The 235,505-nt window shown below is 37.2% G+C and overlaps 1 protein-coding gene and 1 long non-coding RNA gene across 2 annotated transcripts; one reads left to right on the top strand and one right to left on the bottom strand.

Moving 5' to 3' along the window:
• Window positions 1–42,725: 42,725 nt before the first annotated feature.
• RSPO3 (R-spondin 3) lies at window positions 42,726–119,802 on the bottom strand. The gene is made up of 5 exons (XM_079939497.1): window positions 119,245–119,802; window positions 87,706–87,897; window positions 85,982–86,128; window positions 81,163–81,360; window positions 42,726–43,820 (listed from the first exon to the last, which is right to left on the bottom strand). Exons 1-5 carry the CDS (start codon window positions 119,339–119,341, stop codon window positions 43,627–43,629), a joined length of 828 nt encoding a protein of 275 aa, XP_079795623.1. The 5' UTR covers window positions 119,342–119,802; the 3' UTR covers window positions 42,726–43,626.
• Window positions 118,691–176,109, top strand: LOC307195420. Its single transcript, XR_013830835.1, has 3 exons — window positions 118,691–118,812; window positions 127,563–127,617; window positions 175,896–176,109. It is a non-coding gene; the product is annotated as an uncharacterized lncRNA (long non-coding RNA).
• The last annotated feature ends 59,396 nt before the right edge of the window (window positions 176,110–235,505 follow it).

Genomic DNA, 235,505 nt, shown 5'->3' with positions numbered 1-235,505 from the left:
TCTAAAACTAAAGAAATGGCTTTATTTTATTGCACGTGTTTGGTTTCAAACATCACATTCCTGGCAGTACCTTCAATTTAGCATATACATCATCTTTTTTTGGAACTGATTGTATTTTCTTAATTTGTAGTAAAATGAAAAAGGTGGAAGAGCATGCTTTTTTATTTTTAAAAGAATATATGTTTCAACATTCCTTGCCAGCATCTTCTTAATTTGCAATGCTGTTGCATTTTGAACTCTCATTAACTGTTTATGGTTAATTTTCAAGGTTGGAAATTTTTCAGAGTTTATATATATGTGTATTTTCTTTTATTCTGTCTGTCTACCTATCTATCTGCTGATCTGTCTATCCATCTGCGTGCAAGAAAGTGCAACAGGAGTCTCACTAAAACGCCATTACAGGCTTCAAACTCTCAGCACAGCCATAGTCTTAGTCATTTCAGTGAATAGCTCTTGCTCACATCATCTTTCCTTGCTCACACCTATCTGTACTTTCTCTCTTTCTCTCATGCCCCATATCCACTTTGCAAATAACCTGCTGGCTCTTCGTTCAAAACACGTTTTGAATTGGACTACTGACCGCCTCTACTACAACCTACATTATCTCTTAGACCAGGGACTGGTTTTCTTGCTTCTGTCCTTGCTTTCCTTTTAGTCTGTTCACCCAGAGACCACAGTAAACTTATTAAAAAGGAAGTCAGTCATACCACATCTTTGTTGGAAGTCTCCCCTAGCTTCCCAAAACAAAGTAAAAACCAAAGTCCTTAACAGTGGTGCTAAGACTCTCCCCTCATTACCTCCCTGACCTCACAAACTGCTTGTTTAGCTTTGAGTTCCAAGAAGATTCTACAAAGTCTCTGAACCTTGGTCTCTGCAGTTGCTCTTTCCTCTGCTTGGAAAACTCTTCACCATAGTGGCTTTCTCCCTCTGTCTGGGCTCAAATGCCATCTTTTCAGTCAGGCCTCTACTTGCCAAACTATTTTAAATCGTGACATTCCCCCATTCCCAATATTTCTTATTCCTCTCACCTTTTTCTCTCTAATACTTAGCACAATGTAAAGGATGACTTAGTTTACCTGTTTATCTCTACTGTGTGTCTCTGCACACTAGAACATAAGTCTCTCGGGGTCAAGAATTTGTGTTCTATTTTGTATTCCAACTGCCAGGAATAGTACCTAACACACTTAGAGAGGCTCTCTGGAAATATATGTTGAATGATTGAATGAATATGTGCACACACATTTATATACTAAATAATATATAAATGAATAAAAACTTATTTGTCAGCAGTTGTATATAGAGAGGAAAATTGAGTGTATGGAATGTTATGCACTCCACCTTCACCACACCTGAAAGATAGTATGAGTTTCTCTCTATGAGTAATACAGGAGGGCACCTCTCAACATGGACAGAATTATTTGAAAAGTAATTGGTTTCCAGTAATTGTCAAGATGCCCAAACTTTCAAATGGTTTACATAAAGAAATAAATCAGAGCCCAACAGATTCAAGGTATCTCTGTAATAATGTTATTATCATTTTCATTCTATTTTGCTTCATTGAATCAAGAAGTTGCAAAAGACTGCTAGGAATTGCTCATTATTCATAACTGACTGTCTGTTTCCCACAAGCATATAAAATGTGTTCATGAATACCACACGTCTCAGGTACCCCCTCCTCCCTATACTATCCCCCCCAACATATAAAAATGTTTGGTGTTGTTAGTTTAATGGTCAAAATATTCTGTTTAGTTAACATCTGAAGACATCCATGAAAACATGCATGAGAAAATTGTATGTGTCACAGTGGAAAATGTTTTGAAAACAATTGATATAGCTAGTCTAGGGCAGTGGTTTTCAGAGTGTTTTCCAGTGTTCCCTGGGGGTCCTTGAGATCCTTTCAGAGGATCCTAGAGGTAAAAATTATTTGGATAATAATATATACAAAGACTCTAGCTGCCTTGTTTCTCCCGCACCCCCGTTCACTTTAGTACAGTGGAATTTTCCAGAGGCCACATGATATGTGACGTAACAACAGGTTGAATGTAGAAGCAGATTCTAGAATTTGGCTGTATTAATTAGGCCAGGGATTAAATAAATTTGCAAAACAAAATAATACTGCTCTTCTCACTAAGTTAACTTTGGTTTTAAAAATAGTTATTTATCAGGAAATATTTATGGGGTTATTAATGTTAACATTAATGGGGTTATTTTTAATGAATTAATTTTAATTGATGAATTAATTTTAATGAATTAATAAATATTTTAAACAGTTCTCAGTTTTAGTTTGGTAAATATTGATAAATTAACATATATAAACAATACTTCTTCTGAGCCTTCTATAGGTTTTAAGAGTATAAAGGGGTCCCAAGACCAAGAACTTTCAGAACACTAGTTCTAGTGTAATGTAAAATAGACTGGGACTATTTTGTGCACCAGCCCTGAGCTAGATTTCTTCCCACATGCCAGCAGTCATCTGATAACTGTGGACACAACTTTCTCATGTTTCTGGAAACAGAACAAACCAGATTCAGGAATGTACTAGTCATTATAGCTAGCAGATGAATAGAAATAAAGCCAAGGGGAAGTTTTAGAAAGCAAACTTTTCCATTTCAGTTGAAGATTTTGCTTCAAGAGCTGATATATATCTTGCTCTCTGTCCTACCATTTGACATGTTCTTCAGTTATCAAAAATATGTACTTTTCTACTAGAATTCCTTTGTAAATAGTAGTAGACTAGACAGTTTTGCTGGTGCTCGTCCTTTACCTAATGTGATAACCAGTTCTCTCTCTTTGGCTCATTCTTAGTGCTTCTACAGCAGCCGTGGAAGTTACGACTGAGTTATGACAATTGTATGCCTGGGAAATAGCCCAACATTTTATAGTTTGTAAAGGCAAGCACGCCTTTCCTAACCCTTTTTGTATCTGTACATGAATGTATGTATTGATTTTTAGATGACTTATATTGACAATATTAGCTGTTATATTATTTCCAAAGTCCATGCTTGTTTCATTGGACATGACCTCATTGAGCATTGTATTGAATAAATGCTCTATTTTATTTATTGGCAAAGTCATTTATTATTTTATTTTTATTTATTTTTTTCTTTTTTTTGCGGTATGCGGGCCTCTCACTGTTGTGGCCTCTCCCGTTGCGGAGCACAGGCTCCGGACGCGCAGGCTCAGCGGCCATGGCTCACGGGCCCAGCCGCTCCGCGGCATGTGGGATCTTCCCGGACCGGGGCACGAACCCGTGTCCCCTGCATAGGCAGGCGGACTCTCAACCACTGTGCCACCAGGGAATCCCCTGCCTCCCATTTTATGCCAGCTTGCCTCATGCATTTAGACGAGTGGCTCCAGTCCTGTAGCCATTTGAGATGAAATACTCTGGATGGATCAAGAGTTAGATATAAAAGATAAAACCATGAAATAAATTAAAAGAAAACACAGGTGGATATTTAACTGGTTCTTGTGAGTTGGCCTAACTCGGGTTATTTTTGTTAAAGAATGGTAGCCTCCAAGGGTTAGAGGTAAGTGAAGGTTAACTATTTCGTCACAACCTCTCTATCACATTATAGAGAAAGCAAGTCTCAGACCAAATTCTTCCCCACAAGCAGCCATTTAGCCAATTTTTATTAGAAAGTAGGCGAAACATCTCAGGGATCAAGTTTTGGTGTCATCCCTAAGCAAACAGGATATAGGGCTCCCTAAATTCTTACATACTATTTAAGAAAGGGTAGGAAGTGTCTCTGAAATTTTTTATCCAACATACATATCTCAAATGCCATTAGCTTCACCAATAAGAACTCATCTCCCCAACAAAAATCCTTTTCTACCATTTGTATATCGATTAGCAAAAGTTCTGGTGGTGATTAGAGACAAGCTAGCTGAAGCATTGGGGTTCTTTGGGGTGTGGCCTTTCTGACTGAGTGCTAGCTGATCACCCTTTGGATGGGAAACTCTAATTAGGGCAAATAGCTACACATAACAAGTAGCTTAAGCTAAGTAGCACATACATTGTAGCACACTGTCTATGCTCAAGTTCTTTAAAGTGAACTATAGATACCACAACACTGGCATTTTGCAGAAAAGCACTTTCCAAGCATAAAAGAAATGGAAGAAATTACAGTGGAAAAGGAAGGTATCTGATACCATAAAAATGACAAGTTTCTGTACATCAAAAATACCATAAATTAAGAGGGGAATGAAAACTGTTGGAAATATTAGAGCAGTTATTTCCTAAGTGAAATATGTATTGTGCTTATTATACATACATAAATGTACACATTTATATGTATTACATATATGTGTGTGTGTTTCTAGCTTCCTCTTTGTCTTTTTATATGAATCTCATTATGCAAGATATGGTTACATGGATTTTCATTAAATGCTTGCTTTGGACTAAGCTGTTTCTTTCACTCCAGCATTCTCATCTGGCTTCTATGCTATGTTGCCGCTGCTGATTCTCTTGAGTGTTACTCTGCTGGCCACAGACCCTCTATTGGTCACTATTGAGGAAACCCCATCCTGATCTTAAGCAAAGAAGAAACTCCTGCAGTCCAAATAACTGGTTTTTTTTGTTTTGTTGTTGGGGAGGGCAGTTTTATTTTTGGGGGGGTGTTGTTTTGTTTTTTGGTTTTTTACCATGCACCAATTATGCACCACTCACTCAGAGGTACCATCCATGAAACGGAAGGACTCCACAACCACTGTCACGGATACAGGAAGCTCCAGAAAGTAGCTTATCTTTCTTCATTGTTGCTATTGCACCTCGCATAGCACACAGAGATTCCCTGAAGCCACCACAGGCAGGAGTAGTTCTAAGATAACATCTTGGCATCAGCATGATGCCTGCAGCTCCAGAGAGTGAAGACCCTTCCTCTTCCAGACAGAGGCCTATCTCATTTCCTCCTCTAGCATTAACCACTTCCTAGAATGACTGATCTTGAGAAAATCCTTTCTCTTGCTAAAAAATCATGGTCTTGCACCAAGATTCAACTTGTAATCACAGTGCTGTTCTACATTGGTACATTTCTCAAAACCTGTGTTATTCAGTCATTCACTGGACATCTATTGTAAAAGGCTGCCAAAAATCCACTTCTCCGTCTTTTGAAATGGTACCCTGAACTTAACATTGGGAAAACTACTCCTTCACTATTGGATGCAACCACAGAACTATCAAGCAAGATGTCCCTATTTCCCCTGGCCAAGGGATGGACATGTGACCCAAGCTATACCAATCAGATCCTTTCCTCTCCTTGGAATTTGAAGCTCATGTGGAATGTGGGAAAAGGTAGAAAAAGCAGTTGGAGTGGATCAACTCCATCTGGCTGTGACTGTCCATTCCTTCTCATTTTCCCCATAGAAACCTTGGCTTTTGACTTTTCCAAGACTGACTCAGGTTGTGTAAAGATGTCCCATGTTCTTCAATCCTCCAATATATCCCCCTGTGCTTGTTAGGCTGGGTTGATTTTTGTTTCTTGCACCTAAAAGTCTAAGTGATACAAGTTCTACTCATGATAACATTTTTATGTAAGTGTGCTTTTTCTCTACATTTCCTGTTACTCAGTTGCATCTATCTACCAGGATAGAATCCTGCATTGATCTTACTAACACCATTCACTGATCTGGTCTACTTTCTCTTGAGATGCTGGATCTATCCCAGGATGAGGCTAAGATCAGATCATGCCTGGAATGTGGTTATTGAGGTGAAATAGCTGTCATGACTCATTTTCAAATGATAATAGTTTTTTTGCTTTTTCATTGCCTCAAATCAAATGCACTCTTTGAGTCCCTGAAGAAAAGAGAAGAAAATGAATGAAAGTAATGACCAGTGATGTGGAGGGTCTCCTTTCCCCTGTCCTTGCCACCTGGCAGGAAGGAATAGGCCAATGCAGGTATAATCAGGGCTGAGGTTTATTAGTTCTGGGTGAAAAGTTGAGTTTATCTTTGGGAAAGACACTCCCTTGTTTTGTGTTAGGCTTCTTAAAAATGTCTCTTTAAGTATTTCTTTAATCTCTTTAACCATAGATCTAAAGCAGAAAGCTGCCTGTGAGACAATAGAAAAAAATTATATATATATATGTGTGTGTGTATATATATATATATATATATATATATATATATATATATATATATATATATACACATGTATATATCTGCCCCGGGTTCCTGGCACAAATCTCCTAAAATTCTTAGAATTTCCTAAGTGTTAAAAGAACTAGGAGTGTCCTTTTGTCTAATATTTGGTGTTTGACCCTATTCCTGACACAGAGTTCCTAAATCCCTTGGAATTTCCTGGGTGATAGCAGTGTCTTTTATTCTAATGCAGTGACTCTTGGTGGACTGCCTAACGTGGGCTGGTCACTGGAAAGACCAAGACGTGATTAGCAGTTTAGAATTTTCAGCCTCACTGTCTATCTTCCAGGAAGGGGAGAGGGGCTGGAATTGAGTCGATGATAATTGCGTCTGCATGATGAAGCCTCCATAAAAATCCCAAAGGTACCAGGTTCAAGGAGCTTCCGGGATGTTAAACAAAGTGGAGGTGCTGGGAGAGTGGTGTGCCCGGAGAGGGCTTGGAAACCCCACAATCCTTCCCACATACCTTTCCTTATGCATCTCGTCCATCTGGCTGTTCATCTGTATTCTTTGTCATATTCTTTTATAATAAATTGGTAAACAGTAAGTAAACTGTTTTCCTGAATTCTGTGAACAGCTGTAGAAAATTAATTGAACCTGAGGAGGTGGTTATGGGAACTCCAGTTTACAGCTGATCAGTCAGAAGTACAGGTAACAACCTGTACCCTAGACTTGCTATTGGCCTCTGAGGATGGGGGCAGCCTTGTGAGACTGAGCCTTTAACCTGTGGCGTAAGATGCTATCTCTTAGTAGATAGTGTCAGAATTGAGTTAAATTATAGGACACCCAGCTGGTGTCACAGAATTGCTTGGTGTGTGGAAACCCCCCCATAGCTGATGTCAGAAGTATTGTGAGTCTGATAGTAATGTGAGAGTAAAGGAGAAACACAGGGGTAATATAGGTTTTCTTTATATTACCCATTATTCTTGGAAAAGCCATTTTCATATTTATATATCGCATGTTTTACTGTTCCATATGATTTTTAGGATTATTTCTAAATTCCATAAAAAACCTGTTGGGGTTGTTTGTATTATACTGGATCAATAGCATAGGGTTACCCAATAAAATCCAAGATGCCAAGTAAATTTGAACTTCAGATAATCAACAAATATATATATTTGTATAATTATTATATATATGTGATAATTTTTTTGGTGTGAATGCATCCCATACAATATTTGGGACATACTTATACAAAAGAATTTTTTAAATTATTTATTTGAAATTGAAGTTTAATTATTTTCTATTTTAATTTGATAACTCTGGCAACCTAATTTGGGAAGAAATGATATCTTTAAATATTGTCATCCTTTTCACAAACACTCTATCCTCTCCATCTATTTAGTGTTTATATCACTAAATCATTAGGGTTGTATATCTGGCTTATTGTGTTAGATTTATTCCTAAGTGAGTTAAACATTTTTAAGTTATTGTAAATGAGAAAATTTGTTATTCCAGAGGAATCCTATTGATTTTTGTATAGTGATCTCATATTTAGCACCCTTGTTGAACTTTATTAATTAACTTGTCTATAAAGTATCCTGAATTTTTGTATTTACAATAGCATCACTTAAAAAGAATGAGCTTTATTTCTTTCTTTCTAATCCATATCCTTTTATTTCTTTTATTATTTTACTGCATAGATAGAATCTCCAATACAAAGCTGAGTAGAAGTGGCAATAGCAGGTATTTTTATCTTGTTCCTAATATTTTAAAATCTATAATTTTATCAATCTATTATGTTTATTGAAGATTTTTAATAGATAATTCTTATCAGGTTAAAAATTTTCTATTTCTACTTTGCTAAGAGTTAATTATTATTATCATGAGTGGATATTTAAACTTATCAAAAATACATTCTGTACCTATAGAGATCATCATACGGTAATTTCCTCCTTTAATTCATCAGTGTGGCAAATAGAGTAACAGATTTCCTCATATTCTCAACTCAGTCAAGGCACACACAGAAACAAACACACACAAACATTGGTGGATTCCATTTGTTAATAGTTTGTTTAGAGAGTTTTTATCCCATGTGACATTAGCTTATAATTGTTCTTTCTTGTAGTGTTTATATCTGATTTTGGAGTGAAGGCATTACTGGCTTTATAAAATGAAATCACTAGAGAGGAATTTCTGTTTTTACTGTCCTCTAAAATAGTTTGTATAATTTTAGGTTGATCTTTTCCTTGAAACAAAATTCTCAAACTTCAGCATGCATCACGTACAGATTCATCGGCTCCTACCCAGGATTGCTAATTTAGTGGGTATGAAGTGGAACTTGAGAATTTGCAGTTCTAACAAGTTCTCAGGTGACGCTGATGCTTATGTTCTGAGGGCTCGACTTTAAAAACTACTGCTTTAAGTATTTGGTAAAATTTATAAAATCTCATGGACCAAGTTGTTTGTTTCATTTTATTTTCTTAAGTAATGGGTGAATTTGAAACTATCAATATTAATTCACTATCTTAATGACCTAATTCTAGTCTAGTTTCCTTTTGGGTAGATTTGGTAAGTTATACTTCTCTAAGAAATTGTCCACATTTTCACTTATGTTGACAGAATTATTCAGGATATTCTCTTACAATGTTTTAAATCTTTAGTACATTGTGCTCTGTTTTTCAATTCTAATATTATTTGTTTGTGACTTCTCTCCAGTGGTGTGCTGGAGCTGGATTGTACCAGCTTCCCAGAGCCAACTCTATGTATCTCTTCCCAACATGTGCACCTCTTCCCAACATGTGCACTGTGACATCATGTCTGTAGATTAAAATCAGAAATAGCGGGAATATTTAAACTATGGAAATCAGAAATCTTACAAATTAGCGCCTACCTCCACCCCAGAGAGAGGTGATTTACCAGCATAACTCCTTCCCTCTCTCTTTCTTTCTCTCTCTCTCCACTCCCTTCTCTCCCTTTTTCCCTCTTGTCCTCTCTCTCTTCCATCAAACTTGTTATATATTTTTATATTTTATTAGTTTTATCAAAAAATAATTTTTTGAATTATTTGATTCTCTGGTTTGTATTTTTGTTTCTTATATTAATAGATATTTGATCTTAGTTGTATTATTCTCCTTATCTATTTCTAGAACTTATCCTGTTATTATTTTTCTGTTCTTGGAAGGATGACAGGCTCATTAATTCTTAGTTTTTCTTGTTTTGTAATATATACATTTTAAGCCTATACATTTTCCTCTGAAAACTGTTTTGATTGCACAAGTTTTGCTATATGGGAGTCTAGTTGTAATTCATGACTTAATACTTAATAATAAATACTGTCCGTTATTATTTCTTCTTTGACTCATGACTTATCTACAATTGTGCTCGCTTAAATGTCCAGATATTTGCTACTATGATTTTGATTTGTTTGTTTATTTTTTAGGGTATACATTATTGGTTTTTCATTTTGTAGCAGAGTAGTTATGGAATGTGGTATATGTTATTCATTTTGGGGGCACTTGTTGAGAATACTTGGTTGTCTGAAGCCTAATCAACCTTTGAAAATGTCTTATTAGAGCTTAAAAAGAATGTGCATTCCCTAATTGTCGTCTAAATTATTAATGTTGTTGCTCACTTTAAAAAATGTTTTAACATTAACTATCAGTAACCATGCATTAATTGTCAGTTTCTGGGAGGAGGGTGTTAAAATTTTCCACTGTGAAACACTTTGTCACACTTCAATCTTCCTCTTTGCCTTCGAATCCCAGCCCCTATGATATATCTCGTTGAATACTCCATGGGCAAAGACCTAGCTTCAGCTTCCCTCTCTACTATTGCTTTAGTTCTATGTTTATGGCTCCTGGAGTCTTCTTGTCTTCCTTTCAAGCTGAGAGTTGTGTTAAGCGATTTAAAAAATATTTCATTCAGAATTTTCTTTATAGTCAGAGGGAAGCCATCTGTGCCAGCTCAGTTCACCATGTTTGTTCATGCTCTTCTGCTTTCCAACTCTGCCTTGAATTTCTTTTAACTAAGATAAAAGTTCCAACTTTTATCTTTATTAATTCCTTTCCTCTGTATCTTATTTTCATTTACTATATTCTTTTTTCTAATCTCTTGGATTGGACCCTTATCTTCTTGTCATTATTTTGTGAAAACACTCAAGAGTTTTGATTTCCCTATGAGGAATTTTTTAAGGAGAGGTATATGTCTTGACTATCATTTTCTTAGTTTCCATTTGTAGCGTTGCTCTTTGTGTGTTCTTCTGTATCTGTTTTTTAATCTAGAGGTATATGATGACAAGAGAGCTGCAAGGCAGAATTGAGAAAAAGGAAACACTGCCAAGAGATATCACATACATCTTTTTTAAAAAGAAATTTTATAAGGGTATAGTTGATTTACAATGTTGTGTTAGCTTCAGGTGTACAGCAACGTGAATCTGTTATACATATATCCAATCTTTTTTAGCTTCTTTCCCCATATAGGCCATTACAAAGTATTGAGTAGAGTTCCCTGTGCTATACAGTAGGTCCTTATTAGTTGCCTATTTTATATGTAGTAGTGGGTATGTGTCAATCCCAATCTTCCAATTTATCCCTCCCCCGCCTTACCCCCTGGTAACTATAAGTTTATTTTCTACATCTGCAATTCTATTTCTGTTATGTAGATACATTCATTTGTAGCCTTTTTTTAGATTCCACATATAAGTGATATCATATGATATTTGTTTTTCTCTGTCTGACTTACTTCACTCAGTATGACAATCTCTAGGGTCCATCCATGTTGTTGCAAATGGCATTATTTTGTTTTTTTATGGCTGAGTAATATTCCATTGTATATATGTACCACATTTTCTTCCATTCCTCTGTTGATGGACATTTAGGTTGCTTCCATGTCCTGGCTATTGTAAATAATGCTGTAGTGAACGTTGGGATGTATGTGTCTTTTCGAATTATGGTATTCTCCAGATACATGCCAAGGCATGGGATTGCTGGGTCGTGTGGTAGTTCTACTTTTAGTTTTTTAAGGAACCTCATACTGTTATCCATAGTGGCTGTACCAGTTTACATTCCCACCAACAGTGTAGGAGGGTTCCCTTTTCTCCATACATTTATTTATTCTTAGTAGATTTTTTGATGATGGCCATTCTGACCAGTGTGAGGTGATACCTCATTGCAGTTTTGATTTACATTTCTCTAATAATTAGTGATGTTGAGCATCTTTTCATGTGCTTTTTAACCATCTGTATGTCTTCTTTGGAAAAATGTCTATTTAGATCTTCCATCCATTTTTTGATTGGGTTGTTTGTTTCTTTTGATATTGAGCTACATAAGCTGTTTGTACATTTGGAGATTGATCCCTTGTCATTTGCTTTGTTTGAAAATGTAATATCACATACATCTTGGTGAAAATTAACAGTTTTCAGAGTTTCAAAGTAAATGTTTAAAAGCTAAGTCCTTCATGTGTCTATAAATTCTCAGAATTTTAAAAGGGGAAATTAGCTTTTATTTATGTTTTTAAAAGTTTATGAGCACATAATTATTTGTTTAAAAATACACTTTAAAATTTTTAACTAGAAGTTCCTCTTCTAGTCAAGATGAACTAATAGAGACCAGATTTTACCCACATCTATTGTCTTAAACAACTACAAAAAGAGACACACAGGAAATGTAAGTTTTTGGACATTGGATAGCAAATAGCACAGGACTATGACCCCTGAGAGAAGGGAAATAAGCAGTGCAAGACTTATGTTTTTACCAGCTTATTGCCCAGAGACAGTTTTCATGCTGCAATACAGTTATAGGAACCTGAACAGCCTAAGTGTCTTGCTAAATTGAAGAGAAAAAAAGTAAAAGTTTGGGGGGCTGAGTTGGCTAGAATTTGCTCGTGAAATTTCTGAAGAGAAAAAAACTGTGCAAAAAGAGTTCCAGAGGTTTTCAGAGGGATCTCTTGAGTCTTTAGCTGAGAAGTGATTCTCAGAGAAAAACTATCTGAGGAACATAGAGAGAACCACCATGAAGGAGTAGGCAGAATAATTCCTAGAAATCACTCAGGGTTGGGAACTGTTCATGTTCATATCAACAAACATGTAAACACCATACAACCCAGAGTTCATCAGAAAGAATTCTCAGAAGAGTATCACCTTAGTGGGACTACATTAGCCCTAGACTGAAGGCTGCTTTGGACACTGTTCAACAGTATCCTTCACTCTAAATAGTATGAGGTAGCCAAACACATGGCACTCAACAATGGACAGAGGAGATTGGCAGAGGTTTATTGGCCACGTATACTCACAGCTTGGGAGTGGACACCATATGCCATGCAGGGACACATGGGGGCTGAGCCTGGGGACAAAGTAACCCCAAAGGGCTGGGGGGAGCAGTTTCCAGGCCATGAAGAAGGGAGGAAATTTTTAAATTGAAAGACATTAATTACCAAAGCTCACTCAAGCAGGAATAAATTTGAATACCTTTGTATCTGTTAAAGAGACAGATTGTAGTTATAACACTTCCCACAAAGATAATTCCAGCCTCATCTTGCTTACCTGGTGAGGGAAAAACAACATTAATTCTACACAAACTATTCCAAAAATTAATGAGTAAGGAATACTTTCCAACTTGTGCATTAAAGTGATACTAAAACCAGGCAAGGCATTCCAAGAAGCTAAACAAAACAAGCAAATAAGAAAAAACACTCATCAATATGACTCATAAGCATCTATACAAAAAATCCAAACAAAATTTTAGCAAATTGAGCCCGTAAATATATTAAATGGGTAATACATCATAATCAAGTGGGCTTTATCCCAGGAATATAAAGCTGGTTTAACAGAAAATAAATCAATGTATTCACTAAATTACAAGATAAAAAAGAAAACTCATATCGAAAACATCTCAACAAATGGAAAAAGCACTTGACAAAATTCAACATCTATTCCTGATAAAAATACTCAGCAAAGAAATAACACAAGCATACTCCCAGAGCCCGAAAAGGAAATCCATAAAAACCTACAGCTGACATAATACTTAATGGTAAAAGAACAAATGTTTTCCCTCTAAAGTCAGAAACAAGACATAAATATTGGCTCTTCCTAAATCCATCATTGGGAGGAAGGGCTACATCATGACAGAGTTGCATATCTGGAGTGAAATTTCCCTCATTTATAACTGTGAGAGCACATGCAAGTGCCTAATTGTTTATTGCTCAGTGATAGAATGAATAGAAAGGTCACATACTGCCATATTCCATACCCTGAGAAAACCATAATTCAAAAAGAGACATGTATCATAATGTTCTTTGCAGCACTATTTACAATAGCCAGGACATGGAACCAACCTAAATGTCCATCAACAGATGAATGGATAAAGAAGATGTGGCAATATATACAATGGAATATTACTCAGTCATAAAAAGAAACAAAATTGAGTTATTTGTAGTGAGGTGGATGGACCTGGAGACTGTCATACAGAGTGAAGTAAGTCAGAAAGAGAAAAACAAATGCTGTATGCTAACACATATATAGGGAATCTAAAAAAAACACTGTACTGATGAACCTAGTGGCAGGGCAGGAATAAAGACAGAGACATGGAGAATGGACTTGAGGATACGGGTGGTGGGAAAGGGGAAGCTGGGACGAAGTGAGAGAGTGGCATGGACATATATACACTACCAAATGTAAAATAGATAGCTAGTGGGAAGCAGCCGCATAGCACAGGGAGATCAGCTCGGTGCTTTGCGATGGATGACCTAGAGGGGTGGGATAGGGAGGGTGGGAGGGAGATGCAAGAGGGAGGGATATGGGGATATATGTATGCATATGGCTGATTCACTTTGTTGTACACCAGAAACTAACACTGCATTGTGAAGCAATTATACTCCAATAAAGATGTATATATGTAAAAAAGGAATACAACCTTTCCATGCTTCTCTTTATTTAATAACTTTTGGTTAACTTGACAATTTGTAACAAATGATGAATATATTTTGTATCCCAAATTCTACCTAGCATTGATTCAAATTCCATGTAGTATTATCCCAAAGCCTATGTGTTTTGTTTTAAGAGAAAATGATTTTTTTTTAGGGAGGTTACCGTGAAAAAAATAATAAAACACTGGTCTGGAGTCAAAAGTTCTGATTGTGGTCTTGGTTCCACCATTTAGGCAATTACCTTATCCCTTCTTGGCCTCAATTTCTCATCCAACAAATAAGTAAAGGGCTAGACTAAAAGACCCTCTAATTCTCTTCCAGGTTAGAGGTGTTTTTTTGTTTTTTTGTTTGTTTTGTTTTAATAAGTACTTAGAACAGTATGTCTCATACTTTAGCATGCCTCAAAATCACCCAGTGAATTTGTACACAGATTCCTGATTCCTGCATACAGACATTCTGATTAAGTAGATCTGTGGTGAAGTCAGATACTTTGTATTTCTGACAAGTTCTGAGGTCATGATGTTATTGCTGGTCTTCAGACTACACTTGGAGTAACTCTTGTCTAAACTCTAGAAATTATACTAGTTGCAATTCTGTTTCAAGACACTAGATGATATATTTTTGGACTAAAACTAGTCAGAAATACTTTAGTAAGGATATGTGTTTTAAATAGTCCATCATAAAGAAATATTTCTGTTGCTATAAAAAGTCAGTATTTATTGTTTTATATTATCATCTGGTTTTGTCTGGTTAATGAAGTACATGATTGGTTTATTTGTATGTGTTAGCAAATTTAATCTCTTTTATTGAATAACTTTTATATACCAAGTCTTTTGATTTGTATTTTGGTTTGTATTTTGAACACAGCTTAAGGGTCTTCTATCTTTCATGAATTCATTAGCAAGTGGGAAGGCAGGCAAAAACACAAACAACTTTAAATAAAGCATCAAACTAAGATGTCAAAATAATTCTTAAGAAAACACAACATAACCCCCCTTACAAACAAGGGAGAATGAAGGAGAGATTAATTCTAACTGGAGGGTACAGAGAGGAGGAAACAAATAATATGTTATGACCTGATGACCAGACTCTGTTAATAAAGAAAATAGGAGCTGCCAGACTAAGGGAACCTGTATAATAGGTATGGGGACCTATTTTAAATTCTCTTCTATATTAGAAGACAACTAATATATTTGGAACTTTCTTTTGCAGCACTACATGCATTTTTCAAGTGTATTACTTTTAAATACACTAGGAAAAATTAAGAAATAACACCAAGCAGTCATTGCGGTCATAAAAAGTCACTTTTAAATCTATTACAAAGATTTAAAGATTTTAAATCATTAACAATAATATCTTCTAAATTTTCGTGTTCATGAAGAGGATAAGCAAACATAATTAGTCAACTCAGACACTGGTCAAATCAAATTTACAGTAGAATGAACGATATTTCTAAAAATAAATTTTGGTAAAAACTACAATGTAACATATATTTTCTGATTTAATACAATACATAATCATATGAGTTATACATATAAACTATTCACATAATATCTGTGTAATTATATGAGTTACACACATAAAATAAATAAAATACTTAGAAATTAAGGTTCTAGAGGCAAAGAGGTTCAACCACATCCTAGGGCTGCACCTATGAGTTTTATTCTTTTTTTTTTCTTTTTGCGGTACACGAGCCTCTCACTGCTGTGGCCTTTCCCGTTGCGGAGCACAGGCTCCGGACGCGCAGGCTCAGCGGCCATGGCTCACGGGCCCAGCTGCTCCACGGCATGTGGGATCTTCCCAGACCGGGGCACGAACCCGTGTCCCCTGCATCGGCAGGCGGACTCTCAACCACTGCGCCACCAGGGAAGCCCCTATTCTTTTATTCTAGTTCTCTACTTGCTTTATGATCTTAAAAATTGTGGTGATATTCATAATGATTGCTATAATTTGTTGAATGACTATTATGTGCTATCCACATAATATACATTTTCTTGAATAATCCCAACAATCCTAGAAAATAAGTAGTACTAACGTCATATTAAATATGGAATAAACAAGTCACCTTTCAAAGGGTGTGGTAGATTTATACTTGACACCAGAGTGAGCACTTTGCCCACATCAATTACTTTATTTCGACCTATTCTGTTTTTGCCTTGGAAGAAGAAATTTCTGCTCATTTAATTACTTATCGGTCAGTCCTGTTACCAGGCACGTATCCACTCCTTGCTTTGTGTGTGTCTTCTCGTGATGGTGCTATGTACTAGTATGAATCACATGGGCCCAGATATATTTACAAAATGAAGATGTATCAGAAATACAAAGGACGATGAAACATACCAGAACTGACAATCTTAAAAACATGGCTGTAAAGTCTGAATGAGAAAGCTATGTAGGGAGTCAAGCCAATACGCACAATGTAAACATGTGATTTAGGACCTGAAGACAACCTTTTGGGCCAAGTAATGCAGCATGTTTAGTTAGTTCTAAATGAAGTATGGGACTGTAACCACATAGTCTGTCATTTTCTTTCTTTCTTTTTCTTTCTTTTTTCGTAATTATCCAACCCTCAGTTTGCCTCAGAGACATTTTCTGCTCTTAAACTCTAGCTTCCCATGACACTTCCTTCTGCAAAATGTCCAAGGCTTCAGCTTTTGCTGGTTTCTCCGACACCTGTGCATCACTAGCCTGTTTCTGCTTGGATGGTGTGACAGATGAATGACAGCCACAAAATTTTTGACCCTCCTTCTATCACGAGATAGGCTCTACTTGCCCTCTTCTTGAATCTGGGCTGGCATGAGGTTATTTTGACTAACAGTGTTCAATGAGAGACTATGGCCATTCTAGACCTTGTTTTTAGGAGGCTAGCAGCTTCTGCTTTGGTTTCCTGAAGCCCCAGACCACAAAATAAGAAGTCAGACTACACTGCTGGAGAGACCACATGGCAAAGCCTGTGAATGCAAGGAGAGGGACAGAGGGGTCTAGCTGAGCCCAGCCCTCCCATTGACTGTGGCAAGATGTTAAGAGTGACAGTGAAGCTACCTTAGACCTTCCAGCACAGCCCAGCACAGCACCAGGTGAAAACCCGTGAGTCAGCACCCTGTGGAGCAAAACAATTGCTCAGCTGAGTGTATGCAAATTCCTGACTCACAAAATGATGACATATAACAACGTGGTTATTGTTTAAGCCATTAAGTTTCAGAGTCATTTTTGACACAGCAGTAGATAATGGATATTCTGAATCTTGGACTTAATTTTCCTTTTTAGGATAGTTAATATCAGTTCTTCTCCTCTCTCTATCCAGGAAGATGGATGATTCCCTTCAAATCATGCCAACAAAGCCATTCCTGCAATAGGTAAAGGTCTGTCTGCCTGAATTCCAGTTCCCAGTCTCCTTCAGCTGGTCCATCCCATTCTTCCTGAGTCCTGCTTATTTATATGCATGCCTTTTCCCACCTTGGTTTGTATATTGGTCTGTCTTTATAGTCTGCATGCCTTTTTTGTGTGTATGGATCTCTCTCTGTGATTGTGTTACAGCATGAATCTTTTTATATCAATTTCCCATTGCCTCTGTGGGATGTGTGTGTGTGTTTCTCTCTGTTGATACCTTTCTGCCCAATCCTTTATGTATGGGTCAATTTTTACATGTTTAATTAACTTTCCATTTTTCCTTTTCTGTCTCTGCCACTTTCTACTTACTTCTCTCACTCTCTCCCAGGACAGGTAGTACAGCATAGCAGATTAAAGTACAGACATTGGAGCCAGATTGCCTGGGACCAGACCTCAGCTCTGCCATATACTGAGCGATGACTTGGACCAATAACTTCACATCTCAGAGTTACAGTTTTCCCATTTGAAGTATGAAGATGATAATAGTGCCCAATCATAGAATTGTTGGGAGGATAAATATGTACCTACACACATACATATGTATAGGTATACGTGTGTCTGTGTACACATACAAATGTGTGTGCATATGCAAATGATAATTGGTCCCCAAGAAGCACTCTCTAAGCATAGGCAGGATTATAAGTTTTGTTTCTCACTGTGTCTCCTTGTCTGCATTCCCTGTATTCTGCTCTTTTCCTCCTCTGTTTTTCACCTTTCTCTAGAAAGTAACTGAAGTGGAAATTTAATTATTTTCAGAATAAATCCATAGAATTCAACATTCCCATTAATAATTTTAAAAGATAAGTAGATTGTGATACATTTTTCTCTCTTCAAAATTTCAAAAATTCAATTGATATAAGAATCTTGAAGCTCATATGGACGCTAACTTTTTTTCTCTCTTCTGAGGCACAAAGACTGAATATATAAAAAGATTCCTCAACCAGGCTTAATTTGTGGAGGGATTTCAACCCTTTTTTTTGGAGTGACACGTCTAACAGATGGCATTTCTATGAAGGACGGTTCTGTGGGTGAACTTGGAGCCCTGTGCAGTTTCTGACAGACCATCTCCATGTTTATCATTTTCTCTTCTATTCAAGACGGCATATCGTCTAAGGCTAGGTTTCTCGGAAGGATAGCAGCCCCAGCCATGTGATTTGTACAGGAAGTGCTCAGGAGACACTGGGAAGAGAGGCAGGCTAGCAGGACAGGGAAGCAAAAGAAGCCAGGGAGGGGCCTTAGCCTGATCTGGGGGAATGTCAAATTCTCTGGAAGGTGAAATTCACCTCGACATATGTCCTGACTGGAAGGGGAAAGAGCTAGGCCTTCACAGTTCTGTGTCGGTAAGTAAATGGCCAAGGGCTGGGGCTGTGAGAGGTACATAAGCTCTCAGGCACCTTCAGCTCCTTTGCTCCAAGTCTGTGGGCAAAGCAGTTCAGTTGGCCTTAGGCAGTTTCCAAAAGAGGTTGAGGTACAGACAGGAAACTGGCAGAGGGCAGGTAATGGGGAATCCAAGGCGCTCTGGGCAGAACACTGAGCGTGTCCCCAGCCCTGCACATATCAAAATGCAGGAAATGGGAGTGATAACATTTTAGGAATAAAATTTGAATTGGTTCAAATTTACATTTAAATTTTAGTCCCTCATAGGTGTTGGTGCTTTAACAGATAGCAGGTGGCATTTTCCACATCTGTTTGCTCTACTTCTTGTGTCATGACGACACAGTTTATATGTAACTAGATTAGACACTAGTTTGTCCATTTTTTTAAGAATAGTAGCTATTGTCTGCCTGCAACTTAATTCAATCTCATTTTTCTTACATTCTAATTATACTTACAAGTTGGCACGAGTAATAATGATGTAATAAAGAGAAGAGGTTTTCCAAGGTTAACACATATCACAGGCTCATTGACATTTTCAGGTCAAGAAGACTTCTAAATGAGCGGGCAATAGCTAACTTGTTCTGACTGTGTTAGGATTGCTGACATGACCCAGGCCACCATGAAACAATGGAAGTTAAGGGAGATGCCATCTCTTACTGATTCCCTGATTTCAAAGGTGCCAAATGGACCATTAAATTCACTCCTAGGTCCTGCAAAGCCTTTCCCCGACTCATTCCTAAGGTCCTGAAAAGGCCAAGTAGTGAGGCAGTAAAGTTTGTACTCAGCAGCCTCAGTCTCTTTTTCTGAGCCTCTTTTTGCCACTGCTGGGGCTCCTGTGAATCTATCACCTTTGTGTTTATCCTCAACCAATAGAGAAGGAAACTGAGTATTAACTATGTTTAACCTGTATCGTGTTGTATGTGAAATTGTTAAATAGACACATGCTCAAATGCTGTAGTCAGTGTTGACATAGGACATGTCATATATGATATTCATGTTTTAGTCAATATCAAAGTTGTTATCAACCCATCTGGAGATAACCCTTCTTACCAATGTCTTTGGAACATAATACCAGTGCTTTCCGAGAACTTTCTCTTTCTTTGTTACTGTCTTTGTTCCCTTCCTTCCTTCTTCCTTCCCTTCCTTCCTCCCTTCCTTTCTCTTCCTTTCTTCCTTCCTTCCTTCCTTTCTTTCTTTTCTTTCTTTCTTTCTTTCTTTCTTTCTTTCTTTCTTTCTTTCTTTCTTTCTTTCTTTCTCTCTCTTTCTCCCTCCCTCCTTTCCTCCCTTTCTTCTTATCCATCCATGAGCCATCCATTCACCCATCCAAAAAAGAGACAGAGAGAGAGGGGAGAGAGAGAGAGAGAGAGAGAGAGGGAGGGAGAGAGGGAGCATTTCAAGGTTAAGAAGTAAAACAGGCTGAAAGTATTTTATGGAACAAATTAGAGGAATCAACTCTCCATAGAAATCAACTGGTAGTAAAATGTGAGCATGTAGATATATATAAAAAAAGATGCTCTGAAAATAGTAATGAGGGCTTTTAAATAAGAAAAACACAAATCCCAATGTAGGTGGCCTGATAAAAACTATCACAGCTGTAGAAGAGAATATAAGAGGATTCCAGATTGAAGCAGTACATATACTGTATATTCTCATCTACACTGGCTAAAGGGCTCTCATAAGCTCCTTAGTAAAAAGGAATTAAATGTCTAGTTTAGAACTTTACTATATTAGTATATCAGAATCCCATATGTATGCATACATATAGTTGTAAAAAGGTATATGAGTGTGTGAGTGTGCATAATATACGTATGTGTGAACTGCAACTTTTATGGAAAGAGATAAGGTTAGCCATGACAGAGCATCCCAAGCGCTTTGATTCTATTCTTAACAGGTACCCATACTCACAAAACAAAAACAAAAACAAACAAATGAAAAATCAAGCACAGAAACAAACAAATAAGGGAACATTTTATTGCTATCTGGTATTGATTCCAAACTCCCATGGAGAGCTTCAGTGGCTGGGCTAGCCTAGACCATACTCTCATTCTTTGGACTTGGTTAATTGGTCCTCAGTGACAAAGTCCAGCAGAAGACCTACTTGTTTTCTTTGCTTCTGCTCCAAAGTTCAGATCTGAATTCTGAATGTCAGCACTCTGAGTCCAGGAAAGCATACCGTCAAGCAACAAACAGGAAGAAAGCGCAAAAGCCAAGAAAATGTTTGGCCCAAGGCATAGGGCAGAGCTGGTTGTATTCCCTCCCTCTGCATTATTTTGGGTTGGCTGGGAGAGGAACTCAAGGAAGATCCCTTCCTTGGTTTTTCTTATGCAGCTGGGTGGAAGAACTAACCAGTTAGGCAGCATACACCAGATAAAAGCCTAATTTATCTAATTTATCTCAGTTACATGAGGCCAGAAATATAAAGTGTCTGAAAACTGTTTTCTTTCTATAAGACTAAGCAAAATGAACTTCTTCTCTTAATGAAGAACACCCTTTGTTCCCACAGAGAAATGAAAAGTCCCTTAAATAGGTCTTACTCTTGATTTACTCCTGAAGAAATATTAAAATTCTAAACTATATACAGAAACATCTATTCTCTTTTTGCCTCTTTTTGCCTGAACTGATGTTCAGGACTTCCAAAACTTTAGTATATCAGCTTCAAGTCCAGCAGACCTTTGTTGAGTTTATTTGCTCTGTTGCTTTCCTCCTTCTTCATGTAAAGCACCCATTCCTTCCTGTTTTCATCTACCTGGTTCACTTGGGGGCTGAGAGTGATTGGTCCATGGATGGGAATATTTCCCAAACTGGGCAAATCAGAGTCTCTTTCCAGGAATTTAATCTCTTTCTATCCCCTCTCTAGTCAGAAACTGTAGGATGTGACTGAATAGTCAGGAGGCATTCTACATATTGACCATAATGAGAAACCCAGGAAAATAAAGCTAATTCCCACCCCCTAAAATAGAGGTGAGAAGTAGGGAGAATGTCTTGAGAATATTACCATATACAGAAGAATCCTCCAGTATCTGGTTTATTCCTGAGGCAAGTTCAACCCTTCTTCTTCCAAAGTCTAGGTTGTTTGGTATTTTTCTAAGTTCCTAACATCAGACAAATATCTTTCCAATAAAACTTCCCCTTTTGCTTAAGCTAGTTCAAGGTGGGTTTCTGTCACTTATATGTGATAGAATCCCAACTAATACATCAAGACTTTCAATTGCTCTATTTTTTTTACATAAAAAGTTGCTCTACCAGTCCTAGTTGGGCTTCAACTTCAAATTCTATATTGAGAATGCTAGTTGATGGGGCTGGCCCAGGTAGAGCACCCCTTTTGTCTAGACTGAGTTAGCCTGAGTGGCCCAAAATAAGACTGGCCCAAAGCAGAGGACTTTGCCTATTCCACTCAAATTCATGTCTTGGCTTCGACCACATGGCAGAGACTGCTAGTTGCCTACTCCAGTTTTCATTTCCCTTTTCCTCCTGTAATGGAAACCCTGGATTTTATTTAGAAATATGACTGCCTGGAAAAAAAGGCTCCATTTTCTAATCTTCCCTGCAGCTAGGTATGGCATGCAATTGAGGTGAATGGTATGTAAGCAGAAGGTTTTTTGGTTTGTTTGTTTTTGTTTTTACAGCTTCTCAAAAACCTTCTTTCACGATCAGCTGGCATGTGCTCTTTGCCCATTTCTTCTTCATGCCTCCTTCTTTTCAACTGGCTGTTCCCTTGTACCAATTCCCAGGGAATTTGACTCATTCCCTTGGACCATGAGGTGGAAGGCATGAGCTGAAGTTGATGAAACCTGGGTCTATGATATCATGGAGCTCCATATCAGCTCTGGAACACATATCTTCAGGCTTTTTTAAAAATAAGATAGAAATAAATGTATTTCTTTTTTAAGTCAATATTATTATGTTATATGCAGCCAAACTAATCCTAAATGATGAGCCATTGCGGTTGGAGAAAATTCTAATTGAGATCACATTTACCGGCAAAAATATACAGAGGTTAAAGAAGGGACTTGAGTGACTAGACTGGGGCAGACACGTCTTAATCCCCTTACTAGGACTGTGGCCCAAGCTCAGTGCTCTGAGGCTTGAATAAAATTAGACTAGAGTTATTCTTCATTGTGAGTAGAATTTAAGATAGGCTTATGCAAGAGTCTTGAGTTCTCCCTAAGGCCAACATATTTATGTTTATTTGGGGTAAATAATCCCAAATTCTTATTTCATGAATGGGTCCAGTCAATCTCAATAAACATTAATCTCAATAATGTTCAGTGTCATTTTCTAAAAATGCCATCTGAATAACGTCACTTTTCTGCTAAAATCCCTTTAATGACTGAAAACTCTTACCATAATTTGCAAAGATTGTATCTATTTGTTTCCTTATTTGTTTGTTTGTTTTGTTTATTTGTTTTATTCTTTCAGGACTAAGTATAAGCTCTGTGAAGGCTGAGACTATGCCTCTCTTACTATGACACCAGTGCCTAGCACTGTGCATAGCATATAGTGGATAGTCAACAAATATTTGCTAAATGAATGACAGAGATGAATGAAGAAAGCAAAAAATTCAGGAATTGGAGAAATCCTTAAGGTAATATTGTTCTATAGCGGTACCCAGACTGAACCAGTCAAGATCTGGTGTGCCAAAAGATTAAACCAAGTTGCACTTTTTATAAAAACTTGTTTTAATTGTTTTATATGTGGGGAGTGGGTGTTATGATATGTTACATACAACAGGCAGAGTTCTAGGCTAATCCCCAATGACCCATGACATTGTATCGTCATGGGTCATGAGTGTGGGTGAAGCTGTGAATATGATGGGGTATCACTCTTATGATAAGGTTATTAACTAGTTGACTGATCAATCTCAAATGGAGATTATCCTCAGTGAACTTGACCTAACTGAGTGAGCTCATAAAAGAGATAAGAAGCATCAGCAAATACACTCCGACTGACTCAGAAGAAAGCAAACTTCTGTGCTGTGAACTGACTATGGGAGCCATATGGCAAGGAACTTCGAGTGGCTTTTGATTACCAGCCAATAGCTAGAAAGAAAATGGGTACCTCAGTCCTACAACTGCAAGGAGCTGAATTCTCTCATCAATGACTAAGCTTGGAAGAGAACCCTGAGCTCCAAATGAGAACAGCATCATGACCATCACCTTGATTACAGTTTTATGAGACCCTGAGCAGTAGATCCAGTTAAGCTATGCCCAGACACTTCACCATGGAGAATTTGAGATAATAAATTTGGGTTGTTTTAAGCCTCTAGGTTTGTGGCGGTATGGTTATATAGTAATAGAGAACTATTACAAACTCTTTCACATCTGTTATTTCATTCTTGTAGAAATGCCCAGATTTATGTTTTTATTTTAGTGTTTACAGATAATGAAACTGATTTCAGAGAGGTTAAACAACTTAATGTTTACCGACCTCGTAAGTGTGTGGAAGGATAGGGAGAGTTTTAGAAAGACCATATTAGGAATGGAAACAAACACTTACATCATGCGTGCAAGTGATGGAGTAGACTGAGAACTTAGGCTGCAAACACCTCCATAAAGTGGTGTAGTTGCTTCTCTCCAGCTGACGGTGTTGATTGAATATCTTTATTCTAATCGAAGCATAGTACCCTAAGCTAAATCTTTTCAATTTTTTTTTTTTTTTTTTTTTTTTTTTTTTGCGGTACGCGGGCCTCTCACTGTTGTGGCCTCTCCCGTTGCGGAGCACAGGCTCCGGACGCGCAGGCTCAGCGGCCATGGCTCACGGGCCCAGCCGCTCCGCAGCATGTGGGATCTTCCCAGACCGGGGCACGAACCCGTGTCCCCTGCATCGGCAGGCGGACTCTCAACCACTGCGCCACCAGGGAAGCCCTAATCTTTTCAATTTTAATTGCTTAGAGATCAACTATTACAGCTCTGTTGGTGCTTTTTAGGTTACTTATTTGTACTCTTGGCTTCCTATTCCTATTTTCATTTTTCTATTTTTTATTGGGCATGTTTTTATTGAAATCTCTCTCAAATTCTATATAGTATGAAGTATAATAGGAAGAAAGGAAGCAGGAAAAGAAGAAAGAAGGAAGGAAGGAAGGGAGAGAGAAAGAGAAGAGGTGGAGAGAGGAAGTGAAAGAAAGTAAAGATGAATGGAAGAAATAAATAAGATAAGCAGGAAGGAAAAAACTATAGAATGATGCCTTGTAGCTGAGGAAGCTATGACTCAGAGAGGTTAAATGACTTGCCCAAAGTTAGTTTACAAGATATAATGTGCAGTTCCCAAGTCTTCTGACTTTAAAATTTATGCTTTTTTTTTTCCAGACTGACATAAATATTTGATTATCCTCATCCTGGGACTTTCTATTTTTAAAGCAGTGTGTGTATTTTGCTTGAGCAAATAATAAAGCAAGTACCTATTCTGCTTACTCTCAATGAAAAGAATCATCAGTGCCCCTCTGTTACCAGTTAGGCTTTGTAGTAGATTTGGGTCTTTTTGTATCGCTAACAGAAAGAGGCTGATGAAAATAAAACATGATGATTTGGATGAACTCTAATCCACACATGCTTCAGAAATCACATTTTAACTTAAGTATAAAACCAATGCCTTGAAAATTTAATATATCAAAGAGAAACCGAGAAAAAAAATGCAATTTTAGAAAGGAGAAAAGAATAACAAAGTAGAAGGTAATAGAAGAGAGGATGAAGAGGAAAAAGGTTATAAAACAAAACTAAAGAAAAATGGATTTTTGACAATAAATCTCAAAATCCACTCTGGTATTTATATTTTATTTTTTCCAAGTCTTAAGCAGTTCCTGTTTGTGACTCATTATTATGGATGCAATTTGGATTGTACTGTACTTTAGACCATATGGAATATCAGAGTATCTAGAACACACTGATCCACCCAACTTGTAATTATTTCACTGTATAATTTGAGATGGTTGGTTTGGATTATTTTTTCTCCGGGGATCAAGCTATGTTTTCAAAGCTTTGGTACATAATAACAATTACTGTTCATTGAGGAGAAAGGTTAAGCTTGAAGAGAAAGAATAAATGCTAAGACCTTACCTAAAGTCTTCCCTATCACAGTTAATGGCCACTCCATCTTTCTAGATGCTGAGACCAAAACATATTGGAGTCATTCTTAACTCCTTTGTTTCTTTCACACCCTACTTATAACCTATGAGCAAATCTGGTAGCTTTGTTTTCAAAATACTCTAGAATCTGTCCTTCTATCACCAGCTCCATTGGTATCACCCTGTTCTAGGACACCATCTTTTCTCAGCTGCTTCCCTTGTTCTTTATCCTCTAAATCTATTCTTAACCTAGAAGCTAGAGTTATTCTGTTGAGATTTTGGTCAGATCATGGCACGTATCAGCTCACTCCCTCCATTGGCTCCCCATTCATCCTAGAGTAAAATCCCAAACTCATTCACGTGTCTCCGCCCTGAAATCTCTGAAATCTATTTAAAATTGCCAACTCACCCTATACCCCTCTGGAATGAAGCTTCACAGGTATCGGGGTATGTGTGTGTGTCCATTTTATGTACTGATCTACCTTGAGTACCTAGAAGAATGCCAAGCACAGGGTACGTATGTGCTAAATATTTGTTGAAGGAATAAATGAATGATTGTTGACTTGAGCCTCTGAAGAATACAGCATAAACAGTTAACTAACCTTTTATTAACCTTGGTTGATTTAAATTTTTCTACTGATATTTGGGTATTATTTTATTATCCCAATAAAGAATTTATCATAGAACCAACATGAGACAGAATACAGCCATTTGAGGAAATGCAGTTAATAAGGCACTGTTGGATTGTAGCAGGTACAAAGAAAAGTATCTGCAAGAAGTGAGGCTGGAGAAATAGACCAGATGGTGAGTTCTCTGATATGCTCTGCTAAAAATATTGGGTTTTATCCTGAAAGAAGTATAGTATGGCCATTGCCCAGGTTAAATGAATTTAGCGCTCATCAAGGAAAAAAATATGTTCACGAGAGACAGTAACACAGGGCAAGCTTTATTAGGCAGTGCTTGGACAGGGTTGCATGAGAAGGGAAGTCTCTCACACGATGAGACTCTCCAGAGGCTTCTGGGCAAAGGGGCCCATAAGTACTTACTTATAAAAGTAAGAAAGGATAAATAGCAATATTTATTTGAATATGGCTCCAGTGAGTTTCAGCAGAAATGATGAGGAACATCTTGTAGAAAACCACATGGAAGGCCAGTGTTTGACAGTAATCATGGAGTAATAATAATAACAAAGTTATGGCTTTAAGGAACATTAAGAAAAAAATTGAGAGGACTTAATCATTGGATAAATGTGAAGGTTGAATGCCATTTCTGACTTTAAAAAATGGATGGGGGGCTTCCCTGGTGGCGCAGTGGTTGAGAGTCCGCCTGCCAATGCAGGGGAAATGGGTTCGTGCCCCGGTCCGCGAAGATCCCACGTGCCGCGGAGCGGCTGGGCCCGTGAGCCATGGCCACTGAGCCTGCGAGTCCGGAGCCTGTGCTCCGCGGCGGGAGAGGCCACAGCAGTGAAAGGCCCGCGTACCGCAAAAAAAAAAAAAAAAAAAAAAAGTAACAGGAAATCTCATTTTTCTGGCTCTTCTCCTTCATGCACATCCCTCTTATCCTTGGTCACCTCCCCCAAACTGGATCCTTTCTCTGTATAATCTATGTTGCTTCAAGTCTGAATTATCCACTCCTCCCTTTCATCGCTCCCAACCCCATACTTAGAATGCAACATGTTACCAAATTCTTCATAAATTGAGCTCTCCATTTCCTTGCTTTAGCTGAAATTTGACTAATTTTCTCAAAGACAGGGGTGGCCTGGAGAGAGAGAGAGAGTTGGTATTTAATCAGGCAAACCTGAATCCTCTCCCCTCCTGAGAAAATCCCACCTATGTTCTGGGATTCGCTGACCTCCCATTTCCCCATAGAGCTCAGGGGTGAACTTGAACAGGCAATGGCTTGAGGACATGAGTGAAATGTCACTTTTCAAGATTCTAAGCTAACTGATAAGGGGATTTTATTGTGGGTCTCTGAAGACATTCTAGTCCAGGTGTGCAGACACTCAGATTAGCTAATTCCCAGGACCTGCCCTTGAGGTGGAAATAGCAGCAGCCCTGAGGGATGGCTGGTCCACAGTACCATCCTTCATTAGCTCCTTTACATACCATATCAAACTCTTAGCCCTATGAAGCTTGTGGTCAACTAGAACCTCTATGGGTTGATTTTTTCCATGCCAATGGCTATTAATTCCCTTGCTCCTTTTTAGTTTGTTGTACTTTAATGTAGGTCTGTGCTTTCTTTTCTTCTTGATTTTATCATTTTGGTGCCAGACTGACATAGCAGTTTATTTGGCTGTTTTCCAATCCTTATTTTCTCATCCGAAGCATCAGTTATTTCTCCCAGCATTCTCTTATATTTTTTTTCAAATTTCTTTAGCTTCATCCAACTTATTGAGATGAAATAACAGTAAAGGATGAAGGATAAAGATTTGGTGCACCATCATAGAAACTGCAGGTTGACACAGAGAATTTTACCAATATTCCTTCTATAACGTTGCTCAGCTCGATATGGGTCCATCTAATTGTAGCCACTTCTGTAAATTTATTCATGAAAATATCCAGAGAAACTCTGTTGAAATTCAAGACAGTGTTTGAAATTTCCCTAATTTATTACTTTATAAACTCTAAAAACAAAACAAAACAAAACCCCCCAAAATCTCCTACACCATAAAACATGACAGGAAAGGAAACGTGTGATTTGTAAGGCAGAGCCTGATGTCTGGGAGCTGTGGTAATTCCTCGGTGGCCTGTACAGTCTCCCCTGAAAGTAATGTCTGGTCTTCTTGCTTCTGCGTCAATAGCTTAACATGAGTTTTATAATCTTGTTAGATATAAACGCATGACTTTGGTGTAGTCTTCAGAATCTACATTTGTTCCTCAGGGCAGGCTCTGTTATTTAGGCAAAAGAAAATATGTTTTGAAAATAAAGTAATTTTTAAAAATGAGTTGTTTTGAGGAGGTGATAAAACATAATTGATGTTGTTTTTCAAAAGAATGTACAACAGATTTAAGAAAATTCTTAAAATCTGACTTGAAAGCAAGTTTTTCTCTTTTTTATTTAGGAGGAGCTGTGAAGATATGTGATTTTTACTGGCTATCTGAGTTTCTATCAGGCAGAAAACTAGAATTCTATACTTACCATTGGATCTATACAATAAGCATTACATTAGGTTTCTGCTTCTAGACATCAAATAAGTTAATGGAGACAATTTAGCCCGATTTTTTGCTGCATATGCTGAGCACAAGATGCTTCCTCTCAGCAACTAAACACATGAGTAAAACATCTAATTTTTAATTGAATAGATGAAACTGTGCCAATATGTGAAAGACAGAGTTACAAACTGCAACAAAATATAACTGGTTTCATTAAACAGGATTGCATAGGTTGGACTGCTGCTGCATGTATTTGAAAAAAGGAAAGCAAATATAGAGCCAAAAATTTATGCTTCATAGACTATATATTATACCTAGTAGGTTTAAACTTTTCTTTGTAAAAATTTTCTACTAGGTAGTGATAAGTTGACTTGGACAGCTTTCCTTCTTGTCAATGACTTGTACTCATGATTCAAACACTGACTTACGATTTGATGGAGGAGGAGATATGGCATCCTTAAAGTGATACTAATAATATATTATACTTTATTATTATACTTTAAGTTTTGCAGTCTTTTATATTTTTAAAAGGACTCATCCTTTTTTGATTTTACTTGTAATTCGTTTATAAAGTAACATACAAAAAATAGAAATTAATATAGTATATACAAGTTTTGGGCAAAAACTTGAGTAGGCAATATTGTCTAAAAGTTGAGAAACTTGACCTGGGTGTTAAGGAGGGCAGTGATATAGATTGATTTTGGATAGAAAAATCAGTTAAGGTGAAATAGCATTACCAAATGCATTTTTGTGGAAAAAGAGACAAAGGAGAAGACAAAAAAAAAAAAAAGATCTTGCTGAGAATTACAAAGTGATATGGGGATTTGAGAGAGAGTTGGAAGATGTGTTGGGAGAAGGATGTTAAAATGGAAATACTGTTTAAATTGCTATTTGTCCTCCATGCTTATTACAATATCTTTTGTTGCACTTTTACTTTTATTACAGGTTAGCATAATTGTACTCCTTGTCTGTTAAGCCAGGAAAATCCTTTTTCTCCTTTGCTTTAGCAGGTGAACATGCTCTAGTCCAATTTCTTTCTTTGAAAGCAGACCCAAGTAAAAGATAACTTGACTCTGTGTGGGCCCTACTCTGGGTTCCCTTTCTCATCCACCAAGAGGAGAGCTTCCCCACTGCTTTGCTTCCACATCTGCAGTTCCCTACTTCCCATTCTGTTCTCCACACATTGGAATCTGAATTCTGTCCGTGCAACTTTGAGGAAACAAGTTGAAAGATTACCAGATTTGCAAACCCTGGCAACATGGGGCCTTTAGATTAACTGATTTTGTTGCAGCATTTGATATTATCACAGCTTCTTTTGATTTCCACCCCTAAATGTTTCTGTGTTGTCACTTTCTTTGTTCTTTATTTACCTCACAGACTGACTTTCACAGTTCACTTCATAACTTCCCTTTTCTCTACTCACTCTTTAAATATTGCTGAGTGTGTTCAATCTTTTATCTTTTCTTTTAATGTATTCTGCTCAGATCCACTCACTCATGCCCTCTGGTTTATTTATTTGATAATTACTCCTAACTCGATATTTCTACATTTTATACATTTTAATGAGACAGACTTGTATTTCAGACTACCTTGAGTTCATCTCTATTGAATGCCTCACACATCTCAAAATCAACAAGGCAAAGAAGCAATCCACTTTTACCTGTGGTCAATTCTCTGGGCAGTGACACCTCTATCCTCAGACACACCAAGAGAAACATGGGATTCACTTCACTCACCAGCTTCTCCCTACTGGTCACTGCATTTTGTAGCTCCTACTTTCAAATGATGTTTGATACCTATTCCCTACTCTCCTTCAACTTTCTCTCTTCATTAATTCAGGCTCTATTTATTTTTGAGTTCAGTAATATAATTTTATACCCCATACTTAAAACTGCTGCTCATCTGAGTCTTCTTTTGTTCATTCTTTTAAAAAGTTCATCCTTTCTTTGTCACCAAAGGCATCTTTGTAAGCCAAATAGAATCATTCCATTGCCCTTCTTACAACCCTTCCCAGACTCATCACTCTTTTCAAGATAAAGTCCTAAGTCTTTCACATAGCTTGTAAGGCCATTTGTCACCTGTTCCCTGCCCACACACCCACCAAATCTCTTGCCAGGGAACACAAAAGCTACTTGGATTTCCGCAAACAGCATATGTATGCTCTTTTATGCCAGACTCTTCTCATGGCCTGTGACTCCATCACTTCTCTCCTACCTTGTTTCACTGGCAAAGAACTACAGTAGTCTCCCCTTATTCACAGGGGATGCCTGAAACTGCAGATAGTACCAAACCCTATATATACTATGTTTTTTTCCTATACATACATACCTATGATAAAGTTTAATCTATAAATTAGGCACAGTAAGAGATTAAAAGCAATAACATAATAAAATCAAATAATTGTAACAATATACTGTAATAAAAGTTAAATGAATGTGATTATTCCCTCTTTCTCTCTGAACATCTTACTGTGCAAACTTAATGCCTTTTTTATCTTGTGCAAACTTAATGCCTTTTTTATCTTAACTAAGCACTTATTACCCACTGTGCCTATAACTTTTGTAGTTTGAGGTGGGACAGCAAAACTAACACGAATTTCTTTTTCCTTCTGCACAATTTCACAGGTAGAAGATTTGTTCTTACCATAGAAGTTAGCAACCTCAGCATACAATGTTTTTTCTTTCCTTATTGAGAACTGTCACCTTTTCACTTAAAGGAAGCACTTTACGGCTTCTCTTTGGTGTATCTGAATTGCCAGCATCACTACTCTTGTGCTGCGGGGCTGTTATTAAGTACAATAAGGGTGACTTGAACACAAGCACTGTGATACCGAGACAGAGGTATCATATGATATCGCTTATATGTGGAATCTAAAAAAAAAAAAAAGATACAAATGAACTTATATACAAAACAGAAATAGACCCACAGACATAGAAAACAAACTTATGGTTACCAATTACCAAAGAGGAAAGGGGGGAGGGATAAATTAGGAGTTTGGGATTAATGTATACACACTACTACACATAAAATAGATACCCAATAAGGACCTACTGTATAGTACAGGGAACTCTACTCAATATTTTGTAATAACCTATAAAGGAAAAAATCTGAAAAATAATAGATATATATATACGTATAACTGAATCACTTTGCTGTACCCCTGAAACTAACGCATTGTAAATCAACTATACTTCAATAAAAAAATAAAATAAAATAAAAGAATATTTAGAAATACATTGCTGATATCTACAAAACAAAAATATCTTATTACTAAAAAATGCTAACCATCATCTGACAAAGTAGGGTTGCCACAAACCTTGTTTGTCAAAAACGCAATATCTGGGCTTCCCTGGTGGCGCAGTGGTTGAGAGTCCGCCTGCCGATGCAGGGGACACGGGTTCATGCCTCGGTCCGGGAGGATCCCACATGCCGCAGAGCGGCTGGGCCCGTGAGCCATGGCCGCTGAGCCTGCGCGTCCAGAGCCTGTGCTCCGCAGCGGGAGAGGCCACAGCTGTGAGAGGCCACCGGAAAAAAAATACCAAAAACGCAGTATCTGTGAACTGCTGTGAAGCAAAGTGCAATAGAACATGCCTGTATATATAAGAACTTCCGTTTCGAGTGATTTGGAAATTCTAAATATTTTAAACAAAGCATATATAAGATCTTACAATAACAGCAACAACTTACTGAGTACCCACTATGTGCCTGGCAAGTCATATACTTTTTTAAAACTTTATTTTAATTCATTTATTTATTTTGCAAGCCATATACTTTGCTTCCTTTAATCCTCACAACAAGTCTGTATAGTCTGGAATAATATATTCATTTTATACAAGAAGATAATGAGAATGAAAGAACTTAAATTATTATTTTTCCAGGATTGCACAGTTAGTCTGTGATGGAGGGATTTAATGGTAACTCTTCCACTCTCCAAAGACTGTGCCCTTTCCATTAACTTTCACTCAACAAAGTAACCCCAGACTTATTTCCTAGTGCTCACCAATGATTCCATCTAACTATTCTTCTTGGCTTTTTCTTCTGAAGCACATTTGGATTGTTTCTTGATGCCGACAAGTGGACGTCTATTGATCGGGAGAGAAACAGGAGCCAGGAGTCACTGAAGAGGGCAGTCAAGGGGCAGTGGATGTAGACAGATGGCAAAATGGCCAGCACTGTGCCCCCCATGTTTGCACTTCCTCTTCCCTTCTGTGGAGCTATGGGATATTTGTTTTTGCTTAAATATGTTTTACTTTGTGACATTTAAAAACTTGTAGAATGAAAAGCAAATGCTCTTTTTGAAACTTGCAATATGAATACGTTTTTATTTTTGTTTGCTGAAGTTTTGTTTGTTAAAGAGAGGAAATGGTTAATCATCAAAGCTGAGGAAGAGTCTTTTAAATTTATTACAACTTGTAGCCTGGGTAAATTTGACCTACTGCCAACATTTACAGTTCCTGATAGAAGAGACTGGAATTTAAAACATCCTTTACGCAGCCTGCCTAAAACTGGCATTTTGGTTAATCAGAAAAAGAAAGAAAAAAAAAGTAATGAAATGTCTGATGACTTATCGCCTGGTGTTCTCCAGCGAGTCCATCTAACTATTCATCTTGGCTGTTTCTTCTGAAGTGCATTTGGAGTGTTTCGTGATGCAGTCAAATGGGGTCTTTTTTTTTTAGATAGGAAAACTGAGTTCCCCATTTTGCTGGTATAGTTTAGGCCATATGTGAAAAATAGAATATGTGTCATCAGGAGCAGACTGTTCGCAGATGAGATGATATCTCAGGCCATATCTCAGCAACATTCTCTGCCAAGCTCTAGCCCCTATGGAAAGAGAAATGAGTGCACTTTTACAAAACTCTTATGTGAGATTAAACATCCTTACATATTTATTTGACTAATGAGAAATATTTATTATCCCACTAGTAATGAACAGGTTTGTTTCATTATTTTAAAAAAATCAAGATTTATGAACTAGGAAGAAGAAATAACTGAGGGTATATAAGTTCGGAATAATTAAGCTGATGATTATTATTCACTATAAATTAGGCATGAAGATATATATTTTTTGGAGGTCTTACAATTTACTTACAAAGTTACAGAAGTTTCTAATGTTTTTTTTCTTTGGCATTGGACATACAATGCCTATGTCACCTACAAAAAGTTTATGAGAGCTTTACACAAAATAAGCAAAGTGACTCTGGGGCAAGTATCCACACGATAATCCTTAAATTCAGTAGGAGAGACTCAAGCATTCCTTTTAATTATCTTGCATATGAAGAGCGTCTGACCAGTTGCTGTCTTTATAAATATTAACTGAATGGGATCACTACCCACAGGTTTGATGCATATGAGAAGCAAATGGAACATGGTCTTTTTGCTTGTCATTGCAAGGAGAAATAATTTAATGTAATAATAACTATTGTATTCTTTTAGGATGGAAATTTTGCATCTTCCTAGTACATTACATTGGAGATTTTAGTTTCCCAAGGCAAAAGGGGGTATTTTTCTTGTCTACCAGCACCAATAATAATTAGAGCTAAATACAAACCATTTTCATATCTAAATGAAGTGGCTTAGTAACTGAACACTTAGTTTCAAATAGTAGAAAACAAGAGAGTTAAAATATCACTAAGATCAGCTCAAAGACATAATTACAGACAGTATTACATTATTTGGGATTTTAAAGTAAAATTAGTACATTTTTGGTTTGTGTTTGGTTAATAATGGAAAGCATGTCCTAAGTTTAAAAAATGAAGCCCATACTTTAGTAATAGAACTAAGAAAAGTCAGCACTCTCTCTCACCCCATCCCCTCCAAAGCTGTGCCTCCAGATGTTATTTGGTATTTATTTTGCAAAGTTTATTTTTACAGTCCAAGCCATTTGTGTTTTAAAGATACATTGGTCAGTTTATTTATAGAGAGAGAGCTTCTTGAAGTAAAGACAATTGACGCGGGTGTGGGTTAAAGCTACCCAGCACTAGAAAGAATGGGGGCGTCTGGTAACCTCCAGTATGTTCTCTCTCATTCCTCTCATGTTCTTTCATTATGGGGACTCTGGAATTTTCTTTTCTGTTTTTTCTTTCTTTTCCTTATCTTTTCCAGTCCTGTAAGGTTTTACATGATTCATCCTGGGAGGAAAATCTGAGCTTCTGGACCAGTTATCCTGCAGAGGAAATGAAAGAAACACAAGGCAGAAGGGGTGACTGGGACTTCGAGGATTTGCTTACAAATCTGGCTCCTATCCAGGTTGAAACTGGAATAGCTGGAGATTTTCCCAAGGCGCCCAGGATGGAGAGCAGTTCCTCGTGTTTGGATAGCATCACTGGTGCTTCTCAAACCAGGCTTAGGACCAGGGAGGTGTGGAGGAGGGTGGGCAGAAGGTGGTTATGACTGTGCAGTCGGGCTGGATCAAGGTTGTGGAGGCTTCCTGTGCTGAACAATGCTGTCATTCCTTTCCTTTATGTGTTGCAAAGTAAAACAATATTAAACTGTAAAACAAGGGTGAGAAAGTTCCACAAAGTTCTCATTTTTCTCATTGTGACTACTTCACAGCCACTTCGGTAATATTGAATAGCATTTTTCCTTCAAAAATTGTTTTGCAATATAAAACAGCAATTTTTTTTCAAAGATTGCTTTTCTTTACCTCTGCTTTGCAAATCCCTTAGACTTTCTATTGGGAAATCTAGCACTGAGTTTCTGGGAGTACAGGTTGGACGCCGTGCAAAGAAGAAGCTGGGAATGTGGTATACAATGAAGGCTGGGGAAGCACTGAGGACAGTTATGGATTAGGGCTGGTGAGGTGTCTTTAGAATCATAATGCAGCACTTTGTAGTAAAACTGAAGTTTCATCTTGCAAATTAGAATGTACAGGGGATTCCACTTTTAATTATTTTCTTCTACTTTAGCATTATTTTTCTTTCCAAGCTTTAAGAAGTGATTTGGGAATGAATTTGTCTTCTCAATTCACTTTTAACTTAATATTTGAGTTTTGTATAGTGTATTAAGTGACACAAGGAAAAGCAGGACAATATGCTACTTTTCTCTGAGGGTCCAAAATAATCTTACACCCACCTACTTCTCCATTTGAAATGCTACTCAAAGGTGTATTTTATTTTTTTCAGTCTTTTGAAGCACTGCTTGGATAGTGCTTAGTTTTGCTAGCTAGTTCGGTAGTTCAGTCTTATTTTCATAGATAAAGACTTTTCCTTCAAACTCATAATTAAATCACTTTCTTTGCAAAGTTAGAGTTCTGTATTTTCAAATTTTCTTTTTTTTGGTATCAAAACTTATAAAGTTATATAACTACAAAAGCAATAATATGTTTTCTTATCATTTTTACAGGCTGGAAAACATTAATGTTTACTATAGATGCCAGGGATTGTAGAGCAATTATTACAAAATAATATAAGGCTTTAACCTCTACCTGGAGATCTGACAGAAAATTTTAAGAGAATATGTAACCTATACACATGGAAATACTAAATCTAATTGGGTAGTTCTATTGGCCCCTCAAAGCACTGTTGCTAATTAGCAATACAATAAGGATGGTGGAATCTATCATTTGACTATTCATTTAAATGATACCTAATTAGTGGATGGTGCTATGGTCTGAATGTGTCCCCCTCCAAATTCATATCTTGAAATCCTAATGCCTGCTGTAATGGTATTAGGAGACAGGGTTATTAGGTCATGTGGGTGGAGCCGTCATGATTGGGATTAGTGCCCTTGTAAAAGAGGCTCCAGAAAGATCCCTAGCTTGTTCCACCATGTGAGGACCCAACAAGAAGTTTCCATCTATTAACCACAAAGTGGGCCCTCACTAGACACAAAATCTGCCAGGGCCTTCATCTTGATCTTCTAGCCTCCAGAACTGTTATCTATAAGCTACTAGACTCTGCTATTTTGTTATAGCAGTCCAAATGGACTAAGACAGACAGGAAATACATCTACTGACTAGTTTTATATTACTCTCCCATAGTGACTATATTAAACCTGAAACAATTGATGTTTTTCTACAATAATTTTTCTTTAAACTTATTAATTTTTAATTATTCTTTGTTAATTTAGTCTTAATTTATTTATTATCTAATTGACTGGTTGTTAAGCGCGGGGTGGTAGAGGCAAGGAAATTGATACTGGCCCTGAATTTCAAATTACTTTGGCCTGCAGGAATGGCTGTGACCAAACAATCTATTTTGATGATTGTGGAAAGGACAATTTTCATAATAAATTTGAAAAATCTGGAGACCTGGAGCAGCACATTCTAATGATCTCTTCCTTTCTATAAATCGTAGCATTTCGCATTTGATTGGATCATATGGATACAAATTAAGCTCTATTCTCTTGACCCTTCCTTTCACATGTTGCATATTAAGCTATGCGTTAAACATTCCACAGTCAACAAGCGGAAATATTGGTTTACCACAATAATTCATTTTCCCCCCCTTCCACCCTAAAAACTTCAACATTTAAAAGGAGACTAAGATGGCAATCAAGAAAGTTAGGACTCATTTGCATGAAAATGACCCACTTTCCTAAACTGATTCTGCTTGTCTATGACTTTTTGGATTCATAAATTATTCTCACTGCTGGTTTGCATAAAACTATAATCTATGTTCCTGTAGTATTTGGTGTGTTCCTAAAATGAGTCATAACCGTTTCTTAATAGTTATGGGAAAAAGATCAGTAGGGGCAAACTGAGTGATAAATAGGATCTGCTTCTAAATAGTTACCACATGAGGAAAACCCCTTGGGTGTTAAATACCTAGTGTTTTTATTTTTGTTTTTCTGGGTTCCTTGTTTTGATTTTATTAAACTACTTCTTTAAGAAGTGTAAAATAATGTCTTTCCTTAGTTTTATATTGAGTAGAGGAACTTACTAAATTACTTCTCCTCCAACTTATTCCGAGATTAATTTTTTAAATCAAGTCATTAAAGCATCACTACTTAATGATTTAAAAATCATTTTTTCCTTCTCAAACTAGCCAACCAAAAAACATAATCAAGCAAAGTACAGGACCAAAGCAAGGAAAGAGGCTACTGGCTAGGATGATTGGTATTGCCATCATGGAGACCCCAGTATCCATGCCCCAACGCTAGGAATGTGGCCTTAGCATTCTGGGAGAGAGGGGTTAGGCAGTACATGGTTGTCACTGAGTAGCTAAGGATCCCCATTCTTTTGGGATCTTAAGCTTTCTTTTATTTTCTTTTTTTCAAACCTTGAGACTGTCATGGCCAGATGGTTGACTGATCTGTTAAAGAACTTTCTACCTCTTGGGAGGTTGGGACTCACCAAGAGTGAGCATGGTCAGTCCGGGAACAGAGAGCACACATGGTAGCATTAACTGACTCAAAAATGTGTCTGGTATAAAATCAATATTTAGTGGTAGCTTATGTTATTGTATTTGGCTACCACAAAATTTACAAAGTGAATTGGTGTTTCCTGCCCCACCTTTGATGTCGCTCCACTGACAGCAGCTACAGAAAAATAAGCCAGAAGGAAAAACTGCATGCTGAATTCTCAAACATGGGGTCGACTCAGGAATTTGTGCTTTTATTAATCCCTTTTTGGGAGTGATATGGATAATTTCCTCTAAGAATAAACTCTCCAGTGGGATCAACAGTGTGAGGAATGGAGAAAGAAAAGGCAATGTGTTGCTTTAGTTAGTGACTAACTAGCAACAATAGTGGTGTATATATTTATCGTGCTTTATAATTTCAAAGCACTTATAAATGTACTGTATTCTTTCAGATTTTATTATAAAAGTAGGTGCCTCTGTAACATTTTTAGCAGGTTGTTGAGTTGGTTGAACAAAACTCTCTCTTGCTTAAAATCTATTCGTGATGGAAATTTGATAAGGATAACTAAAATAGCAACTGGTATTAATAGTATAAAAGCTAGCATACCAGTTAAACCTCAGTTAGCCAGAAATCTTTTGTAATTAAAGTTATTATTCACTTTTCTTTAAAAACTTTTCTAATATGTATTTACTAATTTTCTGTTTTTATAAGTAAAACTTAATCTTTAGTAGATGATTCAATATCTTGGATTGTCTCAACATCATTTTGAACAGTATTTTTCATTGCATCAATGCAGATATAAAAGTGTAAGATATTTTCTCAAACTGTTTATATATCAGATTATTTTATGGTCATGTAATTCTGTCTTCTAAAATTATCATGTTGCCAATTTTCCAGCTAGTGGAATATTCTTATTAGTTGAGGTTCTCTTACAACTATATTTTGAGAACTATGAATAAAGTTGTGTTTACTATTTTTCTGCCTCCCCCTTTCCTTTCCTCCATACATTTCTTCTTTCTTTCCTTCATTTTTTAAAACCTGTTTATATGATGGACATGCTACATTTGAGAGACAGGATGGACAAGAAAAGGTATGTGACAATTGAAATATTGATACTGAATGTCTGATGTAGCTGGGAGAAAGTGAGGCATTATCTGAATAAGTTGTTTTGGCAATTCCAATAGTGAAAAAGACCTGTTTATGTTTCTTCCTGTATTATTTTAACTCTGAACAAGGACTCAGGGAAAAGATGATAGAGCGGACCAATATTCTGCTTACACTGAAAGAGAATTGAATTGTGAGTCATTCCAGTCATGAAGAACTATAGCAATCCAGAACTTTCCCAAGGAGCCACACTTGCTGTTCCCTTTTTGTCTGAAAGTTGGTCTTTTACTGATGGAACATAATTATCACTTTTCCTTTTCCCATCAACTCTCCTACTAGCTAGCGTACAGGCCCTCTGACAGACACACACACTCTCACACTCACACTCACACATGTAGTCACATTTGAGTTCAGATTCAGAGTTGAGTCTTACCCTGGGTTAAGGCCTCTGTGATTTGACTTCTCAACTTCTTCTTTATGAGATACTAGTTCAGATCACAAGAAAATACTCCCATAATGTGTTCGTGGACATTTTTGGAGCTAAGAATAAATAGGATTTTAAGAGCTATGAGGTAGGGGAAGGAGCAGGGGCAGAGCTGGAGAGACTTCCAGGCTTACTGGTTGCTGGTTCTGTGACTTTGGGTGCTTCGCTGGGCCTCAGTTTCCTCAATTTAAAAACAAAGATATCAATAACCTGCTCAGAGGGCTTTAGGGATAATTACATGATGTAACTTAGTCAAAGGGTAAGTGGCTAGCACAAAGGAGGTACAGTTTTTAGGTTTTGTTTCTTTTTCTAATTAATCTAGAAGTAGGAATATAATACAAAAATGTTAATACTACTAAGTTAGCGAGATGAAATGTCATTGTTTGCAATGGGAACAGTCTCAGTTGATCCAACCACCAGCTTTATGTAATCTTACTCTTTCAGTGGAGGGTAAATTTATATTGGCTTCCAGACCAACTCTGTGTTACAAGAAGTAACAAATCAGCCTTAGAAAGAGGCGTTGTCCCCAACTACTTTGCCCAGAAATAGTTTCAGTCTGACCGAGATAGAGTCTAGTCAGTTCTTCTATTAAAATATATTTATGAGAAAGACATAGTATCTTTATGTCCATTTATAAAAAATGCATACTTTAAAGAATAGGTGATTTTTTAATTTTAAGAAGATCCAAGACAAAACTGGTATTTACATTTTGGTTCCTATTATTCATTTCATTTCCATGATTCTCACATATATACTTATTCCTTGAAATTATTACATGTGTGCATCTATATGGATACTATCATATATTAATCAAGATAAAATTGATTTATGCATGTGGCTTGTGGAATTATTGATATTTATTTATATATAGAATAATTATTATATTGAGTAGGGAACCTTTTAATTCTCATCTAAGAGCCTACACATTCCCACTTTTTGGAAAAGCAGGGCTGGGGAACCCAAAGAACACTGTCACTAATGCAGAGTCATTAGGGATAGCACCCTGAACTAACAGAAAGGTCACATGCTTCCCTGTCAATGATCATCTCTAGTCTACCTCTTTCATGCTGCACATAAGAAATGGGGACCCAGAGCAGTTAAGTAACTTGTAAGTGGTTAACACCTATGACTGGATAGAAGAGAGACATAGTCTCTATTATAAAGTAGAATCTGGAGACTAGAACAGGAGTGTGGATCAGACATGGATTTCCATTGTTGCACTCCCTCGATTTTCTTTGTATCAAGAATTTACCAGCCACCTGTTACCATTAACAGTTTACCAGATCTTAGAGACAGAATCAGAGCAGAAAGTTAATGTCTTCTGTGACTAGCGCAGGAATTTTACCAGAAGTTAAACAGGAGATTTTGCTCAAAGTTGAGTAGGCTGCTAGTTTGAAGATGATAATGATTCCATGTGCCTAAAGATCTATTATGTGTGGACTGAGAATTGCAGTTAAAATTGATGTTATCTTTGTCTTCACTTATATTTCCCCAACGTGTGACCATTAATGCTAGTTTTCATTTCTTTTTCCTTTGTAATATTTCTACCTGTAACTACATGCTGCTTCAAGGATTTAGATTATCTGCCATTGTCTGGGGGACCACAGGGTAAAAGTCTTGAGTCAAAACACCTGGGAAGACATGATAGTCATTTGCCACGATTGTTGTGTCCTAGTTTATTTAACCTTTATCCCAGTACTGCATATGCAGGCGTAGATCTTCCCAGTAATTGCTTGTTGAAAGAATGAAGACAGTGGTAAACATAGAAAATACACAAAAATAATTTGGCCACGTATGCTTGACTACATAAGATCGAGGACAAAGGTGGTGATAGAGACCACCCCAAAGTTCTAGAAGATGGGAATATACTTCCACCTAATATAGCTCAGTAGGAAAAGATTTGTTTCTCCTTAGTGACATAAATTATAGGTGAAGATAGAATTATTTTTATACATTGGGAATATATCTAGTTAGTTGAAACACATCTCATGTGGACAAGAAAAGAAAACACCAGAGTAAGAAACAGGAACACATCATTCAGAAATTTTATATCTTGGAAGAGGAAAAGAGAATTAAGCCAAATAGTCCATATGAACAGTACAGCTGGTGGAGAAAGAATGACCAGAAATAAGCAGCCAGAAACCAGATTCATTGCCAGGTCTTCAGAAAGCACTGATCTTTAGAGGGCTGGGAAGCCTGGTGGACAGGCGAGCTGTGTGTCCTTCCATGACAACAGGAAGGTTATGGTGGGTCATGAGATTCTGTGGCACATGCCTCCTTCTGCCCTGGGCTGGCTGTGTCCTCTTTGAAATACTGGTGAGGCCTCCAGCTAGGGTGACTTCAACCTCTAAAAGAGATCCACAGACTTAGAAAATATGGAGAAGAAAAGGCCAAATGTTCAAGATGCAGGAGGAGCTGACACACAAGAAAAGATGCTAATTGTGAAGCAATGAAGGGGGAGTAGTGAAATCATTTAGGGAGGCCCCTGCACCTATAACTAGAATTTTTTGATCAAAATAAGAAAAAAAATTGAATAAATATCTCCTAATACCTTGTAAGTAAATCTGCAATGGCTCAGATAACAGTGGATTCCAAAAGCAAACACTGAGAAATGTAATATGTTCTGAATTACATAGGATACAGAATCCTCTTCCCTAATTCAGGAGTCTCTAAGAGTAACAATTTTCTAAAAAAACAAAATGAACAAAGCTTTAAAAACTATCAACAAATATATTTATTGTGGTGGCTTTCCCCCCATTAGATACACTTTGTTAGGAAGTAGTATCCCTTTCAGTTCCAGGTGGACCATTAAGCAGGTAATAAGATTGCTCCCCACCCCCACCCCCACTCCGTTGAGAGAGAAAGAAAACACATGACTTTGCAAACATGTTATATTTTCCTTGCTCTAGTTTTCATTTTCTATGAAATCAGAATTTTCTTCTAATAAGTATGATTTGTTTTTGGAAGTAACTTACAGGTACATGTTTACAGACTTACATAACCCAAGGGGTAGCAGAGGCTGAACCACACAGTGCTGACATAGACTGGAGACCTGTTCCAGGTAATCACAACCCTTCACAGTTTTGGAAAGCACAAAAGTCATCTCCAACTCTATGGTTTCTTCCACATTTTGCCAATCCCATACAGTATATTTAATTCTGTAAATATGTGCACTCTCATGCTTCTTGCAGAAGGACAAATGAGGGCAAGAGAACCAAGCTTATAACAGTTGTTTCTGTGGTGATAATTCCTATGATTCCAAATGCCAGGCCCTAAAATCTGAGCACTCTCTAGATTTCCTGCACAAAACAACACTGTCCTTTGAAAGATGTTTCTCTCCTCTGATCTCCTGTTTCTTTTGAAGGGATACCACATCTTTGAATTTGCAGAACTATCATTTGCTTCTTTAAACAAATAGCTCAAAAAAATACTTTTATAGGAAAAAGATGTTGCTTCTCCAGATGTCGTCATTATGTTGTTACATCTTATAGCCTATTGATGATTATGTACAAAATTTCTTGTCTCTTAAAAATGCACAGAAGCGCGTAAGATAACCATTCAAAAACATCCCTTCTTTGAACTTCCGGCTCTTTGTTGTTAACTATGCTTGTATGAAGAATATAGCAACTATCTGGAATGTTGTTTAGACTGAGCAGTAACTGACACTTTGTCCATTTGTGGTCCTAATGGCTAGAGCACCTGTCCTGGGCATCTGGTGGAGATAGCAGCATCAAGAGTTTACAACAATCTCATGGGACTCTCTAGTGTACAGTGCTGACTGATACCGATTTCTGTTGTTTATCTTGGACCTTTCGCTTCTTCTGCTGCTGTTTGTCTTTGTTTTCTCGTTGCTCTGGAGTTTCTCTGCTGGGCTCCAGACCTTTGTTATCAGGTATTGCATCCTTACTTTCTTCTTTATTAAGTTTTTTTCTTTTTCTCTCCCTTCCTTTTTTTCCTGAAATGAAAGGATACACCTTTAAAAAAACATTGAATCATGTTCTATTTGGTTATTCTAAGTTTTTAAAAAGTAGTTGAATTTCTCTTAGGTTGCATACCATGCCCACAGATACCAAATATCTACTATTTAAATCATTCATTCAACTAGTCTTTATGAAGGCTGTGCTATATTTTAAGCAATGTAAGCATGAAACACATACAACATATAATGAAGCAATTAATCTATGATAGTTCTGAATTCCAGATGGTTCTATTGCTATAAGTTTGAAATGAATATTATTTTACAGGATAGCTATTTATGGATATTTAATAGAAATTATTGAATAGATTTCTTGCCATCTAAGAAATTTATTAATGTCTATACATTATCTGGCTCCTACATAAGGCACTATTTTGTTTTCAAAATTGTCCAAGTAGCAGTTACATAGTTGCAATATGCTGATATATCTACATGCCATCTACTAAAAGAGAATTAATTTGCATAAAAAATATGTAAATAAAGGTTCATGAGGAATACCAGGATAACTATATTTTAATGCAAGTATTTATATGTTGAAATTAATTTCCATCACAAATTCTCTACATGCAGGGGTAGCTGTGTCTATAACTTATCGATAACCCTATGGTATTAGCTACCAGGGCAGGGACTTTGTGTCTCTATCAACCAAATGAGTAGATATTTATTGGAATATACTGGATTCCATGGAGGACCTTGACCTTCAACTGGGTTTGAAGCACAGATTTATTCAGATTCACACTCTGAGGCATTTTGAAAAGTGGAATCAACAAGACTTTAAAGGTTTTGATGCAGAAAAGCATATTGCAAGAAAGACTGGAGCCAGGGTGAAGAAATGGATTTTATTCTATTGGACTCGCGGAACTGTTAACAGTTTTAGAAGAGAGTAATTTGATCAAAATGCATGAGTCTGGCACCAAATTAGATGAATCGTTTTTTTAAATTTCAAATTAGTGAATTAACTAGATATTTTATTATCACGTTAACATTTTACAAATACAACCTACAGTGTAAAATAATTTCAAGGGCATGGTTTTAGTAACCTCCATTCATACCCACATCCCAGTGAAAAATTACTGATTCAAATCAATATAGTAAATGAACACTAGGAACAAACTACTCCTTGGTGTGGGAGAAATTCTGATTGGCTGTATCCCTACACACTGAGCCATGTAAAATCTGAAATTAGTTTTGGTCTACAAAAAGTCACTTTGGACAAAAGTATTTTGGATAAATTATTTGCATGACAGAACCAAAATATTTTCACGTCCTGAAATAGGCTGCAAATATTGAATTCAGTGGTTTGGCTTTCCTTTTCTTGAGCTCTGGTTATGGAATTCTAGGAACCATTATTAATACTGCATTCGTAAACTCGGCCAACACAGTCTCCTCGGATTTTATGCCGCAGCTAGCTTTGCCTGAGACTATATTTACAAAACCTTCCAGTTACTTTATGAAAACTTGCCTTGTTGGGCTCAACATAACACACCTCCAGATTTTGGACTCCAAAAGGACAGTTAACAAAAATGAGAACTCAGACCACGCAAAATAAATATCAGTCAAATTATTTTGGATATGTAGAGATGAGCAAACAATATTAGAGTTGACTGTATGTCTAGGGTTGACTAGTTGTATATTGATTCACCAATTCCATTATTCTTTTCACTTAAAAGAATAATCCTGGATTGATAAGATTTCTACAGAAGAAATTCAGGGTTTTTTTTTTTTTTTTATGCTGGCTTTACACATTTGAAGTGCTGACATAAACTTAGTAACTAAATAGAGAAAACTGAAGAGTTAATTTACTTTCTTGAATATGTACCATAATATAGTTTTCACAAATCTGCATGAACTGAAAGAGAGTAATGCTGGTTTTTATGGTGTATGCTTGATTTTCTGAAGGACATGGCTGCAAACGTTAGATTACATAATATTTCCATTCTGAAGAGCATTTTGGAGGTGTTCGAGCTCAACTCTAAAAATATTGTCAGTGAAAATCATTCCAAAGTTCCAAAAAAACTACTGACCCCAAACAAAATGTTATTTTTATGGAAATTATCCAAAAGTTCAGTGTTTAACATTGTTCTCTTGATGATGGTCCAACATCTTACAGCTGTGATCCCAACCATAAAGTTTTGGACATGTAAAAAATATATTGTTTCTTTCTTGGTCAGAGATTGATTTATATGTTTTCTAGCTACATGTGACAATGTACTCAACTTACAGTGCATTTCTGCTTATTAGCAAACTGCTATGATTATTTCTTAATATGGGCAGAAACATTCTTGGAAATAGCTTGAAACCCAGTATCATAGTTTTATTATCCAAGGAATAACTATTTAGTCTGGGCGGTGAGTGAAAGGGGAGGTTCTACTAAAGAAACAGGAAACTAGCACATTGTACATTGTTGTTGCCCAACAGAGGGCTATTGCACAATAGAAAAATGTGATTATTACTTTTTACAGGCCATGTGTTAGTGGTTGGAAATGCTAACTACCCTTTTGCGTAAGTAATATATTTTCCTCTTGTCCAAGAAATAAAAATGCAGAAGAGTGGCTCTAGTCCATTAAAAAATCACATGCAATTTGGGAAATTTGGTAAGGTTTTCATTAAAGAGGATTTCTTTTTCTATTCTGGTGACTTTTCATTGATGTGGTCAATAGTTATTTTTATACTTTTTTGGGTAATTATGCAAACTAAGCATTCCAGTTATCACAATCTTACATATATATGTTTGTGTTTTGTCATTCATTGATTATGTGTGTGCACATACACACGCGCACCAGAATTGTGTTGTAGAGTATTCCAATGATTAAAAGAATGTTCATCTTCCCTCGATGTTCCATCCTCATGGGCGGACTTTGCATAGAAACCATCACAAAGAAATTGCTATTAGCAATCAAGTACAATCTGAGCCTTTGCATAGAAATGTAATGTTTAAGAACACTGTCTTACATATGTAGAGAACAAATGTATGGGCACCAAGCGGGGAAAGCGGGGGGCAGGGGTGGTGGTGGTGGGATGAATTGGGAGATTGGGATTGACATATATACACTAATATGTATAAAACAGATAACTAATAAGAACCAGCTGTATAAGAAAAAATAAAATTAAATTAAAAAAAAAGAACACTGTCTTTAGAGTCAAAAAAACATGGTGTTCAAATTCTAGGTCTGCCACCAGCTGTTTGTGTGACTTTTGGCAAGTTGTTGATATCTCTCGGGATTAATTGTCTGATATTTAAAATGTGGATAATCATTACTACTTGCTAAACTTTTTAAGGATTGCGTGAGATGCTTGTAAAACACTTAGCATAGTGCATGGCACACATTAACCATGGGAGAAATGAAAGCGAATGTTAATAGCTCATTACACAAACACAAATTAAACCTTTATCCCATGCCAAAGAGTGGGCTAAAACCTGGGGATACAAGTGAGATATAGAGACAGACACAATAAATATAGTCACACACTAATGCAAAATTTGAAGCATGCACAAGATCTACTGGTTGCAGACCAAGAAAAGCATTGAACTCTGCCAATGGAGATCGAAAAAGATTCACCAGATGGGGTGATGTTTGAGCTGAGCTTTAAAGAATTAGTGAGAGTTTGCCAGGCTGAAGAGGGGAAAAGGGCATGGTAGGCAGAGAACAATATGTCAATGGCATGAAGGCATGCAAGGACATGGTGAATCTGGGGAACTGAAGTAGACTTCCTTGGTTTGATCAGAGTTTATATACAGTATATTACCCAGAGAAGCTGGAACAATAGACAGGACTTGATTGCCATTTGGGGAGTTTGTCCTGAGGACCAGTGGTACTGAAAACTGGAGAAGGGCAAGTATCAGAAACTGAGAGCAAAGCAGAGTTTGGGTGTTTCTGTGATTAGTTTAACATGTGACCTTATTTTCTATTTCAGAAACACTTCTATAAGTAATAAGAACCCATAAAGTGAGTATTGGTAATGACTGGTATTTATTTTTGAGCTTTAACTTTTAAAAGAGTAGCTAAAGTCTATGTGAAGACCATATAGCCGCGTATTATTTAAGATTCTGTTGCAAGACAGTGTCACATAATTGAGTAGGTGATTGACCTTTTTGAGATCCTGAAGTTACTTTCTATTAATACAGTAGTATATAGCCATTTATGTAAACACCTCCTAGGGCCTTCTGCAGACCAGGTTTCCAAGCGCAGATGACTGAAAAATACAGATTCCTAGTGCCACTCCTGGAGATCATGATTCAGTAGTTTTCATGATGGGCCCAGGAACCTACAGTTAAAAACATGTTCACCCCCAGTTTATTCTTATGTGCAGCTTCATTTAAGAACCATAGCTGTAGATCAACAGAAGATCCAATTTCCTTAAACATATACTCTCAAAAAGTTTATTTCATATCACATGGCTTATCATTTCTTTTCTTATATTTTTTCCCATGGATATCAAATATGTTTTTTGACTTACTGTAGCTACTAATTTTTAAGTCAAGTTTTCTGATTAGGTACATTTGGAATAGACACCTAGATACAAAACAAAAATTAGCTGCAGATAGTCTTTTTAAAATATATCAAGGAAATATGAACTGAAAAGAATAAACATATTAAAAAGAACAAAGAGAGAAGGAAATGATCCTGAATTATATTTCCTAAATTACATATAACATATTTTAAGTTCCAAGTAAAAATAAAAACCACAGAAAATGCTCAATCACCCTTTTAAATATAATGCAGTTATAAATAAAAGAGTTGTTCTCCTTAGAATCACAAATATAATTTATTTATTGAGAATTATTCAAATTATGAATATCAGTTCACAGTTTTCCAGATGTTTAGAAATATCTGTGTCTGTCTTTATAAAAGCTGCTTCTTGGTGAATTTCTTGCAAGATACCACTAAGGGGAGCTATTGAGCTTAAGCAGCTCCACTTCCAAGACTTTTTCAAAAAGCTGAGAATGTATCCTGCACTCTAAACTGAGGACTAAGTATGACTGAATCTATGATTCAAACCAATTAAATAAATATCCCATCAAAAGTACAAAATTTATTGCTAGGTAGTTTCTCTTTATTGGGTGTAGAAGGAAATTCAACTGGAAAGGCAAGGCTTTATACCTTCAAAAGAACACAAGTGGTGTGAAAATGGGGTTAATCTGATGAATTTTGGATCTAGAGTTGGACCTGAAATTTATGTATAGAGGATGAAAATTCCAACTTTTTTTCCTTTTTGTTAAGACATCACCGAAGAAATTTCACAACGGAGGGGAAATTGCTACGGTATAACTTCTTCAGCAAATATGATTTATCGTGTAAATACATATTTAAGGGTCTTTGAACTGTGGGCACAGGACAGGACAGCTTGACCCAGTGGTGAAGAACAGAGCTGAAAGTCAGCAAGGCCAAATTCCTTCTCAGCTATATTATTACCAAATAGAACTGACTTGAGAAATGCATTAAAACCTTTTGTTTTGTTTTGTTTTTGTTTTAATAAAATAGAAACACTTATTTCTTTGCTATTATTTTAACTCAGGAATTTATTCCAAATAAAGGGAAAATATGAAAGAATGATAGGTTTAAAAAAAAATAGGCGACAAATTCTCCAAATGGAAATTTAAGCTACTTGATTTATCTACTCTGTACAGATGATCCTTAAACAACACAGGTTTGAACTGTGAAGATCCACTTATACATGGATATTTTTCAACAGTAATATTACAGTACTATAGCTTCTGGTTGGTTAAATCCCCAGATGCAGAGGAACCATGGATATGGAGGGCGACAATAAATTATACTTGGATTAACCCTCTGAAGTTGTTTAAGGGTCAACCATCGTTTAATACATGAATTAGTTCAATTGTACTTCCATTTAACTTCCAAGATGCTTCTGAGTAACTATTCGCAGAAAAATAATTTGATGTATCATTACATGCTCTGCTAAGTGCTGTAATTTGGGGAGTTACCTTGAGCCCATTTTTGCAAAGATATTAAGACTGAAATAACATTTTGCCACCAATTGAAAATGGTTAATGTAAGAGATGTTAATCTATTTGTGTCATTCTTTTGCGGATTCTGAAACAAGTCTGTCCTGACTGAAAGGCACTGAGTGTAAATTTTCTGACGTGAAAGAAGATAAACCCAAACTTCTTGCCATGGCGCCCAGGATGCTTGTCCTGTGACCTGGCCCCTGCTTATGTAGTCAGCAACCTTGAAGACCTCATCCTTCTCTTCCTAGTCACCTCTGCACTTCACCTGCCACACTCACAGTGTTTACAGATCCCGTATGTTTGATTCATTTCCCTAGAATGCATTCTCTAGTATCCCTTGCTCTAACTCAGACTTAAGTACTCACATGTCACCCCTTCAGGGAAATCTTCCTCACTCTTCTAACTTTCTCTTAAGCTGGATTATTTATGTTTCTCCTCTCTTTGCTCCTTAAACTCCCAATTAGTAATCCTGTTGCAATAATCAAGGAGAAGATGACTTGCGCTGTCTGTTTTTAAAAATAGTAAGAGCAATGACAGATAACTAAAAATTAATGAACACTTCCATGTGCCAGGCATACTTCTAAGAGCGAGCACTGTGTCTATAAGCTCTATTATAACCTCCATGGGAAGATGAGGAAAACAAGGGCTCTTCTTAACCACCGTGTTCCTCTGCCTCCACAACTGTGCCTCAATAGAGCACAATGTGACACGACATCCTTGTATTCTTGTTTTATTTCACACTTAAACTACTGAATACAAAAAAACAAAAAAGAAAAGACAGTGTGCGGGTGTGGACTAACATAGGAAAACATAGAGGTTTTGTAAATATTAGAACATACTTACTTGACCTCTTGAAACTTCAGTTTCCTGAGCTGCCAGTTGCTCCTCAGAACCTAAGAGCACTTTGCAGTAGATGTTTTGTGTCTTCACCATCCAGTTACCTCATGCTCTACCCTCTTCTGTTTTATTGCTACAAGTCTGTTTAGTTTTCATTATTTCCACTCGTCTCCCAATGACATAGAGGTAGGATATTGCATACATATATATATATCTTATCATTCATATCTAACTTAGAAACTTTATTTGACTTTTAAAACTACCACTATTACATTTTTGAAATTCTAATAAAATTATCAGAGATTTTTATATTTTGTTACATTTAATATCAGAAAAAGAGAAAGAAAAACTGTATGAATTTAAATTTCACAATCCCACTGAGGCTTGAAGGCAGTCCCATTATAAATAATTTCATTTTATGGCAGATATCATAAACACCAATAATAACAACTTTTCAGAATCTATATTTCCATAATATGCTTCAGTATAATCAACTTGCTTTTGCCAAATCAAATACTTTCCTTATGAATTCATTGTTGTCAGTAGGTCTTTACAGATTTTTTTCCCCTGTGTTGCTTAAATAGTTTCATTACTCACTGAAGATTCAAGATCTGAAATTTTGAATTCTCGCTCCACGTCCTAACAGAACTTTCCATGTGCCTTTCCCCCAAACGCAACTCCAGTCCATCTTCATGGTTCTGATGCCTAGAATGTTACCCTGGACTTCTTGCACTCAAAAGGGACATTACCTAGAGTGCCAAGGGAACTGTCAGAGATACTGGATACTGCATACTATGATGCCTTCTTGTTGTAAGTCGTCAGTATTAAAAGAACAGTTAAAAGTGCAAGGAGAAAAAAGAAACCCAAAATGTTTTACTATTTGCAATATTTACAATTTACTCATTATAAAAGTAAAGGGTATCCTGTATTTTATTTTATAATATTTAAAAAATATAACAGTGCATTACGATTTTCATTACATAACTATTTTAAGCTTAGTATTCTTTTATGTGGGCTAATTTCTTTTGAATCAACTACCTTTTGTTTGAAAGTTCACTTGAAATTAGTAAGTTCAGTGTTGTTTTTTTTTCAGTGCAAAATTTCTTAACTTCACTTTGAAATTCTACCCAGCATATTAGGTTAGATTACAAAATTCTTGGAAACTAAATCACATACAATTTACATGTTGAAAATTTCCTGATCTAAGCATGTTTGCATAGTGTGTTTTGAACTAGATCTTGGGTCTTATACAATTTCATCTATTGGATAAGCAAGTAAACTTATTCTGATTTTCATTTGCTGTCAAAGAACGTGTTGGTAAATTTCACCTATTAAATCAGTCAAATTTTGTTCATTACTTTTGCCATGAAATTCATGACTAGCTTGTGAAATGACTATTACTGCTCTCTTTACAAAAAATGACTCTGCATATGATATTTTGATTGTTTCACATACTGTTTATGAATTTACGAGGATATGTGTATATTGCTTATCTTCAGAAATTAGACAGTGATATGGCTGACACCGCTATTTCAAAAACCGTTGAAACCTGCCTAGTAGCATTGTTGATTGTCCTCCCAAAATTTTCAGTAGAGATCAGTCTTCTCGAAGTATTAATGAGTATCTTGGAAATTAATTTATGTGTTTATCTTTGTTGTAACACTCATTCTCTACCTTGTCTCCCTCCTCACAGCCCACCCTCAACTCATGTTGACTGCTGCTATAGGCTACCATCTTATACATCAAGGTAGAGAATATGTATGAGTCTATGGAATGTTTATGTCAAAATTTTTTTCATATCATCCTTTAAAAAATTTATTGCAGCAATTTAAATATAAAAAATACCACCCAGTTTTTTTCTAGGAATAGCCTCTTTGAAAATTCCTATCATATGCATATTGCCAGACTTAAAGTATGTAAGATAGTTTATTATGGACAGGATTTCCTACAAAATTATTTTAAAAGCAGAATACACAACTGTCAGACCATCTTTTGAGTGATTCCTTTAAGAAGTATGGGCAATGATTTCTTTAATACTTCACTATAATGAATGTTTAAAAAACATTTCATATTTTTGTGATAAATTATTTTTCCTACTTTTGTGTCATTAAATTTTTTTTTTTTCTTTTGGCTGAGCTGCGCGGCATGTGGGATCTTAGTTCCCCGACCAGGGATCGAACCTGGGCTCCCTGCAGTGGAAATGCAGAGTCTTAACCACTGGACCACCAGGGAAGTCCTCAATTTAAATTTTAAATGTAACAACTTTATTTAATATACCACTAGTCAACAATAAGTTGAAAGTACTGCCTGAAGTGTAGACTGCTTTGAAAATCTGAGTCTTAAAAATGTTTTTCTTGGTGAATTTTCATTCTCTTGCTCTAAATCTTTCTGAGTTGACAATCATCCTACCCCAGTCCCACTAATACATGCTAAAGTAACACAATAAAGAACGCTTAAATTTGTTGACTTACCCAATTCATTTACCTTAGAGGACCAAAAACCTCAGTTATATCAATATTTGATTCTGAAGATTAACAATTGATATTTTAAAACTGTTTTTCATCCTCACATATTCCTCTCATGAGAGAACACAATGACAGTGTGTTTTCATGTACAGCTTAGTCAGAATAACACTGGTATTTGAATTTTCCCATTTTTCTTCAGTTAGGTGTGTAGGTTCACAGTTCAGTCTTTCATACTTGAAATACAGGTTCTGGAATCTGTTTATGGTAAATATCCACCAAACGCCTTTTTTTTTTTTTTTTAAAGAGAATCACTAAGCCAAGAGCACTGTCTTCATCTTTCATGAAATATAGTTTTCCAATTAACAGGAAAGTCCTTCATTTCAAAAGTCTGAACAGAATGCTACTTGAAAATTCATTCCAGCTGGTTAAATTGAAGAACTGAAAGAATTCCAAAGAAAGAATATTCTCTTGGCATTTATCATTTGACTTTCATTTGGATAAATTTCCATTTGGTCCAAGAACTTGTCTCAGAATTTTGTTCTTCTGAGACAAAAAAAGAAGTGTTGATAGGCATGTTTGACTGTGCTGTACTTCCTCCCTTACCCAAATTGTGTACTCAGTTGTATTGACAGGAGGAGATGGCCTCATACTTGCTGACACATTGGCAGTGATTGATTATACAAGAAATGTTGATATTATTCTAGTCACTTTTATCATTTTATGCACGAGTTGACTGTGCTGTCTAATTCTCATTCTACCACATCCCACTCTTTCTTTCCTTTGAAGCTTTTTACTGCTTGATGGAGGAAAAATGTAACTCTAATCTGGAATTACATCACAGGGGGGAAAACAACTACCAAGCATTTTATCTAGTGTGTGTTACTCCATATTTTTAGTAAAGATGTCACACTCTTTTATAGTTATAATTTAGTATTTTCAGCAATTTATTGATTACTTATGTAAAGCTAATTTTTTTAATGCAACTTCAGTACATTCTCAAATGTTTTCACTATTAATACTAGTTTCAGTAATACTAGTTTTAGTATTTTCTTTCTTTTTTTGTTACAGATTCTATCTCAAACTATTGACTTCTTAACTAGCTTAGAAAACATAGAGTACCCCATGTAGCCTCTACTATATTAAAATTTGCAAGAAATAAAGTTTCTTCATTAATGTAAATAAGATAATAAGGGGTGTATTTCACCTGTAGCAGATAACACAAGCTGTTTTAAGTACTTTTTCTCTCACTCTGTTCGTGTGAATATCTGTTCTTAATTAGAAATACTTTTCACATGCATTTCCATAAGCAACAAGGTAGCTCCTTGTAATTATTTCATCAACAGTGGTTACATATACTTGAATGGAATACAAATGATTTCATTTCTTTAAAAGTTTTGGGCAGTTGAGCGTTCACTAATCTAGAAATATCCACCCTATAATTGAGATTAGTAATATTTTACCACATCTCATTTTACAGTTTTTCATTGTACTTCCTTTCTCGTGGTATTGATGCATGTTAGTGTGGGGGAGGAGTTGGGAGAGTAGACACATGTGCAACAAATGTGTGTGTATGTTTGTGTATACATATAAATACATATGCACATATTTATTTATAGGCCCCTTCCCACCACAGATGGAAAAGTTCTATTTTTCTGGTGGATTTAAAAATATTAATTCAAAGACAGAAAGCCTGTTTTCCAATTTAATTTTCAGTAAGTCTGAAAGGAGATTTAGCCAATTACAAGAGTTCTTCAGAAACCCGAACCTTTAAAATTAAGAGACTCTGCTAAGTTATGTGACTTTTACCTTTTTCTTATCAAACATATTTTCCATATGTTAAATTTAATTTAACTTAAATTAAGTTGCACCCTTTCTTTTTTTCTTTGCAAACTTTCAAAATGTTGTGGGAAAAATAGAATGTGTTGCTCTAATAAGCATCTGATTAATGCAGAAGAATTTAAAGAATTATGTTCATTTTTTGGATACTCAAACTTTTACATGTGGACTTCCCCTCCTAACATTGACATTATCATGAGAAGTCCAATTTCCCTCTTCTTTCTTTGCTACTAATTAGTCCATTTCCTTCCATTGTTTTGATTGGGTCCCTAAGTGTATATTTTATGTATTATCTACATATATTATCTACTGAATTTTGATCTATATTTCCAGGCCCTTTTTAATATGTCATGATGATATTGAATTATGCTTCTACTTTTTATAAAATAGGAATAACATTGTAGTAATAACTGTAAATATGATGGACTTACCTTTGTAGAAACTCAACCTTAATTTTGTTTCCCTATAAAAATATTTAGAAAGAAAATACAATTCACAGGATGGGTTATTTCAGGTCGGGTGGATAACGTTGGGGCTTCCAGCAGTGGGTTCCTGATTCATTTGCATAATTTTGTGCACAGAGAACCTGGAGGCATAGGAGGCCTCCATACCTGGTACACAGGTAAGCACTGCTACCATTGCTCCAAAGAATGTGGCAGTTTTGCCTTTCTCTTTGGCACAAGCCTGTACACAGTTGTGACTCAATAAATATTGGTTAAAAAAATTAAATGAAAAGATGAATAATGCTCTCTTTTCTTGATTTAATGCTTGTCATTCTATTTGAGGGAGAGACGGGGAAGGACAGACATAGAGAGAGATGCTTTTGGTGTTATTATCACATATGCAAGCATGCTGTGATTACCCAGTATTTTGAACAACTTGTCTTAATGAATGACATTTATTATTATGGAGTCCTCTGCCAGTTAGCCACTTCCATACAATATTGGTTTCAAGTGACTACAATCCACTCCAGAGAGCTGCATCATGGTTGCAGGGAAATAATTTTAACTTGTCATGCTCTAGAAGATCATCTTTGGGACCAAACCAATGATGAATAACTAGAGTATCCCTAAGGCTGTTTCAAGTAGAGAACTTAGAAGTCCAGGTTGCGACAGAGGTTACAGAGCATCCTCTCTTCTATTGTGAGAAGGAACTTAAATTCTAGAACAGTTTTAGGGATTTGAGGGCTCTAAGGTTTCCCTGAGACTGGGAATGTGGACAACCTCTCAGCCCAAAACTGGGAAAGAGTGGCCTAAGAAAATTTTTCTGAGACTGGAGAATAAGAGGTGGTCAGGGAGAGAGTGGGGAAATGGAGCAGGAGAGGAAGGGACTTGGATGATTATGAAAAGTTGAAAGATGGCAAAATAGCTTTTTTCTTCCTTAAATTATCTTCTATAGCAGGCACAAATGATGCTTTATTTGGTGGAGTAGGGAATGTTGTCTTCTTTTAAAATAATGAAATATGACCCTGGCTCATCTTGGCCCAATCTTAGGGCTTTTGAAGTGGTACTGCACAGTCTCAGAAGTTTGATTTCCCCTTGAGTTTTGACTGACTGTGGCTTTTGTTGTAATCCATTGAATTTTGTGTTTGGTGGAATTCCACCAAAAGGAAGGGCCCTTGGGTAATATGATGAAACTGTCAATTTAAGAGGGTGTAGCAAGGGCAGCAAATGGCACGTGTAATGCAATTAACGAGAGAAAGTCGTAGGAAGGACTTAAGCAAATGAGCTGAAAATGAAATAAACTGTAACAGTTTCTGAAGGAATGAAATCTGTCTTACACCATCTCCACAAAAATGAATCCTTATTGTTTAATTGAGAATTTAAGAATCAAATAAGATGCTCTTGGAAATAAAAAGGCCAAATGAAATAGAAAAAAAAATGTTCTAAAGGAATAAATAGTTTTTAATATTCCATGTTTTGGTTTTTTACCTTCTGAGCAAAGTGCACAATCTTCCTGTGTCCCTGGAGACCATATGAAGGTAGAAAGGGGAATATATGACCAATGATTGATATAAACCCTTCCCTTATCTCCAGGGAACTTTTAGGAAAAAGGGTAGTAGTCAGGAGGTGATTAAAAATGCTGAGGAGTAAGAATATTTACGGATGGCAGGAGTAAGATTGGCAGATTTATCTCTCTGCTGTGCTGGGGGTTGAGGGGATGGGAAGAAGAATCCTTTCTTCTCTATTACACCTTGGCCACCCTTAATCAAGTACATTTTGGGGCCCTGTAAACTCTCTTGGTACTTTTTAGATGCACAGGCCTTGAGGAGTGAAGCACAGAAGGCTGTCTCCTGGGCAGCCTTCCCTGAGTATGAACAGGTCTAGGTGTGGGTGATGAATCTCTCCTAACAGAAAACAATACCCATGATTTCTAAAAATCAGCAAATATTTCAGAGATCACTGAATGCTCTAATAGATGATTTTTGCTACTGCTCACAACACATAATAAGCATTGTATTCTTTATATATGTTAATATATTTTACATTTTTGATTCATACATGGATTAATATATTAACATATTTTGCTGTACTAGTTGTTAAATGTTTTGAAAATCACTCCTTGCCTATATACATCCTTTAAGATACATTTCAAAGGCTGCTTTCTCCATGAAGCCTTCCCCAGTTATTCTCCAGCAGGTGAGTAGGGTTGCAGTCAAGTATAGCTTCTATGACCTTGGACTTTGAAGTTAGAAAGATCTGAGTCTGATTCTCTGCCAAACCATTTAGTCATTTTCTATCCTTGGGGGATGTTGCTTAAACTCTCAAGACCTCATTTAAAAAAATATGTGCTTAAAAATATGTGTGGCATTCAATTAAATGTCAAACATCTGAAATGGGTATCAGAGAATGTATATTTTAGACTTGGCTATATTACTTAGCAGCAACGTGACCTTAAGTGAAGCGCTTTCTGTGATTCAGTTGACTCATTTATAAACACGAACAGATAATTCCTATTCTTCTCACTACTTGGGATAGGTGTGAGGAACAAATGATATATAACTACTTAGAAAATTGAAAAAATAATAAAATTATAACCCCTAAAATAATGATGATATGATGGTGGTGGTGGTCTCTATGAAGATATAAAACAGTTGAGTAAATCAAATCACCTTTGAAAACAGAAGAGCCCTAATTTGACTAAAATAAAACCTTAATTTTTTAAGACTTTTGGTGGAAGTCCTTAACCCACTCAAGTCCATCTGCTTTAAAATTTTAAAAATCTTACTCCTTATGTATTGCTCAAACATGTTATTGTCTCTTCATTCTCATTTAGTTCAAGCCTCTTACCATCTCCAGAGTGTAATTCTGCAAAACTAGGGACACTGCATTTTTTTGCTTCCAGCTGTTTTCCACTTTGCTGTCAGGTTACCCCCTTATAGCACGGAGGGCTGCTCTGCTGTTCCTGTTGGTCTCTTGTTTTTTTAATCTCCCCTGTGCCTGTATTTCCAAAGTTGGGAATACATAGCTTAGAAGGCCCTTCAGAATCTGACTCCAGTCTATTTAATAGTGTTATTTTTTACCCTAATTTGCCTTTGCTTCAGCTATACCACATGTCTCATGAATATCTGATCACATCACATTCTTTCTTGCTTTTGTGCCTTAGATGCTCGTCCTTAATGGAAAGCTTCTTTAGCTGGAAGAATTCTACGTGCTTTTCAAGAGCCAATAACACTTTACCTCCTCTGTTTCCAGAACACTGTACCCATCTGTCTATTTTGCCATTATTTGTTTACAACTAACTCTCACATGAAATTGTGAACTCTTAAGTGAGTCTCATACAGATTTGTGTATCTTCCTTGTCATTTTCACTTCTTGCATCTAGCATGGTTCCTGGCATACAGTAGTTACTCAACACATAAAGTCACAAGAAAGGATGAATAGGCAGAGTGTTCAATGCCAGAATCATACAGAGCTAGACAAGCGGTGATACCACAAGGCTTAAACAGCAAAAGAGTTTAACAACAATTCTATTCATAAAAACAGATTTTCTAGTAGGACATCAAGTTATTTATCAGACTTAGTTTGCCTTTGCCACAATTATATTGCTTTGTCAGTTTCTTTATATTCTTTTTAGTAAAGGAATCTTTGCTTTTGGTGATGATGTGATCCAGTAAATAAAACTGTTCTATATGAGGCATGGCATCATTACGTCACCCCAGCTGGAAGCAGTAAGGATACAAGGCTTACTCATGGTTCCATCACATCCAGCTTCCAATTTTCTAAGCTTCGGTTTGTCCACTGATTAATATGCACAACACATGCATGATGAGTTAGGGATGATGGATTTAGTCATATTTTCTACAGTGTGTTTATGAGAAGGATTAACCTTCCTTTTTAAATCAGTGAGAGATAGTCAGAGGGGACACACAGGCAGAGTAATGAAAGAACTGGGCAGACTTAGCCGAATCTGTCAACAATTTCTTATGGAGGAAATCATCACTGTAAATGTTCACTTCATAAAAAGAAGCAATGCTAGTTGATGTTTGGTCCTTGGCTTGGTAATCATTTATTTACCCAGGGTCCATTCAGAGAGCATTATGTAAATTGGGAGCCCTTCAAATTTCTAAGAAGCATGATCTACTTTACTGGAACAGCCGTGTCGCAGGCAGAATAATAGCCTCCCAAAGATGTCCATGTCCTAATGCTGGAACCTATGAATATGCTACTTTACATGGTGGATGGGAATTAAGGTTGCAGATGGAATTAAAGTTGCTAATCAGCTGACTTTGAGATGGATAGAATATCTGGGATTATCTAGGTAGGCCCAGTCTAATTTCATGAGTCCTTAAAAGAACTTACAAGGAAGAAGAGGCAGAAGAGAGGGCCAGAGAGATGCTATGTGCAAAGGGCTCACCCTGCCATTTGTAGCTTTGAAGGAGAAGGAAGAGGCCCTGGTCCAAGGAATGTGGGCTGTCTATACAGGCTGGAAAAGGCAAGGAAGTGAATTTTCCCCAGCGCTACTAGAAGCAAACACTGCCCTGTGGACACACTGATTTTAACCTAACTAGGCATGTGTTTGTCTTCTGACATATAGAACTGTAAGACGATAAATTTGTGTTCTTTAAGATACTATATTTTTGGTAATTTATGGCAGCAGTAGAAAACTAATATGAGCCCAAACTTTGTAATGGTTTTCTTATATTTCAGTTCATAAATATATGCCAAAAATGGTTTTGAAGACCACTATCCTACTATTCAGATGCTCTAGGTAACCTGAATGGATCATCTTGGCTCTGAATAGCATCTAACTTGTCTAGACAGACTGTTAGAACATAAGCACCACAGATTTCTTTCTGGCAACTTTATTCCTCGAAATTTGGAGAAATAGAATTTACTGGTGACCAAGCCTGCAAAAAGCAGCTGTGTCAGAAATACTAATTTTTTAAAAAGTCATACCTCTAATACTTATCCAATTCTTGTGAGAACCCAAAATTTGCTTTTCCTAAAAATGATCTGATTAATTATAAGACAAATTGTGAAACAAGATGGGTCCTTCCCATCTTATTTTTTTGTATATGGTGCATACATTTTCAGTGTCAATTTGTGAACAAGGATTCCTATTAAGCAGAAATTCATCTGGAGTGTATCATCTGCAAGATCAGCTTTAAGAGAAATGAAAAAAATGTGAAGACAGGGAGATTCTTTAAGAATGAAATTATGCCTTCCTCCATGCGCCCACACCAATGTGGTTACAGAACTTTGGGGAATTTATTCCAATGTTTTCTGTACTCATGGTGTTCATTGCTTCAGTTCTTCCTATCAGAACCTCCTGAGGTCAGAAAGTTTTGCCCTTTTCAGAGACTTTTTTCAGCCAGTGAAGGCTTCTGAGCTAACCAGAAATCAAAATGGGATGCTGCATTTTGTCAGAACTGCATGTTTAGTCTGCTTTCTTAGGAATAATCAAGAAAAGTTATATGTGAAAAGACACAGATGCTCCTTTCTCAGTGATATTTTCATACTTTTGAAGTATAATATGAAAAAATCTAGTTGAAATCTAGAACAACATGTATTTTGTATATCCATGTATTTTATTGATTTATAGAAGCTCACAAAAGATAAATATCTTTTGGAAATGCCTAAGATTATATATATAATATTATTATATTATACATAATATGTAATACAAGGCAATAAATGTTGTATCATGGTGATGTTGACCCTTAGTCCAGAATGTCTTTCTTTGAAAATGTATAGTAAACAGATATTCTACTATTTATTCTGACTTATAATTGAGCACATTTATAGCATGGAGAATATTTTTAATTTATCAGACTTCCAATCATTTTAGGAAAATCTCGAAGAGGTACCTAAAAATTAAGTTGCCCCAAATTTAATCATATTACTTATCTTTCATTTTTATTATGTGAAAAAAGTAGGACTCAAATTAACGTTGCCTTAAGACATATATTTTGTTATGAGTTTAGTAACTAAAAAGCATGTGTGTATATGTTAGAGAATCTCAAGGAGTTGTTTGTAATATTTGAAGTTGTTGTCCAACCCAAATTCTATAAAATGTTACTACTTAACTATAATATACCATCTATTGCTTAAAAATCTATACAGTGAAATAGAATTAGTTAACATTTCAATATTTGGATTAAAGATGACTATAGACTCTCTCATAGGATGTAAAGCCCTAGAAGAGCAGCTAAGTAAATACCTATTAATATTCTATTAATACCAGTTTCATTTCACACTTCATTTCTATTTCAGAAATGAGTCAAAGGACTGTATCCAACAGATTGAGACTAATACTAGTGAAATAAAATTTATTATTCTATTCTATCATTAAAAAAACCAGCAAAACGCCAATAACAAAAACAAAACTTTAAGACCACTACTTGGCTCTCTCTGACTCCCTTCCCTGGACAGCCATTAAATAATTGACTTTTGAGGAAAAACAAGCACATTTGTAAAAAGTCTGGCTTCTTGTGAGTCCTTTCTCCCTTTGTCTTTCATCTCTTTTACTCAAGTTATAAAAAAAGAGAAAGTAGATGCAAATCTTTTTAATTTACATTTTTAAAAACTTCTTTTCAGTTCCTGTTTCACCAATTTAGTTTTTCACCTAGCTTTGATTATTCATCTTTATAGTTCCTGACTTACTATGTTCACACCTTATCAAAAATTCTAATAGAATATAGAGTTAAGTTCTTGTGACCAGAACTTATTACTGGCATGGAACATTTGGTGCCAACCTCCAACGAATCCCAGATTACATTTGTATCCACGTCCTCTTTTTGACAGGGTACTATCTTCTGCTGTCTCTGGGCAAATACACAGGTCCTGTCTGCTGGAAGACCAGCTGGGTTTAAGAAGGAGACGGACTCTCATGGTTGACAGCTAACCAGATGAATGTGCCTCTTCTGTACAGCTGAGGTAAGGAATTGTCATCAGTGAGTGTTTGGTACAATTTGGTAGCTTGAAAGGCTGGGAATTCACATTTGTGATATTTAAGCAGATTTTAGTCTCATTGGCTTATTCCCAAGAATTGGGTAACATGTTATAGTTTTTGATGACTTGTTGGTTATTTGTTATTCTTCTAAATTCCCAAAGAATGAGCAAAATATCCAGTGGGAACACTGACATGAGCAACAGACTTAGCAGTCACTTTTGTGAGCCATCAGCCGTGGCACATCACATTAAAAACCCCAAACGCAGGCCAACCTTGGGTCAGAATTCTCCCCAGTTAGAGGAAGACTCTACCATGAAGGAAAAGAGCAAGTTCAGAAAGAGTCTTGGCTTAAAATGTAAGGTTTGAGAATCTTAGTAGAGTGGAAGGGGTGGAAACAGGTAGTGTTTATTAGAAATAAAAATTTGCTGCCACAGAGAAGCACAGGGATTATCAAGAGTATAGTAATTCAGCTACAAGGAATTCATACCTTGTAACGGGTGTCACCTGAGTTAAATGAAGATGAACTTTGACTTTTATTTAAAATTAAATAAATATATAAACCCTAGAGTAAAATATTTCTTCTTTAAAATGTGTCTTGAGGTTTTTCATTATCCAAACCCTGGATTATCGTAAATTCATCCTAAATTTCTTTCCGGTGACTCCTAAGATAAAGTGCTTTTTTTTCCCCTTTCCTAGACATTAAAACACATTTCACTCTTTTTTTTTTTTTTTTTTTTTTTTTTTTTTTTTTGCGGTACGCGGGCCTCTCACTGTTGCAGCCTCTCCCGTTGCGGAGCGCAGGCTCCGGACGCGCAGGCTCAGACGCGCAGGCTCAGCGGCCATGGCTCACGGGCCCAGCCGCTCCGCGGCATGTGGGATCTTCCCAAACCGGAGCACGAACCCGTATCCGCTGCATCGGCAGGCGGACTCTCAACCACTGCGCCACCAAGGAAGCCCCACATTGTGCTCTTTTAAAGGCTTATTCTTTCCATCTGCTTGACCATATTAAGAATAGTCATGAAAACTGGCTGACCTAAAACAAGTGGGATTTTAGGACCCAAAGAAGCTAATAGTAAGGAGTGAGCATTTAGGTCTATTCACCAAGAAAAAGGAGATAACAAGTTCCCTGACACTGGAGCTTCAATTCCTTTGTTACAGGCTTGTACTTCAGCTTCTTTTTCTGCTTAGTCATTGCTTTAACTCCCACTCTGAGATTAATTGCATGACCCTTGGAGATGAATGATCTTCCACTTAATCTTAGCCAATGCAATCTGGACAACCTCAGGGTTGGTGAGGCTCCTCTTGGGTGGTTTTCATTTGTTTTAAGAACATTAAAGTATCTCATAAATCTATATTTATTATATTGGTGAGTAATCTACTGTAATTAAATATGAAATGCTGAAGACAATGTTAAGGTAACATTGGGGTCACAAACCTCTTTTTATGGTGGTTTCATGGCTGCAAAAATACCCTGGAATTTGCTTTTGTCTTTATGTCTGCATCTGTTTAACATTACGAAGCATCCAACAGCATATCATTTTCAAATGGGCACTTTATAAGTGTTTAAAATAATAGCGATGTTTCTTGATTATAAATACACACTGCTTATAACAAAAAAATTTAAGGTGAATCTTGGAGAGAATGCAGCTAACCATACCCTCATTCAATATGAAGTGTCTTCACTCACCAGTATTAGAAAATTTGGTGAGCCAGTTTTAATACAGTATTTAAGAATATTCAGGGTTTAATACTAGATCTGTTCCTACTAGTTTTCGATTGAGACCAGTATGGAGGTAACAGAAATCAGGCAAAGTAATAAAAAAAAATCAGCTCAAGTCCATGAATTTGGATCTATGATTTAGAATGGACTATGATAAATGTGCTAAAATTGACCTTTGTAATACCTTCAGGGAGAAAAAGGATTTGTTATGCAAATTAATATTGGAACAAACAGTTGTTTTTAGAGGTGTTTAAATGATCAAAAAGTATAAAATTTTCCAGCCCTTTATATCATTTATGAAAAAAATCAATGTTACGAGGAAGTATTATTTGATAACTGAAGCAGTCACCTAAACAATTTTCCACTTGACTGCAATAGATTAATCATATGCAGTTGAGGAAAGTATCACAATTGCATGTTTTTCAAACATATTCTGTAAACACTAGCAAAGCTATTCCTTTGGATTTTCTGAATTTTCAATATTAAGCAAGATGCATCCCTCCAAACCTAACAAAAACTAAATACTATGCTTTGGAACTTCGTCTTCAGTAAAGGAACTCAATTTTCTAAGTTAGACAGATGAACAAAACAAAACAAATGCTCATACCCAAGATAAGAGACGCTAAGTGTCAATTATAGGGATAAAACCACAAATCAATAAATAACTCATACTAGGAAAATATATATGTTAGAGGACAAATGAATTATAGAACATAAAGAGAGGGAGAGTGAGTGTTTTCAACAAGCTGGGATAGTCACTTCTTTTTGTATTGAAATGTGCTACAAGATCTATTGACTATGAAGTTTTAAAATTGAATAAATCTTCATGCATTTGTACCTAAATTCAGGAATACAAATGAAAGAGTTACTCACTCATATGATTCCATGGCTAGTTTAAAGAGTTAAGGTAAAGCTGCCCAAAGGTAGAAGCGTCTCCACAAATCTAAACACTATTTCTATCAGACATCCTTGCAAACTGGCCTAGGAAAATTTTACTGAGTACTTCAAATGTAAATCTATTGTATGGCCGAGAATAAACACAAATAGATCACAAAATGGGCTTTGTTAAAGAAAAATGTGTTGGTGACTATGTTCCCAGTTCTCTGACTCCGTATGTTATTAGTTTTAATTACCGTGTAGCACACACATACTTAAAGTTTGAGGAGAATGAAGTTAGACTAGTTACATTCTAATGGCTCTAGAGAATATGGTGTCAGTGAGGTCAGCTTGTAAAGCCATGGTCCTCATGTTCCCACAGGACAGCAGCAACAAAATAAAATCCAGCATATAAGCAGTTTCATTATGTATCTGTAACCCCGATTTCTTAACGTCCCATGTTTCTTTTGCTCTCTTCACACCTCTTGGTCTTTTCCTGATGGGAGCATATCCACTATTCAAAAATGAGATTTAGTGAAGTGTTTGTAAAAACACACAGGCAAGGCCAAAATGGCAGCCACCAATTTGTTTTTATTTCCATTAGGCCATCCTTGAATTCGAAAATCTCTAATTATGTTTCAAGTGCTTTAGAAGGCTTAATAGATCACTAGTAGGTTTTACCACATCTTAATTCTGAAAATCTGTATATAATTTAAAGAAAACATATCCATGTGTTTCTGACTAACTTGCCATTAAGCTTATTTTGTAAGCTCAATTTCATGTCTAAAAAATAGTTAAAAGCCTCTTTAAATTGTTAAGCTTTTGCCAAGAACAAGGTATCATAAACACACACACTGTTTATGGGTTGGTCTTTGACAGCCCAAACTAAAGTCTGTAAATAGCTATCTAATAATACTACTAGAGGAAATACATGCTCCCATCTTTTTGCAAACAAATAGCTTCCTGCCCTCTCTTTGCCTATTTGGAGGAGCATGCTATATATATATTTATAACGTTATAGTGAAACTCTTATTCTGCTAACAGTCAGTTTCCCTTGTTTTCAAAGTTAAGCTACTATATTCTAGGAGGAATTTTGCACCAGCGCCCTAGCCTCAATCTCACGTGCCTTCAGCAGATGTCTACAGCAACTGAGAGCAGCATGTGATTTTTCCATATAGTCGTGAGTTCCCAAAGAACAAACCAAAAGTCATGCTGCATCTGCTTTATTCGTACATGCACATTGTGTTCTCTCTTGGAACTCTGTCCTCTTACAGCTTGCTTCAGGCTTGGAAACCTCCTGGGCTGGGAACTTTGCTCCATGTCTGGCATATCCACTGATTCACACGACACTTAGAAGACCATGTATACTTCGTAAATTGAATTGAAAATCTGAACCTCCGAAATACATTTTTTAGTAAATTTCATTTTACGTCTTCATTGTTAATTTATAGTAGTTGGATGGAGTATTAATTTTCATAACCTTTTAAAAAACCAAATGAGGATCTTTATTAGGTCCCATATTTAAACATAACCCTGTGAAAATTGCACATGGCACTTAGAGCCTGAAGGTCACTGACTCTACTGACTGGCAGTGTCTTTGTTTAGACAGTGTGATGCTGCTAACATAACCATTTACTCCATTTGAATACGACGTTAGCAATTTGTGAAAACCATTTGGCTTTAAAACAGCAGTGTGATTTGAGGCAAAAGGCCAATTTGCTCATTAAGTTCAAGTTTGTTCTTTGAACAACAAAATGATTGTAAAACAGAAAGAAAGATTTAGCAGATTTCGTGATAGAAATAGAAGGTTCTCAATTTTATCAGCAACAAAATGACAATAATAATAATGGCTAATGCCAACCACATGTGTGGTGTGTATAATTTTAAAAGGTCGGAAAAATAGAAATAAATGGTCATCTTGAATATGTGTCAAAAGTGTTGAAAGAGACAGTGTAGAAAGAAGACTGGATTAATAGACAAAAGGTCCACATTCTAGTCCTGATTCATCTGTTTACTAGCTAACACTCTTAAGGTTGTTATAAACTTTCTTCAGCCTCAGTTACTTGAAATTTCACTGGACTTGGAGTCAGGTCTGGGTTTGAGTCCTGTGTCTGTTGCTTCCTATGTGTGATTTAAAGTCAACTACTCACACTCAAAGCCTCAATTTCCTCATTTTTAAAATGGAGTAGATAACAACAATGCAGACATGCCCAAAATATTTGAAGAACTACATAAGATAATTATGCAAAACTGCCAAGATTTTGACAAATCATATTCTTAAATCACAGCCCAATCATAAAGAATCTATGTCAATGGTTATGGTTATTGGATTTGAGTAAGGATATACAACCCAAGCAAAGTATTTTCTTTGGCTTTTTGTAAGGTGATTTGGGGTCCACTATAATTACCCTGGAAAACCATTTTTACTTCTTCTTTAATAATTAGAAGTCTCATCTCCATTTTAATCGTCTTATCAAGTTCCCAGGAATAATGTAACTAGGTAACAACTACTCTAGCTTTACCCCTTAGGGTCCAGTGGTGAGAAAATTCCCTTCTAGTTGTTGTACTATTTAGTGGGGCTCCATGGAATATTAGGATTTAAACCCACTCAGAATTTGGATTTTTTTTTTTAATTTGACTATAAAAGCTGTATATGTTAAACAACTTGATTTTAGAGAGTAAGATCAATAGTTAAGGGCTTTTTAATTATTCATAAGCTTCCTTTCCAGAGAAATGTAGGCTTGTGAAACAGGCCTTCTAGTTTAAAGGAATAGCATTTCATGGCAAATCGAATATTTAATATCATTAATTAAAAATAGTTTTATGTTTCCTATGGAACTTTGGGTTTTTGCAGTTAGAAGATTCTGGATCACATGTTGGTAGTTTTATTCTTTTCAGTATTCTAAATACATATATTCAAGTCCTTTGGGTCTCAAACTAACTTGTTTTTTTAAAATTTAGTATTGCACACACATTTTTAGTTAAGCAATAAACATCTGTCATCTGCCATTTATTAATATTAATTATAAATAGTCAGTGGCTCATGGGATCCAAGTACAGCAGCTGAGATTTTTCTAAATCTGACCTCCTTAGAGTTTATACAAAAAGTGTTCAGAGTACTTCTCCTAAGCTCCTAGCCAATTTAAGGCTGGTTTGCAACCTAGTGCTTTAGATTCTGCATCTAGCAATGAAAAATGACAAACTGACAAAAATGATAAACGACAAAAATCCTGAAAAAAGCATTGTGCTAGGGGATTAGGTGGGACAAATGACAAGAAAAGATGCTCAAAATGATATGGTGCCGTTCATTAACTATTACTACAAGCTAAAGGTTATGTGTACAGTGTATGTGTTAGGAACATTAAAAATGTCATGTCCCTTTTCCATAGTTTTGTTGCTTCAGATGACAAATATGGAAGCCACACTTCCATAAATTAGTATAAGAGAATACAAATTTGGGGAGAAAGTCAAGAAACAAACAAATACAAAGCCAGGCATATTAGTATCTCCCAAGAGAGCTAGCGTTCACAGCTACTTATTTCTTGTCACCCTAAATATCCTACAGCTACAGCAACATATACCCTAAGATATCTGACATGACCTCCGCACAATGCCTTGGGGGGCACACTGACATATTTTTCCTTTCTGAGATTCAAGCAATTTTCCAAAGAAAAAATATTGTGCTATACTGTAGCAGAGGGTTCATAGAAATGTCAAGTTCAGGTTTTACCTGAGTCTAATTGAAAAACATAAAAGATTTTATAAACCATCTTGTTTAACGGTTTCAAATAAAATACCCTAGCAGAGGGCTACTGGTTGGTTAGCCCTTACTTCAATACGAGCACTGCTATTTTCTTTTATTATTTTAACTTGTGGTAAAAGTGCATAACATAAAACTTACCTTCTTAACCATGTTTAAGTGCACAGATCAATGGCATTTAGTATATTCACATTTTTGTGCAACCATCACCACCGTCACTCTCCAGAAATCTTTTCCTTTTGTAAAACTGAAACTCTGTATCCATTAAATAGCAATTTCCATTCCCCCCTCCATGAATCCACCATTCTATTGGGTTGGCCAAAAAGTTCGTTCAGGTTTTTTTATAAGATGTTATGGAAAAAGCCGAAGGAACTGTTTTGCCAACCCAATACTTTCTATCTCTATGAATTTGATGATTCTGGGTACTTCATATAGGTGGAATCATACAGTATTTGTCTTTGTGATAGGATTATTTTACTTAGCTTTATATTCTTACGGTCCATTCATGTTGTAGCATGTGATAGAATTTCCTTCCTTTCTAAGGTGAATAATATTCCATTGTACGTCTATATACCACTTTTTGTTATCTATTCATCTATTGATGGACATCTGGATTGCTTCCACCTTTTGGCTATTGTGAATAATACTACTATGAACATGGATGTACAAATATCTCTTTGAGACCCTGCTTTCATTTATGTTGGGTATATACCTACATACTTGGAATCGGTGGATCATATGGTAATTCTGTTTTTAATTTTTTTGCCAAACCACCATGATGTTTTCCATAGCAGCTCTGTCATTTTACATGATCAGCCTTACTAGTAGTCAGAAAAGCAAAAGGATACCATTGTTAATCCATCAGAATGGCAAGTCTTCAAAGGACTGATAACATCCAGTTTGGGCATCAGGAAATAGGCATTTCCTATTTATAAGGAAATAGGCATTTCTGATACACTGCAAATGTGAACTGTTCAAACCTTTTTGAAAAGTAATCTGGTAGAATACATTAATTTTTAAAATGTGCACATCCTTTGGTTTTTCCATCCAGTGTTTGGGACTCTATTTTATATTAGATCTCACAACTACTGAGCACTTACCAGATGCCGACACAAGTCTCAAGAGTTTTATACACACATTAACTCCTTGCTACATCACTCCTTCACTACAACTCTGTGAGGTAGTTACTGTTATCATCCCCACTTTACAGATGAGGAAAATGGGATATACAAAGCCTAAGTAATTTGCTTAAAGTCATACAGCGAGTTAAAAGCACAATTAAGATTTGAAAACAGGTACTCTGGTTCCAGAGCCTGTGTTCTAAATACTACGATGTATCGATACTACGTCTTTAACCTCTGATAGAAAGGGAGTGCATCAGTTCATTAACATTATAGAGATTTTTACTGTAGTACTAAGAGCAAAAAGGGGAAAACATTTTGCTATCCATGTGTACCATTATGTTACATTGGTAGTATGCCATTATGGTATCGATTCGTACCATATCATATATACCATCACTGACGTTAAAAATAATGCTTTTTTGGGGCTTCCCTGGTGGCGCAGTGGTTGAGAGTCCGCCTGCCGATGCAGGGGACACGGGTTCGTGCCCCGGTCCGGGAAGATCCCACATGCCGTGGAGCGGCTAGGCCCGTGAGCCATGGCCGCTGACCCTGCGCGTCCGGAAGCCTGTGCTCCGCAACGGGAGAGGCCACAACAGTGAGAGGCCCGCGTACCGCAAAAAAAAAAAAAATTATGCTTTTTTGAAAATTAAACAAAGAAAAAAATAAACACCAAATCTAGAGTTGAACTGAGATGGTTTTGGTTTCCAAACTAGTTTAGTACTCTTTTACTTAACTAGGCTGGCACTGCAACTATTAAACTACTTTGAAGACTGTGAACACAAGAAGAAACAATGATTCTGTGAACATATAATCCTTTGAAAATGGAGGAAACCTGCAGGAATGGAAGGAAAGGGTGTTAAGGCAGGAAACAAAGCAGGAGGAGGGGCACTAAGGGCACACAACATGGTAGGAAGCCGAAGGGCGAGGGACAGACATTAACTAGGAAAACTGCCTCTCCTACACATTTCAAAGCAAAATTAGAAAAACTGGACAAGCGTGAATCCACCAAAAGTTTGCCCAAGAAATACTTTAGTAAACTGCATCTTAGCTATTGAAACAAACCAATTTGAAACAAACCAAAATTCCTTTATGATTTTGGTGTTGGTTGGAAACCAGAGGAGCATGACATCAGATGTTAACAGTTTGTACTTATTATTTTGAGGAATATTTCACTATTTCATACGTCCATGGTCCATAAAAAAGTAATTAGCTATCTAATTAGCGTTCTATAAATTAGGATAACAATTTTTGTTCACAGGTTGTAATTAATTAGATATTTTAACTACTGATCCTGAGTATGCATACATTTTTCTATGACTCATTTTTGGAATTAGCAATTATTCATATTTTCCAAGTATGAGTTCAGTATGTTGATATTTCCTTGCCTAAAATGTGATATTATTCAAAACTCAGTGAAAAATAAGTTGCATTGTGCTTCCAGACATTAGATTTCACATCATACAAAAGTAAAAGGGATATCTCATTTTAAAATGTATGTTTTGCATTGAGATATAAAATGTAATTGGACTCTGTTCATAAACTATTTCCTAAATCTGATCTCTTGCAAAAATACGAAAAGCAGGCTTTTCCAGCAGAAACAACAAATAAACAAAACAAGCCTTTACAAGATATATTTTTCAATTATGGCAGCTCGGGCTCACAGAGGCTAGAGTTATGACCGGGTGGTGTATACACAGTATAAACACAAGAGTTCAGTAATTAGGTTTGAGTTAATTTTAAAGTTTCACTGGCCTGATGTATAATCAAGCAAAAGGTCATTACCCACACTGGTACATTTCACACAGAACCTCAGCAGCTAGAAATGGAAATGGACATGTCTTTACTTAAGCTTGCACAAATCAATCCCAGAAAGCCTTCATATGAGTACTGGATTCTTTTTCTATTCATTTCAGAGCCAGTTTACTCACAAAAAAAGTTTTCTAGCAAACCAGAGAAATCAGAAAAAAAATTAGTTAAAATATTATTAGCATTATGCTAGACATGCCTCTCTAGTTTAAAACAGATGGAGTAAAACTTTGGTTACACTTTCTCACTTAAATGTTTTTTGCCATAAATAGTATTGGACAGGGATTACCCTATAGAAGAGTACAAGCTTCTAGATTTTGAGCTTTTTTTTTTGGAAGAAGATCATTTGCATCTGTTGTTTTGTCAGCCTAGCACTCATTTCTACACAGAACTGCTACTCAAAGTGGCTCACGTGTCCCTTGGCTTCAATAGTGAGCATGTGACTGAGGCAGACCAATCACAGTACTCCATTTCCTCTGCCACAGTGATGGGTTCAAGGGTAGACATGTGAGCCAAGCTGGGTCAATTTTCACCTTCCACGAGATTGGATGAATGGACTCTGAAGGAGAGAGCGCACTATCCTTTTGGACCAAGAGCAGCGTGGATATAGATTTAGGGCTTCCCAGAGCCAGCTTTCCCTGTGAGTAGAGACAGACTCACAGTAGCAGGGGAGAACAAGGCCAATAAACAGACACAGAGGCAGGATGACTTGAAATGGCAAGAAAGAAAGAGGAGAGAAGAAGATGGAGCCAATGATATTGTTCTAGCACTTAGAGCAAACTGTGTCTTCAGCAAATAGTTTACTTTTTGCTTAGGGTAATTTGAAATCTGTCTTTTCAAATATCCTGATGAATATACAGAAGGTAACAGTGACCTTGGTGAAAAAGGACTGTCAATGAAAGATAAACACTCAGATATTGTTTTTCTGTTAAAATAATAATTACATATATTTGCAAATAATTTTTTAGAAAAACTGAAAAACAGTAAGAAAAATGATAGAAAAGCATTTCCAATTTAGGACATGAGGAACGGGGTGCTTTAACCAAAAGGAAAAGGGAACTGAATAGAAAATTAAATGGAAAGTGAAGTACCTGGGGAAGAGAGCAGAAACTTAGTGGAATAACAAGTTTTGAAGAATTTCTCATTTACACCCATTTTGTACATGTTAATGTACACTGATGCCAGCCACTGTGCCGAAAACTTTATGCTTGGATTTGTCCATTAGTACAAAAATATACCACATTCTATTTGGGGTCTGCTTTGACAGCAATGTACAAGAATTAAACCATTAGAGTGGTCTTTCCCTTTCGGTGATGCTAAAAATGATACGGTTTTAATGTAAGCAAGTTTGAGGATGTTTCTGTTTCAATGAGGTCAGGGAATTTAATTGTAACCTGGCTGTATTTGCTTGGTCACACCTCTTGGGAGGCCTGTGGCCGAGGTAACCAGTCTTTTCTGTCAGGCTGTAACAATCTACAAAGTTAGTCTGTAACACTTCTATGAAGAAGTTACTGGAGTAGATAAAAAGAGAATAAGATAATGATCTATGGAAAGAATAATTCTTTTGTGCCTTCAAATGTGGGGTGTCTTCTTTGCCAAAGAGGTTTCAGCAACACCAGCAGTTTCAAGGAGTGACTGTGTTAGGGAGGTGGGAAGGAGGACAGGAGCATGAAAGGAGGAAGTGTCTTTTTTGGTGGAGAAATGTTTACTTTGTAATTAGCAAAGGACAAGAAGGCCCTTTTGGAAACTATACTTGGGGGTCCAGAATTTAAATTTATGCTGATGCTCTCTGAGGCTCTCTCTAGGGAACCCTCCTAATTGGCAGGGATCTCAGTTGGCTAGAACAGGCTGCACATGAAGCCAGGGTCTCAGGGTCATTTCTCCAAAGGGCCTGTTAACTCAGCTCTGTTCCACAGCCACAAGCTGTACCTTTAACCCTACTTAGCCATCTCACAAAAACACATTAGCATATCAACATGGTGGTCACAGAAAAACAGATTTGCCTTGAGACCAAAACAAAAAGTAGGCAGAGATATTTCGTTTTTGCCAGCATAAACAAATGTCTTTGTAAATGTGTTAGCAAACTAATGAAACTGCAGCTACCGACAGAAGAAAATCACAAAGATGAAAACTGTCCACACAAGCATATGCTACAAGTGAGCTGATCATTGATTGTCTTTACTTTGTGGACCAACATAAACCATGACACCAATATCTAGATTCATGATGGCAGGGACTTTTGTCTTTCTTGTCCATTGCTATATCTTCAGCACCTAAAAGTGCCTAGCACATAGCTGGTGCTTTAATAAACATGTGTTGAGTGTATGAAGGTATCCTGGCCTGGCCTTTTATTTATTCTTCCTATTCTGCCCTTTACAAACTGGAAAATACAATAGAAATAATCTCCTATATACCATCTCCTGCATCAACCACTGAGTGTTTTTACAAAGGAAGAGACACTACATTAGATAGGAAGAGAATGTTGAATAAACGAGCGATCACACTCATCTAATTGCAAACAAGAGAAAGACCTCTGTGGTAGATGGAGAAAATGGTTACAATTCTCCACTCATCCCTGTATGTGCATGCCAAGTTGCAAAGTAACTATGGGACTTCTCCCCCAAGAGGTGAAATCTATTTCAACTTTTGAATCAGGACTGGCCTTGTAACTTGCATAGAATAACAGAACATGGTGGGAGTAAAATTGTGCCAGTTCTGAGCCCAAACTCAAGAGGAACTGCTTCTTCTCTCCCTCTTAGAACCTTGTAGAACCCCTAGCCACCTTGAGGATGATAGAAACAGCAGTTTCCTCCGTCCTCAACCAGTCTACCACATTAGGGAGCCAGCCAGAACTGCACAGTGAATCCCAGCCCATATTACCCACCCACATTTACTGTTAAATAAATGGTAGTTGTTTTAAGTCTGTATGTTTTGGGGTTATTTCTTACTTATGCAGCAAAAGCTAACTTGAAACAACTTCACCCCGATGCACAGGAGCTAAACAATGGCAAGATCATTGGTTGGTTGGGGGCTGAATAATGCTTTGTTTACTACAGCTACTACTCTATTCAACAGACTGACCAGTGTGTGTTATGTTACATATACCAATGGGTTGAAAAGCATTAGGTATTTATAAAAATCACAAAAAGGGGGCTTCCCTGGTGGCGCAGTGGTTGAGAGTCCGCCTGCTGATGCAGGGGACACGGGTTCGCGCCCCGGTCCGGGAAGATCCCACATGCCGCGGAGCGGCTGGGCCCATGAGCCATGGCCGCTGAGCCTGCGCGTCTGGAGCCTGTGCTCCGCAACGGGAGAGGCCACAACAGTGAGAGGCCCGCGTACCGCAAAAAAAAAAAAAAAAAATCACAAAAAGGAAATCTCAGAAAGTATAAGCATTTGCAAGAATAATTTATTATAAAGATTGTTTTAGAATAGAGATGCTGCAGTATACACACCAACACAGCACAGAAGCCTAAAAATGATTTTTCTACCACCAAAGCAAGGTAGGGACTACAAAGATAATAACAACACTTAAGTATTTTCCCACTGTGAATAAAGCCCACCATGAATTTTGACGACTATGAATATTCCCAAAATCTTAGAGAGCCTACGAAATTGGAATGGTATGAACTTGGTATTGATTATAAAAAGATAAAAACTGCTGGTTGAATTATAAAAAATTGTATAGTACCTGGGATGGCAAAACATGAAATAAAAGGCTTCTTATTTTCTGCAGAACTTTTTCATTAACACTGAGAAATTTAAGAACACACAATGTAATTGTCAAATGTGCTCAAGGCGAGAAACCTAGTAACTGTCATTTTACTTTTTTCAAAAACTATCTAGGTGCTGGATGTGATCCTTCAGCTCCATTATTACAGAGGGAAGTAAACTGTGCATATATAAACAATCTTAGCATGGTCTTCAACCCACAAACCTGGGCAACAGAGAATGCTTGCAAAGATCCTGCCATTGTAATGTCAATGTCAGAGGAATCAATGAAAGAAATTGGCGCCTGTCACAGAGGTGATAACACTCTTTTAACTATGTGGATAATAAATTCGGACACATAGCTGTGAAATTTGCAAGCTGATTTGATGCTTCAAAGATTAAGCTGTAATTGGTGGGAAAGAAACAAAGAAGAGTAAGAGTTGAGTAATATGGCAAAGGAGAAAATATGTAATCAAATAAATCAGTGCATAGGCCATGAGTGAGCATAACTGAAAAGGACCCAAAGATGAACCATGTTTTTATGAGGATCTTCAGAGGTTAGGAGTGCCTACATCCTTCAAAAACAATAGCATACCTGTATTAATATTAAAAGCCTAATATTTAAATTAAGTTGTGGCATATACAAACTGTAATGTTTTCATCAGTAACGATGGTACTCTAGGTCTAGTTCTAGTATTTACAAAATTCAGAGAGATAAAATTTTGGAGTATTAGGTTGAACCCTATGAAACTGCTTATATTTGACCATTTATAATCAACAAAATGGCAGTTTCATATGGTTTAACCTAGTAGATAGGAGTGTATTAAAAAACAAGAGATGACTGTAGCCACATAATTTGTCTCAGTGGAGAGAGAGCTAAATAGTGATTAAACAAATGACAGCCCTCTCCACTGGGGACATTAAATGAAAAACTGGGCTTAGCCTTTAAGAGAAAGTCCATACATTTGTATTAAGGAACATTGTTCAGAGTAAAAGGCATTATTTATTTGCAATAGACTACCTTTCTTGGAGGTTTTAAACATAGCTAAATATTTTCGTGTGGTACTGGAATATTTGAAATTCAAATAATATTAATTTTTAATAAAATTGATGATTACCTTTGTAATGATTGGGGGGCAAAAATTTCCCCTCTGTTTCACCAAATTGTTCTTGTTACCAAAGGTCTGCACCATGTGCAGGCTTCCATTGGTGGCAATGAAAGGTTTTCACTGGTCCTTCCCAGAATCTAAACAAAAAACCCATTTGGGTAAGGACTAACATGGCCTCAAAGAGAGACTGTTGAGTTTATACCAGGGTTTCTCATCTTTGGCACTACTGGCAGATAATTTTTGATGTGCGAGGCTGTCCTGTGCGTTGTGAAATATTTAGCAGCCTCTCCCCACTAGATGCCTGTAGCATCCCCCTCCTCCAAGTGTGACAATGAGAAGTGTGCCCTGGGGAGCAAAATCATGCCTGGTTGAAAACCACAGTCTTTAATGCCACTCTTATCTCAGCTCTGTACTTTGTCGAATTTTCTCTGCCCTATGTTAAAGGGCTAGTGTACTGATTGGGTGTAGGGAGAGAGCAGAAAGCTCCCATCCTCCAGGGCTTAAACAGGATCAGTGTCTGTAGGCCAGCTGGTCCTCCTGCAAGAGGTGATGGTGGTGAGAGGCCATCATCAAAATTCTCCAAGCCAGTTGGCATCCTACAATTTTGAGCTAATGACTCCTTCTATTTGGATTTTGAGAACTGTTCTGAAAATCTTGGCTAAATGTCTCGTTTTGAATTTGACTGAAGCTTTAATAGGAATCCTTCCTGTATAAAACTCAACTCTTCATCACTGGAGTAGTTGTTATAAAGATCTTAAGAAGTTAACTAAAAGACAGAGGTGCAAACCTGAGAACAAAGTGGACTCATTTTTTTATTTGTTTCCTTTTTTAAAAACAAATTTTACTGTAACTTTAAATATAGTGCTCATGATAAATATAATGCATATTTATAATACTGGTATTTGAAAACATGATTAATAGCAATTTGTAAGTTAACATATAACACTTTTCTTCTATGTAAAACCTAGTAGAATTTTACAACTGTACTTTTAATTTTGGGAAGGCACATAAGGTGACCTTCAGTATGTTCAAATAATGCAGTAATTCCCACACTTGTTTCTTCCCTGGAAATGTCTCTGGACATTTTATTTATTTATATTTTAATGGATTCTTTTTCTCCTTCTCTGCTAGGAAGGATGCTATTTCTTCTTTACACCAAGAAAGTAGACCCTGCCCCATTTCTTCCATGACTCTGTTCTTCTCTCTCCTTTCTATCCCAAGATCATGCACTACATGTAATTAACTAGGATCTTATTCATGCAATTCACCAAAGAACAAAATTTCTTTCATTCTTTGTGAATTGCCTCAAAACCCATTACCTACAGGAAATTCTCTTCAGTTAATTAAAGGAATGTACAAATGAATGAGAAACATTTTGGTGATCTTCCTTTCTTTGCACCCTGCCTTCCAACCCAAACAAAAAAAATCACTCTTTTGCATCAAACGCGGACAAATATATGCTCCCCTGTTCTGTTTCACTTCCCCTTATCTAAAATGGTTACAAGCAATATATCAAAAGAGTTAATAAGTATGAGTTGGCAGCCATTAAAAGTGCATTTTCTCCTTGTTTACTTCTATTTACAATATATTGTTTTAAGGCATATGTGATACTAGTATACATGTTAGCCTTCATAATCTCTTAAAATAAACATTATATATCTTTGACATTTAAGATATATAATTCAATTGAGATAGGCTCAAGCTAGAAACTACTGCATTGATAATAACTTCTTATTAAAGCTAGTAATTGATGGAGAAGTTAAGATATTAAAAGGCAGCATGCCAGGTAAAGGGAAATAATCCTAAATGTGCAAACAAGTAGTACATCAGATAAAAGTTTAGATTTGGGGCTACAGAAATGACATTTATCTCCTCAGATTAACTAACTATAACTATTCTAAGCATGAGAAGAATATTAGTAAAGAAAAATGTGTGTATGTGTAAGATTTTGCAACCAATTTTTCATATATATATGAAAATTTCATATATACAAATATGCATCTCACAACTAGAATAATCCATTCTGTTACTAAAAACTAGTTCCTCCTATTCAGCTTCTTCTTTGTGTACATTTTAGAAAGTCATTTCTGGATCTTATCATTCTTCCCTGGAGACCTTGCCATTGGCAATTACAACACAGCAGAAAAATTCCTGAACACATGCTCCATACCTTTTCCAAACATGAGTTATCTACTTCTGTCTATTGTTAACCTCTTGGGCAGGGAAGATAGATGTAAGTTTAAATTCAAGAATTTCAGGCTAAATTTTTTTTTAAAAAAACCTTATCTTTTAGCTTTCTCATCTGAAAATGCTCAGCCATGAATCTAAATGATGTTATTTTATGAATCTACAATCATTTAGGTGCAGCTCAAGTAATAGCTATTCTAGTGGTAGGAGAAATCATGTCTTCATCACTTTATTGTGTTTATATTTATCACTATTGTATAGCTCTGAGATATACAATACAAACAAGAAGACTCTGGGTAGTGTTATTATTTTGATGTGATATTTGATACAGTGGTATATCCAGGGGTCATAATTACTTTTCTATTTGGTTTCTTCATATTCAAATAGATATATTTTTGATATTTGAGTTACCATTAAGAGAAGTTAAGAAAACTAATAGGTTAGAGAAGTAAGGAATGAAGGGAGAAGTGGTTACCTTCCTATCTTAAATTTCTAGGCTACTTGAGAAATTATTTTTGACAGACATATAAAAAGATGAATGAAAATTAAATAAAAATGGAACTAAATCTTGAATTTAATTATACATGTAATCCACATTTCCTACTTAGTAGTCTATGGATTATCAAATTTGAAAAAGAATAAAGCACCTAAAATTTTCTAGTTGTATAACATTTTCTTTGTAAACATAAAATGCCAATGTATCCTACTCAGAGGAGAAGAAACAAGGACCAGAAAGAAATTTTTAAGTCAAGCTTATGTTACAGGTTACTATTTTAAACTTCTTATGGCATTACTTATCTTAGTTGTTGCTAGTTTAAAAACTAACATTTTCAATGTTAATGTTTAAGTCAGTGCTAGCAAAATATATTAGAAGACCACATCCTCAAATAAAAGAAAAATACGTAATTAGTATCATAATTTAATTTTCTATTGGATGAGATTTTCTTCATTTATATTTTAAAAGCAAAGTATACTAAATACTGATTAGTAATGTAGAATCTTTGTGGAAAGAATAATATGAACAAAGACCACCTGTAAGTCATTAAATTTTAAGAAAATTTAGTAAACATAAGTAAATGTACGGCTATGGGAGCTTACCAACAAGTAGAGTGATGAAATATTTTATTTCCAAATCCAACTTTTAAAATCTAAGATGTTTTAAATTAATTGGTAACAAATGCCAGAAAGACCTTTTTCACTAGCCAACTTTCATTCCTTAAACCTAATTTTAATCAAAACCTCTTATAAATTTACAAAAACTTGAAGTTCCCTTAAAATAATCCATGTATTCAAAAAGTTTATCACATTAACTACTTGATTACTAATGGCAACGACATGCTGTATCCATCCTGATGATGGTCAGTTTGATCTTTCGGTACAGTGAAAGACACTGCAAAGTACAGGGGACCCAAGTCCTTTCTTGTATGAGCAAAGTTCAAGTTTTCACAGCACCCTCTTCTGTGTTTCCATCGAAATTTTCCACACACCAAACCTCCCTTACTATGTGATATTGTGATTATCTGCTTAAACATCTCAACCTTTCACTGGACTCTGAGTATAACTTCAGGATAGGGATGGTACTCTATTCAGCTGTGAATCCCCAGGGCTTAGCACTCTGTGTGGCCATAAAATAAAAATTCAATAAGATGATGTTGAATGAATGAATGAATGAAATAAACAAAGGAAGTTCAACTACAGAGTCAGCCAAGCTGCAATTAATTGAGAGGATCATTTATAGGCTCACCAATAGCTACATAACATATTTGTAGGCAGTGGTGCTGAGGATTAGTGAGAAAGATGGAAAAACTATATTTTAAAAGTCAACAACTGCAGATCTTCTATATGGAAGTTTAATCACCTTAAAGCATCAGATTAAATGATATATTTTTCCTCGGCACTCATACGACTTCAGAACAGCCCTTACACAGAGTTACTTAATATTGATTTGGTAGGTTCTATAATCTGATGTATGAAATTACTGTAATATGAAAAAAAATCTGGGGATAAAATGTCACGAACGCTTGTATTATACTTATAAAATATGTAACCTTTAAAATATGTTTAGCTACAAAAGCTTAACACCTAATTGCACTACTTTGGTTTGTAGGCAATGAAGAAAGGAGTAAGCTGATGGCTGGTATTCACCATGCTCGTGTATCAAATGTTATTATTAGACCTTGTGATTCTGAGGCTTCCCCTAAGTTTTCCAGGTACTAGGAAGGTAGACGATAGGAAAGATAATGGCCCAAAAGGAAGATATAGGCATATATTATATGCTTATAATGCAGCCCCCTTCCCTAAGATTTAATTAGCACACTTTTGTGTAGTTTAAAGTTCTGATATCAAGCTCCATTTAAAAAAATTACCACATCGATATTCTGTAATTTACAGCCAACATATTCTTTGTTTGGTACACATTTTAGGGTTTTCAGACGTGAGTGATAATAATAAATGTTTCCTAAGAAATAAAGTGAAATTTGCATCAAATCATGAGGATTCAAACAAGCACATGTTAGTATGATTGTACCTCGTTCTCCCTTCTGACACTTCTTTCTTTGCACTGTACACTTCCTTGTCTCACTGGTGGGGGGACACAGGTTACCCTTTGCTGATGGATGCTGTATTATTTCTCGGACCCGTGTTTCAGTCCCTCTTTTGAAGCCACATGTTTTTCCTTTTTTCGTGCATGGACTCCAAGGACTCCATTCACTGGCCTCACAGTGCACTGAAACAGAACACCAGAAACAGCCTCAGTTCGCTCACACATAGTTTCACAATTGTTAAATAAACAAGAAGGCATGCTTCCATCAATACTTGCCCAAATTCTGAGCAGAAATCCTGCAGAACAAAGTTGGGCAAGATGACTTAAAGATAAAACAAAGAGAAAGTGAAAGCAGGAATAGAATGTTTTCCACTTTTTGGTCCTCATATTATCAGGTAAACTCACTCTTGCATTGGGTTTACTTTTCACTGTAGATTTGATTAACCCAGGCATGAATATAATTATTCACAACTGACCAATGCTTTACAATTTCTAGAGCACTGCTACAATTATTGATAGATCCTGACCATAACTTGATAGGTTAGTCATTATTACATACTCGAGAATTGATTCTCAAAGTTTAGTGTGCAACAGAATCACCTGCAGGGAGGACTTGCTAAAACAAAGAATGCTGGACCTCTCCCCATCCAGAGTTTCCAATTCATTTGCCTGCGGTGGGGCCTGGGAATTTGCATTTCTAATGATACACGTGATGCACATGTGCAGGTACTGAGAACACACTTTGAGAACTTCTGTGCTAGAGAATGATTAAGCAAAAAATGAATTCAGGTGCTTGGCCTACAACTCAGTGCTTTTTCTACTTCATGTGCCTTTTCTTGAGTACTTAAATATTGTCATTTATTCATGGGTGTAGATCAGGCATAGCAGTATCTGTTTTAAGTGAATTCTGGGTCAATTTCAGCTGATAAACTGCTTCTAGAAGTCACCCGACAGGCTGACTTTTAGGATGAACTGATATACTTTTTCTAAAACTTCTTTTGTAGATGTTTCCCTTTTTCTGTGTGTATCAATCTTTTCAGTTTTGGCTTTACAAGGTATTATAACAGATTTTTGCACTTCTAATAAAAATAAACACCTGCAAGGTGATATTCTTATATTTATGTTCATAAAATTTCCTGACTTACAAAGGAAACGGCTTGCAACAGTAACTCTTTCAGATGATATGACTCTCTTTCCACAAAAACAAATTCCCAGTAACCTCGCTGCCTTCTGATTTAACGAATCCTTATTTTAGAGCAGAATACTATTTTTCATACAACCTCAAGAAATATAACCTAAATGTTTCAGAAATTTAAAACCATTCACAATACATTTTTTCACATGCTTTGTCAGTCACTTTCAGGTATCTGAATGCAACACAGAGTTGAATGGAAATGATTAGATAAGTGAATTTAAGTTTCTATGAACTTAAATGAACTTTACTGAACCACTTTCAAAGGAGTCTTCATGTTCAGTTGGTTAAAGAACAGAGCAACCAAATCACTTAATGATATCATAATCTCTTGCCAGTTAAGGTCATATCTCTGATCCCAATATTAGTCATTAAAAAGTAGGGGAGCTTTGCACATACAAATAAAAACACCTCCAAGAAAGCAAATGGAAAAATAAAAATCCAAGTTTGTGAGCTGTAACTTTGTCCAGTATTCATTTAATGCCAGAACTACATGGACTAAATTAGAAAAAAATTACGTGATGTGGAAATCACCCAAACTTTTGTGATTTTCATAAAAGCAAAGGTGGTCTAGGCAAATGTACACCTAGACTTAAGAAAAACAGATTTAAAAAATTACAACATAGGTAGCTATGAGTCTTTAGTCAGATGATGAATGGTTCTAAAAATGAAATTTTAGTGCCAATCTTAGATTATTCCATTGAAGAAGGAGGAAAAATATTCACAACTAGCGAGTTCAGATATAAAGAGCTCTAATAAGATGGGATGGTTAAAAGGCCTTGAGAGGAGAAGAAATTTTCTTAGCTAAATACTTTCAAATGAACCTTTAATGTTAGTATCCAAAAAATATTTTTGGAAAGAATGGAAACTTTGTTGATCATGTAAAGACAACAAATAGGTTGATTTAAGTAGTATTCAAGTCATTAAATGAACAATATAGATCTGGGGCACTATTTGGTTAAGAGGTAATTAAGAAAAAAACAGAACTGCTCAACAGAAACTGCATTTCTTCTATCCTCTGTATTAAGAACAATCTTAACATTGGAACATTTAACTGTTCACTAATGAAACAAGTGTCTCAAAAAATGTTGTTAGCTCCTTGTCCCTGGAAGTGGTCATGGTGTGGTTGATCGTCAGCCTGGAATGCTGTAAAAGGGATTCTTGAACTGGAAGGAAAGTTGAATTGGATATTTCACCAGTAATGGTCTTACAACATTATTCATTTGTTCTCATTCTTGCTGCCTGACTGCATGGTTCCAGAGAGAACATAGCAAGGCCATGTTCTTTGCTACTCACTCTTTGGAGCTAGATATCTTCCCTCTGTGACTAGTTAACAGCACCAACTCTCCAAGAAGAGCAATGAGGATGGCAGAATGACAGTGCAGAAAGGAAGCAAATTTCTGGAGCACAAAGTGGAAGAAATACATTCTCCTATAAAATTGGATTCAGTCGACATTTTTGCTTAATTTGACTTGCAAACCATGAGGAGTGGGTATGTTGTGACATAAATCTTTTACCCTAGCTCTGTATGAAGGTGGTGTTTTCTCTGTTTATGACATGTTCTCTCAATTTAAAATCCGGGTAAGAAACAAGTCATGCAGTATAGATTTTAGCAAAGGGAGAGACACATTCTTCAACTTCTGCCGTAGAGAGCTAGAGTAGAGGTACTAATTATAGCACTGACAATAACTCACGTTGTCTCCTTGGGATCACCATTTCAGCTCTCTGGGTCCTAGTTTTCATATTTGTTAAAGGAACAGCCTTTAATGGTCCTTTGTGATCATCAAGCAAGTCATCATTTTTTGTGAAATTCTGAGGCAATCCCACAGGCATGGTCCACACAAGTGCTTGTAGGCCAGATACCACGTGATGGGAGACATCCCTTACGCAGCAAGCAACAAGAGCCAGCTGGGAACTAAAGTTGATTTGCCTATTCCTATGTCCTAGGTCATTTACACCTATCTGTTCAATGAGCCTGATTCACTAAATGGCTTTTAGATTGCTAACCCCTATTCTAAAATATATACATTTCTTAAACGTAATTGTGTTAACCAAACAGTCTTTGTCTAAATAGTATTATAAATTACCAGGAAGCCTTAATAGCTAATCCAACAGTGCCAGGTGTTAAATGCTCTCTGATAGGAAAGCATTAACACATTTAAATAAATGGACTTTGAAGGACTGATGCTACACCTTCAACAACTAAGAAAATCTAAACATTTGCCCCTTTCCTGGGTAGAGCAATATCACAGACTTTCTGCAACTTATCCTGAATTTCTGTCCTTGAATATTTTCAGAACTGTTTCCTATTTTCTCCACAGTTTGGAAGTTATCACCTCTAATCATCAGCCCTCAGGACCTACAGAGAGATGAACTTGAAGTGCTTTCTCAAGTACCTTTTACCCTATTTCTAATTTATTTTTCTGTGTTTTTATTGACTAGAGGAAAAAATAATACTGAACCAAATTGAGCCATGAGCTGTTTCAGGAAAGTTGTTTTCCAGATGCTTCTGAGATTATCTTTAAAATATCATCCATTTGTTTCCTTCTCACGAACACTTTGTTTAGAAATAAATGTCTCATGTGGACCTGAAATGGTTAAACCACCACTTTAGAGTTATTTCTCCAGTACTTAAGATTCTAATGGATATGTCTGTGGGGAGCCCAGGGGTGTCCTGGAGACTATCTTGCACTGAATCAAGGGGACAATTGTGTGCATTTGCCAACAGCGCTGCAGTATCAAAAGGTTCTTGCAGCTCTTGCCCAGGGGTAGTCTGAGATTTAGTATGCTGTTTCCCCATTTGGTTTAGCATCTGCTCCCCAACTGTTCACCAAGCTCGTAGCTGTAGTAGCTGCACACCATTTAAAACAGGGAAAATATAGCCTGACAGTGATCCGTTATTAGGCAAACAACTTGTCTGAGGAACCTCTCCTCCAGGAAGCTCAGCCTGCAATTAATCAGGCCCTGGGACTGTGTCCTTCTGTCAGTCTAAGTCCAAAATCCTCTCCTTGTGTCTGAATACCTGTGCAAGCAGGGTGTTTCAGCAAAGCAGTGTGAGAGAAAAAAGTGAGATTTTTTTTAACCATATCAGATCCAGTTCTCGAAGTCTTTGATCCATCTACTGAGTATTAAAGGGCTGTATCCAGAGAATATGTTTCCTCCTTTTGGAAAATAAGTTTGGTCATTGGTTGACATTAGATCTAGGTGGAACCTCTTAACCTAAGGTGGAAATTTAGTTCAAGATCAAATTTGTGTGTGTGTGTGTGTGTGTGTGTGTGTATATGGAAGTGTGCATGTAGACATATAAATTACTATAAGTAAAACTTCATTAGATAATGATACAAAATAAATCTGTAATGATCACAATAGTTGAAACAGTTATCGATGGTCCCTAAGAAATAACAGTGCACGCACAGGGTGTTAAATTTACTGTGATACACGCTGAGTAAGGCCCATTAGGATGGTATCTTTGTAAAGAAGGAGGGAGTGAGCCTCTTAGAGGTGGTCCCTCAGGCTCTTGTGAGACAGCACTCTGAGTAGCGTTTCCATGGAGACTGACATTATCATCTCTGGTGTTTCTCATCCCTCCTAAGTCTTAGAGCTCCTCCTCACCAATACTGACGCACTCCATGGTATGGTTATTGGCTTCCAACCCTTCTGGGCAATTGTCAAGGCACTTTCCAAGGTGTAAGTAAAATCCACTTTTACACTTTGTGCAGAAATTTTTGTTGAAACAGGTATCACAGTCAGCTTTGCATTCTGAAAACAAAAAAAGAAAAGAGAAATATGCTTCCATTAGCGTCAGTTAACTATTTATTGTTGGTCCAGTTCTGTATGCTTACAACACAGGCACATGCAACTTGTATGTCAAACAAACACTTAGGCTCAAAATTATTTTGCCAAACCAAATTAAAGATTCCTCCATAGTCATTTAGTTGAGGTACACCAGTCATTGATTTCAAAATTATTGTATTTATTGCCTTATGAAAAAAATTTTGACAAGGATGCTTATAAGACCAAGTGTCTATTTATATTAAATGATAGTGAAAATGTTTCATTAGAACTTTGATGAAATGTACTAGGATGTTGCCTTTGTGCTGCTCTTGAGGTCTATTTTTTAATTTAACAAATATTTGGTTGCCTACTGTCTGCCAAGCCCTATTCTAGGTACATTGACAGCAGCATACAAAAGAGAGATAAGGCCCATACCTCACAAAGTTTACATTCTAGGAGGGGAGATACAATAAGCAATAATGATAGTTGATCCTTATATGGTGATTACTGTATGTCATACACTGCTACAAGTATTTTACAATATTGTCATTTAAACCTTACAATAACCCAGTGAGGTAGCCCCTATTATGATTCTCATTTTACAGAGAAGGAAACTGATTCAGAAAGGTTAGGTAATTAGCTCAGGACCACAGAGCAGAGTGGTCTTTGAAACTAAGCAGTCTACTTCCAGAGTGATAAGTGCTCTGGAAAAAATAACGACAAAAATAAAAGGTAGGAAAAAGATATAAAAAGTGACTGATGAGGGGAAGAGGTTGATTATTTTGGACAAGATGGTCATGGAGTGCCTCTGTGAGAAGGTGACATCTGAGCAGAATCTTGAATGAAAGGAGAGAGCCCGCCAAGCAAAGGTGTGGGCAAAGAGTTTTCCAAACTGCCAGGACGGTGAGCGTACAACAGTCATTTCAAAAGCCTTGAAGTGGGAAGATCTTGCAAGAAGGCCGGTGAGGTTAGTGCAAAGTGGTTGAGGGGCAGTCGTAGGAGCCGAGTATGCAGAGGAAGGCAGGGCCACATGTGATGTATGCTAGAGTAGCGATATTTCCTAATTTACATTTCGAAAGGTTACTGGGTCTACGGTGTGGAGAGTAAACTTTCAGTCCAGATGAGATGTGATCTGACAGTGTTTCCAACATTTAATTCCAACTGATAAATAAATGTTTCAGTTGCTGTACTGGAATCCTTCTTGAAGTGAAAATAGCTGAATTACTTCTTTCAGTCATTAAATACTTGGATTTTGTGATGGTGGTGGGAACTCAGGTGGCACTGGTGCTTGTGGTACCTTTCTACAGGTTCAATGAATGATAACCACGTTCTCAGTTTTTGTTTTTATGATGAAAAAAACACCCCTCAAAACAGGAGTATTTTTTATAGTGGTGAAAATCTTCCTGCCCTAAGGACTGAGTTCAAGTATGGTTTAGCCTAAGTGTCAGGTAAATATTATTATTTACTTAACATTGAATACTACAAATATGGCTAGAGGCCATTTCAAATTTGGAAAGTTCCCCAAGGATGAGATAAAAACATAATTTTGTGTAGACACTTACTTGTACACTTATTTATATCTGGATAACGAGTTCCATAATATCCACTTGGACATGAAGAGAGACACACTCCAATCTGCTTCATGCCAATTCTTTCCAGAACAAAAAATAGTTTGGGCTTACATGACAAACATCCATTGTAATCTGAACATGTTGCACAGCCTCCTTGGCAGCCTTGACTGACGTTAGGATGCACTAGGGGGACAAATGTAGAAAGACAAAAATGAAAGTTAAATCATAGATATAGAAGTTCAATGACATTCTCTGGGCAGGATACACGTTTTCTTTTATTAGCTTTCAACTTGGTGGTAATGGGTTATAAGTTGGGAATTTTTCCCTCTTTTCTGTGATCTGGTATTTCCCTTTAATACATACATATATTGTTTTAATTTCAAAGTTCTAAAAATTTGAGCATTTGAAAAATAAGAATATATTGCCCCAAAATATTTATAGATAGTATATACCTAGTGGAAATATTCTCACTGAACTAGCACCCTGGCAGATTAGAGACGGGTATTTTGTGCTCACTCATTGAAATCAATACGTATTAATTTTGCTTTTCATTTATGTGGTGGATGTCTCTAATGTCTTCAAATAAGGATGACAACATAGACTGGGGCTTAATCTGAGTAATGACACTAATTTTTAAGATATCTTTTTCAACTCTGGTCTATTACAGAACACCATTTCACTCTCTGATTCAAAGCAAACTGATTCTGCAACTATGTAGCTATTCAGCACCTCACTCCCTGCCAATGCTATCCTGAAACATTTCTTCTCACATGAGTTTAATATTTATCAGTTCAAATTGATATAATGGTGAAAATGTGATTTATCTTATCAGTTGTTCCACGTGGATCATATGTAAGTATTTATAATAATATTTACTATAAGCTATGTTCAATATTTGATCTTTTGGGAGAGAAGTCTTACAGTTTTTGTGCCCTCATCTTTCATTTACTTAAGTGAAATATATATTTGGTGAGGACATGACCAGTCTCACATATCCCTGAGAATCCCAAGGTTTCTAAGAGTCACCCATATGTGTGGTGAGAATATTCATTAGCAAGTCTGAACAAATACAAACATTTGGAAGATCAATGTTTACTTGAGATCTTCACAACTTTAAACCTTTTTTTATGACTATTAACTGGTCACAGACACCTATGTGTGAGCTCATGGAAAATTGCTGACTGACGTGCATCTCTCATGTAGCTGGTGTTTGGGATGATTTCTTCTCCTAAGGTATTCTCTATTCATATACAATATTAATAGCTCTATGGTCCCTTCAGGAATTCGGAAGGGAATAATCCTGACCCTATGAGAAGCAAGGTTGAGGCACAAGAGTGCAAAGGCATCCCCGTGTTTCTCTGACTACTGTTGGTGCGGGGAGGGAGCTTGCAATGACTAAGTCTATCTTCACAGTGATGTTTGATTATTGCTAAGTTCTTTACTGCAAAAACAAATCCCACCAGGCTTAGTTAGAAGGGGTACCCATAAGCCCGATCAGCCTTCCCACAGGGGTGCACGGGTTAGCTGCAGAAAGGTCATTTGGTTGACCAGCATTCTCTGCCTGGAGGAAACCATCCCTGAATCAGCCACAGGAACCACAAGCAGCTCATTCTCATTCCAAGACGTTTTGTAAATAAACTGAGGAAATGTGTGGGGGAAGGGAAGTCTGCTCTTCCTGTACATGCTCCTCTGCGGGGTGGGGCGGACATCTAAAGTGGCACAGGAGGTTTAGACATTACAGGACCTGGGGGACTTGTAAGTGAATACTGCCTTCCAAGGAACAGGGTCATTTTTCATGCCAGGAACTCCAGCATTGGAGACTTACAGAAAATGTGTACATATTTTAATCTGGGAAAGACCCTAAAAAAGAAAGGGGTGAAGAGAGTTCCATGTGTTCGGAATCTAATCGACCCATTTCAAAAAGTGAGAGGTGTAGGTCAAAACCTGTAAAACCTTTTCATAAGAATTACTGATGGAAAACGGGACCTCAGTTTGAAAGAAAATCACTCCAAGCTCAGGAAAGTAAGTGACTGAATTTAAATGAAGATGGACTGGATTGACCCACATCAATCTATCTCATCTCTGAAACGCAATTGCTCAAAGGAACACAATTGTAAGTGTAAGCCCCTTGAAACTTTTGTCAATTATAACTTTAAATTGATAAGTTATGAAAATAAATATGACTTACATATTCTGAGCCTCAAAAACTGATATATCTTGAAATAAATTTTATTTAAAAATTTGGGTTTTGAATGCCTGGAAACTTCTGCCAGACAGACCTCTGTATGGGTCCCAGGATTAGTAACAATTTTGCCCCAAATTATGAGATGTGCCAAAGTATCTTGCTTAATTCCCTCTTTAAAACTTTTGCTGATGAACTGTAGCACATTCAACTCACACATGGTACTACAATCACTCTTTTTTCCCCATATTTTGCCTTTTTAGACAAAAGTTTTGGCGAAACAGAGTGTCGAAAAAGTAAAGAAGATACAATTGTCCTAACTGGCAAAGAAAATTTGTTTGTTTTTAATCAGGGAATTTTGAATATGGGCACGTACAAATAATGGCAAACTTTACTTCTTCTGGAAGGGTTAAGTGTTATGCTGTGGGAAGTAAGAAAAATTGAGACTATGAAGCTCAGATTCTATGATTCTAGATTCTTTTACAGTTGAGTAGCATGACATTTTGCTTTCTTGAACCCTGTACAAGGATCACTCAAATTATGCAGTTGGTATGACACAACTAGATACAAATTTCCCAAACTTCATCTTAAGGCAAGAGTTTTTACCTTTTATATGGAAACCACAGAAAACTTTGGTCTGGATTGACTGTAACAGCCCTTTCAGTCTTAAAATCTTATAATTCTAAGAGAGAAAATAGAATTCTACTTTGTCATGCTGCTTCTTTTTCCCCCACTCTAGTTATACCTTCATTTTCTATTTCTGAATCACTTTTTTTGCAAACAATGTTCTGTACTACTATTTTATATGAGCATTGGAGGGGTTGGTGGTGGGGTGGTTTCACAGAATATCTAACATTTGAACTTAATCTTAGAAAATGTGTTGACGTTATGAGCATGTAAGTGGCCATGATGGAGCTGGAAGCAGGAACACCACAATTACCCCATCAAGGAGACTGGCACGCGTTCCATGCAACTTATGCTTAAGTAGTGGTGAATGGAGGTATGAGGCACATCAAGAAAACTGGAAGCACAGGATAGATCTAGATTATGAAACCCCTTGTGGGCTCTGCCAAAGAAATTATTCTGTAGCTTTGGAGGACTTCAATCTGGTGAGTGATACGATCCCACCTGCATCAGAAAGGCAATTTCCCTGGCAGCATGGCAGGCATGGAAGCTAGGAGAAGACTAATGTAAGGATCAAGGTAAAAAGACTGATGAGGGCTTCCCTGGTGGCGCAGTGGTTGAGAGTCCGCCTGCCAATGCAGGGGACATGGGTTCGTGCCCCCGTCCGGGAAGATCCCGCGTGCCGCGGAGTGGCTAGGCCCGTGAGCCATGGCCGCTGAGCCTGCGCGTCCGGAGCCTGTGCTCCGCAACGGGAGAGGCCACAACAGTGAGAGGCCCGCGTACCACAAAAAAAAAAAAAAAAAGACTGATGAGAGCTTAAAATATAGCAGAGACAGTGCAATGTGGTGAGAGAGGGATGCATATTCCAAGGATATTTAGGAGGTGGACTCAATCAAATATGCTGACCAACAGGATGTGGACTGAATAAGTGAGAGGATTTGTGTTTTACGTCTGGCCAGTGAAGAGAAAGGAAAGGGACGGCTGAATAAAAGCCACAGTTGAAGGGCTGTGGCAAGGTACATAGAATAAGAAGGTCTACAAATATAAACGTGGTTTGGGATCACTGATTTTGCAGATTTTGTGAACTGTCCAAAAAGTGATGCTTAGTAGATGGAGCTTAATATCGTGATGGTTGCTAGAGATGTACGTGAGCGTCTTTTAATTAGAGAAGAGATCTTGAAAGGGCGAGGTGCCGAAGATGCCAGAAGAAGGAATTGTAGTCCAAATAAGGAAAATATATATTATCAGCTAATTTTAGTAATACTCCGTGTTTCTATACCACTTTTGCTTTCAATTTTTACCACTTTTTGCATGCATCTCATAGAAAGCTAAATTAACCGTGGAAACTGCCGTTAGTAAGGGTAGAAGCTATCACAATTATTTATTTTGGAACCCCAAACTAGGACCCAAAGAAATGCTGTAAACTGCTGGACAAATAGTGAACTTAGATCAAAGGTTAGAACCTATATCTTTGATATCTGGTACCAATCTGTTTATATATAAGTAAACTCTAGATGTGTAACATGGGTATATATAAAGTGAATAAATGGGCAGAATTCATGGGAACTTTAAATTGGGAACTTCTGATTACAAATGCTTCAAATACATGGTCAAATTTGTATATCTTTTCCTAAAATTGGGAAAGAGGAAAGTATCTTTTCTTAATTTGTATACGAAAGTTAAAAGTGAAGAGTATACCTTAATGCATAACTTAAACCAATTTTCAGTATCTGAATTGTCGATACTCCCTGTGTAAGTGACTTCAATTTCTCTAGCTGTTAGGCAAGTCTTCCTACTATTTCTGTTTGAATCTTGTGATGTGTAACTGATGCAACTGTTCCTAAAGGCTATTGTCATGATAGTTAATTCAACTTTTTTGATAAAAGGTGCAGAACATAAGAGTTTTAAACGGTACTAGAGCATTTGGAAAATACACAATCTTTGCTATTTTCAATGTTTATGATATACCAAACCAACTGCAGCATTGGACTCTAAGTTCTGTTTCTGTAACAATTTAAGTGTAAATTTCAAGGATTTCCCTTACTTTAATCCCTTTCTACAGCCCAACTGCAAATATTAACATCTACTGTAAATTGCTATGCAGAAGAAATCCATTATTGCATGCTGCCAATTACCTCTGAGAGTCATTTATCTGTGGCTAGAGAATTTCCAGAAGTACAAAATTTAACAGACTTTAGGTTTATAATAGGTTCGACTAAGTTCAAAGGAAGTGCTAAACACATGAAGGTAACATTGATTTTATAATTCAGATAATCAAAAGTTAATAAATTAACCAATTTGATAAATTTATTTTTAACCAATGAAACATACAGATTCTCCCTAAAGCATTCTTGTCTTTACAACATTCACTGTCTGCTCTTCTCCATGTAGTGGCCTTAGGAGACAGGGTAGGGAGAAGAGGCAGGTGAAATTCTATAATCAAAGTTACTTTTACATCTATCCTTTCATCCATGTCCTCTCCTTTTACAAGGACGTTCGCATTGACTGGAAGCTTCTCGAAGGCAGAAATATAGTCGGTCTAGATAATTTCTTCGTAATTTTCCGGATAATTCTCAGCTTCTACACAGGGTAGCTGCTTACTGAATAGGTCCTCATTAGAGGTGTTTTTTTTTTTTTTTCCCCCTTTGGCCATACAGCATGCAAGCTCTTAGTTCCCCGGCTAGGGATCGAACCCGCACCCCGTGCAGGGGAAGCGCGGAGTCTCAACCACTGGACTGCCAGGGAAGTCCCTTCATTAAAGAGTGTTTGATTATTGAATGGATGAAAGCAATAAATATAAAATATAAGCCATTTATTTGTGTTTTTTTAAAAAAATAACGATGTTAAAGCAGTAAATATTTAACGGAAAGTACCTATAATAATTGACTTTAGTGAACTGCATCTATGAACACATAGTAAAGAAACCAAGTTTAAATCACATACATTTTGAGGATGCTTAATTATGAAATAAATCATTCAAAATAACATAATGAAAGCTTTTCTAGGTGTCATTTACTTCAGTTATCCATTCACCTGGTGAAAATGGAGACTTTTTTCTTGCCTAAGTAAGGACAGCATATTTCTATCAGATCTTGGGACTTGATTGTTATAAAATCATTTTTAAGTTTAATGTAATCTTTTGGTCATGGAAAGAGATGTTTCATGTTTCCTTTGGAATGTTTGGCAATATTCACTTTAAGAAAAATCTAATGTTAAAAACTTGAATAACTTGGCAGTCTCTTTCAAATTCTATTGAATCAACCCCAGAAAATATTGAGAGTCAATGTTTCTTATTTGTTCATAGGTTAAAGCTTTTAGGGCAGAATTGACAATGGCTAAGATCTCTAGAACCATCTGGGCAACTTGGGAGTATTAGGTATAGACAGCAAAATATCAAAAGCTGCTTAAATAAATATAATCGCTTACTGGTACACAATACTCCTTTACATTCTTAAACAATGATACCTGGATGAACAGAGGTCTATCATAGTCCTCTATTATTATTTTTGACTAATAATTTGTTAAAAGAGCAACATGTTTATATATATACCTATATAGATTTTGCTACTTTTGAAGTACTGTGTATCATCTGATGATTTTAATGTCTTCATATACCAATGTTTTAATCATTAAATGAATTAAAATTCACCTATGCTATTTAAATATATAAATGTATGCACACGTGTGTGTGTGTGTGTGTGTGTGTGTGTGAGTGTGCGCCTGTATTAGACACATGACACCCACACATTCTATTTGGTCTTTTGTCAAATCAATAGCACAGACATGGACTGACCTGAAGCAGTTAAAATCATTGAGTCTGCCACATCTTTTGTCCCAGTGAATCAACTTCTGATACTCTGAAAGTTTGTGCCCAGACCAATGGGTTCACAAAATTCCTAATAGTCTCAGAGAGGAATGTATTCACCAGCTGCTGAATACAGCCCAGTTAGGGCTCCACCATTATTATGTGGGAAACACACTGTTTTTAATGGAAACTATTTCTTTGAAAACTTGGAAAATCTTTCTTTTTCTCTTACTGAATAATAATTTCCTGAAGGGAGTCTAATATTTATATTCTATAAATACTTTAAAATAAAACCACGCAATAAAACAGGCCTAACATTAAGTAGCAATTAGCTAGACTTTCCACTAAAATCAAGCCAGCTCAAAATATTAAGAACATGGCTAGCAAATGATGGCAGATATAGAATTCCCGAAATCTAAGATATGATGAATATTTGGAACTAGATGCCAAGTTGGTGGACAATGGCTGTGCTTTTTCTATGCACAGGCTATAGCATCAGAACTAGAAGTGAAAGATGAAAGTGGGTTGCATTGTGTGTGTATATATATATGTATATTATATACATAATATTATATATAGTATATATATTATATGTAATATATATTTAATATACATACATTATATATATTATACACACATATATACACATATATGTGTGTGTACATATATATGTGTATATATATATATATATATATATATATATAGTGGAGGCTAGTATTAAGGTTTTTAACAAAAATTTCTGATAACTACTATGTGCCCAACACAACACATGGTGCAGAAATCGTAGGAATGAATAAGACATCTGGTTCCCGATCTCATGACGTTAATCAGCTAATAAGCAAGTAAACAAAAAATTAAATGATTAAAGATTGTGATGAGTGTTGTGCGGGAAATAAACAGGTGGGTAAAGCAGAGAATAACTCTGGGAAGTTATTTTAAATATGCTGGTCAGGAAAGGTCCCTTTAAGAAATTTACCCTTTAGCTGAGACCTGGAGGGTGAGAAGGACTCGGCCATGAAAACCTGAGGGAGAGCACCCCAGGTGCAGCATCAGCCAGTGCACAGACTGTGGGAAGGACCAGGGCATGAGGAACAGCACAAGGGACACCAATGAGGCTGCAGTGCTGTGACTGGTATGACATGAGGTTAGAAAAGGAGGTTAAAGCCAGATCCTACAGACCCGTTTCGACCAAAGTAAATAGCTGGGATTATCTACCAAGTACCTTCAGACTCTGCATTGGTAAGCAGATATTAGAGGGAAAGGAAAGAACACATTTTTGCCTGATTTAGTTATTCACTTTAATTTTTGTTAATTTTATGGGTCATGGAACAGAACCAGCATCTTGTATTCCACGAAAACATGTTTTCCTATTAATTTTTATATTAGAGGATAATGTTCTAACTAGACATAAATAGGGAATTTACATTCAGATTGCAATCTTGGAAGAGACTGTACATTGATCTACCTGTACTTTGCTCTTGGGAACACGTTATTTCTCTTTTGTTCCTCCCACCTCCCTCTAGCAGTAATTTTAGTTTGTTTTGGGGTTTTAAATTTTCATTCTCTTGTACTGGAGTGTGTGTGTGGAGGGGGAGGGGGCGTTGGTGGTGGTGAGAAGAAACAGGAAAGTTATGAAATATGTAAGACGTCATAAGAATAAATAAAAAGAGTAAAACATTTTGCAATCTTGAATATAATCCTTTTTGTATTTTTCTGAATTCTTGCCATTAGTGACGCCTACTGACAGTCTAAATAATTTAGAGCAACAGCATTATAGTTTTCACTTATAACCTTCCTTTTAGAATCTCACTATTATGGTTTTTTTTTCCATTAAATGACTTAAATAACCTAAGGGCTAATTCCAAAGTTGATTCTTCAAAAGTACTGAAAACCATATTAGTTTTCCTATGAGCTACCAGATAGCTATAGTTGACACTACTGCTGAAACTGCAACAGAAAGCATTTGTAGAACCAAAAATAGTGGGTATTTTTCCTAACTACAAGTAGAAAATCTATCATGAAGTACTCTGCTACGGGTGTAAAATGTAAGGTACTGACTGAATCAGCATCTCCAGCTGTTGCTAATTGGGGGGAAAGCTTCCCCTTCTCCAAGTGGCCATGTTCCCAAGTGGAGGTGAATAGAGGATAAGAGGCCGTGGACAGGGGTAATGGAGACCCAGATTCTGTAGAGAGCCAGGACCTGTTGATGAGTTAGTGGGTGGTAATAACAGCGTTTTTCATGAGACAGATCCAACAGTGTTCATCCAACAGTGGGAATCATTATGTGCTCCGGTCTGGCTGAGAGAGCCATTCTGTTTTTTTTTTTTTTTAAGGAGAGAATTAATTAGAAATCAACATAAACAGAAAATGTGATAGTTTAATGGTAATGAATCTGCATGGGTATGATTCTATAACTACTGAGTTCATATTCTTGAATGAAACAAACTTCAGTTTGTCCGAAAAACAAGCTCCACTTTGTTATATTCTGAATAAACCTAAATCTTCTCACCACATAGCATGCTAAAGTAGCATATCTGATGGCTGAAGTCTTAGCATAAGCAAACAGCAGGCAAGGGACTTGTGATATTTTAACAGGCACAAGATGTACAAATAGCGGGTATACCATTAAATAAATCCAGCTTTATGTGTGACATCTAAAGTCCTGAGCAGAAAAAAATAAGTGGATTTTTCTCCTAGATTCACAAAATTGCTGACAGAACAGAAGGAGCTGAAATGCACCTTTGTGAGTATGATTCATTTTTGTATTTATGTGCATGATTCACTGTGGTACCCCCTCATTCAGAAATGGGCCTTGCATGTTTCCTAGAGGAGAACAGGAACTGGGCGGTGGAGAACTGGCTTTGGACTCAAACAGAGTGCTGACGTTTACTAACTGAAAAACCAGAAGGTACCTCTTCAACTAGCTATTCATTTAAACAATTAAGTTTTCTAACATCCAGACACTGGGCTAGTTGGTGAACATCCAAAGATGAAAAAAACCAATAATCTGTCGAAGAGTTCACAAATAAGAGTCTGATTATTTATTTAGACAATAGTTGGGTAACCTCTTTGAGCCTAAGCTTCCTCATCTGCAACCCGAAAATATCTACTCGATAGACACTGGGGGGACTAAGCGAGACCATGTGTAAGCACCTAGCATTCTTACAGGCACTCGTTACAAATCAGTAAGTATAAGACATTTTGTTTTACTCAAGAAGTACCAAACACATCCTTGTACTATTTCCACTCTTATTCAAGGCAGCTGGAAGCTTTAGTCAATAATAACTCCTCAAGAGCCTCCAAGCAAGGAGACAGGAGAGAGGGCAGATGCTGAAGCTTCTTTCTAACACAGATTTGGGGAACCTCGAGGAACCGAGGATTCACGAACAGTCATAGAGAGGGGCTACATTTTAAGGACTTGCAGACACAGCTTTTAATGGCTATCAATGGTGGTCTCAAACAACATTCTGAGCAAGAAGTCCTCTGGGACTCCAGCAACACACTGACGACAAGAAACTGCTTAAACAGACTGAAGGAGGTCAGGCATGCCATGGAAATGGTACTAGAATGGTATAGAGAACGTGAAGGTCTATGCCTGTGGTTCTCAAACTTTACTGTATATGAAAACGACCTGAAGTACTTGTTAATAATGCAGATGCATAGGTTTTACTCCAAAAGATTTTGATTTGGGAATGAAGAGGTGGGCCTAGGTAGCTACATTTATAAGAAGCACCCCAGGTGAATGTGATGCAGGTGATACAAATATCACACTCTCAGTGTCACATCATGGCCATCCTCACAACTAAATATTTATTCAGTGATTACTGGGAATTCTCTAGCAGGGACTGAGAGACAAAGCACGGTCCCTGGCTCAAGAATTCTACAATGCGGTTAGTAGAATAGTCTGTTTATATTCCGAGGGCTGTAAATACATAGTTTAGAAATTTACAACAGAAATCAAAAGGTAGGAGGAATTATTGATGGCTGAGGTATCTGAAGACTGTAGAGAACGATTAGGAATAGTTATGGCACTTGAAGGAAGCGAAGAAGTTAGACAAATGGAAAGAGAGGGAATGTTATGAGCAGTAATGTTTATGTAGGAATATATAAAGAACATTTGGGATAATGGTGAATATAAAACTGTGGAATTTTATGGGATCTTAGATTTCAGATGAGAACACTGACATCCACACAGTTAATTAGCTTCCAGCTGATAGAATCATAAACCTTTGGAACTTTAGAGGGATTTAGTTCAAACAGCTTCCCCAGAACAGTCTATTTAATCATGTTTAGTAAAACAAATCTTATGATATTTGGGGGCAGCCAACATAATTATTTTACTGCATCCCCTCATATTGAATATCTTAAAACATCTCCCCACAGTGAACATTAATCTGTCTTTCAGAAAGTTCTACTACCATAGAGCACACCCACTATGCTTTCTGTTTTCCTTCAGACAGTTTGTCAAACAATGCTTGGTGCTTTGGATGAAAAGATGGATAAGACCTAGGAGTTCCAAGTATGGCCAGAGACTATAAACAAGGTCAAGCCAGCATGGTAAACACTGTGTACAAGGCCAGGGAGAAAGGAAACAACTAACCACCTGGAAACACCTACTTGGGAGACCTGACATTTGAGCTGGATATTGAGAAATAAGGAGAAACTGGGTGGGGATTTGAATTTAATCTTACACGTAATTTAGATGAACTGTTTATGGACAAATCAGTGACATGATCTAATTTGGTTCTAAGTAAATCCTCTCTGATGGTGGAGAAAAGAATCACTGGGAAGGAGAGACTAAAAGTTGAGAGAGTCAATAGGATGTTATGTTCTGTATCTGGCATTGCTGTTAGCTGAATTAGAATAGTATTAATGGGATGCAAAAAGAGAGCATGGACTTTAAAGTTATTTTCAAAGAAGATTGGACAGGATTGACAGGATTTGACAAGCAATTTTCAATGGGAAAATGAAAGAGTAATAAATGTTGAGTTGGGGGTTTCTAACTTGGGAAACTAGGCATAAAATGATGTGGTTAACTGAGATAAGGGAATTCAGATATCAAACTAGAAGGATACGTGATTGAGGGAGGGAGAAAAGCAGGTGAAAATGATTGTTTTATTTTGAGGTCCTGGGGCTTGGACTTGTCTTATTTCCCTTCTGTATCCCAAACATATAGCCCAGGACAAGGCACATTAACAGGTTCATAATGCATCATAAAGAATAAAACCCTAAACCCCTTCATTTTATTAAAAAAACCCCAAACTCCCCAAAAACAAAAGCTGAGGCTTATGGATTTGTGGTGCCTTGACAAGGATCACCTAGCATTAGTGGCACTTTTCAGGTTTTTTTTTGGGGGGGGGGGGTTGACTGGAATGTGAAATTTATGGAAAGAATTAGAAGCTTGAGAAAGTTATGACTAAACATAAGGAGCATGAATAGCAGGCCAAGGAGTTGGTTGTGCCGATAACAAGGAAAAGTCATGGTTTTGAAAGGTGATGGGACTTTAGGAAAAGTTGTTCATGCATAATAGGAGTTCAGAAAACAAAGTTGGGGGGAATGCTTGCAACCTGGCAGTTCAATCATTACACCTGAGCGTGCACGAGTTTAGGTATGGAATCTAAGAGTTCTCCAAAACCAAACAGAACTAAAATGCTGAAGCTAAGCGTGATTTCTTACAGCATCGATATCCCATTACATTTCCAGTGTTTAAGATCATTCCCTGATGTTCATTTCTTCGTGATTAGTCATTGTGGAGACAGGTCCTGGAAAGTTAGTCATGAATCTTGCATAGAGTAGGAGCAGAGACACCTGCCTGTTATTCCTCTGATTTTCCATCTTCCTCACTGGATGAAATAAATGTTCCTGTGGTCCACGATAATGATCACTCTACATTGAGACTATACAGCCAAATCTTTAGTAACAAAAAGAGATCCAACTTGGTTCATCTTCCATCATACCCTCTATAGGCTTGTTCCTTTGGATACTGTATCACCAGAATATTAATCGGGGAGCAAATTTCAAGATCCTAATTCATTACCCGATATATAACAAAAATAAATGATTATAGTGAAATAACAAAATGGGAAAGTTTTTTTCCTTAATATTTTATCAAATAATGTATCACTATGAATCTTTATTTTTAATTTATTTTAGCTTATAAGGACTATCAGGGGAGCCATGGGCTTAGAATTTTATTCTTAGATTTAAAAGCATTTCTGTTCTGTCTTTAAAATAGCTTATTTGGTACCCTTTTCCCTTGGAATTTCCCCCACCCCACCTTCCAGGATGAGTTCACACATGGGTATTTAAATGGGAAAGAACCTTAAAGAGCCACCAATTCACCTTGTCAGCCAATAAGAATCATCTCATCCATAAGAAAGATTTCCCCTAATCTACATGCCTTTATTGTCAGACTCAAAGAAATTAAACTAATAGCAGGAACTTCACAGGAGATAAATGGGGATTCTGGTAATGCAGGAATGGCCATGAACTTGTAAGACAAATATGCGTACAAATATGCATGTGTTTATAAGCTGTCCAAAATTATATGGATATGTTATTGTTAATAATGGGCATAATGGTACTTTACCATCTCAGGGCCAGATCTGAACTTAACCATTCCCAGGAATAGAATAAGAATATATTTGATGAGGAAACTGACAACTGTATTTGATGAGAGTATGTATAATTGGTTTGTTTTTTAAAAATTGTGCCCTATTGTGAGTCTTGCTACACTAGGACAACAGGTTATAGAAACTTTTTAGTGTTTAGATCTCATGGAGTAAGAAAATGAAGAGATTGTGAAATAAGTATCCAGCGAACAAATAATTCTCTTTGAAACGACCGTTAATTAAACAAATAAGAAATCAGATTGCCAGAAGATCCACAGAGCACTTCTCTGGAACGTCAGTCCTTGGAACCATCTGCCGTGTGGTGTCTGGTGTAACAGAATGGCCACAGGAGTTGTTTCTACTCCTGGCTCCACTGCAAAGTGACTTCAGTCAAGTAATTCACTTCTCTGGCCTCTCTTTTTCCTCTTCAGTTACGTGAGGGAATTATGCTGCATGCAGTATTCCCTGCAATCTTCCTAGTTATTAAAACATGCTGTAGGACTTCGCTGGTGGCGCTGTGGTTAAGAATCTGCCTGCCAGTGCAGGGGACACGGGTTCGATCCCTGGTTCAGGAAGATTCCACATGCTGCGGAGCAACTAAGCCCGTGTGCCACAAGTGCTGAGACCACGTGCTACAACTACTGAAGCCCACGCGCCTAGAGCTCATGCTCCGCAACGAGAGAAGCCACTGCAATGAGAAGCCTGCGCACTGCAATGAAGAGTAGCCCACACTCGCCGTAACTAGAGAAAGCCCACGAGCAGCAATGAAGACCCAACGCAGCCAAAAATAAATAAATAAATTTAGAAAAAAATAAAATAAAATAAAACATGGACACCTAATCCACATGGCTCTTTCTCCAGTATTTTCTATTTCAGTAAATGGCACCATTTATTGGCTAAAGCCAGACAGCCAGGTGCCCTCCCCACCCTCATCTCCAATCACCCTTTCCTATGAACGGAGCTCACATCTTTCCATTTCCTACCACCACTTCTGCTCCCATTGAGCAACTACAGTGAACTTTTAAGAACAGTAGTTGTGATCTTATCAGGCCCCTGCTTTAACAACAGTTTAAAGGCTTCTCATTATACTTCCCAACTAACCACTTCTGTCAATTAGCCCAGTTTACTCTCTTGTCTAAGGAGGCATCAGTAGTTCTGTCTCAGTAGCAGAAAGAGAATTTCCCTCATTTAAACCTCCTCTGGCCTTCTCCGTTAATGGGCTTAATGAAAAGCAGAGTGTAATGGGGAAAGCTGTGCTTTAGGCCATAAGATCTGGGTACACACTTAATTCTACCCTTTCTGACTATGTCATTTTGATCCGTTTCCTAATTAGTTTAAGCCTCAGTTTCTTCATTTCTAAAATAGTTAACTATATAGCGCGAGATTGGTGTGAAGGCTACATGAGATAACATATATAAAAACACTTGATAGTCACCTCTCCTTACGCAAAATCCTTCACAAGTTAGTAATAACATACAGAAAAGAACTGGATCATATTATTTTCAAGGCTCTGAATTCTGGCAACTGACATTTAAAGCTTTCAATTGATGTTAGGAAAGATCACATAAGAAATCCAAATAACTTGTTGACATGCATTTGCCAAACTGGAGCTTTAAGTAGATCGGATTGTATGTTCCATGTAGTGGTCAAGGGTTACCATAAAAGGTTTGAAAAATGCCTCTGAGAGATGGACAAAAATGCACTAATGTTTAAACATACAATATTTTAATGTTTGTCTGTTTGATAAAAGTAATTCCAGTTAATGAACTAGTGTAAAAGTTCAACTATAGGAATTATTCAGTGCCAAAAAAGGAAATTCGCTCAGCTAAACCATGCCGCTCCATTACAAGCTTTACCTAACAATGCCAACCACGTTTATAGTTTGCATAGCAAACTTCCTATGATTGTCACAAACGTCATGCTAAGCCATGACTCCTATTCATCGGTCATAAATTTTCAAGCAAGAAAATACTGGGAGGCCCAATAAATTCCAGTGTTTTCAGTTGATCTTTCCTCTACCTTCCTGTGTCTTCCCCACATGATGTCTAGTACCCTTGTTTTCCAGAGAAAAATCTGGGTATTCATTAGGCTTATTTGTAAACAATCTGTTTTCCAGTTCTATTTAAACAATACTTAAAAAGAAAAGTTATACAGCTTAGAAAGAGTGCCTAACAGTTCTCACTTATCTTAGGCCAAATACTGTTTAATTCTGGTTTCATGTTTTTTTTATTTTTTTTCCTTAACCACTGTGACATGCTACAAATCACGTGTGTTTTGTTCACTTTTGCAATCTCGGCACATACTAAATGTTCAATAAATAGCTGTTGAATGAATGAATGAATTTATGTTATTTTAGGCTTAGTTTAATTTCAATTTTCCCTGTACTTTTCCCCCCAACAGAACTTCTTTTTCATTTGCTAGCTTTTTTAAAATATGATCTAAAAAACTCCATGAAAGTACAAAGAGAATCTCATGTTTTTGAATTCAAGCTCTAACTCCACATTCTTGAAGTTTTGACGGATAGTTGTCTAAGGATAGAGCATGCTTCAAGAAGGAAAGGGAAAGCTCTTTGATCTTACTGTTGCAGGGACTTCAAGATCAGTCTCTTGCTTTCAAACAAATGGAAGATTAAGAGTCAGATTTTATAGTGGATGCAACTGAATCACAAACTAAATGATTTGTCTAAATTATACAGCAGAGTGTTAATTAGAAATCAACCCACCTACCCTCTAATATGGCATTTCTCTAGCTATAGTCCAAACACAAAAAGATCAAGATTCTAAAAAGGCAATGAGAAAGGTGTGATTCTCCTACAATGAAGTTTATGAAGTTTCCATGTCATCTCCCTTAAACCTCTTTTTATTTTCTTTGCAAAATCACCAACAAATATAGGATTCAAGTGGGATCCAACTGGAGACTCAGCAGTGAATGATTGCCACTATAAGTTAGAAGCAAAACAAGGAGGAATAAAATCCCATTGTAGATATTTTAACAACATTATTTATATAGCATCTTTTCTCTAAAATGCTTTTCAGCAGAAAAAAGATTCTATGTAAAGTAAAAAGAAAAATCCTACTCCTGTAAAGAAGAAAAAAATTACATATACTAATGAGAAATCTTATATTGTGACTTATCAATAAAGAAACTGAATTAAAATTCTTGGCTTTTTATATTTTAGTGTAGGCCTTAAATCATCAAGCAAAGGAGGAAACAATAAGTAGTGTAAAGGATGTATACCTTTTCTAGTCAAGTATCACAGTAATCATCAATACACTAGAATTAATTTGAAATTCAGTCAATGAAGCTTCTGATGTTTTAAATGACTTAGCTGTGTAATCCCCTAGTATATAAAACACTTGAAAATGCCATGCAGACAGGAAAGTGCAGAAGTGGAACACTGGTACGCTTCTACCCCTTGAGGCTAGGTTACCACCCTGTTTTAACAAGTGATATTTGATACAAGTATTAGAGCTTAGCTATTATCCCCTTTAATAGTTCTTGAATAACAACACAGAAACCAGAACTTACATCAGATAGGATCTCAGATGTATTACTTCATTTTGTGGGGAATATGGAGAAATAGCTAAGAACTACACTGAACTGGCAGGGTGATAGAAAAATCTGTAACTGCCCCTCACTTTTTATTAAACCATTAAAACACTAGTAGCCAATTTTTACTATTTTCAATTTAATTTAACTCATTTCCCCTACTTTCTGTGCACATTAAAACGTTTCATCTCTCTGGTGATAACTTATATTTTTCAGTTCAGGTTACATAGAGTTCAATCTACTTCCTATCTGGATTCTTTTTTCCCTTAGTCTTTTCTCCAGTGTACAATATTGGAATCTGTGCATCAGATAGCATAAGGCCTGTTGTTGCAAACATTAATAAGATATATCTTTTGGGAACAGTTACTTGCACTTTGTTTCATCTCTAATGGAAAGGATTTCTCTAAATATTTACACCAGAACAGTTGTCAGAATGAATCCTGCAAAACTGCTGGCATACTCCCAGGAACAGGGGCTGGTGTCGGGGGAAGGGGGGATTCCTGGTTCCTGGTCATAGAATTTTAAGCAGCCCTAGATTTTCAGGAAGCTGCTTGCTAGAATATGAAGGGTTTGTATTAACAAAAAGGTACTTCAGTGTGTAGACAAATTCAAGTAAAGTATCTGAACAGCCACTTTCATTTATTGCTCTTATAAAAATGGCTCTCCATTTGCTTCAGGTTTAAAGTAGAGGGATGGATTCAGTTTCAGAGACCCAGCAAATAAATTGTATATGAGGAAAGAAACTTGTATAGGAAGTGTGAAGGAACACCAAAATCATTCTGTGCAGTGGCCCTCAAGGTGCTTAATTTTATTTTATTTTATTTTATTTGTTTATTTTTTTTGCGGTACGCAGGTCTCTCACTGTTGTGGCCTCTCCCGTTATGGAGCACAGGCTCCGGACGCGCAAGCTCAGTGGCCATGGCTCACAGGCCCAGCCGCTCTGCAGCACGTGGGATCTTCCCAGACCGGGGCACGAGCCCGTGTCCCATGCATCGGCAGGCGGACTCTCAACCACTGCATGCAAGAGTTAGACAGGAGAGAAGTGAAATCTGCCAAGATAAATGCCAAGATAAATGCAGCAGTGTTTCATAAATTAACTCGGCTGTCTGTGTGTTTGTTTTTTCTTTGGAAGAGCCTAAAATTAAGGCTGTTCGACTCATCTTAGTAGTGGTTTAGAATTTTAGGAGTGGATGAGAAAGTAAGTTTGGGCTAGGAAGGGTAGAGAAAATATCCTGCATTGGAAAATCTTGGCAATTTTCATTTGAAATGTGTTCTTATCTGATGAACGATGGTACTTCTGCCCCAAAGTCTGTGAATTAAGTAGTTTGGTTAAAAAATTATTACACAAAGATTTCTGGGTTTGTAAGCTCTCCATTTATAGTATGGGCAAGATATTAAGTTCAGAGGCAAACAGTTCATGATGAATTCCTAGAACGTCAATGAGGTGTCCACGTGGGTACTGAAAATGGTAGAAGTAGCCTGAAATGGTCTGGACCTACGCTTGCTGGAAATCTCCCTTATTCTATTAGAAATTAAACGTTGAGGTATGGGCACATAATGCTCACAAGTCTGAAAACACACATGAATCAGGGCTGGGCCCTGGAGGCTCAGTGCTAGGTAGAATGGTACATGCTATTGATTGTACTAGGGCCAAGGAGGCATCGACATGATCTTGCAAGTCTAATTGGCTTCCAAGGGAATCCCACTGATCTATGTTAAAAGCTTAGATTTACATCAAGCTCTGGACAGAACTGGAATGTTGGATGGGTGTCTTAGAAATATGCTATAGGAGAGACTTCCCCTTTTAAATTGTACTAGTCTTTGTGGAGAGGGCTAAGAGTTAACATCTTGAGGGTGGCATGAAATGAGTCTGTGAATTGAGGCCGCTAAGGATACCGCCTTCGGGCTTTATTTCTTGTTACCAAACAGTAATGAGGGTCCTGTTAAACTTAGAACAACAAATTGCTCATAAATTGGAAAACAAGACTGAATTCTGTACGAAACAAATCTTCAGCAGCTCAGTAGGTGCTCATTTAGTTTGTGGCCAAGCAGCACTTGTCTACATCTTCTGTATTGCATGGCAGAAACTACATGCCATCAGAAGGTAGTGAGTGATACAAGTAAATGCAAGGTCACCGTTTTGCTGCTAAATTTCCAAAAGTTAAGCTTCTTCAATTCTTAAATCAGCTCGTGGTCAAATTTAAGACCAAATGAAATCAAATATATGATTCCACTAAACTGGTAATATCATATTGATAGCAGATCATTATAACTCTTTGATGTACACAGGGCACGAGGTCAGGGTTTATTTGCCCAGTGTTACCTGGAGATTGCCAGTTGCCACAGAAGGCTGGCCAGAATAAGAATCTGACTGCGAGCCTTTCTGTGGATTTAAAATAAGCAATGTCACCCATCCACATGTTTAAACAAAAGAGAGTCTAAGGTCACAGGAGTCTAAGGTCTAAGGTCATAGGAGTACTAAAATATACTGACATCATTCTGAATCATAAGAGAATGTGAAACTTACCACATTAAGGACAGTGGGAACTCTGTGACTTTGTTCAATTAAAGATCCAATACAGGAGGTGACAGAGTAACCTTGCAGGTTATTTGAGGCAGTGTCAATAGTTTCAAAGGTGAACTTTCACTGAGGTTACTAAGCATAGATATATTTGTGCTACTTGAGTATTTTCCTATAGAAAGGCTTAACAATCTTCTAATTTCTAGCATAGTGAAAGCTTAAAATCAAAGCACCGCTTAGTTCTTAATAATTTCCATTTAGCTGCTTACAGCACCATATTTCAAAATGGTATTGTCTTCAGTAAAAGAAATCCTAAGTTTGCTCTTGGCCTTTTCCTAGATCTGGAGGTTTTAGAGCTCCTGTCCTGTGCAATATACTATTTTCTTATTTCCAAATGTTACGTCAGGAATATTATATCTAAATTGACCTTAGGATGTTTACAAAGATCCTTTCCCCCTTCCCTTCCCATCCTAATCAGACACCTCTCATACAAAGACTCAGACTACATTCCTTGGGTTCTTTTTATCTACTCAGGAAGGGAGGAGGAGAACTTGCAGTGATGACAGCAGGAGTTCTGTATGTGTGCGTTTGCCCTCATGCAGGCAGACAAGGTGGTTTATAAGATGACGGTGATTTGCACTGCGCACGTATACTGGCGGCACATTCCCATCTCTTGCATGCTTAGGATGAATAACCTATTGAGGAAAAAAAAAATTGGTGGAAAAGCATTGTTTTCTGGTGGGTTTCCTGCTCTCTGTAACTCATGATTGCTCCCAATCCCTAGGGACAACTAACTAGGTCTGACCACGGAGCAATGGCTCAAGCGTGCTGTGATGACTCTCCTCTCCAGAAGCCTGGCTTTCCTCAGTCTAATTACTTTTGGCAATTGTGGTTATTGGGATTTGGCCTAGTGACTCACTGGAACCCAAATTCTCCCAAGGAGCCCCCTTAACAAACAGAATTAAGTCTGACAGGAAGCCCAGACTTCCACCTCACTTTTACATGGAGCTTTCCCTGGTTTATGGCAAGGTTTGAACATCGTTCATGGACTAGAAAGGAATAACAAACAAGATTTAATGAAGATAACCACTTAAAGAAGAGCACATTAGGAGAGAAGTAAGAACAGTAAGTTCAAGAATAAACAACCTACTGCAGAACTTAACCCATTAAGATAGAGTTACAACTATGCTATTTATAGTAGTTTTACTGATCACCAGTAGTCAATATAAAGTTGGTCAGTAACTGTAGAAACCATAAAAGAAAAGGATGTTTATTTCTTATTAGAAGCCATTTTCTAACCATTTCATTTTTCCTGAAAACAAAGAGGACTCTAGGGCACAGTCATCTGGTAAGACATGAAAACAGTTGTTTATGATTATGTAGCTTTGAAAAAAAATTGGGGGTATGGCTGATACCTCATCTTCTATTCGCTGCCTCCCTAACCCCTGGTATAGTTCAGCGCAAGCACCCTCCCTCCTGATCGCACCTCTCCTAGCAGCAGGGGTCTTATCTGTGAGAACAGCAGCAGTAGCTGTTAAACTCACCATCATGTTCTACTGTGTGCTCTCTGCTATGTCTTCTTAGACCCTCTGGCTGAGACGATTCTCAATCAGATGGTCTTGTCTGCACCAGTCAGTGCCACAAGTTAAACAGTACTCAACTGATAAACAATCTGGGGCTATCAGACTGCTTTATATTTTAAACTACTATCTGTTCAAACGACACATATCTCATCTCTTATCATACTCCACACAAGCCTATTTTTTTTGTCGAACTCTCATGAAACTGGCATTGTTTTCAACAGTTGCTTAGTTGTAAGAGTTATCCTTGAATTAAGGGTCCAATGGTACTTCTCAGTCTTGGCTGTACCTTAGAATCACCAGGACTACTTTTGAAAATGCAGAATTCCAGGCCCCATTCCCAGAGATTGCTTCATTTGGTCTAAGATAGAGTCTGGCTTTGTTTTTTTAAGATCCCGAGGTGATTCTAACTGGAAATCAGGGTTGAAAAATCACTGTACCAAGGCCCATAAAGCAAGAATTCAGAGTGGAGGTTACTGTTAATGCTCATAGTAAAAGTAATATAAATAAGAGATTTTATGAAGTACCATAAAGATAACTTTTCTGGACAGCAAAAACTAGCCAGTGAAATATCTATTGTGGTTATAAATTACAGAGAAGGATTTTGATATTTAACTGCAAAATTATAGACTTTGCCCACATTCTCATGCCTTAGTTAGTCTTCTCTTGGTATTATGCACCATAGATGGGAAGAATAATCTTAGATTATTTCATATAAACTGTGCTACTCTATTGCTTCTAATGAAAAATAAAATCAGCAACTTTCTATGTTTAAAAACCATCAATAAGGCAGGTTTACGGAAAGAGGAAAAAGGACAGAGAAAAGAAAGAGATGTGGGAAGGAGTATTAGAATACCAGAAGCAACCTCTAGAGTAAATGTTTGAAGAAGACTTGTGGTTTGTTAAATGAGGAGGAAGAGATAATGAGCAGAGAGTAAAGGAAAGAAAAAGTGGGGTAGCGTTTGAGAAAACACTCCCATGATTGCTTCAAGTACCAATCCCAATAGTTGAAGTGACATGAAAAAATCAAGGAAGGATATGGGCTTTGGCGTCAGTCCTCGGCTGGGATCCCAGGTCCACCATATCTTTGTTGAATGACCTCAGGCGACTGATATGGGACTACTGGCACCTGCCTTACAAGGTAAGTGGAAGGACTAATTGAGATAATATTTGCAAAAACATCAAGGACAGAGTCTGGCACTCACAGGTGACTAAAACATGGCAGTTATTTAAACAATAATCATTATCACAATACTCACTTTAACATATAAATATAAATGCATATTAAGATAGAATGTATGTGACTATAACAGTGGTTCTGAGAACTATGGTACCTCTTTCTTTTCATCTAAATGTGGCTGATACCGTCTCTTCTTATATGACAGCTTTTGTCGAGATGACTGTGTGTTCACATATGTGAGGTCCCATTGTATGAGGGTACCATTGAGAACAATGAGAAACTAGGGGCACTTTTTCTTACCAGCTTATCAAGCATATGTTAAGAAAACAGTGTTCTAAAATAAGCATTTCACAAATTCTGTTATTTTATATTGTGTGGTGGTGGTTTGTATTATGTGGTTATAAAATGGGGGCTGCTTTACCACTTACTCTCAGGAATGTGCTTTGTATTGGGGTATAATTATAAATATGCTTACCAGCTAGTTTTCTAAGGACAATTTTTGGGAGTGAATATAGTGCATTGAATTATTGTGTATTCATTTTAGAAAGAGGTTTTAAGGTAACTAAATGTAATCCCATGCCCCAGCCAAGTGCTCAGAAGAGAAGTAGGAGAACAGACCACTAGAAAATATAACCTGCTTCCTGATTCGGAAGACCCAACTTGTCTAGAAGCAGCAAGTGAGGGCGTGGAACCTGGTTGTTACTGAGGCTAGACAATTACTCGGTGGGGATGTTGCAGAAGTAGTTCACGTATCATATAGATGGACTGAATTCCTTCAAGTTTCATTCCATCCTGAGAATTTCTTTTTTTTTTTTTTTTTTTTTTTGCGGTATGTGGGCCTCTCACTGCTGTGGCCTCCTCTGCCGCGGAGCACAGGCTCCGGACGCGCAGGCTCAGCGGCCATGGCTCACGGGCCCAGCTGCTCTGCGGCATGTGGGATCCCCCCGGACCGGGGCACGAACCCGCGTCCTCTGCATCGGCAGGAGGACTCTCAACCACTGTGCCACCAGGGAAGCCCGAGAATTTCTTATTTTAAGAGAGCACACTTTGTTGAGAAATCTGCTTGAAAGTAGAATGCTATGAGTAGATGCTAGATCCAAGTGGAATGATATAAAAAATCATTTTTACACCTTAAGGAAACTAATCTTTCCTTACTATAAAGTTTTTCAGGTCTCCTAAGATCCTGTGGGAAAGGAATATCGTTCCACAGGTGATGAGACTTCCAAGTATGATCTTCAAGTGGAAGACTTGGCAACGTAAAATTACCGCTCCTGATACCAGTGACCATTTTCTTACGTAGCACAAAAAGGGCTATAAACATGAGAAACCACAGTTGAAAATGATACATTCAATTCTATAGACAAAGTACCTTAATGTAATTCATCTTATTTTGATACTACCAGTAAGAGTGAGTCTCAATGTCAGCACAGCAAACATTTTAATAACAGTAAACAAGACACTGCCAGATTTTTATCTCATGTATTCAACTATCCCTTCTATGGGAGTAACTCAAAAATGCTATTTTCAGCTCCGGAATCTCTCTGCAACTTTGATTCAGTGTTACTAAATGCCCTGCTGGCCCTCAAAGGCAGAGCAAAAGGAAAATAAGTTTCCTAACAAATCTGCTTGTCTTACTTTCCTGTTCTTTTTGATCATCTCTAATCAAAAAGATAGAGATAATTGTTTTTCACCCAAACTTGAGTCCTTATAAGCCAAAGTTTAGTGCCAAATATGGCTCTCTTCCTCTTTGTGTCCTCTCGTGCTCAGTCAGTCACTGTCATAGCACAGGGTCTTATAAGCTTAAACCTGGGCCTTTGTAATTGCCGCTCCCATCCCATTACAGGGCCACTTCTAAAATCCTGTCACGATGCATCTCTCTAGCTGGGATTCCAAACCAGCTCCCTGTGACTCTAAGCCCAAGGACAAAACGGCCTTGCCAAAAATGGAGTATGTGGATTGACGCTATGGCTATGGTTTTCAGGCACTAGATATTGTGATGGGTGAGGAATATCATAATTAATTCAGTCTCTATGTTGATAAGTTACTTATTAATCTTTATGTGATGGATTTACTTATAATAAGTGAATACTTATATTTGTTTGTATTCTTTTTTTTTTAAGATGACCTCTTTCCTCCTCTGACTCTTTATTTATTTATTTAATGGCTGCATCGTGTCTTATTTGCTGCACATGGGGTCTTTCATTGCTGCACGCGGGCTCTTCACTGTGGCGCGCGGGCTTCTCTAGCTGCGGACTGAGGGCTTAGTTGCCCTGCGGCATGTGGGATCTTAGTTCCCCGACCAGGGATTGAACTGGCATCCCCTGCATTGGAAGGTGGATTCTTCACCACTGGACCACCAGGGAAGTCCCTGTTTGTATTCTTAATCTTCATCCACTAAACTTGGTTGAATAAAACAACTAAGTTTAGAAGAACTAACTCGCTACTCCTGGTTCATGTTCTTATACCAAAAGATTAAAAGTTGAAGAACCTATAAGAATTGCTTAGATCTAAATTTTTAACCAACCACCTCATTTCACAGATGAGGAACTGCAGCTTAGTGTGGTAAAGGGACTTGTCTGGGTTATTCAGATATTACTAGCAGTGCTAGACGTAGAACCCAGGTCTTCTACTTCTTAGCCTACTTTTCTCAACATACACTGGGAATTCTCCTTCAATGACTTCTTAGGTCTCAGTCTGTACCATGAATTTATGATCTTTGCTGCTATCCATCAAATTCTTAAAGGTCAGATGGAAACCGAATAAGGTAGTATTTTGAAGACTGGGTTAGATACTTGCATAAGGCATAAAGCATAAAAGCAGTTAAAGGCCATTAAATATGTATTTAATTGGGCAATCATCTCCTTCAGTACCATTGAATTTTCCCTAAAAACTTCCAGAACAGTTTTAGTGACAGCAGATGGTAACTAGACCTAGTTACCTAGGTTACCCAGTTACCTAGTTACCTCGCCAAGAATATAAATAAGGCAGAAATATTATCAGCGAAGAGGCACCTGCAGCCATGTTTTTTTTTAATGAGTTTTTGAAATTATTCAAACTTTTTATATGTAAAAAGAATTCAGGTATTTTGCCTAAAAGCTGCATGTTGTTGAAACATCTTTGGAGCAGAAAATTGGATTTCTTAGCACTCAATGGCATCCTCAGAACCCCGACAATCCTTGAGAATGGAACATTCCATTCTTTTCATCATTGCTGGGTTAAGTACTTTAGTCGTAATGCTAGTAATAGTCCTGAATGGAAAGATCTGATGGACAGAATTAAACAAATAGAAAAAATGGGCAGCGTCTTTTACAGATGTGTATTTTATACTTTATATGTTTTGTTAAGGTATAACTGCAAAGCGTTTCAAACTTACTAGGTTGGCCAACAAATGGTAAATTTTAAGATAATCAAATAATTTTAAACCTTAAGAAAAAATTCACAATCAAGAAAGCAACCCACGTTTTTCCTCAAAATCAAAAGCAAGGCAAAAAATATCTATATAACTTATGATGCGACAATTTTTCAAATGATCATTCTCAGAAGAATGCCAGTGTATGATGCACGGTTCAGAGAAGAAATAGTCTTAACCAAGTAAAACATATAATTTCAACACACTGTCTTACATGATCCTTACCATGGTCTCAAAACTGAATGATGTTTTCCTAATGGTAACCAAAGTTGATTCTTACATTTCATGAAACATAATACCCACTCTGATGGCATTTCAAGAATTCACTGCTTGGAAAAGGATGTTTTGGGGGCTGGGGAGAGTGAATAGTGAGGAAGTGGGAAGAGAGGTTAGGACAACGTCCAAAATGAAACATTTGGATAGAGATAAAGGGGGGAAAGACGATTTAGAAAATTGCTGTATGTGGAATAGTTTTATTTTTTGATAGTTCATTCTTATAATTGCAAAGAGATCATGTGGTCTTAACTCTACAAAGGTTTCTGACAACACACAGTATTCTATCAATAATTTATAAAATTCAAAAGAACTATTGCATTTTTTAAAAAAGATTAACCATTTAACTAGAAAATATTTGAGATACTCAGTAGCAATCTGGAGATCTCTGTCCAGATTAAAATAGACTAAAATGATCAGATGACTAATAAAGTTGTTTTGTAGTAGTGTGGCAAGAGTTTCCCCATAATAACTTGAAAATCAAATTTAACTACATGCTGTAATTTCCCATTCATCACTTTCTGGGGACCTAATTTGTAGAATATTAAGTTCCAGGAAATATTTAATGGAGAAATGATTCAACAAAACTTATCTACTTGCAAGTTAAAATACCGTTCATGTTTCATGCTTAAAAATATTGAAGTAGGGCTTCCCTGGTGGCACAGTGGTTGAGAGTCTGCCTGCCGATGCAGGGGACACGGGTTCGTGCCCCGGTCCGGGAAGATCTCACATGCCGCGGAGCGGCTGGGCCCGTGAGCCATGGCCGCTGAGCCTGCGAGTCCGGAGCCTGTGCTCCGCAACGGGAGAGGCCACAACAGTGAGAGGCCCGCGTAACACAAAAAAAAAAAAAAAAAAAAAAAAAATTGAAGTAATGCCATTAAATCAATTTTATGATTATTATATTCTCAATTACTTTACATAGAATAACTTGGGACTAAAAAGACAATATTCAAAAATTATCATTCTTAATGTTTTTAATAAAATCCTTTTATTGAAGTAATAAAGAATTAAAATAGTATAACAAAGAGATATTTTAAGAAACCATTTTGATAGTGTAATGATGATTAAATTAGAATTCACAAAAATAAGTGTCTTTTGTTTATATTTAGATGTTACCATCAATGCCTAAGAGTTTGAATTTGGGACTTGGATTCATACAGATATCACATAATATGTTGCAGAATATACTTTCTCTAGCAAATTTTACTCATATCTTCATCTATTAAACAGTGTTTCACTCAAAAACAAGGTAGACTGGTGACAAAAGTAGACAGGTGAAAAACTGCGTTGTAGCCAATATCCACACTATACACTTCCATTCAAAATTAATATGACAAAATGCATAATAGAATGAAAGATTTTTCTGTCTTGTAGTTAACCTATTATTTTCCAGGTTAGCTGTGTAAGAGTGTATCAGGGGCTTCCCTGGTGGCACAGTGGTTGAGAGTCCGCCTGCCAATGCAGGGATCACAGGTTCCACCCCTGCTCCGGGAAGATCCCACATGCCACGGAGCAGCTAAGCCCATGCACCACAACTACTGAACCTGCGCTCTAGAGCCCTCAAGCCACAACTACTGAGCCCGCGCGTCTAGAGCCCGTGCTCCGCAACAAGAGAAGCCACTGTGATGAGAAGCCCGCGCACCACAACGAAGAGTAGCCCACGCTCGCCACACTAGAGAAAGCCCATGCACAGCAGCAAAGACCCAATGCAGCCAAAAATAAATAAACAAAATAAATTTTTTTAAAAAAAGAGTGTATCAGAATCTCAAAGAATGGCTTAACATCCAAAATGGTATCATGAGCAATGGCCACTGTATTCCAATAAATCGGTTTTCATTTTATCACCATTAAAATGATTTCTCTTATGTTCTTACTCCTTTATTTCAAACATCTTTATGAAAGATTTTTAAAAGTTTTATAGATTGTGCAGTGAGTGCTTGGTAATTATTATGCCTACAATGGCTTTTCAAAAGTTGGATCTATCTGGAATCTAAGCATTTAAAAACCAATTAATAGACGGCATTAAATTAAAAGGGTACTACAATGGCATTTGATGTTTCTCACAATAGTCTTCTGGCATAATATGATCCTACAATGTCTTCTTAATAACTAAATAATATTATATTTAGCAAGCTTCATGATCATTATCAGGTATTTAACTCTTTGACATTGGTCATTAATGTATGATACATATAAATATCAGTTCAAAAATTTCCAGTCAATTAGAACAGCTTATTCTACAAACATAGGATAAATGATGGTTTTGAGACCATCAGATTTATTATTTAACACGCCTGACATCTTCTCTCTGACATGGGCCAACATATAGCATAAACGGCAGGAGATAAGTTCCACTTAGTAGCTGTATGGCTTTGTATAGGTTACTTAGCCTCTGTTTTTTGGGTTCTTTCCCTGTAAAATGGGGATATTAATACCTGCCTCCAAACTTCAAGTGGCTATTTAGGGACCCAAGTGAATAACTCAAGTGAAAGTGTGGTGCAATTGAAAGGTACTGCGGTTATTACGGCACATATAACCTTTACTTTTATTAGCAGATAAGCTAGAATTCAGAAGCTGACTGTACCAAGCAGCAAAGGCTGAGCTGGAAGTGAGTTTAAAACTCGTTCAGGATTCTTTATTTAACATCCTCTGAAAACATTTCTTGCTCAGGATTTTTGAATAAGGATTGCATTTCATTTTTATCTTGAGTAAATTCAACTGAGTCAACTCTAGGAGCTGTATATGAATCCAAGCAGGTAAAAAAGTTATTGAGTATTTATTCATCCGTAACATAACAGATATTTTTTTAAAGTACAAAATTCCTGTTTAAAATGTTATTTTTTCTATAAGAGGAAACAGGATCACTAGTTTGCAACAAAGTAGAGATAAATGGTATAGCAGTTCCTTGAGGGAAACAGGAGATTACTGATATAGATAGCTTTATCTGCTTTATCTGCGGATAAGCCATGGTTCCTTAGAATTGATAATATCTAACGCTGCAAATGATGTGTTTTTGCAAGAAACTTTTCTACCAAAACATTCAAGAGCCCACTTTAAAAACTCTGAAAAATAGTTCTTACACCCCAAATTTCTATCATTAGTTAAGATTTAAAAGTTTAGGAGAGTGAAGCTATTTAACTATAGGCCAAAAGGTTAAATACCTTAATTGTCTCTTGAAGCAAAAATAGGAAAGACCGTTTCTTTCTAGAATACCTTTGACTACTATCTTATTTTTCATTTAAACAACTTTTTCCCAGTCCCTATTTGAGAAAAAGTTTTTTTCAGAGATTTCCAAAGAAACGAGTTTGTACACCTGCAGTTTGACCTTGATTTTCTGGACCTTACCCTCTACTCCTTCCCCATTCTAGAAAAAACGAACAAACAAACAACAACAACAAACCCCATGCTGCACCTGCCAAGAGTCTCCTCTGTCTCCTCGGAGAACGCAAGGGGTCGCCCCTCTCCCAGGATTGCATCAGCAAACCCCAGGAGCAAAGGCAGACTCAAGTGTGAAGGAGCAAGGAGCATCCCCTGCTAGGGGAGCTCTCTCCCGGCCCCACACCCACAGAACAATCGGAATTTCAACACAATTCCACCCACTCCCTTTCTCATCCCCACTACTCAACAAGAGGGCGCCTTTGACTTGGCCTTGAGAAGATTAAGGCAGATCAAAAAGCAGCTCGCCTTTGGACTCTGTAAATCCTCTCTAATCGGAGCCTAAGGGTGCTCCATCCCCCCTCTGCTCCCAGAAGACTTGGGGCCGCACCACTGGGCAGCTTCCTGCACGCTGTCCTTGCTGGGGGGAAGTGAGAACGAATGGATGGCCAGCTTTCTTTCCGGTGTCTTCCATCAGAAACAGGGGCCCCCAAACTGGAATCGGAGACCACTCTGACACTCAGGACCCCGTCCCTGCCCTGCGATTGTGTGGCTCCTGGCCCTGGGGTCCTCAGTGGGGTGAAGGAGGGTGTGGGCCATGGGCGCCGGGTGGGCACTGGCTGGAAGAGGGATGGAAAGCAGGAGGCTGCGCTTGTGCCCAGCATCCCTCTCTCTCCTCACCGACCTGCGATTCAGTTCCCCTGGCCGGACTCTGCGAGAAGGGGACCTGGGGACCGCCAGAAACGAGGGCAAGACTCGAGCTCCAAGCCACTTCTTTTGGGAGGCGGCCGCAAGTCTCGAGTGAAAGGGTGAGTGGAGGAGTTTCGAAGAATACAACCATCCAGAGGCCAAACATAATAAATCGGATGCCCCCGACGTGCTTAAATTAGGCCCTCCTGCCCCCCGGCTACGCGATCCTAGAGGCGCTGAGGCCGGGCGGGAGCCCCTGGCGCTTTGGTACAGCGTTTCTTAGAGGCAATTTTCAGGTGAATCAAACCTTGTCTGCCCTAGGCAAGCGGCACAAAGGGAGCTTTCAGCGGTCCCTCACGTCCAGAAGCAGGGCACAAACAGTGGCGGAGAAGCGATTACTAAAATCTCCATCTCACACAAGACTGTGCTGTGTCCTTTGCGCTGTACCCGAGCTTGCCCCCAGGGGCTTCGCGGGCCAGCGATCCGAGGTGGCTCTGCGCACGGGACCGGGCGCCGCCAAGCGTCATTGGCTCCTGGGCGGCGGAGGTCCGAGTTGGTCAAAGCAATAGCATCGCTCTCTGCGCCCCGGGAAGTTTTCTCCCTCCCAGTCCCCGCCAGCGCCCCCCACGTTGGAGCCAGGGTCGCCCTCGGCTCTATCTGCGAGGGAACTCCCCACGCCTGCACATACGCCGGAGCGGAGCGGCCAGCGCGCTGGGCTACGCAGGGGCAGTGAGAGGTGCCTTTCTCGGGTCTGTCTCCTCATCTATGAAAGACGCCACCTTGAAACAGACCAACCCGGGTTGAGGGTGCCCTGGTGGGGGTGGCGGTGCCCGTTTCATACCAACTAGGGCACTGTCCTAGGAAGTCTTCACAAGCCAACCTTCCAAGTAACTGGAATCGGGAAAAGGGGCAGCGAGGAGGCGAGCCTGAGTCTTTAGGGGAACCCCACCCTCAGTGTGTGTTTGCCCCAGGGGACCCACTTTAAAGGGCCTGAGACGGTAAAAGCGCTCACGCGTGACAGGCAAGATTGTAACTGGAAACCTGGCACCTCCAGCTCCCAGCGGCCGGTTCGGCAGCCCTCACATCCCTCGTACTGGGACGCAGAGCGTCTCCTTAAGCGCGCAGGCACGCGAACCCCGAGCGCCCCGCGCGCCCTTCGGTTCCACTCGTGCGTGGCTGGGGGTATAGCGGCCGCGCAGGCGCTCGCTCGCCATTTCTCGAGGGGCGGGAGAGTTCCTCGCGACCCCAGCGCCGCGGGAGGACCCTGCGAGGTCTCCCCAAGCAAGGCGGCGACGCAAGGTGAGCGGGCGCCGCGGCCGCGCCTTCCCCGGCGGGAACTCAGTGGTCAGGGGCATCCAGCCGGCCGGGAGTCCGTGATGCCTGGGGGCTCGAGACACCCGTCCACGTCTCGGGGGGAAAGCACAAATCCCTCGAGCTAGTCTAACGAAGGGCCGAACTTTTCCGCGAACCTGAAATTATGAGGGTGCGGGAGCCACCTTAGCGCCGGGTCCACCGGACTCTGGCACCCAGAAGGTTGCGGGGGAAGAGAGGGGCACGGAGAGGAAGGCGTGAAAGACGCCAACACAGGAGCCTAAACGGTTACCTCCTCTCGAGGCGTGGGGTGCTGGGTGGGAGGACCGCTGCCTCTGGGAGCCGACTCAGGACAGGCAAAGCGACCCGACAGGTGAACGCGGCGGGAGGGAGCAAATGCGTAAAAAAGCCTGCACTTACTTCTTCGCTGGCGCCTTCCCCGGGAGGCGTTTTGGCTGCCGATGTATTCCAAAAAGTTCAAAATGATAAAAAAACAAGAAATCAGTCGCAAGTGCATAGTAACCCAGTAATATTTCCCTTCCTTTTCTCCTTTTTCTTTTGATTGTTAATTAATATTGAATGTTTTAGAAATACACGTAGGTGTTAGGCGTATATGGAGAGCAAGAGAGAATCCAAGCAGCGGACTCCTCCACTCAGATCCGATAGGCGAGCTGGGATGGCAAACGAAGCGGGTCGGGTGGTCAGGGAAACCAACTACTGTACTTTCAAACTGTCCGAGCCCTGAGCTGCGGGGGCTCCTGTACGGTGGCTGTCAGTGCCGCAAGTGAGGGTTCCAGAAGCAGCGAGCGGCCTCGCCAGGGCGGCCGCAGGTAGCATGGTGCGCGGCGGCGGCGGCCGCGGGCGGGATCCGGGTGGGCGGTGGCGACGGTGGCGGCCCCTTGGGCTTAGAGGTTGCTGCGGCAGCGGCTGGGGCCCCGGGAGCGGAGGGGAGCGGGCGCCGTCAGCACCGCGGCCATGGCCAAGGGGCGGCGGAGAGACCCCGAGCTGCTTCTGCTGTTCGCGAGCAGGAGCCGCTCCAGTGGTGGAGGGAGGGCGAGAGGGTGGGTGGGAGGGAGGGAGGGAGGGACGGGGCGAGGGAGGGGGGAGGGGAGGGGGATGGCTGCTGGGGGCGGGGGGAGCTCGGGGGCGGGGAAGGAAACTGCTGGAGCAACAACCCTGAGCGACCTCAATAACTTTCAATTTCAAGAGGGAAAGAGGGAGCTGGAAAAGTACAGGCGTCGCGATTTGGCAGAGGGACGGGAAGAGGCGCCTAAGGGGTCCCGGGTCTGCGGCGGAGCATCTCTGGACACTGCAAAGAAGGCGGGAGAACGGGAGCCAGAGGGAGTGGGGGGAGGCACAGCGTGCCCAGAAGAGCCCCTCTTCAGAACGGTCGCGGTCGCAGGGAGAGGCAGGCGCGCTCGGGCTGGGACCGTGGAGGTGGACGGTCCAGCGGCCGCGGGACGCCCCCCTCCCCGCCCCCGACTCCGGCCGGTCTCAACCGCCTCAGGCTGGGCGCACCCCGCTCCCGGGGGCCTGCGTCCCGGCTCCCTTGCGCCTCCACTCCCGGCGCCGGCGCGCGACCACTGCCCCAGGGCAACTCGCTTCTCGCCCCCTTGGCAGATCGCTGCAGGGTTTCTGGCTGCGGACTCCTTCCCAGCTTTCTTGAGCCCCTCCTCTGTTGCTTTTCTCCTTTCTTTCTTTCAGTAGAAGTAGCTGCAGCTGGGCGCCGGGCGGGTGGTCCTGGGGAAGCTCAGTGGGCACTGGTGGTCAGGTCGGCCGCCCGTTACCTGCCCGGAGCGGGTAGGACTCAGAGGTGTGTGCGCTCACACACCTTTGGAAATCCAACTGTGCTGAGACTTTCTCCCAAACGGAGTCTTTGCTGAGGCTCTGGAAGATTCCTCCTGCCCGCAGGCGTTCCCTCCGCAGTTTGCTTGCCCTCGCCCAGCGCCGCTCTCTCTCTCTCTCTCACTCTCCGTCTCTCAAATCTTCTCGAGATCTCTTGTGCAATTTGGTTTCTCACCTGGGGGACTGGGAATGAGATTTGGAAAGATTTTTCCCGGCTTGGGGAGGAGAGGAGAGGGTCCAGGGGCCCTTGGCAGCGAAAAATAAGGTTCGTTGGTCCACCCCGGGGTGGGAAGGCCGAGGACCGGCCCTTCAGAGCGTACACCCTGGCTCTTATTAGTCGTTGGTAGCTTCCCACCTCTTTTCTCCAGTAGCACAAGTTGAAGAGCTTCCAGTAGTTTCTGAAGAAGTATTTAGTTGAAAGTCACAAGCCCCCGAAGTGATTTTTAACATAAATCTGTCCTATGTGTTGTATTACACAGACTGCCTCAAGGACTGCACTCTACAGCATTACAGTTTTACACAGCCCCAGACTTCTGAGAGGTGGCTTTTTAAAAGTCCCTGATTCAAAGACACCTTGCTAATTCTTATGCTCAAATAATTTCGGTTTCGAAAATCGCTAAAGCCTTGCAGGAACAATTAAGATTTGTGTTTCTCTCTCTTTTATCTATTTGTAACCCCTATTACCAGATTGCCTTAATTTCTGTGTTGATAAATGAGAGGAGAAAAAGTGATTGCATCTAGCCATTCCATTTTCAAGCTTGCAGTGCTTCAAATTGTTGTGTCTATGACGACTTCTATGCTGTAGCTGTTATACATCCCAAAAGTGAGGATTGAGGAGGGGAAATGGCCTGGAAGCCAAAGGAAGGGAACATGAAATAGGCACTCTTGTCAAGGTGCTAAAAATTAGAATCTGAGAGACTGGGTCTTCCCATATGAATTCCTTAATTAAATATCATTTATTACTTTGCATTCCTGTATTGGAATTTTGGAGGCAGGAATAGTTTTCTTTAGGTTCTTTATTATGGGGAAGACAACAACCCATCAAGATTATGATTTGGGGCTTATTTAAAAATTCCCATTTGCAAGATTTCTGTTTCTGTGATGGAACTGTATTTTCCATACATCACACACACACTCCCTTCCTTTATCTGTTGCATAATGTCCAGTTGAGAATGACCGAGTTTATTACTTTGAACCAGAAAAGTTGCAGACAACAGGACAATTCCAATAATGATTATCCAGAAAAGAAGCTACTCTACTTTTCTATGCCCGTCTCAGTCAGCTTTGCTTTCCTTCTTAATACCTCAGATCCTGAATATCTGCACCATAAAACGTGGGGGATTTAAAGGCTGTGGGAGGCTCCCTTTGAAAAGGACTCCAGAGAAGGCCTTTCTAATCCGGGATACTTGAGCCGGATGGGATGAGATTGCAAAAGGGGATGTAAAAAAGCAATTTGGTGAACAAGTTCAGGGAAATAAACACGAAGAAAGAATTTACTTTTTTCACTGTGTGTTGTGCAGACATATGTTAGTTTGGATGAGGACAGGAATGGGCGTGTAAATAAATAAACAAACACAGTGAGAAGCTGCAGTTCTTGAGCCATCCCAGAAAAGAACTAGATGCAGTGGGCAGGAAAAGCTTGTCAAGGAATAAGTGCTGCTCTGAGGAAACATAAGGAAAACATTAAATAAACGGCGAGTGTATTCTTTCTCTCTTGACACTATGCTTTAGAATAACTTTTTCCTGATCCATGTTACCGTTCTATTAAGTGTGTATTTACTTCCCTGGCTGAGCCTTGCGTCCCTCGACTGTCCTTACAGCTTATGGAAAGCTTGCCATGGCCTATTTTGTGCAACATAGCACTTTTTTTTTTTTTAATCAAGAAAACAGTGCTCACAGAAGCCTGTGGCTGCCAATGAATTCCAGGGCCCAAGCCTAAAGCAAGTTAAAAACCATAGGCTCAGCATAGAAGTCAACATTTCCTTGCTATTTTTCTCCAGAAAACATCAAAGTCCCAGGGAGTTTAGATAACCAGGAGTTTGAGTCGGCCAGGAGAATAGAATAGTTTTGGATGAAGATAGAGGGTTAAACACATCCAGACTAGTTACCGTAACTTCTCATCTCTCCTTTTCTACCTCCCCCACCAGGCAGTGACAACAGTAACAAGTTATTTTTGTCACTTGCAGCAGTGCCACTTTAAGGAAAGAAAATGATTGTCATATTGTTGAATCCATACTGCAAATATGTGAAAGGGGGGTGTGCTCCAGAAAGAGAGAGCAAGCCCAATAGTTTGGAATGGTACATAACTGGTAGTGATGAGAGTTGTTTGGCAAAGTTCGGGCTGACATCAGTCATTATACCACAGAGCTAACATGCAGATCCTGAAAATGCTCAACCCTCCAGTTACTCAGATCTGGAGGCATCTGAGTGAGTAAGTCAAGCAGGGTCCTCCGGGTGGTGTCTGTGTAACTAACTGATGCAGCTAGAAGTCATCCCTGAAATAGAGAGCAGACAGCAGTATTTAAAAGCCATTGAAATGAGTAGATGAAGGAAACTACTATTTTTAGAAAGAGAAATAAAGGAGACAGAATTATTATAGCAATTTTAAAAATGATTAAATGGTTATATAGCATTAAGAACATGAGAAAATCAAGACCCATGATGAATTACTTTCTGTCAACAAGAAAGAATGTTCTTCCTCCCAGATGAAGTTATGGGACACTTATAAAATTGTGGTGAGCACTGTCTGGTGTGCCTATTTTTAAAAACTTTCACAAATCAGTTCTTTGCTGGGCTCATTTAAAAAGTGAATATCTGGTAGTACTTAATATAAATTATTTACTACCTCAGAAAATTTTGTTTGACTACAGAGTTTTAACAGAAAGAGGCTGTGTGTTGTGGTAAGAAGGGCAAGAATCTAGGGATCAAGGTGAGTCCTTGTTCTGAATTTATTGTTGTGTTTCAGCTTTCTTTATCTGAAAAATGAGGGAATTCAAGTAAACCATCTCCAAAGTCCCTTTCAGCTCTGAAAATAATGGCAATATATCCAAAAAAGAAAGACAGACTTGTAATTGCAAATGTCAACGCTATTTCTAGTTACGTGACATCACATCTTTCACTTACGGAATTATGTTTAACTGAATAGGTCCAGATTTAGAAATCTGCCTGTAAACGCGTTGATTTTCTGGAAATGCCTAAACCCTTACAAGAATCCTAGATGACGCTGGCCTGGCAAATTAGGTCCAGGACTAGTTTAATCTGTCTAGATGTCTCTAGACTTTGGGACAAGGAGGAACACATTTTAAACCTCAGATTCTGGGCAGACGCCCATAGAGATTAGAGTAAAGGACTTTTGCACCTCATGGAGATACCACTCAATCTCCTTTTGTTTTTAGGAATTGTAAGTGAGGAAGGAACATGGATTTTACTGAGCACAGCCTTTCCTTTTTATTCTGTGTTAGTCCTTTCTTTTTCCTACTTATATTTTTGGATGAGGACTGATATCCATGTCTCCTTTGTCCCAGGAAACGCTTCAGAAAGTCAACAGTGAAGCTTGAGTGGCTGTGGTCCCAGACTTAGGCTGAAGGATTACTGTCGACGACATACAAGTCCGATAAGATGTCGTGGGCAAGGCTACATGAGGGATAATTTTAATGAGCAACACTTTTGCAGTTGCTCTTGCATGTGTTACCTCAAAACAGCCTCAAAACACATTGTTTCCTAGATGAGACAACGTAAGCCAGAAAGATAAAGTTGCTTGCCTAAACTTATATAGAAACTACTCTGGTTATATTACCCCAACATCTATTTTCTCTGCCTTCCCTGACCCCCAGGATGTTGATTTCTATGGACAAATCCCCAGAACTTTCTTCCTCTGATTCCTGGTTGAGTTCAATCAGTGAGGGCACCAGCAGGAGATCAGAGTATGGGAGGAAAGAGTGATTCTGCTCCCTCGCTTCTTCGACATAGTTCTGGAAATGGCTGTATCCCTAGGGGTGACCACAGCTCCGTCAAGCAGCCCCTTTTCTGTGGCCCTAGTTCTTAACCAGGTTTCAATAACACCATTGACTCTCCCTGCCTCTTTACCTAGGAGTGGAAATGACTAGTTCCTGGGTGCCTTAACATCTCCTGTTGTTTCCCTTCACTTTGTGCTATTATAAATAGTCCTTTTTAAAAGTATCTTCCAAAAATTCTTGCGGGGTCCTGAAGTGACGCATAAGTGTCAGAGCTGGGTCTCGAAACCAGGTTGTCTGACTTAAAGCCAGTGTTTTTTTTTTTTTTTTTTTTTTTGCGGTATGCGGGCCTCTCACTGTTGTGGCCTCTCCCGTTGCGGAGCACAGGCTCCGGACGCAGGCTCAGCGGCCATGGCTCACGGGCCCAGCCGCTCTGCGGCATGTGGGATCTTCCCGGACCGGGGCACGAACCCGTGTCCCCTGCATCGGCAGGCGGACTCTCAACCACTGCGCCACCAGGGAAGCCCAAAGCCAGTGCTTTTTCTACCATGTTGTCTGGCCTTTCCAGAGGAATGCACTCTGATTAAAACTGAGTTGGGTGAAGGGGAGGGAAATAGAGGAGGCTGCAGGGTTACAAGCCAGGAAGGCTTCGCAAGTAAAGAAACAGGCATACAACAGACATCAGAGCATGGCTGTGGGCTAAACCAGAGGGAAAAACTAGAATCAGAATGGCAAGGAGCAAAGCGAAGTTCCTGTTCAAAATTGTAGCCAGGCGTCAGCAACAAGGTGATACGTAGGAAGGGAAGGAGCAAGTAGTCAGGATACAGCAGTAGCAAAAGATGATGTTGATTTTAAGGCTGTTTTGAATAAGTCACTTTTTATATTTATTTTTTCCTGCTAGGTCTAAAACCAGTCTTTTACATTCCATAGGTGAGTGAGGGTACTTTATTGGAAAGGGTAGTGAAGGGTGGCAGCTAAGGTAAGTCAGTCATCCCTTCATTCCAGAAATGTATGTTGATGGTGCCTGCTATGAGTGAACTCCGGGCTGGACAAAGAAGCAGAGACTTATGCAAGGTCTTTAAGATAAGAACATGCAAGGGATGACTTTATAGGTTGTATTGGTGCTCTGGTTAAAAACAATGTTATGGTTTATGACAGAAATAAAATGGCATGTAGAGGCACATAAGGGCATGTTCAACAACAAGCTTTAAGGAAACATTCATCAAAGCAACTCTTAAAAAACAAAACAAAAACAACCTCTCTCTACCTATATATTTACCTATCATTTATGGTTTACATCTGTTGTTACCAATGCATTTGGGTAGCTACTTTTGGTCAGCTGGTTACCCTTATTTCAGCATTCACTGGACATGTGGCAAGCACCACGCTAGGCTCCAGGGATACAAAACTATGAGGATTAGGGCCTTGCCTTCCAGTGGAACACCCTCAGTGAGGGAGACAGCCACATAAACCATTAAAGCTTCCACGAGATAAATGCTATGTGATAAGGCTGGTGGTATGTTGTGGGAAGAGGAAAAAGGAACAATGCTTTGGGGAAAGGTGGGGGGAGATAAACTCTGTGTCTAAGATGGGCAGCATTTAAAGGACTAATGGTGAGTCTTAAAATGTGGATAAGGAGGGATTCCTTCCCTTGCTTAGACTGGCCCTAATTCCGAGGTGGAAGGATAAGCTCTCCTTCTATCTTGTTTTGTGAAGGTCGGTGGTCAAGGTTGGCTGCCCGCTTGCTAGGGAGGCAGCCATGCTCCTGGAATGGTATCAGGCCTCCTCCTCCGGCAATTCAATGTGGCTCAATATTGACTATGTGGGAGTGTTGTTAATGGCTGATACCTATGCAGGGGTCTTTGTGGGTTAATGATTTGACCAGTTTACTGTAGCTGCAGTGTGGGTGGATTCCTCTCATGGGAGAAAAATGACGTTTCATTTCTCCAATTTCTTATAAGTGTTTGAGTATATTTACAGTAACCAACAAAAAAATGAAGGTCAGCCTTTCTAGGTGTCTGGCTGCTCTCATTCTCCCACCCTAGCCCCAACGCTCCACCATCTGCTACACGTTCTGGTATTTCTTTGCAACATGTTCTCCCAGACAGGATTTTGGTCACCCAACCTTACCCAAACGTCCGCTGCTGAGTCTCATCCATTGGGCAATCTAGCCCTCCCTGCTTTATTTTATTTTATTTTTATTTTTATTTTTTGCGGTACGTGGGCCTCTCACTGTTGTGGCCTCTCCCGTTGCGGAGCACAGGCTCTGGACGCGCAGGCTCAGCAGCCATGGCTCACGGGCCCAGCCGCTCCGCGGCACGTGGGATCTTCCCGGACCGGGGCACGAACCCGTGTTCCCTGCATCGGCAGGCGGACTCTCAACCACTGCGCCACCAGGGAAGCCCCCTCCCCGCTTTAGAAGCGCCCTACGCTGAAACCTAACCCTAGCTCACACGTTAGTGATGGCAGGGGTACCCAACTGCGGCCTGTTAGGTACCGGCCGCACAGCAGGAGGTGAGTAGGGGCGAGCAAAGCTTCATCTGCCTCTCCCCCGCTGCGACCGTGGAAAACTTGTCTTCCACCAAACTGGTCCCTGGTGCCAAAAAGGTGGGGGACCGCTGTAAAGGATTAGCTTAGCTCTGCCATTCTTTCTTTCTTCTCTACCCTCACGTAAACCTTTCTTTCTAGAAACATATTTTGATTTTGATTTCATGTTGGCCTGGGTGGTATGCCCCAGATGTAGGGAAGATGTAAGGCTACTTTTTCTCTATGTGTGCATATGACTGTACATAATTTTTCATCTGTCTAGTTCCATTGTTGAAATTGTTCACATGTATACTACTTGAAATCCTCATAATTAAAAATTTATTTAAATGCAAGTATTCCCAAGAAAGTTAAGAAGGAGTGAATTATTTTAATTAGATTGTTTTTTCTTAACAGATCTCTGACATGTGGCAAGGGAAGAAGGTCCAACATGTGCAGGGCATTATGAAACGTGAGTATGTGGAGACTTGTGTTGAATAAGGATGCTCAGTGACTATGGGAGGTTGAAAAGTAAGGGCAGAAACAGAAGCTGAAAGAAAAAGCAGCAGAAGGGGAGGTGTGACTGTTTCAAGGATGAACTTAGTTTTCTAGGGGTGACCCCAATGAAGCATTAACAAAAATGTAAATTAGACACCATACTGCAATCCCCTTACCATAGGAGGAGATTATGGCAAAGATTAAACAATGGATTGTTCTGAAAGTAATTTAAAATTCCCTGATACAGCTTCACCTGAGAGTAGGCATGTCCTATGACTTAGGAAAGAAGAAAAATTGTACAGAAAGTGCTCTGAAGATTGAAAATAGATGAGTATATACTCTTGAACACAAAAAGGTGAGGCAAAACATACTATGCCATTTTTACGTTTTATCCATTTTCTTTGAAAAATTCATTGTTATCAAAATTGCTGCTATTGTTGGTACCTCTTAGTGAGAATTATATGAAAGGATTTTCTCTGATATGAACAACTTCTAAATGCTTAACTGGGGGAACCCTCAATGGCAACATAGATATTTCTGATTGTATACTAGGACCCATGCTACATTTTAAATAAAGACTGTACCAGCTAGTGAAAAGCATTTTAGTTTATAGCCCTGAAGTTTAATATTCCATGTTGCTTAATTTGAAGATACCAGTTTTGAAAATGTTAAGCACATGAACTTTTCATTCTCTTGAAAATTATGCTGCCCTACGGCTACTGTATCTATTGAATCAAGGCTATTTATTATTTGTGGGTTAGGGCAGATATCACCCAGACCACAATTTCATTGTTCTGCTTTGAGTCTCAATGTTGCCTTTCTTGAATTCCCAGTAATATTCACCTTGCCATAGATTTTTTGAGAGTCAAGATATTTCTATACTTTAAAACTTCCCTTTATGTATACAAGCAAAGTTGGAGATACAAATACAGAGTTCCACTGAAAGTCACAGTGTAGTCACTAAAGATTTCCCTGTCAGAAGGAAGAGGACATGGAGAATTCTTCTGGAACAAGAAGAAATACAGTAGGAGAGTAGGACAAAGAAGTCATAGTCTAGTCTCCTCTTGACAGGAAATCGTTCATGTCTCTTTTCATATAGGAGGGATACAATTGTTACGGATATCTAGGGCCTTGTGTAAAAAGTCCATAAGGAACTTATAATCAAAGATCAGAGGATGAACTAAAATTCCTCCCTATGCTGGTGGGACCTAACATAATAGTTCAAGGACAGGCCTTCTTGGGAGCCAGAGACATCTTGTACAGCACTCAAGTATGGGTTGAAAGTGAGCACAGGAGTTTCCCTATAATAATTGTAATGCCAGCCCTGGCATGGCTTCATGTGGTAGCCACGTGAATGTTCAGCAAATAGTCTTATCTCCGTTCGCTATGCTTTCTAGCCATGTACAGAGATTTCATATCCCTCCCTCTCCCTCCCTTTAAAGTTAGGCATAGAATGTATACGTGGAAAGAAATGAGAGTAGAAGTGACACTAAGTCACTTCAAGATAAAAGCTTTAAGAACCAGAGTCAGGTTTACCACATTTTCTTTCTAGTGCTGTGATGTTCATGGAAGCACAGGACCAAATGAAGCCTTCTTCAGACTAGGTCCCTGGGGGACTATGGTGAACAGCCCTCTCATTCTCTACGCGCTGTTGGCTATGTTGGACATACAGCATGAGTGAGAAATACAGCTTTGTAGTTATTGGGCTACTGAGACTTCCCTTAAGTCAAATTCTGATTCCTTCAGTCAATATAGGTCTTAGCATATGTAAGTCAAGACAAGTGTGCAGAAGGAGAATAAATAAGAGAATTAAAATAGACAATTTCCATCATAATAAAAATAATGGATAATTTACAAGGTAAGATTCAATAGGCTCTTACTGATAATGGGCAAAATTGACTGAAAGATGGCACAGCTGAATCCCCTGGAGTAGGATATGTTTGCTATTGATGAATTAATATATATGTGTTTTAGAGAACTTGAAGGGTTTGGTAGTTAATCTAATTTTTCATACTTGGCCAATATTTCAGTCTGGTGCTACAACTCCCTCCCACTGAAGTGTACCTTATTGCTGTGACTGTGGCACCCTGGAACACCAAGTCCTAAGGGGCTCCAGGCTGCTTTACATACAGGGCTCTCTGCTGTGACCGCCATTAGATGGGAGCTGGAATACAATAGGGGAACCTGTTTGACACTTGAACTTGAGGCAGGAGAACACAAAAGGCATCCTTGAGATGCAAAAGTCTGCATTGTTTTTAAAGACCTTGCGGGGAGGAATTTACAATCTTCTTTGCAAGCTTTAAAAAATACAGAACAAATTTTATTTCACTCTAATGCAGTTATGCCAACATAAGTTTTCTGTACTGAATTGAAATTTCAAAAGCAAACTAGAATCTTTGCTTAAAAACTGGTAAAACTTCTGGTTCTTAATGAAAGTTTTAGTTTAATTTGACTCCCCAAATTCATGGAATTCTAGAACTGGAAGGGCTCTTAGAGATCACTTAGTATATATATATATATATATATATATATATATATTTTTTTTTTTTGTGTGTGTGTGTGTGTGTGTGGTACGTGGGCCTCTCACTGTTGTGGCCTCTCCTGTTGCAGAGCACAGGCTCCAGACGTGCAGGCTCAGCGGCCATGGCTCACGGGCCCAGCCGCTCCACGGCATGTGGGATCCTCCCGGACCGGGGCACAAACCCATGTCCCCTGTATCGGCAGGCAGACTCCCAACCACTGCGCCACCAGGGAAGCCCTATATATATTATTTTGTTTTGTAGATGAGGAAACTGAGACCTGAAAGATGAGATGACCTGCCCAAGGTCACACTGGTAAAGCTGAGACTAAAGCCCAGTCACTCTCATTACTAGGATATTTTTGACCACACCAAGATTCTGAACACAGTTTCATTTAGCATTCAGTGTTTCATCACTTGTGCTGTTTTAGAAACCTGTATCCTTTTGTTTCACATCAGTGGAGTCTGAGAACAACTCATTCATTCACTAGTTCATTCTTTTGTTCACTCACATTTATTCAACATTCCTTTACTACCTTCTGTGGGCATTGCCTTTGTTTCTCATTACCATTTTCAAAGGAAGAACTCCTAATACAGTTTAAAATATTATGAATTTACCCATTTCCTTGAGTTAAACATTTTAATTCTGGTTCTTTTAATAATTCCTCATAGACTTTCATTTACTTGCATTTGCAAAGTCTAGGGTCAGATGAATTCTGAATATAATAGAAGGAAGATCTAATATTTTTGTATTTACTTTCCTAACTGAAGCCCATATTTGTTTTTATAATAGAGAATTCCAATATGGATTTGCTATACAAGTGGCCCTGTTCTGTTTTTTTTTTCAGTTGTACTTAAGGAAAAAAAAATTATACCCTCCTCAATTAAATAAGGCAATGTGTTTATTCCATGTAATACCCTATACTTGTACTGCTGAAATTGTCACTTATTTTCAAATTACTTCAATGTATGAAAATCACTTGGATTCTGCTTCCAGACTAACGATTAGTGAGAATGATGAATGTCTGCTATGTGGACAATAAACATAAATGTATTAACTTTTGTGAAAATTATACCAAAGAAATCATGGACACAGGTCTCCAGGGGCTCATAATTTAGTTATGAGGAGGACATAAAAAGGTTACAAAGGTTCCTCTTTAGACTACAGAGAAATGAGCAGAACTAGGTCAGTGCAGTCAAGGTATCAGTCTTTAAAGACTTGGGTGTTAAGCCAGATTCTGAAGCAAATCTGATGAAGGTATAGGGAAAGGGTAGTTCAGGTGTTGAAGTTCTTCCTGTTCAAAAGAAAGACTTACGCTTGAATTTTTCTCTCTCTCCTTTGAGACCAATTGAATGACCCAGTCTGTGCATCTGCCCCTTCAGAACATTCAGATTCCCTTTCAGCAGCAATTCCTGAGAGCTCACGTTCCAGTGTCCACACAAGGCGCTATGGCGTGTTGTCACATTTGTTCACCTAATCGTTTTTCCAACGAGGCAGGTTGCCAGGTTATTCTCAATCTTCCCCTCCATGCTATTAGTCTTACTCACCACTGGAATCTAAAATATATAAGTAATGTATGTGGGGGAGAAGGAGAGCGGAAGGGAAGGCGGGTGAGTAAGTGCTAGCTCTAGCTCTGGCTCCGTTCCCAAAGATGTCAGTTTAATAAGCCTTGCTGCTCACATGTGGTCCACAGAGCAGCACCCCAGAGATTACCTTGCTAGAAATGCAGAATCTCAGGACCCACTCTAGACCTGCTGAATCAATCTACTGAATCATTTCAACCATGTTCCTGGGTGATTTGCATGTACATTAAGGTTTGAGAAGCTGCTTCACAATATAATCATTTGAGGGAGCTTTTCAAAGTACTGATGAACGAGCTCTATTTCAACACAATTAAAGCAGAATCTCTGGTTGTTGGGCATCTGTATGATTTCAACATTTCCCAGGAGGTTCTAGTCAGTGCCCCTATATCCTTTTACCAGATGACGAGAGGGAATAGACCCACAAAGCAGGGAGGTAAACATGGAAAGGAGAGAATGTGGGATGAGATATACGTTCCAAAATATCTGATAGAGTCTAAGCAGAGGTGGAGGTGGGTAGAGCTCAAATCAGTCTGTGTCCCCTTAACTTTATCAAGAGCCCCTGCTGCACCTAGATCAGTGAATAATTTTCAACAACTCTAAATCTCTTTGTTTGGGAAAGGGGTGGTGCTGAAAGGGAACATTTCAGAGAAGATAACCAGAGTATTTCGGGGAAGACAGAGAGCAAATCAGAATGGTTAACATGACTGAGAGTCTTAGGGTTCAACGTGAAGGAAATGAGTAGATGTTCTTCAGTACTGTGGAAAGCTATCCTTTGGATTTCTTTTATTTAACCCCCAAATTGAGGAATACTGATTTCAAGAATATGTAGTCTTTTTATTGGTATATGTGACGCAAAGTGCAACAACACATTTCTAATACTGGTGTGGAGTATGCTCATTGCATCTGTTCAATATATCTGCCCTCTTAACATAGAACACCAAATTGGTCTGACAGATTAATCCTTCATAAAATTGTTAGCTGTCATTTAAGAACTTGTTCTTTCTAAGACCTTGCATCGATTTATATAATTAGATTTTTATTTGTTATAGTTTTGTAGTAGGAAAATACCGTGTATTTTAAATACCTACATAGAGAAATGTGTGGAGTGCTCTGCTATGTGCTACAGATTAAAAAAAAAAGAATATTAAAGGATACAGCCCCTGCCTCTGAGGGAGGTGGGGCGGATGGTCAGAACTTGTATGCATAAGAAAATAAACAACATTGAAGCAGAGCACATACTGAAAGCCAAACTGGAGATTCAGACAATAAGTGCTAAAGAAGTTGGGAGTGCTATTATGCCTGTGGGTATTGAGCTCTGGGCCTCTCCTGCTAAAAGATGCCTATGTGAACGAGGAGACTATATTCTATTTCATCACTTTTTCTCACTTATAGCTTTAACAATCATTTAACTTCTCTTAATCTTAGTTAGCTGAATGCAAAAGCTCCCTGGATTTCCCCTGTTGCTAAACTTACACGTACTTCAGAGACACAATGAGTTATCTTACCAAGTTTGAATATCTAGGGAAATTACAAGACCTTAAGATAATTAGCCTTTGTAATATGCTTCCAAACTGGACATTTGGCAGATAACTATTGTCCTGCCTTCTCATTCTAACAAGGGGTTGTGATTTTCCCAAGAAAGGCAGAGGAGTTGCAAAACAGCAGGACTTTGCTACAGTTAGTAATTAATGAGGTGCTAAAAGTGCCAGAGCAGAGGCTCCCAGACACAGTGTGTGACTCAAAGGGGTAAGAAGCACCCAGAATTTCAAACAAAAGTGTCACTTCAATAAACAGAAAGTCAAGTGAGTCCAGTCTGTGGAATGGAAAATGGTCTGTGGACGTCAGGAGTCGTCACATAACTGTGTAATACAATATAATAAAGATGAGTCACTACATTTTGCAACTTGTGAAAAAAGGAGTTCTCTCTCACTCCTGCAGAAAGTGAGAAATTATCTGCTTTGCAGTATTCAATGAAGTCAAAATGAACTCTCAATGTACCAGAGTGTCCAAATAAATAAGCAGTTCGTTACAGGTTCCCACCAGCATGACTTTCCTCTGCACCTTTAATGTATATTAATCAATCAAGTTAATTATTAATATTAGTAGACAAGCCAAAGTACTTTACTAATCAGCTAATAGCTGGGGACCCAAGGCCTAATGAGAAATTTCTTCACTGAGAGGAGCATTTTTGAGAGAGAAGGACATAAGGGCCGTCTTGGACCATGAGAGCTGCCTAAAGTGGAATGTGTTTTCCTGCAGAGTAGAATTCCTACATAAATTCGGGTGACTGTTAAGGTATTTTCAAATTAAGATCTTATGGTTTCTTCTCTCATGTTATTTTCAAGTTTCTTTAAATACTCTTTTTAGGGAATTCCCTGGCAGTCCAGTGGTTGGGACTCGGCGCTTTCACTGCTGGGGCCCAGGTTCGATCCCTGGTCCAGGAACTAAGATCCCACAAGCTGCATAGCATGCCTCTCCCAAAAATATGCTATTTAAATTTTGGGGTGGTAGATACTAAAATAACACTTTAATAGGGTTACCAACCTAGAATAGCAGAAGCTCATTAAACAGGTCACTAAAATATCTATCTATATCCATAACTACAATACATCGATATCTGTATACATATATATGTACACATATATATATATGTACTTAATGTAGGTTTCCTGCTAGAAAGAACAAAAATGATTAGATGTAACTTGATTATCCTAGCATAAGTATCATTCCCTTGAGGGATTTCATAAATACCTCCATTGTTATTGATGTATGATACTTAATGACTCAGTGACCTTGAGAAAACTTCTATGTTGAATAAGCCTACCTGAGATTGAGAATGCAAAACGGGTGAAAGAATCTCTTAAACGTATTCAGATGTTATGATTTTCGGAGAATTAAGCAAGTCCCGGATTTTCCTTTTTGCAGTATGGAAACCATACATATATATCTTGCCATGAAACAACACATAGCATTTACACATTTTACAAATGAATGTATGTTCGTTATACATGTGAAAAAGCTGAATATCATTTGAATTTGGTTAGTGAACTTGAAGTTGTAGAAATAAAGGCTTCATGATAGGTTTACTTGATAGCATTTATTAAATGCTAGCCCATTAGAAAAAAACACTAGCTGCCTCACACTAAAGCTATTACTGTGAATTTGGAATTTTAATACTTTAAATCACAGAGCCAGTATTTAATGACTTGACTTTAGAGGTCTCTGGTCCTGGTGTCAGCAGGTGATGAGTTAGAGATATAAATCAGGAGTTTACTCAGCCGGGAACATTTTAGCTCTCTCCATTAAGAATGACTGAATTGCTTTGGCTTTTCTTTTTAAAGAAAACTTGTAGATTTTGTGGAGGAGGGGGAGTATTGTATCAAGAACTTTCCATGTTTTAAAATGTGTATTGAAAAAGAATTCCCTGGATCAAGTCTTTCCCTCCAACATACTCTAGAGGGAGTCAAATCTAAGAAAGTTATATTTCATGCATTTAAACTGCTATTGGTTCTTTTTAGAAATTCCTTTTCTTGCTGACATCGTTGTTTGACCCTCTTTGTTAATAAGGGTCCCGTCCAGGAGTTGGTGAGAAGCTGGAGCTAATGAGGCCAAGGTAGGGAATGGCTCCTTGTGTGAGCCAATTAGCATCTTACAGAGAAAATACCCTGTCCCTCCCTTACAGACTGCATGGGTCAGCCTGTGAACCAGTGCATATTTTGGCATGAATGGGGAGGGAAGGTGTGGAGTGAGAGAGTATTTATGGACCAGGAAAAATCTTTCCTTCCAGACCAGAATATAAGCTCCACTATGAGTCTCAGCACTGCCATTAATTAGCTGTATGAACTTGGAAATGCCACTTATCTTCTTTGAAAGTCAGTTTTTCAATTCTGCTAAAATAGAGGGTTGAGTTAGAAAGGCCCAGATCTAAATTTTATGATGTTATTTCAATAGAAGATAGTTTCTTGTTTGTATAAAAGCATGCCTTGAAAATCTGAGTATGAGCCAGGAACTTCTAGAAGAATTGTGAAGTCTAGAGTTTTGTTCTTACAATACTTGTACCATCATTAAACATACACAACTGGACTACATGTTCTTCCCTTAAACACTTCTTGGGTTCTTTCACATTTGCTCCTTTTATTGCACTATTTCGTTCATTTGGAATTCCTCCAGTGCTCTCTACAACTATAGAAATCCTACATGTTCTTCAAGGTCCTACTCAGCTGGTGTGTGCTCCATGAAAAACGTCTTGTACCTTCCAACATTACGGGAAAGCTTTCTGCTTCCTCTGAACTTTCCTGGCATTTTGCTTTCATTTTTCTTTTGGCATTATCATCTTCTACCTTGCCTTAGAATTGTTTTTTTGACATGTCTTACCTCAACACACATTAAAGCCCCCTAAGTGTAGGGATCAAGTGATCTGGTTATATTCATTTTAAGCAACATGGCTTGCTCATGGGACATGCTCAACAAACATTTATTTAAACATGAAAAAAAGAATGCTATTGAATAAAAAACTTATTTAAGAAGACATGTTTTAGTATCACTTATTTATTTAAGAAGACATGTTTTAGTATCACTAATTGAAATTCTTCAGGTTTCATGCTTGAATGATGAGACAGCTCTTGTATCTGTGAGGAAATAGTTTTAGGAAATTTTCTCTTTAGGGATTGAGGGAGGAAAAATTATTTTGTATTTCTTTGTCCTTTACATATTTATTTCTAAGAAATCACACAGCTTTGATTTTATTCTCTGGCAACTATAAATTGGTATCTACTCAAAGCAGATTTTGCGTGAATGCTTTTTAAGATCTGCATAACGTTTCCACATAGTTAATTTCCTGTAGATGTAGCTCTTGGAGATGAAGAGTTGCCAGCATTTTTCTCATCAGGTACCAATTTATTTCCATATCACAACAGGATCACATCTCTAAATAGAGCTGAACGTGGAATTAGAAATTCTCACATTTAGTCCAAAATGTGTATTAGAATTTTACTTCACAGTTTCTTAATTATTGTAACCTTGATTTCTATTATTATGTCTCCTTCTTATCTTCCTACTTTGATTTCTACATTTTGTTTCTTTCTTACAGCCCACAGCTACAACAAGACATTTATATGCTAGGTGTTCAATATGTATTTTATTTGCTTTGATTCTTACTGGTCCTTCTCCTCTACTAGGAAATGGAATTTTATCCAGGGAAAAGAGTGACACATGTGGAATTTGTCTTTTTTTTTTTTTGTAACTTACAATTACCTGCTCTCTCAGTGGCCTTTTTCATCACAAACCTTTCATCCTGTATTTTAGCTTTTCTGGATTTCTTTCTTCAAGTGGCTGCCATTTCTTTCCTCTTGGGTGCCAGCTTACGCTGTGGGATCCCTTCCCTTGGTAATTGCAAAGGCATAAATCCCTGATGATAAAATGTTAAGTGGTGGGGTTGAGATTTCTGGACATGAGGGCCTTGTGCATCATCATGTCCTTCGTATTATGCCATGAACATATATGGCTTTACCAATGGGCGTGGGCAGAGTGTTCTTCCTTCTACTCTGATATTGAATCTCTTTCACGTAGGGGTGGCCTCCTCACCTCTCAGCTCAGCTCAGGGCGGAAGGCAGAGTTCTTATCCATGTTGCTTAATTCCAATCCCTCCATTCCCCCCTCCCCCCCAATTCTTTTTGCCTCCTCTGGACTGATGTGATGACTAGGGTAAGAAAACTTTATCTCCATTTAAAAATATATCTGAAAATTGTTATATTAATGGTAATATAGTAGACTAGAGTCAGTAGTGTCAAAAAGATTGATGTTAAAGGCCAGATTGAAACACAGTATTAAAGAGGGTTAAATGCCATTTGCAAGGATGAGCTCTGGTAGGAGTTCATGGCACTCTGTATTTTAGTTTTGTCCTTTGGATTTATGTTTTGTTCAGCTGCTCTTTTTTGGAGTTCTATAAGGCTGAGCAGTGTGGAGTGTGCAGTGTCTCACGTAGACTGCAGAGGCTTTGTGATAACTTATCTTCCAGGTTAATTTCTAAGTCTTTTTTTTTTTTAACATCTTTACTGGAGTATAGTTGCTTTACAATGTTGTGTTAGTTGCTGCTGTATAACAAAGTGAATCAGCTCTACGTATACATATATCTCCATATCTCCTCCTTCTTTGCATCTCGCTCCCACCCTCCCTATCCCAGCCCTCTAAGCACCGAGCTGATCTCCCTGTGCAATTGCTAGGTCTTCATTGTAGAATGAAGATGTTTTCATTTATGAAATCAAACTATTGATATGGTAGAAAACAAAAAAAACCATTTTTATCCCTCACCTCAAAACTCTGAACAGAATTTCACAATAGAGATAATTAGTATCATCTATGATTTTAGAGTCTCAGTTTCTGTATCTTCTTTGATGATTCCTTTCACAGTTTGAGGTGTACCTTTAAATGATAGAGGAATATTTTAAATATTAAAAAGCCATTGGAGCAGCTGGCTCTCTGCCCTCATGATGTGGTTGGTGTCATTCTTTTCTCTTGGCTTCAGAGCTGACTTGGATTTCAGGCTTGCACTTTATGCTATTGATAATAATATAGGTGGTAACGTATAACATATTTATGACCAATATTGATAAAGTGAACATAAATTTTATGATATTGTCATAGAATTGACCTACTTTCAGTATTTCAGGATTTTAGATTGTGTCATCATCTTCTTTCCTTCTTTCTTCTCTTCTTTCTTCATTTCTTTTTCTTTTAATGTCTGAAAAGTATGGATTAACTGACAAATGGATGTGTTTATGTGTACTGAACTCAAATCTTTTTGGAAGCTCTTAAAATGAATGGCTGATAAAGCTAGTGCTTGAATATCTTGGAATAAAGACACTAATACCATAAAAATGTTCAGAATCTAGAACTGAACACATCATAGCGAATGTGTTTATCTACAAAGACTTATAAAGCCAGTGCCAAGACCATTCCTTGGGAAAAAATTAGGGCCAGAAGAGTAGTCTTCATAGTAACCTATACACTACTTATAGTCATGAGTCTCTGTTGCCTTTATGCTGGATATATGGTTTTAATTCTTCATATTTTGTATGTTTTGGGGTGCAGTTTATATCAAGGATAGAAATAATGGAACAGAAAAAAATATCTTTTCTTTTAACTGTAATATTTCCTGAGGATAAATGTAAAGACTTTGATGGCATATGTAAATTTCTGTAGTGCAATAATTATCTCAAACATTTAGATATGGCTTTGGAAAACCCACTAAAGATCTTTGAACTAGAGAGGAAAAAAAAGATTAAGTTTTATTTACAATAATGCAGAAAAATATATAAAACGTTTGTAGGGAAAAAAGCTATGTTGGGGCAGAAGCACAGAAATAAGGAACTTATCTTAATCATAATGAACTCTCTCAAAAGTCTTATCTGAAATATTACTGGTAGATTTCTCTTGTTGCCTTTATACTTCTGTTCAATTTTGTGCCAAGATTTTAAAAAATGCAAAACACATAGAGAAGTAAAGCTCTCAAAGAATCTTCTCCATAAGCATAAGGATTCACACTCTTCCTTCACTTTTTCTCTCCTCACCCCACCAAAAAAATCTCAATGCACTGTCGTTTCCATGATTTATAAAATAATTTTTTTCATACTGGAAAACAAGGAAATAGAATCATATTTCTATAACTATAGATAAGATAAATTCCATTAAAATAATTAAATGAAGCTTTTATATTCAAACTTCCAAATTACTCAGTTCTGGCCGTTAGATTTCATGCGCGGACTCTAAGACTATTCATCTATATTCATCTACTCATTTGGGGGCTCTTCTTCTATTGACAGTTGGAGATGTTTTGCATGAAATGAAGTTAATATCTTAGTTTGTGCTCTGAGAGGTCTCAGAACTGATGAGGAAGGTTTTTCCAATAAATACTTAGATATTGGTTGGTTGGTTGTTTGCTTTAATATTATGTATCCTTGTCTTCTAATAGGGAAGTTGCCCATTTAGCATAATTTAAATGTATGATTTTTCCTTTTTAGTATTTTGTTTTATATTTTCTGATTTTTGTGCTTCCTGGGAGTCTCCTTTTATTAGTGATGAACTATATTTTGGTTTTTACTTGTCCATGAATTTGGAAAGTAAGCATCCCATTTAAAATTTTACTCCTGGTTAACTAGTAGAATTAAAACACTTTCAAATATGCTTTAGTTTCTTAGTTTCCCTTATATTGAAGGTAAAAATGTATTAGTAACTTTTTTGTTTGTTTATTTATTTTTATTTCTGTAATTAGTATACTTACATAATTTAATATATCTGTGGTAGAATTAAACATACATGCATCTTCCCACATTCACTTGATGTCATGTACTTCCTGGGGTCTTGGCTACTTGCTCAGTGGAGATCTTTGGCCATTATACTGTGGAGTCACCTCATCCCCAAATATCCCTTACTGTCTCAGGTTCCCCTGGCAAGATGTCAGATTTTACTGCACCTGATGAAGGCAGAACTACAGCAGCATCTAAACCAGGCTCAACTCAACTAAATGCATGACAATTTTATCTCTTCCCACTGGTTCCCCCCCCCCCACTGGTTTTGCGTTCAGTTGAGCACTGAGCATTGGGCATGAGATTTGCCTTTCCCAAAGACTCGTCAGATGTCATGACTAATACAACCTAGAAGTACAGAGTTAACTTGTGAGGGAAAAGTTGACCAATGAGGAATAGGAGATGAGAGAGAGCTGATTCTCTAGTTCATTCCTCGTCCCACCCCCAGCTGTTCCGATGTGGGATGGATGTTCCATGTGGCCTGCCAGGACATGTCCCTGGCTATCCTTTCCTGTGAAACTGTGCCAGCTCCATACAGTCCCATGTTGTCTTTGCTTTCCCTGCTTCCTTGCTTCATTTTCTGGTTTCTCTCATTCACTCTTGCAGTCATTGATTGCACTCTTTCCCAAGTGAAGCATTAAGATTTTTTTAATTAATTAATTAATTAATTTTATTTTTGGCTGCATTGGGTCTTCATTGCTGCTCCTGGGCTTTCTCTAGTTGCGGTGAGCGGGGGCTATTCTTTGTTGCAGTGCACGGACTTCTCATTGTGGTGGCTTCTCCTGCTGCAGAGCATGGGCTCTAGGTGCGCAGGCTTCAGTAGTTGTGGCGCATCAGCTTAGTTGCTCCGCTGTGTGTGAGATGTTCCCGGACCAGGGCTCGAACCTGTGTCCCCTGCATTGGCAGGCAGATTCTTAACCACTGTGCCACCAGGGAAGTCCCAAAGATTTAATCTTTAACATAGCCTCTGTTTTATAGGAAACCTTGGTTTTGACATATATATATATATATATATATATATATATATATATATATTTATTTATTTATTTATTTTAAAATAAATCCCATATAGAACTATAAAAATGTAGGAATTTTTAAAAATTCACATTTTTTTTCCTTTTTCCAGATTTTTAATAGACATTTTCATACATTTAGGACAGATGAACATATATATATATACACACACACATTTTTTGCTCTGTGGAGTTTTGTAATAAATGAAATAAGCTTGTATACATTTTTCTGGGTTTTGATCTCTTCATAAACTATGATTTTTGGACATTGTTGTATGCCAGTACACAGTGTTCTATCTCATTCTTTCAAACACAGTACTCCAGAGTATGGATGTACCATAAAGATCTAACCCATTCCCTTTTTCTAAAAAAATTTTTTATTGGAGTATAATTGCTTTACAATGGTGTGTTAGTTTCTGCTTTATAACAAAGTGAATCAGCTATACATATACATATATCCCCATTTCTCCTCCCTCTTGTGTCTCCCTCCCACCCTCCCTATCCCACCCCTCTAGGTGCACACAAAGCACTGAGCTGATCTCCCTGTGCTATGTGGCTGCTTCCCACTAGCTATCTATTTTACATTTGGTAGTGTATATATGTCCATGCTACTCTCTCACTTCGTCCCAGCTTACCCGCCCCCCTCCCTGTGTCCTCAAGTCCATTCTCTACATCTGCGTCTGTATTCCCATCTTGCCCCTATGTTCTTCAGAACCATTTTTTTTTTTAAGATTCCATATATATGTGTTAGCATACGGTATTTGATTTTCTCTTTCTGACTTACCTCACTCTGTATGACAGTCTCTAAGTCCATCCACCTCACTACAAATAACTCAATTTCATTTCTTTTTATGGCTGAGTAATATTCCATTGTATATATGTGCCACATCTTCTTTATCCATTCATCTGTTGATGGACACTTAGGTTGCTTCCATGTCCTGGCTATTGTAAATAGTGCTGCAATGAACACTGTGGTACATGACTCTTTTTGAATTATGGGTATATGCCCAGGGGTGGGATTGCTGTAACCCATTCCCTTTTAACTTACATTTACATGCTTCCAATTTTTTGCTATTGCAAATAATGCTGCAATAAATATTTTGCAGGTGCTTCTATGTGCTATGTGCTCATGTTCAAATATTTCTCTGCGATACAGAAGTACTGAGTGAGATTGCTGGAGATGAATGTTATGCACACTGTAAATTTTACTGGTTACTCCCAAATCCTATATCTCCCATCATCCGCACACATTTTTAAAAAATTAATTAATTAATTTATGGTTGTGTTGGGTCTTCGTTTCTGTGCGAGGACTTTCTCCAGTTGCGGCGAGCGGGGGCCACTGTTCATCGCGGTGCGCGGGCCTCTCACTGCCGCGGACTCTCTTGTTGCAGAGCACAAGCTCCAGACGCGCAGGCTCAGCAGTTGTGGCTCACAGGCCCAGTTGCTCCGCGGCATGTGGGATCCTCCCAGACCAGGGCTCGAACCCATGTCCCCTGCACTGGCAGGCAGACTCTCAACCACTGCGCCACCAGGGAAGCCCCTTCTACACACATTTTTACTGTGATTAGTTTCAACAATTTTAAGCTCAACAGCACTGGATAGTATAAATCTTTATTTTATGCCAAGCCCATGTGTGAAAAAAAATTTCATTGCTGTTTTAATTTTTTTTTCCTTAATTGAAGAAGACAATTAGCTTTCCATGTTTCCCAGCCACTAAAATTTCTTCTTCTAAAAGTGCTTGCTTTTATTCTTTCCTCATGATAGCTTTTGGACCCGCATGTGTTATGAACTATGGGAATATTTTACTCTTTAACTCTTCCTGCTACTGAGGTACTGATGTTTTAAAAAATATTGACTTTTATATAAGATTTTTATTAGCGAATAATTATTTTTTCATGTGGTTTCTCATTATGTTTTATTATCAAGTGAGTATTTCAATTTGATTCTATGCTTAATAGAGTTTAGCACTTAACCATCTTTTAAAAATAATATGATTACCTATGAAGTTTTGATTCAGCTCTTGGTTTCCAGAAACCTTTTTTAATTTTACCTTTTATTATTCTTTTATGACACAAGCAATTACATAATACAAACAGGAAATTCACATAAAAAAACCCTTTCATACATGTTATATTTTGCTATATAACTTTTTAAATATTTTCCGTGAATATGTTTGTAATGATATACATTTTTTCAAAAAAGACACATGATACCTGTTGTTTTATAATCTACTTTTCTCACTTAACGGTATGATGCAAACATTTCTTAAGCATCTTTATATATTTTTTTAATAAGTGTTGTAAGGAAGGTATGTTTCTGAACCTTTGCCTATCTTCAGTTACCTTCACAGATGAATACTAACTTGAATGAATATTAAATTATTGGGACAAAAAGTTTTCCCTCAACTCTTTTTGCCAGTTATTATTACAGAAAAGATCTATGTCAGCTATTCTTTTTCTTTGTAGTCATCACGTAAATTTCTTGTCTGGGTTATGTTTATCTTTATGGATAATAAATCCATAATGTAACTTTTTAAATCCCTTATCAGTTAAATTCTCTTTTTTATGTGACTGTTTTTTTCCCTGGATATTATAGCATAGCAATGAATAAACAGCAGACTTTGATGCCAAATGTCCTTAGTTGTAAGTCTCTCCTTACTAGCTTTGTGACCATGGGTTAGTCATTTCCTCTCAGTTTCAAAATCTGTAAATATGGGGATGGATTGTTGAGAGAACTGAGTGGATGGAATGCATGTAAAGTGCTTTGGAAGCTGCTCTGTAAGTGTTAACTTTTGTTGGTTGTTTAGATATTTGTTACCTTGCTTACATACCCACCATTTAGGTTTTTTCTTTTTTCATAGTATTTTGGAAGACTGCTTCAAGGATGTCCACTATATTACTGGTTTTATTTCTCACAGTGTTAATATCATAATTTGTGTCTTCCAATGTGAATTTTTATTCTATTTTTGCATTTTAGCTTAAGAAAGCAATCCTCTCTTATCTTACCTATATCTTTGTTTTTGTGATTCTTACTCTGCTGGTTTTCATCTCACCCTTATGGCTTTCTCCTCTATTTCATAAATGTTCTAATTTCTTGTATCTTAATTTAAAATACCAAATATACACATTTTAAATTTATTATTTCAAAGTTCTCTTTCTTTCATTGGGCGTTAAATTTGATGTAACTTCTCTCAGGTTACCATTACTTTTTATTGCTTTTTCCTGAAGTCCAGCTTTCTTTATTTTTGTTTTAGTTTTCTGTTTATTTACTCTTGGTGTTTGCTAACACACTGGGTATGTGCGTTCCCCTTGGGCTTCAGAGTCTGTTTACTTTAGTGATGGTTAAGTCTACTTCTTAGACTTCTGGCCATAATGTCTGGTTGGTACAGAGAGTTCTTGCCTAGTTTTCACTATGCAACTGTTTATCTAGTGTCGTTATCTAAGATCTAATCTACCTTTACATTCCACTGTCTGCTATATGTCATTTTGAGCACGTAAGTACATTAAAAACTACAATCTTCAATATACTCTGCTTCCACAAATCTTGTCTCTACCTATGTCTATAATGACTCACTTGTAAGAAGTATCCGTTCTAGAAATAAATGTGCCGTCACCACCGTGCTCACACTCTATTTCCTACCCAGTTTCCTAGATTTTCAGGATTAGACCAGATGTAGAAAAGGAGGTCCCAATGGTTGACTGGGCAGTAGAAGTGGAAAGAAGCCCCCTGCCTGCTTCGAAAACATGCACCTACCACCAGGGATATATAGGTGTTCCCTCTGGAGAGTACACATTGGATCCAGTGAGTTGCGATGAATTAGATTCCTGTCTAAAGCCCCCGCTAGATGACTGGACACATGGTAGGTACTCAACAAATGTATAGTCTTTCCTCCTCCTTATGGTGGGCAGTGCCACTGACTTTCCTTTTAGTGAGGATTCTTCTCAAATGCTTCCTAAATTCTGGTGTTAGTTCACTGTTGGTCTTAAGTTCCAGTGTGTGTCATCTTTTCATTTCTTTTAGATGGTGAAGGGTGGGAAGTTTGTCCGAGACTTCCAGCCTTTTCACACTGAATTACCCATGTATGTTTTAGAAATATTGCTCTGGCATCACCATGGCAGGTGCATTGATGGGGAGTGGGGTTGAGGAAGCGAGAGTCGTTAGTTGGATACTTTCATGATTCTGACCCCAAATGACAAAACTTGAACATTAGTAAGAGGATTGCAGAGAAGAGAATAGATTCAAAACGTATTTGAGAGGTTTAGTAACAATGCTTAGCAGTAGATTTTATGTGATGTCTGGGGGAGACTAGTAAATGAGAGGAAGGGGCCTACAATGAGTAACAGATTCTAACTTGCACTAGTGATTCAATACCTTAGTGCAGGGGAGAGTAGGTTACAGGGTGGGAATTTAAAAGTTTGTTTTTGACATGTTAAGCATGTGAAATCTGCTGAATGTCCCCTTGGAGATATTCAGAAGGTAGTTGTAACTATGGACCTGCAGTTTAGAAGATCAGTCAGGACAGGATATAGGGGTTTGGGAGTTACCAGCATATGGAAATAGGATTCGAGTGAAAATATGTTGTATATAAGGGGGCAGATGCTAGGGAAAGGCAAGACTGCGGGCAGGGAGAGCAGTTAGAAAGTTGCATTAGTCCAGGAAAGAAATGATCACTGATTTCTTCAGAACAGCAACAAAGTAAAAGGAAGGAAAGATCACATTTCAGGAAGCTCACTGTGAATGTGCAGTTAAGAATAAGGTGGGGCGGTAGTTAGGAAGAAACCATGGGCTGGGGCTGGGGCGAGTGGGATGAAGCATAAAGGCAAGGAAAGATGTGAAAATTAGGATGCCTAACACGAGCAACCAGGAGGGAGAGGCAAAGGCCAGGGTCAAGTGAAACATCGCAGGCCCAGATGAGGCCAGAAACCAGAAACAGGTAGAGGCCACAGTTTCCACAGTAAGTGACTTTCTCCTTGTTTCCTGGGTGTTAAGAAATAAGAAGGTGGATTTGTTGCCAAGAAATAAGAAGGGGGATTTTTTGCCTTGATACAAGTTTGGAGGTTTTCCAGCTAGGAACCACAGGAGGACTAGGGACCATGAATGGGCGAAAACAAAAGGGTGAGGCCATGGGCGCATAGGCTGTGTTCAGAAGCAACTGAAATAATGCACACGCTGGAGGTAGGGAGAGGGAGTTAATATTCTAGGAGAGAAAAGATGGGTAAAGGGAACAGAGACCAGATTTGAAGATGAGACCGGTTGAAGGCCGGTTGAAGATGAGGTATCTTCGCTTTTGTAAAGTAAGTGTAGAGGAGGTAAGAGTCACAATGACTGGTGAGAATTAGAGGCTTGTATTTAGATTTCATGTACTGATTCTCTTCTCCTCTAGGGCTGCTCCAGATATTAAGTGCAGACCATATATGAATGAACGTAAGGTGGCTTTACTGTCTGAAGCAGAGGGCGATAGGATAGCGGTACATTCGAGGATATGATCTTTGAATTTTTGTCCATGTCTCCTAACAGATCTGATACAGATTTCTCAATTGCAGTTTGTCTACAGCCTGCAATGTCACTGTAATAATTATCCTGTGGGCAAGAACAGAGGGTGGCTGTCGAAAGGATAAACCCCAACAATAAATTTATCAGACGACTGTGTAATGCTGTTTGATGGCTGTAGGATGGGTCTTCAGCACCTATATTATCTCTATCCTGGCCAAGCTGTCTGAAACCTTCCTTGGATTACTTTCCTTGGATTCACGTTTTAAAAAATGCAAACCTCATGATGGCAGTAAATTCACAATAAGATAAGAATGACTTAGCTGCTCCTTTATACAGGCAGAAAAGAGTGACCAAGTGCTGGATGCATGACTGGAGAATGGGGTTTATAGTGGTTATAGAAAAACCACAAGCTATTATTGTTATTATTTGTTTAATCCAAGCTAGTTTTTGTATTTATAGTACCTTTATATTTCTAGTTTAATAAAAATGAATGACAAGAATGAGCCTAGCCACTTGTGATTCTATATCACTTTCAACTTTGCAAAAGTATAGTAACAATTTTTTATATATGTATATATATGTAATATTTATAAAATGTCTTTCATTCTGGTAGGTGAAATCACTTAATAAATGCGGCAAGTTAAACCAACTAACAACATAAATATTTTTGTTGGCGTGGCAATATGTGTTTGTTTCTATGATGGTATGTTTCCAAAGATAACTGCCCCCTTTAAGTTCCTTTAAGGCAAAGATTTTGTTTTATTCATCATTTGGTACTCTGTGCTGTGTAAAATGCTTTATATATAGTAGGTGATCAATGACTTTTATTGCATAAATAGCAGAAAGTGAAAAATTAGAAACTAAAAGAAAAATTATAGTTTAAAATGTATTTTCTAGGGGAAAACTTCCATTGATAGAAATAAGAGCCCTGCTTACTCAGGGCCCTGTCATGCATTCCTAGAAAAAACCAAAACCATGAATTCCAATGTGCAGTTATTGAAATAAACAGTTCCTCTTTTTTGTGACACCAAGTCGAGGAAGCACAAAAATCTGGTTTTGGACAATTTGGTGTGGCCAGAAAGATGACTTGATTCATAACACAGATTAGTTGGGTGGGTGTGATATTTCCCATCATCTAGGAAACCTCTCAGTCCTTCTGTCCCCTCGTCAACAGCCTTTTCAGCAATAATGCCTTTGCTTTTGAGTGGGAGGGCTTGTTAGACCACAAACTTCCAGACTCAATTTTTGTATATCCTGATGAAAATTCTCAAATTTCTCTGCTGAATGGAAACATCTGTGTGATGTGTTTAAACTAAAACTTACTGAGTGTTGGCAAGATTTGCTGAAGTGAATAGGGTAGTGCATTTGTATTGATGGATTTGTTTGGGACAGTAAAATGATAAAATAGAATAACCTAAGTTTGGGGTGTACTAGCATGTCTGCCTCAGGCCACCACCTGCCCTGTCACCTCTGCTCCTTCTATTTCCTCCCATCATGGACTCCTCTTGAATTTACTGACCTCTTTGCTTAAAATTAAATGTAAGACCCTACATTTTGTTTCTTCTTTCATGTCTGTATTTTATGATCCTTCCTCCCCTTCTGCATCTTTCTCAAACTGTATTCCAGGATGACATCCCCAATCCAGCTATAATGCCAATAACATTAAAAAAAATGAATTTAACAAATTACAAGGGACCTCTGTAAAGAGTACCATGTAGATGTGGCTCATGTTTCCTCCAGTTTTTAATGAAAGGCTTACAGTACTGACTCGGACAAATAAATGCTGTAGATGTGATAACTGAAAAACAATAGGTTGGGATGCTTCAATTATAAATGGTTACCATTTGAGACTTGCAAATGTACTGAATATTTTAAGGACATAAATAAAAATTCATTGCAAATTGGAGTAGAGATCAAGGATAACTGAGGTGAAACTCAAAGTCAAAGGGGAAAGTTTATGAGATTTCTAAATCCAAGTTTTATCAGTTAAGAGGAAATCTCATTTAGGGTAGAGATAATGTATTCAATGTATCTATAGGTATGAATGGGTTTCTTTTCAGTAGGTATGCCTATGTTTCTGAAGTAAGGTTATATAAAGCCAATATTTTTGGTGTATAAAATATAATAGATAAACATCACATGAAATTCAAGCTTTTAAATTCTTCAGAGCCTATGGTAAAGTATCACTTTTCACATGGAAGCAGTTAACAGAGATGAGTCTCTCTTAAGATACTTCTTTTACAAGCAAGTTATTTTAAATTAGTCTTTATTCTGTTTGAGATTTTATACTCCTTGCAAGCTAAGTTAACCTGCCACAGTTTCATAGATGCTGGCAGAAGATACAGGACTCCTGCTTCAGAGACAAAGGACCTTATTGGCAGTAACAGCAACAGCCAGAGTATCGAGCATTTACTTGCAGTGGTTCCCCACACCCCATTCCCATAAGACAGTGCAAATATTAGGTAATACCTGTCCATGCAGCGGGTTGTATTAAAGGAGAGAGGTCCTGAAATGAGGAGACCCGAATCTTTTATAATGGACAGTAAACATTCCTGCCTTTTACTCTGAAAATGGACACAGTTTTTGTTACAGGAGACAATAGGCAAACCTGACCTTTACTCTGGTGTGTAACCTGTCTTTATCTTCCAAAGCCTCTTTGTTTTACAAATATCCTTGAAAAGACAGTCTGGACCAATAATAGAAAGTGCCTCAGCTCATAAGATGTGGAAAAATGGAAGAGGCTCATGGAGAATTGTCTCCTAAAACAGAATTTGACAATAACATGCTTCTTCTCTCGATATTCTACACTTAAATTATTGAGTGATCTGAGAGGCCTATTATGATTACTTTGCCAAAGCAATGGGGCTAAGGTGGCCTCAGAGGATACAGAACATCTAAAGAGGGTTTGACACTTTTGTCTTTTCTACTGGATAGCTGTGGTGGTATATATCCAACCTAATGCTCCTTTAAGCTCACTAATCTATGTACCATTCAACATCCCCTCCCCACCCCCGAAAAAAAAGGTCCTGGCGGCGTTGCCTCACTCATTCATGGACCAGATAGCAATATCATAAACATTTCACTACATGCCACCATCCACACTGATTTCTGACCTGCTCATGATCTCTGTAGCTCCTGAGTTTTTGCCTTATTTCCTGTCTACGTCTTTACATTTTTCTCTTGGATCTTCTGTTTAATAATACTCTTCAGATAGTGACTGGTAATCCCTGTGATAAAACTAGTGCTTGCTTCTTGGTTTATATCTGCTGTCTAGTGCTCTGCAAAACAAATTTGATCTAACCAGGACTCTGGGATTCTGTCTCATTCCTGAGAACTGGTCCATAGGGTTGAAGTCCACACCCAGTTTTCACCAGCTTTTATGAAAAAAAAGCCAGACTCTGCCCAAAACATGAACACCCTCTGTAAGATCCCCACAAGATGGCCATCAAGCTTTTACTCGATTTGTGTTTTCTGGGTTGACAGTGGGGTCAAAAGAATCAAATCGTAGTATATAACTGGGAGATATATCTTGAAAACCATTTCAATAAAGATCCAGACCTTGGATTTAAAACCTATTTAAGTATGGATCAGATATATATGCATTAAAAAGCATAGAGAATACATTATTTTCATAAGACATGTAGAATTGCCCAATCCTGAGTGCTTCAGATATGATCTGGGACTTAGGAAATATGGTGTGAGACAGGGCTTTTCCTGAATAAGGTAGATATTTTGTAAGAAAAGACCACAAATATTTAAAAATATTTGACTTTGAAAATAATAAACATAACTTCACTGCCCCATACAAAAGTTTGTGATCTTTAAGCATGGGGAAAACATAATGTGAGGACTGACGTGAAGATCAACGTTAATAACAGTAAAGGACCTTGTCAATCTAAACAAGTCTTTGTTCTGTCTACCCTTATGGTCTTGGTCTTCTATTTGACTCGCAATTTCCTTATTTTAATTTTTGATATATTAATTTTTCCATATTATTTTTTATATATTTTTAAATTGCACATTAAAGCAAGATATGAACAAATACATAACATCTTAACTGCTTTTGTATCTGCTCATTTAATTCACCTGGACGGAAATACTTCGGAATAAAATGTGACCTTAGCTATATGTGCTGTAGCCTATAGATTCTTTTACTCTCCTACCAGAGTGTGAGGAGAGTGTATTTTACTTAGAAATACTACCTCAGTGTTTGGCAACATAGGAATTCCTGTGGATTGTTTGGAAGTCAGAAATTTGTAGAACTATAGAAGATATTAAAGCCTTAGAAATTAGAAATAAACATTTTCTTTTTCTGAATGAAGGAGAAAACTGAGCTCCTCAGGAGTAAAAATGGCTTGATACAATTAAGCTTGATACAGTCATACAATTAATGACGAAGCCAGGACCTCAATTCAAGTCTCCCTATATTAAATTCAACATTTTTTTCACTATAACTTGCTGTGATTATTTTAGCTTGATATTGAAAAATGAATTGGAATTGAAGAATGAAAAATGAAAACCAATGCTAGTTAACAAAAGACAAGATAATACCCTCAGGGAATGTGGAGGTGATGCATACTGAATTACTTGGGAAAAATGGAACTAATAACCAGTATATAGAGACAGGTCACCAGGTTAAAAAATCAGTCAGAGATCTTAAAAATGCAAGGTATTTGGTGACCAATAGCATTTGAAGTTATAAAAATCAGATAAAGATATTTTATATCTTTATAAAGATAAAGATAATTTATGTGCTCATATCACAGCACATAAATTGATTGCTCCAGGGATCCAGCACCTCCTTCTCTATCTCCTTCCCTCTCCCTTATGAAGTAATTTCTTGGCCCTTAAAACTGTTTTCACGATTTATTCAAAATTTTGCTGCCAGAGTCCCGTCCCATTTGGCAGAAGGAACGGAACAAAGCCCCCAACAGCTCCACTGCTTTCTACAAAGGACTTGACTCCCACTGTCTCTTTATTTCTTGGCTTTGGGCAATGACAGATTACAGAATCAAATGTTGCACAGAAGTGTTGATAACAACTTAGAAAGATGACCGTTGCTTGCTTGCTTGTTCTGTTAGGTTTCTTTTTTCCACTGGAAAGTTTACTGTGTATGTTTCCAGGCTTTAAAGAAAGATTCTGAGTTTTATCTTCACAGGTATCTGATTCTCTCTGGCAGGAGTACAACTAGTAATGCTCCAGAAAACCAGATTAATATTTCTGTCTGAATAAGACTAACTTATTTTGTAAGATGCTAGTGCCTTGCAGTTACTCTAAGAACTCACTTGGCAACTCTTTTGTACTTGAACCTGGTCTGGAAATAAAAATCTCGTTTTGACAGTCTTGTAAATAATTGTCTGTATACGTAAGAAGTCAAGCTAAGGGGAGAGTGCTTTCTAGCTGGGAGGGCACATTTATACTTGGGGACAGAATTTCTGGGTTTCAGTGCAGACTTAGCTGCTTGCCAACTGGGTCGCCTTAAGCAAGTCACTCCTTAGCTTCACTGTCCTCACCTATAAAATGAGATAATGAGAATCAAACAGGAAGATGTGAGTTGAAAACTTTTCCAAAAACTGTATAGCTCTATGCAAATGGGAGTTATCATTACTACCATCTGAAGAATGTGGGAGGATTAGAGAACAGTTGTGCCACAAACAGCCAGACTGATGAAAAATGTCAAGTTCAATTTGTCTTCAAATGATTGTGTATTGAATTATCTCCGCTCTGTAATATTGCTATTTGCACTTGTGATGAAGAGTTAGTATTGCTTTTTATCGGGACATTCATCCTAATTGACTGTGGTCTGGGTCGGGTTGTGGAAACTACATAAATAGTGACGTTTACTGAAACAGAGTTACCAGTGTTGAGAGAGGTACCCAAGAAGAAGGCACTTTTTAAAGAATTTTGTGCAGTATTATTAACTTAAAATTCTGTGGAGAACTTTGAAACTAAAGTGAAAGAATACTGAGTAGGACTCATGAGACCTGCGTTCGAGTTTTGCCTCTGACTAATCCTGAATAACAAGGCTGATGCTGCTGATATTGACTATGCTGTTGATGATGAAGATGACAGTAGTAATAACAATAACTGTTTTTTACTGTAAACATTTTAATCAAAATAATACATGCAGAAAACTACATAACTTTAAGTATACAGCTGAATGAATTATCAGAGTGATACACGTGTAATCACCACACAAGTCTAAAACCAGAATGTTTCCAGTATCTCTCCATCTCTACCTTTTTCCGTCACATCCCATTTTTAATCTCTACTCACTTTTTCCTCTCCAAAGGAAATAGCTTTCCTGACTTATAACCATGGGTTATTTTTGCTTGTTTCTGAATGAAAATAAATGAGTTATACAGTATGTTTTTAACAATAACTTTTTATTGAGCAGTTATTCTGGGTCAGGCACTATGGTAAATGCTTTATATACATTAAATTATTTAATTATCTCAAGTACTCTATCATGTAGATACTATAATTATCCTCATTTTACAGATAATTATCTGAGAATCAGACCAAGAATGATTCCTAGAAACCATTGCTCTTGAGCCAAGATTTAGTCTTGGCAGTCTCATTCCAAAGCCCGTGTGTTTACTGAATACTCTGTTGCCTTCATGTTTCTGTGCCTGGGTTATTTCATCTACGAAGTGAAAGGATTAGGGTAGAGTCTTATCAATTTTATTCAAACTCCATCATTTTGTAGATATTTTTAAAATTTGGTTGCAGAATACAGAATTCTTAAAGCACACTTGGAGTATTCTACACCTCTGGAGTAAATAAAAGAGGAAGTAATATCACCTGAACATATATTCATTACCATCTGGATCATTTCCCATTTAATGTCTAACTTCTACTAGTACTTTTCAAAGAATAGGCAAAGATTCAGACAGGGATTTTCTTTTTTCAAAATTAAATATGACATATTTACTAAATTAAGTATGCATTTTTAAATGAAAGAAATGCAACTTGGGGAAGATCAGGCAGTCATAGTACCAGTCCAAGGGCTCATTTTAAAACCCTGCTTTGCCAGCAATGAAAGAATAAGGTGAGTTGTCCAGTGAAGTGGTTATACCATGGAGATGCAGAGAATGTCAGAATTGGAAGAATTAGAGAGTATCTAGTCTGATAATTTCATTTTACAGATAAGGGAAGAGTGGGATAAAGAAAGATCACAAGTTTTGTAGTCAGACATATCTACATTTAAATCACTATGATTGTTACTTGCTAGATATTTGACTTTTGGCAAATTAACTCCTGTGAGGCTATTCGAAGAATGCGAATAGCACACTGTAGCTCGAGGTGCCATTGTGAAAAAATAAGCATTACTTAGAAAGAGAGAAAGGAAAAGGAAATATTTATATCATAAACAAAATGAAAAAAAAATTGATCTCATCTTTCAGTCCCTCGGGAACTTCTTTCTTAAATTTCCTGTTTTCCCTTTGTCTACAAACACACCCAACACCGTTACAATTTGTTGTCCCAATACCTTTAAAGATTCACTCAAGGGCTTCTTTTTAATTAATTATTAATATTTTAATATTAAAAAATTTTAATTGCTAAAATAACTAAAAGAGTAGTAATCTTTACTTGTTGTCCCTTGTTTCTCATCCTTTATTTATTTCTTAAGCATTCTCATTTTTACCAACTCCCTTATTTATGGGCATATCCTACACCCCTCTCCCTTATACACATAAATCAAATTTCTTAGCATTTCCATTATCAACTCTATACTCATGACTTCAGTATTTTACCCACATTTTCCATTCATTTTTTTCAAAGTATCTCAACGTGATTAAAACAAACTTTGTTATTTTGGCAGTTCCCTGCCTCTCTGGTTCTCTACTCCCATAAACATTTAAACTGATTTTATTTTCCTGTATTCCATTTCTATTCATGGCCCAACAACAATATAAATCTTGGGTATCCTTTTGGAATATCTCACATTAGCAACAAGTCAGCTACTCTGACAAGTTGTTTCTGTCATTACACAGCCCTTCCTTTCCATTATCATAGACAATATTCTAGCACAGATTGCTAGGAAGTCATTTCTAAAATGCTACAGTTTTTCACCATTTGATATGTTCTCCCTCTTTTGAGCCATCTGCATAGCTTTGGCAGAAAATAAGTCAGCTTTGACTTGCCCCCTTTCCCCTCAACTGCAAGCTCTCTAAGGAGTGCTTTTATATTGCTTAGTAAAATGACTCCAAACAGCTTCTCAAGATTGCAAACAAAATCGTTTGACCCTAATTATGTCTATTTAACTTGACTTTACATTACTCCCAGTAAGTCTTCCACTTCAGCTAAGTTGGCTTTCTTACTGTCAACATTCCTTCTTCCACACACCAGGCTCACTGGGCCTCTGGATCTTCCAGTCACATCATTTCCCCAGCTCAAAGCATCCGAAGCGTATTCATGGCTCTTTGCATCTTCCAGAGCACTTCTGCAGGTACTATTTTATTTGATCCTTCCTATATGATAAGAGGTAGGTAGATATTATTATTTTCCCCATTTCTCAGGTGAGAAACCTGAGTTTCGGAAAGGTTAACTGGCTTTCAAAAATTACATGACTCTCAATGGAACCAAAGTCTTGTGATTGCAAATATGGTGTTTATTACTTCAGAACACTGCTTATAATGCTTTCCGATGCCTGATTATCTTTTCATTTATTATTCAAGCCCAACTAAATTTTCTGTCTTCCTTAAAGTTTCCTATGGTTAGAAAAGCCCATGGAGGACTCATCCCATATTAGATGACTATGCAATAGATGCTTAATAAATATGTTCATTGTTTATCTCTTAATATTTTTGGCTTCTCTGTTAGACCATGAATCCAAAGGGCTGGAGTGGCTGCTTTTTCTTTCTTTCTTTTATTTTTTTGGCTTCTGAGTGTCTACTACAATCGTTTGATGCTCAAATTACTTTTGTTGAATGAATGACTTCTATCTTTATAGGTCAAAGTTTCCTGTGTCTAGCACAAATGAAGCAAGGTTTTTCTCTTGTCTTTATTATTATTATTAATTGCTATTTATTTGGCCGCATCGGGTCTTAGTTGCAGCACACGGGATCTTCATTGCAGCACGTGGGCTCTTCTCTAGTTGTGGCGCACGGGCTCAGTAGTTGTGGCAGGCAGGCTGTCTAGTTGTGGTGCATGGGCTCTAGAGTGTGCAGGCTCAGTAGTTGTGGTGCACAGGCTTAGTTGCCTCGCGGCATGTGAGATCTTAGTTCCCTGACCAGGGATCGAACCCACGTCCCCTGCATTGGAAGGCGGATTCTGAACCACTGGACCTCCAGGGAAGTCCCCATTCATTGCTATTTAAATAAAAATATAGTTTCAGTATTTAAAACAGCTCTCCTTTTCCCCACAGCAATTCAGTAGATAGAATTAGCAGAAGAACTTAGATTAGTTGACTCAACAACGTCCAGTGTTTCTGCTCCTAGTCTAATGCTTTTAGTTTTAATATGAGAAATACAACTTGACATTTCAATCTCACTTCAGTTCTCAGTTATTAAATCTTGTCTGAGAACAAGGTGTGGTGCTCAGTTTTCTCTGAAAATAGAGGAGATGTTGATTAGCTAAGTAAAAGTTAGTGTTATCCCACTGTGATTAACCCCACAAATCACAAACAGAAATTAATATTGGCTATCTTACGTAATCATAAATAATCTTTCCTAGCTGTCATGTTACTGTTACATTGCTAAATTATGTCTACTTGGCTTGGACCTGTCCATATGACACAATTATACATGACAAGCCAAGAACAGACAATATCAAATACATACTAACATTGCCTAGTCTTTTTGTATTCAGCAAATCTCCAGAAAAACACTAAATTGGAAATTCCTTTTTCATATGCCAAAATTGGGTTACGAATATTATATAAATCTATTTTAAATGAAGTAGAGCCACATCAAATTTTCCACATTTAAAGTATTTACTTGTAATTATCACTGACCTGCAGATTTATTCAATTATTCTGCCTCAATTATATTTCCTAAATGCCTATTCAATGCACAGATTACAAACACTCATATTTTAAAAAATATGTTATATATAATTACTTTGGATGGAGTACAGAAGTTATATTTACTGGTAGGAAATGGAACCAGCTCTCAGCCATGTTTCCTACAAGAGGTGTTTCCAAAATTGTCTCATCCCCAGATCGTTAAGTTATTTGGATGGTTGGTTTCACTTGCTGAGATTTTAATTAGTATGTCTGGGATGGGGCTTAGGCATTTACATTTTTTATAATATTCTGCAGATGATTCTTATGACTGGTAAAGTTTTTGAATTACAGTTTTAGAGAATTGTCACCACTTTTGCTCAGGATTATTTTTTTCTTGCAAGACTTTTGCAGGTTGTTTGCCTCTTGCAAGGGTCTGTCTTGCTTCAGATGTATTGGGCATAGGAAACCCTGACCTTAGAAAACAGAACAATTCGTTCATTCAACAAAAATTATTTGAATATAAAAGCACTGTTTTAGGTAATCAGAATCTGAAACAGATGCTACTTTAGCCCTTTGCCTGACTCCATATTCTTTATGGGAACCAGCAGTCTATTGAGATGAAAAAAATTTTTTAATTATTAACTATAATTAAGAAGCAATAATTCTCCAATTAAACAAGGATTCTTTAGTATATATTTAGGAAAATGTCTGTATTAGATCCATCAAGTAATGCCACCATTGGTAAAAAGTAGTTCCTGCTATCTAAGGGCTTACCATAAAATAAACACCTGTGTAAGACTAGACAGATAAGGCAAGAATGCAAAAGGATATAATTAAAAACTAACTTTAATAAAAGTGACACAAGATTTTAAGAAAGGAGAATTCAGAGCCAAATTAAATGATCAAGAGAAGCTGCATGAAGAAAATGTTATTAAGGGTAGGCAATGAATGATGAGTAGAAATTTGTTAGGTAGAAATGAAAAAGGATGGTGCTCTATAACAGAAAAAAGAGCTTAAGCAAATATTCTGAGGCTGGAAAACACTGTATATTTGGGAAACATTACATAGTTTAGCTTGTTTCAAGGTTATGATATAAGAACAACATAGAATGAGTGGGAGGTCAATGAACCAAGTCACCAACTGTTGGATAGATATTGAAATCCCCATAATACAGAGCTGGTGGTAAAGAGAAAGGTGATAAAATATTCAGTGAAGGAGAGGGAGCAACCTGGATGATGATAGGCATCAGCAATAAGGAAGGGTTATCACATATCAGAGTCTGATAGCATGTACTTGGAAGTAACCAGAACTTTTTTTGGAAGTTGGAAGTGGCAATAAAAGGCAGAGAGAATATCTACCTCATCCCTGGGGGTGGAAGAAAAAACCATCAACTGAGGGATATGCAAGGTACAGTGAATCTGATGATGAAGAGAGCTGGTGGAGAAGAGGTTGAGAATATTGGGTTTATTAATGATGACAAACCGTGAGTTCCAGGGGGCACAGTGCAAGATGTTGACAAGATGTGGAAGCTTGAGTTAGACTAAAGGATATAAAGATCTAAATTGGGAGATAAGTCTAGTTGATGCACACGGAGTGGTGATATTGAGTTAAACCAGAATGTAGGGCATGGTGATGTTCAACCTAGTCATGTCATAGGGGATGTAGATAATCAGTTGTATTACCTATTTAACACTCACAAGAATTCTATCAGATACATATTTTTAGTATAAATATACAGATGAAGAAAATTAAAAACAAAGTAATAACTGGTATAAGACCTTGTACCAAGCAGTGGAGTCTTATTTGAAAGTGGGTTTTCTGATTCAGATACTTTTTCTTCCCTCTTCCTTCCCCTTCTCCCCCTCTCTCCTCCTTCAAATCATGATCCTTTCAGAGGAGATCAAGAAAGTACCATGATGAAGGAAAGAAGTAGAAATGAGATGATGCATTCTTTTAAAAAACACAGGAGGTTGTTTCAGGAAGAAGTTGATCAACAGAGTAAAATGTTTCAGCCAGATCAAGAATAATGAAGACAAAGGAAAAACCTTTCCATTTAACTATGATGTGTTTTATTAGACTAGATTAGATCAGATATAGCAGGATTGTATAACCCTTACAGACTGCAGAGTGCTCTCTATATGATATCCTCTTATGTAAATAACAGGCTTGTGAAGAAGATATTTCTCTATCTTGCTTGAGGAAACTCAGATTCATAGAATAACTACAGCTAGAAAGTGGTAGAGCAAGGCTTCCAAACATGTCTTCTGAATTCAAGTCCTGTTCCCTTTCCAAAATCCCTGAAAATAAAAACAAATAAAGAAAAATCTTTCAAGATTTCAGTTATACTAGCAGATCTAATGCCTGCAGAATCCCATGTAATATTGGGTTGGCCAAAAACTTAGTCGGGGTTTTTTCCATAAGATGGCTCTAGTAATGCTTAGTTGTCTTTAACTTCATTCGAAACGATTTTGTTAGATTGTATTGTGACAGCTGTCATATCAGCATGCATTTAAAAAAAAACATCAAAATTGGTGAATTTTTGTGTAGCCATTTTAATATTGAAGATGCAAGAAAAAAGCAACATTTTTATTATACTTTTTATTTTACTTATTATTTTAAGTAATATTATATTACTTTATTACTTCAAGAAAAGTAAAAATGCAACTGAAACGCAAAAAAAGATTTGTGCAGTGTATGGAGAAGGTGCTGTGACTGATCAAACGTATCAAAAGTGGTTCGTTAAGTTTCATGCTGGAACTTTCTCACTGGCCGATGCTCCAAGGTCAGGTAGACCAGCTGAAGTTGATAGTGATCAAATTGAGACATTAATTGAGAACAATCAATGTTATACCACGTAGAAGGTAGCTGACATACTCAAAATATCCAAATCAAGCAATGAAAATCATTTGCACCAGCTTGGTTATATTCATTGCTTTGATGTTTGGGCTCCTCATAAGTTAAGTGAAAAAAACTTTCTTGACTGTACTTCTGCATGTGATTCTCTACTTAAAAGTAACAAAAACGTTCTGTTTTAAAACAAATTGTGATGGGCGATGAAAAGTGGATACTGTACAATAATGTGGAATGGAAGAGATCATGGGGCAAGTGAAATGAACCACCACTGACCACACCAAAGGCTGGTCTTCATCCAAAGAAGGTGATGTTATGTATAGGGTGGGACTGGAAAGGAGTCCTCTATTGTGATCTCCTTCTGGAAAACCAAACGATTAATTCCAACAAGTACTGATCCCTATTAGACCAACTGAAACAGCACTAGATGAAAAGCATCCTGAATTAGTCAACAGAAAACACGATCTTCCATCAGAATAACACAAGACTGCATGTTTCTTTGATGACAAGGCAAAAACTGTTACAGCTTGGCTGGGAAGTTCTGATTCACCAGACATTGCACCTTCGGGTTTCCATATATTTTTCTCTTTACAAATTCTCTTAATTCAAACTCACCTCAAGAAACAAGAAAAATCTCAAATAAACAATCTAACCTTACACCTAAAGCAACTAGAAAAAGAAGAACAAAGTAAACCCAAAATTAGTAGAAGGAAAGAAATCATAAAGATCAGAGCAGAAATAAATGAAATAGAAACAAAGAAAACAGCAAAGATCAATAAAACTAAACGCTGGTTCTTTGAGAAGATAAAATTGATAAACCTTTAGTCAGACTTATCAAGAAAAAAAGGGAGAGGACACAAATCAATAAAATTAGAAATGAAAAAGGAGAGATTACAACTGACACCGCAGAAATACAAAAGATCATAAGAGACTACTACAAGCAACTATATGCCAATAAAAAGGACAACCTGAAAGAAATGGAAAAATTCTTGGAAAAGTACAACCTTCCAAGACTGAACCAGGAAGAATTAGAAGATATAAACAGATCAATCACAGGTAATGAAATTGAAACTGTAATTAAAAATCTTCCAACAAACAAAAGCCCAGGACCACATTGGCTTCACAGGCGAATTCTATCAAACATTTAGAGAAAAGCTAACACCCATCCTTCTCAAACTCTTCCAAACAATTGCAGAGGGAGGAGCACTCCCAAACTCGTTCTATGAGACCACCATCACCCTGATACCAAAACCAGGCAAAGATATCACAAAAAAAGAAAATAATATACCACTATCACTGATGAACAGGGACGCAAAAATCCTCAACAAAATACTAGTAAACAGAATCCAACAACACATTAAAAGGATCATACACCATGATCAAGTGGGGTTTATCCCAGGAATGCAAAGATTCTTCAATATATGCAAAACAATCAATGTGATACACCATATTAACACATTAAAGAATAAAAACCATATGATCATCTCAATAGATGCAGAAAAAGCTTTTGACAAAATTCAACACCCATTTATGATAAAAACCCTCCAGAAAGTGGGCAGAGAGGGAACCTACCTCAACATAATAAAAGGCATATACAACAAACCCACAGCAAACATCATTATCAATGGTGAAAAACTGAAAGCATTTCCTCTAAGATCAGGAACAAGACAAGAATGTCCACTCTCACCACTATTATTCAACATAGTATTGGAAGTTTTAGCCACAGCAATCAGAGAAAAAAAGAAATAAAAGGAATACAAACTGGAAAAGAAGAAGTAAAACTGTCACTGTTTGCCAATGACATGGTAATATATATAGAAAATCCTAAAGACGCCACCAGAAAACTGCGAGGACTAATCAGTGAATTTGGTAAGGTTGCAAGATACAAAATTAATGCACAGAAATCTCTTGTATTCCTATACACTAATGATGAAAAACCTGAAAGAGAAATTAAAGAAACACTCCCATTTGCCATTGCAACAAAAAGAATAAAATACCTGGGAATCAGCCTACCTAAGGAGACAAAAGACCTGTACTCAGAAAACTATAAAACACTGATGAAAGACATCAAAGATAACATAAACAGATGGAGAGATATACCATGCTCCTGGATTGGAAGAATCAATATTGTGAAAATGACTATACTACCCAAAGCAATCTACAGATTCAATGCAATCCCTGTCAAACTACCAGTGGCATTTTTCACAGAACTAGAACAAGAAATTTTACAATTTGTATGGAAACACAAAAGACCCCAAAGAGCCAAAGCAATCTTGAGAAAGAAAAACAGAGCTGGAGGAATCAGACTCCCTGACTTCAGACTATACTACAAAGCTACAGTAATCAAGACAGTATGGTACTGGCACAAAAACAGAAATGTAGATCAATGGAACAGGACAGAAAGCCCAGAGATAAACTCACGTACATAATGGTCACCTTATCTTTGATAAAGGAGGCAAGAATATACAATGGAGAAAAGACAGCCTCTTCAATAAGTGGTGCTGGGAAAAATGGACAGCTACATGCAAAAGAATGAAACTAGAACAGACCCCAACACCATACACAAAAATAAACTCAAAATTGATTAAAGACCTCAATGTAAGGCCAGACACTATAAAACTCTTAGAGGAAAACATAGGCAGAACACTCTATGATGTAAATCACAGCAAGACCCTTTTTGACCTACATCCTAGAGTAAGGGAAATAAAAACAAATGGAGCCTAATGAAACTTCAAAGCTTTTGCACAGCAAAGGAAACCATAAACAAGACGAAAATACAACCCTCAGAATAGGAGAAAATATTTGCAAACGAAGCAACTGACAAAGGATTAATCTCCAAAATATACAAACAGCTCATGCAGCTCAATATCACAAAAACAAACAATCCATAAACTAACACAGCATTGTAAAAAATTGTAAAGCAATTATACTCCAATAAAGATGTTAAAAAAGTAAAATAAACAAGCAGCTGTGGAAATTAAAGCAGAAAAAAAAACAAACAAACAACAAAAAACAAACAACCCAGTCCCCAAATGGGCAGAAGACCTAAATAGACATTTCTCCAAAGAAGACATATAGATGGCCAACAAATGCATGAAAATATGCTCAACATCACTAATCGTAAGAGAAATGCCAATCAAAACCACAATGAGGTATCGCCTCACACCAGTCAGAATGGCCATCATCAAAAAATCTACAAACAATAAACACTGGAAAGGGTGTGGAGAAAAGGGAACCCTCCTGCCCTGTTGGTGGGAATGTAAATTGATACAGCTACTATGGAGGTTCCTTTAAAAACTAAACATAGAACTACCATATGATGCAGCAATCCCACTACTGGGCATATATTCTGAGAAAACCATAATTCAAAAAGAGACATGTACCACAATATTCATTGCAGCACCATTTACAATAGCCAGGACATGGAAGCAACATAAATGTCCATCAACAGATGACTGCATAAAGAAGTTGTGGCACATGTATACAATGGAATATTACTCGGCCATAAAAAGGAACGAAATAGAGTTATTTGTAGTGAGTTATTTGTAGTGAGGACCTAGAATCTGTCATACAGAAGGAAGTAAGTCAGAAAGAGAAAAACAAATACCATATGCTAACGCATATATATAGAATTTTAAAAAGCGGTACTGATGAACCTAGTGGCAGGGCTGGAATAAAGATGCAGACATAGAGAACAGACTTGAGGGCACGGAGTGGGGAAGGGGAAGCTGGGATGAAGTGAGAGAGTAGCATTGATGTATGTATACTACCAAATGTAAAATGGATGGCTAGTGGGAAGCTGCTGCATAGCACAGGGAGATCAGCTCGGTACTTTGTGATGACCTAGAGGGATGGGACAGGGAGGGTGGGAGGGAGACTCAAGAGGGAGGGCATATGGGGATATATGTATACATATAGCTGATTCACTTTGTTGTACAGCAGAAACTAACACAACATTGTAAAGCATTTATACTCCAATAAAGGTGTGAAAAGAAACAAAAAACAAAAAACCCCAAATTCTCTTAATGGAAAAATTCAATTGCCTGCAAGCCTGTAAAAGGCACCTGGAACAGTTCTTTGCTCAAAAAAGTAAGAAGTTTTGGGAAGATGGAATTATGAAGTTGCCTGAAAAATGGCAGAAGGTAGTGGAACGAAACGGTGAATACGTTGTTTAATAAAGTTCTTGGTGAAAATGGGCTCCAACGTTTGCTTAGAAAGGTCCCCTCTGTCATGCTGTCCAATAAAGGGGAGTGTCCAGAAGCAAAGGAGGAGTTATATACATGTTCTCTTTGATTCCTTAGAAACTTCCTGAACATATATATCCAAAATGAATCAGTGATTAGCAGCATGGAGACATGGAGCTATTTCATGTGATCTTTTAGATCGACTATATCTAGCAAGCCAGCTCTGTGGAATAGCGTAAGCTTTACATTCGAAAGTCTCTTCCAAAGCTTGTATTGCACACTTTGACTATACATAGTTGATTCTTATTATTTGTGGTAGTTATGTTCTAGAAAGTTACTGCAAACACTGATTTAGTGAATACTGAACATTACTCCTAAAAGAAATGCTCCTAAAAATATTGCTCCTAACACTAGTTAAGTTCCTCTGGTCACAATATTTCTGACAATTGATCGATACGTAATCTTGATTTATGCATGTTTCTGTTTAAAGGCACCTTATTTAATATATATTATTGATGAATAACATTGAATTCACACCCAACAGCACTCTAACTTATGATAACTCATGCCTGGGATGAGGCTATCCAGAGCACATATTTTCTTTATAATGCACATCACAGTCTCTTGCACTTAGGGAGACTATACAGCATGTCAACACTATATTTGGTGGCCTTTTCAATAGCAGAATCACCAACCAAACAAAAATGCAACAAATTTGGTACCAAATAGACTGTGAAAAAGACACTTGTTTACACTCTGAGAGCTGAAACAAGAAGGCAGAGCATCTCCTTATTCCACTGTAGCTGGGAAACATGCCAGACAGGGACTCAAATTTTTCGCTGTTCTGTATATGTATGTGAATGACAGGGAAAGCAATGTAGATATTGATTTTGGGGTTACAAATAAATGTTAGTGAGTAGGCAAATTTACAAATACACTGTGAATTATGAGAATGTGCTGTATGAGAAAATTAAAGGTCTGATACTACCCTAATCAGCCTACAGATTCAATGAAATTCCGATCAAAATTCTAATGGCATTTTTCACAGAAACAGAAACAAAAAGTAGTTGAAATTCATATGGAACCACAAAAGACTCCAAATATCCACAACGATCTTGAGAAAGAACAACAAATCTAGAGGCACCAGTTCCTCACTTCAAACTATATTACAAAGCTATAGTAGCCATGAGTATGGTACTGGCATAACAATAGGCACAACAGAATAGAATAGAGAATCAGAAATAAATCCACGCATATACACAGTCAACTAATCTTGGACAAGCGTGCCAAGAACACACAACGGAGAAAGGATATATAGGTTGGTGTGGTAAGAAGAGAGGGAGTGGGGGGACAGTCCTCAGAGATGAGTAGATATCAGAGGTGAACAGCAACTGGGCAGGTCACATGGGGCTCATTAGGGTATTTTATTCCAAGTGAGATGGTGCCATTGAAGAGTGCTGAGCAAAAAGTATTATTCTGATTGCTCTTTTGAGAAAGGACTGTAGGGGAGCAAGTGTAAAAACAGAAACGCTTTGGGAAGATTTTACAATAATCCAAGAAAGACAGTGTTGATTTAGGACAATGTGTAGGGGTGAGGGTGGTGATAACTCTTCAGATTCTGGATCTACTTAGAAGGCAGAGCCAACAAGATTTTCTGAAAGATTGGATGTGGGATATAAGAAAAGAGAAGTGTTAAGAATGGAGGGTCAAGAACAGTTTGTCTTGAGCAACTGGATGGATGGATTTGTTATTACCACAGATAATGAAGACTGTTGGAGGAGCAGGGTTTGAGGGAGAATATCAGGGGTTCATTTTGGATATATATGTTCAGGAAGTTAATTGGACATCTAAGTGGAAATTCCAAGTAGGCAGTTGGATATATAAATCTATAGATGAGTAATTCAGAGAAGAGTCATGGGCAGAAATACAAATCGGTGAGCTGTCTGTATAAATAGTAAAAGACGAGGAAAGATGAGCCTTATTTTCCCCTTTTTTGATGCTCTTCCCCAAGAACAATACTTCCAAATATAAAGATGTGACCTCTACCAAATCCCCTTTATCAAGGACTGATTTTAGACTGAGTGAGGTTAGTGGCAAGATAAGAATTAATTTCTCTCCCCCGTTTTGCAATAATGTAATATGTTCAACAAAAAGTAGTTTCAAAGTTCCTTTGAAAGGCAGAGTATACATTCTAAATGAAGAAGAATCAGGTACTTTGTTATTAAGACAGATTTAGTGATAACACTTAAAAACTTCTCATCCGTAGGCAGAAGCCCAAAGATTTTCGCTCGTTGGTTTATTGATTCATTCATTTACGAAAAACATTTGTTAAGCACCTTCTATGTGGAGTGGAATTCATAGAATTTGACGAGTGATTATATAAAAAGTGAGGTACAAGGAAGATTCTTGCAAGTCTCTTCTGAAGTATTTAGCTTGGGTGAATGGAGGTGCCATTAACCAAGACAGAAACAGCCTGGAGGAGAAGCAACTGGATTTATGTGGAAATTAGAGAGTTCATTTACATACATCTTAAAATCAAAGAAGTTATATATTCCAATGTTTGTCTATTGGGTAATTTTTGGAGCATGTTCAGAGCTCAGAGAGAATCAGGATATGAGGGGTTCCATGCCAGAAACTCAGGAATAGTTTCCTCCTTGATCTTTGCTAGACTGGATATTCTTATTCTATAGATCTCAACTTAATTGTGACTTCCTTATGACTTTCCCTCCTCCTACCTTATTCTCTTACTTTTTGTCCTGTTTTTTTCCTTCCTGGTATTATTGTTATTTGATCACATTTTGGTGGTTATTTACATATTTAATAAATTGCTCCTGTACTTTACTTTAAGTTGCAAGATGGTGATGACTATTTTGTCCCAACTAAATAACACGACTTTCTGGGATATATAAGCAATCAACAAATATATGTACCATAAATGAATAAGATATATATTTGGGAGTTTAGAGCATATTAATGACAATTGAATCCTGAGATAGTATTGAAATTGCTAAGGACAGCAAAGAAGAGGACCAATAAAATAATCTGGGGAAGCTCTAACATCAGAGTTAGAAAAGAGAAGAATCGTTATAGATTTTCGAGAACAGGAAGAGAGCAGGGTCCTGAAACCAAATGTGGAATGTATTTCAAGAACAACACCTTTTGTTTTTGCTGTTCAAAGGAAAGCAAAAGTCACACTCCAATTCTTGCTCTTTGTTTTGTAAAGAAACAAAACAAAACAAAAAATGAAAAAACCCACAAATCAAACAGAAGTAGTCTCTTATAATTTATTATTTTTGCCTTCTTCTCTATGATCAATTTTATTTATGAACTAAAGATATTGAGTATATTTTCTTGTACATTTCTAATTTTTTCTTTGCATTTGGGACTATCATTTACTTAGTTCACAATAACTGTTTTAATTTTCAAAAACCAATATCCAATATAGTTACACTATAAAGAATATATATTTGTGTAGCTTTGTATATAGGCTTGTATGTGTAAGTATGTATGAAAGAGAGCGTATGTATATGCTCATGTGTGTTCTTTTAGATTAAGTGAGGGTTTGATTCAAGAATATTTCTTGAGTTCTATGGAGGTCTACATAAGAGAGCTCTGAAAATACAAAGTACGTAGGGCCTAAATCTACTGATTAGATGATCTAAATGTCACCAGGAATGACCCATGGAGTGAATAATTTGTTTCCCTAGGAACATATGGAATCCACTGACTTCAGGAAATATTTTCAGAGTGCACACATACTTCTTCAAGACGTTAACATCCCAGGGGAGGAGGAGGAATAAAAACATGACAGGGAGTAATTTAAAATGGCAGGTACTGCAGTTTTCTTTTCCTGTGCTGGAAACCTTATATTGATATGAATGTAGATGATTTTCTTATGATTGCTATAAAAAGTTGATACTGTTCTTTCTGAAATTCTCTAAGATTTATTTTTTCCTCCTCCTTTGCGGAATTTTGTTGTTTTTGAATGGCTTAGATTGTGGGTACAAAGAAATCAAAACACTGCACATTATTTCTTATAATGTAACCACAAGAAAACGCAAATGCTGAGGCTCTGATTCACAAAAGAATATTACCTATTAGTTATGGTATGGTTCAGTGGGAAAATGGAGTCCAAAATTAAATTATATTTCACTAGACTGTAACACAATCAAACCTTGATTGTGTTATAACTGTGCATCAGTTATATTATAACTGTGTTATAACTGTGCATCAGTTATATTATTTGTGTAACACAATCAAACCTTGATTGTGTTATAACTGTGCATCAGTTATATTATTTCACTTTTTAATTTGAATTTTTCAGCATTTTTATAAGATTATAGCACCTCAGGAGACTTAAATGCTGGACTTTGACACAGACAGCCTAGTCCCAAGTCTCATTTTGCCACTAATAAGGTATGTGACTGGGAAAATTACTTAAATGCTCAGAGTTTCAACTTCCCCACTTATAAAAGAGAGACGTAATATTCCCTTGAGAGATTACTGTGACGATCAAATCACATAATTAAAATGAATAAATGTGTTTTTTCTTTCTTTACTTCCAAATGCCCAGTCTTCGATGGATGCTGCAAATGTTAGAATTGCTGGGTACATTGTCTATCAATCTTCGAGAACATAATCATCTACAAAAATCTAAGCTTGGAAAGGCAACATTTTGTAGGAAGTAATTTTCAGGTTGTCTTATATGAACTTGCTCTTCCTTTTCTGATATTAAGTTAATTATAATATAGAAAGATGGTTTGCGAGTTTAAAAACCATAGACTTCATTTGAGGACACAGATTTTTAGGACAGTGGCTTTTTTAATGATGACCCACAGTAAGAAATAATCTTATTTTGCAACCTATACTTTCATTCATATATATATAATATGTATTATACTTACATGTATATATGAAACAGTTTCATAAAATTATACATATATTTGCCATATGTGCAGCCGTCTACTCTTTTCTACTCCTGTCTAGTCTATTTCATTATTTTAAGAAATAGTGGTTATAACCTAGTAATTTGATCTTAAGATCCACTGATGGAGTGCTATCCCATTTTTTACTTCAGATATGAAGCATCTCTGTAACAGAGCCTTTGTCTGATTGTACTCCCACAAATAACATCTATATAAGTTTAAATTTCATGAGATTTTTGGCAATCACGTTATTAGTTCTCCTCTCCTCAGTCTAAAAGATAACATTATTTTTTGACGCAAACTAATCAACTACCCAAATCTTCAAGTTCCAACTTACAGCAAAACTTCAGTCACTTGCCTTCTGATGCTAGTGACATTTATAGGCCAATTCTGATGGTTGAGTTGTTGTCTAAAGGGCAAGAAGGGCCCCAGATAGGGCTGGCCTCATGGGCTTATGACCTGTGCAGGTCACACGAGGCTTTGCCCTCAGAAATGCCCTGTGTTTGGTTTAATGCCCTCTTGTGTGCATTCAGTTCTTACTACTTTTATCTTAGGACTTGTGTTTGTAAGTGGAGTTTGATGGGAAAATAGAGCATGCACATGAGCAGAGAAGATACGAGCAGTATGTATGTCCACATTCCTCCCCATCCCATTTGCCTATAGCCTTCGTGATGTCCCATCCATGCAGAATTCCACTGGATTCGCAATGTGTTGGAGTTCAGAAAGATTCAAAGCAAATACAAGACAAGCATGTTATGGAAGCTCTTGTATTATAGAAGGAAAAGGAAAGGTAGGGCAACCCATAGTTCCTTTTCCTTTCAGTCCTCCCTTACTCATGGGTAAGCCACAAATAGTGTGGGTAGAGGATGTATAAGAAGTGAAATAAAACAGTTGAATTAGTTTTGTGCAGAGCATCTTTTATGCTAACAATATCAAAATACATATGCATGTACAAGCTACAAAATAGGAATTGTGTAATTTCAATGATTCTGCAAGAGTTAGATTTTTTATATTTGCCTTTAATACTGGCATTGAACAATATAAAATTAACAGTAACACTTATGATAATAATTTAATTTCAAATTTTTCTTTACTTAGAATGGCATTAAATAGGAAATAAAAATGCCATGACAATTTAAGAGAGAAACTTCAAAAGAAAGGAAAAAGGTTTATATTTGACTAATTTTATGGAATTTTTTTCCTGCTTTATGAACAAAGGACTCCACATTGACATTTTGTGCTGAGCCCTACAAATTATGTCATTGGCTCAGGCTACATAATGTAATTTTTATATATGTAAATGTATCAGAGTTAATTAAGAGAAACCAGCAGGTAGTTTAAAAAATTATATGAATTCATCTCTTCATTCATACCTTGATTCATAATTTCCCACATTTATTGTGCTCCTATTAAGTTGTCCTAGAAACTAGAGATTCACAACAATGGATGTGACAGATCACATTGCTGCTCCCATGCATCTTAATATATGGGGACGGCAGTCATTAAAAATTGTTTGCATTGGTAATTATTTTATGACAAATGTTTTAAGGGATAAGAAGAAAAAGTTCAAAATGCTACAAAGGAAGATAATAAACTCTATCCAAACAACTAATATTAGTTTTAAGGAAAATTTTAACTTCTACTTTTCTTTATTAACAGTTTTTTACATCCCTAGTAGATGCCAGGCACTGTGTGAGGCAATAGTGATATAATGAACATTGGTCCCAAGGAGCTCCCCGTCTGTTACAAGTGTTGTTTGTTGGTTGTTAATATGTGATAATGGGTAATAATGTTATGACAGAGATAGATTCAAGGTGGAGCAAAGATGAAGTAATTATTCTTTCAGATGTCGAATGATGAGGGTGATGGGGATCAAATGTCCTCAAAGAAGCCTTCTACAAAAAAGGAAGATGGGAATAACAACTTCTGTTGAGAAATCAAGATTTTAAATAGTGGCACTTTAAATCAAATGGATCAAAGCCAGAATTAGGGAACTTTCCTATGACATGTTGCCTTTCCCTTGTCTCTAATGAGAACGTCTCCTCTGGATGTTTATATCACTTCCTATTGAAACAGAGTTTTTACTAGCTTCTGTTCTGGAAAACTCTTTGATTCCCAAGTAATTTTTCCATCAGCTCTTTAGAAGATATTTATTGTTAAGTTAGTCAATTAATATTACCCCGCTCACAAAAGTGATGGCAGTGTGCTTCATCTTGGTAGAGTTCTGTTTGTTTGATTGATTACTGCTCTTTATTGGCCAAAAGCCTCATTTTCTCCCTTAACTTTCACAATGTCTTAACATATTTCTCTCACATTTAGTCTTAATGTCTTAATGTTTAATCTCCAGGATTAAATATTTGTGTCTAAGTTTTTTTAGTATTAGATTTTAACATATTAAAGAACCCTCATAGTGAAGAACCCTACCTAAACCTTTCAGAACATTCAACAGATGAAAACTTCTCTACATTCTATTGTTTAGAGTAAGCTACAACATTCCAAGTAATGAAATATTTTCTCTCTTGAGTTATAAAGAAAACATCTCTAGTTACTCTGAGACCAGTGATAATTTTCCTGAAGAACTTGATTCTGAGGGACTCCGTATTAATTAATGGAATTTTACCTTAACTACTCTTTCATCCTTGTCTTGCATATAACATGGTGGTTTTGTATTTCACTCCCTAGTTGCACTGTCATACAATTCATGACCTCCTTTTCTTAGATTCCCTTTCCCAGAGTCCTTAAAGTCTCACATGGTCCAGTGTTGACCTGGATACCTCTTAACTGTCCTTCTATAGTTTGTTTTCTGAAAATGAATACTGTGTTCAGATTACTGCTTTATATTATCTTATTCTTACATCTGTGTTGATTTATAATTGTCTGGTTACATTACATGTTTTTGCATTATTTCCCTTCCTGTGAGTGAGACAGCCTACTTTTAAAACTTGCACAGTTTGACAGACATTTAGAAAAAAGTGCTTTAAATAAATGCATATGTGTCATGAGTGCATGAATTTGAATATTTCTAAAGCAGGTGTAAATTTAGTGGGAAGTTTTTTCCAAGAGTAATGAGAGGCGTCCAGGTAAATGAACTCATTTCCTTTTGTAATTTTAGGAAAGAAGAACAATTTTTTAAAAATCTTCAAATTCTAGGCAGTAAATGAATAGGACCTGGTAAAACCTGGAGAACCTAGTACTAGCACCTCAGAAGAGACCCCTTGCTTTAGACATTAATAGAAGTGTTATTAAAGTGTCAGTTTCCTTCCTTCATTTCTACAGTATGGGACCTTGGGTGCAAAATTCTGACACTTAAAAATTATCTAACATCAGAGAAACCTTGTGACTAAACTCATTTCTAATAGCCATGATGTATAACATAAGGATTCTAGTTCCAGCATTGAGGATTTCTTTCCTTTCATGATTTTAATGATTTATCTAGGATCACAGAATAAATAAGCTTAAATCACAAAATAAAAATTTTCAAACTCCATATTATATTCAAAAGTAAGAGCCACAAGCCAAGAACACTGCACTGTAGGTAGCTATGTTTTACCTATTGTGATCTGAGCAGACCTCTGGCTGATTGCTCTGTGTCTACTCTGGGACCACTTGCCAGTGCATTTTGAGAGGACCAAGTGAAGATGCGGAAACCACAACAGACCAAAATCAGAAGGAAGGGGGGCTGGCATCTATTCTCTTACCTTTTTACCTGATTTGTAGGAGAATGTTCAGTTTGAGAATGGAACCAACTGAATAAGGCCTTATATCTGTCCAGCTGCAGTTATCAAAAGAGACAGATTGCCCCTTCATCCAAATGTTTGAGAACAAATTATCTTACCTGAGTGAGGGTAACAAACCAGGAAATACCCAGAGTCTGACCTGTTACTGAGACATATAATATCACCACGAGTGATGTTTCCAGTGCCCAACATACTGTGAACAGCCCAAACAAAAGACTGTCATCACTAAGTAATATATTTAGGATATATTCGATGGAATCTGAGTGAAAAGTATCTGATTGTGCTGTTCTGATTATTCTAAATTTCAAAGCATGGTTGTTTCACCAAGGAGAGGAAAAAAAAACAACTAGTATCAAATTACTCAATAACTTAGATAACAGGAGGACATGCTAAGCAGAATAATTCAGCTTGGATATCATATTCATTCTTCTTCTATTCAGTTCTTAACTTAGAAATGAATTGTGTACCATAAGTTCATTTGGCCTACATTATCCTATGATAACAATATTTATGGTGGTGGTTAGGTTTCCAGGATTGGTACAAATGCCCACTTTATAAAATAAAACATATGCTTGAAGTATAAACATTTACAGAAGATGTTTTCAGTTTTTCACAATAAAATATAAGAAATGTTTAAAAATATTTCTTCATAGATTGGTGCTTGAAGAAAAGTTATTTCAATCATACGAGAAGCTAGAAAATGGCAAGTTTGCGCAGGTTTTTAGGTGGATTTATGGGCATTTTCAAGATATTTAAAGATTAACAGCATTCATATAATTTAGGCCTAATTTTATTTTTAAATTTTAACTTTCCTCTTTCCTTGGTTCCTGTAATATTCCACACACCCACACCTGTGTTATTAGTTATGACAATACAACAGAAGAAAAGAGTAGGAGAAAGAGATGATTTCTTTTTTCTGAAGAAACAGAGAGTGCAATGAGAGATATATAAGAAGGGGTAAAGTGGTCAAAGTGGTATATTTATAAATGAGGAAAATTATCTAAGATGGAATTATGTCTATTGCCACAGAAATGAAAATATGGGAATTTCACTGCAGGCAGAAATCTTCTCAGAAAAGAAGTAGATTGTGGGGAGGAGATGATGAGTCAAGCATCGGACTTACAAAGGGACAAGGCCAGGGTAGGCCAGAAGCAGATACCAGTGCCGACAAAGAAGAAAATAGAAACCAGGACCTGAACCGGAGAAAGATTGCCTGAGTATAATGAGTATAATCAAGGGTGGTTTCAAACCCAGCCAGGAAGATGAACTAGCTCAATATAGAAACCATACCCAATTATTGAGTTCTAATTAAGTGCCCGGCACTGTGTTAATTTCTTCACATGAGTTATTGTAGTTATTCCTCACAAGAACCTCAATGTGGATAGTACCATCATGAAGGCCCATATAGTAATATTATTATCCCAGTTTTATAGATAAAAAAACTATGACATAAGGAGATTAAATAACTTGTCTAAGATCATTCAGAGGGTAAATGTGAGATATGAGACTTGAACCTGGGAAGTCTGGTATTGGGTCCCTCACTGTTGTATGCAGACATCTTAAAAGAGGATTAAATGATCTAAACCTAGGACAGGGGAGTCCAGGAGCAAGACTATCCAGAGCCTTGATTGGATTCTGCTGGGGTTTACTTGCTGCTTCTGATGTCATTGGTAACCTCTATTTCCAACTATTTGGACCTCCCAAATTCCTTAAAGGTGCCAGGTAACATATATCAAATCATATAGTTCCCCATCCTAGCCACTAGGTGGTGGTTAGTGCTGTCAACTTAAAATGAGTATTTGCTAATATGAATAGGGTGAAAAAGGACAAAAGATTTGCAGTTTTCAGTGGTTAGATTAGGCACTCATTTTGCACTGAGGTGGTAAGTTACTAGTGATGAGATGGTCAATTATTTAAAAAAAAATAATGTAAAAGGGACAGATTCTCTCATTCTCTAAGTATTTACCATCTATTTTGTGTCAGACACTGAGGTAGAAGACACTGGGAACACAAAGATAAGCAGCATAAAGTAGCATGTGGGATGTAAACACCTAATTAGGGTTATGTATCAGTGTAGGGATTGGCTAGGTAGAGTTATATACCAGATATGAAATTGAAGCAAAATATCCCCAAATGAAGTACGTGCATTGTGTGTTTGTGTGTGTGTGTGCATAGTCAAGGAAAGTTTATACAAAGTTTAGGTATGAAAATACCAAGATGTAAAGACTTTGCCAACTAGGCTGTAGGATGCAGTAGCATTTATAGAACAGATTAGGGGTCTATCGAAGATACCCGTATTATCAGAGTATGAATTATGGTTTCTTTATTTTGAATGACAATGACTCAAATTTTAATCAGTTGTATCTGATCACCCCCTGACTATTGAACTATATGTGTTTGAAGATCTTGTCGACCAAACCTTATTTAAATAATGAGTAGTTCCTCACTTTGTATAAGTTAAAGACTAGAAGAACTTCTAGAAGTTCTGGTCAGATGACATAACCAGCATTATTAGACCCATTTAATAATAAACAGAATGCAGCAAATTATGTGAATATGAAATGATTGTTTTTTTGTGATATATAGCAAAGACATCAACATGGAAAACAATTTAGAATTTCAAGTTTGAATAAGCTTGATTTTCCCATCTGTCATTTTTGTGCTTCGGAAAGCCTACACTTGGGAAGCTGAGATCAGATAGAATTTTTGTTCTTAGAATGCCAGTTAGTGTTAATATTGATGTCACGTTTGTGTCTCAAGAAAACACGAGGGTTGATATTATCATCTATGTTGGCCAAAGTGAGAGAATAGAAGCGTCTGAGCTAGCTGTAGGTTCCGTATCACCAGAATGAACCCATGCCTGTTTAGCCGAACTGCCACAGGCCCATGGGAGTGGTTAGGGTAAAACTTAACCTTTTCTAAAGCTTGGATGCCTAAATTGTGATTTCTGTAATATCTGGAAGAGTCAGCTGTGAACATGGCAGTAAAGGTATTTACACTGTAGATGAAGACATAGGCCTTCTTGCTAGACCCTCTAAAAGAATGACACTAAAACCTATTTTGTAAGGTAGACCATCTAATATCACATAAAATATGTAGAATATGGAAAGTAGCAATATTCTTAATTATTAATTTAAACTACTACTGAAAATAAGCAAATTTAAATTTTCACTCTACCTCTATCAGTGTGTGTGTGTCTATAATCTTCTTGACAAAACTTGAGTGTGTGTCTCTTACTAGAAAGCACGCTATAGCAAAAACAGGGCTTCATCAATTTATACTGTAAAGGATAATCATAACCACATAGAATGATTAAGTGCCTACTTAAGTATGAAAATTAACCTGTCACTCTGAGAGTTACTCAGAATTTCTTTAAATATTAGATTTTATTTGATTCTACAATTTGAAGGCTTTTGGAGGATGTGTCATTTGAGCTATTATCTGCAATCTAGATAGATAGATTTTTGGCATAAAATGATGAGAATAAATACTTTCCAGGAAGAGAGAACACAGGATCAAAGTCACCAAGTTGTGAAAATTTAAAGTTCTCAGAAGATGCAGTAAGTCTTCCAATTTGGCTAGAACGATGAGTTATTAATTGAAAAAACTGGGAAAGTAAGATAGGAAACATAGTTTAGTAGCAAATTCTGAGGAACCTTGGATGTACAATTCATCATTTTGGGCTTTATTCTGCAGGTAATACGGACTTATTGAAAAAAATCTGAGAGCAACAATAATAACCTAAGAGAAACGATTCCAGACAGAATAGACTGGCATCTGTGTGTAAAAGAAACTCAGTCTGTTGCTACTGAAGAGAACAGGTAAGGTATCAGTATTCTACTAAGACTTCATTGGAACTCTCCCAAATATATAACAACAAAGGCAAACTTAAACATATTCCAAGGTAGACTTAGACATAGAGATTAATAAAAAATGATTACGTATTAGGCTACTAGATTAAAAACTACCTAAATTACACAATATCAACTTCAGTTTTTTACCAGATTATATTTGACGTTTTGAGTGTGTGTGTGTGTGTGTGTGTGTGTGGAATTAAAGTATATCATTGAATTAATTTTATCTTTTATTTGTTTCTCTACTAAAGACAACTGCTGTGTGAGATTTTCCATGCTGAAAGACAATTTGTTTAACATTTTCAATATATAATTATTTGACTGTTAAAGACCACATCAGAAAAACTAATTTACTCATGAAGCAGCTTATTATGCCCTCTGGTCATTCCTTTTGAAAAACTCTTATACTCAGCATCAAAAACATTTACCCATTTCAGAGAAATCAATCTCAACACACATGATTCTATACCATATTGATGGTATTAATCATATCATATGTAATACTGCTTCAGTTATTTTACCTATTTCAAAAACTTAATTTGAATCTCATTATTACTGCCTTTGCTCTTACTAAATAATAGTGCTTTAAAGCTTAAGAAAGATGACACTCAAAACAGAACCATCCTTCTTTATCTTTACTGGTCCTGTCCATAGCCTTCCTACCTACCAGTAACACCTTGCCAGTGTCAAACACTTAGAAATGCTTAATGGAGTAAAAAAAGAAGAAACCTTAAACCTTATAAGGATGTCTCTGAACTCTCTGAGGAAAGGAGATCCTAATCTAAAATTACACCACTCTTAGTTTTGAAAACTCTAAAAAGAATATTCTAGTTTGAGGGCAGGCCTGAGGTTTTGATTAGTTTGTGCTAAAGTAATTCACTACATTAACAAACAAAAGAGGAAAAGAAATATGATCATGTCAGGGGTACAGAAAAAGTATTTGATAAAGTTCAACATCCATTCCTGATAACGCACTTAAAAATTTGGAATTGAACAGAACTTCAATTTGATAAAGATTATCTGTGAAAAACTTACAGCTAACATTATGCTTAATGGTGAAATACTGAATCCTTTCTGACAAAGATAAAGATAAGAATAAGCAACAGTTGTCTGTTCTCACTAGCTCTATTCAACACTGTATTGGAGGTTATAGCCAGTGCATTCAGGCAAGAAAAAAAAAAGAAGGAATTCAAACTGGAAAGGAAGAAGTAAACTTGTCACTATTCTCAGTTGATATAATTGTCTATGTAGTAAATCTGACAGCATCTACAAAAATGCTCATAGAACTAATTAGTGAGTATGTCAAGGCTGTGGGATATACGATCAATATACAAGATCGATTGTATTTCTGTACTCTAGTGATAAACAATTAGAAATTGAAATCAAACATACCACTTAATGGAAGCAACCTGTGTCCATCAATGATGAATGGATAAAGAAAACATGGTATATATGATGAGTATTATTTAGCTGTTAAGAAGATCTTGCAATTTGTGACAACTTAAGCCTCAAAAAATTGTAAGAATTTAAAATGTACAGATATGTTCTCTGACCACAATAAAATTAAAACAGACATCAACAGCAAAAAGACCACAGGTAAATATCTAAAGAGTTGGAAATTAAGCAATGCTTCCAAATACTTACTGGGTCAAGAGGAAGTCTCACAGGAGATTTTAAAATGTATGTAGAACTGAATGAAAATGAAATATAATAAAAAATGTAGTATAGAGCTAAAGCTGTACAGAAAGGGAGATTTATAGCATTAAATAGTTATGTTAGAAAAGAGGGAAGTCCTCATCAATAATCTGAATTCTTACCCAGAAAGAGTAGAAGAAGAAGAGCCAAACAAAACCAAAGAAAGCAGAAGGAAGGACATAATAAAGAAAAGAACAGAAATCATTGACATTGAAAATAGGAAAACAAAAAAGTCAATAAAACAGAAAGCTCACTCTGAAAAATAGCAACATAATCGATAAACCTCTAGGAAGACTGGCAAAGATAGGAAGAGAGAAGATGGAAATAAACAATATCAGGAATGACATGGGAGTTATTTACTATAGAGCCTGCAGCCATTAAAGTGATAATAAGGGAATACACTCATAAATTCAAGAACTTAGAGGAAAATGACCGATTCCTTGAAAACTATAAGCTACCAAAACCTAACCAAGGTAAAGTAGACAATGTATGTAAATAATCGTGTAACCATTAAATATATTGAAGTCATAATTTACAGCTCCCAAAAAAGAAATTTCCAGGTCAAGCCAGTCCCACTGGAGAATTCTACCAAACATTTAAGATTTAGAACAAGACAGGGATGTCTGTTTAAGCCACTTTTATTCAACATAGCAGTAGATGTTCTATCCAGTGGAACAGGCAATACAAAGAATAAAAAAAAGCACAGATAGAAAAAGAATAATTAGAACTTCATTTTGCAGATTTATTCTTGCAGATTTGCAGATGATATAGTTGCTTAAGTACAAAAAGAATCCCCAGAAATCTACAAAAAACATGAAGAGCTAATATGTGAATGCAGCAAAATTGCAGGATACAAAATAATCACAGATAAAATAAGCTCATTTCTATATATTAACAATGAAATGTAGTTACAAAAATTCAACACAATACCATTACAATGGCTCCAAAGAAAATGAAATGCATAGGTATAAACTTATCTAAACGTGTATAGGATATGTATGCTAAAAATAATATACTAATGAAGGAAATCAAAGAAAGCCTAAATAAATTGAAAGACAGAGGTGGCATGACAAATCAGTAGTCAAAAGACATTGCTCATTAACTTATGACAGAAAAAATTGGTATTAATAAGAAAAAAATAAAATTAGATCCCTATTACACATCATATACAAAAATTAACTCCAGATGAATTAATCACATACATGTTAAAAACAAAACTGTCAGCCTCACATCAAAACATACAGATGAATGTCTTGTAAATTGGTGGAAGAAAAATATTTAAATAAGAGATAAAAAGTATTGAATATATTTTAAAAGTGGTAATTTTGACTATATATAAACAATTAAAAACTTTTGTTCATCAAAAAGACCTTAAAAAGTGAAAATACAAGGTACAAACTGGCATATTTGTAGGTTGCAATACACATAATTGGGAAATGATTAGTATCAAGAATATATAAAGAACTCTTACAAATCAATAAGAAAAAACAAGTAAAAGGTATGAGAAATATTTCTCAGGAGTGGAAACACATGAGACCATAAATCTAAGAGTTGTCCAACATCATTAACAATTAGTAAAATCAAGACCTCCACATGATTTATATGCATTTAGTTGGCAAAACTCTAAAAGTCTCAGAATGTCAAACGTTGAAGAGGATGTAGAAAACACAGCCTCTCTTACACATTGTTGGTGCCAATGAGAATAGTTTGGACTACTCTGGAAAACTATTTGCTGTTATATCCTGAAAATGTTTTCACTTACACTGTGATCTAGGTATATACTACTTCTAAGTCTACACCAAAAAGAAACTCTTGCATGTGCACAACTGGACACATGTCTTAGTGGCACTATTCACAATAGCAAAAACTTGGAAACAGTTCACATGTTTATCAACAGGAGAATGGATTAAAAGATGGGGTATAGTCAGACAATGAAATATTTTAAGACGGCAGCAAAACTAAGGAATTAAGCTACACTCAACAATAAGAATGAACCATAGCTTAATAATATCAAATAGGGACTTCCCTGGCAGTCCAGTGGTTAAGTCTCCACACTTCCACTGCAGGGGGCATGGGTTCAATCCCTGGTTGGGGAACTAAGATCCCGCATGCTGCGCCGTGTGGTCCAAATAATAATAATAATATTAATATCAAATAAAATATTTAAGTAATTAAGTCTAGAACATTACAGGGTACAATGTTCTATTTACAAAGTGAAAAAGTTAAAAAATATGTTATATAAAGATGTATAGTTTTAAGGAATATATATGTGTATATATATTCCCTATAAATTGTATACACATATACACATGTATATGCAAATCAAAGGAATAATGAATCCAGATTTTGGATGATGGTTACTTCTAGCTGAGGGAAAAGGAGGATGGACGGAGTACATATGACTAGATGTCAGTTGTCAAGATCTGAGTTTTTGTACTGGGTTGTGGCTTTATAGATGTTTATTACCTTATTAAAAATAACCAGCTAACAGACTGAAAAGAGATTCTGAATGGATCAGTGGCAAGAGTGTGTCATAAACCAAGGATTATGCATAATACAATTCTGTATACCTGAATGCTTTTAAAAAAAGTTTATGTCTTTGTATTATACAAAATTTTGTCTATTTAAGGAAAATGTTAAATTTAATGTAAAGTACTTATTCAGGCTGTGTTTATACATTAACTTAGATGTATATAAAAACATTATATGAAATATTTTTAAAATCCTAAATTAAGTTGTTTTTATATTTATGAGAACTGTTTGAAAGCATTATCTATTTTACTCCATTTTCACCCCAGCAAGTTTTCAACCGACTTTGCTTTGCCTTCATCCACATATAAACTGTTTCTGCCAAGGTCATAATGACCTAGTAATTTGAAAATCCAGCATCATTTTTCAGTTATTTTACATGATTTCTGATCTCACTTGACACTGTTGAAACTTCTTCCTTTTCAAAGAACTCCCCATTTGTTTTCCTTGATACCATGCTGTCATGGATTTCAGCCCCATTCAGTTTCATTCTTCTTAGTTTCCTTTGTAGGCTATTTATTTTCCTGATCTTCCTATATGTTTCCTTCATAGTTCTATCCTGGTATTCTTACCTCCAAAGGCCTTGGATTACCTCCTGTTTTATGCTAAGGACTTTTAATCAACTCACCTGTTTTGCACAAGCCATCACAGAATCCATGTTTCAGTCAACTGAATCCAAGTGGCTCCAGGTGTCAAATTTGCTCCAGAGTTTCCGCTTAGTACACTACATCAATGTATTCAGCATGATATAAAGATATGTTCTTCCATCTTTGTTTAAGCTCAATTCCCATGATTCTGTTATTTTTAAAAAATATAACTTAAAAGCTCTGCAAGTTTTCTTCTCTAGTCTTGACTTGTTATTGGCTCACTAAATTTTCTTTTAAAAAGATGAGCACCCAAATATCTCTTTAGTGAAAGTAATTTCCTAGGATTAGTATTTATAGGACACAATAAGTGCCTTGTTCTAATAGAAACTTCAATGTTGCCATCATAACATGATGCATGGTACTATTCAGAGATACACATATGTCTAAACCTATTTGGCAATAATTTTATGCTGTAAGTTTATACCAATATCTTAAAGATAGTATGTGTGGCTGTGTAGAAATTAGGCATGAATACAGAATGAGGCTAAGCAGAAATGAGAATTGCTGAGAGGTAGAGAGGGAGAGGGCCACACTGTCTAATCTCCTGGATTGAATTGTTCATTCATACAAAAACTATTTATTGAGCACCTATGTTATTCTAGACACTGTTCTGGGTTCTAAGATTACAACAATGAACACAACAGATTTTTTTAAAAGGAAGAATGATCAAGGAAGGCAATATTGCAAAGGAAAACTTAGAGCAGAAGTTTCAGTGAAATGAGGCTGGAGGTCATTTAGATATCTGAGGGAAGAAATCTTGGCAGAGGAAACAGCAGCTTCAAAGGTCCTGAGGTGGAGCAAGGTGTTCTTTATGGCTAAAGCTGAATGAGTGTGGGGAGGCAGTGGTGGGTAAGAAAGAGGGGAGCGTTGGCTATGGAGGGCTTGTGGGCTCATTATTTTATTCTGAGTGACATGGAAAACATTTAGAGTATTTGGTCCAATGTGTTAAATAATCTGAATATTTTGAGAAACAAAACCAAAAACAATTTTCTGTACCAGTATCCAGGCAGACAAGCAAAGAAAGGGATTCAAGTTATAGTGAATGATGGTGACAAATGGTGCTGATAAGTGACATAAAGCCTAAAATTTGTCATTGGTTTGCAATGTGAAGGTCATCTGTGACCTTGATAGACTGATATATGTAGAGTAATGGACATCCAAGAGAGACTGAAAGAGAAACTTGAAGACAGTCCCATCTCTGAATTTTCTGGTTAAGAAAAGATTCCTTTTTAATGAAGCTATTTTGAATTGGGTTTCTATCTTGTTATAGCAAAAGTGGCTCGATTAATTTTAAAAGCAAGACATTAAGCTGATTTCCAGGGTAACAGTTACAATGATGCTGTGCTCATAGAAAAACATCTTTACAGGTCTACAACATAGACAAAACTCTGCTCACAGAAAGAATTGCTTTTTCATCAAAATTCCTTGGCCTGATTACAAGTGCCATTATTAAGAGCTATGCAACTGGATATTTGAAAAATTTTTCTCCAATATACAACTTGTTAATGCTGTACTATAAACGTCTCAGACTTGTCACAATCTTTTCTGTATTTAGTTCAGTAATATCATGTGGTTTAGCTTCTGCTGTTCTGTGTGTATTAAGCTAATCACTGATTGCAAATGTGCATAACTTTGTTTTATGCTATTTTATGTTTCACAGCAATATCCCTGTTAACATCTGTCAAGAAAGTTGCCATGGAAACTGAAGCATAACATACCATATTATACATACAGATTTAACATTTTGTTTTATATCCTTTCTAGTGGAAGTTTTGTACATATGATCAGTTTTATATTACTTTGTATTTCAATGTCTTAGCTTTCTTTTCAATAAAAGCAGAAGTTATTTGATATGCTAATACTACACTGTCATGCATAGGGAATTTCTTTAAGCCTTTAAAACTATTTTGGCAGTAAAGTTTTAGTAAATAGAGTATATGGGAAAAGACAGCTAAAGCAAATCATGCTTCAGAGCATACTTTCACGTATCTAGAAATTAGGAAAAAACTTTAAATATTGAAAATTAATAATTATCTAGAAAATATTTGGATTATTAAGAAGATTATGTCATTCAGAAAAGGATTGCGAGGTTGTTTAATAAAGATGATCTTTAACCTTTAGGCTTTTATTAAAAATACTTTATGGTAATATAGGAATCAGGGTAATAACCTTTGATATTTCACTTCAAAATAAGAAGCAGGTAGAGTAAACGAATTATACTTATGAAACAATCACTTAAAATTATTTAACTGGGTACATTAAGTTATTTAACTCAAAGATATTTACTGAGTTGAATTGTTAGTGGATTAGTGTTAACATTGCACTTTTCAGCATAGGTTAAAATGGCGGCCTTGCAGGTCAGTTCAACCGGTTTTTAGTCTTTGTGGAGGACAAGAAACTGAAGCTGGGGAGGTGGTCTGGATTGGATTACCCATCCTGCGCGTCACAAAGCATTCCACATTGACTGTTTATTGTATTGTTGTGCAGTATATTTAAAATAAATAACATTACAATTTTGCTTCAAAAATATTGAAACACAATTGTTTAAACATTAACTCCTGATTTTAAGAAAAAAAAATCTATCTTATTACACTGCAGCTAAATTTTAGTTTAAACTTCTTGCTGCCTTAGTTTATTTTTCCTGAGTTTTTTCTTATCGATTTTTGTTAAAGACTCAATTCCTGTTCTTCAGATCAGAAACCTTGTCTCCTCTGCATTCATCTGATACACAGAGGGCAACTGGCCGTGCTTTTGATACTATATTAAAAATCTCCCTGTAACCATATGTGGTAGGCAGAATCCTAAGATGGCCCCCCAATTTCTTCCTGTTGGTGTACACGACCTGCACGACCTGGAGAGTGGACAAGACCTAAGAATATGAGGGGCTATTACTCCCTTGATTAGGTTGTGCTGTATCGAGGGAGATTCTCCTGCTGGCTTTAAAGAAGCTGCTGTATTGTGATAGGGCCACGTGGCTAGGACCTGAGGGTTGCCTCTAGAAGCTGAGATCAGTCCCTGAGGACCTCAGTCCTACAGCTGCAAGAGACTGAGTTCTGCCAACAACCTGAATAAGCTTGGAAGAGGACCCTGGGCCCCAGATGGGAACGCAGCCTAGGCCAAAATCTTGGTTACATCCGTGTTAGACCCCAGCAGAGACCCCAGCTGCACTGTGCCTGGACTTCTGACCTACAGATACTGTGAGACAATAAGTGAATGTTGTCTTAAAGCACTGTTTGTGGTAATTTGTTATGTAGCAATAGAAAACTAATACAATCTGACTTCCTTTTCTGTATTCCTTTCACTCCTCTTCTGCAATAGATGTAACCAACAGCAGAAACCTTACATGATTAATCTCAAGATGGCCTATTAAGACAGTAATTGTAATGGAAATGTGGCTAACCAATGGTGACTTACCTTGCGTTAAGGCAGCATTCTATAAGTGCTGTTACCTGTGCCACTTCAACATTTATACTTGTGTGTTTTCTTAATTCAGATATAATATTTTAAAAAATTCCTAAAAGAGTTCTTTATTCCAAGAATTTCTAATGAAAATAAAACAATCCTTATAAATGATTGATTTTATAAAATGAACTATTAGCCATTAATTAAGCAATTCCCAAATGCATTCGCATATTTTCTTGACTATAATATGTTATTTTATCTTTGTTTCTGAAATTGGGATGCAATGCTTCAAATTGATGTCAAAGAAACTTGCTCCCAGAAGGCAGAGGACTGAATTATTTTGTAGCTGTCATTGCCTGCACTTGTGCAGACTTAACCTTGTAGGTATTTTATGTTTATACAATTGTCAATTCGTTTGAGTTGTTTGCATCAGGATCACACAAGCCATTGCTTTATAAATGATACATATATCCTTAATTGTTGCTTAAAATGTCTTCATAAAGTTAGTATTATGAAACAGCATTGATATGAAAAGTCATTGTCTATGTGGAAGGTTACCTGTCATGGGCCATGATCATGTTTGCTCACTAAGTGTGGCCAGCACTTTGTGTCTTAAGGCAGAATTAGATTTCATGTCATGTCAAAAGGCAAAAGTTACATGTTGATATTACCTTTGAAAACTTACTTAAACCAATCTGTCTTAGATTAGATTGATGTTACTAACACTGAGTAATAGTTGGACTCATTTCAAGTTCCTGCTTTAACTATGCTTTTTACTTTATTCACACATTATTATCTCACCTCAGATAACCAACAAGTTCTTCATTGTAAATGGATTTCTATATGTATAAAATCAGTCACTTATAGAGGTTAAAAATTAAAAATGAATAAATTGATATCAAATAGATGCAATAAAAATGATGCTCCAGGTCTCAATATTGGTATTAGATAAGAAAGAATTTAAAGAAAAAGAAAAGCATTAAAGTGAACAAAATGGTTATTTTTTAGTAGGTGAAAAATACCAAATACAATGAAATTCTAAAAAAATGAAATTTTTGTAAAGTAAATAGATCATCAAAACTGATGAAAAAAATTATAAATCAAGGAGAGAATGAAAAAAACACCTCCACAACTGTTGAAGAAGACTTTAATACAATACTCTCTTATCTTTTAAAAGCAAGTAGGTATCAATAAAAGAAAAACGAATATAGATAATCAAAGTAATATAATTAATCACATTATTTTAGACATATCTATATATCAAATTTTAGAAACTACAAAGAAGGGCTAAGTCTTAAATACTTATTTATGTCAGTTGGTGGTTCAGTTAGGAAATAGAGATCATTCTGGCTATTTTAAGCAAAAGATATTTGCCCCAGATAACTTAGTTCATAGAAAATGCCTGAAAAGGCAAGAGAACTGAACTGTAGGATGATCCCTAGGAATGATTCCCAGAATCACACTGCTCCACAGGCTTGCAGGGTTGCTGCCACCTTTGCCATAATTAGAAAAGTGGGTAATCACGTGAACACCACCTGAACTGTCAAGTTCAAGAGCACACCCCTGGAGCTATGATCCAGGCATCAGGAAACTGCTGCCAATGTCTCCACTGCAAGTGCTTGTAAAGTTAGTGACTGGGTACTGGGACAATACCGTCTCTGTCCTTATTTGCCAGCTGCAAAAAGCAAAGCGAGAAGTAGTCCCCCACCTCAGCCTCACCTGCACTTTCCCAATCTCAAGGTTTGGAGTGGGGCATTTTCAGTGTGATCTGTTTCACATCTACATTTTAAATTGCCAATTAATCTTGGAAATATGAGTTTTAGCTTTCCAGCCTCTGTAGTACTAAAAAACTCTTTAGAAAATAGACAGAATGAATACTCAGTACTAGATTTACCAAGTCTACCACATCCTTGAGACTGAAACAAAACTTTTAAAATAATGGGTGTTTATTTGTATGCAAATTATATATTTTAATGCTAATAAATGGAATTATGCAAATTAGTCTCAGACCATGAATTAATAAAACTAGCAATCAATAATACATATGCAAGCAAATATTAAAAAGAAACTCAAAGACTGGAATTAAAAATTATCCTGTGAAATTTTTGGATCAAATATGAACTTGAATCCATAGGGACCTCATAAAATAATGACAATGAAATATCTCATAATAGCATTTTCAGAATGAGACAAAAGATATAGAGAGTCAAGTATATAGCATTAAATGCTTCTATTCTTAAAAGAACTGAATTCCTGGTCTTCTCCCTGAAATCAGCTGCTCCTAATAACTGCCTTCAAATTAAAATGAGAAGTGAGAGAGCTTTTATATACCAAATTTTTAATTTTAGAAACTGTAATTCTCAGGGTCATCAAAGGTAGAGTGACAATGATATATTACACACTCGGAAAAATTATAAGTTCATAAAAAATCTTTGAAGGGTAACTTGGCAATGGGTATCAAAAGCCTTTAAAATATGAATAAACTTTGATGCAGAATTTCATTGTGGAAATGTTATCCCAGAAAAGTAATCAGAAATATACACAAAGAACATGGAATAGGTTAGCTAGTATAGCACTATTTAGCAAAATTGTCCAATATTAGTGAAAGGTTAGATAAAATATGGTACAATGTTAATTCAATGCTCTGTAACTATTGAAAATAGTGTTTTGGAAAAAAAATTGAATGGCTTGGGAAAATGTTCATTATATATTATTTAGTAAAGGATAGTTTACAAAATAACATGTACAACATGATCTAAATTTTTATATATCTATAAATAGAAAATAATACTGGAAAGCTAAATACAAATATATTAACAGGTTTTTAACTGTGGTTGATATATCAGTCAAGATAGGTTACATTATAATTTGGAAACAAACAATACCAAAATCCCAGTGGCTTAATATACAACAGTTTATTTATTTGCTCTCTCAAGGTCTGCTGAGGGTACAGGCAGCTTTCCAGGGCAGCTGTCTTCCATGTGGGAGCTCAGAACCCCAGGCTAACTTGATCATGTGGCACTTCCATAACAAGTCCTTCCATGATTGCCATGGCAGTGGAGGAGAAAGTCTGCTCAGTCCTACAGGTACTTTTCTCCCTTGAATTTATATTTCAACCATAAGCGAGTATAAACGATGAAAAGCCTAAGTATCTCAAACTAGAATTCAAAACTTCACTCATCCCAAATGGTTGAGTATCTCAAATCATTCTAGTGCCTGGAAATTAGCTTCCAATTCATTTCATTCCTTGAGAGTAATGCACTGGCTGGTCTGAACACATCATTTATTCCATCAGAGTCTCAATTATACTAGCTAAAATGAGGAAGAAATATTTACATCAAAGCCTTGATGAAAATTCTAGACTATCTCATCAATAAATAACAGTGAACTGAGATATGATCCACAGCATTTATTTGTCTCTTAGACTTCTTTGAACACGTTCTGCTTTCTCCTTTAGATAATGCTCATAAATGTTAAATGCAATGGACTCTGGGGTGATTTTATAGATAGAAATCATATTGTTTATTCCAAGCAACCTGCCTTTATTTTCCCCAATGCCATTACTTTGTTTTTGTTGTTCTCTTAAGTTTTGCCAGGGATTTTATGGGCTGTAACTTTCAAGCAGTTTGTACTGCTCGACATCAATAGTGGGGCAGGGTAATATTTTAGTCATGTTTCTCATCTTGTGTATAACCTCGTGTTAGCCCTTCTGTGTTCTGGTGTGAACTAAAGTTGATTTTTTTTCTTAAAGAAGGGAACTTACTTCTATAGTGAACTTCAAGAACAGAATCATGCCCTTTTGTTAAAATTGGATTAACAGCAACTGGGCACCATAGAAGACCACTGTAGTTGGTATATAAACATAATAAATAATAGAAAATAGCCTGACATTGAGCAATATCCCAAATTACTGGATCTGCATGAGGGATAGATTTAGATTTCTTCCATTAGGGTTGTTCCGTCTCCAAGGTGAGAATGATGTGGTGCAGCAAGGATTTTTAAAATGTGTTATACAACTCTAATTAAACTGCTCACGTATAGATACTAGAAATGAGTGACTTATTCAGAACAGGTGAGATGGGATAAATGGTGGAAAAAGAAAGACAAATTCTTTGAAAGGAAAATCATCTATAGTATTAAATATATAAGGTACATGTGATTTCTTGGTTCCTTCTGCATGTGGTTATAATCAAATCCAACTTTTCCTATTTCACATACAAAATGAAGCTAGGAATTGGGCTGGGAAGGGAATTTCAATTGGCTTTGACAGGTTGGAGTAATTTTCAACATGGCTTTGAGATAGTGGTTTTGCTTGGCTAATACATATTTTTCAATTTTGTCAATTGAGACAGAAACCCCAAACATTAGAAAAGTGTTTGAATACTGGCTGTTTTGTGCCAGGAAGGCACATTGACTTTGGTGTACAATGTTAAGATCATGAATTTTGCTAAATACAATTGCAAACACATGTTCTACTGCAAAGCAGGCAATGAAGAGCAAATTGAAAAATAAACAACACAAATGGGTTTCACTAAGAAGCACTGAATAACACCAAGGATGTTTTAAAAAATTATAAAATTGTGCAACTGCTAAAACCACTTTTTACATTGCTAATATTTTAATGAACCATATTGGTTGTGCTATTTTTTCCTACTTTTTAAATACCTGAATTAAGGGGATTAAATTATGAAAGCTTGTATCATACAACTTCAGTCTTCTTTTTATTAGTGAAGGCATTTTAAATACATAAGGAACTAATTTGAGGATGATTTAAATTTTAATTTAATTATTAAAAATGGTATTTTCTGAAATTTTGTTCTGGTCAGATCAGAATAGTATGGATTTTGGATGAAGACTATTACAAGACTCAAAGAAAAATACATAATTACAAGGTGATCTCTAAAATAATGTATAAATAGAATAATTGTGAAAGGGGAAATAGGTGGCAATTTTAAAGTTTATTTCATAAATGAAATTATAGTTTATTCTCTATCTATCATTTTCATTTCATTACTTCTTTCTTAGAAATAGTCCAGAGATGTTCCATCATGTGAAAATATGGGACCATGATATATGGAATCCTTATTCAAGAATCCGTTTGCGGGCAAAGCAGTGCTTCCTAATTCTAGATTCAGAATGTCCAATGTTCTAGCTTTCGAATCTTTCAGTAAGTTCAGATCATTTTCTACACTGCAACAGTACATCCCCAAAGTCATTCCTGTGAGACCAACTGGTGGTTAAACTCCAAATCCAGGAATGTGTCATTCCCCTTTTTCTCAACTTATAAACAATAGGAAGGATTCAGTTTATTTAAGTTTTAAGTATTTAAGTGAATTTATAAATTCACTTAATTTATAGGTTTCTCTGAGGTGCATATACTTGTCGATACTTCTCTTACATTTGTCTTCGTAATGTAGCCTGTCTTAAATCATAAGTTCCTATCAGACAGGGACCATGACTATTTAATTTGCTTATAACACATCTAAACCAATGCAATAAAAATATGTGAACTTAACACATGAATCTTGATGATGATGATGATTATTATAATTTATGTTGTTTCTCTTTTGCTTCTCAGTGGCATTTACTAGTAATTCACTCTTACTGACAGCAAAAGTTTGTGTATTTTTGTATACATTTTCATATTTCTTTCAGCAAAAACATAACATAAAGACATAATGCATAAAATTTAACTGCAATATTCCTTTAATTTTATCCCACTTCTCTGGCTCTTTTCCATTTATCTGCCAGAATTACAGATGAGGCCAAGTCTTTAAATTCTTTGCAATTTTCTCTTTGGATTTACAGCACAAGTCTGTTGATTATTTCATATCAGTCACTACTAATATAAGGCAAACATTAAAGAAATGGGAAAGGGATAGTTAAAAGAAAAATTCTACAGAACAATGCGTGGTATTTCTCTTCCCACATTCTAATGTAATCCATCATGGCCAAGACTTTAACAATTTGCTGGGTTCCTAGAGAATTATGAGCACTTTTTTCTTTTCTGAGATTTTTCTTTTTTCTGCACAGTTAAGAAACTCCATGCTCTCTCTCTCTTTTTTTTTTAATCTCAAAGAGAGGATCTACTGTACTTGAAAAACTAACTTACAGAGAGTAACATTTCAATATAAATATGTAACTACTAACAAATGCATTTGCTAACACTAAGCTTTCTCATTGGAAAATCATACCAATACTGTTATTAGTTGGCATTTGTAGGCTCTCCTACATTGCTTCTCATGGCTATCCCTAAAAAGATTTGGATTTTAAAAAGCAGGTTTCATGTTACGTACATCTTTTAAATACTTATATCACCACCTTGTATACTATAGCATACAATGGATTCCAATAATAAATGTATTTAGGTACATTTTAAATACAGTTGTTATTATTAGTTAGGTATTCTTTTTTTTTTTAATTTAACATCTTTATTGGACTATAATTGCTTTAAAATGTTGTGTTAGTTTCTGCTGTATAACAAAGAGAATCAGCTACACATATACATATATCCCCATATCTCCTCCTGCTTACCTCTCCCTCCCACCCTCACTATCCCCCCCTCTAGGTGGATACAAAGCACTGAGCTGATCACCCTGTGCTATACAGCTGCTTCCCACTAGCTATTTTACAATTGGTAGTGTATATATGTCCATGCCACTATCTCACATCGTCCCAGCTTACCCTTCCCCCTCTCCTTGTCCTCAAGTCCATTCTCTATGTCTGCATCTTTATTCCTGTCCTGCCCCTAGGTTCTTCAGTACCATTTATATATTTATTTAGATTCCATATATATGTGTTAGCATACAGTATTTGTTTTTCTCTTTCTGACTTACCTCATTCTGTATAACAGCCTATAGGTCCATCCACCTCACTACAAATAACTCAGTTTTGTTCCTTTTTATGGCTGAGTAACATTCCATTGTGTATATGTGCCACATCTTCTTTATCCATTCATCTGTCGATGGAAATTTAGGTTGCTTCCATGTCCTGGCTATTGTAAATAGAGCTGCAATGAACATCGTGGTACATGACTTTTTTGAATTACGGTTTTTCAGGGTATATATGCCCAGCAGTGGGATTGCTGGGCCATATGGTAGTTCTATTTTTAGTTTTTTAAGGAATGTCCATACTGTTCTCCATAGTGGCTGTATCAATTTACATTCCCACAAACAGTGCAAGAGGGTTCCGTTTTCTCCACAGCCTCTCTAACATTTATTGTTTGTAAATTTTTTGATGATGGCCATTCTGACCGGTGTGAGGTGATACCTCATTGTAGTTTTGATTTGCATTTCTCTAATGATTAGTGATGTTGAGTATCCTTTCGTGTGTTTATTGGCAATCTGTATATCTTCTTTGGAGAAATGTCTATTTAGGTCTTCTGCCCATTTTTGGATTGGGCTGTTTGTTTTTTTGATACTGAGCTGCTTGTATATTTTGGAGATTAATGCTTTGTCAGTTGCTTCGTTTGCAAATATTTTCACCCATTCTGAGGGTTGTCTTTTCGTCTTGTTTATGGTTTCTTTTACTTTGCAGAAGCTTTTAAGTTTCATTAGGTCCCATTTGTTTATTTTCATTTTTATTTCCATTTCTCTAGGAGTTGGGTCAAAAAGGATCTTGCTGTGATTTATGTCATAGACTGTTCTGCCTATGTTTTTCTCTAAGAGTTTTATAGTGTCTGGCCTTACATTTAGGTCTTTAATCCATTTTGAGTTTATTTTTGTGTAGGGTGTTAGGGAGTGTTCTAATTTCATTCATTTACATGCAGCAGTCCAGTGTTCTCAGCATGACTTATTGAAGAGGCTGTATTTTCTCCATTGTATATTCTTGTCTCTTTTATCAAAGATAAGGTGACCATATGTGCATGGGTTTAACCCTAGGTTTCATATCCTTTTGCATTGATCTGTATTTCTATTTTTGTGCCAATACCATGCAGTCTTGATTACTGTAGCTTTGTAGTATAGTCTGAAGGTAGGGAGCCTGATTCCTCCAGCTTGGTTTTTCTTTTGCAAGATTGCTTTGGGTATTCGGGGTCTTTTGTGTTTCCAAACAAATTGTGAAATTTTTTGTTCTAGTTCTGTGAAAAATGCCAGTGGTAGTTTGGTAGGGATTGCATTGTGTCTGTAGATTGCCTAGGGTAGTATAATCATTTTCTCAATGTTGATTCTTCCAATACAAGAACATGGTATATCTCTCCATCTGTTTGTGTCATCTTTAATTTCTTTCATCAGTGTCTTACAGTTTTCTGCATAAAGGTCTTTTGCCTCCTTAGGTAGGTTTATTCCTAGATATTTTATCCTTTATGTTGCAATGGTAAATGGGAGTGCTTCCTTAATTTCTCTTTCAGAGTTTTCATCATTAGTGTATAGGAATGCAAGAGATTTCTGTGCATTAATTTTATATCCTGCTACTTTACCAGATACATTGTTTAGCTCTAGTAGTTTTCTGGTGGCATCTTTAGGATTCTCTACGTATAGTATCATGTCATCTGCAAACAGTGACAGCTTTACTTCTTCTCTTCCAATTTGCATTCCCTTTCTTTCTTTTTCTTCTCTGATTGCTGTGGCTAAAACTTCCAAAACCATGTTGAACAATAGTGGTGAGAGTGGGCAACCTTGTCTTGTTCCTGATCTTAGTGGAAATGCTTTCATTTTTTCACCATTGAGAACGATGTTGGCTGTGGGTTTATCACATATGGCCTTTATTCTGTTGAGGTAAGTTCCCTCTATGCCTACTTTCTGGAAGATTTTTATCATAAATTGGTGTTGAATTTTGTCAAAAGCTTTTTCTGCATCTATTGAGATAATCATATGACTTTTCTTCTTCAATTTGTTAAAATGGTTTATCACGTTGATTGATTTGCGTATATTGAAAAATCCTTGCATTCCTGGGATAAACCTCCTTGATCATATTGTATGATCCTTTTAATGTGCTGTTGGATTCTGTTTGCTAGTATTTTGTTGAGGATTTTTGCATCTCTGTTCATCAGTGATATTAGCCTGTACTTTTCTTTCTTTGTGATAGCTTTTTCTGGTTTTGGTATCAGGGTGATGGTGGCCTCATAGAATGAGTTCAGGAGTGTTCCACCCTCTGCTATATTTTGGGAGAGTTTGAGAAGGATGGGTGTTAGCTTTTCTCTAAATGTTTGATAGAATTTGCCTGTGAAGCCATCTGGTCCTGGGCTTTTGTTTGTTGGAAAGTTCTTAATCACAGTTTCAATTTCAGTGCTTGTGATTGGTCTGTTTATATTTTCTATTTCTTCCTGGTTCAGTCTCGGAAGGTTGTGCTTTTCTAAGAATTTGTCCATTTCTTCCAGGTTGTCCATTTTATTGGCATAGAGTTGCTTGTAGTAATTGCTCATGATCCTTTGCATTTCTGCAGTTTCAGTTGTTACTTCTCCTTTTTCATTTCTAATTCTATTGATTTGAGTCTTCTCCCTTTTTTTCTTGATGAGTCTGGCTAATGGTTTATCAATTTTGTTTATCTTCTCAAAGAACCAGCTTTTAGTTTTATTGATCTTTGCTATTGTTTCCTTCAATTCTTTTTCATTTATTTATGATCTGAGCTTTATGATTTCTTTCCTTCTGCTAACTTTAGGTTTTTTGTTCTTCTTTCTCTAATTGGTTTAGGTATAAGGTTAGGTTGTTTATTTGAGATGTTTCTTGTTTCTTGAGGTAGGATTGTAGTGCTATAAACTTCTCTCTTAGAACTGCTTTTGCTGCATCCTATAGGTTTTGGGTCGGTGTGTTTTCATTGTCATTTGTTTCTAGGTATTTTTTGATTTCTTCAGTGATCTCTTGGATATTTAGTAGTGTATTGTTTAGCCTCCATGTATTTGTATTTTTTACGTACTTTTTTCCTGTAATTGATATCTAGTCTCGTAGCACTGTGGTTGGAAAAGTTACTTGATATGATTTCAATTTCCTTAATTTACAAAGGCTTGATTTGTGACCCAAGATATGATCTATCCTGGAGAATGTTCCATGAGCACCTGAGAAGAAAGTGTATTCAGTTGTTTTTGGATGGAATGTCCTATAAATATCAATTAAGTCCATCTTGTTTAAAGTATCATTTAAAGCTTGTGTTTCCTTATTTATTTTCATTTTGATTGATCTGTCGATTGGTGAAAGTGGGGTGTGAAAGTCCCCTACTATGATTATGTTAGTGTCGATTTCCCCTTTTATGGCTGTTAGCATTTGCCTTATGTATTGAGGTGCTCCTATATTGGGTGCATAAATATTTACAATTGTTATATCTTCTTCTTGGATTGATCCCTTCATCATTATGTAGTGTCTTTCTTTGTCTCCTGTAATAGTCTTTATTTTAAAGTTTATTTTGTCTGATATGAGAATTGCTACTGCAGCTTTCTTTTGATTTCCATTTACATGGAATATCTTTTTCCATCCCCTCACTTTCAGTCTGTATGTGTCCCTAGGTCTGAAGTGGGTCTCTTGTAGACAGCATATATATGGGTCTTGTTTTTGTATCCATTCAGCCAGTCTATGTCTTTTGGTTGGAGCATTTAATCCATTTATATTTAAGGTAGTTATTAATATGTATATTCCTATTACCATTTTCTTAATTGTTTTGTGTTTGTTATTGTAGGTCTTTTCCTTCTCTTTTGTTTCCTGCCTAGAGAGAATTTCCTTTAGCATTTGTTGTAAATGGTGGTGCTGAATTCTCTTAGCTTTTGGTTGCCTGTAAAGGTTTCATTTTCTCTGCTGAATCTGAATGAGATCCTTGCTGGGTAGAGTTTTCTTGGTTGTAGGTTTTTCCCTTTCATCACTTTAAATATGTCCTGCCACTCCCTTCTGGCTTGCAGAGTTTCTGCTGAAAGATCAGTTGTTAACCTTATGGGGATTCCCTTGTATATTATTTGTTGCTTTTCCCTTGCTGCTTTTATTATTTTTTCTTTATATTTAATTTTTGATAGTTTGATTAATATTCATCTTGGTGTGTTTTTTCTTGGACTATCATATATGGGACTCTCTGCACTTCCCGGACCTGATTGACTATTTTCTTTCCCATATTAGGGAAGTTTTTAACTATAATCTCTTCAAGTATTTTCTCAGTCCCTTTTTTTTACTCTTCTTCTTCTGGGACCCCTATAATTAGAATGTTGGTGCATTTAATGTTGTCCCCGAGGTCTCTGAGACTGTCCTCAATTCTTTTCATTCTTTTATCTTTATTCTACTCTGCGGTAGTTATTTCCACTATTTTATCTTCCAGGTCACTTATCTGTTCTTCTGCCTCTGTTATTCTGCTATTGCTTCCTTCTGGAGAATTTTTAATTTCATTCATTGTGTTGTTCATCATTGTTTGTTTGCTCTTTAGTTCTTCTAGGTCCTTGTTAAACGTTTCTTGTATTTTCTCTATTCTGTTTCCAAGATTTTGGATCATCTTTACTATCATTACTCTGAATTCTTTTTCAGGTAGACTGCCTATTTCCTCTTCATTTGTTTGGGCTGGTGGGTTTTTACCTAGCTCCTTCATCTGCTGTGTATTTCTCTCTCTTCTCATTTTGCTTAATTTACTGTGTTTGAGGTCTCCTTTTCACAGGCTGCATGTTTGTAGTTCCCGTTATTTTTGGTGTCTGCCCCCAGTGGGTAAGGTTGGTTAAGTGTGTTGTGTAGGCTTCCTGGTGGAGGGGACTGGTGCCTGTGTTCTGGTGGTTGAGGCTGGATCTTGTCTTTCTGGTGGGTAGGACCATGTCCAGTGGTGTGTTTTGGGGTGTCTGTGAACTTAATATGATTTTACGCAGCCTCTCTGCTAATGGGTGGGGTTGTATTCCTGTCTTGCTAGTTGTGTGGCATAAGGTGTCAAGCACTGTAGCTTGCTGGTCGTTGAGTGGAACTGGGTCTTAGCATGGAGATGGAGATCTCTGGGAGAGCTTTTAATGTTTGATATTACATGGGGCCAGGAGGTCTCTGGTGGACCAATATCTGGAACTCGGATCTCCCACCTCAGAGGCTCAGGCCTGACACCCGGCTGGAGCACCTAGACCCTGTTAGCCACACAGCTCAGAAGAAAAGGGAGAAAAAAAAGGAAATAAAATAAAATAACATAAAGTAATTAAAATTAAAAAATTATTTAAATAAAGTAGTAAAAAAAAAAAGAAAGAAGAGAGCATCCAAACCAAACGAACAAATCTGCCAATGATAACAAGTGCTAATAACTATACCAAAGAAAAAAAATCGATAGCCTTTAGGACAATTGTTAAAAGCAAAGCTATACAGACAAAATTACACAAAGAAGCATGCACATACACACTCACAAAAAGAGAAAAAGGAAAAATATATATATATATATTTATAAGAAAACAAGAGGAAGAGAGCAACCATATCAATAAACAAATCTACTAGTGATAATAAGCTCTAAATACTAAACTATGATATGCATAAAACCAGAAACAAAGTAGATGCAGAAAGCAAATCCCAAGTCTACAGTTGCTCCCAAAGTCCACCTCCTCAATTTTGGGTTGATTTGTTGTCTATTCAGGTATTCCAGAGATGCAGGGTACATCAATTTGATTGTGGAGATTTAATCTGCTGCTCCTGAGACTGCTGGGAGAAATTTCCCTTTCTCTACTTTGTTTGCACAGTTCCTGGGTTTTAGCTTTGGATTTGACCCTGCCTCTGAGTGTAGGTCACCTGAAGGCATCTGTTCCCCGCCCGCACAAGATAGGGTTAAAGTAGCAGCTGATCAAGGGGCTCTGGCTCACTCAGGCCAGGGGGGAGGGAGGGGTATGGAATGCAGGGCAAGCTTGCAGTGGCAGAGGCTGGCATGACGTTGCAACAGCCTGAGGTGTGGTGTGTGTTCTGGGGAAGTTGTCCCTGCATCACGGGACCCTCGCAGTGGCTGGCTGCACAGGCTCCTGGGAGGGGAGGTGTGGATAGTGACCTGTGCTTGCACACAGGCTTCTTGGTGGCTGCAGCTGCAGGCTTAGCGTTTCATGCACGTTTCTGGTGTCCGTTATGATAGCTGCATCTCAAGCCCTTCTCTGAAGCTCATTTAGGCGGTGCTCTGAATCCCCTCTCCTCGTGCACCCCAAAACAACGGTCTCTTGTCTCTTAGGCAGTTCCAGACTTTTTCCCGGACTCCCTACCAGCTAGCTGTGGTGCACTAGCCCCCTTCAGTCTGTGTTCGTGCAGCCAACACCAGTCCTCTCCCTGGGATCTGACCTCCAAAGCCCGAGCCTCAGTTCCCAGCCCCTTCAGGTGAGCAGAGAAGCCTCTCGGGCTGGTGAGTGCTAGTCAGCACCGATCCTCTGTGTGGGAATCACTCCACTTTGCCCTCTGCACCCTGTTGCTGTGCTCTTGTCCATGGCTCTGAAGCTTCCCCCTTGCCACCCCCACCCCCCGTCTCCACCAGTGAAGGGGCTTCCTAGCGTGTGGAAACTTTTCCTCCTCCACAGCTATCTCCCGGAGGTGCAGGTTCTGTCCCTATTCTTTTGTCTCTGTTTTTTGTTTTGCCCTACCCAGGTACATGGGGAGTTTCTTGCCTTTTGGGAAGTCTGAGGTCTTCTGCCAGCGTTCACTAGGTGTTCCGTAGGAGTTGTTCCACATGTAGATGTATTTCTGATGTATTTGTGGGGAGGAAGGTGATCTCCACGTCTTACTCCTCCACCATCTTGAAGGTCCCCTTCTTAGTATGGTATTCTTATACATTAGCTTATGGAGTTAACCACAAGTCTTAAACAAAAGTTAAATTATAAATTCCTAAAGAGAAAACCCCTTAGATCATGGATCTTTATTTACTTGCATGTTTTATACATCAATAATTGGTCTCAGGGAATTCACTGTCTTATCTTTTCCTATCTCAATGTCATTTTCTCTATTCTCCCACTGTTGAAATTTAATAGTAGCTCAACTTTGAGTAGATCTGAAGTCTAATACCCTGGCCTGTGTGAAACAAAGGAGGCAAGTATGATAAAGAGCTATTACTGGCTGAAATAGTTGTGGTAAAATCCATACATTTCATTCATAAAAGAGCACTATGTTTACTCAGATCTTATTTAGTCATTGTTTATACAATATGAAAAAATTGTATCTGCAACAAATTCAAACGAGAGGAAGTATACATACTCTAAAACCAAAAGTGAGGCCTGTCAGCTTTGTATCAAAAGATTAAAAATGAATCTATATAAAACAGACAAATCTCAAAAAAGCAGCATGATTTTTGTTTATTTTGTATAGGTAAAACAACCTGTACCTTTCAGTAGTTCCCAAGATAACCCTGTGGTACATCATAGTTAAATAATTAAAATTTGCAATAATGGCTTTGAGTCTTCTAGAATAAGTTAAATAATTATAATTTATATTTCTTTAGTATATTTTGGGATACTTTTCCAGACAATCATTACCATCTGTGTGGTCAAAGAATTCATGAAATTTGACACAAAAATATTTAAAACAAATATAAGTGATACCAAAACAACTGAAGAAATCTGTGTTCCACAATAAAGGTTTACTGAAAGATGGTCCATCCACCCAATAGAATATTACATAGTCATTTAAACGATAATTATTAGAACTATATAAAAATATGGAATAATGTTAACAGTGTTAAGTGAAAAAAGTGATCATAGAATTACATAGACATCTGACAGATCACTGCTATTTAAAAGAAGGTTATTTGTCGATAAAGACTGGAATGAAATAACACAAATGGAAAGACAATGGCAGAATATAGAGGCCATGTGCATAAACTTGGAACCAGGTTTCCTGCGTTTGGTTTCCAGATTTGCCACTTTTTAGTTGCCTTACTTTGAGCAAATTACTCATCTGATAAACAAGGACAGATTATCTTCTCCATATGCTCTTATAAGGATTAAACTGATATAATATATATGTTAAATACTAAGAACAATGCCTAGAACATACTATTACTATATAAGTTGATAAATTTTTAAAAAGTAGTTATATTATATTGGTGAGATTAAAGGAGAATTTTATGTTGTTTGTAGGTAAGGTGAATTAAAATAAAAGATTTCATCATGTAAGTTAATGCCACTTAAAATGTCAAGGAATTACATAAATAATTTGGAAAAAACAATGATTTAAGTGAAATAGTTTTGGATTTTGAAAGAAATGCACTCAGCTATCTGGAAAGTTCAACTAATAGGTAATTTTCTAAAACATCTGGATTAGTCCAGACTTTACTACTCTTAATATTTCACTCTTGTTTACAAATTGCCACCATATTGTTCTCTAAATTTATTGTTAGTTATGTCGTGTGTGTTTGGCCTTCACAGCCACGTTGTATCTCCATCCTAAGGAAGCTTGGTGGGTTGAGTAGAATAACCTTTCCTTTGCTTGCCTTACCTTGGGTTAGATTTCCTTTGTTAAGAGATAGAAGTATACCTTGGCAGTAGTAGAAAGGCACAGAGAAAGCTGGAGTCCTGGTTTTAGGCCTGTGGTTTGACATGTAGTTCCATGTAGTTCAGCCTAACTCACAAGCTAAGTTAGGGCTCCATGTGGATATTTGGGGCCAAAGGCAGCAGGTGATAATAAGTCATTCCTTTAACTGGTGTTATTGTGTTTATATGTTTTGGCACTAGATGTGCACCAAAACTTAAGCCAGACTGAAGCTCCAGGACAAGCAAAGAAGCCTCCTTCACAAAAAGATTAGGTAGTATACCTCAGTCACTGTCTGCACAGGGCCCTGGAGATGGCAGCCTGCCAAGAGTCACCTTTCTGATTGCCACAGTCCCATGGGACTCAACAATGCAAGCTCCCTTCACCAAAATAGCCAGGCAATCAAGGGGGTATCCCTTGGGTTGTAGCTGTAAAACTGGGACACCAGATGTGAAAACCAGGGCACCAGCTACATATAAAGCTCTTTTTTAGTAGACACTGGTGGTCTGGGTGCAGCAGAGGGAGAATGTGAAGATAGTGCCTACCCTCCATGACCTCTGAAAAGGAGTGCAGTCAACTCCCAGATGTGCTTAATTAGAAACCTGACCTTCAGACTGCAGCTCTGATGATTAGCTAGTAGGCCTCTTTCATAGAAAGGTGGAGATCCTGGGCCCTTTGCCTCTTGCTGTGCCCTGGGGGTGGAAGCTGTTTAAGAATTCTTTTTCCATTGATTACACTTGTGGGAACCACAAGTGTAAGTCCTACTGGCCACCAGAGCCACAAAAATCAGGGTGCCAGACAGGGGTATGAACTCCTTTGTGGGTGACCACAGTTATTACAGTCCTATGGGACCAAGAACACAAGCTCACCTGGCCTCCAGAACAAGGCAGCCAAGAAATGTCCTCTGGGCAACAGCAGCAGAGATCAGAGCACGAAACATATATAAAAGTTCCCTTCTGTGAGATACTCGTGCTCTAAAGCATGGCAAAGGGAGAGAGAAGAGATAGTACATTTCAGTCTCTCTTCCTGGAGAGTGTTCTAATATGGTCCTAGAGTGTGTGTTAAATTAGATGCCTGACCTTAAGGGAAATGCTTTAATATAAGCAAATGAGCCTCCTCTACTTTAAGTGTGGGAGAAATTGGCTGCCTCTGAGCTGGACTCTGGAGTGGCTAAGTCCAAGCATGGGTCCTTTAAGAGCTGTCTCTCAGTTTGCTACAATTTTATGGCTCTCAGGACACAAGTCCTGTCGATTTTCAAAGTTAGATGTTTTGGGGGTTTTCTCTCTGGTGCAAGTCTTACAAGTTGAGGTGCCTGATGTGGGGTTCAAACTATTTGCTCCTTAGGGAGAAGCTCAGGCCTTGGAGTTTTCTCCTGGTTGTGGGGGTGGCGTTTATGGTGAGATTGTGTGCCAGCCTCGTCTACCCATTTCAGTGTGGTTATCTTCTTGTTTTCCCAATGTGTAGTCGTCACTCAGCCGGCCTTTAGGTTTTCTTTAAGAAGAACTTGTTCCATATGTAGCTGTAGACTTAGTGTATCCATGGGAAAAGGTGATTTCCAGGTATTCCTATGTTACCATCTTGAACCTGAAGCAAATAGGAGTCACAGAGCTGAAGAATATAGTAACTAAACTGAAAAATGCACTAGTGGGGTTCAACAGCAGACCAAGTAAAGCAGAAGAAAGGAATTGGTCAACTCGAAGAAAAGGCAGTGTAATTCACCCAATCAGAGCAGCAAAAAGAAAAAAGAATGAAAAAAAAAGTGAAAATAACTTACCGAGCCTATGGGACAACATCAAACTGACTAACATTCACATTACGGGGGTCCCAAAAAGAGAAGAGAGAGAGAAATGGGCAGAAATCTTGTTTGAAGAAATAATGGCTTAAAATTTATTAACCTGGAGAAGGAAAGAGACATCCAGATCTAGTAAGCCCAGAGAGTTACAAATAAGATGAATCCAAAGAGACCCTCATCAAGACACATTGTACTTAAAATACCAAATGTTAAAGACAAAGACAGAGTATTATAAGCAACAAGAGAAAAACAACTTGTTATGCACAAGGGAACCCCCATAAGACTATTAGCAGATTTTTTTCAGCAGAATCTTTGCAGGCCAAAAGGAAGTGGCACAATATATTCAAAATACTGAAAGAAAAAACCTTCCAAACAAGAACACTCTACCCAGTAAAGTTAACATTCAGAGTTGAAGGAGAGATAAAGAGGTTTCCAGGCAAGCAAAAGCTAAAGGAGTTCATTACCACTAAAGCAGCCTTATGAGAAATGATGAAGGGACTTCTTTAATTTGAAAAGAAAGGGTACTAATTAGTAACAAGAAAACAACAAAAGAGTAAATCTCACTGAAAAGGTAAATATATGGTAAAGTTAGTGGATTAACCACTTATAAAGCTAGTAAAAGGTTAAAATACAAAAGTAGTAACAATAACTATGATTACAATAATTATTTAAGGAATACACAAGATAAAAAATGTAAAATGTGTCACGAAAAACATAAAATGTAGGGGAGAGAGTAAAAATGTTGAACTTTAAAATGAGATCAAACTTACATTGTTATCAACTAAAATAAACTGTTATAGATACAAGTTGTTATATGTAAGTCTCATCATAACCACAAAGTTAAAACTTATGGTAAATACACAAAAAATAAAGAGAGAGGAGTATAAGCATACCACTAGAGAAAGTCTTAAAATCACATAGGAAAAGAGCAAGAGAAGAAAAAAGGAACAGAAAGGAACTACAAAAGCAGCCTTAAAAAAATGAACAGAATGGCAGTAAGTACTTACCTATCAATCATTACTTTAAGTGTAAATGGACTAAATTCACTGATCCAAAGACACAGAGTGGCTGAATGAACCCACCAATATGTTGCCTACAAGGGACTGTCTTTAGATGTAAGGACAGGCACAGACTGAAAGTGAAAGGATGGAAAAAGATATTCCATGCAAATGGAAACCAAAAGAAAGCTGAAGTAGCTATAAGTATATCAGACAATATAGACTTTAAGACAAAGACTGTAATAAGAGACAAAGATGGTCATTACATAATGATAAAGGATCCTTTTCAACAATACATGAAAAGGATCACACACCATGAACAAGTGAGATGTATTCCAAGGATGCAAGGATGGCTCAACATCTGCAAATCAGTCCATGTGATATACCACATTAACAAAATGAAGCATAAAAATCACATGATCATCTCAATAGATGCAGATAAAGCATTTGACAAAATTCAACATCCATTTATGATACAAACTCTCAACAAAGTGGGTATAGAGGGAATCTATCTGAACATAATAAAAGCCATATATGACAAGCCCATATCTAACATCATACTCAACAATGAAAAGCTGAAAGCATTTCCTCTAAGAGCAAGAACAAGACAAAGATGTGCACTCTTGCCACTTTTATTCAACATAGTTTCAGAAGTCCTAGCCAGACCAATTAGGCAAGAGAAAGAAATTAATAGCATCCAGGTTATAAAGGAAGAAGTAGAACTGTCACTATTTGCAGATAACATGATACTGCATATAGAAAAATCCTAAATATTCCATTAAAACACTTAGAACTAATAAACAAATCCAGTAAAGTTGAAAGATGCAAAATCAATATATAAAAATCTGTTGCATTTCTATACACTAATAATGAACTATCAGAAAGAGAAAGGAAACCGTCCTGTTTACAATTGCATCAAGAAAAGGAAATACCTAGGAAAAAATTTAACCAAGGAAAGCCCTGTATATTGAAAAATATGACATTAATGAACAAAATTGAAGGAGACACAAATAAATGGAAAGATAGTGCATACTCATGGATTGGAAGAATCAATACTGTTAAGATGTCCACATTACCCCAAACAATCTACAGATTCAGTGCAATCTCTATCAAAATTCCAATGGCATTTTTCACAAAACCAGGACAAATAACCACAAATTTCTATGGAACCACAAAAAACCCTGAATAGCCAAAGCAGTCTTGAGAAAGAAGAACAAAATTGGAGGTATCATGTTCCCTGATTTCAAACTGTATTACAAAGCTATAGTAATCAAAATAGTATGATATTGGCATAAAAACAGGCACAGATTAATGGAACAGAATAGAGAGCCCAGAAATAAACATATGCGTATATGGTCAATTAATTTATAACAAAGCAGCCAAGAATATACAACAGGGAAAGGACAGTCCCTTCAATAAATGGTATTGGGAAAACTGAACAGCTAGATGTAAAAAAATGAAAATCTACCACTATCTTACACCATATACAAAAATAACACAAAATGTATTAAAGACTTGAATATAAGATTTGAAACCATAAAACTCCTAGAAGAAAACGTAGTTGGTAAGGTTCTTGACATAGGTCTTGGTGGTGGTTTTTTTTGAAGCTGACACCAAAAGTAAAAGAAACAAAAGCAAAAATAAATAAATGGGACTGCATTATACCAAAAAGCTTCTGCATAGCAAAGGAAACCATTAACAAAATGAAAAGGTAACTTACTGTATGAGAGAAAATGTTTGCAAATCATCTGATAAGGAGCTAATATCCAAAATATGTAGAGAATTCCTGAAAGTCAATAGTAGACAAGCCAATTAAAGGATGGGCTGAAGATCTGAAGAGACATTTTTCCATAGAAGACATACAGATAGCCAAATGAAAATATGCTCAATGTCATTAATCATTAGAGAAATGAAGATCAAAATCACAATGAAATATCGCCTCACATCTTTTAAAATGGCTATGAAGAAGAAGAAGAGAGATAACAAGTGTTAGCTAGGATGTGGAGGAAAGGAAAACCTTGTGTACTGTTTGCGGGAATGTAAGTTGGTTCAGCCACTATGGAAAACAGTATGGAGGCTCCTCAGAAAATTAAAAATAGAGCTACCATAAGATCTAAGATCAAGCAATTCTACTTTGGGGTATTTATGTAAAGAAAATGAAAACACTAACTCAAAAAGATATATGCACACCCATATTAACTGCTGTGTTATTTACAATAGCCAAGATATAGAAACAGTCTAAGTGTGATTGATGAATGAATGGATAAAGAAATTGTGATATATATATAATTTATATCATTCAGCCATAAAAAATGAAATCTTGCCATTTGTGACAACATGTATGGACTTTGGGGGCATTATACTAAGTGAAATAGGTCAGAGAATGACAAATACTGTATGATCTATCTTATCTGTGGAATCTAAAGAAAAACCAAAAAACCCAAAACAAAAAACCAAGCTCAGAGATACAGAGAACAAATTGATGATTGCCAGAAGTGGAGGGTGGGATGTAAGAGAAATGGGTGAAGGGGTTCAAAAAATAGAGGGAAAAAAAGGCAAATACTATAGATATCTGTTAAATGTTAGCTCAGCTGCACTGTCTGTGTATGTTTTATAATAAGTGCTAACGAGAAAGATTATCTCATCTACTTTGTACTACATTGAGTGTAGCAAGATATATATAGATAATTTATAAACTTCTAATTGCGATGATGCCTTGAGAAAGGGAAAAAAAATTAAAACATTTTTAGCTCTTACATGAATCATATATTTCTATCTTTCATTAAATTTTTTTTCCAAAAACTTCTTCAATAAGGTTATGTTTTTCTGTTGCTTCTTTCTCTGTTATTGAAATTTCCTGAATCAATAAGTCATAGTACTGTCGTTTTCAGTAATTTTCAAGATTAGGCACCATGGCAATGGGCAATGTACTAATTTAGAAATAGAGAAGATTTTTAGGAATGTAGTAATTCAGCTTTATGGAAAACAGGAAAGTGACTCAATAAAACCATCTGGTCACTAAAAAACAAAACAAAACAAAACCTGTATGCCATACTTATGGGTCCCTGCTGTGTGAGTGGCCTAGCATGGTATGGGGGCCTGCTTAAACTCACCACTAACAGCTGGTTACCATTCAGTTGCTAGTGTTGGTGCCCAGTTATTTTCAGTTTGTCTTGGCACCGGCAGCGGCTAACATCTGCTAAGTGATGGCTCAATTTGTGGGCCCAGGTCTTTAGGATTTAAACGCCCCTGAATTCACTGTAAGGCATAATCTAGGCCTCTGTGGGAGCTTCTTCAAAGTCGACCTGAATGCTTGCAAGAGGTTGCAAGGCATCATGGTTTCCTGGCTTTTACGCAGCCTGGACCTTCCTTATGAGGTGGTTGCTGCCCACCCAGGCCTCCTAGGACTTGGCTGTCTCCTTCTCTATGTAGCAACAGGAGGGTATTGTTAATGAGATAACTGTTTTCCATAGTTTCTAGATTTTTGCCATACGAATCTGTCTTTGGTGAGAATTATGTTTACATACATATATGTGCATCTGGGGCTGTGGAGCACAGACATTTGCTGTGCATTTCTTTCATGCGTCTACCAGGAATCAGCTAGACATTGGAAGTTGGCTTTTGGAATTTGTTATATCTACTGCCAGGTCACAAAGTTGTGTTGGAAAGTTCAGGAACTAAAAGACCCAAATAGTAGTGAAAACAAAGAAAATATCATTTATTCAAGTTGAGGAACTGGCCAATCTCAAGTAATTACAGCTTCTTGTTTGTTCATATTGATTTTTTCCCTATTTACAGTTCCTAGAAGTTAGAAAATGCTTGCTTGTATCCTATTGCCTTTTTTTTTCCTTTTAAGACAAAGAACTTATTTATTTTAGAACCTAGTGGTCTTTAGCATCATTTTAATGTATGTTTGAGTAAATTTTAGAGTTGGAAGAGTAAAAGAAATGCAGTATTTACATTTTGCTAATTTTCTTCTCTTCTTAGAAAGCTGTTATTTTGCAGAAAGAGAAATATGTTTAAAATGTATGTATTTTAACTATAAAAATCAATTGTCATAAATTGTATATATAGCAAATCACATGGGAAGTCTTTATTTCCTAATTTAAAAAAGCTGCCTCAAAGAAATGTTTCAGCACACAGAGGCACATGGGCCACTTGGCAGACAGCCTAATTGAAACCAAGGGCCCGGGAGAAGAGCTGAACTCTGCATCTGCCATCCAGAACTGGCTGCGCTACACTTTGAACCAGTGCTGATGGCTTTGTACACAAAGATCAAAATGAGTTTGTTTTATTCAGCTGGGTTGTGGAGGTGCACATATTTTGGCTTCTGGATGCAATAAAGCATTGAGCTCTCAGATAAACAAACTATAAATCTAATCAAGCCTAGGCACAGTGATAAGTAGATTGCTTGAGAGAAGGGGGAGAGACAGACAAACAGAGACAGACAGACAGAGACTCATGAGATAAAATGGCCCAATTCCATTTTATGCAATGGAGTACAGAACATGAGTCTTGGTATGTTGCCAGTCTTAACAACTATTTCTTCTTCTTCCTTTTCCTCTTCCTCTTCTCATCTTCCTTCTTGTCATATTGCAGTAAGACTGCAGATATATTCTCTATTAAAGAATTGTCTTGGGAGCTACATCAGACTCCTTGAATGGAAGCAGGTGAATTATTGTTAAATGTTTCTTCTTAAGGTTGTGTCTGAAGACTTTGAAATATTTTCCTCTCTGTTTCTCAAAGCAGTATAGGCAAATAATATTTAGGTAGTGTGTTCCTTGTGTGCTATTTGTAGCCATCAGTATCATTATCATGTAACCTTTATTTGTCCCCAGTTATGTGCTTGGAAGTAAAACAAAAGAACAATGAATGCTCCATCTTAAACACGTTTAGATGTAACCACTCCGAAGCACAGTTGAGAGTTTCAGCTATGACGAAGAAATAGAAAGTTGTCATTGATTTATTCACGTGCTTTGGATGCTTTGACCCACTACACAACTTCAAATATCCATCTCCTTACTTTACTAAGTAGCTGCCAGATAAATCTCCAGGTATAATAAAATATGTGTCCATTAGGAATGACTGAATTCCACAACTAGATTCCACCTGAAATCTGTATGATGAAGTTTTCATTTAAAGTGAATATATAAGTTGACAGGTTTAAAAACTGCCCACGAGGGCTTCCCTGGTGGCGCAGTGGTTGAGAGTCCGCCTGCCAATGCAGGGGACACGGGTTCGTGCCCCGGTCCCACATGCCATGGAGCGGCTGGGCCCGTGAGCCATGGCTGCTGAGCCTGCGCGTCCGGAGCCTGTGCTCCGCAACGGGAGAGGCCACAACAGTGAAAGGCCCGCGTACGGCAAAAAAAAGAAATAAATAACAGTGATTTAGAAATTTCCTCCAGTAATACAGGAATCCTGGCTGTGCAATAAATAATGAACTTCTAAAAAATAGACACCTATAATCTAAATCACTAATCAGATATTTACAGCGTGGTTAATTGCTTAAAATTTTTTTATTGAGATATAATTCACTTACCACAAAATTTATGCTTTCAAAGTATACAATTTAAGTAGTTTTTAGTATATTCACAAAGCATGCAACCATCATTTCTATCTAATTCCAGAGCATTTTCATCACCTTAAAAAGAAATGGTGTACCCGTTAGCAGGCTTTTGTGGGATTTGTTGATGGTTTCAGAGTACTGGTACCTTCTTTCTAACTTCCAATTTGAATAAAGGTTCATTTGTAGCTCTGAAAAATCAACTTTGATATTTTTTTCATCTCCAATTTCCACGCTATTAAGATTCTTTTCTGTAGATAACCAAAATATTTCAAGCATGTAGTAAAATGTAGCAGAGCTTAGAGAGTTCAGCACTGGACTGGACAGCTTATTGTATGAACTATCTAAGTTCCTTAGCAACTCAAAAGTTTAGTCTTATTGTGTATGAGCCAACCAGGCTAATGAATTGAGCTGGGTACTACATTGTCCAGAGTGTTATGCTAGGAGTCATATTTCTTGTTCAAAACATATATAGAAAGTTCAATAATAATTATTATAATAATGTTAATAATAATTAGGAAGAATAGGAAGAAGAAAATGAAGTTGAAGAAAAACCTATTAACATAATTTATTGATCACCCCACTATGCTAGGAATTTGTTCAATATACTTTTCATTTAGTAATGCATTTATCCTCAGTACAACTCATGAACATAAGTAGCATGATATAGGATTAAGTGTAACTTTGTTCTAAGCAGCAGAAACCAATCCTGTTTATCTACAGTAAACAGTGAGTTTATTGGAATTATCTAGAGGCTTCAGACTCAATGGAGGACACATGACCAGGATTATTGACTAGAAGAAAGCAAGGAAGCTACAGAAGACTGGGCAGCAGAAACAGAGTGTTAGTCATGCCACTACAATCTGATGGCATGCCACTGCTCTTACTGCTGCTGTAATGAATATGACCACCTGCTTTCCTGATACCATTGTGTTAATGGCTTAGATTCAACAACCAAGAAAGAGCATCTGATGTACTGAACTTATATTACGTGCCCATTCTGTGGAGAAGCAAGGGAGGAACAAGTCTGTTTGGCTTAGGTGATGGTTAATTTTATGTGTCAACTTGGCTGGGCCACAGTTCCCAGATATTTGGACAAATGTTATTCTATATGTTTTTATGAAGGTGCTTTATGGGTGAGATGAACATTTAAATCAGTGAACTCTGAGTATTGCAGACTACCCTCCATAAAATGGAGAGCCTCATGCAATTCAGTGAAGACCTTAATAGAATGAAGACTGATCTCCTCCCAGCAAGAAAGAATTCTGTCAGCAGACAGCCTTTGGACTTGAACTGAACTTTTTCCTGTGTCTCCAGCCTGCTGGCCTACTCCATTAGATTTTGGACTCACCATACCACACAATAGTGTGAGCCAATTCCTTAAAATAAACCTCTCTCTCTCTCACTCTCACATACACACATTCACACACCCTGTTGGTTCTAATTCTCTGGAGAACCCTGACTAATACAGCTTATTTTGTAGGAAGTGGCTAAAACCTCCATAGAGTTCTACAAAATGAGTCATTACTCAAATGAATTTGGATTACTAATAAGAAGGGAGGGGCTCAGTAATGAACAGCCCCAAAGCAAGAAATGTCTATTACACATAATATATGAAGATGGTGTCTAAGTTCTGAGGGAAAGGAACTCAGAGATATGGAGTTAATCTGGAAAGAAATCATGGGACAATCTTTTCTAAAGGAAGAGAGAGACATGAATTGGAAGAGCGAAAGAAGGAAGGTATTCTAAGTCAGGGGAATAAAAATGGGCACATGATCTCCCATTGAGGTGGCAATACAATGGTGTATGGAGGAAACAATGCTGTGCCAGACCTTTGAATAGCCTGGAAGCCTGTTGGAAGCCAACTGCCATGTCAGAACTGCAACTACCTGGAAACCATCATGCTATGAGAAGTCAAAACCATCTGCAGAGGCCCTAAGAGAAGGAGAGAGAAAGATAACGCACACAAAGAGCACCTAGGTGCAAAACGTAAGCGAAGAAACCTTTGAGGAAGTGTATTCTCCAGTTACCCTAGGTATCAAGCTGATATCAAGAATATCAAAGATGAAACATCAAACTGAGTCCTTCTTGGGCACCTTAGCTCCATATCACTAGTTAAATAAAATGGTTGTTTTATGCCATTATGTAGTTTTGGGTAGTTTGACGATGCAGTGGTAGATTCCTGTCACAGATACTATCCGCTTGATGTGGTACTCTAAAAGTTTGGAGATGTAGAACCGAATCAGGAGAACAAATGAGGTTCCTGAGGGTGAAGTTTAGAGAGTACGAAAGTCAAGGACTGAGGCTGAGAGATACCAGTATTAATGGTCAAGGGAAAAATACCCCAGATGTTAGTGAAGGAAAGAGATGATCAGAGCAATCAGAATTAAATTAGGAAACACTGCCACTGAAGACCAAGATGTTGACAGGGGCAGTGAGGAACAATATGTAGCCAGAGAACATGGGCTCAGTGAAGACAATTTATTTTATTAAGGTCCATATTGATCTTGTATAGAGCAATTTTAATAGAGTGAATAAAGAAACTAAAATGGATAAAGAATGAGATTTGGTTTTGGTAAATGTTTAATAGTATTATGTTACTTTAGATTATTAACAACTATAAGTAAGCTCTCTTAAAAGGAAAAGAAATAAAAATCTAATGTGCATTTTACTAGTACAAGTGTATTTTATAAATGATAAAATTTGTAAATAAAATGTGTTTAAATTTATTTTATAAGTGATAAAATATGTCTATAAATTTATAGAACTTACTTATAAAGAAAATGCACGAGAAGAATAAGGCCATTTTAAAGATAGTAAAAATTTGAAATTTGGACTTGTGGTCCAAATTAATGGCTACTGTCTTCTTTCAAGTTGGCAACCCATTTATTCGAATACCATTTTGGTTTTGCACAATATTGAGGTGCTCTGTGATGCTCCCTTCACTCTTTCAATCCTACAGAAGTGGACATGCATAGGGCTGGCACTTAAAAAGACCAGTGAAGGGCTTCCCTGGTGGCGCGGTGGTTGAGAGTCCGCCTGCCGATGCAGGGGACACAGGTTCGTGCCCCGGTCTGGGAAGATCCCACGTGCTGCGGAGTGGCTGGGCCCGTGAGCCATGGCCGCTGAGCCTGTGCGTCCAGAGCCTGTGCTCCACAAAGGGAGTAAGCCACAACAGTGAGAGGCCCACGTACCGCAAAAAAAAAAAAAAAAGAAAAAGAAAAAACAGTGAAAAGTTAAAACTTCCTCATGAATTGCTCATTTGTAAGAAGGTCAAATATATATGGAGATGGCAAAAGAAGCTTTATTCCAAAATCTGCATAGAAACAATTTAACTTAGGAGTCAAGATGAGCTCCACAGATTCTTGTGTGTTAAAATATGCTATATATTGTCTTATGCATCTTTCTAGTTTTGAAATTAGTTAAAAATGTTTAGAAATTATATTTCTATGAAACATTCGTGTGACTCTTGAAGCTTCTCCAAAGGCTTCTATGGAAAACTACTGGTTTAGATTAAACAAAGGGAAATCTTCAAGGCACTTTGCCTTCAACAGAACTACTTTGGATGTAAAGCAATTTCATTTGAGTATAAAAATTATATTCTCCATGCTCTAGTCTGTGCTTATTTTATCTTAATTACTTGTGGTTTCACCAAATTTCAAATAAATGTGTTCTTTATTTTTTTTTATAAAACTTCTCATGGAAATTGGGTAATTTCTTTCTGTATTATTTACTTTCTAGAACTTTCCCCTGCTTTTTGGAAAAAGACTTTTATGGCCAGCTGTATGGCTCACTAACTTCTGCTCAATACCATGCAAGGACAATGGGATAGTCTTTCAGTTTGCTTATATTATTAGCTATTATGTCAGTATTAAAGATATCAGAAGGCATTTTAGCCTCATAGATGAAGCAGACAGTCACTAAATAAGTACTGTGACACCTGTTAGTCTCAATCAAGACTTTAGGTATCATTAGCAAAGAAGCATGTTGGGCTTGAGTGGAGGCTCGGTCATCTTTACTTCAAGGTTGGAATTGCCCTAACTCCACTAATAGCTGTGTAATATGGACACCTCTGTTTTGGATACAAGAGGAAGGTAACTGTTCTGATGCTACAGTTTGTGAAATGTAACACCATTGTTTGGTTCTGTTATTAAGTGCAGTTGTTCACACCTAACCACATATTTATCATCTTGCATTGTTATCTCAGGATATTTATTCTCTAATGGGACTCTAATAGCTTTGTGTGGGAGGTCTCATCTTTCCTGTTTAGCTGTAAACTTTTCAAAGACAATGGGAAATAACTCAAAATTTTAGTTGCCACTGTGTACAGAATAGTTTCAGGCACAAACTAGGAATGCAATAGAGTTTAGCGAATTAATGTAATATTTATTGAGTTCCTACGTCATGTCTGTGGCTATGCTAAGTGCTATGTGCACAATAGTAATATGGCACAGGTTCTACCTCCTTAATAAATTGAAAAAATTAAAAGTGTGTATAAATACACATATACAAACACACTCATATATACATATATATATGCGATGATTCACTTTTTCTATCACTGGTTCAAAATAGTGAGTTTTAGAACTTACTTGAATTTCAAACTTGTAATATTATTGATTTTATTATAGATAATCCAGTATTTTTTGTTAATTTACCAAAGAACATTCCATATTAATGTTATAAAATATGGAGAATTTCTTTTTATTAAGAAAATTTTCAATTATTATCTTTATTCTTACTTTTTTTTTTTTTTTTTTTTTTGTGGTACGCGAGCCTCTCACTGTTGTGGCCTCTCCCGTTGCGGAGCACAGGCTTCCGGACACGCAGGCTCAGCAGCCATGGCTCATGGGCCCAGCTGCTCTGCGGCATGTGGGATCTTCCCGGACCGGGGCACGAACCCGTGTCCCCTGCATCAACAAGCGGACTCTCAACAACTGCGCCACCAGGGAAACTCCCTATTCTTACTTTTTAAGATAGGAATAATAACTTAGCAAGACACTTGTGAAAACTCTGTGTCTTAGTTCTTAATTATATTCTCTGTGTTGAAGCCTGATGAAGTTTTGTGTTTTCTGAGAAAACAAGTAAGGAAATGTTTCATGTTGGAGATTTCTATTCAGTGTGCTTTTCATGTTGGAGATTTCTCTTCAAGACCTGCATGATCTTGAATCCTTTGGACTTTGAGCTTTCCCTTACGCCTCTACAACAGGAGTATCTTTTCTTAGCACAAGCTCTGGTCCAGGATTTCCCATTAGCACAGAACAAAGATCATTAGTTAAGGCTGGATGGAAAATTAAAGAAGAGAAAATCTGGGAGCTATGGTAAAATAAACTTGGAATGTATGGTGAACCTTGTTTCACCATTCCCTTTTTCCCTAGAACCTCTCAGTTTCTGGCATGAAACAGAGGGTCTTCCAGGGTTTAAGCTCTGAACTTCTAATAAATGGTAAATCCCCCTCAGAATGAAACTAATGAGAGAATTCTTAAGGGAGTTCTCAAAATTACTGAAACACAGACAATTTGGAAAGAAGGGCAATTTCTCTTTCTGTGAAAAACTTGAATATACTGTTCAAAGGGATAGATAAATGCCTTACTTTTGGCAAATGCAAGTTCCCAGGCAGGACTTAGGGCTGCCCTGGCCGTACTCTGAGTAGTCAGAGGGTGCTATAGGTTTCAGAGAGCTACGGTAGAGTGTGGAGTGGATTACTGTGAATTCTAGTTGCTGGCATCTGAATTATTGCGGCTGATGGTTCTTTGATCTAGAACCCTGAAATAAATCTGGAAGTGGAAGGATATGCTAGTGTTGAGAGAAAGAAAGAAGGGAAAGGAGAGAATTGTTACAACTATTTTCACTAGTGAATATTTGCTTGCTGAAGAGTATTGATTTTTAATGGAAATTTTCTCTTATAGTGAAATATATAAGAATTAGCTGTGATTTAGATATATAAGTTGTATGGGCTTTCCAGTGGAATTTAAATTTCGTGATGCAAAAAAGACAGCATTTTGTATAACTGACATGAATAAAATAAAATAGTCTTGTAAGAGATACTGAGGAGATACTGATAAAGAGAAATTTATTTTAAACAGAGAATCAGAAATAACAGGGAATGTTAATTTAATAAACTACTCCTATCCTCAAAGTCATAAAAAGCAGCATATATAATTTTTTTAACATCTTTATTGGAGTATAATTGCTTTACAATGGTGTGTTAGTTTCTGCTTTATAACAAAGTGAATCAGTTATACATATACATATGTTCCCATATGTCTTCCTTCTTCTGTCTCCTCCCTCCCACCCTCCCTATCCCACCCCTCTAGGTGGTCACAAACCACCTAGTTGATCTCCCTGTGCCATGCGGCTGCTTCCCACTAGCTATCCACCCTACGTTTGGTAGTGTATATATGTCCATGCCACTCTGTCACTTTGTCACAGCTTACTCTTCCCCCTCCCCATATCCTCAAGTCCATTCTCTAGTAGGTCTGTGTCTTTATTCCCATCTTACCCCTAGGTTCTTCATGACCTTTTTTTTTTTCTTAGATTCCATATATATGTGTTAGCATACGGTATTTGTTTTTCTCTTTCTGACATACTTCACTCTGTATGACAGACTCTAGGTCCAAACACCTCACTACAAATAACTCAATTTTGTTCCTTTATATGGCTGAGTAATATTCCATTGTATATATGTGCCACATCTTCTTTATCCATTCATCTGTTGATGGACACTTAGGTTGCTTTCATGTCCTGGCTATTGTAAATAGAGCTGCAATGAACATTTTGGTACGTGACTCTTTTTGAATTATGGTTTTCTCAGGGTATATGCCCAGTAGTGGGATTGCTGGGTCATATGGTAATTCTATCTTTAGTTTTTTAAGCAACCTCCATACTGTTCTCCATAGTGGCTGTATCAATTTACATTCCCACCAACACTGCAAGAGTGCTCCCTTTTTTGGGCTCCCCTGGTGGTGCAGTGGTTGAGAGTCTGCCTGCCAATGCAGGGGACACGGGTTCATGCCCTGGTCCGGGAAGATCCCACATGCCGCCAAGTGGCTGGGCCCGTGAGCCATGGCTGCTGAGTCTGCGCATCCGGAGCCTGTGCTCCACAACGGGAGAGGCCACAACAGTGAGAGGCCCGCGTACCGCAAAAAAAAAAAAAAAAAAAAAAAAAAAGTGCTCCCTTTTCTCCACACCCTCTCCGGCATTTATTGTTTGTAGATTTTTTCATGATGGCCATTCTGACAGGTATGAGATGACATCTCATTGTAGTTTTGATTTGCATTTCTCTAATGATTAATGATGTTGAGCATTCTTTCATGTGTTTGTTGGTAATTTGTATATCTTCTTTGGAGAAATGTCTATTTAGGTCTTCTGCCCATTTTTGGATTGGGTTGTTTGTTTTTTTGTTATTGAGCTGCATGAGCTGCTTGTAAATTTTGGAGATTAATCCTTTGTCAGTTGCTTCATTTGCAAATATTTCCTCCCATTCTGACGGTTGTCCTTTGGTCTTGTTTATGGTTTCCTTTGCTATGCAAAAGCTTTTAAGTTTCATTAGGTCCCATTTGTTTATTTCTGTTTTTATTTCCATTTCTCTAAGAGGTGGATCAAAAAGGATCTTGCTGTGATTTATGTCATAGAGTGTTCTGCCTATATTTTCCTCTAAGAGTTTGATAGTGTCTGGCCTTACATTTAGGTCTTTAATCCATTTTGAGTTTATTTTTGTGTATGGTGTTAGGGAGTGTTCTAATCTCATACTTTTACATGTACCTGTCCAGTTTTCCCAGCACCACTTATTGAAGAGGCTGTCTTTTCTCCACTGTATATTCTTGCCTACTTTATCAAAGAAAAGGTGACCATATGTGCGTGGGTTTACCTCTGGGCTTTCTATCCTGTCCCATTGATCTATATTTCTGTTTTTGTGCCAGTACTATACTGTCTTGATTACTGTAGCTTTGTAGTATAGTCTGAAGTCAGGGAGCCTGATTCCTCCAGCTCCATTTATCATTCTCAGCATTGCTTTGGCTATTCGAGGTCTTTTGTGTTTCCATACAAATTGTGAAAATTTTTGTTCTACTTCTGTGAAAAATGCCATTGGTAGTTTGATAGGGATTGCATTGAATCTGTAGATTGCTTTGGGCAGTAGAGTCATTTTGACAATGTTTATTCTTCCAATCCAAGAACATGGTATTTGTTCCATCTATTTGTATCTATTTGTATCATCTATTTGTATCATCTATTTGTATCATCTTTAATTTCTTTCATCAGTTTCTTATAATTTTCTGCATACAGGTCTTTTGTCTCTTTAGGTAGGTTTATTCCTAGATATTTTATTCTTTTTGTTGCAATGGTAAATGGGAGTGTTTTCTTAATTTCACTTTTAGATTGTTCATCATTAGTGTATAGGAATGCCAGAGATATCTGTGCATTAATTTTGTATCCTGCTACTTCACCAGATTCATTGATTAGCTCTAGTAGTTCTCTGGTAGCATCTTTAGGATTCTCTATATATAGTATCATGTCATCTGCAAACAGCGACAGCTTTACTTCTTCTTTTCCAATTTGGATTCCTTTTATTTCTTTTTCTTCTCTGATTTTAGCTGTGGCTAAAACTTCCAAAACTATGTTGAATAATAGTGGTGAGAGTGGGCAACCTTGTCTTTTTCCTGATCTTAGTGGAAATGGTTTCAGTTTTTCACCATTGAGGACGATGTTGGCTGTGGGTCTGTCATATATGGCCTTTATTATGTTGTGGAAAGTTCCCTCTATGCCTACTTTCTGCAGGGTTTTTATCATAAATGAGTGTTGAATTTTGTTGAAAGCTTTCTCTGCATCTATTGAGATGATCATATGGTTTTTCTCCTTCAATTTGTTAGTATGGTGTATCACGTTGATTGATTTGTGTATATTGAAGAATCCTTGCATTCGTGGGATAAACCCCACTTGATCATGGTGTATGATCCTTTTAATGTGCTGTTGGATTCTGTTTGCTAATATTTTGTTGAGGATTTTTACATCTATGTTCATCAGTGATATTGGCCTGTAGTTTTCTTTCTTTGAGACATCTTTTTCTGGTTTTGGTATCAGGGTGACGGTGGCCTCATAGAATGAGTTTGGGAGTGTTCCTCCCTCTGCTATATTTTAGAAGAGTTTGAGAAGGATAGGTGTTAGCTCTTCTCTAAATGTTTGATAGAATTTGCCTGTGAAGCCATCTGTCCTGGGCTTTTGTTTGTTGGAAGATTTTTAATCACGGTTTCAATTTCAGTGCTTGTGATTGGTCTGTTCATATTTTCTATTTCTTCCTGGTTCAGTCTCGGCAGGTTGTGGATTTCAAAGAATTTGTCCATTTCTTCCAGGTTGTCCATTTTTTTGGCATAGAGTTGCTTGTATAATCTCTCATGATCCTTTGTATTTCTGCAGTGTCAGTTGTTACTTCTCCTTTTTCATTTCTAATTCTATTGATCTGAGTCTTCTCCCTTTTTTTCTTGATGAGTCTGGCTAATGGTTTATCAATTTTGTTTATCTTCTCAAAGAACCAGCTTTTAGTTTTATTGATCATTTTATCGTTTCCTTCATTTCTTTTTCATTTATTTCTGATCTGATCTTTATGATTTCTTTCCTTCTACTAACTTTGCATTTTTTTGTTCTTCTTTCTCTAATTGCTTAAGGTGCAAGTTTAGGTTATTTGAGATGTTTCCTGTTTCTTTTTTTTTTTTTTGGTGGTACGCGGTCCTCTCACTGCTGTGGCCTTTCCTGTTGTGGAGCACAGGCTCCGGACGCGCAGGCTCAGCGGCCATGCCTCACGGGCCCAGCCCTCCACAGCATGTGGGATCCTCCCGCACCAGGGCATGAACCCCTGCCCCCTGCATTGGCAGGCGGACTCTCAACCACTGCGCCACCAGGGAAGCCCTCCTGTTTCTTAAGGTAGGATTGTATTGCTATAAACTTCCCTCTTAGAACTGCTTTTGCTGCATCCCACAGGTTTTGGGTTGTCATGTTTACATTGTCCTTTGTTTCTAGGTATTTTTTGATTTCCTCTTTGATTTATTCAGTGATCTCTTGGTTATTAAGTAGTGTATTGTTTAGCCTCCTTGTGTTTGTATTTTTTACAGATCTTTTCCTGTAATTGATATCTAGTCTTACAGCATTGTGGTTGGAAAAGATACTTGATATGATTTCAATTTTCTTAAATTTACCAAGGCTTGATTTCAGCATATATAATTTTTGACTTGGGTTACATTGTACTATGATATCTCAGTGAAAAGTGATTCAACATTTTTTTTTTAATTTTTTTTGATTCAACATTTTTGCATCTGTATTTTTTTGTGGACATTATGGACATTACTGGTTGATTATTTTTCTTCTGGATTATTTGCATTAATATAGATATAGTCTTTGTAATTCAAAAAATGGAAATATAATAGATTGACCTTAACTATTACTCATGAATCTGAACTTGCAAGGCAATAGTACAAATTACAAAAATATCCCTTTCTCTATAAGGAAGATCAAGATTAAGTTTACAAACTGAAAAACATTTCATTGTTTTGGAGTTGTCTTTCCCTGGTCAAAATATCTTTTTCATGCTTAGAAATGCTGACTACACTTTTAAAATGAGGATTTTATGCTTTAAACTTCAAGTCAATAAATTCTCATATAGGGTAAGAGTTTTTGTATGGAAATTGAAGAGAAGTTGGTGATTATTCCATCATTATTAGCAATATATATTTAGTCATGAGAAAATGTCACTTACGTTTTCAAAATTTGATACCCAGGTAAAACTTATCAGATGGGGTTACTTTCACACCCTCTCTAAAATGTCTGTTTTTTAAGGAAAATCTCCATCTACATCAGAGGCCAGCAAAACTTGAACACATGTCCTAGAAGACACATTTTGGTAAAGACAATTTTACATTTCCGGAATGTTTTAATCATTGCTTCTTCCCTCCTCATGCCCTTTACTTTCTTCCTTTTATTCTGAATAGGAAGCTGTTGAGTTTCTCCTTGAGGACAACATGGCACAAATGGTTAGCATCATTTTTCTCTTTTCCTCTGCTTTTACCCTGTTTCTGTAGTAACCTACTCCTAAATATGTCACTGATGGTTAATATTTAAAGGCTTATCAAATTTCAGAATTCTACATGTTGGTTCACAAAGATCAATTCAAATACTTAACAGTACATAAGGCTCAGAGAGAAGCTTGGTATCATCTATTCTCAGCATCAAAGAGGGCATGTCCATCCTATTCTCTATTCTAAGTTTTGGTCTTCGTTGTTATGGAATTGGTTCTGGTCCCTGTCCAGCAAGGACTGATGAGAAAAGTCTCTTCTTAGTATCAAAATCTGCCTTGCCACTTCTCATCCTTAATAAGCTGTGAGTACATAATTAATAAATTGGATGGGCTACTGGGGATGGGTGGATGAGTCACCACTTTCCCGCCCAAAGGAAGGGGCGGGCTTAAGTAGCAGTTGATACTCCTTGAACTGCCTTCTGTTTGTGTAGTTTTTGCTTGTTCAGTGGAATATTCAATCCAAGGCGATTCCCTTCCATAGGGGATAAAGGGAGGAAAGAGAAGGGAGATGAAATGCCTGGTTCTGGGGGAAGTGATTTTAGAGAAAGAAGAGCCTGAAGAGGATTTTGTGCAATTTTTCAAGGTAAATATTCTTCTGCAACATGAATTCTTCAAAAAAAACTCTCTTTGTGCTAATTCATTATGAGTGAGGTGTGTTTCTGGGGTGAGCAGGGTTGAAGTGAGGGCAGAGGCTGCACCATAGGAGGCCACCATATTTGAGCAAAGGGCTACAGCCCACTTCTCTCTTAGTCTCCTCACTAAGACTCCCATCCTTGCTGAAAATTTGTTGCTTTTAAGATCTTAGCAAATTTGGGGGAAGAATCATTTTGAAAACCTAACCTCTGTAGGCCTCATTTTTCTCATCTGTGAATGGGGGTAGTAAAAATACCTGTCTCATAAGATCATTGGGTATATTAATGCAAGTAACCTCTTTAGCACAGTACCTTACATGGGGCACTCAGTGTCTGTTAGATATTTTTCTAATATCAACAATTTGTTAAAGACAGCAGTTGCTTCAATAGAAAAGTGGAGTCAGCAGATCTGGATGATTTCCTTGCAGTTTAGTAAAACAACTGGTTCAAATCAGCCCAGGCACACCAGTTATTATGAGATCACATAAAAGATCAGCATGTTCCTGAAAAGGGAGAAAACTTAGGCTAAAGTGTCATATATATTCATATATATATGAATGATATTGAAAGTTACAGGGAATAAAAGAGAAAGATTAATACTAAAGTCAATTTGAAGGCCCCTTGAAAAGAAAATGGTTTTATATTTGTAAAGAATTAATCCTTTCATATTACTCTCATCCAAGTTACTGAAACACTGAAGACTGATAGATCTGCTGTTGAATTTAAAAAAGAGATCTATATCATGATTCCAGAAAAATCTTAAAAAATTTTCCAGAATAATAGATTCTAGATTCTTTATGCTCTTATTCTAGACCAGGTATATCTAACACCTTTAACATTTTTATTTCATTTAATATTCACAATCTCTCCATGTTAGTAGATATTACTAGCTCTACTCTGCAGATCAGAAAACTATCCAAGTGAAAAATAAATATCATTTTGTTAATGTATATTTTAAATCTTTTCTTCTATAATAAGTCCATTTTGAACCTATATACTAACCTTTCTCACTTTCCATCAAAACAAAATAAAATTTAAAAGTAGTACTTAAATTCTATGGCTCTCTTTAGCTATATCTTACTTCTCACCCTTTTCATTATAAAGACATAAGGTTGGACTTTGCCTAGACAAAACAATCAGAGAAGATGCTAGATTTTATGTGAAATACATAACCAAAGTTGCATTACTTGATTTTTGAACCCCTCACATATTAAGAATATAAAATTAATCCAGGGTTAGAAATAAAGGAGAATATTTTTGTTGAGACAGATATTTGAGGAGAACTTGTGGAGTGCTGTGAGTCTATCTCCCCCTTTCCTTCTGCCCACAGGAATGAGGGGTACAACTTCTTAACTTTACATCTTTTAAGAGGGACTTCAAGGGGACCACTTAAGGAATCTGATATATATGTAGCTAGATATGTATATATATGTGTGTGTGTGTGTGCATATATATGTATATTATGTATATGATAACATATATATGAATGATTCATAATATGCATGCATATATAATATAAATGTGTATTTGTGTGTATATATTTGTGTATTCTCTGCAGTTGGAGGAAATTGTAAGCTTGTGCTTGATTTACACCTGAGAAAGTGTGACCTGCTGGTGGTGGTGTCCAGCAGTAAGAGGCTGTGAGTTGTGTTATTGGAGACCGTAGTGGGAAATTTGCAATAAGCAGCCGAAAAAGAGGCACTGCCTAGGTCAAGGGAGTTGTTTTCAGAGGGTCCACCCAAGCGTCTCTACAAGATGCCCAGGGAAAGAAAGAATCAGTGTTAACAGAGTATAGAGCCATATAGAGTGTAACAGTACCAGTCAAGACCTGTTCTCAAGGCATTAGGAAAAAAAAACTGCTGTCAAGTGGAAAGGAGAGAAGGCAACCACCTCTGTCTTGGCCTGGGCTCCTTAAAAATGAAAGTCCTATTGAAAGCTTATATGTCAAGACTGTATTGGAAGGTGCAATCTCAATATGGCAAGATCAAGGGAAAAGGGAAGTAAGGCAGGCAGGGAAAGAGGAAGTTCCTATACCAGGTGGCACATCACTGAGCATGCTATAGCTTCACCAGGACACAGAGCTGGTTGCTTGTTCCTAGGGCACCTCTTCCAGACAGGCATTGTCGAGCCACTGTTCCTTAGAATATTCCCTCAATAGAAGTAATAGAGAGGCATTCACCTGCTGGTTTTTACCCATATGTGGTCACTCTTTGGTTCAAGTTCAACTCCTGAGGCATTAACTTCCCTACTTTTGACCCTTGACCCAGGTTGTGTTTTCAGGCCCTCTGGACAGCCACTAGGAAAGCCAGACCTTGTGCCTTGCAGTGCATGGCTTCCTCATGAATGTGAAAGTGGGCAGAGAGTCAGAGTCTCCACAGGTCCAGTTAGGTGGGATTAAGTGCAGAACCAGTGTGAGTACATCATGGCCAACATGAAGAAGCTGAAAAACCTAACACGGTGTCAGTATATGAGGCAACAATGAAGGTTGCTGAGGCTGCCCTTGAAAGTGGCTGAGGTTTAGAAGGCAGGTGGGGCAAGATGAGGTGCCTCTCTGAAATCCCCCTCTTCATGGAGGGAGGAGGAGCAAATATTTATCTTTGAACAAACCTTGAAAGTTTGTTTATTATGTTGTCGGGACAATTTTACATATTGAACTGAAGCTGAAATAAGAGAACTTATTATGAGAATCTACCTATGAGAATAGATATCTATGAGAATCTATGAGAATTTTTACTAACTGAAAGAAGAGTCATAGAATCTGCCTAGTTTTTATCCAGGGGCATGAAAGGATTATCCACACTGAAGACATTTAAAGAGATAATAAAATTAACTTCACAAATGTATCTTAAGATTTCTGCACTTTCAAGTCATTGATTCTGCTCCAAGCTCTTAAAATGAACTTTATTCCACTATCTCTGCTTCTTCACTTCCCATAGCTTCCTCATGCACCACCATTATTCTTTAGCTCAAATCACTTCACTCGAGCTACTCAGACGAGTATTACCACTAATGTTATAATTGCGCAAACTGATAGCTCTTTTAAGTCCCAATATCACTTGATTTCTCTGCAGCTTTTGTCTGTGCTCACCACTATTTATTTTTTTAATATTCTCCTGTGTCAGATTCTAAGATACAAAGCTTCCTGGTTCACTTTCCACCTCCTGGATCAGTCCTTTGAATCTCCTTCTTCTTCTTTTATACCCACTCCCTCTTCTATACCCAACTTAAAAAAAAAATTAATGACCTTTGGGGTTTACTCCTCAGCTCGTGCTTTCTTGACTCTGTGTCTTTCCCCAGGATGAGTTTTCTTTTCTCTGCCAACCCCCAGCAATTATGAACTCAAATCCCAGAGAGCTCCTTATCTATAGGACGTCTCTCTTTCAAATTCAACATGTCCCAAAACTGAACTCTTCATCTTTTACTTCCAAACTGGCTACTTCTTCTGGAATTTACTATCTTGATTTATTGTACCATTAATCACACCACCACCACCACCACCACCACCCCGCTGAAGTCAGTAACCTGGGAATGATCCCAGACTTCTCATGGACCTTCATTTCCACATCAAAGCAATCACCGAGCCCTGGAGATAAAACTTCATGAATCTATCTGTTCCATGTCATCCTCACTGCTACTACCTTAGATTAGGCCTTCAGTGGGTCTGACCTGGATGTTACCTTAGCCTCCGACAGCATATTCCTGAAACCATTTCTATCATTTTAAATTTTGGATCTATGCTATCACAAGAGATGTCTTTATAACTTTTTTCTAAAAATAAAATTATAAAAACTCTTCCAACTCTCTTTGGTCTATAAAAGAAATGACAAATTTCATAGCAGCGCAGTCAAAGCCCCTATGATCTGAGCACTGTTGATCTACTAGCTTTAGAATAAGAGAGTAATATGACAAACATAGAGCATGTACTTTACCATCATCCAGTCCTGGGTTCTCATCCTGGCTCTGCTACTCACTGTCTGTCTGACCATGAGCAAAGTAATAACCCCTCTGAACTTTAGGTTTTTCATGGGCAAAATATGGGTCAGTGTATATAACCATGGTGAAAATTAAATGGAACAATGTATGTGATGCATCCAGCACATAGACAATGATCAATACATTTTCCTTTCCTCCTTCCCTCATTTTATTCCCTTTACCTTATGTGTCAGCATGCTGGTAGGCATGAGATACCTTGAATCTATTTTTTGGTTCCATCCATTTATGTCATATAATATTCTCTGTAAGAGTAACTCCCTCTTTCCTGCTGGAAAGTTACTTCTCATTCTAGAAGACAAGGCTGCAGGGTCACTTCTGCAAAGCACCCCCTAACACCCAAGACAAAGGTAAACACTCCATTCTCTTTTTAAAACCTCTTTCCATATCTTGTCCAGTTGCCAAGTCAGCTCTTATGTCACTGTTTCGTAATAATGAGGCACTTGGGCGTGGAGGGTACATAGCCAGTCATGTAATGCTATTCTTAAAAGCTGCCATGATACCAATATAAATTTAAAAAATGCATAAAAGCACCTCTGAAATGATCTTCTCATTATTGTGAAATCATGCATTGGCCAACTGTTTGCATGGTGGTCTTTACCATTAAAAATGAGTGCGGGAAATTTGTATGGGATTGACTGAAAATTATTATGTTTTATAAAACAAGACTTAGGAGAAAAGGCTGATTGTACTGATATTACTCGGTCCAAAGAAGAGGTAGAAATCGTTGAATAACAACTCTCAATCATGTTGTATTTTAACGTAGAGAAGACAACTGGGCATTTTCTGGCATCAGTGAGTACCAGATGATTGTGAATAGCGTAAATTGCCACAGGAAATGTAGATACAGTAACAGAAAAATTTCTTGAGGGTGAAGGATACTAAATAATGAAGTATTTCTTCCAAGTGGCTGTGACAATTCCTCAATACCATCTTTCCAAGTTTGTTTAACAGTGATTCCTCTTGAATGCTGGAGAATGGACCAGTTTGCTCATCAAGGTCTTCTCCACCCACAGGATCCCATGAATGCCATCAAATAAAGAAGACTTCACTCTTGTGCAAATGTAAGCATAATAAGTTTTTCTTAAAGCTATTAAACCCTTTGTATTGTAAGCAGTACTTGCACCAGGGGAGACTAAGGTTCACAGATGGATAGCATAAACCCATATAATTATACTACATATCTGCAAATAATTAATTTGGCTTTGTGCATGTAATTTGTGTGTCATTGCCCAAACATTCCCTTACAACAATACAACTCAAAATGTGCTGAACGGGGTGACAAGCTCTTTAGTCGTCATAGTGACATATTTCCAGAATAAGTGACACCAGACCTAAAAGTAGACAGTTGGTCTGTCTTCCATGAGGCCTAAGAGTAGTTAATAGGTGATTGAGGAGTGATTGTAAAGGCGAAGGGGTTCCAGACAGAGAACTGTCACGTCATGAGCCAACAGTGTGTGGGAAGTTGGCAGCCAGTCAGATGGAGACTAAACTGGGCTTTACTACTGCTCTTTACTTCCAGTGAACTGGAGACACGCATCTCCTAATGTGTTTTCTCTTTCCTTTCCTTCCTACTGATGATTATGACTCAGTATGGCGACTGACCAACTTTTCACTTCCACACATTCTGATCTGACTTCCAACCCCCCTCCCTTGCTCTAATACAGTTTTGCCCCAGAGCAGTGGCTGAGTCTAAATCTGCCAATGGCAGCATGTTATCTGCTCCTAACATTCTTGGACTAGGATCAAAATGACGTAACCCTTCAGGGAAAGTTCAGGACTGCTTTTTGCAGCTATATAGCAGCTGCCTGCTGACTATAGAACGTTGTAAGAATGGGCTCAGTGGTTCTTAACTAGGGGCAGTATCATCCCTGATGGGGTTTGTATTTGTATGGGGGCCTTTTGGCACCATTGATATTTGATAGCCAGAGATGCAAATGTCTTGTAACATTTGGGACAATTCAGCAACACAAAGATTTGTTTCATGCCAAAAGCCAATAGTGATTCTGCTGAGAAGCAGGTTAGATTTAGAACTGCCCCAATGTTGGCCTGAATAGCCAGGAAGCAACCTAAAGGCACCTTGCTTCTCTGCCCAAGGAGATTCTGTGTGAAAGAAAATATGGTTCTATTTTATTTGCCTGAGAACCAGACTCTTATTATAAAAGGGGACAATTAATTTCATCTAAGAACTTGAGATCATAATAGGAGATCTAGACCCAGAGTCTGTTGAGGGCTTTGAGCATTTCTACTATTCCAGTCCAATAGGAAAAAAAACAAGTGCATTTGAAAGGTAAGTGGCATTTAGTGAAAATCCCCTGTGTCATAAAAGCTTTAGAAAACTCTATCTTTGAATACCGCTTCAGCACTTATTAGCTGTATAACCTTAGCCTATGTGCTTACTCCTGAACCTCTATTTTCCTATCCGTAGAAGTGTTATTGTACCACATGGGTTGTTGAGAAAATTAGTTTAATGCTTAAGTCCCACCACAGTATCTTGGTGCTTGAAAAATGGTAGCTAGCTAATAATAATAAATAATTATTAATATTAGTAATAGTGTAATTATTCAGAGTAAGAAAAAATGAACCCTATTATCTGAGTCCAACTGATATTCCATTCAATGTCTTCTGTAAAACAAATGTAATACTTAAGCCTTGATGAGATAGTAAACAAGTAACACTCTTTGGTAATAAATGTACAAAATATGTGTGGGGGAGGAAATGTGGTAAAGAGGAAATTACTTTGGTTTCTGGTACTATTTTTTCTTTATATTAATTGTATGGCTCCTTCCCATCCCAGGTCTGGTTGCCTTTAACTTTAGAAGCTGAGAACCTCTTCAGGGGCTAAAGATTCAATTATTCACTGTTATAATACTATCCATTAAAACCCTCTACTGTGAGTTTTGTTGCTGTGAGCTTTCATTTAGAAGAACTATTGTGTAATTAGCAGCATCTTGGTATAATTCAGTTTTGGAGGGTGAGAACATTGAAACCATGGGCCCTTGCTCTATTCATCCATCATGTCCATCTGTGTACAAGAAAGAGCTATACTACGTTGAAGTACAGATATTCTTAGGGAAAAAAAATACAGTGCTCAACAAGATGACTTTTTGAATTCATATAAGACAAATAATTGTCCTGTGTCATTTCTTCCTATCAATTCCAGATGCATGCAAAGATTTACCAGACTTTTCAGTAGTTGCTTTGCTGCTCTTGTCTCCAGTGAATCTATAAGAAGATCTATTTTTCTCCTGAAACATTACTCTGTTGCCCATTCTCCCCTACATGGCCGAAATGTTCAGGTACAGTGGTTGTTGATGTGGTGCAAGGGCGCTGTCCTAGCTGCATAAATGGTAATACAATTTTAAGTTCTCTGACAGAGACTTAGCAGATGCCAATCTAGTTTTCAGTTGTACCTAAAGGGATTTGCTAGAAACTGCTTTAAATAAAATAGGACAATGCTTAAGAAAAGGCAGCTTTCAAGTTACATGCATGTCCCAGAGCTTTTTCTCACAGGGGCCTTAGACTTAAGAGTTTGGCCCCTTCCACGGCTGCCTCATTCATAGCCTGTGTTCTTGATTCATAAGAATAGAATATATGTTCTTTCTCCATAAGTGTCAAGTGCAGGATCCCAGTTGGTTTAATAAGCCATTTATAAAGCATTGAAAAGCTGAAAAATTGGAAAAATATCTTTAGGGGAATATTGGTTGATTAAGTCAATTATCCAAAAAGAATAGCATAGAAAAATATACAGTTCAATTATATGTAACATAAATTGTTAGTGTTTTATAGTAATTATGCATAACATTCAACTTTATTATTATATCACTATAATAATGTTATATTACAATTTCATATTTAGATTTAATGAATAACTAATTGACCATGGTTAATCATTTTAATCATTTTAAATAAAGGGAAAGAGTTATCGGTCAATGAATTAAGGTGATCAGAATATAAAACTTTATTGTCTACCTGAACATGATTCCTGTGGAGGCAGAGAAAATATTCTCAGTACACTGACTGCACTTCTGTCCCCAGAGTTGTATTTGCATTCTAAAACATTGGAGCAGGTGGAGCTAAGGCATTGGGAGGGAGGGGTCAGCAATCTGGTCCTTACTGTTGTCTGTCTATTTATGCAACCCTGAACCAACTGTCCCATCTGGTCCTTACAGCTTGCAGACATCTCTGAACTATCTTCATTTCTGTCTGCAGGGTCCCTTCAGATTCTGGCACAACTGAGGTTTGAACAGGACTGGTTAAAGTGCTGGAACTCTTAACCAGTTCGTTTTAAGTGACTTTGTGATCATCATGGTGTAGCTGCCACTTTTGACATTAAAGGTGACTAAAGAAATTGTGACTGTGAGCAAGAATGAAAGGGCCTGATTGTATCAGGTGCCAGAGCATAGGATACCACCTAAGAAAACTCAGAACCGTTTGGGAAGAATTTTTTGAAGGCTAGATCAGGCAGAAATAGAACGAGATCATATTGATGATTATTGTTGTTATTACCTTATCTTACTCAGAGGTTAGTATAGTCTGTGAAATACGAGTTTAACTCATCTTTCTAAAAATTCAAAAGATAAAAATGATACATATACAATGGATAAGAGGGAATTTTCATCAGACTTCCAGATCTCAACTCAATTCCTTTAAAAAGATTGTCATGTAATTCCAAGATCCTTATGTTTTCAATCCCCATGGACAGCTCTTCAGAAATTCATAAAGATGTAAAATGCTTCAAAAGAGATGGAGAATGTTCAGAACAAGAGCAGGGAAATTATCACTTGATAGGTGATGAGCATTGTGAGAAACAAGTTTGCCTTTTTTCATTCCTTTCCTGGTTATTTTTCCCATCACATAAGGAAGAAATGAAACACCAGAAAGAATCAGGTTATCATCATCTACACTGGTTCCTGTCATTGGTTAAGTATTAATTTAATAGCGCATCCTTCATAGAAGAAGCTGCTTCCTAACCCACCGTTCCTGGTGCGTACGTTTTGAGCTGTCTCCCAGGCATGCCACAAAGCAGGAGGAGTTTCTTGGTCACTGTGGGGCCTGCTCCTCTAAAGCAGGAGTTTTCAATCTTCGTTGTTCTGGTTGCAGAACCCTTTGTTTAAAAGCCCAAGATGTAAACCAGATGAACACAGAGCTGCTCTGTTTGAAGCAGGCACTTGAGGGGGCTCATTGTTTTGCTCTTTCACTTCTCCGAGGGCTCTGAAGACCTTGCTCTATAGCAATTCTAACTTCCTTATTAAAATCAAATTCAGGAACACCATGGGCTTTCCCTGGAAGGAGAATGTCCACATGGAGAAGCACAGCTTACTGAGTGTCTCTCTCTGCTTCCTTTAGTTTTACATTTGATTTAGTCCCATTCCCACCTTTGTGATGTGATCCTATTAAGCCGTTGGCCCTGGGCTTTTCTTCACAGACATGATAAGGAAGTGATTTTCTACTCCTGAGAACCAAGGAGCCACACTCTTAAACTGTAAGCCCAAGAAGGATAGAGACTGTGTCTGTTTTGTTGAGCGTTGCATTGCTGAGGCATAATGCTGCGCCTGGCACATATTAGGCATTCAGTCAATATTTGTGGACTGACTAAATGAGGGGGTAAAGGAATAACCAGTGGGGGAAAAGCACAGAGAGTTCAGGAGATAAAAAAAGTGCAATCAACGAAGTATGTATTTTTCTAGAGCTGTTATAGCAGCCTTGACACTAGGCTTGTGAACTTGTCTCATCTCATTCTCCATTTTGAGTCAGATGGCCCCAAGGGGCCCTCACAGCTTTACTTGGGCTGTTATGACTTATTGCTTAGCCAGTTTCACTTAGTACCATCTTAAAACTACCCTACGGGGATGGTTTATATACTCTTCTCTATGGCGTACCTTAGTACACCCACGATTGAGACAAAGGGAGTCTGATGCTTTCCCTCAGTTAGTGGAAGGCACTGCTTTACTTTATGGGGTTTTCTTCTTTTTGCTTGTTTGTTTTGTCTACGAAGTACTAGAAATTACCTCATCTATCAGATTAGCCCATTCCCCATACATAGTAGATGAGCTTGGCTCTTGCAGTCCTGAATATATAACTGTATTTAAATACAATTCATTATAATAAGAATGGTATTTATAGATTAATAGTAGCAAATATTAATAGCAGCAAAATGATCCCCTGATATCTACAGAAAGCACTCAGAATAGGGGAAGGGTCATTGGAGGGTGGAGTAGCTGAATAATGCTCCCCCAAAGGTATCAGTTTCTAATCTCTGAAACTTGTAAGTGTTACCTTATAAGGGGGGAAAAAGAAGGCCTATGTAGATGTGATTAAGTTGAGAATTTTGAGATAGGGAGATTATCCTGGACAATCAGGGTGGACCTTAAATGTAATGTCTTATAAGAGAGAGGCAGAGGGAGGTTTGATACAGACAATAGAGAAGAAGATACACATGCAGAAGAGAAGGTGATGTGAAGACAGAGGCAGAGACTGGAATGATGAGGCCACAAGCCAAGGAATGCTGGCAGCCACCAGAAACCGGAAGAAGCAAAGAATCGATTCTCCCCTAGAGCCTTCAGAGGGAGTGCATACCTAGTCAGTCTTTGATCTTGGCCCAATGACACTGATGTTGGAGTTCTGGTTCCCACAGTGGTGACAGAATAAATTTTTATTGTTTGGAGCCACCAAGTTTGTCATAATTTGTTTCAGTAGCCACAGGAAACAAAAAGAGAAATGTACCCTTTTAAGATTTGCTATTACATGCTCTTAAATCTGCTCATTGCCAAGTGTTTCTGGGTTTAGGAACATATGAATGTATATACACTATTGGGATTACCAGCTATTTCTTGTGGTTAAAATATGCAGGGGGTTTCCAAACCTTAAAAGATGAGAGAAACTTTTGAAAGGCCAGTCACCATAAAGAACAATTCTCGTCTGTAAAAGTTGAGAGAAGAAAGGATGAGACTCAATTTGAGGAGAGCATTCTGAGAGCAAACAATGGGATTGATGGCAAATAGCTACTGGGGTGATGGGGAAGTGGACTAGGGGACTTACCTGTTAAATGAAATATGATATTTATAAATTAATGCTAGGGTTGGGGGACTTCCCTGGTGGCACAGTGGTTAAGAATCTGCCTGCCAATGCAGGGGACATGGGTTCGAACCCTGGTCTGGGAAGATCCAACATGCCACAGAGCAACTAAGCGCATGGGCCACAACTACTGAGCCTGTGTGCCACAACTACTGAAGCCTGCGTGTCTAGAGCCTGTGCTGTCCATAAGAGAAGCCACTGCAATGAGAAGCCTGCACACGACAACGAAGACCCAAATGCAGCCCAAAATAAATAAATAATTTAAAAAAATTTTTAATGCTAGGGTTGGTGTTACCTTGATATGCAAGCCCTCTAGTCTTTGCATGCAATGAGCCCTGCTTGTCCTCCCATAGGTAAATAACTGGTGAATACCTGTGAGAGCCAACACTCAGTGCAGGAGGCACTTGTTAACAGTAAAAGGCACCAAACATTGACACCCCTGGTTGGATAGCCCCTCTGTTGTTGAACCTTGAAGCATCAGCCCTTAAAGACCTCAGTTCAACTCAGGCCAGCCTTTCTCCTCTAATGGAAGAATGAGCAATTTCTGCTGCTTGCTAAATGTGTCCAGTTAGCCTGTGCGCAGGAGCAGATGACCCCTTCCCACCAAATGCATCCTTTGACTTGCCCACAGGCCTTTATGGTCTTTTTAACTTGAGCTATTCCAGTGGTGTGTTCATGGATACATCTACATTCTCATGAGTTTTTTCATGACTCAGAACCTTCTTTCTAGGAGGCCAGGCTGGAGTAAAGCACCAGTAAAGCATCTTTAGTCTTAAAGCAGAACAAAGACATTGGGCTTTCTTTAGAATCCTATTCTAGCCAGGCTTTCTGTATAAATTATAGATGTGAAAGCTCCTCTAAACATTCTGGGTAGTAGAAAGTACATAATAGTTATCTTGACATTTTAAAGCCATCTGTGCATAAGCTTTAAATTCTCATTATGTCATATAAAAAGGAGAGTGTTCACACATAGGCACTTATGATTTCTAATTACTCCATAGTTCTGGAATTCTGAGAAAAGTTTTTGAGTTGGAAACTAATCATGTGAGAGACTTCGCAAAATCTTTACATTTGCTTATAATTGCTATAGGGCTGCTTCACGTTTGTGGTAAGGTAGGACCCTCCAACTTGCCATGTAACTTTCTAATTTTCTCAGTTGATCATAAGTTTTTTATACTTCTATATTCCAGAAAAATAATTGTGTTGTCATCACTGTGGTGCTGATGAGTAAAGCTTAGTCTTACTATGATCCTGTAAGATGTTTGATTTCCTCTAGCTTTTGAAGTTCATAAAATTACAGTTTCCAGCAATGTTTTAATATTTCTCTAAAGAAACAGCAAAGACATAAAACTCATGTTTGTTTGATTCTTCTCTGTACGACAGGCTTTCAAAGTTCAGCATCTCTGGAACTCCAAAATTCCCCACTCTAGAAGATGAATGGCTAATTGGATCCTAGTATGTAAGAAAATACTAGCAAAATAGCAGTACATACCAAGTATTTCTTTTCATGATTCTAAAAGCAGTCAAAACATATTTGTGCTTCTAAAACAACAGTGAAGAGTATGCATTAGATTAACAGTCTTTCATTTGTTAGTAATTTTGTTACATGCTGCTTGGAAGAGATTAGTTAAAGCTGTTATTTCTGGAAAAGAGGGTCAGAGACAGCATAACACCCTAGTAAGACATACTAAACTTTTTTATTTCCTCATTCATTCATTAATGAAATATTTTTCTTAGTGGCTACTTTGTGTTTGATAATATGGTACATTTTTGCAGAAGAATGCAGTGAAACAGTATGTCTATGTCAATCTCTGCAGTTAAGGAATTTATAGGATTAAGGTGCAGTGTAGATATTAGTATAAGTACCACAAAGACAATAATTATTAACAGGTATTGAGCTCTATGTGTCAGGCAGAAGATATTAACAATAAAGTATCTTTTCCTTACAATAATATCTAAGAGAGATAAAAATTTTCTGGTTTTATGAGTGAGATATCTCAAGCCTAAGACTCCATGGTTTAGTAAATTGTGGAACTGGCATTAAAACTAGGTACTTCTTCTCTAGAGCCTGGCTAATATATCACTCTGCTAGAATGCTCCTCATTACAGTTTATAGTTAAGTACAGTGAGAAGCATCGAGTTAATTAAGCTTCATTTTAAGAGGGAGATATCATTTAAGATGGAATCAGTCACCAGAAGTTTTGTTAAAGAGGTTAGCCTATGACATGGATAAGCTTGGGTTTGAGTATGAAAGAAGGTGAAGGAGGTGTTTGTAGGTTAAAGGTACAGAGGTGAGAAAGAGTGAGGATGGTCACGTAGATCAGAGTGTATACATATACATGGGGAAGTAATGGGAAGCTAGGTCCCTCCCCGCCAACATTTTATTATAAATCTTTCCAAATGCACAGAAATTAAAAGAATTGTGCAGTGAACATTCATATACCACCACCTAAATTCTAGTTATTTTTAGTATATTTACTTTATCACACATCTATTCATCTATATATCCATCTTTCTATAAGTCAATCCATCTTACTTATTAATTCATTTCAAATTAAGTTGCAAACATCAGTACACTTCACCGCTAAATACTTCATCATGTATATGAGTAAGTGGGTTCAGTATTTGTTTACAGTTATTTTTTTAAGTAGAATGTGTATACAATGAATACACATAACTTAAATGTACCATTCAATGAGTTTGACTACTCACATACATTTATAAAACAAACCTCTATCAAAATACAGAAATTTATCGTCACTCCAAAAAATTATCTTGTTTCTGTAGTTGGTTAGTTTTTGTAACTGCTGCCTCAGAGGCAACCAGTATGCTGAGAGTTGTTGACCTTAAATTTGTTTTGCCTTTTTTTTTTCACTTAGCATACTGTTTTTGAGATTCATTCATTGCATTGCATCAGTAGTTAATTCATTTTTACTGCTGAGTAACTTTCCTTGTATGAATAGTTTGTCCTTTTGTCTACTGATGAACACCTGGGCTGTTTTAATTTTGAGGCTATTATGAATAAAAGATGCTATTAATATTCCTGTGTACAGTTTTCTTTCCTTGGAAAAATACCTAATAGTGGAACTGCTGTGTCATAAGGGAGTTGTGTGTATAGTTTTATGAGAAATTTCTATATCTCTTCCCAATTTCCATTAAAAATGTATGAGAGTCCTGCTTACTCCATATTCTTGGTAACATTTAGCATGGCAGGCAGAAGCTAAGTGGCAAAAACTAAGTACTGACTAGGTTGTGAAAGAACCAAGTTTTGTGGCTAAAGGCTCCATCTTAATTAAGTAGCTGGGAGTCACTGAGGAGTTTGATCTAGAAGATAGCCTAGGGAATGTGGTGTTTGGTAAGATAAGCTGGCAGTGGGGTACAGGGTGGTTTTGAAAAGTAAGGAATTATAGATAGAGGCTAGGAAGGTTGTTGTAAGCATTTAGGCATGATCTAATGATGATTTAGACTAAAACCAAGTCAGTGGACATAGAAAATTTTAAAAATGAAAAACCCTATGAAGAAGTAATTTAAAGTATTTGGTGCCAACTGAGGGGTATGTGAAGAGACAAAAAAATGCTACATCCTGTGATGAATTTCCTGTATCAACTTACATTCCCACCAACAGTGCAAGAGGGTTCCCTTTTCTCCACACCCTCTCCAAAATTTACTGTTAGTAGATTTTTTGATGATGGCCATTCTGACTGGTGTGAGGTTATACCTCATTGAAGTTTAGATTTGCATTTCTCTAATGATTAGTGATGTTGAGCATCCTTTCATGTGTTTGTTGGCAATCTGTATATCTTCTTTGGAGAAATGTCTGTTTAGTTCTTCTGCCCATTTTTGGATTTAATTTTTTTTTTTGGTATTGAGCCGCATGAGCTGCTTGTATATTTTGGAGATTAATCCTTTGTCAGTTGCTTCATTTGCAAATATTTTCTCCCACTCTGAGGGTTGTCTTTTCGTCTTGTTTAAGGTTACCTTTGTTGTGCAAAACCTTTTAAGTTTCATTAGGACCCATTTGTTTATTTTAGTTTTTATTTCCCTTACTCTAGGAGGTGGGTCCAAAAGGATCTTGCTATGATTTTTTATGTCATAGAGTGTTCTGCCTAAGTTATCCTGGCCTTACATTTAGATCTTTAATCCATTTTGAGTTTATTTTTGTGTATGGTGTTAGGAAGTGTTCTAATTTCATTCTTTTACTAGTAGCTGTCCATTTATCTCAGCACCACTTATTGAAGATGCTGTCTTTTCTCCCTTCCATGTTCTTGCCTCCTTTATCAAAAATAAGGTGACTATATGTGCATGAGTTTATCTCTGGGCTTTCTATCCTGTTCCATTGATCTATATTTCTGTTTTTGTGCCAGTACCATACTATCTTGATTACTGTAGATTTGTAGTATAGTCTGAAATCTGGGAGCCTGATTCCGCCAGCTCCGTTTTTCTTTCTCAAGGTTGCTTTGCCTATTCAGGGTCTTTTGTATTTCCATACAAATTGTGTAATTTTTTGTTCTAGTTCTGTGAAAAATGCCACTGGTAGTTTGATAGGGATTGCATTGAACCTGTAGATTGCTTTGGGTAGTAGAGTCATTTTCACAATGTTGATTCTTCCAATCCAAGAACATGGTATATCTCTCCTCTATTTGTATCATCTTTAATTTCTTTCATCAGTGTCTTCTAGTTTTCTGCATACAGGTTTTTTTGTCTCC

Source organism: Stenella coeruleoalba (genome assembly GCF_951394435.1).
Source record: "Stenella coeruleoalba genome assembly, chromosome: 12".
Taxonomy (NCBI): Eukaryota; Metazoa; Chordata; class Mammalia; order Artiodactyla; family Delphinidae; genus Stenella; species Stenella coeruleoalba.
The sequence above is the reverse complement of the archived record's forward strand: the minus strand, read 5'-3'. Positions and strand labels throughout refer to the sequence as shown.

Coding starts and splice junctions, on each gene's coding strand:
- RSPO3 (XM_079939497.1), bottom strand. CDS start 119,341: ATGCACTTGCGACTGATTTCTTGTTTTTTTATCATTTTGAACTTTTTG. Junction 81,361..85,981: donor CATGGAGTGCGTCAGTATTG/GTGAGGAGGAGC, acceptor GTTCTGTTTCAG/TGCACTGTGAGGCCAGTGAA. Junction 43,821..81,162: donor GTGTCAGAAGGGAGAACGAG/GTACAATCATAC, acceptor CTTTCATTTCAG/GAAAAAAAGGAAGGGAGAGA.